The sequence below is a fragment of the Pseudophryne corroboree genome, chromosome 12 (assembly GCF_028390025.1).
Source record: "Pseudophryne corroboree isolate aPseCor3 chromosome 12, aPseCor3.hap2, whole genome shotgun sequence".
Taxonomy (NCBI): Eukaryota; Metazoa; Chordata; class Amphibia; order Anura; family Myobatrachidae; genus Pseudophryne; species Pseudophryne corroboree.
The window spans coordinates 71616234-71904591 of NC_086455.1; the positions used below are offsets into that span (position 1 = coordinate 71616234).

The following is a 288358-nucleotide window of genomic DNA, read 5'->3' on the forward strand; positions in this document are numbered from 1 at the left end:
AAGGGCAATGGTGCTGGGGCTGATTCCCACATTGCGTGGTAGTGACGTTGCAGACGCATTTTAGGATAACATAGCAGCTGAGGGTTCAGGTTCTGGAGGATCCTTACCCCCAAGTGGGACTGTAGCAATGGGGGTTCAAAATGACCCACCTTGGGCTACCTTCTCCACGCTATTGAATACGCTGCTAACTAGACTAACGCCCCCTATGGGACCTCCTGTGCTGGTACAACCGCTTATGATCCCCGCGGTTAACCCGCCATGGGCAGATCAACTGTCGGCTCAGTAACAGCAATTGAACCAATCACTGACTACTCAAAAGTTCTAACCCTCACCCGCCTAAGACCAAGGGGTCCTCTAAGCGGGCCATTACTTCCTCACAATCCACAAACATCCCAGACTCCTCGTCTGATGAGGATGGCGTTTATACTGACCCCACAGATTCTGATCCCGACACCTCTGATGGGGAATCTGTTTCACAGGTGGATGTTCCTGACTTGTTGGTGGCTATCAGGACCATTCTTCAAATTACTGATGACCCAGAGTCTGATGCTGCCCCTAAGAAACCGGACAGGTTTACACGTCAGAAAGTGGTTAAACAAGTTTTACCTCATTCTGACCATTTAGTTGACATACGTCAGGAGTCCTGGGAAAATCCAGGAAAGAAATTCATGACTCACAAGAAGATGCTGGCTCGCTACCCACTCGCAGCGGAGCTAAGTAAAAATTGGGAAACAGCCCCGCCACTGGATTCGCAGGTGGTGCGGCTGGTGGTATCCTCAGCTCTGCCAGTAACTACCGTCCCGTCTCTGAAAGAACCGACGGATAAGCGTGTGGAGGGTTGTTGAAAGGCAATTTACACCCTATCTGGTGCTGCGCATAGGCCCACCATTGCAGCGACATGGGCTGCAGAGGCTGTTGAAGCGTGGGCTCAGGAGCTGGAGGCGGCGTTGCCTTCCAACGCTTCTGGTCATGCTAGACAATGTCTATCTTATATTGTCACAGCTTCTCATTACATTAAGGAGGCGACTTCTGATGCCGGTATTCTGGCGGCCAAGGCTTCTACTACGTCCGTTTTGGCTCGCCGGATTCCCTGGTTACGGTCCTGGTCTGTGGATCTGGACTCTAAGAAAACCCTGGAGGTACTCCCTTTTAAGGGAGACATTCTTTTCGGAGAAGACCTCAACAAGATAGTGGCTGACTTAGCTTCTGCTAAAACAGCATGTCTACCTAGTACTGCTCCTTCGGTGCTGAAGGCTAAGAGTACTTCCTTTCGCTCCTTTCATCCTTCAGGGAAAGCAAAGGGTCATGCGTACCCGAAATAGGCTCGCACTTCCAAACCCAATAAGCCCAAACCCAAACGGGCTGGGGCTTCCCCCGTCAGCCTGCTTCCAAGACTGATAAGCCTGCCGCATGACGGGGCGGGCCTCCCTCTGGGGGATCCCTGGTTGGGGGGCCGATTTCTAGGGTATGCCCAGGAATGGTTGAAGACCACTTCCGATGCCTGGGTACAGGAGGTCGTCACTCGAGGTTACGCCGTATCCTTCAAAAATCATCCCCCTCATCGATTTTGCCTGACAGACGTCCCTTCGGATCAGGTGAAGGCAAAAACTCTTCATTCGGTGGTACAGTCCCTCCTGGACACAGGAGTGGTAGTACAGGTGCCTCTGGCTCAGAGAGGCAAGGGGTACTATTCACCGCTGTTCCTAGTCCCAAAACCGAATGGGTCATCCCAGCCCATTCTCAACCTCAAGTCCTTGAACAAATTTGTGAAGGTCTCCAAATTTCGTATGGAAACCCTTCGCTCTATTGTTCTGGCACTGGAACATGGGGATTATATGGTCTCCCGGACAAACAGGATGCTTACCTGCATATTATCATTGCAATGTCTCACCAGCAATACCTGAGGTTTGCAGTTGGCAACCTCCATTACCAATTTCGGGCATTACCTTTTGGGTTGACCACGGTTCCGCGAGCATTCACCGAGGTTATGGCGGTTGTGCTCCGCCGTCAAGGGGTCAGGATCCTACCGTACCTGGACGACTTGTTGATCCTGGCAAATTCCCCAGAAATTCTCCTACGCCATCTGGATCCGACTATCCAGTTTCTGCAAACCCACGGGTGGCTCATCAACTGGAAGAAATCTTTCCTGGGCCCTGCTCAGAGCATGGTTCACCTGGGGGCGTTGTTGGACACTCACAACTAGCGGTTGTTTTTGTCTCAGGAGAAAGTCCTGAAGCTTCAGGACAGGATTCGATGCTTCCAATCTCATCCGCAAGTGTCGATACATTCGGCAATGCAAGTGCTAGGTCTCATGGTGTCAGCTTTCGACATGGTGGTGTTAGGGTAATAGGCTTACACCTTAACTATCAACGCCTTAGTAGCCCTTCTGTCTTGGAGATTCATGGTTCTGGATACAGCCGGCCGGAGAGCAAGAAGTCACACTACACAGCTGTATGTATAACACTGCTCTGTCCTGTGACAGAGAGAGCTTTTATTTATACCATAAGAGAACTGGGCTTTTTCATGCCCTCCAATCACAGTGAAGTATAAAGTTAGCTAATCATATATATATTACAAGTTTCAGTGACATAGAAGGTAATATTCAGAAGACACAGTCCCAAACTATTCCTGGAGTCTGTCTTGTCAGAGAATGAGGCGATTGCTGAAGATCTCTATTTCTGTCATTCTCTGTCTCCTGGCTTCACATTCTTATCTTGTAAAGTATTTTAAGGAAACCACCTGTTGTCTCACACATACAATACAAGCAGCGATGACCTTATAATATATGTAAAGGGACATATATACAGTTTTTAGAATAAATGGAAACATCAATACCGCAAAAGCATTTTATTACTCTCACAGTGGTGTACGCTCAATTCCATTCCCGCCCTCTGCAGAAGCTGATTCTTGCCAAGTGGGATGGCCTGCCTCACCGTATCAGATCTCAAATGATCTCCTTGTCTCCGGAGGTCCGTCTGTCACTGAGCTGGTGGCTTCAGGACCAATGATTGAGCAGGGGTCGTCCCTTCTGGATCTCCAACTGGGTCCTTCTGACGACGGATGCCAGTCTGAGAGGTTGGGGCGCGGTGTTGGGGCAACACTCCCTTCAGGGTCGGTGGACCAAGGAGGAGTCTCTCCTCCCGATTAAACATTCTGGAATTGCGGGCGGTGTTCAACTCATTGAACTTAGCCAGCATTTAATACAGAACAGACCTGTTCAAGTACAGTCTGACAATGCCACCACGGTGACGTACATCACTCTTCAAGGCGGCACTCGAAGCCGCATGGGAATGAGGGAAGTATCACGGATTCTTCAGTGGGCGGAACGCCATCTGCCAGCCATATCGGCAGTATTCATTCTGGGGGTCCTAAACTGGGAAGCGGACTTTCTCAGTCGTTGGGACGTACACGCCGGAGAGTGGAGCCTCCATCCAGAAGTGTTTCAACTCCTCGTGGACAGGTGGGGCCTTCCAGATGTAGACCTAATGGCGTCTCAACACAATCACAAGGTTCCGGTCTTCAGAGCAAGGACAGGGGATCCTCAAGCAGCGTTCGTGGATGCACTGGCAATTCCATGGAACTTTCAGCTGCCATACGTGCTCCCTCCGGTGTCACTCCTGCCCAGAGTAATAAGGCAGTTCAAGCAAGAAGGAGGAATCCTACTTCTGCTCGCTCCAGCGTGGCCCAGACGGCACTGGTTCTCATCCTTCAGGGTCTCTCAATAGAGCGTCCCCTTCTACTTCCACAATGCCCAGATCTCCTCGTTCAGGGCCCTTGTGTGTGTGTGTGTGTGTGTGTGTGTGTGTGTCTATATATATATATATATATATATATATATATATATATATATACTATATATATATATATATCTATATCACAAGCCGACCCTAGCCAATGGATTAGAATGGTGATTGTACATGCTTATGTACAGGCTGGACTTCCAGCTCCTGCTACCATAAAGGCCCATTCTACTCGGTTGGTTGGACCTTCTTGGGCGGCCCGCCGTGGTGTGACCCTTTAACAATTGTGCAAGGCGGCTACGTGGTCCTCAGTGAACATGTTCATAAGGTTCTATGCCTTCGATACTTCCGCCTCCCAGGATGCTTCCTTCGGACGCCGGGTTCTTGTGCTCGCTACATAACTGCTTTAGGACATCATCCAATGTCATCCCTGTGGAGCTCAGTGTACCCCGCAGCAGAAAATGAGATTTATGGTAAGAACTTACCGTTGTTAATTCTTTCTGCGAGGTACACTGGGCTCCACAGGGCACCCACCCTGACGCACTTAGCTTATTTGGATTGGTATGGCATTAGCCGCTGACACTTTCTCCTGTCGTGAGAATGTGGTGTATGTCGCTACTAACAGTTGTCGTCTCTTTTGCCTGCTACTGCATTGGACTGGTTAACAAAAACTGAGCTCCTGTGCACGGAGGCAGGGTTATAGAGGAGGCGGTGCTATGCATTCTGGGAAGAAGATCAAAGCTATTAGCCTGTTGGTGCCTCGGATCAAGATCCTACTCTACACCCCAATGTCATTTCCTGTGGAGCCCAGTGTACCTCGCAGAAAGAGATTTAACAACGGTAAGTTCTTACCATAAATCTAATTTTTCACCCTTCTGAGCGTTATCGTTTGTAGTATAGCCCAGTGTGTACGCTACGAATGATGAATTATGCGTGCTCCCGGGGGTCGTTATTAGTTATATGTCATAATTTCTGCATTGTACCTGTGACTGTGTGTGCCTATTGCCCTGTGTGGTTTCTATTCTGTGTATCACACATATTGCTATCACTATATTCTGTACCCTGGGGGGCTAAGTGCGTCAGGGTCTCTCATATACCATATATTGTGCCACAGGATATACTGTTTTGTATTTTTCACTGTGTGTTTCAGTCACCTCACGCTGCTTAAATCCTCTGTTTGTGCTTTACATTTGCTGTCACATAATACAGGTTTTATTTTTTTTGCAGGTATTATTTTTCTCTGGCTATAGTCTACTGTTGTGCCCTAAGGCTACATTCCCAATAATGTCCGCTACACAGGGCGGGAAATCCGCAGACGCTCCTGCATCATGCAGTGCTGGCGCAACGGATTTGACTGAGGAAAAGGTTTCAGCTGAGGTCAAGTACTGGGTGCCCTGCACCTTCCAGTCAGTCTGCAGCACCTGTGGCTAATCAAGACCCACCTTGGGCTGCTTTTTCAAATATGCTGACTACGCTTGTAACACGACTTACGCCCCCTGTGGGACCTCCTGTGCCATTACAGCCACATATTGTCCCTGCAGTTAATCCGCCATGGGTGGATACTCTGTCAACCCAATTACAGCAATTAAGTCAGTCCTTGGTTAAACACAAACTTAACCCTCGCCCTACTGGGACCAAAGGGTCCTCAAAGCGGGCCATTTCTTCCTCACAATCCACTAATATTTTGGATGATTCCTCGGATGGGGATTATACTGATCCTTCTGATATGGATACAGTTGTTTCTGATGAGGAATCTACAACTCAGGTTGATGTTCCTGAACTAGTGGAGGCTATCAAGCTGATTCTCTAGATCAGGCATTCCCAACCGCGGTCCTCAAGGCACACCAACAGTGCAGGTTTTAGTGATATCCAGGCTTGAACACAGGTGACTTAATTAGTACCTTAGTTATTTTGATTTAACCATCTGTGCTGGAGCCTGGATATCACTAAAACCTGCACTGTTGGTGTGCCTTGAGGACCGTGGTTGGGAATGCCTGCTCTAGATTGATGCTGAGATTGAACCTCCTATTACGTCTAAGAAACATGATCAGTTTAAACGTCAGAAGGTTGCTAAAGTAGTTTTACCTCATTCTGTCCTCTTAATTGACATACGCCAGGAAGCCTGGTCTTCTCCAGGAAAGAAATTTTCCCAGTCTAAAAGGATGTTGGCTCATTATCCTATCCCTGCGGAGTTGAGTAACAAGTGGGAAACTCCACCGCCGGTGGACTCACGTGTCACCCGTCTAGTGGTGTCTTCTACTCTGACTGTCACTTCACTGAAGGAACCAATGGATAAGCGTGTGGAGGGATGCCTGAAGTCTACACACTTACCGGTGCTGTACATAGACCCACTATGGCAGCCTTTTGGGCTGCAAAAGCTATTGAAGCATGGTTTCAGGCAGTTGAGGATGAGCTACCTCTACATTTTTCTGACACTGCCAGACAATATCTGTCATATATTACCACAGCCTCTGGCTATATTCAGGAGGCGGCCTCTGATGCCGGTGTAATGGCGGCCAAGGTGTCTACTACGTCTATCCTGGCTCGTTGGATTTTGTAGTTAAGGTCCTGAAAAGACCTGGACTCCAAAAAGACCTTGGAGGTGCTCCCTTTTAAGGGGGACATATTATTTGGGGAGGATCTGAAGAAGATCGTGACTGACTTGGCAACAGCCAAGACTGCATGTCTCCCAAGTACCAATCCTTCTGCTCCGAAGGCTGCGTACCACTTTTCGTTCCTTTCGACCTCCAGGTAAAGCAAAGGGTCAGGCGTATCCGAGACAGGCTCGTACTTCCAAAACCACCAAGCCCAAGTCTAAGCAATCTTGGGCCACCCGTCAGCCTGCTTCCAAACAGGATAAGCATGCAGCATGACGAGGCGGGCCTCTCCCTTGGGGACCCCAGGGTGGGAGGCTGACTTCTGCAGATTGCCCAAGCCTGGTTAAGGACCACTTCGGACGCCTGGGCACGGGAAGTTGTCTCATGGGTACGTGATCTCTTTCAAGAGACTCCACCCTCAACGGTTCTGCTCGACGGTTATCCCTTCAGATCTGCTGAAAGCACAAACTCTACACTTGGTTGTACAATCTCTCCTAGATACTGGAGTCATTGTGCCGGTACCTCTGTCTCAAAGAGGCAGGGGTTACTATTCGACCCTGTTTCTAGTCCCGAAACTAAATGGGTCCTCCCGGCCTATACTCAACCTCCAATCTTTGAACAAATTTGTAAGGGTATCCAAATTCCGTATGGATCTCTGCGCTCTATTGTACTTGCTATGGAGCCCAAGGACTATATGGTATCCCTGGACGTACAGGATGCTTACCTGCACATACCTATTGCCATGTTGCATCACCAATATCTGCGGTTTGCTATTGGCAACCTACATTATCAATTCTAGGCCTTGCCTTTCGGACTGACCACGGCTCCTCGGATCTTTACCAAGGTCATGGCAGTCATGACGGCTCTTCTCCGCCATCAGGGTCATGCCGTATCTGGATGATTTGCTGATCCTGGCGAACTCCCCAGAGGGTCTCCTCAGTCATCTGGAACTCACGGTCCAATTCCTACAAGCCCACGGGTGGCTCATCAACTGGTTCCTGCTCAGAACATGGTGCACCTAGGGGCATTGCTGGACACACACAACCGATTGTTCTTGTCTCCAGATAAAGTCCTGAAACTTCAGGACAGGATCAGATACTTCCTTTCTCGCCAGAGAGTGTCAATACACTAGGCGATGCAAGTAATAGGCCTCATGGTGTCGGCATTCAACATGGTAGAGTTCGCTCAATTTCATTCCCGCCCTCTGCAACGATTAATCCTTTCCAAGTGGAACGGCCTGCCTCACCGGGATCAGGTCACAAATGATCTCCTTGACTCCGGAGTTTCGTCTGTCACTGAGCTTGGTGGCTACAGGACCAACAGTTGAGCAGGGGCCGTCCCTTCTGGATCTCCAACTGGGTCCGCCTAACAACGGATGCCAGTCTGCGGGGTTGAGGCGCGGTGTTGGAATAACACTCTCCAGGGTCGGTGGACCAAGGAGGAATCTCACCTCCCGATAAACATTCTAGAATTGCGGGCAGTGTTCAATGCGTTGACACTGGCCCTGCCCCTGGTACAGAACAGGCCTGTTCAAGTACAATCCGACAATGCCACCACGGTGGCGTGCACAATTCATCAAGGCAGCACTCAAAGTTGCATGGCAATGATGGAAGTGTCAAATTCTCCAATGTGCGGAACGCCATCTGCCAGCTATATCGGCTGCGTTCATTCCGGGAGTCCTTAACTGGGAAGCGGACTTCCTCAGTCGTCAGGGCGTACACACCGGAGAGTGTAGTCTTCATCCCGAAGTCTTTCAACTCCTAGTGGACATGTGGGGCCTACCAGATGTACACCTGATGGCGTCTCGACACAATCCCAAGGTTCCGGTCTTCGGAGGAAGGACAAATGATCCTCAAGCAGCGTTCGTGGATGCACTAGCAATTCCATGGAACTTTCGGCTGCCATATGTATTCCCTCCAGTGTCACTCCTGCCCAGGGTAATAAGGAAGTTCAAGCAAGAAGGAGGAGTACTACCTCTAGTCGCTTCAGCGTGGCCCAGTCAGCATTGGTTCTCAGACCTGAGGGGGCTCTTGGCAGAGCGTCCTCTTCTACTTCCTCAATGCCCAGACCTCCTCGTTCAGGGTCCTTGTGTCTACCCGGACCTGGCCAGACTGGCTTTGACGGCGTGGCTCTTGAAGCATCACTCCTGAGAGCAAAAGGACTCTCTGAGGCTGTCATTCAAATTATGTTGAAGGCCCGTAAACTAGCTTCTGCTCGGATTTATTACAGGGTCTGGAATTCTTACTTCACTTGGTGTGCTGCTAAGAATTATGATGCATATAATTTCAAAACTTCAAGACTTTTGTCTTTTCTCCAGCAAGGCCTAGACTTGGGCCTTTGTCTGGCCTCCCTCAAGGTTCATATATCTTCCCTTTGGTTTCAGAGGAAAATTGCATCTCTTCCTGACGTTCACACTTTCACTCAGGGTGTTCTACGGATTCAGCCTCCCTATGTCCCTCCTGTGGTTCCATGGGATCTGTCTGTTGTATTGAATGCCCTGCAAGAGTCTCCATTTGAACCTCTTGAGTCTGTGGACCTTACATGCCTTACGCTTAAGGTCATTTTTCTGTTGGCTATTGCCTCTGCTAGGAGGGTGTCTGACTTAGGCGCTTTATCCTGTCGTCCACCCTTTCTGATTTTCCACCGTGACCGGTCTGTTCTTCGAACTCGCCCTGGTTATTTGCCTAAGGGGTGGTGACATCTTTTCACCTTAACCAGGAGATTGTGGTTTCGGCCTTCACCTCTTCTGGGCTGTCCTCCTCCAAAGAAAAATCTTTGCATGTGGTACGGGTTCTCCGTTTCTATGTGGAGAGGACTGCCTCCATCAGGAGTTCTGATTCTCTTTTTGTACTTTTTGTTTTTCACAAACGTGGCTGGCCTGCGAATAAGCAGACCTTAGCCAGATGGATTAGAATGGTGATTGCACAAGCCTATGAGCAGGCTGGGCTCCCAGCTCCTGCTGCTATCAAAGCCCATTCTACTCGGTCTGTACGACCTTCTTGGGCGGTCCACCGTGGCACGTTCATTGAACAATTGTGCAAGGCGGCTACGTGGTCCTCAGTGAACACGTTCATCAGGTTCTATGCCTTTTGATACTTCCGCCTCCCAGGATTCTTCCTTCGGATGCCGGGTTCTTGTGCCCGCTACAGTGCGTCCCCTCCCATGAGGAACTGCTTTAGGACATCCCCGATGTTATTCCCTGTGGAATCCCAGTGTACCTCGCTGTAGAAAAGGGGATTTATGGTGGACTTACTATGGTTAAATCTCTTTCTGCGAGGTACACTGGATTCCACAGGGCGCACACTCTGACATACTTAGCTTATTTGTGTTTGTGTGGCATTAGCCGCTGGTACCTTCTCCTGTCGTGAGAATGTGGTTCTATGTGGCTAACCTGTACCGTCTCTATTTCACCTGCTACTGCATTGGACTGGTTAACGAAACTGAGCTCCAGTGCCTGGAGGCGGGGCTATAGAGGAGGCGGTGCAGTGCATCCTGGGAACAGTCAAAGCTTTAGCTTGTTGGTGCCTCGGATCCAACTCTACACCCCGATGTTATTCCCTGTGAAATCCAGTGTACCTCGCAGAAACGGGTTTAACCATGGTAAGTCTACCATAAATCTCCTTTTTTCCATGTGTTGACCTGCTTCACAACTCGCCCACTGTGTAGGTTAGAGACATGCTGCATGACAACTAGCTGAACCCTATATGATACTGTTATTTGTATGGGTGTTATTGGTGGGTGTTATTGGTGGTTCTATAACTTGTATGTTCTCCTTCTGAAACAGTATAGGTCTTGAAAATCGATGATAGTATCCCAGAAGAGATAAATATGAAAAATACATATAGTTTACACTATATTCTATGAAGTTAAGTAATTTAGCATCTAGTTATACACTCGCCTATTGTTGGAGGGTAATCAGCATTGCGCTATGTATCACTGTTGTCCTGCAGTGGTTGTAGGTCAGCAGGTTCTGTGCATACTATAATTCGATCACTCAAAGTATTACATTAAGAGCCAACATGATGTGTACCCGCATAATTTAACAAGATTGCACAATGTTGGCTCTTATGTAATCTTCTCTGAGTGATCAGAAAGGTGAACGCACAGAAGCCAATCCACCTGCTGACCTACAACCACCGGAGAACATTTTCGATAAATTGTGCAACACTTATTACCCCCTGAGAATATACCTAGGTGCTACATTAATCAGTGATAGACTGTGTACACTATATTTTGTCATATTGATCTCTTCTGGTGTACCATCGTAGAGTTGAGGACCCATGTCACTTCAGATGGTCACCGATACCGCCATACAAATAAATTAGAATTGGATGTTTTTTTACTTTGTAATCTCTCTCATCCCAGCGGTACATTCATATTACACATCTGCGCTAACAATTGTTTCTTTTTTCTTTTTTTTGCAGTAAATTACTGGTATGATATGGAATATGACATTAAATACCACTATTTTCAGCTGCTTGATTCTCTTTCCAAAACTGTGGGATACTCATGAATGGAATAAATGTAAAGCTGGATGGGGAAAGAAAACATTCACCTACTGTGAGACCACCATCGCATGCTGTTGTACTACAAACTGCAGAAGGTGCTGATGTAACACAACAAGTGCGGAATAATAACTGCGGACACAAATTGTGATATGCCGGAGCACCATAAAAGCCTACTACTGCGATTTGTCACTAGCAATCTCTTCTGGAACTACTTCCTCCACAGAAGATAATGGGAATCATAGCTGAATGTACTTTTTAAAACTGGTTTAATATTTATTTTCTTAATAATAAGTATTCCTGTTCAAATGGCAGTCTGGTAATCCTTTATTTATTATTTATTAACAGTTTCTTATATAGCGCAGCAAATTCTGTTGCGCTTTACAATTGGAAATAACAATGATATAACAAAACTGGGTAATAACAAACAGTCATAGAGGTAGGAAGGCCCTGCTTGCAAGCTTACAATCTATAGGGAAATAGGCATGGATACACAAGGATAGTTGTCCACCAGATTGCAAAGGTTCTTGGTGGGCTGTATGATCTGGTCATACAGCAATGATGAACCGGGGTCGAGAGGAAGGGAAAGTGAAGAATGAGAAGACGTGAGGATATGTGTAGGCTGTGCAGAGTGGATGCCATTTAATAGGAAGGTTTATGAACGTTATGTGGGCGGTTCTGGAATTTGATATGCTTGCCTGAAGAGGTGAGTTTTCAGGGAACACTTGGAGGTTTTGAGAGTAGAGGAGAGTCTTATTGTGCGTGGTACGGCATTCCACAGAGTGGGTGCAGCCCGATGAAAGTCCTGCAATCGTGAGTGGGAGCGAGTAATGAGTGTGGATGAGAGACGCAGGTCTTGTGAAGAGTGAAGAGGTCGGGTTGGGAGATATTTTGAGATAAGCGAAGTGAAGTATGTTGGTGTAGTTTGGTTAATGGCCTTGTGTGTGAGTAGAAGTATTTTATATTGAATATGGTAGAGTACAGGTAACCAATGGAGGGATTGACAGAGTGGATCTGCAGACGATGAATGTCTAGTGAGGAAGATTAGCCTCGCAGCTGCATTCATAATGAATTGTAGTGGTGAGAGTCTCGTTTTGGGAAGACCATTTAGGAGACTACATTGCAATAATTAATGCGGGAGATAATGAGAGCATGGATTAGAGTTTTAGCAGTATCTTGAATAAGGTATGGTCGTATTTTGGATATGGTTTTTAGATGCATGTAACATGATTTTGAGACAGATTGAATGTGGGGAACAAAGGACAGATCAGAGTCAAGGATGACACCTAGGCAGCTTTATTGGCAGGAACATAGATTGTTAACTCTGTACAAAGGAAGGTTCTGTAATGTTATTCATACGCTTAAATAAAAAGAAACCTGTCATCACATAAGGAGGTCTTATAAACAAGATTGTTTATTTAACAGTTTTATAGGTGATCATGTCAGCAAGTAAAGGTTTTGCTACAAATATATTACTTGGAGTGGACTTAACAGTGTGAGGGCTAAAACACACTACCCGGCTGGCGCTGGCCGGCTTTTAACCACTGGAAGGGCCGGTGCCAGACCGTCTTTGCAGCCAGTAAACCGTGTGTGTGAAGGGGAGCTTTCACACACAACGGTTTTTTCCCAAGCCGTGTCTAATGCTGCGCATGCGCACAGCATCACACACGGCTCAAAGCCGTCCTGTGTGACAGACTCTGCCGGTTTCTCCCGGATGGCAAAAAGCCGGACAAAGTTTGTCCGGCTTTTTGCAAGCCGGGAGAAACCGGCGCGTGTGTTACAGCCCCAAGGCTATGTTCAAGTGTGTGTTGGCATATCAGCAGTAGTGTTCCACTTGTATGTAAGTATAGACCTGAATGAGCAGCTTGTTTTCTAAAGAAGAAAAGTCCTGTATACTATACATCCGTTTACCTGCTCCATAGCTGTTTGCCCCTCTGCAAATCTCTACAATAGCTCCCCATTACTTCCAGAATTCATATAGGAATACTCTCCTTCAAAGCACTCATCTGTAGCTTCTCTTCATACATCTCTGCCCCTATCACTCCTGCTTGGACCTGATCTGGGTTTGACCTGTTCCTCTCTGATAACTCCCTGTCACTCCCGCATACAAGCCTTTTCTGTGCCACTCCCCATTTTTGAAATGTAATGACCCGACTCTCGCCCAACCTTCAATCCTTAAAAGCACTCTCAAAAGCCACCTGATTCTACTCCCTCAATTGGGGTCATTCTGACCCGATTGCATGCTGCAGTTAATCGCAGTGGCGCGATCGGGTCAGAACTGCCCCGAAGGCCGGCGCTCCGCTACGATCGCATCTGCCTGTCAAACAGGCAGAGGCGAATGCTGGGTGGGAGGGAGCGGCACAACGGCGTTTGGCCGCCGTTTCGTGGGCGCAGTCCGGCCAACGCAGGTGTGGCCGGACCGTGCTGGGGGGGGGCGGGCCGTATCGTCTGCGTGACGTCACACGCAGCCACTGCGGGCCGGGGAGCGACGAGAAGCTCCCGGCCAGCACGCTAATGCTGCGCTGGCCAGGAGCTACTCCTAAAGTGCAAAAGCATCGCCGCTGTGCGATGCTTTTGCACTTCTGCAGGGGGGGTGGGGGCGGCACTGACGTGGGGTGGGATAGCCCTGTGCTGGGCGTCCCCCCGCATGTCTATGGACATGATCGTAGCACTGCAAAATTTTGCAGGGCTACGATCAACTCGGAATGACCCCCAATATACTGTATCCTATTTCCACCAAGTCCCACAACCACGCCACATCACACTATCCCTTACTGATCTGGCTTTGTCCTCCATTCAAGACTGTAGTCACAAAAGCAAAGGCCCTCTCAACTTCTGTGTTATGTTGTTACTGCCTATTGTATTGTGTATATGCTATTCAGTCTATCCAGTAAGGCAATGCCTTACAATAAAATGATGATGATCTGCATGGATCATAATACAGCAATCCACTAATGGGCTGACCACTGAAAGGTTTATTTAGATCGTGTATTTAAATAGTAAGTTCATTGTTCTAATATTAAGGGCAGTACGGATGGTGTAGTGGTTAGCATTACTGCCTCACAGCACTGAGGTCATGGGTTCCATTCCTACCATGGCCCTAACTGTGCGGAGTTTGTATATTCTCCCCGCACTTGCGTGGGTGTCCTCCGGGTTCTCCGCCTTCCTCCCACAGTCCAAAAATACACTGTTAGGTTAATTGGCTCCCAACAAAAATTAACCCTAGTGTGAATGTGTGTGTGTGTACATGTGATAGGTAATCTAGATTGTAAACTCCACTGGGGCAGGGACTGATGTGAATGGGCAAATATTCTCTGTATAGCGCGGAATATGTGTGAGTTATATAAATCACTGGTAATAAATAATAAAATAAGTACAAAGAGTCCCCATTCTCTCAACATACACAATAGCGGAGTGCCAATGTAAGGCAGTTTGGGGGTAATTCAGACCTGATCGCTGGGCAGCGATTTTTGCACTGCTGCGATCAGATAGTCGCCGCCTACAGGTGTAGTGTATTTTCACTGTGCAAGTGTGAGAACGCATGTGTAGCAGAGCTGTACAAACTGATTTTGTGCAGTCTCTGCGCAGCCCAGGACTGACTTAGCCGCTGCGAGCACATCAGCCTGTTCGGGAACGGATTTGACGTCAGATACCCTCCCTTCAAATGTCAGTTGCCACCCACAAACGTCGTCTTCCTGTCAATCTCCTTGCGAACGCCCGTGCAAATGATTCCTTCGCACAAACCCATTGCTGACCGGCGATCCCCTTTGCAGCCATCCATAGTGCCTGTGCATGCGCAGTTCGGATCTGATCGCCCGCTGTGTGAAAACGAACAGCAGCGATCTGGTCTGAATTACCCCCTTTAGCAATGGTTACTGTAAGAGAATCTTCAGATGTTCTGACACCTTCCATGCTCTTTTGTGTTATCACACTGATCGATTGGCTGCTGGAAGAAGGGGTGTAGAGCTGAGGAGTACTAGGGAATAGACTAGACATTACTACATAGCCCTGCTAGTTAGAGGTTTTTCTTTAACTGTAGTAATCTGTTGATACATTCCCACATTAGGTAAATGGGCAAAATCTAGGATCGTGAATTTGCTCTCTAGTATCTGCATCTGAGCACTGGGTCTGCTATAAATAGGACTTTGCACGTGGTCAGAACTGATGCATTACAGATAACTGAGTAGGAGTTTTATTCCTACAAGTAGTTGAGTAGTGTTTCAGATATGGGCTTTAACTTTAAATTTGCAAACTTCATTCAGAAATGTCTTAGTTATTTTCTGATGAACACTCAAAGTAAGATGCCAGTGTGAGTCAAGACTACCCCATTTCTCCACCTAGCTAGCCATCCTGAATTGTACAAGTTAAGGATGGCCATCGACTGAACTCCCATTTGTGGAGCCATTGGGGATATACATTAATGGCAGGAAAGCTTCAATGTTTTATGACCACCAATGGAGGTGGGATGGGGAGGGCTAATCAGGAAAGGTGTTGGGGCAGAGCTAGCTCTGTGTCCACGGTCCCCTAACTCTGTGCCATCAATGGCAAAATCACTGACCATTGGTGGCAGTCAGTGGTCATTAACGTTCTTTCTGTATGGTCGGAAGAGTGGGTCATTCTCTGTTTTACCCTATGGTTTTAGGTTTTGAGGTTGCAAGATCCTACACAGGACATCCAGCAGGCTGACCGGAAAGGTGTCCAGTGGGCCAAACCTAAGGGGTCTATTTATTCAGCAGTGAAAACTGTGGATAAGTGAGCCAGTGGAGAAGAACCAATCAGCATTGACGTAACATTTATAATTGGCATACTCTAAAATTATATAGAGCAGCTGATAAGTTGCCATGGGCAACTTCTTCACTGGCTCACTTCTTCACTCTTTTCTAGGGATGGCCAACGGTGAGGGGTCCATCGATGGTTGCCATTGATGATAACCATTGATGGTACACAAACCATCTATGGTGATCCAACGATGGTTTTGCACCACTGAAAGGTGCTGGCGGGTCTGCGGACCAATTATCAAAAAATGGGCGGGGCTTAGCTATGTTCCATGTTCCGGGACCACATAAAAAAAATAGAAAACATTTTGGTTGTACCTTTCCATCGATGGAGGGAAACCACCTGGTGCCATAATCCATCGATGATTTTGAATCGTCGATGGCCATCCCTACTCTTTTCACTGCTTCACTAATAGACCCCTCACAGGGCCGGCGCCACCACTAGGCAGCTTTAGGCAACTGCCTATGGGCGCCAGCACTTGGAGGGCGGCGCTGAGTGAAGCAACAAAATCAATGATGTCTCAGACTGACAGACTCTGCACTGCGCTCACCGCGAGGGATGTATGGCGCCTGCTCACCCGGTGTCAGTGTTTTTTGTGTGGAGGAGATGAAGCTGCTGCAGTGCAAGCTGTGTAACGCTGCAGCTGCAACCACGGAGGATGTAGCAGGGGAGGACAAATCCTGGCCCTGCCTGCTCTGCCCTGGCTGGCTCCCGATTCACGGGTATTTAGGGGGCGGGGCCTAATGCAGCAAAGTCCCGCCCCCATAACAGACCTGTTCACCTCTAGTCCTCCTTTACAGCTGTGAGTCTCTATTTATATATGTGCTACTGCTGCAGTGTGATTACACTGTGTTTTACCCAGTGCACTAAATGTGTGCATTATATCTTATATACTGTACTGTGTATATTATATACGCAGCAGTGTGACTAAGCTGTGTTCAGTGGTGTAACTAGGGGTCCGCAGCCACTGCACTCGCTTGGCTGAGCGCAGGGCTGCGGGGCGCCCTAGCCGCCACTGATCTCTGCTGGAAAGGAGGGACACGGAGGGCACAGCGCGCGACTCCTGTGTCCCTCCGGCGTGTCTAATAAATGAAGTGCCCGTTCGTGAGCTCTGATTGGCTCACGAACCGGCACTTCATTTAACAGACATGCCAGAGACGCAAGAGCGACACAGGAGAGGCGCGCACTGTGCCCTCCGTGTCCCTCCTTCACAAAACAGCGGAGGAGCGGGGATGAGTTGTACCTGGCACTGGGGGAGCATATTTGGCACTTGGGAGGGCATATGTGGCACTGAGGGTGCATGTTTGACACTGGGGGGTATATGTGTACCTGGCACTGGGGGGGGGGGGCATATTTGGCATTGGGGGCATGTGTGTACCTGGCACTGTGGGGGAATATTGGCCCTGGGGGCATATGTGGCACTGGGAGCACAGCCCTAGCAACAAGCATTACCCCTGGCAACGAGCATGACACCCAGTGCATGAAACCCCTGGCAACGAGCATGACACCCAGTGCATGAAACCCCTGGCAACGAGCATGACACCCTGAGCATGAAAACCCCTGGCACGTGCATGGAGCCAAGAGCATGAAACCCCTGGCAACGAGCAGGTCATTTTAAAAGTAATTAGAAGCCTTACTGTAGGACTTAATGTGTAATGCGCATTGCAGTGTGTGGCATAATATATCACGGACATTGCGGTGTGTGTCATAATGTGTCACAGGCATTATGGTGTGTGGCATATTATATTACGGGCATTGTGGTATGTGGTATAATGTCTCGGGCATTGCAGTGTGGCATAATGTATAACGGGCATTGCAGTGTGTGGCATAGGGTATAACGGACATTGCAGTATGTGTCACAGACATTACGGTGTATGGTATACTATATCACGGGCATTGTGATATGTGGTATAATGTCTCAGGGTCATTGCAGTGTGTGGCATAATGTATCACGGACATTGCGGTGTGTGTCATACTGTGTCAGGCATTACGGTGTGTGGCATACTATATCACGGGCATTGTGGTATGTGGTATAATGTCTCGGGCATTGCAGTGTGTGGCATAATGTATAATGGGCATTGCGGTGTGTGGCATAGGGTATAACGGGCATTGCGGTATGTGTCACAGGCATTATGGTGTGTGGTATACTATATCACGGGCATTGTGGTATAATGTCTCAGGGTCATTGCAGTGTGTGGCATAATGTATCACGGACATTGCGGTGTGTGCCATAATGTGTCAGGCATTACGGTGTGTGTGTGTGTGTGTGTGTGTGTGTGTGTGTATATATATATATATATATATATACAGCAGCAATATACCAATGAGCGGCACTCAGAGACTGAAACAGCTTGGAATTAGTGAAACATACTAAGTTCTTTAATCCATCACATCAGCTTGTAATCCAACGTTTCGGGGCGCGGACGCCCCTTTGTCAAGGTGAGCATAACACCTTGACAAAGGGGCATCCGCGCCCCGAAACTTTGATTACAAGCTGATGTGATGGATTAAAGCACTTAGTATGTTTCACTAATTCCAAGTTGTTTCAGTCTCTGAGTGCCGCTCATTGGTATATTGCTGCTGTATGGATGAACTTTTCCAGAGGGCACCAGAGCATTTACATACAAGGGAGGAGGGTGCCGATCTGATTGCAAGATTTATTTATATATATATATATATATATATATATATATATATATATATATCTATATCTTTCTCACCCAGTGAACTGTAAGTGTACATTATACTATATGTACTGTGTGTATTATGTGGTGTATACATATCACACACTGTACTATATATGGTATATGTGTGCCATATACTGTGTATACTGTACTGTGCAATACCATCAGCCCCACGCCCACCATCGATGGCAGAGGTCCATCTGGTTCTCCGCCATCGATGGCAAAAGTATTCGACATCGAGGCTAAATCATCGATGATTCAGAATAATTGATGGTCGATGGTCATCCCTGCTGTGCTGTGCTGTACTCAGGTAGTGTACTGTATCTCCTGCTGGCTCTCCCTCTCTCGGTCTTTCCCTGACGCTCTCTCTCTTGCTCCTCTCTGTCTTTTTTCTCTATCTCCCTAACACGGGCCCTCATTCCGAGTTGATCGCTCGCTACGGATTTTCACAGCACAGCGATCATGGCAAAACAGGGCTAATCTGCGCATGCGTATGCACTGAAATGCGCACGCGCGTCGTACGGGTACAACGAGCGATGTGGTTTTGCGCAGGTTCTAGCGACGCTTTCAGTCACAGTGCCGAACGCAGAGAGATTGACAGGTAGTGGGAGTTTCTTGGTGGCAACTGACCGTTTTCTGGGAGTGTTTGGAAAAACACAGGCGTGGCCGGGTGTTTGCTGGGCGGGTATCTGACGTCATTACCGCGTCACTCGTCGCAGCAATCATCGCAAAGAATAAGTAACTACAGGGCTGGTCTAGTTCTGCACAAAATGTGTTTGCAGGCGCTCTGCTGCACAGGCGTTCGCACTCCCGCTATGCTAAAATAGTAAAAATACACTCCCCCGTGGGCGGCGACTATGCGTTTGCACGGCTGCTAAAAATAGCTAGCGAGCGATCAACTCGGAATGAGGGCCACTGTCTCTCTGCTCCCCCCCCCCACACACACACACACACACACACTGTCTCTCTCTCTCTTCCTGACACTATCTCTCCCTGACACTGTCTCTCCCTCCCTGCCTGAAACTGTCACTCTCTGACACTCTCTCCCTGACACTATCTCTCTCACTCTGTGACACTGTCTCTCCCTCCCTGCCTGAAACTGTCACTCTCTGACACTGTCTCTCTCTCTCTCCCTGACACTCGCTCTCTCCCCGACTCTCTATGTCTGGGGCCCGTCTCTGCCTCCCCCTCATGGGGGGGGGGGGGCACTGAAGATTTGCCTAGGGTGCTAAGAAACCTTGCACCGGTCCTGGGAGCCAGTGATCAGTGCTCCAGTGCGGGCTGCCTGTCATCGGGACCTGTGCGCTGCTGTGACCTCAGGTGTAGTAAAGTGATGCTGCAAAACAGCAGCTCACTTTAAAACACTGGGGGTCACGGCAGTGCACAGGATCCGATGCCCGGCAGCCCTGCAGGAGCATCAATCAATGGCTCCAGGGGGTATTTTTTATTTTTTATTTTTTTATGACGAGCTCTGTCCCTGCATGCGATTATTGTTACATCCATGCAATGTAATCAGTACTCGCATTGAGAGTTTGCTCGATTTTCTAACCTCACATCCGCATCTGAGGATGCGGATACTGATAAATCGGCCCCTATAAGTGCCAGTGACAGGCCCATGTTGGCCATTGGTCTAAAGGAGCCATAGCATCATTGTACACACGTGAATCATTATGGTTACAATGTTGCTGTACTGACTAGGAGTAATAGTACAGAAGTTATTAATACATTTAGATTACATGTCAGTATGTTTGAGTCTTATTTGCCAGCTAACTACATAATTCTGTTGTGTTAATGTCTATAGCTGGGTAGTTTCTGCTGAAAAGTACAACAAATCTTTACCTAAGAATATGGTTACTGACACACAGCCCATTTGGTTTCCATGTTATGTATATAATCACACCACTTGGGATTTTCTCTCCTGCCACTTGCCTTGCCTGGGTGAAATACAAATCTAACCCCTGTTGTAAGGACATTTAAGGCTGATATGGGCATCAAGATGGCCAATCGGTGAGATCCCGGCCTAAAATTGGCCAATCCTGGGGATTTCGGGATTGGCCACCACCTTAGTTTTTTCTATGTCGGGCAGCGTTGCACGTCCTCAGGAGGCTCAGACGCTGCCCGGTTCCCCCTCACCCCAGCTGTGCACACTGCGCAGCATGACGTGAAGTCAAAGGTCACGCTGCACAGCCAGCCTCCCGCCGGCCGGATCTCGCTGCCTCCCAGCAAGTGGCCCACCCTCCCTCCCGTCCAGATAAGGGTATGTTGGCTGGGCTGGGCTGGGCTGGGTAGGGTAAGGGGGGTGGGACACATTGAAAAGAAGCCAATCCCGGGATTGAAAACATTGCTCAGAAGTGGCACCCTAATGGGCATACAGTAGGCACCCTACAGATCTACAGTGATAAATCCACAGCTACCATAATACACCCCTGGTACCCTCTGACCAAGGCATTACTAAGCAATACGGTGACTGAAATCTGCACAATGATGTATTTGCACTTTGGGAGTAACCAATATATAACTGTACTAAAATAAATGTGAATGTATTGGTTGAGTTCATTGTTTGGTCTCACTGGTTATTGGTTCATACCCAATAACTGCGACGGTTTTAGCCACGCAACTAAACCTACGTGCCAATGACTGTTTAGAACAAAGTAGCATTATAGCATTAATAAATAGCAATATTAGACTGCAATACCTTATGCAATAAATGTTTCTTCAGAATGTTGATATATTCCGTCAGAATGCCGACATACAACATATCGACATTTAGCATGTTGACATTGACATAATGTTGACATGTTCAAAATGTCAATCTTATGCATCAATACATTATAAAGATATCAGCATTAGGTTTAGGCTGCAGTTAGGGTAAAATAGCATTGTCGACATTCTCTCTCGTCATGTTGAACACGTCGAATGTCATTGTGAATGTCAACATGTTAACTGTTGTCACTGGGAGCCTGTTGACAGGGGCCATGTGTAAATTCCAAGTTGGCTGATGGTGCGGGTTTCCAGCTGAACTTGGACGTTTTTTAAAACGGTAATCATTTACATGGCATGGTTTTGCCTTGTCCGAGTTCGGACCAGGAACCTGCAACTCTGGCCGGGTGGTCTTCAGTATGCCGAATGTCGAAATCCCGACGCACATTATACCGGCGCCGGAATCCCGACACCCGGCATACCGACAGCTATTCTCCCTCGTGGGGGTCCACGACCCCCCTGGAGGAAGAATAAAATACTGTGGCGCGCCACCGTGCCCGCAGAGTGGTGAGCACAGCGAGCCCGCAAGGGGCTCCTTAGCGCTCGCCACGCTGTCGGTATGCCGGCGGTCGGGCTCCCGGCACCGGTATGCTGGTCGCCGGGAGCCCGAGCGCCGGCATACCGTACTACACCCCTCTGGTCAACTCTGTCTTGATTACATCCGGCCCCATGTCAGCTATCTGATTCATATACTAAAGTATTGCATACAGCATTTTGTACACATGCCGATGCGTGATAGCAGGGTTGAATGAATTATGCACTTATCAAACTTCATGCCCAGAGAGGTAGAACTAAGTTGGGATGGAGCATATCGCATACAGTGGTCAAAGTTCGGGCAAATGCAGACCAGCAAATTTGCACTTGCCTGTCAGGAGGCGTATCTTTGCTTCTGCAGTTGCACACTGAAGATTGTGACTTGTACACAAGGGGGGTAATTCAGACCTGATCGCTAGCAAGCGATTTTTGCACTGCTGCGATCGGATAATCACCGCCTACAGGGGGAGTGTATTTTAGCTGTGCAAGTGTGCGAACGCATGTGTAGCAGAGCCCAGGATTTACTCAGCCGCTGCGATCAGCCTGTCTGGGACTGGAATTGATATCAGGAACCCACCCTGCAAACGCTTGGACACGCCTGCGTTTTTCCAGACACTCCTTGAAAACGGCCAGTTCCTACCCACAAACGCCCTCTTCCTGTCAATCTCCTTGCGTTCACCCGTGCAAATGGATTCTAAACACAAACCCATAGCTGAACGGCGATCCGCTTTGTACCCATGCGACGTGCCTGCGCATGTGCAGTTTTGACCTGAACGCCCGCTTTGCGAAAACGCAGCCTAGTAATCAGGACTGAATTACCCCCAAGGATCATTTGCTGCCCATGCATGAACACATCTCGATGATCAGTGGATTTGACCGATGGTTTAAAGCGGCAACAAAAATAATTGCTTAAGTACCCTGATTTAGGGTGTCTGTAGTTGTTTTAAATCCACCAGTCAAAGCCACCAATCGTTGGTGGCTCTAACAAACTGAGGGTTGGAAAATGTACCCCAATATCTATTTTATTCAATATAATCTTGTTTCCTACGCAAATCTTGATTTTATTTTTTAATTGATTTTTTACAATTGCAGCAAGATGGAAACAATTCTTTACTAAAAGTGTAAATAAATATATGGGAGATAATTTAATTTAGTTTTTAACTAATTAGCACACAAACTTGTATTCTATATTCTGGTTGTTTAACATTCCACCATTCTGATGACCATTCCCCTTTTACTATTATTATTATTATTATTATTATTATTATTATTATTATTATTATTATTATATTTGTACTTTTCTCATACAATCTGTTATTACAGTATATTAGAATATGCCAGTTGGTGTTATCTTGCCTTTACAAATCACTAACACGTTATCACTTCATCTTTAAATCTGTCAGATATAATAAATGCAGTACTGGCTGATTTTAAGTAGCACGCCGAGTGGCTGTAGTTGCAGACTTGTGTTGATGCAAGCCACTGTTTAACTAATGCGGGAATTTGTGTGTGTGCAAGTGTAAACCCATGCCGTACTCTAATTTATGTCGGCCGCTGCAACTGTCATCACAACTGGACAGGTCATCTACCCCTTCTGGCCTGATGGGCCTGTCCTGCCATCTGGATACCTGGCCAAAGCAGCTCCACCTTCCGGGACTCCACTTTGCTGGCATGCCCTGCCCCATGTCTTGCAGCATGTCCCCCGTGATGGGTGGCCATGCTCACGTTACATGAGTGGGCACCTGGGAGGTGCATTGTCGAACTGGGGTATGAAGGACCCACCGGGGGAATGCAATGGTAGGGGCCTATATTTTGGGGTGTGGCCAGTCTTCAGAGGGGGTGTGGCCAGCTGCCGCAGAGGCTTGGCTAACCATTAGAGAGTGCATGGTCTGGGCCCCTTGATAAATAGAGTAAATGCTGATAGTGCATGCATGATAATGTACCACATTTATAACAGCAATGCACTATAGAAAATACACCATAGTAATGTGCAGTATAAGGTAACATTAATAAATGTATAATTCAAGTGCACAGTCTGAAACCTGATCCCTAGAGGAGGGGGTTTGGCCCCCCAGGCAGTGGGGCCCACCGGTGGTTTCCCCTGTGGGTCAGTCCAACCCTGGGGAGGTGTGCCCGTTACAAGCCTCAGTCCGCCTCTGACTGTCTTATTAAGTATCGGTCCTTGCACCAGCCCCATGCTAAGTGCAAGAGACCCATATGCAAGACTCAGACAGGTAGATGTACTAGAGCGTTACGATGGCTCTACTTGCTAGAAGCACTCCTCACGAGATATATATTAACATCTCATATATACCTTTGATAAAGTCACGTGGAACGTGACGAAACGCGTTAGGACTCCACCTCCAATACACCTGTTGAGGTCTCTCTCCGTATCCACAAGCACTGATCCATCTGATTTCCTTCTGACGGTTCCTTTCCATCGACTGCGGTAGTGTCTTACACCGCTCCCGACCAGACATCGACACTGGCGGCTTGGTCCTTTTTTTCCTCCCGCTGCTGAGCGCCCGTGGGCATTGCAGGACTTAGACCGGGGACGCCCGGTTTAAACACCAGCCCACACAGAGAGGTAACAACAAGCATTCATGATTGAACCCGGTGAAATTGATTAATTGGAATCTTAGGGGCGGTTATAATCACATACTAACCACTAGCCCCATCACCAGCATTCAGTGACCACGGATCTTTTTTCAAAGACTGTTCTTTATACTGATAAGTAAGACTTCGTTTACAAGAGACCATTAAGGTGTTTTTATAGCTTTATGTATGTTTGTTCATAACCAGGTGTCTTTTAACCTCCTTTATGGTTAATAAATTAGTTTGCTTATAACGGCTCTCATCTTTTTATTTTTCTCTTGAGACACAGCGCAGCCGTTTGTCAACTTTCCATTCCCACTTTCACGTTCACAAATTGTGCACGGCAGCGCAGTCTCTCAAGAGTTCCTTTTATTTTATTTATAATAATTTACTCTTTGTAGGCGCTGATAGCAGTATCCTAGTTTTCCATATATTAACATCTCGGCTGCTGGAGTGAAAACAATGCCTGTCAGAGCCCACACAGTGCATCAGCCTTGTGCTGATGTGCTGTATCTCACCCCCAGCCGGCTCCACAGGGCATGAGCGAGATCTCGCTAGCATTGCAAGAACTCCCATACAGCGAGGAGCTCGGTATCTGCAGCAGCCACTACGTTGGCTGTGAATAGGGCAACGACACTTGCAGCTATTGACATTGACTGGGGGCATTTGCCGGTAATCACTACTTTCTTTCATGGGGGAGAAGCAGTATCAGCGCACATAACGTGTGCCGACACCAGTCTCTCCCATAATGCCTGGTCATATACCTACCCCAGAATCACATGGAGCATTTGATACAGGCATATGAAACTCCCATAATACAAGGTGATTACGTGTCATCATATTCTCACCACCAGTTCATGATCCGATACTTCCTTTTTCATGGAAAGACAGGTCTCACAAAGAATTAAACGGACGTTTGCAAAAATGCAGACATTTGCATCTGCACATGTGCTATATGCAAAGCATTGCCGCAGCCATATAACAGGGCACCAATGTGCCCTGTCCTTCACCCGCCCCCTGGACAGTGCTCGCACTGTCATTACTAATCACCCCAGAGAGCGGGGGGGGGGGGGGGGGTACATTGATTGTCTCACTAGCTGCGGCTCAGAGTATGTCACACACACTCCACGCAGCAGCACAGCTTCCACAGCACTAGGAGAGAAGACATAGGGGGTCATTCCGACCCGTTCACTCGCAGCGGTTCTTCGCTGCAGTGCAAGCGGGTCCGGCATGCGTGACGTGCGCATTGCACACGCGCGTCGTTGCCCGGCGGCAACGATGCTAGCAACGAAGAAAGCGGTCACAGCGGCGACCGCAAGAAGATGGACAGCAAGAGGGCGTTCCAGGGTGTCACCTTACCGTTTCCTGCCATTTTCGGGGAGTGGTAAGTAAAATGCAGGCGTGTCCAGGCGAACGGTGGGCGGAGGTGTGATGTCAAAGCCGGCCCCATCAACGCTGAGACCGTTGCACAGGGTAAGTATGTCCAGGGCTGGTCTTGTTTTACACAAAACTTTTTTAGCTAAGCAGGACTGCACAAGCGATCGCAGCCCTGCTATGCTAAAATACACTCCCCCATAGGTGGGGATTAGTTGATCGCACCAGTAGCAAAAAGTTGCTGGCTGCGATCAACTCTGAATGACCCCCATAGTGCCTATCCCCACACAGTGCGAGAGCCTTTAGCCGGAGGAGGGGACGGACTGAAGCCGAGGGCAGGTACAGCTGCTTCTGCCCCCAGGCTGTCCCACCCTGTGCAGCCGCACACCCCTCCTTACGGCTCTGCCTTGTAGTTTATGTTCACTAACTATTTCTCTGGTGTTTTTACTGCATCATCAGAGTATATATAAAAGTCCAAGCTGCATTCTCAATAATAACAGAAGGAGTAAAATCCAAAGATTTACTGTAGTCCTCCACATCCATACTGGTATACACTATGCAGTGGCAGAACTTCTGAGTGGTGGGCTCGGGTGCAAAAATATCATTTGGGCCCCCCTCTTCTACCTCAACCCAAGTCCACAATATGCCACACGGCAGTGGGTTACAGAGTAAAGCAAGAGGAGGCAGAAGTTGACATAGAGAGGCATATAGTGACAGCAGAAGGTAGGGGGAGACAGAGGGTGACAGCGAAAAGTAGGGTGAGGGTGACGGGGAGATAGGAGCAGTTCCCTTAGGCAGAGGTGCTCACCCTGCTCCCTGCACTGAGCCATTCATCTGACATTGCTTAAAATGGTCTGCAGGGGGGCCAGGGGATAACTCTTTGCTGGTCTGGGCAGCCATGGGCCCCTTAGTCCTTAAGGGTCCACGGTGCAAAGCACCTGCTGCACCAATGGTAGTTCCGCCTCTGACACTATGGTATCCGTTCTTTCGCCTTTTCTTGGGGAATATTGGAAAAAGAACCTTCCAGAATAGATCACTTTATCGCTGAGCCCACCATCGACAGGCTACAGGGCCCGATTCAGAGATGGATGAAAATGCAGAGATGTCTCTCCTGCATGTAACTGCAATCCCAGCACTGCGACCGACGTAGAAAGCTAGGATCCACCATCGCGACCATTGGTCATGATGTTCCACACAGCCAGCCAGCTGAGGAAGCCTTAGCTTGCACAGTTGGCCAATGGAAGCGGTGTCTTCAGACCCCTGGATCTCCCCTCCTAGAAAACAGGGGTGACACTCTCCCATTTCTATGAATGCAGCCCTTCCTCTGCCTCCTCCCCACCCCTTCAACGTCACTGTTATACAAATGAAAAGTTTTCATGCAAAGTACACTATGGGGCTGATTCAATTGTTTTTACTCCACAGCTACCACTGGGAGGCGCAAAATGGAGCAATTCAATTATTGCTCCTTTTAGATGCCCGGTAGCTTCGGGGATGACAGTTTTCCTTGCAGCCTTTTGAGGTGCAAAAGAAAAAGTCAACACTTTGGGCATCTGAATGGGAGTTTGGACAACCAAAGCAGGACTGTGTTGGAGTTATACATTATATAGACTATATATTCGGCAAGGTCTAAAGGGGGACCATATGTAGGCTGACTATATTATCCCTTTTACCTAGGACACTCATGAATTGCACAGGTTCTGTGGCTGCTTAAAACCAGGTAAAATACAGGCTTGTAGTCAGCCAGCCAGCCACAGAACCTGTGTAATTCATGAGTGTCCCAGGTTAAAGGGATAATATGGTCAGCCTAACATGGGGCCTATTTATAATCACTAATGGACCCTAACACTGTCTTGTAACGTTCCGCCAATACTAATTACTGGCTGAATCGGTAGTGGTAGGGATCGCAGGGACAGCTGCATTTGCTGATGCACAAAATATAAGACCCGGAGCCAGCACAATAAAACAATATGAGCTTCTCTTTTATTGTTTCACTTTGACTGCACTCTGATAGCCAAAAAAAGTACCAGGGCTATGTTCTGGCTTGTCCTGGTGTGATTACACTAATGGAACAGATTGCATCGTATTACAGCATGTTTGTCAACAAATTACTAAATACACTTCCAACCCTTGTACCTCCAAGCGGACTATGAGCTCCGGGTTCCAGTTTCTGATGCAATGAAATAAGCAGGAATGTATGCAATCAGAACCTGTGGCGGGACTTAGATCTACTTTGAACATCCTTTCACAAGAATCTTCCGCGGACAATATAAGTTGTCTGCCTAATGAACAAGAAGAAATGTAAATATTAGGCATCCTCAAGTGTCTGACGTGGTCTGTGTGATGCACATGGCAGTGTAGTCACATGCAGTAGATGTGAAAAAATAAGATTTTACTCACCGGTAAATCTATTTCTCGTAGTCCGTAGTGGATGCTGGGAACTCCGAAAGGACCATGGGGAATAGCGGCTCCACAGGAGTCTGGGCACAACTAAAAGAAAGCTTTTAGACTACCTGGTGTGCACTGGCTCCTCCCACTATGACCCTCCTCCAAGCCTCAGTTAGGATACTGTGCCCGGAAGAGCTGACACAATAAGGAAGGATTTTTGAATCGCGGGTAAGACTCATACCAGCCACACCAATCACACTGTATAACACGTGATACCATATCCAGTTAACAGTATGAAACATAACTGAGCCTCTCAACAGATGGCTCAAAACAATAACCCGTTAGTGAACAATAACTATGTACAATTATTGCAGACAATCCGCACTTGGGACGGGCGCCCAGCATCCACTACGGACTACGAGAAATAGATTTACCGGTGAGTAAAATCTTATTTTCTCTAACGTCCTAGTGGATGCTGGGAACTCCGAAAGGACCGTGGGGATTATACCAAAGCTCCCAAACGGGCGGGAGAGTGCGGATGACTCTGCAGCACCGAATGAGAGAACTCAAGGTCCTCCTCAGCCAGGGTATCAAATTTGTAGAATTTAGCAAACGTGTTTGCCCATGACCAAGTAGCAGCTCGGCAAAGTTGTAAAGCCGAGACCCCTCGGGCAGCCGCCCAAGATGAGACCACCTTCCTTTTAGAATGGGCTTTAACTGATTTAGGACGCGGCAGTCCAACCGCAGAATGCGCCAGCTGAATTGTGCTACAAATCCAGCGAGCAATAGTCTGCTTAGAAGCAGGAGCACCCAGTTTGTTGGGTGCATACAGGATAAATAGCGAGTCAGTTTTCCTGACTCCAGCCGTCCTGGAAACATATATTTTTAAGGCCCTGACTACGTCCAGCAACTTGGAATCCTCCAAGTCGCTAGTAGCCGCAGGCACTACAATAGGTTGGTTCAAGTGAAAAGCTGATACCACCTTAGGGAGAAACTGGGGACGAGTCCTCAATTCTGCCTTATCCATATGGAAAATCAGATAAGGGCTTTTAAATGACAAAGCCGCCAATTCTGATACACGCCTGGCCGAAGCCAAGGCCAATAACATGACCACTTTCCACGTGAGATATTTTAGATCCATGGTCTTTAGTGGCTTAAACCAATGTGATTTTAGGAAATTCAACACCACGTTGAGATCCCAGGGTGCCACTGGAGGCACAAAAGGGGGCTGAATATGCAGCACTCCTTTTACAAATGTCTGAACTTCAGGTAGTGAAGCTAGTTCTTTTTGGAAGAAAATCGACAGAGCCGATATCTGCACCTTAATGGAGCCTAATTTTAGGCCCATAGACACTCCTGCCTGTAGGAAGTGCAGAAATCGACCCAGCTGAAATTCCTCTGTTGGGGCCTTATTGGCCTCACACCAAGCAACATATTTCCGCCATATGCGGTGATAATGTTTTACAGTTACATCTTTCCTGGCTTTAATCAGCGTAGGAATGACATCCTCCGGAATGCCCTTTTCCTTTAGGATCCGGCGTTCAACCGCCATGCCGTCAAACGCAGCCGCGGTAAGTCTTGGAACAGACAGGGCCCCTGCTGCAGCAGGTCCTGTCTGAGCGGCAGAGGCCATGGGTCCTCTGAGATCATCTCATGAAGTTCCGGGTACCAAGCTCTTCTTGGCCAATCCGGAACCACGAGTATTGTCCTTACTCCTCGTTTTCTTATTATTCTCAGTACCTTTGGTATGAGAGGCAGAGGAGGGAACACATAAACCGACTGGTACACCCACGGTGTCACTAGAGCGTCCACCGCTATCGCCTGAGGGTCCCTTGACCTGGCGCAATATCTCTCTAGTTTTTTGTTTAGGCGGGACGCCATCATGTCCACCTGTGGCCGTTCCCAACGATTTACAATCAGTGTGAAGACTTCTGGATGAAGTCCCCACTCTCCCGGGTGGAGGTCGTGCCTGCTGAGGAAGTCTGCTTCCCAGTTGTCCACTCCCGGAATGAACAGTGCTAACACGTGATTTTCTGCCCATCGGAGAATCCTTGTGGCTTCTGCCATTGCCGTCCTGCTTCTCGTGCCGCCCTGTCGGTTTACATGGGCGACCGCCGTGATGTTGTCTGACTGGATCAGTACCGGCTGGTTTTGAAGCAGGGTTTTTGCCTGACTTAGGGCATTGTAAATGGCCCTCAGTTCCAGAATATTTATGTGCAGGGAAGTCTCCTGACTTGACCATAGTCCTTGGAAGTTTCTTCCCTGTGTGACTGCCCCCCAGCCTCGAAGGCTGGCATCCGTGGTCACCAGGACTCAGTCCTGTATGCCGAATCTGCGGCCCTCTAGAAGATGAGCACTCTGCAGCCACCACAGCAGAGACACCCTGGTTCTTGGAGACAGGGTTATCAGCCGATGCATCTGAAGATGCGATCCGGACCATTGGTCCAACAGGTCCCACTGAAAGATTCTGGCATGGAACCTGCCGAAAGGAATTGCTTCGTAAGAAGCCACCATCTTTCCCAGGACTCGCGTGCAGTGATGCACCGACACCTGTTTTGGTTTCAGGAGGTTTCTGACTAGAGATGACAGCTCCTTGGCTTTCTCCTCCGGGAGAAACACCTTTTTCTGGACTGTGTCCAGAATCATTCCCAGGAACAGTAGACGTGTCGTCGGAACCAGCTGTGACTTTGGAATATTCAGAATCCAACCGTGCTGGTGTAGCACCTCCTGAGATAGTGCTACTCCTACCAACAACTGCTCCCTGGATCTCGCCTTTATTAGGAGATCGTCCAAGTATGGGATAATTAAAACTCCCTTTTTTCGAAGGAGTATCATCATTTCCGCCATTACCTTGGTAAACACCCTCGGTGCCGTGGACAGACCAAACGGCAGCGTCTGGAATTGGTAATGGCAATTCTGTACCGCAAATCTGAGGTACTCCTGGTGAGAATGATAAATGGGGACATGCAGGTAAGCTTCCTTGATGTCTAGGGATACCATGTAATCCCCCTTGTCTAGACTTGCAATAACCGCCCTGAGCGATTCCATCTTGAACTTGAATTTTTTTATGTATGTGTTCAAGGATTTCAAATTTAAAATGGGTCTCACCGAACCGTCCGGTTTCGGTACCACAAACAGTGTGGAATAGTAACCCCGTCCTTATTGAAGTAGGGGCACCTTGACTATCACCTGCTGGGAATACAGCTTGTGAATTGCCTCTAGTACAGCCTCCCTGTTCGAGGGAGTTGTTGGCAAGGCAGATTTGAGGAAACGGCGGGGGGGAGACACCTCGAATTCCAGCTTGTACCCCTGAGACACTACTTGAAAGATCCAGGGATCCACCTGTGAGCAAGCCCACTGATCGCTAAAATTTTTGAGGCGGCCCCCCACCGTACCTGGCTCCACCTGTGGAGCCCCACCGTCATGCGGCGGACTTGGAAGAAGCGGGGGAGGACTTTTGCTCCTGGGAACCAGCTGTTTGTTGCAGCCTTTTTCCCCTACCTCTACCTCTGCCTCTGGACAGAAAGGACCCGCCTTTTCCTCGCCTGTTTTTCTGGGTCCGAAAGGACTGTACCTGATAAAACGGCGCTTTTTTAGGCTGTGAGGGAACATGGGGTAAAAATGCTGACTTCCCAGCTGTTGCTGTGGAAACGAGGTCCGAGAGACCATCCCCGAATAACTCCTCACCCTTATAAGGCAAAACTTCCATGTGCCTTTTGGAATCTGCATCCCCTGTCCACTGCCGAGTCCATAAGCCTCTCCTAGCAGAAATGGACAATGCACTTATTTTAGATGCCAGCCGGCAGATCTCCCTCTGTGCATCTCTCATGTATAAGACTGAGTCTTTTATATGCTCTATGGTTAGCAGAATAGTGTCCCTGTCTAGGGTGTCAATATTTTCTGACAGGGAATCTGACCATGCAGCGGCAGCACTGCACATCCATGCTGACGCAATAGCTGGTCTAAGTATAATGCCTGTGTGTGTGTATATATAGACTTCAGGATCGCCTCCTGCTTTCTATCCGCAGGCTCCTTCAGGGCGGCCGTATCCGGAGACGGAAGTGCCACCTTTTTAGACAAACGTGTGAGCGCTTTATCCACCCTAGGAGGTGTTTCCCAACGTGCCCTATCCTCTGGCGGGAAAGGGAACGCCATTAGTAATTTTTTTGAGATTATCAATCTTTTATCAGGGAAAGCCCACGCTTCTTCACACACTTCACTTAATTCTTCAGATGGGGGAAAAACTACGGGTAGTTTTTTCTCCCCAAACATAATACCCTTTTTAGTGGTACCTGGGTTTAGATCTGAAATGTGTAACACCTCTTTCATTGCCTCAATCATGCAACGAATGGCCTTAGTGGACATTAGATTAGACTCATCGTCGTCGACACTGGTATCAGTATCCGTGTCGACATCTGCGTCTGCCATCTGAGGTAGCGGGCGTTTTAGAGCCCCTGATGGCCTTTGAGACACCTGGACAGGCACGAGCTGAGAAGCTGGCTGTCCCGCATTTGGCATGTCGTCAATTTTTTTTTTTTTGTAAGGAGACGACACTTGCACGTAATTCCTTCCATAAAACCATCCACTCAGGTGTCTGCCCCGCAGGGGGTGACATCACTTCTATAGGCATCTGCTCCGCCTCCACATAATTTTCCTCCTCAAACATGTCGACACAGCCGTACCGACACACCGCACACACACCGGGAATGCTCTAACAGAGGACAGGACCCCACAGAAGCCCTTTGGGGAGACAGAGAGAGAGTATGCCAGCACACACCAGAGCGCTATATAATGCAGGGACTAACTGAATTATGTCCCCTATAGCTGCTATAATATTTACTGCGCCTAAATTTAGTGCCCCCCTCTCTTTTTTACCCTTTTCTGTAGTGTAGACTGCAGGGGAGAGCCAGGGAGCTTCCTTCCAGCGGAACTGTGAGGGAAAAATGGCGCCAGTGTGCTGAGAGAGATAGCTCCGCCCCTTTTTCGCGGACTATTCTCCCGCTTTTTTAAGGATTCTGGCAGGGGTAATTATCACATATATAGCCTCTGGGGCTATATATTGTGATTGTTTTGCCAGCCAAGGTGTTTTTATTGCTGCTCAGGGCGCCCCCCCCCCCCAGCGCCCTGCACCCTCAGTGACTGGAGTGTGAAGTGTGTATGAGAAGCAATGGTGCACAGCTGCAGTGCTGTGCGCTACCTTGGTGAAGACCGAAGTCTTCATGCCGCCGATTTTCCGGACTTCTTCTGGCTCTGTAAGGGGGACGGCGGCACGGCTCCGGGACCGAACACCAAGGCCAGTTCCATGCGTTAGGTCCCTCTGGAGCTAATGGTGTCCAGTAGCCTAAGAAGCCCAAGCTAGCTGCAAGCAGGTAGGTTCGCTTCTTCTCCCCTTAGTCCCTCGTTGCAGTGAGCCTGTTGCCAGCAGGTCTCACTGTAAATTAAAAAACCTAAAATATACTTTCTTTCTAAGAGCTCAGGAGAGCCCCTAGTGTGCATCCAGCTCGGCCGGGCACAAAAATCTAACTGAGGCTTGGAGGAGGGTCATAGTGGGAGGAGCCAGTGCACACCAGGTAGTCTAAAAGCTTTCTTTTAGTTGTGCCCAGACTCCTGCGGAGCCGCTATTCCCCATGGTCCTTTCGGAGTTCCCAGCATCCACTAGGACGTTAGAGAAACAATCATTACCATGAGGTGACCCTGATCTTAGCGTATGCATTGTTTTTACTTTCTATATATCCATAGATTATTTTCCATATGAGTCACATGATAAGTGAGCGGAGTCTGTAGATTCCCCATTCTTATGATGCCTGGGTCGGGGGGTTGGGAAAATCCAACATGTTGGAAATCCATGATTCGATAATTCTGACCAAAACATGTTTGGGAATTTTAACATACTGTTTTGTCCCAATTCCCCAATGGATTGCCAATCATTGATGCTGAATTAGGCCCCTAATCACCATCCCACTAACCAGTGGTTAGTAAACAGTAGAATATGCCAGTGTGGTATAATAGATCTACATTGTCTAGGTAGACAGTCAATAGGTCGATCACATATGGTTGACATGCATTAGGTGAAAAAGTACAAAAGATCGACAGTGGATAAGGTCGACAGGTTCAAAAGGTCGACACAAAAATGGTCGAAGCATGTTCGTTGACCAAAATCTTGTCTATTTCATGTTCTGTGTGACCACCATCAGTAGAAACGTAGACCCTAGCGGATGTACGGTGCTCATCATGCTTCGGGCAAGGTGGCTCGCTCTACTACTGCTTTGCTCGCCACAGGCTACTATTCCTGATCAATGTCCACATGGATAGTAAATCACACAAATGTTTGTGAAAACGTAAAAAAACATGTCTCAACCATTGTCATGTTGACCTTTTGAACATGTCGGCCTTTTGTACCTGTCGACCATAAGGTGTCAACCTAATGACTGTCTACCTGGATAGTGTAGATCCATCATCCGGATACCAAACAGCTAATAGCTCAGAAATCCATGTACTGTGCCCAATCCTGTTCATAAATACAACTACTGTATTAGGGAAGATAAATGCTAGCCATCACTCTTGCAAATTCGGTGGGCATTACTGAGAGCTAATCCGTGGCTGCTAGTCAGGCATCCAAAGGTGCAGTTGCACTGGCACTGGCAGGTAAGTTTCAACAAATGTTCTGGACAACCACATGTCTGCCCTAATGTCTGATGGTGTGATGGATGGAGGAAAGCGGAGGATTAGCACCGCAGCCAGTTTGCGTCTCTGTACGATTTCCATCAGCTGCTGCTTTAGCATAAGATGCAGTTATGTATGAACATTAGCGTCCATCTCTGAACCAGGCCCTCATTCTCATAGCAGCCCACCTTGTATGTTCTCGGGTATCCTCTCCATGTTTATAGATACTTGAAGACAGGACATCTCTCTGGACTGCAAGAGAAGAAACGTCAGTAAGATTTTACATGCAAAAATATCCAGTTTGGTCCTGAAACTTGACAGAACAACAATATACCTCATGAATGTGAAATGTTTTACTGGCTAGTTAACAGTGAAAAGCTTTCAGGCCTGCAGTCTGTCAGACATGTTTTGCTGTGCCTCACCGATGTCATTATTAGTACCTACTCAACTGACAGACGGAAAATTGCATACTTGCCTACTCTCCATGAACGGCCAGGAGGCTCCCAAAAATCAGGCAGCACTCCTGGGACTCCCAGTGAGGGCAAGTCTCTCAGCCGGAAGCAATCCCCGCACACCCACCCATTTGCCAATGGCCCCCGCAGTCGTCCAAAAGTGGGCAGTCCGACAACGTTGAATTGCCCAATAATTGACCCCCCCCCGTGCCTTAATGTCAGTCACCCCGGCATTAACGATGATGGAGTCAAAGGTTCTGCATCAGCATCTGTTCCCCCGCCACGCCCTCCCCACTGTGCCGACATGGCTACCAGAATGTCAGCAGGTATGATATTGGTTTCATTTTGTAAAGGTGACCGGTCCATGGTAATTTCTCACTTTGACTATCCTTCTCAAAATGTATTCCTCATAATTGCTGCAAATTCATAATCAATTTGCAGCATAATATAACAGTACCATTATGTGTAAGGCAGTACAACACTGTTACACATGTTTAATCTAAAATGCTCCAGTAGTAGATATATACTTACCACAACCACACCATTCGTCAGAAACTTCCCATGCTTATGTGGTCTACAATATACAAAAAATAAGATTTTAAACCTACCGGTAAATCTTTTTCTCCTAGTCTGTAGAGGATGCTGGGGACTCCGTAAGGACCATGGGGTATAGACGGGCTCCGCAGGAGACATGGGCACCTATAAAGAACTTTTAGTATGGGTGTGCACTGGCTCCTTCCTCTATGCCCCTCCTCCAGACCTCAGTTCGAGAACTGTGCCCAGAGGAGATGGACAATACGAGGAAAGGATTTTGTTAATCTAAGGGCAAGATTCATACCAGCCCACACCAATCATACCATATAACCTGGAATACACATAACCAGTTAACAGTATGAACAAATAACAGCCTCGGTCCAAGACCGATTCTAACTGTAACATAACCCTTATGTAAGCAACAACTATATACAAGTCTTGCAGAGTTTCCGCACTGGGACGGGCGCCCAGCATCCTCTACGGACTAGGAGAAATAGATTTACCGGTATGTTTAAAATCTTATTTTCTCTTACGTCCTAGAGGATGCTGGGGACTCCGTAAGGACCATGGGGTTTATACCAAAGCATCCAATCGGGCGGGAGAGTGCGGACGACTCTGCAGCACCGACTGAGCAAACGCTAGGTCCTCATCAGCCAGGGTATCAAACTTATAGAATTTAGCAAAAGTGTTTGACCCCGACCAAGTCGCCGCTCGGCAAAGTTGTAAAGCCGAGACGCCTTGGGCAGCCGCCCAAGAAGAGCCCACCTTCCTAGTGGAATGGACCTTTACTAAATGTGGTAACGGCAATCCAGCCGTAGAGTGAGCCTGCTGAATCATATTACAGATCCAGCGAGCAATAGTCTGCTTCGAAGCAGGAGCGCCAATCTTATTGGCCGCATACAGGACAAACAGAGCCTCTGTTTTCCTAATTCTAGCCGTCCTGGCTATATAAATTTTTAAGGCCCTGACTACGTCCAGGGACCAGGAATCCTCCAGGTCACCGGTAGCCACCGGCACCACAATAGGTTGATTCATATGGAACGATGAAACCACTTTAGGCAAAAATTGCGGACGTGTCCTCAATTCAGCTCGATCCACATGAAAAATCAAGTAGGGGCTCTTGTGTGATAGAGCCGCCAATTCTGACACTCGCCTTGCTGATGCTAAGGCCAACAACATGACCACCTTCCAGGTAAGAAATGTCAACTCAACCTTGTTAAGTGGTGTGATTAATCAGTGTGATTTTAGGAACTGCAACACCACGTTCAGGTCCCATGGTGCCACTGGAGGCACAAAAGGGGGCTGAATGTGCAGCACTCCCTTTACAAACGTCTGGACTTCTGGAAGAGAAGCCAATTCCTTCTGAAAGAAAATCGAGAGGGCCGAAATCTGTACCTTTACCGAGCCTAATTTCAGGCCCATATCCACTCCTGTCTGTAGGAAGTGGAGAAGACGACCCAGATGAAAATCTTCCGTAGGTGCATTCTTAGTCTCACACCAAGACACATACTTTCGCCAGATACGGTGATAATGTTTTATCGTCACCTCCTTCCTAGCCTTTATTAAAGTAGGAATGACCTCTTCCGGAATCCCCTTTTTTGCTAGGATTCGGCGTTCAACCGCCATGCCGTCAAACGTAACCGCGGTAAGTCTTGAAATACACAGGGCCCCTGCTGCAACAGGTCTTCCCTCAGAGGAAGAGGCCAGGGGTCTCCTGTGAGCATCTCTTGTAGATCCGAGTACCAGGCCCTTCGAGGCCAGTCTGGGACAACGAGTATCGTCTGTACTCTTCTTCGTCTTATGATCCTCAACACTTTCGTGATGAGAGGAAGAGGAGGAAACACGTAGACCGATTCGAACACCCACGGTGTTACCAGTGCGTCTACTGCTACTGCCTGAGGGTCCCGAGACCTGGTGCAATACCTCCGAAGTTTTTTGTTGAGGCGTGACGCCATCATGTCTATTTGAGGAGTTCCCCAAAGACGTGTTACGTCTGCAAAGACTTCTTGATGAAGTCCCCACTCTCCTGGATGGAGATCGTGTCTGCTGAGGAAGTCTGCTTCCCAGTTGTCCACTCCTGGAATGAAGACAGCCGACAGAGCGCTTACATGATTTTCCGCCCAGCGAAGGATCCTTGTGGCTTCCGCCATCGCGACTCTGCTTCTTGTCTCGCCTTGGCGGTTCACATGAGCCACTGCTGTGACATTGTCCGATTGAATCCGAACAGGAAGGTTTCGAAGAAAACTCTCCGCTTGTCGAAGGCCGTTGTAAATGGCCCTGAGTTTCAACACATTGATGTGTAGACAGGGCTCCTGGTCTGACCAAAGACCCTGAAAAGTCTTTCCCTGTGTAACCGCTCCCCATCCTTGGAGGCTCGCGTCCGTGGTAACCAGGATCCAGTCCTGAATCCCGAACCGGCGACCCTCCAGCAGGTGAGCACTTTGCAACCACCACAGGAGGGACACTCTGGTTCCTGGGGACAGAGTTATTTTCCGATGTAAGTGCAGATGGGACCCGGACCACTTGTCCAGAAGGTCCCATTGAAAAGTCCTTGCATGGAACCTTCCGAAGGGAATGGCCTCGTAGGCCGCCACCATTTCCCCCAGAACTCGAGTGCATTGGTGAACTGACACCCTTTTCGGTTTTAGCAGGTCTCTGACCATGTTCTGGATGCCTTGGGCTTTCTCTATTGGGAGGAAGACCTTCATTTGTTCCGTATCCAGTATCATACCTAGGAACGGTAGTCGAGTTGTCGGAATCAACTGTGACTTCGGTAGATTTAGAATCCAACCGTGTTGCTGGAGCACTCTCAGAGAGAGCGCCACACTGCTCATCAATTTCTCCCTTGATCTCGCTTTTATCAGGAGATCGTCCAAGTATGGGATAATTGTGACTCCATGCTTGCGCAGGACCACCATCATTTCCGCCATTATCTTGATGAAAATCCTCGGTGCCGTGGAAAGTCCAAACGGCAACGTCTGAAATTGGTAATGACAATCCTGTACAGCGAATCTCAGGTATTCCTGATGGGGGGCATATATGGGGACAAGAAGGTACGCATCCTTTATGTCCAGAGACACCATAAACTCCCCCTCCTCCATGTTGGCTATTATCGCCCTGAGAGATTCCATTTTGAATTTTAATCTTTTTATGTACAGGTTTAGGGATTTCAGATTCAAAATCGGTCTGACCATACCGTCCGGTTTCGGGACCACAAATAGGGTTGAATAGTAACCTCTTCCCTGCTGGTGCAGGGGAACCTTGATTATCACTTGCTGTATACACAGCGTTTAAATTGCAGCTAACACTACATCCCTTTCCGATGTGGAAGTTGGTAGGGCCGATTTGAAAAATCGGCTCGGGGGCACATCCTCGAATTCCAATTTGTAACCCTGGGAAACTATTTCCAACACCCAGGGATTCAGGTCCGAACTGACCCAGGCCTGACTGAAAAGTCGAAGACGTGCCCCCACCGGTGCGGACTCCCTCAGGGGAGTCCCAGCGTCATGCTGTGGTTTATGGAGCAGCCGGGGAGGACTTTTGTTCCTGGGCACCAGCCGAAGCAGGTGCTCTCTTGCCTCTGCCCTTACCTCTGGCGAGGAAAGAGGATCCCCGACCTCTTTTGGACTTGTGCGACCGAAAGGACTGCATCTGATAGGGTGTTGCTTTCTTTTGCTGTTGGGGAATATATGGTAAAAAAATTTGATTTACCTGCTGTAGCTGTGGAAACCAGGTCCGTCAGCCCATCCCCAAACAATACATCACCCTTATAGGGTAGTACTTCCATATGTTTTTTAGAATCCACATCACCCGTCCATTGGCGAGTCCATAAGGATCTTCTCGCTGAGATAGACATGGCATTGGCCCTAGAAGCTAGCAATCCAATGTCCCTTTGAGCATCCCTCATAAATAAGACTGCGTATTTTATATGGGCTAGAGTTAGGAATATAGTATCCTTATCCATAGTATCAAATTGATCTGTCAGCTCATCTGTCCAAGCTGCAATTGCGCTACACACCCATGCCGACGCAATCGTCGGTCTTAACACAGCACCCGTATGAGAATAAATACCCTTTAAGGTAGTTTCTTGTCTGCGATCTGCAGGGTCCTTAAGGGCCGCTGTGTCAGGAGACGGTAGCGCCACTTTCTTGGACAAGCGCGTCAGGGCCTTGTCCACAGTGGGGGGTGATTCCCAAATCTCCCTGTCCTGCTTAGGGAAAGGGTATGCCATAAAAATTCTTTTGGGGATCTGCGGTCTCTTATCCGGAGTCTCCCAAGCTTTTCCAAAGAACTCATTTAATTCATGAGATGTGGGAAAATTAATAATCCGTTTCTTTTCCTTAAACATGTGTACCCTTGTGTCGGGGACCGAGGGTTCATCCACAATATGCAACACATCCCTTATTGCCACAATCATACACTGAATGGTTTTAGTCACCCTAGGGTGCAATTTTACTTCGTCATAGTCGACACTGGAATCAGAATCTGTGTCGGTAGTAGTGTATTGTGTTAAGGGGCGCTTTTGAGACCCCGACGGGCCCTGTGAGTCGGTCCAATCTGAGGATTGACCGCCTGATGTCCCCCCTAAACCAGCCTCATCAAGCCTTTTATGTAAAGATGCCACACTTGCATGCAACGTATGCCACATGTCCATGCAATCTGGAGTAGGCACAACCGACGGGAACACACCACTCATTTGCTCCACCTCCTCCTTGGAGAAGCCTTCTGCCTCAGACATGTCGACACACACGTACCGACACCCCACACACAGGGATTAACCTATAAGGGGACAAAACCCCAACCAGGTCCTAATGAGAGACAGAGAAAGAGTATGCCAGCACACACCAGCGCTTAACAACACTGGGAAAAAATATATATATATATCCAGATAGCGCTTTTTTATATATATTATGTCAATTCCCACTCACTGCGTTGCCAAAGTGCCCCCCTCCTCTTTTTTCCAGCCTGTGTTCAGCAGGGGAGAGACCAGGGAGCCAGCGTTTTCTTTCTCATGCAGCTTCTGTGGATAAAATGGCGCTGGTTAGTGCTGAGGATCAAGCCCCGCCCACCCGACGGCAGGCTTCGGTCCCAGTGATTTTACAATAAAATGGCGGGGGATCAGCGATTTACTGCCTCCGCAGTTTAATCCCACTGTATTTCTGCCAAAATGTGATGTTTATTGCTGCCCAGGGCGCCCCCCCCTGCACCCTTCAGTGCTTGTGTGTGTGTGTGTGTGTGTGTGAGCAATGGCGCGCAGGTCATGAAGATCTGATGTCTTCTGCCGCCTAAGATGTCTTCTGTCTTCTCTATCCGCTTCTACCTTTGGCATCTGTGAGGAGGACGGCGGCGCGGCTCCGGGACGAACCCCAGGTAAAACCTGTGTTCCGACTCCCTCTGGAGCTAATGGTGTCCAGTAGCCTTAGAAGCAGTGCCCAACTTAACAAGCCAGCTCTGCTTCTCTCTCCTCGGTCCCACGATGCAGGGAGCCTGTTGCCAACAGGACTCCCTGAAAATAAAAATAACCTAACAAAATTCTTTTTCCACAGAAAACTCTGGAGAGCTCTCTGCAGTGCACCCATTCTCCTCTGGGCACAAGATCTAACTGAGGTCTGGAGGAGGGGCATAGAGGGAGGAGCCAGTGCACACCCATAGTCAAAGTTCTTTTTAGGTGCCCTATCTCCTGCGGAGCCCGTCTATACCCCATGGTCCTTACGGAGTCCCCAGCATCCTATAGGACGTAAGAGAAATGTAATTTACCTTGACATAACTGCAAATAGTGAAATTAAAGGTTTCGTTCCATACAGGATCACTGGTGTTTGATATGGTCTTTGTCTGTAAGACTTTATTGGTGCAGGTTGGAAGCCACAGACACGCATAACAATCGGCATTGCTCACTGTGTAGAAGAGACAATCAGGTAGATGACCAAGGAGCAACACCTTGCTTAGATGTGTCCATAATTCTTCTCATTAGCAATTTGCAAAACGAAATGGCTATTTTTAGTACATTCTACTTTTTTCCCCCCAGTATTGTTTTTTTTAATCACACCAAAACATTAACAGAAATGGAGAGAAAACATGGGGAACAAGTACAGCATTTGTGGACACATGCATAAGAACATTGGGTCAACTACACAGAAAGGGAGAAAGGACAACCCCACCCTTACCCCCTGTAAATTAACATAGGTGCATTGTCTAAAATAAAGTTAAAAACAAAACCACTCAACCCTGGTCTGTCAGGTTCTGTTTAGTTTGTGTCCCCGGAGGGGGCGCTAGTGGGTCAGTGGAGGTAGGATGGAAGAAGTGAGGAGGCCGGATTGGATTCCTGCGCATGTGCGCAATGTTGTTTATTAAACAATAGGCTTTAAACAATATGGCAGCAGGAATACTTGATAACAACAGAAACAAATGCAATTGTGAATATGCAGCGTGGAAGCTGAGAGTCTATGGCAAAGTCTGTATGGTAAGTTCAATCGATCAGGGGATCGATGTGTCGGTATGGGAACCGATAGTTGTTGGACCATGGAGCCAGCAGAGATGTTGGTGGAAATAGCAAACCTGGTAGCAATTGCAGGAGACGAGTGTTAAAGTTCTCAGTGCAGTTTGAATAACACTGGCAGCTTGCAGGCTGATGAACAGGTGTAGATGACGAGATGCACCTGGAGGAGAGTCTCTACTGCAGAGGGCTGGAGCACACTGTAGCTGGTAAAGGTGTGAAGCTAGAACTCAAGTGCAAGGGTTGCTGGTGCTTGTGGTTCCACGGTAGTACAGGAACAAACTGGAAGGCAAAGCAGGTAAACGGAGGAACTGGACAACGGAGCCAAAGACACAGGTCATAGGAGTGACACGAAGTCCAGGACAAGGACTGACTCACCCTGCTGCTCCTGATATACCCCCCGGTCTGCAGGCATTGGCTAGAAGGGAAACGAGGAGGTGCGGCCAAGCTCCGGATTGGCTGATGCGGCAGTCTGAGGAAAGCTGTCATGGCGGCGCCCATGCCGTGGCCCGGCGGGAACGCGGCGTGCATGCACGCCCGCTGACAACAGGAGCGTTCCTAGGCCCAGGATGGCATCCGGCGACAGGGAGACCAGCGACCGCGAGACGTAGGAACCCCGGACGGAGTCCGCACCGACGGACAGATGCAGCTGTGGTAAGTCGATTCCTGACATGGTCCCAGCAGACCCAGCAGAAGCATGGTGGCCTATGAGCAACAGGCAGATCCCAGACCGTCAGTAACAAATTTGTGCCGGCTAATCTTCTACTGTATTTCTGTAACACATTTCATATTTGTGGATATTTATAGAAATCAATGATAAAAAATTGTTTATTTGCTTTAAACGGAACATTAACCTCTTTGCCATTCAGGATGTTCTCACCCCTGTGCTGAGCCTATCTGGGAACTTTTTGGGCTGGTCTCACTGTGATGAGATATTGGAATCTCTTAGAACAGTGTGGTTCTTGATGCCATCAAATACATATTGGCAATGAAACTTTCCAGCTGGCCCGATGTGGAAGTCTAAGCACAAATTATGCTCACACTGGAAGGTGGATCCTCCCTTCTGCACTGGTTTCTCCATGCATTTCACTACTTTCCTTAGAGGGTCTGTTCTCCAAACACACGTATTAAAGCTAAACTTACCTAGAATGTTATCAAGGAGCACTCTGGTACACTAATGAAATTACCATTTAAAAAAACAAACAAAAAAAAACTTATTTCTGAATTACGTTATTTTATATTTGGTGTTCAAAAAATAATAAAAAAAAAATAAAAAAAAAAAAATAAAAAAAAAAAAAAAACTTACTCCAGTCTGCCCATGGGATGTGTGCGGCTTGTATAATTTTGACAGATAACAAGCAGATTACACTTTCTTCCTAGAAAAAAAAGTATATAAGGACACATAATTGTTACCAGACTTAGCATTGTAATGTTCTATTAGCACATACTTTCTACAAAATACACTTATTATTATTAACTTTTATTAGAGGCGTCCCAAGGTGTAGGTGGTGGCCCACATGGTAAAGCTAGGGTATTGGAGCATACATACAATACTGTACATAATGGAAGACCATAGCATAAGATTACACGGGTGAGGGTAGGGCAACACGCGAGTCGTGGGTGGGACAGTAAATGGTACCTGTACATATTGCCTGTAGATGTTAAGGGCCTCAAATTTGTTAAAGTCAATTTTTAATCCAGATTGACGGAGAGGTTTTAGTGATTGGGATTAATGCATGAACTGCTCACAAGGATTATTTGTAATCATGGTCCCCTATATTATCTCCAGATATATCTGAATTGTATTTCCCCAAGCCCATACATTTTACTTGTAATGTCTACAGGCCTAAAGGACTATAAGTGCTGGTGACAGGCCCATGTTGGCCATCAGTCTAAAGGAAATATAGGGGCATATCCAATCCTTACAACTTGGACTGTAATGGCAGAGGGGGTTATTCAGGCGTGATTGCAATTTCCCTGTGTTTGGCGCTAATGGCCCACGCACAGGTCCCGTACTGCTCACGTGTGCCCCGGCCAATGCGATCACATCGCATTTACCTGATTGACAGGTAGAGGCGTTCGTGGGGTGGGCGGGGTTCAGCGACAGGCCATGGGGAGGGGGTGCCACGGGGAAAATCGGGGCAGGTCAGCGGCGTTTTCGGGCGGCTTTGTTATGTCACACACAGCCACTCTAATGGAAAAAATGGTGGTGGGCCACCTACCTTCGCAGCCGGGCTGCAGAGGCAAGGTATTATCCACAGTTGCTGCGACCGCAATTCAATGGATGACACGGTCAGCATGCTGGGCGGCCTTGCCCTGCGATGGGCGGCCCCCAGCATGCGGAAAAAAAAGGATTGCAGATTCTGCTTTTTAGCAGACTCTGCAGTCCAACCTGAATAACCCCCATAGTTTGGGAAACTCTGATCTGGGTCCTCTTCAGTACATCTTTATGGGAAAACTGAAGTGCTGTTACTGAGTGCACTGCAGCACTGCAACTACAAGATGTTAGCTGATATTTCAGAGACAGACCTTGGTGGCCTACTTGTAGAATTTTACGGATATCGTTTGTTGAGCTTCATTGAGAATTTAGTTCTGTCTGGACAGGGTGAATCAGAGACCTGAGAAAATGATGGGGAAGAGAATGGGATGACAGAGTACAATGGAAAGTCACAGTCCAGGGACCCACTGAGGTAAATGGGGGATACCTAACAAAACTATGTAAATAATCATTTCATGAGGTTTGTCTCGTCTCCAGAATTCATGAGCAGTGGTAGCCATGGCCCCTTTTCAGTATTTTACCCCACTACAGCTGACAATTGGGAATCAGAGCTTATGCCATCAATTACACTTTCAGTATTCACATGGATACTGATACCCAGCTGAAATAAAGTCTGCTGATGCAGCCCCCCCCCCCCCCCATTATCTCAAAACAAACCTCAGCTGACTATGAGTGTGCCTTGCTACAGCACAGAGTGCAAACTGCCTTTAGACAATGGAGCCCTGGGGCGCAGGTAACTGCACCAGCAAAAATAATTGCTGGGCCCCTAAGCTTCGTTCTAATGAATAATGTGGCCCAGCATGGTACACACCCCAACGCCTCCCACTGCTAGGGAGTAGGGACAGACCATGTAGAGGAAATGGGAATTTGTATGAGAGCGGGAAGGGGGGTGTTGGTGGCGGATGGGGCGGAGCAGTGGTGGACGGGTTGCAGAGGAATGGGAGTGGGGGCAGACTACGGTCACCTACGTCCTTTTAGTAGTGAAAAAAATAAAATAAAAAAAACACAGAATTTGACACATCATCAATTTCAGAACTATAAACCTGATAATAAACCTTTTAAGTAAGTTGCAATAACATTGAAATGAGTTCTGCAGTGTTATTAAACTTTTAAGCAGGGCAGAGGAGCAGCTGTGTGAGCAATGATGAGGGAACCTGCTGCAGGTGAGGCAACTCAGGTTTGAGGAGAGATGGACTCTGTCTTCAAAACTTTACTTCCTGTTGCTAAAAACCCTCAAATGATGGCCTGAGTAGTTATATATGGGTCCTGGAAATACTGTAGCCGGTAAGCAGTGAGTTGCAAAAGAGTATTGCCGACATTACAGTCAGGAAAAGTGGCTTCACTTTTATTATTTCCTCTTTTAAAATGTTTTTGAAAGTTATTATCTGGATTAATTAGGGCTGTAGTGACAGGTTTTGTTCCTCCACCTCCTCAGCACTGACTGAGATGGAAAATGCAGCGTTTCTAGGAATTATTGGGCCTCTCCATTGTCCCATAGATTTGCATGTTTTGCTGTCAGCACAAAACAAATTGAGTAAGGAGGAAAGTGATGAAATGTATATATAAAAACTATGCAAATGAGTCCAGGAAACAATATAGTATTGCCAGGATTCTGCAGAGATGTTTGCAATCTGACATTCCCATTTGTGTGTGTTGCTTGTGCCTAATAGTGTGCTATATAATAGGAGTTGGGGCTGATGTGTATTAATGGATTTTTCACACACAAAAAAATGGGAAAAAAAAAACACTTCACATATTAATGCTGAAACATAGGAGATAACATTATTGCTGGAACCACACAACACAGTGGTTCTTGCAGTATTATTTGAATGCTGCAAAGTGCTACCATAAGTGCTTCTTTGGCACTGTAGAAATGGGGTCTATTTACTAAGCCTGCACCTGTAATTTTTCAAACATGGCCAGTAACGTGACAGTTAGGAGCTGATTGGCTGGTCCACTTATCTCCGTGCAAGGCTTAGTAAATAGACCCCATTGTCTAGAGTTCACATTATGAAGTGTCTGCCCTGGGGTGCAGTGCTCTATGGGAGTAATTCAGAGTTGATTGCAGCAGCAAATTTGTTAGCAGTTGGGCAAAACCATGTGCACTGCAGGGGGGCAGATATAATGGGTGTGGTTCATCAAAACGACAGTGTCTAGGTCGACAATGTTTAGGTCGACATGGATGGAAGGTCGACAGGGTTTCTAGGTCGACAGGTCTAAAGGTCGACATGAGGATTTATTTATTTTGTGTTTTCTTCGTAGAGTAACCGGGATCCCAAATTAGTGCACCGCGTTTGCTCGCCATGCTTCGGGCATGGTGCCTTCGCTCCGCTACCGCTTCGCTCGGCACACTTTACCGTTCCAATCGTAGTCCACGTGGATCGTTAAGTATGAAAAAATTCAAAAAAAGAAAAAAAGTGAAAAACTCATGTCGACCTTTAGACCTGTCGACCTAGCACATGTCGACCTAGAAACCCTGTCAACCTTCCATCCATGTCGACCTAGTGAATGTCAACCTATAGTGGTCGACCTAAACATTGTCGACCTAGACACTGTCGATCTTCAGACCGGATCCCGGCATAACGTGCAGAGAGAGAGTTAGATTTGGGTGGGGTGTGTTCAAACTGAAATCTAAATTGCAGTGTAAAATAAAGCAGCCAGTATTTACCCTGCACAGAAACAAAATAACCCAAACAAATCTAATTATTTCTGCAAATGTTATATCTGCCCCACCTCCAGTGCACATGGTTTTGCCCAACTGCTAACAAATTTGCTGCTGCGATCAACTCTGAATTACCCCCTATGTGCAGTATCCAGGTGCCACAAATCTGTTATGGGCTCAGAGATCACTATGTATTTGAAATTATTATTGTGGAATCTGTCTCCTCATGATGATCATTAGAAAATATGGGGGGTGTTCAATTAGGGCCGTTTTTTCACTATTTTTTAGCAGGGACATCTTTTTACCTAGGCAAAAAATTTGGCAGGAGCGAAAAACATGTAGATCGGCGAATCCACATGTTTTCGCAATTGCACCAGCGAAAATGAGGGTGATTTTTTGAGGCATTTTTACCCAATGCCTTTTCACTAAAATGGCCCACAATTGAATTCGCAGGGGGGTGAATTAGATAGCACTGAAATTGTCAGTGCTAATTGAATACCTGCCTATGGTGGTCATTCCGAGTTGTTCGCTCGCTAGCTGCTTTTAGCAGCTTTGCAAACGCTAGGCCGCCGCCCTCTGGGAGTGTATCTTAGCTTAGCAGAATAGCGAACGAAAGATTAGCAGAACTGCTACTAAATAATTCCTTGCAGTTTCTGAGTAGCCAGTGCACTATCTCACACTAGCTCAACCTGTAGTAACCAGAGGCACTTAGCATATTCTTGGCCAGGGCTATGAGCTTACCCACCGCATCAAGGTAGCCTCTCATTGGGTAAGTCCCTAACACTAACTATAGGGGTTCAGGTCCGGGGGGCAGGACACCCCAGAGCCACCCAGCCAGACAACCCAAGGGCATCGCAGGAGTGATAAAAATATAAGGTTAAAGAGGTAGGAGCAGCTGTTGCTGCATGTGTGAATAATGTGAGGAGTAAAAGAAAATTATGTGAAGGTGTTACATATATATAAAACAAACTATAAGGGCCATGGAGTGATGAAATAGTGTTAAATTGCGATGCCCCAGGGACACCCAGCCACGGCAGGCACAGGGAGCCCCGCACCCCAGAGAATCCCCCCAATATGGACTGCCATATTAAACAGAATGTAGGAGTCTTACCTCAGTGTGCTCATTCCAAATGTAAAGGCTAGAGTGTTGGGCTATTTAAAATCAGAGGGGTGGGTGGGGCAGGGTGCTAAATTAGGGTGAAGGTGTCTCCTACCTTCAAAAATGTATGAATACATCAGTTACAGAGGGAAAAGGGCCCTAATTTGCACACCTTAATTAGGTAGTGAGGTGCTACTCTGCTTGAGACTTAGTGCACCTGCTACCTTTTCCCTCTGTACACTTTACTAAGTCTCAAGCAGAGTAGCACCTCACTACCTAATTAAGGTGTGCAAATTAGGGCCCTTTTCCTTCTGTAACTGATGTATTCATACATTTTTGAAGGTAGGCGACACCTTCACCCTAATTTAGCACCCTGCCCCACCCACCCCTCTGATTTTAAATAGTCCAACACTTTACATTTGGAATGAGCACACTGAGGTAAGACTCCTACATTTTGTTTAATATGGCAGTCCATAATGGGGGGAATTCTCTGGGGTGTGGGGCTCCCTGTGCCTGCCGTGGCTGGGTGTCCCTGGGGCATCGCAATTTAACACTATTTCATCACTCCATGGCCCTTATAGTTTGTTTTATATATATGTAACACCTTCACATAATTTTCTTTTACTCCTCACATTATTCACACATGCAGCAACAGCTGCTCCTACCTCTTTAACCTTATATTTTTATCACTCCTGCGATGCCCTGGGGTTGTCTGGCTGGGTGGCTCTGGGGTGTCCTGCCCCCCGGACCTGAACCCCTATAGTTAGTGTTAAGGACTTACCCAATGAGAGGCTACCTTGATGCGGTGGGTAAGCTCATAGCCCTGGCCAGGAATATGCTAAGTGCCTCTGGTTACTACAGGTTGAGCTAGTGTGAGATAGTGCACCTGCTACCTTTTCCCTCTGTACACTTTACTAAGTCTCAAGCAGAGTAGCACCTCACTACCTAATTAAGGTGTGCAAATTAGGGCACTTTTCCCTAGTTTCTGAGTAGCTCCAGACCTACTCCTAGATTGCGATCACCTCAGTCCGTTTAGTTCCTGGTTCGATGTCACAAACACGCCCTGCGTTTGGCCAGCCACTCCCACGTTTTACCTGGCACGCCTGCGTTTTTTAGCGCAGTCCCTGAAAACGGACAGTTTCCGGCCAGAAACACCCACTACCTGTCAATCACACTACGATCACTCGAGCGTGGAAAAAACGTCGCTCGAGCTTGTGTAAATCTACTAAGTTTTGTGTTAAATAACTAAGCGCATGCGCGCTGCATAGCATGCGCATTTTCTACCTAATCGCTCCGTTGCGAAAAACGGCGAGTGAACAACTCGGACTGACCACCAATGTCTCTAATAATAATAATTAGATTTTTAATATAAAGATTGATCTGTTTTAGAAAGTTCTAGGAGCTAACATTAGTAAGTTCGTGAGGTCCATTATGATAGTTAACCTAGGTCATTTTCACTCGTCAGTGTGCCATAATCTGACACAAGGTTGGAGCTGCATGAGTGTCTGCTATCTTCAGTAGAACATAAAAACTACAATAATATAGAAGGTGCGCATATAAAAGTATAACAATTTATTAAAATACAATATAAAAAAATCTAGAAACCGCACTGTGGAAATCAATGATATTATAGTTCATTCAAAGTCCATAATTATAGATTGGTTACAAGTGAATTTAAATCCATCTCATGAATTGACATGGATTCAGACCACCAATGTGAGGTTGATTCCGCAGGTGATGGTAATGTTATGTGGTCACAACGGCAAAGTTATTGGTACTTTCAATGAGCCACCATTATGCTACGACCACTCCCCCCGCCGCAAACGTGATGCTCACCACCTAGATCAGGGGTGGGGAACCTTTTTTCTACCAAGGGCCATTTGGATATTTATAAAATCCTTCGAGGGCCATACAAAAATCATCAACTTAAAAATTAGCCTGCCCCCAGTCAGTAGTTATGCCCCCAGTCACTTGTTATGCCCGATTAGATTTGCCCCCAGTCAGTTGTTATGCCCGATTAGATATGCCCACTGTCAGTTGTTATGCCCCATTAAATATGCCCTCTGTAGTTATGCCCCAATTAGATATGCCCCCTGTAGTTATGCCCCATTACATATGCCCCCTAGTAGTGCCGCTTACACACGCACACGCACATTAAAAGAAATAAAAAAAAACACTATGCTCACCAGCCCTGCTCCTGCTTCCGAACCGCTGCCCTCCCTCTCCTCGAAACTATGGGAGATGTCATGACGTCTCTCCCATAGCGCCGCACAGCCACACATGTACACTGCCTGAGCCAGAAGCTGGAGCTCAGCGGGCGCTCTGCATCTCCTCTTGTTTAGGTGAGATGTCATGACATCTCTCCCATAGCGCAGCACAGCCACACATGTACACTGCCTGAGCCAGAAGCTGGAGCTCAGCGGGCGCTCTGCATCTCCTCTTGTTTAGGTGAGATGTCATGACATCTCTCCCATAGCGCAGCACAGCCACACATGTACACTGCCTGAGCCAGAAGCTGGAGCTCAGCGGGCGCTCTGCATCTCCTCTTGTTTAGGTGAGATGTCATGACGTCTCCCATAGCGCCGCACAGCCACACATGTACACTGCCTGAGCCAGAAGCTGGAGCTCAGCGGGCGCTCTGCATCTCCTCTTGTTTAGGTGAGATGTCATGACGTCTCTCCCATAGCACCGCACAGCCACACATGTACACTGCCTGAGCCAGAAGCTGGAGCTCAGCGGGCGCTCTGCATCTCCTCTTGTTTAGGTGAGATGTCATGACGTCTCTCCCATAGCGCCGCACAGCCACACATGTACACTGCCTGAGCCAGAAGCTGGAGCTCAGCGGGCGCTCTGCATCTCCTCTTGTTTAGGTGAGATGTCATGACGTCTCTCCCATAGCGCCGCACAGCCACACATGTACACTGCCTGAGCCAGAAGCTGGAGCTCAGCGGGCGCTCTGCATCTCCTCTTGTTTAGGTGAGATGTCATGACGTCTCTCCCATAGCTCCGCACAGCCACACATGTACACTGCCTGAGCCAGAAGCTGGAGCTCAGCGGGTGCTCTGCATCTCCTCTTGTTTAGGTGAGATGTCATGACGTCTCTCCCATAGCGCCGCACAGCCACACATGTACACTGCCTGAGCCAGAAGCTGGAGCTCAGCGGGCGCTCTGCATCTCCTCTTGTTTAGGTGAGATGTCATGACGTCTCTCCCATAGCGCCGCACAGCCACACATGTACACTGCCTGAGCCAGAAGCTGGAGCTCAGCGGGCGCTCTGCATCTCCTCTTGTTTAGGTGAGATGTCATGACGTCTCTCCCATAGCGCCGCACAGCCACACATGTACACTGCCTGAGCCAGAAGCTGGAGCTCAGCGGGCGCTCTGCATCTCCTCTTGTTTAGGTGAGATGTCATGACGTCTCTCCCATAGCGCCGCACAGCCACACATGTACACTGCCTGAGCCAGAAGCTGGAGCTCAGCGGGCGCTCTGCATCTCCTCTTGTTTAGGTGAGATGTCATGACGTCTCTCCCATAGCGCTGCACAGCCACACATGTACACTGCCTGAGCCAGAAGCTGGAGCTCAGCGGGCGCTCTGCATCTCCTCTTGTTTAGGTGAGATGTCATGACGTCTCTCCCATAGCGCCACACATGTACACTGCCTGAGCCAGAAGCTGGAGCTCAGCGGGCGCTCTGCATCTCCTCTTGTTTAGGTGAGATGTCATGACGTCTCTCCCATAGCGCTGCACAGCCACACATGTACACTGCCTGAGCCAGAAGCTGGAGCTCAGCGGGCGCTCTGCATCTCCTCTTGTTTAGGTGAGATGTCATGACGTCTCTCCCATAGCGCCACACATGTACACTGCCTGAGCCAGAAGCTGGAGCTCAGCGGGCGCTCTGCATCTCCTCTTGTTTAGGTGAGATGTCATGACGTCTCTCCCATAGCACCGCACAGCCACACATGTACACTGCCTGAGCCAGAAGCTGGAGCTCAGCGGGCGCTCTGCATCTCCTCTTGTTTAGGTGAGATGTCATGACGTCTCTCCCATAGCACCGCACAGCCACACATGTACACTGCCTGAGCCAGAAGCTGGAGCTCAGCGGGCGCTCTGCATCTCCTCTTGTTTAGGTGAGATGTCATGACGTCTCTCCCATAGCGCCGCACAGCCACACATGTACACTGCCTGAGCCAGAAGCTGGAGCTCAGCGGGCGCTCTGCATCTCCTCTTGTTTAGGTGAGATGTCATGACGTCTCTCCCATAGCGCCGCACAGCCACACATGTACACTGCCTGAGCCAGAAGCTGGAGCTCAGCGGGCGCTCTGCATCTCCTCTTGTTTAGGTGAGATGTCATGACGTCTCTCCCATAGCGCCACACATGTACACTGCCTGAGCCAGAAGCTGGAGCTCAGCGGGCGCTCTGCATCTCCTCTTGTTTAGGTGAGATGTCATGACGTCTCTCCCATAGCACCGCACAGCCACACATGTACACTGCCTGAGCCAGAAGCTGGAGCTCAGCGGGCGCTCTGCATCTCCTCTTGTTTAGGTGAGATGTCATGACGTCTCTCCCATAGCGCCGCACAGCCACACATGTACACTGCCTGAGCCAGAAGCTGGAGCTCAGCGGGCGCTCTGCATCTCCTCTTGTTTAGGTGAGATGTCATGACGTCTCTCCCATAGCACCGCACAGCCACACATGTACACTGCCTGAGCCAGAAGCTGGAGCTCAGCGGGCGCTCTGCATCTCCTCTTTTTTAGGTGAGATGTCATGACGTCTCTCCCATAGTGCCGCACATGTACACTGCCTGAGCTGGAGCTCAGCGGGCGCTCTGCATCTCCTCTTGTTTAGGTGAGATGTCATGACGTCTCTCCCATAGCGCCGCACAGCCACACATGTACACTGCCTGAGCCAGAAGCTGGAGCTCAGCGGGCGCTCTGCATCTCCTCTTGTTTAGGTGAGATGTCATGACGTCTCTCTCATAGCGCCGCACAGCCACACATGTACACTGCCTGAGCCAGAAGCTGGAGCTCAGCGGGCGCTCTGCATCTCCTCTTGTTTAGGTGAGATGTCATGACGTCTCTCCCATAGCGCCGCACAGCCACACATGTACACTGCCTGAGCCAGAAGCTGGAGCTCAGCGGGCGCTCTGCATCTCCTCTTGTTTAGGTGAGATGTCATGACGTCTCTCCCATAGCGCCGCACAGCCACACATGTACACTGCCTGAGCCAGAAGCTGGAGCTCAGCGGGTGCTCTGCATCTCCTCTTGTTTAGGTGAGATGTCATGACGTCTCTCCCATAGCGCCACACATGTACACTGCCTGAGCCAGAAGCTGGAGCTCAGCGGGCGCTCTGCATCTCCTCTTGTTTAGGTGAGATGTCATGACGTCTCTCCCATAGTACCGCACAGCCACACATGTACACTGCCTGAGCCAGAAGCTGGAGCTCAGCGGGCGCTCTGCATCTCCTCTTTTTTAGGTGAGATGTCATGACGTCTCTCCCATAGTGCCGCACATGTACACTGCCTGAGCTGGAGCTCAGCGGGCGCTCTGCATCTCCTCTTGTTTAGGTGAGATGTCATGACGTCTCTCCCATAGCGCCGCACAGCCACACATGTACACTGCCTGAGCCAGAAGCTGGAGCTCAGCGGGCGCTCTGCATCTCCTCTTGTTTAGGTGAGATGTCATGACGTCTCTCCCATAGCGCAGCACAGCCACACATGTACACTGCCTGAGCCAGAAGCTGGAGCTCAGCGGGCGCTCTGCATCTCCTCTTGTTTAGGTGAGATGTCATGACGTCTCTCCCATAGCGCAGCACAGCCACACATGTACACTGCCTGAGCCAGAAGCTGGAGCTCAGCGGGCGCTCTGCATCTCCTCTTGTTTAGGTGAGATGTCATGACGTCTCTCCCATAGCGCCGCACAGCCACACATGTACACTGCCTGAGCCAGAAGCTGGAGCTCAGCGGGCGCTCTGCATCTCCTCTTGTTTAGGTGAGATGTCATGACGTCTCTCCCATAGCGCCGCACAGCCACACATGTACACTGCCTGAGCCAGAAGCTGGAGCTCAGCGGGCGCTCTGCATCTCCTCTTGTTTAGGTGAGATGTCATGACGTCTCTCCCATAGCGCCGCACAGCCACACATGTACACTGCCTGAGCCAGAAGCTGGAGCTCAGCGGGCGCTCTGCATCTCCTCTTGTTTAGGTGAGATGTCATGACGTCTCTCCCATAGCGCCGCACAGCCACACATGTACACTGCCTGAGCCAGAAGCTGGAGCTCAGCGGGCGCTCTGCATCTCCTCTTGTTTAGGTGAGATGTCATGACGTCTCTCCCATAGCGCCACACATGTACACTGCCTGAGCCAGAAGCTGGAGCTCAGCGGGCGCTCTGCATCTCCTCTTGTTTAGGTGAGATGTCATGACGTCTCTCCCATAGCACCGCACAGCCACACATGTACACTGCCTGAGCCAGAAGCTGGAGCTCAGCGGGCGCTCTGCATCTCCTCTTGTTTAGGTGAGATGTCATGACGTCTCTCCCATAGCGCTGCACAGCCACACATGTACACTGCCTGAGCCAGAAGCTGGAGCTCAGCGGGCGCTCTGCATCTCCTCTTGTTTAGGTGAGATGTCATGACGTCTCTCCCATAGCACCGCACAGCCACACATGTACACTGCCTGAGCCAGAAGCTGGAGCTCAGCGGGCGCTCTGCATCTCCTCTTGTTTAGGTGAGATGTCATGACGTCTCTCCCATAGCGCCGCACAGCCACACATGTACACTGCCTGAGCCAGAAGCTGGAGCTCAGCGGGCGCTCTGCATCTCCTCTTTTTTAGGTGAGATGTCATGACGTCTCTCCCATAGCGCCGCACAGCCACACATGTACACTGCCTGAGCCAGAAGCTGGAGCTCAGCGGGCGCTCTGCATCTCCTCTTGTTTAGGTGAGATGTCATGACGTCTCTCCCATAGCACCGCACAGCCACACATGTACACTGCCTGAGCCAGAAGCTGGAGCTCAGTGGGCGCTCTGCATCTCCTCTTTTTTAGGTGAGATGTCATGACGTCTCTCCCATAGCGCCGCACAGCCGCACATGTACACTGCCTGAGCCAGAAGCTGGAGCTCAGCGGGCGCTCTGCATCTCCTCTTGTTTAGGTGAGATGTCATGACGTCTCTCCCATAGTGCCGCACATGTACACTGCCTGAGCTGGAGCTCAGCGGGCGCTCTGCATCTCCTCTTGTTTAGGTGAGATGTCATGACGTCTCTCCCATAGCGCCGCACAGCCACACATGTACACTGCCTGAGCCAGAAGCTGGAGCTCAGCGGGCGCTCTGCATCTCCTCTTGTTTAGGTGAGATGTCATGACGTCTCTCCCATAGCGCAGCACAGCCACACATGTACACTGCCTGAGCCAGAAGCTGGAGCTCAGCGGGCGCTCTGCATCTCCTCTTGTTTAGGTGAGATGTCATGACGTCTCTCCCATAGCGCCGCACAGCCACACATGTACACTGCCTGAGCCAGAAGCTGGAGCTCAGCGGGCGCTCTGCATCTCCTCTTGTTTAGGTGAGATGTCATGACGTCTCTCCCATAGCGCCGCACAGCCACACATGTACACTGCCTGAGCCAGAAGCTGGAGCTCAGCGGGTGCTCTGCATCTCCTCTTGTTTAGGTGAGATGTCATGACGTCTCTCCCATAGCGCCACACATGTACACTGCCTGAGCCAGAAGCTGGAGCTCAGCGGGCGCTCTGCATCTCCTCTTGTTTAGGTGAGATGTCATGACGTCTCTCCCATAGCACCGCACAGCCACACATGTACACTGCCTGAGCCAGAAGCTGGAGCTCAGCGGGCGCTCTGCATCTCCTCTTGTTTAGGTGAGATGTCATGACGTCTCTCCCATAGCGCCGCACAGCCACACATGTACACTGCCTGAGCCAGAAGCTGGAGCTCAGCGGGCGCTCTGCATCTCCTCTTTTTTAGGTGAGATGTCATGACGTCTCTCCCATAGTGCCGCACATGTACACTGCCTGAGCTGGAGCTCAGCGGGCGCTCTGCATCTCCTCTTGTTTAGGTGAGATGTCATGACGTCTCTCCCATAGCGCCGCACAGCCACACATGTACACTGCCTGAGCCAGAAGCTGGAGCTCAGCGGGCGCTCTGCATCTCCTCTTGTTTAGGTGAGATGTCATGACGTCTCTCCCATAGTACCGCACAGCCACACATGTACACTGCCTGAGCCAGAAGCTGGAGCTCAGCGGGCGCTCTGCATCTCCTCTTTTTTAGGTGAGATGTCATGACGTCTCTCCCATAGTGCCGCACATGTACACTGCCTGAGCTGGAGCTCAGCGGGCGCTCTGCATCTCCTCTTGTTTAGGTGAGATGTCATGACGTCTCTCCCATAGCGCCGCACAGCCACACATGTACACTGCCTGAGCCAGAAGCTGGAGCTCAGCGGGCGCTCTGCATCTCCTCTTGTTTAGGTGAGATGTCATGACGTCTCTCCCATAGCGCAGCACAGCCACACATGTACACTGCCTGAGCCAGAAGCTGGAGCTCAGCGGGCGCTCTGCATCTCCTCTTGTTTAGGTGAGATGTCATGACGTCTCTCCCATAGCGCCGCACAGCCACACATGTACACTGCCTGAGCCAGAAGCTGGAGCTCAGCGGGCGCTCTGCATCTCCTCTTGTTTAGGTGAGATGTCATGACGTCTCTCCCATAGCGCCGCACAGCCACACATGTACACTGCCTGAGCCAGAAGCTGGAGCTCAGCGGGCGCTCTGCATCTCCTCTTGTTTAGGTGAGATGTCATGACGTCTCTCCCATAGCGCCGCACAGCCACACATGTACACTGCCTGAGCCAGAAGCTGGAGCTCAGCGGGCGCTCTGCATCTCCTCTTGTTTAGGTGAGATGTCATGACGTCTCTCCCATAGCACCGCACAGCCACACATGTACACTGCCTGAGCCAGAAGCTGGAGCTCAGCGGGCGCTCTGCATCTCCTCTTGTTTAGGTGAGATGTCATGACGTCTCTCCCATAGCGCCGCACAGCCACACATGTACACTGCCTGAGCCAGAAGCTGGAGCTCAGCGGGCGCTCTGCATCTCCTCTTGTTTAGGTGAGATGTCATGACGTCTCTCCCATAGCGCCGCACAGCCACACATGTACACTGCCTGAGCCAGAAGCTGGAGCTCAGCGGGCGCTCTGCATCTCCTCTTGTTTAGGTGAGATGTCATGACGTCTCTCCCATAGCGCCACACATGTACACTGCCTGAGCCAGAAGCTGGAGCTCAGCGGGCGCTCTGCATCTCCTCTTGTTTAGGTGAGATGTCATGACGTCTCTCCCATAGCACCGCACAGCCACACATGTACACTGCCTGAGCCAGAAGCTGGAGCTCAGCGGGCGCTCTGCATCTCCTCTTGTTTAGGTGAGATGTCATGACGTCTCTCCCATAGCGCCGCACAGCCACACATGTACACTGCCTGAGCCAGAAGCTGGAGCTCAGCGGGCGCTCTGCATCTCCTCTTGTTTAGGTGAGATGTCATGACGTCTCTCCCATAGCACCGCACAGCCACACATGTACACTGCCTGAGCCAGAAGCTGGAGCTCAGCGGGCGCTCTGCATCTCCTCTTTTTTAGGTGAGATGTCATGACGTCTCTCCCATAGTGCCGCACATGTACACTGCCTGAGCTGGAGCTCAGCGGGCGCTCTGCATCTCCTCTTGTTTAGGTGAGATGTCATGACGTCTCTCCCATAGCGCCGCACAGCCACACATGTACACTGCCTGAGCCAGAAGCTGGAGCTCAGCGGGCGCTCTGCATCTCCTCTTGTTTAGGTGAGATGTCATGACGTCTCTCTCATAGCGCCGCACAGCCACACATGTACACTGCCTGAGCCAGAAGCTGGAGCTCAGCGGGCGCTCTGCATCTCCTCTTGTTTAGGTGAGATGTCATGACGTCTCTCCCATAGCGCCGCACAGCCACACATGTACACTGCCTGAGCCAGAAGCTGGAGCTCAGCGGGCGCTCTGCATCTCCTCTTGTTTAGGTGAGATGTCATGACGTCTCTCCCATAGCGCCGCACAGCCACACATGTACACTGCCTGAGCCAGAAGCTGGAGCTCAGCGGGTGCTCTGCATCTCCTCTTGTTTAGGTGAGATGTCATGACGTCTCTCCCATAGCGCCACACATGTACACTGCCTGAGCCAGAAGCTGGAGCTCAGCGGGCGCTCTGCATCTCCTCTTGTTTAGGTGAGATGTCATGACGTCTCTCCCATAGTACCGCACAGCCACACATGTACACTGCCTGAGCCAGAAGCTGGAGCTCAGCGGGCGCTCTGCATCTCCTCTTTTTTAGGTGAGATGTCATGACGTCTCTCCCATAGTGCCGCACATGTACACTGCCTGAGCTGGAGCTCAGCGGGCGCTCTGCATCTCCTCTTGTTTAGGTGAGATGTCATGACGTCTCTCCCATAGCGCCGCACAGCCACACATGTACACTGCCTGAGCCAGAAGCTGGAGCTCAGCGGGCGCTCTGCATCTCCTCTTGTTTAGGTGAGATGTCATGACGTCTCTCCCATAGCGCAGCACAGCCACACATGTACACTGCCTGAGCCAGAAGCTGGAGCTCAGCGGGCGCTCTGCATCTCCTCTTGTTTAGGTGAGATGTCATGACGTCTCTCCCATAGCGCAGCACAGCCACACATGTACACTGCCTGAGCCAGAAGCTGGAGCTCAGCGGGCGCTCTGCATCTCCTCTTGTTTAGGTGAGATGTCATGACGTCTCTCCCATAGCGCCGCACAGCCACACATGTACACTGCCTGAGCCAGAAGCTGGAGCTCAGCGGGCGCTCTGCATCTCCTCTTGTTTAGGTGAGATGTCATGACGTCTCTCCCATAGCGCCGCACAGCCACACATGTACACTGCCTGAGCCAGAAGCTGGAGCTCAGCGGGCGCTCTGCATCTCCTCTTGTTTAGGTGAGATGTCATGACGTCTCTCCCATAGCGCCGCACAGCCACACATGTACACTGCCTGAGCCAGAAGCTGGAGCTCAGCGGGCGCTCTGCATCTCCTCTTGTTTAGGTGAGATGTCATGACGTCTCTCCCATAGCGCCGCACAGCCACACATGTACACTGCCTGAGCCAGAAGCTGGAGCTCAGCGGGCGCTCTGCATCTCCTCTTGTTTAGGTGAGATGTCATGACGTCTCTCCCATAGCGCCACACATGTACACTGCCTGAGCCAGAAGCTGGAGCTCAGCGGGCGCTCTGCATCTCCTCTTGTTTAGGTGAGATGTCATGACGTCTCTCCCATAGCACCGCACAGCCACACATGTACACTGCCTGAGCCAGAAGCTGGAGCTCAGCGGGCGCTCTGCATCTCCTCTTGTTTAGGTGAGATGTCATGACGTCTCTCCCATAGCGCTGCACAGCCACACATGTACACTGCCTGAGCCAGAAGCTGGAGCTCAGCGGGCGCTCTGCATCTCCTCTTGTTTAGGTGAGATGTCATGACGTCTCTCCCATAGCACCGCACAGCCACACATGTACACTGCCTGAGCCAGAAGCTGGAGCTCAGCGGGCGCTCTGCATCTCCTCTTGTTTAGGTGAGATGTCATGACGTCTCTCCCATAGCGCCGCACAGCCACACATGTACACTGCCTGAGCCAGAAGCTGGAGCTCAGCGGGCGCTCTGCATCTCCTCTTTTTTAGGTGAGATGTCATGACGTCTCTCCCATAGCGCCGCACAGCCACACATGTACACTGCCTGAGCCAGAAGCTGGAGCTCAGCGGGCGCTCTGCATCTCCTCTTGTTTAGGTGAGATGTCATGACGTCTCTCCCATAGCACCGCACAGCCACACATGTACACTGCCTGAGCCAGAAGCTGGAGCTCAGTGGGCGCTCTGCATCTCCTCTTTTTTAGGTGAGATGTCATGACGTCTCTCCCATAGCGCCGCACAGCCGCACATGTACACTGCCTGAGCCAGAAGCTGGAGCTCAGCGGGCGCTCTGCATCTCCTCTTGTTTAGGTGAGATGTCATGACGTCTCTCCCATAGTGCCGCACATGTACACTGCCTGAGCTGGAGCTCAGCGGGCGCTCTGCATCTCCTCTTGTTTAGGTGAGATGTCATGACGTCTCTCCCATAGCGCCGCACAGCCACACATGTACACTGCCTGAGCCAGAAGCTGGAGCTCAGCGGGCGCTCTGCATCTCCTCTTGTTTAGGTGAGATGTCATGACGTCTCTCCCATAGCGCAGCACAGCCACACATGTACACTGCCTGAGCCAGAAGCTGGAGCTCAGCGGGCGCTCTGCATCTCCTCTTGTTTAGGTGAGATGTCATGACGTCTCTCCCATAGCGCCGCACAGCCACACATGTACACTGCCTGAGCCAGAAGCTGGAGCTCAGCGGGCGCTCTGCATCTCCTCTTGTTTAGGTGAGATGTCATGACGTCTCTCCCATAGCGCCGCACAGCCACACATGTACACTGCCTGAGCCAGAAGCTGGAGCTCAGCGGGTGCTCTGCATCTCCTCTTGTTTAGGTGAGATGTCATGACGTCTCTCCCATAGCGCCACACATGTACACTGCCTGAGCCAGAAGCTGGAGCTCAGCGGGCGCTCTGCATCTCCTCTTGTTTAGGTGAGATGTCATGACGTCTCTCCCATAGCACCGCACAGCCACACATGTACACTGCCTGAGCCAGAAGCTGGAGCTCAGCGGGCGCTCTGCATCTCCTCTTGTTTAGGTGAGATGTCATGACGTCTCTCCCATAGCGCCGCACAGCCACACATGTACACTGCCTGAGCCAGAAGCTGGAGCTCAGCGGGCGCTCTGCATCTCCTCTTTTTTAGGTGAGATGTCATGACGTCTCTCCCATAGTGCCGCACATGTACACTGCCTGAGCTGGAGCTCAGCGGGCGCTCTGCATCTCCTCTTGTTTAGGTGAGATGTCATGACGTCTCTCCCATAGCGCCGCACAGCCACACATGTACACTGCCTGAGCCAGAAGCTGGAGCTCAGCGGGCGCTCTGCATCTCCTCTTGTTTAGGTGAGATGTCATGACGTCTCTCCCATAGTACCGCACAGCCACACATGTACACTGCCTGAGCCAGAAGCTGGAGCTCAGCGGGCGCTCTGCATCTCCTCTTTTTTAGGTGAGATGTCATGACGTCTCTCCCATAGTGCCGCACATGTACACTGCCTGAGCTGGAGCTCAGCGGGCGCTCTGCATCTCCTCTTGTTTAGGTGAGATGTCATGACGTCTCTCCCATAGCGCCGCACAGCCACACATGTACACTGCCTGAGCCAGAAGCTGGAGCTCAGCGGGCGCTCTGCATCTCCTCTTGTTTAGGTGAGATGTCATGACGTCTCTCCCATAGCGCAGCACAGCCACACATGTACACTGCCTGAGCCAGAAGCTGGAGCTCAGCGGGCGCTCTGCATCTCCTCTTGTTTAGGTGAGATGTCATGACGTCTCTCCCATAGCGCCGCACAGCCACACATGTACACTGCCTGAGCCAGAAGCTGGAGCTCAGCGGGCGCTCTGCATCTCCTCTTGTTTAGGTGAGATGTCATGACGTCTCTCCCATAGCGCCGCACAGCCACACATGTACACTGCCTGAGCCAGAAGCTGGAGCTCAGCGGGCGCTCTGCATCTCCTCTTGTTTAGGTGAGATGTCATGACGTCTCTCCCATAGCGCCGCACAGCCACACATGTACACTGCCTGAGCCAGAAGCTGGAGCTCAGCGGGCGCTCTGCATCTCCTCTTGTTTAGGTGAGATGTCATGACGTCTCTCCCATAGCGCCGCACAGCCACACATGTACACTGCCTGAGCCAGAAGCTGGAGCTCAGCGGGCGCTCTGCATCTCCTCTTGTTTAGGTGAGATGTCATGACGTCTCTCCCATAGTGCCGCACAGCCACACATGTACACTGCCTGAGCCAGAAGCTGGAGCTCAGCGGGCGCTCTGCATCTCCTCTTGTTTAGGTGAGATGTCATGACGTCTCTCCCATAGCACCGCACAGCCACACATGTACACTGCCTGAGCCAGAAGCTGGAGCTCAGCGGGCGCTCTGCATCTCCTCTTGTTTAGGTGAGATGTCATGACGTCTCTCCCATAGCACCGCACAGCCACACATGTACACTGCCTGAGCCAGAAGCTGGAGCTCAGCGGGCGCTCTGCATCTCCTCTTGTTTAGGTGAGATGTCATGACGTCTCTCCCATAGCACCGCACAGCCACACATGTACACTGCCTGAGCCAGAAGCTGGAGCTCAGCGGGCGCTCTGCATCTCCTCTTTTTTAGGTGAGATGTCATGACGTCTCTCCCATAGTGCCGCACATGTACACTGCCTGAGCTGGAGCTCAGCGGGCGCTCTGCATCTCCTCTTGTTTAGGTGAGATGTCATGACGTCTCTCCCATAGCGCCGCACAGCCACACATGTACACTGCCTGAGCCAGAAGCTGGAGCTCAGCGGGCGCTCTGCATCTCCTCTTGTTTAGGTGAGATGTCATGACGTCTCTCCCATAGCGCAGCACAGCCACACATGTACACTGCCTGAGCCAGAAGCTGGAGCTCAGCGGGCGCTCTGCATCTCCTCTTGTTTAGGTGAGATGTCATGACGTCTCTCCCATAGCGCCGCACAGCCACACATGTACACTGCCTGAGCCAGAAGCTGGAGCTCAGCGGGCGCTCTGCATCTCCTCTTGTTTAGGTGAGATGTCATGACGTCTCTCCCATAGTACCGCACAGCCACACATGTACACTGCCTGAGCCAGAAGCTGGAGCTCAGCGGGCGCTCTGCATCTCCTCTTGTTTAGGTGAGATGTCATGACGTCTCTCCCATAGCGCCGCACAGCCACACATGTACACTGCCTGAGCCAGAAGCTGGAGCTCAGCGGGTGCTCTGCATCTCCTCTTGTTTAGGTGAGATGTCATGACGTCTCTCCCATAGCGCCACACATGTACACTGCCTGAGCCAGAAGCTGGAGCTCAGCGGGCGCTCTGCATCTCCTCTTGTTTAGGTGAGATGTCATGACGTCTCTCCCATAGTACCGCACAGCCACACATGTACACTGCCTGAGCCAGAAGCTGGAGCTCAGCGGGCGCTCTGCATCTCCTCTTTTTTAGGTGAGATGTCATGACGTCTCTCCCATAGTGCCGCACATGTACACTGCCTGAGCTGGAGCTCAGCGGGCGCTCTGCATCTCCTCTTGTTTAGGTGAGATGTCATGACGTCTCTCCCATAGCGCCGCACAGCCACACATGTACACTGCCTGAGCCAGAAGCTGGAGCTCAGCGGGCGCTCTGCATCTCCTCTTGTTTAGGTGAGATGTCATGACGTCTCTCCCATAGCGCAGCACAGCCACACATGTACACTGCCTGAGCCAGAAGCTGGAGCTCAGCGGGCGCTCTGCATCTCCTCTTGTTTAGGTGAGATGTCATGACGTCTCTCCCATAGCGCCGCACAGCCACACATGTACACTGCCTGAGCCAGAAGCTGGAGCTCAGCGGGCGCTCTGCATCTCCTCTTGTTTAGGTGAGATGTCATGACGTCTCTCCCATAGTACCGCACAGCCACACATGTACACTGCCTGAGCCAGAAGCTGGAGCTCAGCGGGCGCTCTGCATCTCCTCTTGTTTAGGTGAGATGTCATGACGTCTCTCCCATAGCGCCGCACAGCCACACATGTACACTGCCTGAGCCAGAAGCTGGAGCTCAGCGGGTGCTCTGCATCTCCTCTTGTTTAGGTGAGATGTCATGACGTCTCTCCCATAGCGCCACACATGTACACTGCCTGAGCCAGAAGCTGGAGCTCAGCGGGCGCTCTGCATCTCCTCTTGTTTAGGTGAGATGTCATGACGTCTCTCCCATAGCACCGCACAGCCACACATGTACACTGCCTGAGCCAGAAGCTGGAGCTCAGCGGGCGCTCTGCATCTCCTCTTGTTTAGGTGAGATGTCATGACGTCTCTCCCATAGCGCCGCACAGCCACACATGTACACTGCCTGAGCCAGAAGCTGGAGCTCAGCGGGCGCTCTGCATCTCCTCTTTTTTAGGTGAGATGTCATGACGTCTCTCCCATAGTGCCGCACATGTACACTGCCTGAGCTGGAGCTCAGCGGGCGCTCTGCATCTCCTCTTGTTTAGGTGAGATGTCATGACGTCTCTCCCATAGCGCCGCACAGCCACACATGTACACTGCCTGAGCCAGAAGCTGGAGCTCAGCGGGCGCTCTGCATCTCCTCTTGTTTAGGTGAGATGTCATGACGTCTCTCCCATAGTACCGCACAGCCACACATGTACACTGCCTGAGCCAGAAGCTGGAGCTCAGCGGGCGCTCTGCATCTCCTCTTTTTTAGGTGAGATGTCATGACGTCTCTCCCATAGTGCCGCACATGTACACTGCCTGAGCTGGAGCTCAGCGGGCGCTCTGCATCTCCTCTTGTTTAGGTGAGATGTCATGACGTCTCTCCCATAGCGCCGCACAGCCACACATGTACACTGCCTGAGCCAGAAGCTGGAGCTCAGCGGGCGCTCTGCATCTCCTCTTGTTTAGGTGAGATGTCATGACGTCTCTCCCATAGCGCAGCACAGCCACACATGTACACTGCCTGAGCCAGAAGCTGGAGCTCAGCGGGCGCTCTGCATCTCCTCTTGTTTAGGTGAGATGTCATGACGTCTCTCCCATAGCGCCGCACAGCCACACATGTACACTGCCTGAGCCAGAAGCTGGAGCTCAGCGGGCGCTCTGCATCTCCTCTTGTTTAGGTGAGATGTCATGACGTCTCTCCCATAGCGCCGCACAGCCACACATGTACACTGCCTGAGCCAGAAGCTGGAGCTCAGCGGGCGCTCTGCATCTCCTCTTGTTTAGGTGAGATGTCATGACGTCTCTCCCATAGCGCCGCACAGCCACACATGTACACTGCCTGAGCCAGAAGCTGGAGCTCAGCGGGCGCTCTGCATCTCCTCTTGTTTAGGTGAGATGTCATGACGTCTCTCCCATAGCACCGCACAGCCACACATGTACACTGCCTGAGCCAGAAGCTGGAGCTCAGCGGGCGCTCTGCATCTCCTCTTGTTTAGGTGAGATGTCATGACGTCTCTCCCATAGCGCCGCACAGCCACACATGTACACTGCCTGAGCCAGAAGCTGGAGCTCAGCGGGCGCTCTGCATCTCCTCTTGTTTAGGTGAGATGTCATGACGTCTCTCCCATAGCGCCGCACAGCCACACATGTACACTGCCTGAGCCAGAAGCTGGAGCTCAGCGGGTGCTCTGCATCTCCTCTTGTTTAGGTGAGATGTCATGACGTCTCTCCCATAGCGCCACACATGTACACTGCCTGAGCCAGAAGCTGGAGCTCAGCGGGCGCTCTGCATCTCCTCTTGTTTAGGTGAGATGTCATGACGTCTCTCCCATAGCACCGCACAGCCACACATGTACACTGCCTGAGCCAGAAGCTGGAGCTCAGCGGGCGCTCTGCATCTCCTCTTGTTTAGGTGAGATGTCATGACGTCTCTCCCATAGCACCGCACAGCCACACATGTACACTGCCTGAGCCAGAAGCTGGAGCTCAGCGGGCGCTCTGCATCTCCTCTTGTTTAGGTGAGATGTCATGACGTCTCTCCCATAGCGCCGCACAGCCACACATGTACACTGCCTGAGCCAGAAGCTGGAGCTCAGCGGGCGCTCTGCATCTCCTCTTGTTTAGGTGAGATGTCATGACGTCTCTCCCATAGCACCGCACAGCCACACATGTACACTGCCTGAGCCAGAAGCTGGAGCTCAGCTGGCGCTCTGCATCTCCTCTTGTTTAGGTGAGATGTCATGACGTCTCTCCCATAGTGCCGCACATGTACACTGCCTGAGCTGGAGCTCAGCGGGCGCTCTGCATCTCCTCTTGTTTAGGTGAGATGTCATGACGTCTCTCCCATAGCGCCGCACAGCCACACATGTACACTGCCTGAGCCAGAAGCTGGAGCTCAGCGGGCGCTCTGCATCTCCTCTTGTTTAGGTGAGATGTCATGACGTCTCTCTCATAGCGCCGCACAGCCACACATGTACACTGCCTGAGCCAGAAGCTGGAGCTCAGCGGGCGCTCTGCATCTCCTCTTGTTTAGGTGAGATGTCATGACGTCTCTCCCATAGCGCCGCACAGCCACACATGTACACTGCCTGAGCCAGAAGCTGGAGCTCAGCGGGCGCTCTGCATCTCCTCTTGTTTAGGTGAGATGTCATGACGTCTCTCCCATAGCGCCGCACAGCCACACATGTACACTGCCTGAGCCAGAAGCTGGAGCTCAGCGGGTGCTCTGCATCTCCTCTTGTTTAGGTGAGATGTCATGACGTCTCTCCCATAGCGCCACACATGTACACTGCCTGAGCCAGAAGCTGGAGCTCAGCGGGCGCTCTGCATCTCCTCTTGTTTAGGTGAGATGTCATGACGTCTCTCCCATAGTACCGCACAGCCACACATGTACACTGCCTGAGCCAGAAGCTGGAGCTCAGCGGGCGCTCTGCATCTCCTCTTTTTTAGGTGAGATGTCATGACGTCTCTCCCATAGTGCCGCACATGTACACTGCCTGAGCTGGAGCTCAGCGGGCGCTCTGCATCTCCTCTTGTTTAGGTGAGATGTCATGACGTCTCTCCCATAGCGCCGCACAGCCACACATGTACACTGCCTGAGCCAGAAGCTGGAGCTCAGCGGGCGCTCTGCATCTCCTCTTGTTTAGGTGAGATGTCATGACGTCTCTCCCATAGCGCAGCACAGCCACACATGTACACTGCCTGAGCCAGAAGCTGGAGCTCAGCGGGCGCTCTGCATCTCCTCTTGTTTAGGTGAGATGTCATGACGTCTCTCCCATAGCGCAGCACAGCCACACATGTACACTGCCTGAGCCAGAAGCTGGAGCTCAGCGGGCGCTCTGCATCTCCTCTTGTTTAGGTGAGATGTCATGACGTCTCTCCCATAGCGCCGCACAGCCACACATGTACACTGCCTGAGCCAGAAGCTGGAGCTCAGCGGGCGCTCTGCATCTCCTCTTGTTTAGGTGAGATGTCATGACGTCTCTCCCATAGCGCCGCACAGCCACACATGTACACTGCCTGAGCCAGAAGCTGGAGCTCAGCGGGCGCTCTGCATCTCCTCTTGTTTAGGTGAGATGTCATGACGTCTCTCCCATAGCGCCGCACAGCCACACATGTACACTGCCTGAGCCAGAAGCTGGAGCTCAGCGGGCGCTCTGCATCTCCTCTTGTTTAGGTGAGATGTCATGACGTCTCTCCCATAGCACCGCACAGCCACACATGTACACTGCCTGAGCCAGAAGCTGGAGCTCAGCGGGCGCTCTGCATCTCCTCTTGTTTAGGTGAGATGTCATGACGTCTCTCCCATAGCGCCGCACAGCCACACATGTACACTGCCTGAGCCAGAAGCTGGAGCTCAGCGGGCGCTCTGCATCTCCTCTTGTTTAGGTGAGATGTCATGACGTCTCTCCCATAGCGCCGCACAGCCGCACATGTACACTGCCTGAGCCAGAAGCTGGAGCTCAGCGGGCGCTCTGCATCTCCTCTTGTTTAGGTGAGATGTCATGACGTCTCTCCCATAGCGCCGCACAGCCACACATGTACACTGCCTGAGCCAGAAGCTGGAGCTCAGCGGGCGCTCTGCATCTCCTCTTGTTTAGGTGAGATGTCATGACGTCTCTCCCATAGCGCCGCACAGCCACACATGTACACTGCCTGAGCCAGAAGCTGGAGCTCAGCGGGCGCTCTGCATCTCCTCTTTTTTAGGTGAGATGTCATGACGTCTCTCCCATAGCGCCGCACAGCCACACATGTACACTGCCTGAGCCAGAAGCTGGAGCTCAGCGGGCGCTCTGCATCTCCTCTTGTTTAGGTGAGATGTCATGACGTCTCTCCCATAGCGCCGCACAGCCACACATGTACACTGCCTGAGCCAGAAGCTGGAGCTCAGCGGGCGCTCTGCATCTCCTCTTGTTTAGGTGAGATGTCATGACGTCTCTCCCATAGCGCCACACATGTACACTGCCTGAGCCAGAAGCTGGAGCTCAGCGGGCGCTCTGCATCTCCTCTTGTTTAGGTGAGATGTCATGACGTCTCTCCCATAGCGCCGCACAGCCACACATGTACACTGCCTGAGCCAGAAGCTGGAGCTCAGCGGGCGCTCTGCATCTCCTCTTGTTTAGGTGAGATGTCATGACGTCTCTCCCATAGCACCGCACAGCCGCACATGTACACTGCCTGAGCCAGAAGCTGGAGCTCAGCGGGCGCTCTGCATCTCCTCTTGTTTAGGTGAGATGTCATGACGTCTCTCCCATAGCGCCACACATGTACACTGCCTGAGCCAGAAGCTGGAGCTCAGCGGGCGCTCTGCATCTCCTCTTGTTTAGGTGAGATGTCATGACGTCTCTCCCATAGCACCGCACAGCCACACATGTACACTGCCTGAGCCAGAAGCTGGAGCTCAGCGGGCGCTCTGCATCTCCTCTTGTTTAGGTGAGATGTCATGACGTCTCTCCCATAGCGCCGCACAGCCACACATGTACACTGCCTGAGCCAGAAGCTGGAGCTCAGCGGGCGCTCTGCATCTCCTCTTGTTTAGGTGAGATGTCATGACGTCTCTCCCATAGCACCGCACAGCCACACATGTACACTGCCTGAGCCAGAAGCTGGAGCTCAGCGGGCGCTCTGCATCTCCTCTTGTTTAGGTGAGATGTCATGACGTCTCTCCCATAGCGCCGCACAGCCACACATGTACACTGCCTGAGCCAGAAGCTGGAGCTCAGCGGGCGCTCTGCATCTCCTCTTTTTTAGGTGAGATGTCATGACGTCTCTCCCATAGCGCCGCACAGCCACACATGTACACTGCCTGAGCCAGAAGCTGGAGCTCAGCGGGCGCTCTGCATCTCCTCTTGTTTAGGTGAGATGTCATGACGTCTCTCCCATAGCACCGCACAGCCACACATGTACACTGCCTGAGCCAGAAGCTGGAGCTCAGCGGGCGCTCTGCATCTCCTCTTTTTTAGGTGAGATGTCATGACGTCTCTCCCATAGTGCCGCACATGTACACTGCCTGAGCTGGAGCTCAGCGGGCGCTCTGCATCTCCTCTTGTTTAGGTGAGATGTCATGACGTCTCTCCCATAGCGCCGCACAGCCACACATGTACACTGCCTGAGCCAGAAGCTGGAGCTCAGCGGGCGCTCTGCATCTCCTCTTGTTTAGGTGAGATGTCATGACGTCTCTCCCATAGCGCAGCACAGCCACACATGTACACTGCCTGAGCCAGAAGCTGGAGCTCAGCGGGCGCTCTGCATCTCCTCTTGTTTAGGTGAGATGTCATGACGTCTCTCCCATAGCGCCGCACAGCCACACATGTACACTGCCTGAGCCAGAAGCTGGAGCTCAGCGGGTGCTCTGCATCTCCTCTTGTTTAGGTGAGATGTCATGACGTCTCTCCCATAGCGCCACACATGTACACTGCCTGAGCCAGAAGCTGGAGCTCAGCGGGCGCTCTGCATCTCCTCTTGTTTAGGTGAGATGTCATGACGTCTCTCCCATAGCACCGCACAGCCACACATGTACACTGCCTGAGCCAGAAGCTGGAGCTCAGCGGGCGCTCTGCATCTCCTCTTGTTTAGGTGAGATGTCATGACGTCTCTCCCATAGCGCCGCACAGCCACACATGTACACTGCCTGAGCCAGAAGCTGGAGCTCAGCGGGCGCTCTGCATCTCCTCTTTTTTAGGTGAGATGTCATGACGTCTCTCCCATAGTGCCGCACATGTACACTGCCTGAGCTGGAGCTCAGCGGGCGCTCTGCATCTCCTCTTGTTTAGGTGAGATGTCATGACGTCTCTCCCATAGCGCCGCACAGCCACACATGTACACTGCCTGAGCCAGAAGCTGGAGCTCAGCGGGCGCTCTGCATCTCCTCTTGTTTAGGTGAGATGTCATGACGTCTCTCCCATAGTACCGCACAGCCACACATGTACACTGCCTGAGCCAGAAGCTGGAGCTCAGCGGGCGCTCTGCATCTCCTCTTTTTTAGGTGAGATGTCATGACGTCTCTCCCATAGTGCCGCACATGTACACTGCCTGAGCTGGAGCTCAGCGGGCGCTCTGCATCTCCTCTTGTTTAGGTGAGATGTCATGACGTCTCTCCCATAGCGCCGCACAGCCACACATGTACACTGCCTGAGCCAGAAGCTGGAGCTCAGCGGGCGCTCTGCATCTCCTCTTGTTTAGGTGAGATGTCATGACGTCTCTCCCATAGCGCAGCACAGCCACACATGTACACTGCCTGAGCCAGAAGCTGGAGCTCAGCGGGCGCTCTGCATCTCCTCTTGTTTAGGTGAGATGTCATGACGTCTCTCCCATAGCGCCGCACAGCCACACATGTACACTGCCTGAGCCAGAAGCTGGAGCTCAGCGGGCGCTCTGCATCTCCTCTTGTTTAGGTGAGATGTCATGACGTCTCTCCCATAGCGCCGCACAGCCACACATGTACACTGCCTGAGCCAGAAGCTGGAGCTCAGCGGGCGCTCTGCATCTCCTCTTGTTTAGGTGAGATGTCATGACGTCTCTCCCATAGTGCCGCACAGCCACACATGTACACTGCCTGAGCCAGAAGCTGGAGCTCAGCGGGCGCTCTGCATCTCCTCTTGTTTAGGTGAGATGTCATGACGTCTCTCCCATAGCACCGCACAGCCACACATGTACACTGCCTGAGCCAGAAGCTGGAGCTCAGCGGGCGCTCTGCATCTCCTCTTGTTTAGGTGAGATGTCATGACGTCTCTCCCATAGCACCGCACAGCCACACATGTACACTGCCTGAGCCAGAAGCTGGAGCTCAGCGGGCGCTCTGCATCTCCTCTTTTTTAGGTGAGATGTCATGACGTCTCTCCCATAGTGCCGCACATGTACACTGCCTGAGCTGGAGCTCAGCGGGCGCTCTGCATCTCCTCTTGTTTAGGTGAGATGTCATGACGTCTCTCCCATAGCGCCGCACAGCCACACATGTACACTGCCTGAGCCAGAAGCTGGAGCTCAGCGGGCGCTCTGCATCTCCTCTTGTTTAGGTGAGATGTCATGACGTCTCTCCCATAGCGCAGCACAGCCACACATGTACACTGCCTGAGCCAGAAGCTGGAGCTCAGCGGGCGCTCTGCATCTCCTCTTGTTTAGGTGAGATGTCATGACGTCTCTCCCATAGCGCCGCACAGCCACACATGTACACTGCCTGAGCCAGAAGCTGGAGCTCAGCGGGCGCTCTGCATCTCCTCTTGTTTAGGTGAGATGTCATGACGTCTCTCCCATAGTACCGCACAGCCACACATGTACACTGCCTGAGCCAGAAGCTGGAGCTCAGCGGGCGCTCTGCATCTCCTCTTGTTTAGGTGAGATGTCATGACGTCTCTCCCATAGCGCCGCACAGCCACACATGTACACTGCCTGAGCCAGAAGCTGGAGCTCAGCGGGTGCTCTGCATCTCCTCTTGTTTAGGTGAGATGTCATGACGTCTCTCCCATAGCGCCACACATGTACACTGCCTGAGCCAGAAGCTGGAGCTCAGCGGGCGCTCTGCATCTCCTCTTGTTTAGGTGAGATGTCATGACGTCTCTCCCATAGCGCCGCACAGCCACACATGTACACTGCCTGAGCCAGAAGCTGGAGCTCAGCGGGCGCTCTGCATCTCCTCTTTTTTAGGTGAGATGTCATGACGTCTCTCCCATAGTGCCGCACATGTACACTGCCTGAGCTGGAGCTCAGCGGGCGCTCTGCATCTCCTCTTGTTTAGGTGAGATGTCATGACGTCTCTCCCATAGCGCCGCACAGCCACACATGTACACTGCCTGAGCCAGAAGCTGGAGCTCAGCGGGCGCTCTGCATCTCCTCTTGTTTAGGTGAGATGTCATGACGTCTCTCCCATAGTACCGCACAGCCACACATGTACACTGCCTGAGCCAGAAGCTGGAGCTCAGCGGGCGCTCTGCATCTCCTCTTTTTTAGGTGAGATGTCATGACGTCTCTCCCATAGTGCCGCACATGTACACTGCCTGAGCTGGAGCTCAGCGGGCGCTCTGCATCTCCTCTTGTTTAGGTGAGATGTCATGACGTCTCTCCCATAGCGCCGCACAGCCACACATGTACACTGCCTGAGCCAGAAGCTGGAGCTCAGCGGGCGCTCTGCATCTCCTCTTGTTTAGGTGAGATGTCATGACGTCTCTCCCATAGCGCAGCACAGCCACACATGTACACTGCCTGAGCCAGAAGCTGGAGCTCAGCGGGCGCTCTGCATCTCCTCTTGTTTAGGTGAGATGTCATGACGTCTCTCCCATAGCGCCGCACAGCCACACATGTACACTGCCTGAGCCAGAAGCTGGAGCTCAGCGGGCGCTCTGCATCTCCTCTTGTTTAGGTGAGATGTCATGACGTCTCTCCCATAGCGCCGCACAGCCACACATGTACACTGCCTGAGCCAGAAGCTGGAGCTCAGCGGGCGCTCTGCATCTCCTCTTGTTTAGGTGAGATGTCATGACGTCTCTCCCATAGCGCCGCACAGCCACACATGTACACTGCCTGAGCCAGAAGCTGGAGCTCAGCGGGCGCTCTGCATCTCCTCTTGTTTAGGTGAGATGTCATGACGTCTCTCCCATAGCACCGCACAGCCACACATGTACACTGCCTGAGCCAGAAGCTGGAGCTCAGCGGGCGCTCTGCATCTCCTCTTGTTTAGGTGAGATGTCATGACGTCTCTCCCATAGCGCCGCACAGCCACACATGTACACTGCCTGAGCCAGAAGCTGGAGCTCAGCGGGCGCTCTGCATCTCCTCTTGTTTAGGTGAGATGTCATGACGTCTCTCCCATAGCGCCGCACAGCCACACATGTACACTGCCTGAGCCAGAAGCTGGAGCTCAGCGGGTGCTCTGCATCTCCTCTTGTTTAGGTGAGATGTCATGACGTCTCTCCCATAGCGCCACACATGTACACTGCCTGAGCCAGAAGCTGGAGCTCAGCGGGTGCTCTGCATCTCCTCTTTTTTAGGTGAGATGTCATGACGTCTCTCCCATTGTGCCGCACATGTACACTGCCTGAGCTGGAGCTCAGCGGGCGCTCTGCATCTCCTCTTGTTTAGGTGAGATGTCATGACGTCTCTCCCATAGCGCCGCACAGCCACACATGTACACTGCCTGAGCCAGAAGCTGGAGCTCAGCGGGCGCTCTGCATCTCCTCTTGTTTAGGTGAGATGTCATGACGTCTCTCCCATAGCACCGCACAGCCACACATGTACACTGCCTGAGCCAGAAGCTGGAGCTCAGCGGGCGCTCTGCATCTCCTCTTTTTTAGGTGAGATGTCATGACGTCTCTCCCATAGTGCCGCACATGTACACTGCCTGAGCTGGAGCTCAGCGGGCGCTCTGCATCTCCTCTTGTTTAGGTGAGATGTCATGACGTCTCTCCCATAGCGCCGCACAGCCACACATGTACACTGCCTGAGCCAGAAGCTGGAGCTCAGCGGGCGCTCTGCATCTCCTCTTGTTTAGGTGAGATGTCATGACGTCTCTCCCATAGCGCAGCACAGCCACACATGTACACTGCCTGAGCCAGAAGCTGGAGCTCAGCGGGCGCTCTGCATCTCCTCTTGTTTAGGTGAGATGTCATGACGTCTCTCCCATAGCGCCGCACAGCCACACATGTACACTGCCTGAGCCAGAAGCTGGAGCTCAGCGGGCGCTCTGCATCTCCTCTTGTTTAGGTGAGATGTCATGACGTCTCTCCCATAGCACCGCACAGCCACACATGTACACTGCCTGAGCCAGAAGCTGGAGCTCAGCGGGCGCTCTGCATCTCCTCTTGTTTAGGTGAGATGTCATGACGTCTCTCCCATAGCGCCGCACAGCCACACATGTACACTGCCTGAGCCAGAAGCTGGAGCTCAGCGGGTGCTCTGCATCTCCTCTTGTTTAGGTGAGATGTCATGACGTCTCTCCCATAGCGCCGCACAGCCACACATGTACACTGCCTGAGCCAGAAGCTGGAGCTCAGCGGGTGCTCTGCATCTCCTCTTGTTTAGGTGAGATGTCATGACGTCTCTCCCATAGCGCCGCACAGCCACACATGTACACTGCCTGAGCCAGAAGCTGGAGCTCAGCGGGCGCTCTGCATCTCCTCTTGTTTAGGTGAGATGTCATGACGTCTCTCCCATAGCGCCGCACAGCCACACATGTACACTGCCTGAGCCAGAAGCTGGAGCTCAGCGGGTGCTCTGCATCTCCTCTTGTTTAGGTGAGATGTCATGACGTCTCTCCCATAGCGCCGCACAGCCACACATGTACACTGCCTGAGCCAGAAGCTGGAGCTCAGCGGGCGCTCTGCATCTCCTCTTTTTTAGGTGAGATGTCATGACGTCTCTCCCATAGCGCCGCACAGCCACACATGTACACTGCCTGAGCCAGAAGCTGGAGCTCAGCGGGCGCTCTGCATCTCCTCTTGTTTAGGTGAGATGTCATGACGTCTCTCCCATAGTGCCGCACATGTACACTGCCTGAGCTGGAGCTCAGCGGGCGCTCTGCATCTCCTCTTGTTTAGGTGAGATGTCATGACGTCTCTCCCATAGCGCCGCACAGCCACACATGTACACTGCCTGAACCCGAAGCTGGAGCTCAGCGGGCGCTCTGCATCTCCTCTTGTTTAGGTGAGATGTCATGACGTCTCTCCCATAGCGCCGCACAGCCACACATGTACACTGCCTGAGCCAGAAGCTGGAGCTCAGCGGGCGCTCTGCATCTCCTCTTGTTTAGGTGAGATGTCATGACGTCTCTCCCATAGCGCAGCACAGCCACACATGTACACTGCCTGAGCCAGAAGCTGGAGCTCAGCGGGCGCTCTGCATCTCCTCTTGTTTAGGTGAGATGTCATGACGTCTCTCCCATAGCGCAGCACAGCCACACATGTACACTGCCTGAGCCAGAAGCTGGAGCTCAGCGGGCGCTCTGCATCTCCTCTTGTTTAGGTGAGATGTCATGACGTCTCTCCCATAGCGCCGCACAGCCACACATGTACACTGCCTGAGCCAGAAGCTGGAGCTCAGCGGGCGCTCTGCATCTCCTCTTGTTTAGGTGAGATGTCATGACGTCTCTCCCATAGCGCCGCACAGCCACACATGTACACTGCCTGAGCCAGAAGCTGGAGCTCAGCGGGCGCTCTGCATCTCCTCTTGTTTAGGTGAGATGTCATGACGTCTCTCTCATAGCGCCGCACAGCCACACATGTACACTGCCTGAGCCAGAAGCTGGAGCTCAGCGGGCGCTCTGCATCTCCTCTTGTTTAGGTGAGATGTCATGACGTCTCTCCCATAGCGCCGCACAGCCACACATGTACACTGCCTGAGCCAGAAGCTGGAGCTCAGCGGGTGCTCTGCATCTCCTCTTGTTTAGGTGAGATGTCATGACGTCTCTCCCATAGCGCCGCACAGCCACACATGTACACTGCCTGAGCCAGAAGCTGGAGCTCAGCGGGTGCTCTGCATCTCCTCTTGTTTAGGTGAGATGTCATGACGTCTCTCCCATAGTACCGCACAGCCACACATGTACACTGCCTGAGCCAGAAGCTGGAGCTCAGCGGGCGCTCTGCATCTCCTCTTGTTTAGGTGAGATGTCATGACGTCTCTCCCATAGCGCCGCACAGCCACACATGTACACTGCCTGAGCCAGAAGCTGGAGCTCAGCGGGTGCTCTGCATCTCCTCTTGTTTAGGTGAGATGTCATGACATCTCTCCCATAGCTCCGCACAGCCACACATGTACACTGCCTGAGCCAGAAGCTGGAGCTCAGCGGGCGCTCTGCATCTCCTCTTGTTTAGGTGAGATGTCATGACGTCTCTCCCATAGCGCCGCACAGCCACACATGTACACTGCCTGAGCCAGAAGCTGGAGCTCAGCGGGCGCTCTGCATCTCCTCTTGTTTAGGTGAGATGTCATGACGTCTCTCCCATAGCGCCGCACAGCCACACATGTACACTGCCTAAGCCAGAAGCTGGAGCTCAGCGGGCGCTCTGCATCTCCTCTTGTTTAGGTGAGATGTCATGACGTCTCTCCCATAGTACCGCACAGCCACACATGTACACTGCCTGAGCCAGAAGCTGGAGCTCAGCGGGTGCTCTGCATCTCCTCTTGTTTAGGTGAGATGTCATGACATCTCTCCCATAGCGCCGCACAGCCACACATGTACACTGCCTGAGCCAGAACCTGGAGCTCAGCGGGCGCTCTGCATCTCCTCTTGTTTAGGTGAGATGTCATGACATCTCTCCCATAGCTCCGCACAGCCACACATGTACACTGCCTGAGCCAGAAGCTGGAGCTCAGCGGGTGCTCTGCATCTCCTCTTGTTTAGGTGAGATGTCATGACATCTCTCCCATAGCGCCGCACAGCCACACATGTACACTGCCTGAGCCAGAAGCTGGAGCTCAGCGGGCGCTCTGCATCTCCTCTTGTTTAGGTGAGATGTCATGACGTCTCTCCCATAGCGCCGCACAGCCACACATGTACACTGCCTGAGCCAGAAGCTGGAGCTCAGCGGGCGCTCTGCATCTCCTCTTGTTTAGGTGAGATGTCATGACGTCTCTTCCATAGCGCCGCACAGCCACACATGTACTCTGCCTAAGCCAGAAGCTGGAGCTCAGGAGTGAGCTTCTGCCTCCGGCTGCAGCTGAGGAGCCGGGCACCCGCTGGTGGTAAAATCTCAGCGGGCGCTCTGCATCTCCTCTTGTTTAGGTGAGCCTGGCCGGGCCGGATCAAGTGGCTTTGAGGGCCTTATACGGCCCTCGGGCCTGAGGTTCCCCACCCCTGACCTAGATGCTTTCTCTTGTTGCACTTTTTGTGTAAAGAGCTGTTCGGCCTGGAGCTTTTGCACTGCTCTGTATGAAGAAAATTTCTGTTGAGAGCTGGTGGGAGCCACAGTGTGTTCCTGTGAGTGAAGAGACCCGCTGTGAATAGCCATACTCGATCACAGAAAGGAGATCGCGGTACCGGACTGCTTGCCGCTGCGGGTAGCCTCTGGTCAGTCAGACCTCCAGTAGTGGCAATTTCACAGATGGCTGCACAGTATAGCGGTCTTTAACCACTTAACTGGCATGGTCAGATTTCATGAAACTGCGCCGTCCCACCCTATGCCCCCGTTTTTGACGAGGAGATCCGTTCTGCAGATGTGCATAATATAATGTTTAAATATTTTTTAAAATACTTTTTCAACTTGATTTAATAAAATAAATTAAAAAAAACAATGTTTTAACGCTTTTGAAGGGAAAAATCGTCAGTTAAGTGGTTTTTAAAAGCCTTATTTTTTGACGCGTTTCTCCGTCATGGGCAAGCGACTGTTTTTTCAGGGGTACACATATATGTGCTTTATTTTATAATTGGAGCGCCTGATATATGGTTTTGTATGTGTATACATACACAGGGGCGGATTGGGAAAAAAAGCGGCCCTGGAAAAATTTGTACTAGTGGCCCCACATGGGCAGCACCAGAGGTGTAAGGTCTAGCCATGGGCACCCCCCCCCAAGACTTTCCAGATAGTGGGCATGTCCAGCATCAAGGAGGAAGTCAAAAAGAAATAAAATTAAATATGAGCACATTATATGATACACCTTCAGAATTTAGGAAACTATATCATTCTTTAGAAATATATATTTCTTGCTTATTACATTAAACGTATCCCAATCACTATTCACTCAATCTTATATGTCAGCCAAGCAGGCAGACAGAGGATACACTAGATCATCTGCAATCACAGGCTAAGTGCCAAAGTAATTTTCATATATGCAAATTATTTTGCATCTTATTCATTATGTCTATAAAAAGGACTACATGTCCTCAAACAAAACAGGCCCCACGGGTGCGTCGGCCCACCAGGAATCTTCCCTGTAGACCCTATGGCCAATCCGCCTCTGTACATACATACATACATACATACATACATACACAGATTGTATTTGTATCTTCAGTAAAAGACTGGGGAGCAATATGGATGTCAGCTTGGGAGATATTGCAGTCAGGTGCTGATACAGTGTCTCTCACAGGTGACAGTTGTTTTGAGGATGATTAAATCTGTAGAAAGAAGTATTAAAGTATTTCATCTGTACATCAGCTGGGTAAGGACTACCAACGCCTGTCCTGCCAAACCACTCCACTCACAATCTATGCATGATCTGTAGTTTGAGCGGTCACACAAGGTGTGTATGGAAGAGTGATCTGTACGTCATTATGTCAGACATACAGGAACTATTATATGCAATAAACACATTTGATACATTCTATTAAGGTTTTATGAGGCATGAGAAACAAATTAGTAAATCATAGCTTTCCCGACAATGGGGCAACTAACCAGTCTTACAAGAAAAACTAATGTACTGTACAAATATCTGGCCCTGTAACTTTCAATAAGTAAATTAAACGGCTCCACCCAAGACACAAAGAACATAAAAAGAAGTGTAATATATTCAATTGTGTTTTTGTGATCCCAGAGTGGGAGTGTAAATACTTGGCACAAGCCCAAATGCAGGCTGCTGCACTATCCTTCCTGTCACCTTAGTGTCTGTGGATCTCAACATAATGTGTTGAGAAAATATTGTATACTATATTAGTGTTGGAGCATGGTGATTTTATGCCCTGTGCGGCCCCTCCCCCCAAATACGTGACATCATGCAGAGGGGAAGAGGCAGCCGGCACCAGAAAGTAGTGTTGCCAGAGCGTCCTCAGGATCGCTCCAGGCGGCTCCGTGGCAAACCTTTTTAAGTTTTTAAATTTCATGATTTCTTGTGTTAATTATGTATGCAATCAGGAGCGGCTCTTGCCGCTGGCAAGCAGGATTTTTGCCCAGGATGACACATCCTTAAGGGCACTGCTGCCACCGCCGTGCCAGATAGAAAGAATAATAGAGGCGCTCATGACATCCTAACACCACAATTAACCAGGTTCAGTTACAACCAAAGAGTCAAATAAATTTATAAAATATGTTTAATATTCACAAATATCCAATAAAAAATCTTTCACCAATTAAAAAACCAATATATAAATGGTATTAATTGAATTTTACTGATTTACCATGTATAAGTGAAAAAAATAAAATAAAAAGACATGTAGATTCTTCTTAGTTGTTACAATGATTCCTATATCAATGTGGCTTACTGAAATGGCTACTATGAAGTTCAAGTGTTACAATATGTTGCAGTCTTTAAGAAACGCTGTAGCCACAGATGCTGGATATACTTCATATGTAAACCACCGTTTGCTGCACGCAGAGATAGCCAACTTTAGTGTAAATGACCAGCATGTATGAATCAGCTGTATGTGTAAGTAATTACCTCTCCATATGGGCTGGTGAACCCGAGCGTCCCCGGGTGAGTCCGAAATATGCCCAAATGGATATAGAGCCGGAGGATGGATGGCGTATATGGAGATGAAGACCACGCTGATTTTGGCTGGATTATCCTGCAAATGCTTCACTGAAGGAAAGCCGTGAGATTGTATGAAAAAAGCAGGTATGCGGTAATTGGGTTGAGACCGCCACATGTGTCCAGCTGAAGTGAAAGTCTCTTCCTGGACCGCCTGGACGTGCACCGTCCGCCGGTGGTCAACGGGGGGGAGAATAATATGCGCTGATCACAATAGCCGCACTGGACTCACGGCTTAATAGCGGGTTGAAAGCTGGCTACTTGCTGTTAATGCCTATAGATGTTTAGGCGATACCGGTTGTATCCCGAAGTGTGCAGGTATTCAGATACAGGTATTCAGTAATATGGGAGGAGTCCTGACGCGTTTAGTCACGTGACCCGTGACTTTTGAAAAAGGGTGCACAGCTACAGTGGGCACGACTACAGGGGGCATAACTGGCCATGCCCCTATTTTTTTTACATGCACACCCTAATTTCCCTGTCGGTGGGGGAGTCCAGAGGAAACTTTCTCCCTGGGCGCCACAAGGTCTAGAACCGGCCCTGACCCCTCAGTACAGTATCTGGTGGGCTTGGGTGGTGGTGGTGGGCAGGTATTCTGGATGGTATAGTGACCCCTACAAATGTATTGCCCTCTGCCCCCACCAACCTTAATGCATAACAATCTGGTGAGTGAGAGCAGAGGCACTGCAGCTGGCACTGACACATTAGGACTTTGAACCCCTCCAGCAGCAGCAGTGTAGCTCCGGGTTACCAATGATCAGGGCACCGGCTGCCTCTAAGCTGTGTGTGTACCGCTGCTGCCGCTCCATGTCCTCAGTCTCCCTGCAGCTCTCCCCGGACCGCTGCCTCTTTGATGCCCCCCTGAGGCTCCGGGCGTCCGGTCTGAGCCCCGGGCAGGACGTCACCCTGCACACAGCTCTGGCCGATGACGGAGGGGAGATGTTCACTTCCCTCGCCCGCTACAGGGTTGGCGGCAGCGGGGAACTGGACCTTACCCGCAGCCAGGCTCTGGAGGGCGGGAGCTTCACCGGCATAGAGCCCGAGGGGCCCCTGTGGTCGTTGGAACCCCGCACTGCCTACAGGAGATTGCTGAAGAGAGAGGTGAAGACTCCGTTCCAACTGCGCTTCTCCCTGCACCGGGGCCACGGGGAGCCCGGGCCTCTCCTAGCGTCAGCCACCCAGGAGAGGAGCTTCATGGGTGAAGGGGTTACCCGGGTCCCTGTGCGATAGGGCAGAGTGCGGGGCAACCTGTTCCTCCCTCCCGGTGAGTATGAGTCGAGATGGGCAACAGCAGCGCCGCACATGACCGAAACTTGAAAGTGGAAACGCACCCGCCATGTGACTGTCCGTGTGATCCCTGCTGCTCACTATAGTGTATGCTGTATCACAAGACTACTAACCAATGTGATGCCCGCAGGCCTAGGCACGATTTTGGCTGGTGCCCCCTAGCAGCGCCGCTAGTCCTGCAGGACATGCCTGGCATGAGTCAGCTGGCAGCTTTGCTAACGTTGGAGCGCCTTTTGTGTATGAAAATGCGTCTTATTTGCATTACTATGTGGCTAGGATGCAAGAGCAGCTTCTGCTGATTAAAATGATATGCAGCATGCCTATAATATGTTGTGTGCGACTGCAGCTGTATCTGCATACGAAATGCTACATTACAGTGATTTCCAGGAATATACTGCAATGTAGCATTTCGGATGCAGATACAACCTCAGTTACACACAGACTATAGGCATGCCGCATATCATTTTATCAGCAGAAGCTGCTGGTGCATACCAAATGCCCTAGGCATTTGCCTAGTTTGCCTATGCCTAGGGCCGGCTCTGAGTATTCAGCTACTTAGCATTTGCTTTGCACTGTAACCAACAGATTCCACATAATTATTATTTCTCATACGTCCTAGAGGATGCTGGGGACTCCAAAAGGACCATGGGGTATAGACGGATCCGCAGGAGCTTGGGCACACTATAAAGACTTAAACTGGGTGTGAACTGGCTCCTCCCTCTATGCCCCTCCTCCAGACCTCAGTTAAACTTTGTGCCCAGGAGTGATGGGTCACACACTAGGGGAGCTCTCCTGAGTTTCTCTGAAAGATTTTATTTTAGGTTTGTTATTTTCAGGCAGACCTGCTGGCTACAGGCTCCCTGCAGCGTGGGAGGGAGGGGAGAGAAGCAGGACCTACTTCTTCTTAGTTTAAGGGCTCTGCTTCTCGGCTACTGGACACCATTAGCTCCAGAGGGTTCGATCACTTGGTGCGCCTAGCTGCTTGTTCCCGGAGCCGCGCCGTCAATCCCCTCACAGAAGCCTGAAGAAAGAAGCCGGGTGAGTATTGGAAGAAAAGACTTCAGTGACGGCAGAAGACTTCAGTAACGGAGGTAACAGCAGCGGTAGTGCTGCGCTCCATGCTCCCACACACAAACGTCTCTGGCAGGGTGCAGGGCGCTGGGGGGCAGCGCCCTGGGGGCATGTTGCTGAGGGTCTAAAACGCTGGCCGGGGGACATATTTAGGTGCCCGGGCACCGGGTATGTTCACCCCGCCAGTGTGCCGCAGGGGGGAGCAACAGCGGTAGCGCTGCGCTCCCTGCTCCCACACACACCATCGGCCTGCAGGGTGCAGTGCGCTGGGGGGGAGCGCCCTGGGCAGTATATGTGTGTGTGTATATATATAACCTGAGGCGGAGTGGTAATTAAAACCTAACATGGCCATGTTTATATAAATTGTGACTTTATTCACTAACTCTACTGCTCCAAAAAGCTATGCATTATTAAATTACTGCTAACTGGATCAGCGTCACTTTAAAGTGAGGAGGGGGAGAGGAGAGAAAAAAAGCTACTGGATAATACACGGACTGTGTGTGATAAATGCAATCCCTTTCACCTGTAATATATCTCACTTAAGTGTCTTAATATCCAGCTCAAGATCACAACTATTTCAAGATATGATTCAGCAGAGAACCGAGTGGAAATAAGTAACCTAACCACGGATTCAGCTGCTGTAAGCTTTGTAGCAATCAAATGCAACAATAGGATTCATTTAAACTATTGTATCTTTTCTTTGCACTAAAAGGGCTAGCTAAATTGATATAAGGAGCAGAGCATTGAATGTTTTATTATATGTAATATGAAGTATTAATGTGGTTTTAGTAATTCTATATGTAAATTTGTTGTCAAAGCAAGGGAAAGATTTTTTTTATTAGTTTTGGTACTACAATAATACCAGTGGAAATTTATCATTGAGATAAAAATTTTATTAATAAATTTATTATAATAAGAAATCTGCAAGCGCTGTCTGTAGTTCTTTTGTTTTTAGTTTTTTATATCTGAAGAGGGTTGGGAAGTCCCTCCGTGTATAGTGAGCTGCATGCAGATTTAAGACATATACATGTGGTTAATTGAACAAATTTAACTATATTGGCGCCAGGGGAGCTATTTCAGTGTAGTTGTTTTTTTTTGTATTACATAAATTAACTGTTTCCCGGTTTGTACCCACTATTGGTTAGTCGACTTATGTCGGCAGGTGTGAGGGCTTTGTCACAAGCTGCTGTGGGGATAACTGTCGGCTTTGCCAGCGCATGGCGGTACTTGATTCGGAAAATTAAGTATTAGCAAATTGGTGTTTGTGTGCTTAAAACAGTAAACACGATAGGGGAGATACAGTTGTTTGTGGATGCCCTGTCGGCATCAACAGTATTTCCTGGGTAAAAAATTATCAGGCTGTTATTGCCTTGTACGTGTGTGTGTGTGTGTGTGTGTATATATGTGTATATATATATATATATATATATATATATATATATATATATATATATTTATAGGTATATGTGGGGGGAGTGTTATCAAAATTGTATTTGTATGCTTCCCTCCGACCCCTCGGGGTTCCATGATTATTATTATTTTTTGCCCGCTTACAATTCCTTTATGTCGACCATAACGTTCCTGGTAGATCCACATCGGGGGCACGTCAGTACATGGTCATACACATTCACAACACATTACTGTCACTAGGGACCTGACAGGTCTGGACAATCCACTTGCGTATAGGTTATATCTATATGTGTATATATGTAGATATAGGTTTATATATGCATGGTTAGGATATATGTGTTTTATTGTGTATTACATGATGTATATCCATGAATGCTGAAATAATGGTATTCTTATGATGTGCTGGTCGCTCTGTTGATTAAGCTCTAGATTGGTCGTGACAAGTTGGTTTCGATCCTCTCAAGGAGTCCGAATATTATTCTCTCCACAACGCGGAGAGAAAATTATGACAGTCAACTCCTGGTCGACGCAGAGCCCGGTCGCAAAGGATCATACACAGGCAGCTAAGTGAAATTTTATTTCTATGCTTTGACCTTATTTGCACTGTATGCACTTGAGGGAGTGTTGTGTTCGGGTAGGCATCCGATAGAATTACCCTACCCAGAGTGGGTAGGCTTGCCTATGTTGATTCTACCTTATAACATTACAGCAGGCTGCCACGTGACAGCAGGAGGTGTGGCCGGAAAAATGCAGAGGATGTCTCCGGGAGATGCTGGTGGGAGGTATACAGCTGTTTGGTGTGGCCTCTGTTCAGTCAATCTCGGCGGATATCACTGGTAAGTCTAACTTCGTGAGTTAGCCTCCTTCACAACGGTTGGTGACGCATTCTTTTGTGGGATGCAGTCGTTTATACCGTTCTTTTTTCCTTTTCTGTGCAGACAGTGGAAGGTGAAGAGGTAAGAGTTCTGCAGCCTTGTTAGGTTTGCAGTAGTGGATGTCGTTTTCTGTTTCCTCCACATCCACCACTTGTCGCTGAGTCTATCGGGCTGGTCCCCACTCCGGTGGGCACTTGTCTACTATTTTTGAGTTGGTCCAGGAATAGACTAGGACCCAGGGCCGGCTCGAGGCATGTTCGACTCGAGCGGCCGCGCAGGGCGCCACCCTTAAAGGGCGCCGCGCGCTGGCGCCGCCATGTCGGAGCCTGGAGCCGGCCCTGATCTCCCCTGCTGTCCTCCCGCTGTGTGCGCCGTCGCTGTGTGCGCTATGCGGCGCCGGCGTCTGATGTCAGACACCGGTGCCGCACAGCACGCACAGACAGCGGCAGACAGCACAGACAGCGGCCGCAGCGGCGCGCACAGCAGCACTCCCCCTCTCTCGGCACAGCAGGTACTGGGGGCATATGTGGCACTGTGGGGGGCATTTATCTGGCACTGTGGGGGGCATTCATTTATCTGGCACTGTGGGGGGGGCATTTATCTGTGCACTGTGAGGGGGCATTAATGTATCTGGCACTGTGGGGTCATGTATCTATCTGGGACTGTGGGGGCATATCTGGCACTGGGGGGGGGGCATTAATGTATCTGGCACTGTGGGGGGCATTTATCTGGCACTGTGTGGGGCATTTATCTGGCACTGTGGGGGGCATTCATTTATCTGGCACTGTGGGGGGGCATTAATGTATCTGGCACTGTGGGGGGGGCATTTATCTGGCACTGTGGGGGGGGGCATTTATCTGGCACTGTGGGGGCATTTATCTGTGCACTGTGAGGGGGCATTAATGTATCTGGCACTGTGGGGGCATTTCTGGCACTGTGGGGTCATGTATCTATCTGGGTATGTGGGGGCATATCTGGCACTGGGGGGAGGGCATTGATGTATCTGGCACTGTGGCGGCATTTATCTGGCACTGTGAGGGGGCATTAATGTATCTGGCACTGTGGGGGCATTTATCTGGCACTGTGAGGGGGCATTAATGTATCTGGCACTGTGGGGTCATTTATCTATCTGGGACTGTGGGGGCATATCTGGCACTGTGGGGGGCATTTATATATCTGGCACTGTGGGGGGTATTTATGTATCTGGCACTGTGGGGGGCATTTATGTATCTGGCACTGTGGGGGGCATTTATGTATCTGGTACTGTGGGGGGCATTTATGTATCTGGTACTGTGGGGGGCATTTATGTATCTGGCACTGTGGGGGGCATTTATGTATCTGGCACTGTGGGGGGCAATTATGTTTCTCGCACTGCTGGGGGGGCATGTCATGTGCATTTGGCACTGCTGGGGGGGCATGTCTTGCATTTGGCACTGCTGGGGGGCATGTCATGTGCATTTGGCACTGCTGGGGGGCATGTCATGTGCATCTGGCACGGCTGGGGGGCATGTCGTGTCTAGCTGGCACGGCTGGGGGGCATATCATGTAGTGTTCCCATGTCTCAGTGCAATACCTGGCGCAAAGTGTCTTAACGTGCTCTACCTGTCGCAGTGTGTATAGGAGGTTCTACCTGGTGCAATGTGTATTAGCTGCACTACTGTGTGGTGTAATGCGAATTGACACTATTATGTGGCCGCGCCCCTTCCCCACGAAGCAACGCCCCTAAATTTTTGATGCGCGCCTTCGGCGCGCAAGGTCCATGTTTTTGAACGGAGCAACAAGCATTACAGTATGTACATAATTTTGCCCTTCTAACTTAAATATGTGCCCTCCCAAATGCAAAATGTGCCCTCCCCGTGATCAGCACCCCTGCCCTAAAAAAATCCTAGAGTGAACACTATCATGTGTAGCTGGCACTGCTGGGGGGCATATCATGTCTATCTGGCACTGCAGCAGGGCATGTCCTGTCTATCTGGCACTGCTGGGGGGTATATCATGTCTATCTGGCACTGCTGGGGGGCATGTCGTGCAGCTGGCACTGCTGGGGGCATGTCATGTGTAGCTGGCACTGCTGCGGGGCATGTCATGTCTATCTGGCACTGCACTACTGTAGACATTATGTGTATCTGGCACTATACTGGAGACATTGTGTGTAAGGAACACTACTGTAGCTGTTATGTGTAATGCTGTTAATTGTGTGCGTAGAGGGGGTGTGAAAATATATTTATTTATTTATAGTGTGATAATATGAAGTTGAGGCCCCGCCCACTTTTTCAGAGGCCACGCCCACTTTTCCAGGAGCGCGCGCTAGAGTATGGGAGGGGGCGCTTTTACATTTTCTCGCACAGGGTGCTAGTATGCCTGGAGCCGGCCCTGCTAGGACCTGTGGATTATTTATAGAATCCAAAGGGGAACATTCTGAGTTACGGTTGTTTCCCCTTACTGTTTTTCTAATAGTTCTTGCCGTTCCACTCTGGAAGGGAAGATAGTACGCAACGCCATACAGAGGTGCGTCAGGATCAGGACATTGTCCGGTTGTCCCTGTATAAAGGTGCAAATCAATGTTTCTCTCTGATTGTTCTTCGACACAGGGATTGGCTGTTATTTCCAACGACACAGATGTCGGAGGTGGGTTTCAGAGTAGATAATGACCGGTTAAGGTTCGGTGTTTTTCCATGTGAAAAGAGGTCTGAAGATCCAGAGTTGGATCGGCTTTACTGTGACACTTCATCAAGGTGTTCCGTTACTTAACCGGTTGGGTGCGACCCGAGAGGCCTTTTTTGGTGAGCGGCTCTAATGCCAGAGTGGTTTTCAAGAGACCAGTTGGAAATGTGGTCCGGGTCTCACCTGCACATGCACCTGAATATAATCCTAACGGCCAGGACATCGCTCCTGTGGTGTCTGCTCGGTTCTCTCCTTCTAGAGGGATGAAGGTTCGGGTTCCGGGTGTAGATCCTGGTGTCCGTGCATACAGATCTCCGAGACGGAGGAGCAGTACTTGCAAGGGACGTGTTTCCAGGGGATAAGGTCAAGTTGGAAAGCTTGTCTGCTATAAACTTTCTTGAATTAAGAGTTAGTTTCGACAAACGTATTCTTCGTGTTCTGCCCGTGTTAGTTCTGCTAGACGACTTGTCAGCAGTGGCGTAAGCAAACCGCTATGGCGGAACAAGGAGCAAAGCGGCAATAGCAGAAGATGCACAGTTTTGCCGTTGGGTGGAGAGTCTGGTAAACGCTATATTAGCAGTCTTTGTTCCGGAGGTGAACGACGGAGAAATAGATTTCCTCTGCTGACGCGATCTCCATCCGGGAGAAATTCAGTCATCACATAGAGGTTTTCACAGACGTGACAAGTCTTTGAGGAATGTCGCAATTGGATATGTTGGCGTCTCGCCTCAATGAGAGGCCTCAGGGATATTGTTCCAGGTCATGGGTCGCTCAAGCTATAGCAGTGGACAACCTCGTGACACTGTGGGGGTTTTTAGTCGGTCTATGTGGCCTCTCCGCTTTCACTTTTTCTGAAGGTGATAAACATGGGATGAACAAAGGTTCAGGCGATCCTCTTGGATCCGGTCTAGCCAAGGAGGGTTTGCTATCCAGTTTTTCATGATTTACTCCTAGAAGATTCCTGCCCTCTTCCTCTACGTGAGGATCTGTTACAACAAGATCAGGGCGTGTTTCAAGACTTACCGCGGCTGCGTCTGACGTCATGGCGGTTGAATGCCATATCCTAAGCGAAAGGGTGTTCCCAGTGAAGTAATTTCCTCAATTCTTCAGGCTAAGAAAGAAGTAACGGCTAAGCTTTACCACTGTAGTTGGCGTAACTGTGTTTTGGTTTGTATCCAGGAAGGCTCCTATGGAAGACTTTCAGCTAGGTCGTTCTTATCCATACTTTACAAACCGGTGTGGATGCAAGCCTAAAGTTGGGCTCCATTTCAGTGCAGTGTGGCCTAATAATTTCTTTACTAAAATTTCTCTCTTGGAAAGTGGTCATGCTCTTGGCTTTGACATCCGCAAGGCGGGTGTCAGAAGTGGTGGTTTTGTCTCACAAGAGCCTTGTTTGATCTTTCATGTGGATAGAGAGGAATTGAGAACTCTGTTAGTAGTTCTGCCAAGAGTGGTTTCTGGGTTTCGCAGAAATTGGCCTATTTTGATGCCGGTGGTTACTTAGGCATTAGCTGATTCAAATTCTCTCGATGTAGCCAGGGATTTGAATATTTAGGTCACCAATTTGGCTCAGTTTGGAGAAACAGAGGCTCTGTTTGTCTAGTATGTTCCCAGCATGGTTACACTTTCTTCTTAGAAAAAAAAGTATATAAGGACACATAATTGTTACCAGACTTAGCATTGTAATGTTCTATTAGCACACACTTTCTACAAAATATACTTATTATTATTAACTTTTATTAGAGGCGTCCCAAGGTGTAGGTGGTGGCCCACAGGGTAAAGCTAGGGTATTGGGGCATACATACAATACTGTACATAATGGAAGACCATAGTATAAGATTACACGGGTGAGGGTAGGGCAACACGCGAGTCGTGGGTGGGACAGTAAATGGTACCTGTACATATTGCCTGTAGATGTTAAGGGCCTCAAATTTGTTAGTCAATTTTTAATCCAGATTGACTGAGAGGTTTTAGTGATTGGGATTAATGCATGAACTGCTCACAAAGATTATTTGTAATCATGGTCCCCTATATTATCTCCAGATATATCTGAATTGTATCCCCCCAAGCCCATACATTTTACTTGTAATGTAAGTCTACAGGCCTAAAGGACTATAAGTGCTGGTGACAGGCCCATGTTGGCCATCAGTCTAAAGGAAATATAGGGGCATATCCAATCCTTACAACTCGGACTGTTATGGCGTGATTGCAATTTCCCTGTGTTTGGCGCTAATGGCCCACACGCAGGTCCCGTACTGCTTGTGTGTGCCCCGGCCAATGCGATCACATCGCATTTACCTGATTGACAGGTAGAGGCGTTCGTGGGGTGGGCAGGGTTCAGCGACAGGACATGGGGAGTGGGTGCCACGGGGAAAATCGGGGCAGGTCAGCTGCGTTTTTAGGTGGCTGTGTTATGTCACACACAGCCACTCTAATGGAAAATATGGTGGTGGGCCACCTGCCTTCGCAGCCGGGCTACAGAGGCAAGGTATTATCCACAGCTGCTGCGACCGCAATTCAATGGATGGCATGGTCAGCATGCTGGGCGGCCTTGCCCTGCGATGGGCGGCCCCCAGCATGCGGAAAAAAAAGGATTGCAGATTGTGCTTTTTAGCAGACTCTGCAATCCAACCTGAATAACCCCCATAGTTTGGGAAACTCTGATCTGGGTCCTCTTCAGTACATCTTTATGGGAAAACTGAAGTGCTGTTACCGAGTGCACTGCAACTACAAGATGTTAGCTGATATTTCAGAGACAGACCTTGGTGGCCTACTTGTAGAATTTTACGGATATCGTCTGCTGAGCTTTTTGAGAATTTAGTTCTGTCTGGTCAGGGTGAATCATAGGCCTGAGAAAATTATGGGGAAGAGAATGGGATGACAGAGTACAATGGAAAGTCACAGTCCAGGAACCCACTGAGGTAAATGGGGGATACCTAACAAACAAATATGTAAATAATAATTTCATGAGATTCGTCTCCAGAATTCATGAGCAGTGGTAGCCATGGCCCCTTTTCAGTATTTTACCCCACTACAGCTGACAATTGGGAATCAGAGCTTATGCCATCAATTACACTTTCAGTATTCACATGGATACTGATACCCAGCTGAAATAAAGTCTGCTGATGCAGCCCCCCCCATTATCTCAAAACAAACCTCAGCTGACTATGAGTGTGCCTTGCTAGAGCACAGAGTGCAAACTGCCTTTAGACAATGGAGCCCTGGGGCGCAGGTAACTGCACCAGCAAAAATAATTGCTGGGCCCCTAAGCTTCGTTCTAATGAATAATGTGGCCCAGCATGGTACACACCCCAACGCCTCCCACTGCTAGGGAGTAGGGACAGACCATGTAGAGGAAATGGGAATTTGTATGAGAGCGGGAAGGGGGGTGTTGGTGGCGGATGGGGCGGAGCAGTGGTGGACGGGTTGCAGAGGAATGGGAGTGGGGGGCAGACTACGGTCACGTACGTCATTTTAGTAGTGAAAAAAATAAAAACACATAGAATTTGACACATCAATTTCAGAACTATAAACCTGGTAATAAACCTTTTTAGTAAGTTGCAATAACATTGAAATGAGTTCTGCAGTGTTATTAAACTTTTAAGCAGGGCAGAGGAGCAGCTGTGTGAGCAATGATGAGGGAACCTGCTGCAGGTGAGGCAACTCAGGTTTGAGGAGAGATGGACTCTGTCTTCAAAACTTTACTTCCTGTTGCTAAAAACCCTCAAATGATGGCCTGAGTAGTTATATATGGGTCCTGGAAATACTGTAGCCGGTAAGCTGTGAGTTGCAAAAGTGTGAAGAGTATTGCAGACATTACAGTCAGGAAAAGTGGCTTCACTTTTATTATTTCCTCTTTTAAAATGTTTTTGAAAGTTATTATCTGGATTAATTAGGGCTGTAGTGACAGGTTTTGCTCCTCCACCTCCTCAGCACTGACTGAGATGGAAAATGCAGCGTTTCTAGGAATTATTGGGCCTCTCCATTGTCCCATAGATTTGCATGTTTTGCTGTCAGCACAAAACAAATTGAGTAAGGAGGAAAGTGATGAAATGTATATATAAAAACTATGCAAATGAGTCCAGGAAACAATATAGTATTGCCAGGATTCTGCAGAGATGTTTGCAATCTGACATTCCCATTTGTGTGTGTTGCTTGTGCCTAATAGTGTGCTATATAATAGGAGTTGGGGCTGATGTGTATTAATGGATTTTTTCACACACAAAAAATGGGAAAAAAAACACTTCACATATTAATGCTGACACATAGGAGATAAAATTATTGCTGGAACCACACAACACAGTGGTTCTTGCAGTATTATTTGAATGCTGCAAAGTGCTACCATAAGTGCCTCTTTGGCACTGTAGAAATGGGGTCTATTTACTAAGCCTGCACCTGTAATTTTTCAAACATGGCCAGTAACGTGACAGTTAGGAGCTGATTGGCTGGTCCACTTATCTCCATACAAGGCTTAGTAAATAGACCCCATTGTCTAGAGTTCACATTATGAAGTGTCTGCCCTGGGGTGCAGTGCTCTATGGGAGTAATTCAGAGTTGATCGCAGCAGCAAATTTGTTAGCAGTTGGGCAAAACCATGTGCACTGCAGGGGGGCAGATATAACATGTGCAGAGAGAGTTAGATTTGGGTGGGGTGTGTTCAAACAAATCTAAATTGCAGTATAAAAATAAAGCAGCCAGTATTTACCCTGCACAGAAACAAAATAACCCAAACAAATCTAATTCTTTCTGCAAATGTTATATCTGCCCCACCTCCAGTGCACATGGTTTTGCCCAACTGCTAACAAATTTGCTGCTGCGATCAACTCTTAATTACCCCCTATGTGCAGTATCCAGGTGCCACAAATCTGTTATGGGCTCAGAGATCACTATTTATGTATTTGAAATTATTATTGTGGAATCTGTTTTCTCATGATGATCATTAGAAAATATGGGGGGTACTCAATTAGGGCCGTTTTTTTCGCTATTTTTTTTAGCAGGGACATCTTTCTGCCTAGACAAAAAATTTGGTGATTTTTGCCATTATTGAGGCATTTTTACCCAATGCTTTTTCACTAAAATGGCCCACAATTGAATTTGCGGGGGGTGAATTCGATAGCACTGAAATTGTCAGTGCTAATTGAATACCTGCCTATGGTGGTCATTCCGAGTTGTTCGCTCGCTAGCTGCTTTTAGCAGCATTGCAAAAGCTAGGCCGCCGCCCTCTGGGAGTGTATCTTAGCTTAGCAGAATAGCGAACGAAAGATTAGCAGAACTGCTACTAAATAATTCCTTGCAGTTTCTGAGTAGCTCCAGACCTACTCCTAGATTGCGATCACCTCAGTCCGTTTAATTCCTGGTTTGACGTCACAAACACGCCCTGCGTTCGGCCAGCCACTCCCGCGTTTTTACCTGGCACGCCTGCGTTTTTTAGCGCACTGCCTGAAAACGGACAGTTTCCGCCCAGAAACACCCACTTCCTGTCAATCACACTACAATCACTCGAGCGTGGAAAAAACGTCGCTCGAGCTTGTGTAAATCTACTAAGTTTTGTGTTAAATAACTAAGCGCATGCGCGCTGCGTACCATGCGCATTTTCTACCTAATCGCTCCGTTGCAAAAAACGGCAACGAGTGAACAACTCGGACTGACCACAAATGTCTCTAATAATAATTAGATTTTTAATATAAAGATTGATCTGTTTTAGAAAGTTCTAGGAGCTAACATTAGTAAGTTCCTGAGGTCCATTATGATAGTTAACCTAGGTCATTTTCACTAGTCAGTGTGCCATAATCTGACACAAGGTTGGAGCTGCATGAGTGTCTGCTATCTACAGTAGAACATAAAAAGTTAAAAACTACAATAATATAGAAGGAGCGCATATAAAAGTATAACAATTTATTAAAATACAATATAAAAAAATCTAGAAATCGCACTGTGCAAATCAATGATATTATAGTTCATTCAAAGTCCATAATTATAGATGGATTTAAATTCAATTGTAACCAATCTCATGAATTGACATATGGATTCAGACCACCAATGTGAGGTTGATTCCGCAGGTGATGGTAATGTTATGTGGTCACAACGGCAAAGTTATTGGTACTTTCAATGAGCCAGCATTATGCTACGACCACTCCCCCCGCCGCAAACGTGATGCTCACCACCTAGATGCTTTCTCTTGTTGCACTTTTTGTGTAAAGAGCTGTTCGGCCTGGAACTTTTGCACTGCTCTGTAAGAAGAAAATTACTGCTGAGAGCTACAGTGTGTTCCCGGGGAGGGAGGACGCGGCTGTGAGTGAAGAGCCCCACTGTGAATTGCCGTACTCGATCACAGAAAGGAGATCGCGGTACCGGACTGCTTGCCGCTGCGGGTAGCCTCTGGTCAGTCAGACCTCCAGTAGTGGCAATTTCACAGATGGCTGCACAGTATAGCAGTCTTTAAAAGCCTTATTTTTTGACGCGTTTCTCAGTCGTGGGCAAGCAACTGTTTTTTCAGGGGTACACATATATGTGCTTTATTTTATAATTGGAGCGCCTGATATATGGTTTTGTATGTGTATACATACACAGGGGCAGATTGGGAACAAAAAGCGGCCCTGGAAAAAATAAGATTTTAAACCTACCGGTAAATCTTTTTCTCCTAGTCCGTAGAGGATGCTGGGGACTCCATAAGGACCATGGGGTATAGACGGGCTCCGCAGGAGACATGGGCACTCTAAAGAACTTTTAGTATGGGTATGCACTGGCTCCTCCCTCTATGCCCCTCCTCCAGACCTCAGTTAGAGAAACTGTGCCCAGAGGAGATAGACAATATAAGGAAAGGATTTTGTTAATCTAAGGGCAAGATTCATACCAGCCCACACCATTCACACCGTATAACCTAGAATATACGCAACCAGTTAACAGTATGAACAAAAATAAGAATTTACTTACCGATAATTCTATTTCTCGTAGTCCGTAGTGGATGCTGGGGACTCCGTAAGGACCATGGGGAATAGCGGCTCCGCAGGAGACTGGGCACAAAAGTAAAGCTTTAGAACTACCTGGTGTGCACTGGCTCCTCCCTTTATGACCCTCCTCCAAGCCTCAGTTAGGATACTGTGCCCGGACGAGCGTACACAATAAGGAAGGATTTTGAATCCTGGGTAAGACTCATACCAGCCACACCAATCACACCGTATAACTCGTGATCTAAACCCAGTTAACAGCATGATAACAGAGGAGCCTCTAGAAAAGATGGCTCACTACAGCAATAACCCGATTTTTTTTGGTAACAATAACTATGTACCAGTATTGCAGACAATCCGCACTTGGGATGGGCGCCCAGCATCCACTACGGACTACGAGAAATAGAATTATCGGTAAGTAAATTCTTATTTTCTCTAACGTCCTAAGTGGATGCTGGGGACTCCGTAAGGACCATGGGGATTATACCAAAGCTCCCAAACGGGCGGGAGAGTGCGGATGACTCTGCAGCACCAAATGAGAGAACTCCAGGTCCTCCTCAGCCAGGTTATCAATTTTGTAGAATTTTACAAACGTATTTGCTCCTGACCAAGTAGCTGCTCGGCAAAGTTGTAAAGCCGAGACCCCTCGGGCAGCCGCCCAAGATGAGCCCATCTTCCTTGTGGAGTGGGCATTTACAGATTTTTGTCTGTGGCAGGCCTGCCACAGAATGTGCAAGCTGAATTGTACTACAAATCCAACGAGCAATAAATAGTCTGCTTAGAAGCAGGAGCACCCAGCCTGTTGGGTGCATACAGGATAAACAGCGAGTCAGATTTTCTGACTCCAGCCGTCCTGGAAACATATATTTTCAGGGCCCTGACAACGTCTAGCACTTGGAGTCCTCCAAGTCCCTAGTAGCCGCAGGCACCACAATAGATTGGTTCAGGTGAAACGCTGAAACCACCTTAGGGAGAAACTGAGGACGAGTCCTCAATTCCGCCCTGTCCGAATGGAAAATCAGATAAGGGCTTTTACAGGATAAAGCCGCCAATTCTGACACGCGCCTGGCCCAGGCCAGGGCCAACAGCATGACCACTTTCCATGTGAGATATTTTAACTCCACAGATTTAAGTGGTTCAACTCAATGTGACTTTTGGAACCCAAAAATTACATTGAGATCCCAAGGTGCCACTGGAGGCACAAAAGGAGGCTGTATATGCAGTACCCCTTTTACAAACGTCTGAACTTCAGGGACTGAAGCTAGTTCTTTTTGGAAGAAAATTGACAGGGCCGAAATTTGAACCTTAATGGACCCCAATTTCAGGCCCATAGACACTCCTGTTTGCAGGAAATGTAGGAATCGACCCAGTTGAATTTCCTCCGTCGGGCCTTACTGGCCTCGCACCACGCAACATATTTTCGCCAAATGCGGTGATAATGTTTTGCGGTTACATCCTTCCTGGCTTTGATAAGGATAGGGATGACTTCATCCGGAATGCCTTTTTTCCTTCAGGATCCGGCGTTCAACCGCATGCCGTCAAACGCCGCCGCGGTAAGTCTTGGAACAGACAGGGTCCTTGCTGGAGCAGGTCCCTTCTTAGAGGTAGAGGCCACGGATCCTCCGTGAGCATCTCTTGAAGTTCCGGTTACCAAGTCCTTCTTGGCCAATCCGGAGACACGAATATAGTGCTTACTCCTCTCCATCTTATCAATCTCAGTACCTTGGGTATGAGAGGCAGAGGAGGGAACACATACACTGACTGGTACACCCACGGTGTTACCAGAGCGTCTACAGCTATTGCCTGAGGGTCCCTTGACCTGGCGCAATACCTGTCGAGTTTTTCCCAACGGTTTATAATCATGTGGAAGACTTCTGGGTGAAGTCCCCACTCTCCCGGGTGGAGGTCGTGTCTGCTGAGGAAGTCTGCTTCCCAGTTGTCCACTCCCGGAATTGCTGACAGTGCTATCACATGATTTTCCGCCCAGCGAAGAATCCTTGCAGCTTCTGCTATTGCCCTCCTGCTTCTTGTGCCACCCTGTCTGTTTACGTGGGTGACTGCCGTGATGTTGTCCGACTGGATCAACACCGGCTGACCTTGAAGTAGAGGTCTTGCTAAGCTTAGAGCATTGTAATGGCCCTTAGCTTCAGGATATTTATGTGAAGTGATGTCTCCAGGCTTGACCATAAGCCCTGGAAATTCCTTCCCTGTGTGACTGCTCCCCAGCCTCGCAGGCTGGCATCCGTGGTCACCAGGACCCAGTCCTGAATGCCGAATCTGCGGCCCTCTAGAAGATGAGCACTCTGCAACCACCACAGGAGGGACACCCTTGTCCTTGGTGACAGGGTTATCCGCTGATGCATCTGAAGATGCGACCCGGACCATTTGTCCAGCAGGTCCCACTGAAAAGTTCTTGCGTGGACTCTGCCGAATGGGATTGCTTCGTAGGAAGCCACCATTTTACCCAGAACCCTTGTGCATTGATGCACTGAGACTTGGCTCGGTTTTAGGAGGTTCCTGACTAGCTCGGATAACTCCCTGGCTTTCTCCTCCGGGAGAAACACCTTTTTCTGGACTGTGTCCAGGATCATCCCTAGGAACAGAAGACGAGTCGTCGGAACCAGCTGCGATTTTGGAATATTGAGAATCCAATCGTGCTGCCGCAACACTACCTGAGATAGTGCTACACCGACCTCCAACTGTTCCCTGGATCTTACCCTTATCAGGGAATCGTCCAAGTAAGGGATAACTAAAATTCCCTTCTTTCGAAGGAATATCATCATTTCGGCCATTACCTTGGTAAAGACCCGGGGTGCCGTTGACCATCCATACGGCAGCGTCTGAACTGATAGTGACAGTTCTGTACCATAAACCTGAGGTACCCTTGGTGAGAAGGGTAAATTTGGACATGAATGTAAGCATCCTTGATGTCCCGAGACATCATGTAGTCCCCTTATTCCAGGTTTCTTAATCACTGCTCTGAGTGACCCAATCTTGAATTTGAACCTCTGTATGTAAGTGTTCAAAAATTTTAGATTTAGAATCGGTCTCACCGAGCCGTCCGGCTTCGGTACCACAACAGTGTGGAATAATACCCCGTTCCCTGTTGCAGGAGGGGTACCTTGATTATCACCTGCTGGGAATACAGCTTGTGAATGGCTTCCAAAACGGTCTCCCTGTCAGAAGGAGACATCGGTAAAGCCGACTTTAGGAAACGGCGAGGGGGAGACGTCTCGAATTCCAATTTGTACCCCTGAGATATCACCTGAAGGATCCAGGGGTCTACTTGCGAGTGAGCCCACTGCGCGCTGAAATTCATTGAGACGGGCCCCCCACCGTGCCTGATTCTGCTTGTAAAGCCTCAGCGTCATACTGAGGGCTTGGCAGAGGCGGGAGAGGGTTTCTGTTCCTGGGAACTGGCTGATTTCTGCAGCCTTTTTCCTCTCCCTCTGTCACGGGGCAGAAATGAGGAACCTTTTGCCCGCTTGTCCACGAAAAGACTGCGCCTGATAATACGGCGTCTTCTCATGTTGAGAGGCGACCTGGGGTACAAACGTGGATTTCCCAGCTGTTGCCGTGGCTACCAGGTCTGAAAGACCGACCCCAAATAACTCCTCCCCTTAATAAGGCAATACTTCCAAATGCCGTTTGGAATCCGCATCACCTGACCACTGTCGTGTCCATAACCCTCTACTGGTAGAAATGGACAACGCACTTATACTTGATGCCAGTCGGCAAATATTCCGCTGTGCATCACGCATATATAGAAATGCATCTTTTAAATGCTCTATAGGCAAAAATATACTGTCCCTATCTAGGGTATCAATATTTTCAGTCAGGGAATCCGACCACGCCAATCCAGCACTGCACATCCAGGCTGAGGCGATTGCTGGTCGCAGTATAACACCAGTATGTGTGTAAATACATTTTAGGATACCCTCCTGCTTTCTATCAGCAGGATACTTAAGGGCGGCCATCTCAGGAGAGGGTAGAGCCCTTACAAACGTGTGAGCGCTTTATCCACCCTAGGGGGTGTTTCCCAACGCACCCTAACCTCTGGCGGGAAATGATATAATGCCAATAACATTTTAGAAATTATCAGTTGTTATCGGGGGAAACCCACGCATCATCACACACCTCATTTAATTTCTCAGAATTAGGAAAACTACAGGTAGTTTTTCCTCACCGAACATAATACCCCTTTTTGGTGGTACTCGTATTATCAGAAATGTGTAAAACATTTTTCATTGCCTCAATCATGTAACGTGTGGCCCTACTGGAAGTCACATTTGTCTCTTCACCGTCGACACTGGAGTCAGTATCCGTGTCGGCGTCTATATCTGCCATCTGAGGTAACGGGCGCTTTAGAGCCCCTGACGGCCTATGAGACGTCTGGACAGGCACAAGCTGAGTAGCCGGCTGTCTCATGTCAACCACTGTCTTTTATACAGAGCTGACACTGTCACGTAATTCCTTCCAACAGTTCATCCACTCAGGTGTCGACCCCCTAGGGGGTGACATCACTATTACAGGCAATCTGCTCCGTCTCCACATCATTTTTCTCCTCATACATGTCGACACAAACGTACTGACACACAGCACACACACAGGGAATGCTCTGATAGAGGACAGGACCCCACTAGCCCTTTGGGGAGACAGAGGGAGAGTTTGCCAGCACACACCAGAGCGCTATATATATACAGGGATAACCTTATATAAGTGTTTTTCCCCTTATAGCTGCTGTATTGTTAATACTGCGCCTAATTAGTGCCCCCCTCTCTTTTTTAACCCTTTCTGTAGTGTAGTGACTGCAGGGGAGAGCCAGGGGAGCTTCCCTCCAACTGAGCTGTGAGGGAAAATGGCGCCAGTGTGCTGAGGAGATAGGCTCCGCCCCTTTTTCGCGGACTTTTCTCCTGCTTTTTTATGGATTCTGGCAGGGGTTAAAATTCATCCATATAGCCCTGGGGGCTATATGTGATGTATTTTCGCCAGCCAAGGTGTTTTTATTGCTGCTCAGGGCGCCCCCCCCTAGCGCCCTGCACCCTCAGTGACCGAAGTGTGAAGTGTGCTGAGGAGCAATGGCGCACAGCTGCAGTGCTGTGCGCTACCTTGGTGAAGACAGGACGTCTTCTGCCGCCGATTTTCCGGACCTCTTCTGTCTTCTGGCTCTGTAAGGGGGCCGGCGGCGCGGCTCTGGGACTCATCCATGGCTGGGCCTGTGATCGTCCCTCTGGAGCTAATGTCCAGTAGCCTAAGAAGCCCAATCCACTCTGCACGCAGGTGAGTTCGCTTCTTCTCCCCTTAGTCCCTCGATGCAGTGAGCCTGTTGCCAGCAGGTCTCACTGAAAATAAAAAACCTAAAACTAAACTTTTTACTAAGCAGCTCAGGAGAGCCACCTAGTGTGCACCCTTCTCGTTCGGGCACAAAAATCTAACTGAGGCTTGGAGGAGGGTCATAGGGGGAGGAGCCAGTGCACACCAGGTAGTTCTAAAGCTTTACTTTTGTGCCCAGTCTCCTGCGGAGCCGCTATTCCCCATGGTCCTTACGGAGTCCCCAGCATCCACTTAGGACGTTAGAGAAAAACAGTATCAGTCAAAGACCGATTCCAACTGTAACATAAACCTTATGTAAGCAACAACTATATACAAGTCTTGCAGATTCAGTCCGCACTGGGACGGGCACACAGCATCCTCTACGGACTAGGAGAAAAAGATTTACCGGTAGGTTTAAAATCTTATTTTATCTTACATCCTAGAGGATGCTGGGGACTCCGTAAGGACCATGCGGTTTATACCAAAGCTCCAAACCGGGCGGGAGAGTGCGGATGACTCTGCAGCACCGATTGAGCAAACGCGAGGTCCTCGTCAGCCAGGGTATCAAACTTGTAGAATTTTGCAAAAGTGTTTGAACCCGACCAAGTAGCCGCTCGGCAAAGCTGTAATCCCGAGATGCCTCTGGCAGCCGCCCAAGAAGAACCCACTTTCATAGTGGAATGGGCCTTTACCGAATTTGGTAACGGCAATCCCGCCGTAGAATGAGCCTGCTGAATCGTGTTACAGATCCAGCGAGCAATAGTCTGCTTAGAAGCAGGAGCGCCAACCTTGTTGGCTGCATACAGGACAAACAGAGCCTCTGTTTTCCTAACCCTAGCCGTTCTGGCTACATAAATTTTTAAGGCCCTGACTACATCCAGGGACTTGGAGTCCTCCAAGTCGCCCGTAGCCACAGGCACCACAATAGGTTGGTTCATATGAAATGAAGAAACCACCTTAGGCAAAAATTGAGGCCGCGTCCTCAACTCTGCTCTATCCTCATGGAAAATGAGATAGGGGCTCTTGTGAGACAAGGCCGCCAACTCTGACACCCGCCTTGCAGATGCCAAGGCCAATAACATGACCACCTTCCAAGTGAGAAATTTCAATTCAACCGTTTGAGGAGGTTCAAACCAGTGAGATTTCAGGAAACTTAATACCACATTAAGGTCCCATGGTGCCACTGGGGGCACAAAAGGAGGCTGCATGTGCAGCACTCCCTTCACAAACGTCTGGACTTCTGGGAGAGAAGCCAATTCCTTCTGAAAGAATATAGATAGGGCCGAAATCTGTACTTTAATGGAGCCAAACTTCAAGCCCATATCCACTCCTGTCTGTAGAAAGTGGAGAAAACGGCCCAGATGGAAATCTTCCGTAGGAGCATTCTTGGCTTCACACAAAGATACATACTTTCTCCAGATAAGGTGATAATGTTTCGCCGTCACCTCCTTCCTAGCCTTTATCAGAGTAGGGATGACTTCTTCCGGAATACCTTTATCAGCTAGGATTCGTGTTCAACCGCCATGCCGTCAAACGTAACCGCGGTAAGTCTTGGAACACACAGGGCCCCTGCTGCAACAGGTCCTCCCTGAGAGGGAGAGGCCACAGATCTTCTGGGAGCATTTCCTGAAGATCTGAATACCAGGCCCTTCGAGGTTAATCTGGAACAATGAGTATTGTCTGCACACTTTTTCTTCTTATGATTCTCAAAATTTTTGAGATGAAGAGGAGGGAACACATAGACCGACTGAAACACCCACGGTGTCACCAGGGCGTCTACTGCTACTGCCTGAGGGTCCCTTGACCTGGGACAATACCTCCGAAGCTTCTTGTTGAGGCGTGACGCCATCATGTCTATTTGAGGAAGTACCCAATGACTTGTTATCTCTGCAAAAACTTCTTGATGAAGTCCCCACTCCCCTGGATGGAGATCGTGTCTGCTGAGGAAGTCTGCTTCCCAGTTGTCCACTCCCGGGATGATGACCGCTGACAGAACGCTTACGTGATTTTCCGCCCAGCGCAGAATCCTGGTGGCTTCCGCCATTGCCGTTCTGTTCCTTGTCCCGCCTTGGCGGTTTACATGAGCTATGGCTGTGACGTCTGATTGAATCAGCACCGGTAGGTCGCGAAGAAGATTCTCCGCTTGTCGTAGGCCGTTGTATATGGCCCTCAATTCCAGTACGTTAATGTGTAGACAAGCCTCCTGGCTTGACCATAGTCCCCGAAAATTTCTTCCTTGTGGGACTGCTCCCCATCCTCGGAGGCTCGCGTCCGTGGTCACCAGAATCCAGTCTTGAATGCCGAACCTGCGACCCTCTAGAAAGTGAGCACTTTGCAGCCACCACAGAAGAGACACCCAGGCCCTGGGGGACAGGCTTATCTTTTGATGTATTTGCAGATGGGACCCGGACCACTTGTCCAGAAGGTCCCACTGAAAAGTCCTCGCATGGAACCTGCCGAAGGGGATGGCCTCATAAGCTGCCACCATTTTCCCCAGAACCCGAGTGCATTGATGAACCGACACTCTTTTTGGTTTTAGCAGGTCTCTGACCATGTTCTGGAGGTCCTGGGCTTTTTCCATTGGGAGAAAAACCCTCTTCTGTTCCGTGTCCAGAATCATTCCTAGGAATGATAGTCGAGTCGTTGGAATCAATTGTGACTTTGGCAGATTGAGAATCCAACCGTGCTGTTGTAGCACTCTCAGGGAGAGCGACACGCTCTTCAGCAATTGCTCTCTCGATCTCGCCTTTATCAGGAGATTTTCCAAGTATGGGATAATTGTGACTCCCTGCCTGCGCAGGAGCACCATCATCTCCGCCATCACCTTGGTGAAAATCCTGGGAGCCGTGGAAAGCCCAAACGGCAACGTCTGAAACTGGTAATGGCAGTCCTGTACCACGAATCTCAGATACTTCTGATGAGGATATATGGGGACATGAAGGTATGCATCCTTTACGTCCAGTGACACCATAAAATCCCCCCCTTCCAGACTGGATATCACTGCCCGGAGTGATTCCATCTTGAATTTGAACTTTTTCAAGTACAGGTTTAGGGATTTTAGATTTAAAATGGGTCTGACCGAACCACCTGGCTTCGGGACCACGAACAGGGTTGAATTCTTAACGGCCTCGCTCAATTTGGTAGACCCCTGGCGACACCAACACCCTGTCGGGCGGGAATACACATTGTATTCACATCCACACGCCACTTCCACTAGGATAGACTACTGGCTGCTCTCTGATACGCTGCTCCCTAGGGTGGACGACTCTAAAGTGGAAAATATAGCCATTTCTGATCACGCACCCACGTGGTTCACACTGAGGCTACAGGCTCCCACGTTAACCTCCTTTAACTGGAGATTCCCTTCTTACTTGTACACATCCCCAGAATTTAAGTCTTACCTGGAGACAAACTTCATACACTACACTAAGGACAGTGCACAACATGTAGACCATATAAATCTATTCTGGTCTGCCTCTAAGCCGGTGATGAGGGGCTACGTCATTGCATATGTCGCGAATAAACGTAAGAAACTTAATCAACGATATCGTGACTTGGGCCTGGCGCTTACTAACTCCTATGCTGCGTTACTGTCCTCCCCGACAGACGATAACCGTAGAATTTATAGTGAGACGAAACACCTTTACGATACTCTTTGCACAAAAAGAGCCCAATACGCCTTGGATTTTCAGAAGCACAGGTACTTTAAATGGGGTAATAAAACAGGAAAACTCCTAGCAAATGTGGTTCGTAGTCAACGTCCCACCCCCCATATCTTGTCCCTTCACACCGGCCCCCATCTGTCCTCCGACCCGGCAACCATTGCTGACTCCTTTTTAGATTATTATAAGGAATTATGCACTGCCCCACTGGATGATCCCATTGGAGGCATGACCTTTCTTCATTCGGCTGACTCCCCTATATTGACTGAAGATGACCGGAGTTCCCTTATGGAACCAATCACTGACTTGGAACTCTTGACGGTAATAAAGCAATTAACTAACGGTAAATCCCCGGGCCCAGATGGCTTAAGTGCAGAATATTATAAATTGTTATTACCTCATGTCACGCCCCACCTCCTGTCACTATTTAACTCTATTATATCTGGGAATGTTGCCCATACTACTTTTAATCAGGCACGTGTGATAGTACTGCCGAAACCGGGGAAAGACCCTACCCTAGTTCAATCGTATCGCCCAATCTCCCTCTTGAACCAAGACTTTAAACTCTTAACTGCTCTTATGGCGAATAGACTACAACTAATACTGCCCAAGATATTGCACCCATCTCAAACCGGTTTCGTAAAGGGGAGGTCATCAGTACATAACATCAGACAATTGATAGAAGCGTTGACCACATCGGCGCAGTCACCAGGGGGGACATCTCTGTTGGTGAGCTGCGATGTTGATAAAGCATTTGACCGTGTATCATGGTCACACCTACTGAGGGTACTTCATTGGCAAAGATTTGGAGCCGATTTTGTCAGACTCTTCCGCACTATATATGCTTCCCCGACTGCATTCCTCACAGTGAATGGAATGAACACCGACACTTTCACATTACATAGAGGCACGAGACAGGGGTGCCCACTCTCCCCGCTTCTCTTTGACCTTGCTCTAGATCCGCTCATCAGACACTTATCTCAATACCACCTGGAGTGGGGTCAAAGTCGGTACCCATGACCTTAAGGTCACAGCTTATGCTGACGATTTATTACTATACTTCTCTAACCCTCAGGTGGCATTCCCTAGCTTATTGTCCCTGTTGTCGACCTTTGAATCGATATCTGGATTCAAAATTAATTTAAAAAAACCCGAGGCTTTAGCCCTGCACCTTCGTGCGACTCACAACTGGAATAACCAGTTTCCCTTTCGTTGGGCTAATCAAACGATCACGTACTTAGGGCTTCAAATACCCATTAACCCGGCAGATCTATATAGATGCAATTTTCCACGAGTTATTACGCGCACCTTAGCTGACTTCCAGGCTTGGAAACACCTGCCCCTCTCTTACTTGGGAAGATGCCAATTGCTTAAAATGATCACCTTCCCGAGACTACTATACCCTATACAAATGTTACCTTTACTACTAACTGATGCAGATTTGAAGATCCTTAACAGGGCCTTTACTGAATTTATCTGGGCAAATAAAAAACCCAGAATCTCACTATTCAAGCTGTCCCAATCGCAAGCATTGGGCGGCGTTAATTTGCCTTGCCTTAGAAGTTACACGCTAGCCGCAAATTACCATTATGCTGTTGATTGGATACATGAAACGGAGGTCTTTGCCAATACCGGCTTGGAGCAGGCTTTCTGTCCAGAGATCCCACTAATTAGTTTACTACATACACGTCCGTCCTCTTTTCCCTCTCAGGTAACAAATAACATCCTACTAACGTCTACTTGCATGGCATGGAGACGAGCACGCCCTAGGATGGGCATTTCTAGCTACAACACGACTTTCCTTCCCTTATCTCACAATCCAAATTTTCGTGGGACAACTGTGCGAACTACGTTGACAGCCCTGTCAGCCCAGGGTATTAGAATGTCAGATCAACTGATCTGTCGGGATACCTATCAGGTACGCACATACCCAAGCCTCTGTGAGGAATTTCCACGCCTTACTATACCACTGTTTGTATACTTTCAAATCCGCAGCTGTATCAATAAGTCACTGACCGCCATGACAGCGGAGGATAAGTCTAATAGTATTGACACCACTTTACAAGCAGCGCCTAGGGCGCACCACTCTACAGCATTCCTTTACACATTCCTTAGGAAAACCATAGACTGGGAGAACGCCCAATCGGGAATGACTAAGTGGTCGTTAGACTTCCCAACAATTTCTACCTCTGCCATGCTTGCTGCATTTAACAGAATCATCAAAATTCTCATATCCGCGTCCTATGCTGAGATGAATTACCAAATACTACACCGCTCTTATATTACACCGAAATTACGGTTACAAATGGGCACGGCCTCTGATTCTAAGTGTTTTAAATGTGGTGCGCCTGGGGCAGATATCTATCATTGCTTGTGGAACTGTCCTGAAGTTAGTAAGTTTTGGGGTTTGATACAAGCCTATATTAAAGATAACCTACATATTGATTTAGTGGCTTCTCCAGAATGGGCTATCTGGGACATGCACAGCACATCCACTACCCTTAAACTGTCGCATGGCCAACGCATGCTGTTAACTAAAATAGCAGCTGCGGGCAAAAAGACCATCCTATCTCAATGGATAGCTACTGATTCGTTGTCCCTAGCTTTATTTCTACTATGATTATCTTATTGGTTTCACATGGAGTGGCTTGAAATGTTGATCGACAAAGAAAGTAAAATTAAAAAGTTCTTTGACATTTGGCTTCCTTATGTAAGAACACTGACGGAGGTCATTAGGAACCCTCTTTGACAAGCTATATCACACACTACCTGGTACACCCTGGAAATACTTGCCACGGGTCAGCCTCCTTTTTTGGAATTCTGCGATCTGTCTGGGAATCTACATTGTCTATGCCTATTATTATGTATTTCTGTATCATACCAGGTTATTCCTTTATTGTTTTGTCTTCATGCCGTATATTGCTATATATGTTTTATGCAATTGTCCAATAAAGTATACTAAAAAAAAAAGGACCACGTCCTCAAACAAAACAGGCCCCACGGGTGCGTTGGCCCACCGGGAATCTTCCCTGTAGACCCTATGGCCAATCCGCCTCTGTACGTACGTACATACATACATACATTGTATTTGTATCTTCAGTAAAAGACTGGGGAGCAATATGGATGTCGGCTTGGGAGACATTGCAATCAGGTGCTGATACAGTGTCTCTCACAGGTGACAGTTGTTTTGAGGATGATTAAATCTGTAGAAAGAAGTATTACAGTATTTCATCTGTACATCAGCTTGGTAAGGGCTACCAACGCCTGTCCTGCCAAACCACTCCCCTCACAATCTATGCATGATCTGTAGTTTGAGCGGTCACACAAGGTGTGTATGGAAGAGTGATCTGTACGTCATTATGTCAGACATACAGGAACTATTATATGCATTAAACACATTTCATACATTCTATTAAGGTTTTATGAGGCATGAGAAACAAATTAGTAAATCATAGCTTTCCCGACAATGGGGCATCTAACCAGTCTTACAAGAAAAACTAATGGTACTGTACAAATATCTGGCCCTGTAACTTTCAATAAGTAAATTAAACTGCTCCACCCAAGACACAAAGAACATAAAAAGAAGTGTTTTTTGTGATCCCAGAGTGGGAGTGTAAATACTTGGCACAAGCCCAAATGCAGGCTGCTGCACTATCCTTCCTGTCACCTTAGTGTCTGTGGATCTCAACATAATGTGTTGAGAAAATATGGTATACTGTATCAGTGTTGGAGCATGGTGATTTTGCGCCCTGTGCGGCCCCTCCCCCCAAATACGTGACATCATGCAGAGGGGAAGAGGCAGCCGGCACCAGAAAGTAGTGTTGCCAGAGCGTCCTCAGGATCGCTCCAGGCGGCTCCGTGGCAAACCTTTTTAAAGTTTTTAAATTTCATGATTTCTTGTGTTAACTATGTATGCGGTCAGGAGCGGCTCTTGCCGCGGGCAAGCAGGATTTTTGCCCAGGATGACACATCCTTAAGGGCACTGCCGCCACCGCCGTGCCGCCTGACCCTCCCACATGCTGCTGTGTGGTGTGCCTGACGTCATTACGCACCGCGCGGCATTGTGGGAGCGGCCATAGACGCTGGAGGTCCTAATTGACCTTTAGTGTCTGTGCGGTGCTATGGGAGAGACATCATGACATCTCTCCCATAGATCCTTGGAGCGGGCGGCCAGAGACAGCAGCAGCGGTCGGGAAGCAGGAGCGGGGCTGGTATTTTTTTTTTTTGTAAGCCGCGCTACTAGGGGCACAGCTCTACAGGGGGTGCAACTCTACTGGGGACACAGCTACATGATGCACAACTACAGGGGCACAGCTCTACTGGGTGCACAGCTACAGTGGGCACGACTACAGGGGGCATAACTGGCCACGCCCCTATTTTTTACATGCACACCTTAATTTCCCTGTTAGGGGGGAGGGGGGGGGGGCAGAGGAAACTTCCGCCCTGGGCGCCACAATGTCTAGAACCGACCCTGACCCCTCAGTACAGTATCTGGTGGGCTTGGGTGGTGGTCAGGTATTCTGGATGCAGAGGCGGAACTACCGCCAGTGCAACCAGTGCGTTGCACTGGGACCCGCCTCTGTCCAGGGGCCCATAGCATGTAATTAGTCAAACTGACTCATTACATGCCGCTGTGCGCTGCGTGCAACCGCTGCCCGCAGCACACAGCCGCCCGGACAGGAGAGGAGAGGAGCAGCGGTACGGGGGAGAAGCAGGAGGAGGGAGGTGGAGGAGGGAGCCGCAGCAGCGCTTTACTACTAGTTGAGGCGCTGCTGCTGCTGCTGGCCCTCTGCTTCACTATAGGCTGTCTTCCGAGAACAGCATATAGTGAAGCAGAGGGCCAGCAGCAGCAGCGCCTCAACCAATAACACAGCGCTGCTGCGGCTCCCTCCTCCACCTCCATCCTCCTCCTTCTCTCCTGCCGGGAATCGTGAGTGACCAGAAGCTGCACAGAGGAGCCTGAGCCAGCGGAGAGGGTAAGTATAATTCTTTCTTTCTTTTCTTTCTTATCTTTCTACAAAAAGGGGGACTGTCTGCCACAATGTGTAAAAAGGGGGAATCTGCCTGCCCCAATGTGTAAAAAGGGGGAATCTGCTTGCCGCAATGTGTAAAAAGGAGGAATCTGCCTGCCGCAATGTGTAAAAAGGGGGAATCTGCCTGCCGCAATGTGTAAAAAATAAGATTTTACTCACCGGTAAATCTATTTCTCGTAGTCCGTAGTGGATGCTGGGTACTCCGTAAGGACCATGGGGAATAGACGGGCTCCGCAGGAGACTGGGCACTTCTTTAAAGAAAAGATTAGGTACTACATCTGGTGTGCACTGGCTCCTCCCTCTATGCCCCTCCTCCAGACCTCAGTTAGGGAAACTGTGCCCGGAAGAGCTGACATTACAAGGAAAGGATTTGGAATCCAGAATAAGACTCATACCAGCCACACCAATCACACCGTACAACTCGTGATAACTATACGCAGTTAACAGTATGAACAACAACTGAGCCTCATTAAACAGATGGCTCAGAACAAAAAACCCTATAGTTAAGCAATAACTATATACAAGTATTGCAGAATTCCGCACTTGGGACGGGCTCCCAGCATCCACTACGGACTACGAGAAATAGATTTACCGGTGAGTAAAATCTTATTTTCTCTGACGTCCTAGTGGATGCTGGGTACTCCATAAGGACCATGGGGATTATACCAAAGCTCCCAAACGGGCGGGAGAGTGCGGATGACTCTGCAGCACCGAATGAGCAAACTCAAGGTCCTCCACAGCCAGGGTATCAAACTTGTAGAATTTTGCAAACGTGTTTGATCCCGACCAGGTAGCAGCTCGGCAAAGTTGTAAAGCCGAGACCCCTCGGGCAGCCGCCCAAGAAGTGCCCACCTTCCTCGTGGAATGGGCTTTAACCGATTTAGGATGCGGCAGTCCAGCCGCAGAATGTGCAAGTTGAATCGTGCTACAGATCCAGCGAGCAATAGTCTGCTTAGAAGCAGGAGCACCCAGCTTGTTGGCACCCAATGCAGGATAAACAGCGAGTGAGTTTTTCTGACTCTAGCCGTCCTGGAAACATAGATTTTCAGGGCCCGGACTACATCCAGCAACTTGGAAGCCTCCAAGTCCCGAGTAGCCGCAGGCACCACAATAGGTTGGTTCAAATGAAACGCTGATACCACCTTAGGGAGAAATTGGGGACGAGTCCTCAATTCTGCCCTGTCCATATGGAAGATCAGATAGGGGCTTTTACATGACAAAGCCGCCAATTCTGACACACGCCTAGCCGAAGCCAAGGCCAAAAGCATGACCACTTTCCACGTGAGATATTTTAACTCCACGGTCTGAAGTGGCTCAAACCAATGTGATTTTAGGAAATCCAACACAACGTTGAGATCCCAAGGTGCCACTGGAGGCACAAAAGGGGGCTGAATATGCAGCACTCCCTTAACAAACGTCTGAACCTCAGGCAGTGAAGCCAGTTCTTTTTGAAAGAAAATAGACAGGGCCGAAATCTGGACTTTAATGGATCCCAATTTTAGGCCCATAGTCACTCCTGACTGTAGGAAGTGCAGAAATCGACCCAGCTGAAATTCTTCTGTTGGGGCCTTCATAGCCTCACACCAAGCAACATATTTTCGCCATATGCGGTGATAATGTTTTGCTGTCACATCCTTCCTAGCTTTTATCAGCGTAGGAATGACTTCAACCGGAATGCCCTTTTCCATCAGGATCCGGCGTTAAACCGCCATGCCGTCAAACGCAGCCGCGGTAAGTCTTGGAACAGACAGGGCCCTTGCTGTAGCAGGTCCTGTCGGAGCGGCAGAGGCCAAGGGTCCTCTGAGATAATTTCTTGTAGTTCCGGGTACCAAGTCCTTCTTGGCCAATCCGGAACGATGAGTATAGTTCTTACTCCTCTTTCTTATTATCCTCAGTACCTTTGGTATGAGAGGAAGAGGAGGGAACACATAAACCGACTGGTACACCCACGGTGTCACTAGAGCGTCCACAGCTATCGCCTGAGGGTCCCTTGACCTGGCGCAATATCTTTTTAGCTTTTTGTTGAGGCGGGACGCCATCATGTCCACCTGTGGCCTTTCCCAACGATTTACAATCAGCTGGAAGACTTCTGGATGAAGTCCCCACTCTCCCGGGTGGAGGTCGTGCCTGCTGAGGAAGTCTGCTTCCCAGTTGTCCACTCCCGGAATGAACACTGCTGACAGTGCTATCACGTGATTTTCCACCCATCGGAGAATCCTTGTGGCTTCTGCCATCGCCATCCTGCTTCTTGTGCCGCCCTGTCGGTTTACATGGGCGACCGCCGTGATGTTGTCTGACTGAATCAGCACCGGCTGGTTTTGAAGCAGGGGTTTTGCCTGACTTAGGGCATTGTAAATGGCCCTTAGTTCCAGAATATTTATGTGTAGGGAAGCCTCCTGACTCGACCATTGTCCTTGGAAGTTTCTTCCCTGAGTGACTGCCCCCCAACCTCGGAGGCTTGCATCCGTGGTCACCAGGACCCAGTCCTGTATGCCGAATCTGCGGCCCTCGAGAAGATGAGCACTCTGCAGCCACCACAGCAGAGACACCCTGGCCCTCGGGGACAGGGTGATCAGCCGATGCATCTGAAGATGCGATCCGGACCACTTGTCTAACAGATCCCACTGAAAGATCCTTGCATGGAACCTGCCGAAGGGAATTGCTTCGTAAGAAGCTACCATCTTTCCCAGGACTCGCGTGCAGTGATGCACCGACACCTGTTTTGGTTTCAGGAGGTCTCTGACCAGAGATGACAACTCCTTGGCCTTCTCCTCCGGGAGAAACACCTTCTTCTGTTCTGTGTCCAGAATCATACCCAGGAACAGCAGACGCGTCGTAGGAACCAGCTGCGACTTTGGGATATTCAGAATCCAGCCGTGCTGTTGTAGCACTTCCTGAGATAGTGCTACTCCGACCAACAACTGCTCCATGGACCTCGCCTTTATAAGGAGATCGTCCAAGTACGGGATAATTATAACTCCCTTCTTTCGAAGGAGTATCATCATTTCGGCCATTACTTTGGTAAATACCCTCGGTGCCGTGGACAGACCAAACGGCAACGTCTGGAATTAGTAATGGCAGTCCTGTACCACAAAACGGAGGTACACCTGGTGAGGTGGGTAAATGGGGACATGTAGGTAAGCATCCTTGATGTCCAGTGATACCATGTAATCCCCCTCTTCCAGGCTTGCAATAACCGCCCTGAGCGATTCCATTTTGAACTTGAACTTCCTTATATAAGTGTTCAAGGATTTCAAATTTAAATGGGTCTCACCGAACCGTCTGGTTTCGGTACCACAAACATTGTGGAATAGTAACCCCGTCCCTGTTGAAGGAGGGGAACTTTGATTATCACCTGCTGGAGGTACAGCTTGTGAATTGCCGCCAGTACTACCTCCCTGTCCTGGGGAGTAGCTGGCAAGGCTGATTTGAGGTAACGGCGAGAGGGAGACGTCTCGAACTCCAGCTTGTATCCCTGAGATACCACTTGTAGAACCCAGAGATACACCTGTGAGCGAACCCACTGGTCGCTGAAGTTCCGGAGACGGGCCCCCACCGCACCTGGCTCCACATGTGGAGCCCCAGCGTCATGCGGTAGACTTAGTGGAAGCAGGGGAGGATTTTTGTTCCTGGGAACTGGCTGTATGGTGCAGCTTTTTCCCTCTACCCCTGCCTCTGGGCAGAAAGGACGCGCCTCTAACCCGCTTGCCTTTCGGAGGCCGAAAGGACTGTACTTGATAATACGGTGCTTTCTTAGGCTGTGAGGGAACCTGAGGTAAAAAATAAGAATTTACTTACCGATAATTCTATTTCTCATAGTCCGTAGTGGATGCTGGGACTCCGTCAGGACCATGGGGAATAGCGGGCTCCGCAGGAGACAGGGCACATCTAAATAAAGCTTTTAGGATCACATGGTGCGTACTGGCTCCTCCCCCTATGACCCTCCTCCAAGCCTCAGTTAGGTACTGTGCCCGGACGAGCGTACACAATAAGGAAGGATCTTGAATCCCGGGTAAGACTCATACCAGCCACACCAATCACACCGTACAACTTGTGATCTGAACCCAGTTAACAGTATGATAACAAAAAACGAAGTAGCCTCTGAAAAGATGGCTCACAACAATAGTAATAACCCGATCTTTGTAACAATAACTATGTACAAGTATTGCAGACAATCCGCACTTGGGATGGGCGCCCAGCATCCACTACGGACTATGAGAAATAGAATTATCGGTAAGTAAATTCTTATTTTCTCTAACGTCCTAGTGGATGCTGGGACTCCGTCAGGACCATGGGGATTATACCAAAGCTCCCAAACGGGCGGGAGAGTGCGGATGACTCTGCAGCACCGAATGAGAGAACTCCAGGTCCTCCTTAGCCAGAGTATCAAATTTGTAAAATTTTACAAACGTGTTCTCCCCTGACCACGTAGCTGCTCGGCAAAGTTGTAATGCCGAGACCCCTCGGGCAGCCGCCCAAGATGAGCCCACTTTCCTTGTGGAGTGGGCCTTTACAGATTTAGGCTGTGGCAGGCCTGCCACAGAATGTGCAAGTTGGATTGTGCTACAGATCCAACGTGCAATCGTCTGTTTAGACGCAGGAGCACCCATCTTGTTGGGTGCATACAATATAAACAACGAGTCAGATTTTCTGACTCCAGCTGTCCTTGAAATATATATTTTTAATGCTCTGACAACGTCCAGTAACTTGGAGTCCTCCAAGTCGCTAGTAGCCGCAGGCACCACAATAGGCTGGTTCAAGTGAAAAGCCGAAACCACCTTAGGGAGAAAATGAGGACGTGTCCGCAGTTCTGCCCTGTCCGAATGGAAAATCAGATATGGGCTTTTGTATGATAAAGCCGCCAACTCTGAAACTCTCCTGGCTGAAGCCAGGGCCAATAGCATGGTTACCTTCCATGTAAGGTATTTTAAATCTACCGATTTTAGAGGCTCAAACCAATGAGATTTGAGAAAATTCAAAACTACGTTCAAATCCCACGGTGCCACTGGAGGCACTATTGGGGGTTGTATATGTAGTACACCTTTGACAAAAGTTTGTACTTCAGGCACTGATGCCAATTCCTTCTGGAAGAAGATTGATAAGGCCGAAATTTGAACTTTAATGGACCCCAATTTTAGGCCCATAGACAATCCTGCTTGCAGGAAATGTAAGAATCGACCCAATTGAAATTCTTCCGTTGGAGCCTTCTTGGCCTCACACCACGCAACATATTTTCGCCAAATGCGGTGATAATGTTGTACAGTCACTTCCTTTCTAGCCTTAATCAAGGTAGGAATAACTTCCTCTGGAATGCCCTTTTCTTTTAGAATCCGGCGTTCAACCGCCATGCCGTCAAACGCAGACGCGGTAAGTCTTGGAACATACAAGGTCCCTGCTGAAGCAGATCCCTTCTTAGAGGTAGAGGCCATGGATCCTCCGTGAGCATCTCTTGAAGTTCCGGATACCAAGTTCTTCTTGGCCAGTCCGGAGCCACCAGTATTGTTCTTACTCCTCTTTTCCGTATAATTCTCAGTACCTTTGGTATGAGAGGCAGAGGAGGGAACACATACACTGACTGGTACACCCACGGTGTTACCAGAGCGTCCACAGCTATTGCCTGAGGGTCTCTTGACCTGGCGCAATATCTGTCCAATTTTTTGTTGAGGCGAGACGCCATCATGTCCACCTTTGGTCTTTCCCAACGGTTCACAATCATGTGGAAGACTTCTGGATGAAGTCCCCACTCTCCCGGGTGAAGGTCGTGTCTGCTGAGGAAGTCTGCTTCCCAGTTGTCCACTCCCGGGATGAACACTGCTGACAGTGCTATGACATGATTCTCCGCCCAGCGCAGAATCCTTGCAGCTTCTGTCATTGCTCTTCTGCTTCTCGTGCCGCCTTGTCGGTTTACGTGGGCGACTGCCGTGATGTTGTCCGACTGGATCAACACCGGCTGACCCTGAAGCAGCGATTTTGCCAGGCTTAGAGCATTGTAGATCGCTCTTAGCTCCAGTATATTTATGTGAAGGGACGTCTCCAGGTTTGACCACACGCCCTGGAAGTTTCTTCCCTGTGTGACTGCTCCCCAGCCTCGTAGGCTGGCATCCGTAGTCACCAGGACCCAGTCCTGTATGCCGAATCTGCGGCCCTCTAACAGATGGGCACTCTGCAACCACCACAGGAGAGACAACCTTGTTCTTGGTGACAGTGTTATCCGCTGATGCATGTGCAGATGCGATCCGGACCATTTGTCCAGCAGATCCCACTGAAATGTCCGTGCATGGAATCTGCCGAATGGAATCGCTTCGTAAGAAGCCACCATCTTTCCCAGGACTCTTGTGCATTGATGTACTGACACAGTTCCTGGTTTTAGGAGGTTCCTGACAAGTTCGGATAACTCCCTTGCTTTCTCCTCCGGGAGAAACACCTTTTTCTGAACCGTGTCCAGAATCATTCCCAGGAACAGCAGACCAGTTGTCGGGGTCAATTGAGATTTTGGAAGATTCAGAATCCACCCGTGTTGCTGAAGCACTACCTGGGTTAGTGCTACACCGACTTCCAGCTGTTCTCTGGACTTTTGCCCTTATCAGGAGATCGTCCAAGTAAGGGATAATTAATACGCCTTTTCTTCGTAGAAGAACCATCATTTCGGTCATTACCTTGGTAAAGACCCGAGGGGCCGTGGACAAACCAAACGGCAGCGTTTGAAACTGATAATGACAGTCTTGTATCACGAACCTGAGATACCCTTGGTGTGAGGGGTAAATTGGGACATGCAGATAAGCATCCTTTATGTCCAGGGACACCATGAAGTCCCCTTCTTCCAGATTCGCTATCACTGCTCTGAGTGACTCCATCTTGAACTTGAATTTCTGTATGTACAGGTTCAAGGATTTCAGGTTTAGAATAGGTCTTACCGAACCGTCCGGCTTCGGTACCACAAATAGTGTGGAATAATACCCCTTTCCCTGTTGTAGGAGGGGTACCTTGACTATCACCTGCTGAGAATACAGCTTGTGAATGGCTTCCAAAACCGACGTCCTTTCTGAGGGAGACGTTGGTAAAGCAGACTTTAGGAACCGGCGAGGGGGAGACCTTTCGAACTCCAACATGTAACCCTGAGATATTATCTGCAGGATCCACGGGTCCACTTGTGAGCGAGCCCACTGATTGCTGAAAATCTTGAGTCGACCCCCCACCGCTCCTGAGTCCGCTTGTAAAGCCCCAGCGTCATGCTGATGGCTTTGTAGAACCCGGGGCGGGCTTCTGGTCCTGGGCAGGGGCTGCTTGCTGCCCTCTCTTACCCTTTCCTCTGCCTCGCGGCAGATAAGACTGTCCTTTTGGTCGCTTGTTTTTATAGGAGCGAAAGGACTGTGGCTGAAAAGACGGTGTCTTTTTCTGTTGGGAGGGGGTCTGAGGTAAAAAAGTGGATTTGCCGGCAGTTGCCGTGGCCACCAGGTCCGAAAGACCGACCCCAAATAATTCCTCTCCTTTATATGGCAATACTTCCATATGCCTTTTGGAATCCGCATCACCTGACCACTGTCGCGTCCATAAACTTCTTCTGGCAGATATGGACATCGCGCTTACTCTTGATGCTAGAGTACAAATATCCCTCTGAGCATCTCGCATATAAAGAAAAGCATCCTTTAATTGCTCTAGAGTCAATAAAATACTGTCCCTATCCAGGGTATCAATATTTTCAGTCAGAGAATCCAACCACACTACCCCAGCACTGCACATCCAGGCTGAGGCTACTGCCGGTCGCAGTATAACACCAGTATGTGTGTATATACTCTTCAGTGTAGTTTCCAGCCTCCTATCTGCTGGATCCTTGAGGGCGGCCGTATCGGGAGACGGCAACGCCACTTGCTTTGATAAACGTGTGAGCGCCTTATCCACCCTAGGGGGTGTTTCCCAGCGCGCCCTAACCTCTGGTGGGAAAGGGTATAATGCCAATAACTTCTTGGAAATTAGCAGTTTTCTATCTGGGTTAACCCACGCTTCGTCACACACGTCATTCAATTCCTCTGATTCTGGAAAAGCTACAGGTAGTTTTTTCACCCCCCACATAATACCCCTTTTTGAGGTACCAGCAGTATCAGAGATCTGCAAAGCCTCCTTCATTGCCGTGATCATATAACGTGTGGCCCTATTGGAAAATACGTTTGTTTCTTCACCGTCGACACTAGATTCATCTGTGTCGGTACCCGTGTCGACTGACTGAGGTAAGGGACGTTTTACAGCCCCTGACGGTGTCTGAGACGCCTGAGCCGGTACTAACTGGTTTTCCGGCCGTCTCATTTCGTCAACTGACTTTTGTAATGTGCTAACATTATCACGTAATTCCATAACTAAAGCCATCCATTCCGGTGTCGACTCCCTAGGGGGTGACATCACCATTACCGGCAATTGCTCTGCCTCCACACCAACATCGTCCTCATACATGTCGACACACACGTACCGACACACAGCAGCCACACAGGGAATGCTCTAATCGAAGACAGGACCCTCTTAGCCCTTTGGGGAGACAGAGGGAGAGTTTGCCAGCACACACCAAAAGCGCTATAAATGTATATAAACAACCCTAGAAGGTGTTGTTTTTGATATAAGCGCTTTTAATATATCAATATCGCCAAATTATGCCCCCCTTCTCTTTGTTACCCTGTTTCTGTAGTGCAGTGCAGGGGAGAGTCCTGGGAGCCTTCCTCACCAGCGGAGCTGAGCAGGAAAATGGCGCTGAGTGCTGAGGAGAATAAGCTCCGCCCCTTTTTCGGCGGGCTTTTCTCCCGGGTTTTAAGAAAACTGGCCTGGGTTAAATACATACATATAGCCTTAATGGCTATATGTGATGTATTTATTTTGCCACTAAAGGTATTTAATATTGCTGCCCAGGGCACCCCCAGCAGCGCCCTGCACCCTCCGTGACTGAATCAGTGAGACGTGTAGCAACAATGGCGCACAGCTGCAGTGCTGTGCGCTACCTTCATGAAGACTGAGGAGTCTTCTGCCGCCTGCTTTCCGGACCTCCGTCTTCAGCGTCTGTAAGGGGGATCGGCGGCGCGGCTCCGGGACGAACCCCAGGAGGACCTGTGTTCCGACTCCCTCTGGAGCTAAGTGTCCAGTAGCCTAAGACTCCAATCCATCCTGCACGCAGGTGAGTTGGAAATCTCTCCCCTAAGTCCCTCGATGCAGTGATCCTGTTGCCAGCAGGATTCACTGAGATTTAAACCTAAAAAAACTTTTTCTAAGCAGCTCTTTAGGAGAGCCACCTAGATTGCACCCTTCTCGGACGGGCACAAAAACCTAACTGAGGCTTGGAGGAGGGTCATAGGGGGAGGAGCCAGTACGCACCATGTGATCCTAAAAGCTTTATTTAGATGTGCCCTGTCTCCTGCGGAGCCCGCTATTCCCCATGGTCCTGACGGAGTCCCAGCATCCACTAGGACGTTAGAGAAAAGTCGACTTCCCAGCTGTTGCTGTGGATATGAGGTCCGAAAGACCGTCCCCAAACAATTCCTCACCCTTATAAGGCAAAATTTCCATGTGCCTTTTAGAATCAGCATCACCTGTCCACTGCCGAGTCCATAATACTCTCCGGGCAGAAATGGACATTGCATTAATTCTAGATGCCAGCCGGCAAATGTCCCTCTGTGCATCTCTCATATATAAGACTACGTCTTTAATATGCTCTATGGTTAGCAATATAGTGTCCCTGTCAAGGGAATCAATGTTATCAGACAGGGAATCAGACCACGCTGCTGCAGCACTACACATCCATGCTGAAGCAATAGCAGGTCTCAGTATAGTACCTGAGTGTGTATACACAGACTTCAGGATAGCCTCCTGCTTACTATCTGCAGGCTCCTTTAAGGCGGCCGTATCCTGAGAAGGCAGTGCCACCTTTTTTGATAAGCGTGTGAGTGCCTTGTCCACCTTAGGGGATGTCTCCCAGCGTAACCTATCCGTTGGCGGGAAAGGGTACGCCATTAGTAACGGCTTAGAAATTACTAGTTTCTTATCTGGGGAACCCCACGCTTCTTCACACAATTCATTTAACTCATCAGATGGGGGAAAAGTCACTGGCTGCTTTTTCTCCCCAAACATAATACCCTTTTTTGTGGTAACCGGGTTAATGTCAGAAATGTGCAACACATTTTTCATTGCCGTAATCATGCATCGGATGGCCCTAGTGGATTGTACATTTGTCTCATCCTCGTCGACACTGGAGTCAGACTCCGTGTCGACATCTGTGTGTGCCATCTGAGGTAGCGGGCGTTTTTGAGCCCCTGATGGCCTCTGAGATGCCTGGGCAGGCGCGGGCTGAGATGCCGGCTGTCCCAAAGCTGCGTCATCGAACCTTTTATGCAAGGAGTTGACACTGTCGGTTAATACCTTCCACATATCCATCCACTCAGGTGTCGGCCCCGCAGGGGGCGACATCACACTTATCGGCACCTGCTCCGCCTCCACGTAAGCATCCTCATCAAACATGTCGACACAGCCGTACCGACACACCGCACACACACACAGGGAATGCTCTGACTGAGGACAGGACCCCACAAAGTCCTTTGGGGAGACAGAGAGAGAGTATGCCAGCACACACCAGAGCGCTATATAACAGAGGGATATACACTATACACAAAGTGAATTTTCCCCCTATAGCTGCTTATATCACAATTTGCGCCTAAATTTATGTGCCCCCCCTCTCTTTTTTACCCTTTCTGTAGTGTATACTGCAGGGGAGAGCCTGGGGAGCGTCCTTCCAGCGGAGCTGTTAAGAGAAAATGGCGCTGGCTGTGCTGAGGAAGATAGCCCCGCCCCTTCAGCGGCGGGCTTCTCCCGCTTTTTATAATGTTAATGGCGGGGGTTTTTGCACATATACAGTGTTATACACTGCATTATGTGCTTTTTTGTGCCAAAAGGTATACTAATTGCAGCCCAGGGCGCCCCCCCCCCCCCGCCCCCCCAGCGCCCTGCACCCACCAGTGACTGGAGCGTGTGGTGTGCTGTGGGAGCAATGGCTGCAGCTGCAGTGCTGTGCACTACCTTATTGAAGACCGGAGTCTTCAGCCGCCGATTTTCTCCGGTTTCTTCCGTCTTCTGGCTCTGCAAGGGGGACGGCGGAGCGGCTCTGGGAACGGACGATCGAGGTCGGGCCCTGTGTTCGATCCCTCTGGAGCTAATGGTGTCCAGTAGCCTTAGAAGCACAAGCTAGCTGCAAGCAGGTAGGTTTGCTTCTCTCCCCTAAGTCCCACGTAGCAGTGAGTCTGTTGCCAGCAGATCTCACTGAAAATAAAAAACCTAACAAATACTTTTCTTTATAGTGAACTCAGGAGAGCCCACTAAGTGCATCCAGCTCAGGCCGGGCACAGATTCTAACTGAGGTCTGGAGGAGGGGCATAGAGGGAGGAGCCAGTGCACACCAGATGTAGTACCTAATCTTTTCTTTAAAGAAGTGCCCAGTCTCCTGCGGAGCCCGTCTATTCCATGGTCCTTATGGAGTACCCAGCATCCACTAGGACGTCAGAGAAATAAGATTTTACTCACCGGTAAATCTATTTCTCGTAGTCCGTAGTGGATGCTGGGGACTCCGTAAGGACCATGGGGAATAGCAGGCTCCGCAGGAGACTGGGCACTTCTTTAAAGAAAAGATTAGGTACTACATCTGGTGTGCACTGGCTCCTCCCTCTATACCCCTCCAACAGACCTCAGTTAAGGAAACTGTGCCCGGAAGAGCAGACATTATAAGGAAAGGATTTTGGAATCTCGGGTAAGACTCATACCAGCCACACCAATCACACCGTATAACTTGTGATACACTTATCCAGTCAACAGTATGAACAACAACAGGGCATCAACAATGGATGCCAACATAACATAACCCATTATTAAGCAATAACTATGTACACGTATTGCAGAAAGTCCGCACTTGGGACGGGCGCCCAGCATCCACTACGGACTACGAGAAATAGATTTACCGGTGAGTAAAATCTTATTTTCTCTGACGTCCTAGTGGATGCTGGGGACTCCGTAAGGACCATGGGGATTATACCAAAGCTCCCAAACGGGCGGGAGAGTGCGGATGACTCTGCAGCACCGAATGGTCAAACTCAAGGTCCTCCTTAGCCAGGGCATCAAACTTGTAGAATTTTGCAAATGTGTTTGAACCCGACCAAGTAGCAGCTCGGCAAAGCTGTAATGCCGAGACCCCTCGGGCAGCCGCCCAAGAAGAGCCCACCTTCCTTGTGGAATGGGCTTTCACTGATTTTGGATGCGGCAATCCAGCCGCAGAATGAGCCTGCTGAATCGTGTTACAGATCCAGCGGGCAACGGTTTGCTTTGAAGCAGGAGCACCCAACTTGTTGGGGGCATATAGGATAAACAGCGAGTCAGTTTTCCAGACTCCAGCCGTTCGGGCTACATAAATCTTCAAAGCCCTGACTACATCTAGTAACCTGGAATCCTCCAAGTCACGAGTAGCCGCAGGCACTACAATAGGTTGGTTCAAATGAAAAGAGGACACCACCTTTGGCAGAAATTGGGGACGAGTCCGCAATTCTGCCCTGTCCATATGAAAAACCAGATAGGGGCTTTTACATGACAAAGCCGCCAATTCTGACACATGCCTTGCCGAAGCTAATGCCAATAGCATGACCACCTTCCACGTGAGATACTTTAGCTCCACGGTCTTAAGTGGTTCAAACCAGTGGGATTTCAGGAAACCCAACACCACGTTGAGATCCCAAGGTGCCACTGGTGGCACAAAAGGGGGCTGAATATGCAGCACTCCCTTAACAAACGTCTGAACTTCAGGAAGAGACGCCAGTTCCTTTTGAAAGAAAATGGATAGGGCCGAAATCTGGACCTTTATGGATCCCAACTTCAAGCCCATAGTCACTCCAGACTGTAGAAAGTGCAGAAATCTGCCCAGTTGGAATTCCTCTGTAGGGGCCTTCCTGGCCTCACACCAAGCAACATATTTTCGCCATATGCGGTGATAATGCTTTGCTGTCACGTCCTTCCTAGCATTTATCAGCGTAGGAATAACTTCCTCCGGAATGCCTTTTTCCGCTAGGATCCGGCGTTCAACTGCCATGCCGTCAAACGCAGCCGCGGTAAGTCTTGGAACAGGCAGGGCCCCTGTTGCAACAGGTCCTGTCTGAGAGGCAGAGGCCATGGGTCCTCTGTGAGCATTTCTTGCAATTCCGGGTACCAAGGTCTTCTTGGCCAATCCGGAACAATGAGTATTGTTCTCACACCTCTTCTTCTTACGATTCTCAGTACCTTGGGTATGAGAGGAAGAGGAGGGAACACATAGACCGACTGGAACACCCACGGTGTTACCAGGGCGTCCACAGCTATCGCCTGAGGGTCTCTTGACCTGGCGCAATACCGTTGCAGCTTTTTGTTGAGGCGGGACGCCATCATGTCTACCTGTGGGAGTTCCCATCGATTTGTAATCTGAATGAAGACTTTGTGATGAAGTCCCCACTCTCCCGGGTGTAGGTCGTGCCTGCTGAGGAAGTCTGCTTCCCAGTTGTCCACCCCCGGAATGAACACTGCTGACAGTGCTTGTACGTGATTCTCCGCCCACCGAAGAATCCTGGTGGCCTCCGCCATCGCGACTCTGCTTCTTGTGCCGCCCTGGCGGTTTACATGAGCCACCGCGGTGATGATGTCTGACTGAATCAGCACCGGTTGGTTGCGAAGCAAGGGCTCCGCTTGACTCAGGGCGTTAAATATCCTGGAACTAAGGGCCATATTCATGTGCAGACAAGTCTCCTGACTTGACCACAACCCTTGGAAGTTTCTTCCCTGAGTGACTGCCCCCCACCCTCGGAGGCTCGCATCTTTAGAGAGTCTGGATCTAATTCTCTCCTTTTCCTTCCTTCCCCTTTTTTCTCCCCCTCCTTTTCCTCTTTCTCCCGAAAAATAAGTGTTTAGATATGGTTATTAATGGAAGGTATATCCATTATGAGGTATTAGTTATGTTTAGACTGAACTCGCATCCTATACCTAGGAAAATCGATCAAACCACACGCTAATTAAATAATAGGACTATCCTGGTGCATGATTGTTACTTATTTCTGAATTTTATTACTTTAACTCCGGTATGCCATTACCAATCTATCTTGAATTACAAAGTACTGCAATTTACGATATGCTGTCCATTCTCTATAAGGTTACTAAATTAGTCCGTAGTATACATTACCTATGGTCCCTTTACTGCTCTAAATAATCTAACCAGCATATATAATTGGAAATCACGCCCATAACAAGATTGCTACTTAAACAGCTCTGACAGAGAGATCTGTCAGATACCGATGTGAACAAGCCTGTTGTGAAACGTACGTCATCGGCATACTAGACGTACACAGTTTCCGGGGGTGTGGAATCCTCAACTCGACCCGGCGTCTGGTCACGTGAAGCGGCTCTTGGCACTCAGCGTGCACACATGAATGGTGACATACACCCGCTCTCTCGATACCTCAGAGCGGCTCTCTCATCCACATCAGGTCTCCTGCTGCCTCTGCACTGTGGCGACACAACAGAGGAGGGGAATCCAGTTTGGGGACAGCAGAAGCAACTCGCACTTCTTCCTTCTGCCCCGACATCAGGTGTGACCCAAACTCTCATCGTCCACATTCACTGCAATACTGCACATGGGACGACAGCAGAAAGGGGAACTGACCTATTGGTGCTGGGACACATTTACCTTCCCTCATTGGCACCTCTATATGTTTTACAGCCATCTATCTCTTTATTAAATCATGCATTACCTTGATACATGTTCTCCTAATCTCTGAATGAATCAATGATATTTTAGCCCAGTATTTCAAGAATTTATTCAGGTGATGATTTCTTGCAATTATTGTATTTATCAGCCTGACTAACGTATAAATATATGCTAATGAGATGATGATTATGACATGTATCTGGGATGTATGTCCAGGTTTAATCTCACATCACCATAACATATGTGGTATGGACTATTGATTTTGGCTATGTCTTTGAATACATTGTACTCTTTTTACCTGGCCTAAACAGAGATATATAACACACAGGCTGTGACACTGGGAGAGAAGGAGTTATTATCATTGGGAGAATCTCTCACCTGTATACCCTTTTTACATTTTATTTTTGATACATTGATTAACGTAAGAAATTAACAGAGATGAATGTAGGCTCATCTAGAGATTCCAATACCTTCAGGTGTGTTGACAATTGTCACCTATTGTGATTTGATCATTGCCCACCACCCTTGCCCTCTTAGAGGACGCTATTTCATGTTCATTAAATCAAAAGGGAGGTGCACTAGCTGAGTGAGTTATTACCGCTAATCGGGTACATGTTGTCAATATGAGATCCAATTATTTGTTTGGAGAGATCTCTTAGAGTCTTCACTACCCGACTAAATTATTCCAATTATATTTTCACTTTTGTTCTACAAAAATTTATTGTTTCGGTAGAAAGCTTGGCAATGATCCAAAGAAATTTTCATTAGAAACTTCATATATATCATAGTGAACTTTAGCCAAGGGTACTATTTTTATTTGTATACAGTGAACTCTTTGAATTACTGAAGGTCAATATTGACCGATTTATGTTGTTTATGTCTTATTTTGACCACACTATTTTAAAATATATTCAATAAATGTTATATTTTAATTTCATAATCATTACAAATTTGACTAACAATTACAAAAGAGTGCGCCACAAAGTAAGCCTTCTTTGGCGGATGACCGTCTTATGGTCATTCTCCTCTTCCCCCTCTTTTAGATCGCATCCGTGGTCACCAGGACTCAGTCCTGTATGCCGAATCTGCGGCCCTCGAGAAGGTGAGCACTCTGTAGCCACCACAGAAGAGACACCCTAGCCCTGGGGGACAGGGTGATCAGCCGATGCATCTGAAGATGCGATCCGAACCATTTGTCCAACAGATCCCATTGAAAGATCCTCGCATGGAACCTGCCGAAGGGAATGGCTTCGTACGATGCCACCATCTTTCCCAGGACTCGCGTGCAGTGATGCACCGACACCTGTTTCGGTTTTAAGAGGTCTCTGACTAGAGTCACAAGCTCTTGAGCCTTCTCCGTCGGAAGAAACACCTTCTTCTGGTCTGTGTCCAGAATTATGCCCAGAAAGGGCAGACGCGTCGTAAGAATCAGCTGCGACTTTGGGATATTCAGAATCCAGCCATGCTGTTGCAACACTTCCTGTGAGTGCGCTACGCTGATCTGCAACTGCTCCCTCGACCTCGCCTTTATGAGGAGATCGTCCAAGTATGGGATAACTGTGACTCCTTGCTTTCTCAGGATCACCATAATTTCTGCCATTACCTTGGTAAATATTCTCGGTGCCGTGGAGAGCCCAAACTGCAACGTCTGGAATTGGTAATGACAGTCCTGTACCACAAATCTGAGGTACTCCTGATGAGGCGGATAAATGGGGACATGGAAGTAAGCATCCTTGATGTCCAGAGACACCATAAAATCCCCCTCTTCCAGGCTTACAATGACCGCTCTGAGCGATTCCATTTTGAACTTGAATCTTTTCAGATAAATGTTCAGGGACTTTAAATTTAATATAGGTCTGACCGAACCGTCCGGTTTCGGTACCACAAACATTGTGGAATAGTATCCCTTCCCCTGTTGAAGAAGGGGAACCTTTACCACCACCTGCTGGAGAAATAGCTTGTGAATTGCCGCTACCACTACTTCCCTTTCTATGGGGGAAGCTGGCAGGGACGATTTTAGGTAACGTTGAGGGGGCATCACCTCGAATTCCAGCTTGAATCCCTGAGACACAATCTGTATAGCCCAGGGATCCACCTGTGAGTGAACCCACTGGTGGCTGAAATGTCGGAGACACGCCCCCACCGCTCCTGGCTCCACCCGTGGAGCCCCAGCGTCATGCGGTGGATTTAGTGGAAGCCGGGGAGGACTTCTGTTCCTGGGAACTAGCTGTAAGGTGCAGCTTTTTTCCTCTGCCCCTGCCTCTAGCAAGAAAGGAAGCACCTCTGACCTTCTTGCTTCTTTGTGCGCGAAAGGACTGCATTTGGTAATACGGTGCTTTCTTCGGTGATGAGGGAATATATGGCAAAAAGTTTGACTTCCCAGCAGTAGCTGTGGAAACCAGGTCCGAGAGACCGTCCCCAAACAATTCCTCACCCTTGTAAGGTAACACCTCCATGTGTTTTTTGGAGTCGGCATCACCTGTCCACTGCCGAGTCCACAGGACCCTCCTGGCAGAAATTGACATTGCATTAATTCTAGAGCCCAGTAGGCAAATGTCCCTCTGGGCATCCCTCATATATAGGACAGTGTCTTTTATATGCCCCAGGGTCAGCATAATGGTATCCCTGTCTAAGGTATCCATTTCCTCAGACAGATTATCTGTCCACGCTGCTACAGCACTACACATCCACGCCGACGCAATTGCCGGCCTCAGTAGAGTCCCTGAATGTGTATAAACAGATTTCAGGATACTTTCCTGCTTTCTATCTGCAGGATCCTTTAGGGTGGCCGTATCCTGCGACGGCAGGGCCACCTTCTTAGATAAGCGTGTCAGAGCTTTATCTACCCTAGGGGAGGATTCCCAGCGCACACTGTCCTCTGGCGGGAAAGGGTACGCCATAAGTAACCTTTTGGAAATCAGGACTTTCTTATCTGGGGAATCCCACGCTCTTTCACATAACTCATTTAACTCATGTGAAGGAGGAAATGTCACCTCTTGCTTTTTCTCCCCATACATATAAACCCTCTTGTCAGGGACAGGGTTTACCTCTGATATGTGTAAAACATCCTTCATCGCTATAATCATGTAACGTATAGCTTTTGTCATTTTTGGTTGCAATTTTGCATCATCGTCGTCGACACTGGAGTCAGATTCCGTGTCGACATCTGTGTCAACCATTTTGGATAGTGGGCGCTTTTGAGACCCTGAGGGCCTCTGCGCTGTAGGATCAGGCATGGGTTGAGACCCTGACTGGCCCGAGGTATCCGCTTTATCCAACCTTATGTAAGGAGTTTACATTATCATTTAACACCTTCCACATATCCATCCAATCAGGTGTCGGCACCGTCGGCGGCAACACGTCAGTCAACTGCACTTGCTCTGCCTCCACATAGCCCTCTTCGTCAAACATGTCGACACACGCGTACCGACACACACACACACAGGGGAAGCTCTAAATGAGGACAGGACCCCCACAAGGCCTTTTGGAGAGACAGAGAGAGAGTATGCCAGCACACACCCCAGCGCTATATAACCCAGGGATTACACAGTAACTTAGTGTTTACCCAGTAGCTGCTGTATTATGATTAATGCGCCTAAATTTATGTGCCCCCCCTCTATTTTTTACCCTTCTACCGTGATTCTGCAGGGGAGAGCCTGGGGAGCTTCCTCTCAGCGGAGCTGTGGAAGGAAAATGGCGCTGGTGAGTGCTGAGGAAGAAGGCCCCGCCCCCCTCAGCGGCGGGCTTCTGTCCCGCGATTTCTTGTAAAATAAATGGCGGGGGCTCATACATATAACAGTGTGCCACTGTCTATATACAGCATTCGCCAGGAGGTAACAATTGCTGCCCAGGGTACCCCCCCCTGCGCCCTACAGTTACCAGAGTGTGTGGGTTAGTGTGGGCGCAATGGCGCACAGCTGCAGTGCTGTGCGCTACCTCATGTGAAGACAGGAGTCTTCTGACGCCGATTTCGATGTCTTCTCCGCTTCTGCCTTCTGGCTCTGCGAGGGGGATGGCGGCGCGGCTCCGGGAACGGACGACAAGGTCAGGTCCTGTGTTCGATCCCTCTGGAGCTAATGGTGTCCAGTAGCCTAAGAAGCGCAACCTAGCCGCAGTTAGTAGGTTTGCTTCTCTCCCCTCAGTCCCTCGTAGCAGAGTCTGTTGCCAGCAGAAGCTCTCTGAAAATAAAAAACCTAACTAAAATACTTTCTAATTAGCAAGCTCAGGAGAGCTCACTAAAAGCACCCAGCTCTGTCCGGGCACAGATTCTAACTAAGGTCTGGAGGAGGGGCATAGAGGGAGGAGCCAGTGCACACCAGATAGTACTAAATCTTTCTTTAGAGTGCCCAGTCTCCTGCGGAGCCTGCTATTCCCCATGGTCCTTACGGAGTCCCCAGCATCCACTAGGACGTCAGAGAAACGGGGGAATCTGCCTGCCGCAATGTGTAAAAAGGGGGAATCTGCCTGCCGCAATGTGTAAAAATAAGATTTTACTCACCGATAAATCTATTTCTCGTAGTCCGTAGTGGATGCTGGGGACTCCGTCAGGACCATGGGGAATAGCAGCTCCGCAGGAGACAGGGCACAAAAAGTAACAGCTTTTGGACCTAGGTGGTGTGCACTGGCTCCTCCCCCTATGACCCTCCTCCAAGCCTCAGTTAGGATACTGTGCCCGGACGAGCGTACACAATAAGGAAGGATTTTGAATCCCGGGTAAGACTCATACCAGCCACACCAATCACACCGTACAACTTGTGATCTGAACCCAGTTAACAGTATGATAACAGAGGAGCCTCTGAAAAGATGGCTCACTACAACAAAAACCCGATTTTGTTAACAATAACTATGTACAAGTATTGCAGACAATCCGCACTTGGGATGGGCGCCCAGCATCCACTAAGGACTACGAGAAATAGATTTATCGGTGAGTAAAATCTTATTTTCTCTAACGTCCTAAGTGGATGCTGGGGACTCCGTCAGGACCATGGGGATTATACCAAAGCTCCCAAACGGGCGGGAGAGTGCGGATGACTCTGCAGCACCGAATGAGAGAACCCCAGGTCCTCCTCAGCCAGGGTATCAAATTTGTAGAATTTAGCAAACGTGTTTGCCCCTGACCAAGTAGCTGCTCGGCAAAGTTGTAAAGCCGAGACCCCTCGGGCAGCCGCCCAAGATGAGCCCACTTTCCTTGTGGAATGGGCTTTTACAGATTTTGGCTGTGGCAGGCCTGCCACAGAATGTGCAAGCTGAATTGTACTACAAATCCAACGCGCAATAGTCTGCTTAGAAGCAGGAGCACCCAGCTTGTTGGGTGCATACAGGATAAACAGCGAGTCAGATTTCCTGACTCCAGCCGTCCTGGAAACATATATTTTCAGGGCCCTGACTACGTCCAGCAACTTGGAGTCCTCCAAGTCCCTAGTAGCCGCAGGCACCACAATAGGTTGGTTTAGGTGAAACGCTAAAACCACCTTAGGAAGAAATTGAGGACGAGTCCTCAATTCCGCCCTATCCGAATGAAATATCAGGTAAGGGCTTTTATAGGATAAAGCCGCCAATTCAGATACTCGCCTGGCAGAAGCCAGGGCCAACAACATTACCACTTTCCATGTGAGATATTTTAATTCCACCGTGGCAAGTGGCTCAAACCAATGTGATTTTAGGAATCCCAAAACTACATTGAGATCCCAAGGTGCCACTGGGGGCACAAAGGGAGGCTGTATATGCAGTACCCCTTTTACAAAAGTCTGAACTTCAGGAAATGAAGCCAATTCTCTCTGAAAGAAAATCGACAAGGCCGAAATATGAACCTTAATGGACCCTAACTTTAGGCCCATGGACAGTCCTGTTTGCAGGAAATGTAGGAAACGACCTAGTTGAAATTCCTCTGTCGGGGCCTTCTTGGTCTCGCACCACGCAACATATTTTCGCCAAATACGGTGATAATGCTGTGCGGTTACATCCTTCCTAGCTTTAATCAGGGTAGGAATAACTTCATCTGGAATGCCTTTTTCCTTCAGAATCCGGCGTTCAACCGCCATGCCGTCAAACGCAGCCGCGGTAAGTCTTGGAACAGACAGGGTCCCTGCTGAAGCAGGTCCCTTCTTAGCGGCAGAGGCCACGGGTCCTCTGTGAGCATCTCTTGAAGTTCCGGGTACCAAGTCCTTCTTGGCCAATCCGGAGCCACTAGTATAGTTCTTACTCCTCTCCGTCTTATAATTCTCAGTACCTTGGGTAAGAGAGGCAGAGGAGGGAACACATACACCGACTGGAACACCCAAGGTGTTACCAGAACGTCCACAGCTATTGCCTGCGGGTCTCTTGACCTGGCGCAATACCTGTCTAGTTTTTTGTTGAGGCGTGACGCCATCATGTCCACCTTTGGTTTTTCCCAACGGTTCACAATCATGAGGAAGACTTCCGGATGAAGTCCCCAATCCCCCGGGTGTAGGTCGTGTCTGCTGAGGAAGTCTGCTTCCCAGTTGTCCACTCCCGGAATGAACACTGCTGACAGTGCTATCACATGATTTTCCGCCCATTGCAGAATCCTTGCAGCTTCTGTCATTGCCCTCCTGCTTCTTGTGCCGCCCTGCCTGTTTATGTGGGCGACTGCTGTGATGTTGTCCGACTGGATCAACACCGGCTGACCCTGAAGCAGAGGCTTTGCTAGGCTTAGAGCATTGTAAATTGCCCTTAGTTCCAGTATATTTATGTGAAGTGAAGTCTCCAGGCTTGACCACACTCCCTGGAAGTTTCTTCCTTGTGTGACTGCTCCCCAGCCTCTCAGGCTGGCATCCGTGGTCACCAGGATCCAGTCCTGAATGCCGAATCTGCGGCCCTCTAGGAGATGAGCACTTTGCAGCCACCACAGAAGAGATACCCTTGTCCTTGGAGACAGGGTTATTTTCTGATGCATCTGAAGATGCGATCCGGACCATTTGTCCAGCAGATCCCACTGAAAAATTCTTGCGTGGAATCTGCCGAATGGAATCGCTTCGTAAGAAGCCACCATTTTTCCCAGGACCCTTGTGCATTGATGCACTGACACCTTTCCTGGTTTTAGGAGGTTTCTGACTAGCTCGGATAACTCCCTGGCTTTCTCCTCCGGGAGAAACACCTTTTTCTGGACTGTGTCCAGAATCATCCCTAGGAACAGCAGACGTGTCGTCGGAATCAGCTGCGATTTTGGAATATTTAAAATCCACCCGTGCTGTTGTAGTACTTCTTGAGATAGTGCTACTCCGACTTCTAACTGTTCTCTGGACCTTGCCCTTATTAGGAGATCGTCCAAGTAAGGGATAATTAATACGCCTTTTCTTCGAAGAAGAATCATCATTTCGGCCATTACCTTGGTAAAGACCCGGGTTGCCGTGGACAATCCAAACGGCAGCGTCTGAAACTGATAATGACAGTTCTGTATCACGAACCTGAGATACCCTTGGTGAGAAGGGCAAATCGGGACATGGAGATAGGCATCCTTGATGTCCAGAGACACCATATAGTCCCCTTCTTCCAGGTTCGCTATCACTGCTCTGAGTGATTCCATCTTGAATTTGAACCTTTTGATATAAGTGTTCAAAGATTTTAGATTTAAAATCGGTCTCACCGAACCGTCTGGTTTCGGTACCACAAACAGTGTGGAGTAATATCCCTTCCCTTGTTGTAGGAGGGGTACTTTTATTATCACCTGTTGGGAGTACAGCTTGTGAATGGCTCCCAATACCGCCTCCCTGTCGGAGGGAGCTATTGGTAAAGCAGACTTCAGGAACCGGCGAGGGGGAGACGTCTCGAATTCCAATTTGTACCCCTGAGATACTACTTGCAGGATCCAGGGGTTCACTTGCGAGTGAGCCCACTGCGCGCTGAAATTTCTGAGACGACCTCCCACCGTACCTGAGTCTGCTTGTAAGGACCCAGCGTCATGCTGAGGACTTGGCAGAAGCGGAAGAGGGCTTCTGTTCTTGGGAAGAAGCTGTCTGCTGCAGTCTTTTTCCCCTTCCTCTACCCCGGGGCAGATATGACTGTCCTTTTGTCCGCATGCCTTTATGGGAACGAAAGGACTGATGCTGAAAAGACGGTGTCTTTTTCTGTTGAGAGGTGACTTGAGGTAAAAATGTGGATTTCCCAGCCGTTGCCGTGGTTACCAGGTCTGATAGACCGACCCCAAATAACTCCTCCCCTTTATACGGCAATACCTCCATGTGCCGTTTTGAATCCGCATCACCTGACCACTGTCGCGTCCATAACCCTCTTCTGGCAGAAATGGACAGCGCACTTACTCTTGATGCCAGAGTGCAAATATCTCTCTGTGCATCTCGCATATATAAAAATGCATCTTTTAATTGCTCAATAGTCAATAAAATACTGTCCCTATCCAGGGTATCAATATTCTCAGTCAGGGAGTCCGACCACGCCACCCCAGCACTGCACATCCAGGCTGAGGCGATTGCTGGTCGCAGTATAACACCAGTATGTGTGTATATACTTCTAAGGATATTTTCCAGCCTCCTATCTGCTGGCTCCTTAAGGGCGGCCGTTTCTGGAGACGGTAACGCCACTTGTTTTGATAAGCGTGTGAGCGCCTTATCTACCCTAGGGGGTGTTTCCCAACGAGCCCTAACCTCTGGTGGGAAGGGATATAGTGCCAATAATTTTTTTAGAAATTAGCAGTTTTTTGTCGGGGGTAACCCACGCTTCATCACACACTTCATTCAATTCCTCTGATTCAGGAAAAACTACGGGTAGTTTTTTCACACCCCACATAATACCCCTTTTCGTGGTACTTGCAGTATCAGAGATGTGCAAAACCTCCTTCATTGCCGTGATCATGTAACGTGTGGCCCTACTGGAAAATACGTTTGTTTCTTCACCGTCGACACTGGAGTCAGTGTCTGTGTCTGGGTCCGTGTCGACCCACTGAGGTAACGGGCGTTTTATAGCCCCTGACGGTGTTTGAGACGCCTGGACAGGCACTAACTGAGCTGCCGGCTGTCTCATGTCGTCAACAGTTTTTTGTAACGTGCCGACACTGTCACGTAATTCCTTAATTACGGCCATCCATTCAGGTGTCGACTCCCTAGGGGGTGACATCACCATTATAGGCAATTGCTCCGCCTCCACATCATTTTCCTCCTCATACATGTCGACACACACGTACCAACACCCAGCACACACACAGGGAATGCTCTGATAGAGGACAGGACCCCACTTAGCCCCTTGGGGAGACAGAGGGAGAGTTTGCCAGCACACACCAGAGCGCTATATATGTATAGGGACAACCTTACAATAAGTGTCTATCCCTTATAGCTGCTTATATCTGTTATTTTGCCAAATAAGTGCCCCCCTCTCTTTTTTACCCTGTTTCTGTAGTGCAGGATGCAGGGGAGATTCTGGGAGCCTTCCTACCAGCGGAGCTGTGTGGGAAAAATGGCGCTGTGTGCTGAGGAGATAGGCCCCGCCCCCTTCTCGGCGGGCTCTTCTCCCGCTTTTTTCTGGAAAACTGGCAGGGGTTAAATACATCCATATAGCCCAGGAGCTATATGTGATGTATTTTTTGCCAAATAAGGTAAATTCATTGCTTCCCAGGGCGCCCCCCCCCCCCCCCAGCGCCCTGCACCCTCAGTGACCGAAGTGTGAAGTGTGCTGAGAGCAATGGCGCACAGCTGCAGTGCTGTGTGCTACCTTATGAAGACAGGAAAGTCTTCTGCCGCCGATTTATGGACCTCTTCTTGCTTCAGCATCTGTAACGGGGCCGGCGGCGCGGCTCCGGGACCCATCCATGGCTGGGCCTGTGATCGTCCCTCTGGAGCTAATGTCCAGTAGCCAAGAAGCCTAATCCACTCTGCACGCAGGTGAGTTCGCTTCTTCTCCCCTTAGTCCCACGCTGCAGTGAGCCTGTTGCCAGCAGGACTCACTGAAAATAAAAAAAACCTAAGTATACTTTTACTTCTAAGCAGCTCAGGAGAGCCACCTAGATTGCACCCTTCTCGGCCGGGCACAAAGATCTAACTGAGGCTTGGAGGAGGGTCATAGGGGGAGGAGCCAGTGCACACCACCTAGGTCCAAAAGCTTTTACTTTTTGTGCCCTGTCTCCTGCGGAGCCGCTATTCCCCATGGTCCTGACGGAGTCCCCAGCATCCACTTAGGACGTTAGAGAAAAGGGGGATGCTGTCTGCCGTAATGTGTAACAAGGGCACGCTGTCTGCCGTTGTGTAAAAATGGCACGCTGTCTGCCGTTGTGTAAAATTGGCACGCTGTCTGCCGCTATGTGTAAAAAGGGCACGCTGTCTGCCGTTATGTGTAAAAAGGGGGACGCTGTCTGCCGTTATGTGTAAAAAGGGGGACGCTGTCTGCCGTAATGTGTAAAAAGGGGACGCTGTCTGCCATAATGTGTAAAAAGGGGAATCTGTCCGCCGTAAGGTGTAAAAGAGTCTCTACCTGGTGTAGTGGTGCTACTGTGCGGCGTAATTTGAATAATGGAGACTACTGTGCACCGTTTTATGAATTGGTATTATTTTGTGGCCACACCCCTTCCCCATGAAGCCACGCCACTATGTATTTTTGCGCGCGCCTACGGCGCGCACTGCCCGTTTTGCATGCAGGGGTGGGGCTCCGATGCCGTTTCTTGCACACAGTGCTAAAATGTCATGTTACGGCACTGTTGCTAGGTATCCATTTCTCTGGCCCTGAGCAGGTCCCCCTCACCAGATCCTCTCCAGGGGTGAGGGGGTGGACTCGGATGGGATGGGGGGCCCAAAGCATTTTGTCGCACCTGGGCCCACCGCTCGCTAGTTCCGCCACTGTCTGGATGGTATAGTGACCCCTACAAATTTATTGCCCTCTGCCTCTACCAACCTTAATGCATAACAATCGGGTGAGTGAGAGCAGAGGCACTGCAGCTGGCACTGACACATTAGGACTTTGAACCCCTCCAGCAGCAGCAGTGTAGATCCGGGTTACCAATGATCAGGGCACCGGCTGCCTCTAAGCTGTGTGTGTACCGCTGCTGCCGCTCCATGTCCTCAGTCTCCCTGCAGCTCTCCCCGGACCGCTGCCTCTTTGATGCCCCCCTGAGGCTCCGGGCGTCCGGTCTGAGCCCCGGGCAGGACGTCACCGTGCACACAGCTCTGGCCGATGACGGAGGGGAGATGTTCACTTCCCTCGCCCGCTACAGGGTTGGCAGCAGCGGGGAACTGGACCTTACCCGCAGCCAGGCTCTGGAGGGCGGGAGCTTCACCGGCATAGAGCCCGAGGGGCCCCTGTGGTCGTTGGAACCCCGCACTGCCTACAGGAGATTGCTGAAGAGAGAGATGAAAACTCCGTTCCAGCTGCGCTTCTCCCTGCACCGGGGCCACGGGGAGCCCGGGCCTCTCCTAGCGTCAGCCACCCAGGAGAGGAGCTTCATGGGTGAAGGGGTTACCCGGGTCCATGTGCGACAGGGCAGAGTGCGGGGCAACCTGTTCCTCCCTCCCGGTGAGTATGAGTCGAGATGGGCAACAGCAGCTCCGCACATGACAGAAACTTGAAAGTGGAAACGCACCCGCCATGTGACGGGTATCGGTGAAAGCCGGACCGGACCAAATTCCGGAACGCCGGACGAGACCTGCTCCCTGCAGCGACCCCTGCCGCTGAGGAGCTTTGTAAGCGCGTGTCCGTGCGGGGGGCGTGTACCTAACAGGCAGTCAGCGGGGAGAAGGGGAGCGAGAGCTTGGAGCCGGCTCCCCTCACGAAGCTGCGGCTGTTGCTTCCGTGAGATCCGTGAGACTGTCAGCCCTGCACACACAGCGGACGGGCGGACAGGTCCGTGCGCTACTGTGTGCGGGGAGACATAACAGCCTCCTGCCCCGCTGCTGCTGCTGCTGCTGCTGCTGTGCCCGGACAGAGGGAGGGGGGAGCAGCACAGGGAGATGCTGGTGCTGTACTGCATACATATATACAGGGGAGGCATGTATACAATAAGGCATTATATATAATAAATAATTAATTGCCAATTGAAGGTGTGGGAGGGGGCCACACAGGCACATATATATTTTTTACTTCAATTATAGCTGCACAGGGGTCACCTAGATGAGGCTTCTGCTGCCCGCCCTCCCTGTGCAGCTATGTCTGATCACTGGCCCTTACTCAGAGATGGACACAGCCTCTGCGTTCGCATGCAGCAGCCGCGTCCATAGGGTTTGCGCACGCCTGGTGGCCATAATGCGCGTGGGCGACTCTTCATCATGCGATTGCATCCCAGAAGGATGCGATTACTAGGTGATTGAAGGGCGTAGGACTGCAACACAGCATTGGGGGAGAGGACATCGGGAAACGCAGGTGTGTCATGGACGTTTTGGGGGCAAGTCTATGATGTCGCCTACATTTCCTGCATATGGAAACATGGCGGCGGTGCCCCTGTCTACGCAGCCAGGCTGCGCAAGCAGAGGTCAACCTCTAATCGATGTGTTCACAATTAAATTGCGAACGCATCGCAGTTTGGCACCACACATGCTGGGCGGCCACCGTCATGTGAGTCTATGGTCGCAGATTTTACTGCGAGTGAAAAATTTCTACAAACAGCTCTGAATAGCCCCCACAGCAAATAGAGGTGTAATAAGGGTGGGGCGATCGGTGTATGTTCCGGGGGAGTCAGTCGGCGAGCTTGCTTATATGGTCGGAGCTGGGCGCCGGCCACATAGTCCCCTCTGCATGTCCCACATTCCAGCCAGTGGCGGATTGCCGTTGCCCTGGCAGAAATATGCACTGAGATAGCAGCGTTGGTTCTTGGCAGGGACGGATCTAGACTTTTCCTTTAGGGGGGGCGGTGTACTGTTTGGTTGTGACTCCTCCCATCTCCAGTCATGACTCCTCCCCTCTCCAATCATGACTCCTCCCATCTCCAATAATGACTCCTCCCCTTTCCATTCCCGACTCCTTCCCTCTCCCATCCTGACTGCGCTGGCAGGGGTCAACCTTAATTGCAGACACATCATGAGACGGTGTTACGCATGCTTAACGACCTTGCCCTGTGATGGGCGGCCCCCAGCATGTGAGGAGATGAATGCAGATCTTGCTGCGTATGCAGCGATCTGCGTCCATCTCTGAATAACCCACTGTGTGTATAAGGTGTATATAAAACATAAATGCAATCTGTGTTTAGACTTGGGTCCCATCCAGTGGCAGATTTTCTCTATGGGCTCCAGGACTGGAGCCCCCCCAGTAAAATCCACCGCCTTAGCTAAGTGTCAGTGAGCCAAAAGTAGTAATGCTACCATTACACCATCTGTGCTGCTGCTGTTTGGAGATCACAACACAAAAGAGATCAACCTAGCTGGGTATAAGCGGATAGAGACACCCGCCTATTACAGACATGTACACAGCAAGACAATGGGTTTGGATTGTAATTGCTACTAAAGTGTGCACGGGAAACAATGTTTTATTCTAGCATTGCTAGCAGCAGCAATATGGTCTGGTGACCCTATAAACAATGGGTCAAAATCTATTTTTTATTTTAGTGCCTAAAAAAATTCATTAATAGTCATGTATTTCTATGTTAATGCCACTAATTATGAGAACTAAATGTGGTGGAAAATAAAGGTCACACTCACTGGCATTTTAAATAATTTTTTAATATATCTGACGTGCTTGTACGAGTAGTATAGGTTTTCCAGTAAAGTAAGAAATGAACAGTAGTGAAATACAGTAAGTAATGTCCTGAAATCAGATACCCCAATTGAATGCAGGCAACATAAAAACTGCCCATGGGTCTTGTAAGAGGAGAATCTGTTTTTTAGCAGACCCACTGGCATTTCACATAAATGGGTCTATGGGGAAAAAACAAATCTCTTCTCTCTCTACCCACACACCTGTATACCCCTGCTATATACCCACACACCTGTATACCCCTGCTATATACCCGCACACCTGTATATCCCTGCTATGTTCCCGCACACCTGTATACCGCTGCTATATACCTGCACATCTGAATACCCCTGCTATATACCCACACACCTGTATACCCCTGCTATATACCCACACACCTGTATACCCCTGCTATATACCCACACACCTGTATACCCCTGCTATATACCCACACACCTATATACCCCTTCTATGTTCCTGCACACCTGTATACCCCTGCTATATACCCACACTACTGTATACCCCTGCTATATTCCCGCACATTACAGTATATACCCACACACCTGTATACCCCTGCTATGTACCCACACACCTGTATACCACTGCTATGTTCCTGCATACCTTTACACCTCTGCAATATACCCACACCTTTATACCTCTGAAGCATACCTGCACTTACTTACACTAAGTTGCAGATTGCTGGTAGGTCTCTGGCTGGCAGGCAGTAGGTTGATCCTTGTCCTCTGGCCACAGCAGCAGGCTGGCCGTTGTCCCTCTGGCAGCAGCATCAGGCTGGTCTCACACTGCAGCCAAGGTAAGTTGAATCAAAGTAGAAATGGAACGCACAGCTCCTTCCTGCTTCCACTTCCTGTGTACACTGTACACAGACATGTTCAGCCCACCCAACACTATAGTGTTTTTCATTTGTCGACTAGCCTGTCAAGTAACTTTAGCCACGCCTCCAACAAGCAGCCAGTTCCCGGACGGATCTCCTTTGATCATCTGTGTGGAGACACTGGGGTGAGAATCCCACTCCACAGTCAACAAACTTATCTTTATTGCCTGCCCTATGAGCCAAAGGAGTGATTGGGAAGGAGGAGAGACGCTGCGTGTGAGAGCTCTGCAGCCTCTGCTCAGCAGGGAGTACACAAGCTGGGAGGAGGGAGCGGGATTGCTGAGACACTGTCTATATCTCATCTCATCACACTGAAAGCTGCAGTGTGTTAGGGGGGGCGACCTCCCCCATCGCCCCCCTTTCTATCCGTGCCTGGTTCTTGGCTTCCGGCAGCGTTGCACATCTGCTGTAATGAAGACGCAATGCTGCCAGACAAAAGAGCCAGGAGAAGGCAGAAGGCTTCAATATTTTGAGAGATCAAGGCAAGTGGTCCGTGGCAGGGGAACAGGGGTTGGCATTGTAACCAAAGAACACAGACAGGAGAGGAGGGGATGATTAAAAAACCCAGAAAAATGGGAGCACTTTCCGGTTGCCGGAATAGGGCAAGGACCACCGTAGATGGCCGTTCCGGTTGACAAAATGGGCCGCAGACCACCTTAGATAGCCGTTCCGGGTGCTTGAAGTAGGTGCATAAAACGCAGACCACATTACACAGCCATTCCGGGTGCCGGACCAGGCAGCAGATCACAGTAGATGGCATTCCGTGTGCCGGAACGTGGCGCAGTCCACCTTACATTGCTGTTCCCAGTGCCTGAATGGTGTGCAGAACACCCAGTCAACCTTAGATACCTGTTCCAGGTGCCGGAATGGGGTACAGAACACTCAGACAACCTTAGATAGCTATTCCGGGAGATGGAATGGAAAGCAGGCCACCTTAGATAGTCGTTACAGCTGCCATAATAGTACACAGACCAGCTTAGATACCTGTTCCTGGTAACAGAACGGGGTGCAGAACACTCAAACAACCTTAGAGAGCCATTCAGTGTGCCGAAATGGTGTGCAGAACACCCAAATAACTTTAGATTGCTGTTCCGGGTGCCGAAACGGGGTGCAGAACACTTAGACAACCTTAAATAGCTAATCCGGGAGATGGAATGGAATGCAGACCACTTTAGAAAGTCGTTTCGAGTGCCGGAACAGGATGCAGGCAATCTTCGATGCCTGTTCCCGGTGCCGGAATGGTTTGCAGAACAACCAAATAACCTTAGATAGTTGTCTCAGGAGCTGGAACACGATGCAGACCACCATAGATAGCTGTTTCATGTGCCAGAATGGTGTGCAGGACACCCAGACATCCTTAGATAGCTGTTCAGGGTGCCAGAATAGGGCGCAGACCACCTTAGATACCTGTTCCGGGTGCCGGAACAGGACTCAAACCATCATAGACAACCGTTCCGGGTGCCGGAACAGGATGCAGACCACCTTAGATTGCTTTTTCAGGTGCCGGAATTGTGTGTAGGACACCCAGACAACCTTAGATAGCTGTTCAGGTTGCCGGAATAGGGCGCAGACCACCTTAGTTACCTGTTCCGGGTGCCGGAACAGGGCGCAGACCAGCTTATACAACCGTTCCGGGTGCCGGAACAGGATGCAGACCACATTAGATTGCCGTTTCATGTGCCGAAATGGTGTGCAGGACACCCAGACATCCTTAGATAGCTGTTCAGGGTGCCAGAATAGGGCGCAGACCACCTTAGTTACCTGTTCCGGTTGCCGGAACAGGGCTCAAACCATCATAGACAACCGTTCCAGGTGCCGGAACAGGATGCAGACCACCTTAGATTACTGTTTCAGGTGCCGGAATGGTGTGCAGGACACCCAGACAACCTTAGATAGCTGTTCAGGGTGCTAGAATAGGGGGCAGACCACCATAGATACCTGTTCCGGGGGCCGGAACAGCGCTCAAACCATCATAGACAATCGTTCGGGTGCCGGAACAGGATGCAGACCACATTAGATTGCCGTTTCATGTGCCGAAATGGTGTGCAGGACACCCAGACAACCTTAGATAGCTGTTCGGGGTGCCGGAATAGGGTGCAGACCACCTTAGATACCTGTTCCGGTTGCCGGAAAAGGGCTCAAACCATCATAGAAAACCATTCCGGGTGCCGGAACAGGATGCAGACCATATTAGATTTGCCGTTTCATGTGCCGGAATGGTGTGCAGGACACCCAGACACCCTTAGATAGCTGTTCAGGTTGCCAGAATAGGGCGCAGACCACCTTAGTTACCTGTTCCGGTTGCCGGAAAAAGGCGCAGACCAGCTTATACAACTGTGTCGGGTGCCGGAACAGGATGCAGACCACATTAGATTGCCGTTTCATGTGCCGAAATGGTGTGCAGGACACCCAGACAACCTTAGATAGCTGTTCGGGGTGCCGGAATAGGGTGCAGACCACCTTAGATACCTGTTCCGGTTGCCGGAAAAGGGCTCAAACCATCATAGAAAACCGTTCTGGGTGCCGGAACAGGATGCAGACCATATTAGATTGGTCGGCAATCTAATGTGGTCTGCATCCTGTTCCGGCACCCGGAATGGTTGTCTACGATGGTTTGAGCCCTGTTCCGGCACAGGTATCTACGGTGGTCTGCACCCTATTCCGGCACCCTGAACAGCTATCTAAGGTTGCAGACCACCCAGACAACCTTAGATAGCTGTTCAGGGTGCCGGAATAGGGTGCAGACCACCGTAGATACCTGTGCCGGAACAGGGCTCAAACCATCATAGACAACCATTCCGGGTGTCGGAACAGGATGCAGACCACATTAGATTGCCGTTTCATGTGCCGAAATGGTGTGCAGGACACCCAGACATCCTTAGATAGCTGTTCAGGGTACCGGAATAGGGCGCAGACCACCTTAGATACCTGTTCCAGGTGCCGACACAAGGCTCAAACCATCATAGAACAGGATGCAGACCACCTTACATTACTGTTTCAGGTGCCGGAATGGTGTGCAGGACACCCAGACAACCTTAGATAGCTGTTTAGATTGCCGGAATAGGGCGCAGACCACCTTAGTTACCTGTTCCGGTTGCCGGAACAGGGCGCAGAACAGCTTATACAACTGTTCTGGGTGCCGGAAAAGGATGCATTCCACCTTAGATAGCTGTTTCATGTGCCGGAATGGTGTGCAGGACACCCAGACAACCTTATATAGCTGTTCAGGGTGCCAGAATAGGGGGCAGACCACCATATATACCTGTTCCGGGTGCCGGAACAGGGCGCAGAGCAGCTTATACAACTGTTCCGGGTGCCGGAACAGGATGCAGACCACATGAGATTGCTGTTTCAGGTGCCGGAATGGTGTGCAGGACACCCAGACAACCTTAGATAGCTGTTCAGGGTGCCAGAATAGGGCGCAGACCACCTTAAAAACCTGTTCCGGGTGCCGGAACAGGGCTCAAACCATCATAGAAAACCGTTCCGGGTGCTGGAACAGGATGCAGACCACATTAGATTGCCGTTTCATGTGCCGAAATGGTGTGCACGACCCCCACACAACCTTAGATAGCTGTTCAGGGTGCCAGAATAGGGCGCAGACCACCTTAAAAACCTGTTCCGGGTGCCGGAACAGGGCGCAGAGCAGCTTATACAACTGTTCCGGGTGCCGGAACAGGATGCAGACCACATGAGATTGCTGTTTCAGGTGCCGGAATGGTGTGCAGGACACCCAGACAACCTTAGATAGCTGTTCAGGTTGCCAGAATAGGGCGCAGACCACCTTAGTTACCTGTTCCGGTCGCCGGAAAAGGGCTCAAACCATCATAGAAAACCGTTCCGGGTGCTGGAACAGGATGCAGACCACATTAGATTGCCGTTTCATGTGCCGAAATGGTGTGCACGACCCCCACACAACCTTAGATAGCTGTTCAGGGTGCCAGAATAGGGCGCAGACCACCTTAAAAACCTGTTCCGGGTGCCGGAACAGGGCTCAAACCATCATAGACAATCGTTCCAGGTGCCGGAACAGGATGCAGACCACCTTAGATTGCTGTTTCAGGTGCCGGAATGGTGTGCAGGACACCCAGACAACTTTAGATAGCTGTTCAGGTTGCCAGAAGAGGGCGCAGACCACCTTAGTTACCTGTTCCGGTTGCCGGAACAGGGCGCAGACCAGCTTATACAACTGTGGCGGGTGCCGGAACAGGATGCAGACCACATTAGATTGCCGTTTCATGTGCCGAAATGGTGTGCAGGACACCCAGACAACCTTAGATAGCTGTTCGGGGTGCCGGAATAGGGTGCAGACCACCTTAGATACCTGTTCCGGTTGCCGGAAAAGGGCTCAAACCATCATAGGCAATCGTTCCGGGTGCCGGAACAGGATGCAGACCACATTAGATTTGCGGTTTCATGTGCCGAAATGGTGTGCAGGACACCCAGACAACCTTAGATAGCTGTTCAGGGTGCCAGAATAGGGGGCAGACCACCATAGATACCTGTTCCGGGTGCCGGAACAGGGCGCAGACCAGCTTATACAACCATTCCGGGTGCCGAAACAGGATGCAGACCACATTAGATAGCCGTTTCATGTGACGAAATGGTGTGCAGGACACCCAGACAACCTTAGATAGCTATTCAGGGTGCCAGAATAGGGGGCAGACCACCATAGATACCTGTTCCGGGTGCTGGAACAGGGCTCAAACCATCATAGACAAGCATTCCGGGTGCCGGAAAAGGGTGCAGACCACATTAGATAGCGGTTTCATGTGACGAAATGGTGTGCAGGACACCCAGACAACCTTAGATAGCTGTTCAGGGTGCCAGAATAGGGGGCAGACCACCATAGATACCTGTTCCGGGTGCTGGAACAGGGCGCAGACCAGCTTATACAACCGTTCCGGGTGCCGGAACAGGATGCAGACCACATTAGATTGCCGTTTCATGTGCCGAAATGGTGTGCAGGACACCCAGACAACCTTAGATAGCTGTCCAGGGTGCCAGAATAGGGGGAAGACCTCCATAGATACCTGTTCCGGGTGCCGAAACAGGGCTCAAACCATCATAGACAACCGTTCCGGGTGCCGGAACAGGATGCAGACCACATTAGATTGCTGTTTCATGTGCCGGAATGGTGTGTAGGACACCCAGGCAACCTTTGAGAGCCTTTCAGGGTTCTGGAATAGGGCGCAGACCACCTTAGACACCTGTTCCGGGTGCCAGAACAGGGCTCATAGATGGAATAGGATGCAAACCACCTTAGATACCCATTTCCGGTTCCTGGAACGAGGCGCAGTCCACCTTAGATAGCAGTTCTGGTTGCCGGAATGGGCTGCAGACCACCTTACATAGTCGTTCTGGGTGCTGGAAGGAGGTGCATAACACCAGGACCGCCTTACACAGCCAGAACGGGTGCTGGAACGGGCTGCAGGCCACCTTTGATAGCCACTCTGGGTGCCTGAACAGGCAGCAGACCACCATAGATTGTCGTCCCGAAAGGGGGTGAAGAACACAGTCAGAAGGGGTGTTGGAATGGGCAGGAGATTACTGTAGATAGCCAATCCAGGTGCTGGAATGGGCCGCATACTAACATAGATAGGCATTCCTGGTGACGGAGCAGGGACAGACCAGCATAGGCAGCCATTCCGGGTGCCGGAACGGGGTGCAGACCACATTAGATAGCTGTGTCGGTTACCGGAACGGGGTGCTGAACACCTAGACCACATTACGCAGCAATTCCGGGTGCCGGAAACCGGCAGCAGATCACTCTAGATATCCATTCCGGGTGCCATAACAGGGTGCAGTCCACCTTAGATAGCCGTACTGGGTACCACAACAGGGTGCAGAACACCCATACCACATTACGCAGCCATTCCAGGTGCCGTAATGGGCAGCAGATCAACGTAGATAGCCATTCCGTGTGCCGGAATGCGGCGCAGGCCCCCTTAGATGGTCATTCCGGGTGCAGGAAAGAGGTGTTGAAAACCCAGACCACATTACACAGCCATTGTGGGTGATGGGCCAGGTAGCAGATCACCGTAGATAGCATTCCGGGTGCCGGAATGGGGCACAGTCCACCTTAGATAGCCGTTCCGAGTGCTGAAACGGGGCGCAGTCCTCCTTAGATAGCCGTACCGGGTACCAGAATGGGGTGCAGAACACCCAGACCACATTGAACAGCCATTCCGGGTGCGGGATCAGGCAGCGGATCACCGTAGAGAGCCGTTCTGGGTGCCGGACAAGGCAGCAGATCACCGTAGATAGCCATTCCGGGTGCCGGAGCAGGCAGCAGATCACCATAGATAGCCATTCCGGGTGCCGGAACGGGGCGCAGTCCACCTTAGATAGTCGTTCCGGGTGCCGGAACAGGGCTCAAACCATCATAGACAACCGTTCCGGGTGCCAGAACGGGGTGTAGAATATCCAGACCACATTACACAGCCATTCCGGGTGCCAGAACGGGAAGCAGATCACTGTAGATAGCCATTCCGTGTGTCAGAATAGGGCGCAGGCCACCTTAGATAGCCGTTCCAGGTGCCGGAATGGTCCACAGGCCACCTTACATAGCCGTACCGGGTGCTGGAAGGAGGTGCAAAACACCGAGACCACATTACACAGCCATTCCGGGTGCCGCACCAGGCAGCAGATCACCATAGATAGCCATTCCGGGTACCGGAATAGGGCGCAGGCCACCTTAGATAGCTGTTCTGGGTGCCGTAATAGGATGTAGACCACCTTAGATACCCATTCTGGGTTCCAAAACGGGCAGCAGACCACCTTAGATACCCATTCTGGGTACCATGCTGGTCTGCAGAACACAGAGACATTTTTAGATAGCCGTGCTGGGTTTCAGAATTGAATACAGACCACCTTAGATAATCATTCTGTGTATCGGAATGGGGTGCAGAAACACTCATACATCCTTAGATAGTCAGCACCCACACAGCCGCGTTCCCGCCGCCGCCAGGCAACCGGGTATTGGCATGCTGCAGTGACTGCATCATTCTGTACAACCTACGCTCTGCCCCTCCCGAATCCCAATGTCCGCAGTAGGAGAAGAACACAGCGCAGGTGACAGGCTCGTAGCCAGGTGGAAGCAGCTGCTCTGGAGGCTGAAGTAAGTATAACACACACACACACACACACACACACACACACACAAACCAGGGCTGTCTTAAAAGCAGTGTAGGCCCCTGGGCACAGCAGTGCACTGGGGCTTCTATCCATCCTGCAGCAGTAGGGGTGGGGGATTGCTATCAGCGGGTGCTTTGATGTCCCATGGGCGGTAGGGGGTGTTCTATCGGCCCGATTCAGGTCGGATCGCAATATGCGATCCAACAGAAAAAATTACTAAAAAGATTTGGGCGCATGCGCAGGGTACGTCCTGTGCATGCGCTCGCATTTTCTGTGGGTGCCCGCAGAAAATGAGACCGCCTCTGCCTGTCAATCAGGCAGAGGTGTTTGCGGGGCAGGGGGCGGCAGCGCTCCTTTTCCAAAGCAGAGATGGAGCATTGTGGGGGCATGGCTTAGAAACGGGAGCGTGCCAGTGTGAACCGGTGGGGCGTGATCGGGGCGGCTGCGTTACAACAGCCTGCCCTAACCAATATGATGCCCTAGGCAAGATTTTGGCTGGTGCCCCCTAGCACCACCGCTAGTTCCGCCTCTGACCCTGCAACCCTTTCCCAGCACCATCACCCCTTACCCATAGCAATCCTCATTTTGGTGCTCCTACCCACTATATTTTAAATAGGAACACTTTGCACATTCGGCGCACAGCCCAAAAAGGGGTGTGTTCTTTCTGGGAAGGGGCATGACCACCCAATAGTACCCCCAATTCAAATTACGCAACACAGTACTGCAACTTCATTCACATTTTATCATGCGATAGAGGGCCTAATTCAGATCTGTTCGCTCGCTGGCTATTTTTGGCAGCGCTGCTAACAGATAGATGCTGTGTATTTTAGCTTTGCAAGTGTGCGAACGCGTGTGCAGACGCCCTGTACCAAAACAGCTTGTGCAGTTTCTGAGTAGCTCTGACCTTACTCAGCTGCTGCGATCACTTCAGCCTATTCGACACCCACCCTGCAAACGCTTTGACACGCCTGCGTTTTTCCAAACACTCCCAGAAAACAGTCAGTTGACACCCAGAAACGCCTCCTTCCTGTCAGTCTCCTTGCGAATGCCCGTGCAAATGGAATCGACACTAGAACCTGTGCAAAACATCGATGCTGTTTGTACCCGTACAGCGCACCTGTGCATTGCTGTGCATACGCATGCGCAGTATTTACCTGTTCGCAGCGTAGCGAAAATCGCTAGCCAGCGAACAGATCTGAATTAGGCCCATTGTATCTAATTCACGATACATCACACAGTAGTACCACTTACATTACTCCTCACAGTAGTGCCCCTTATTCACATTACACCACACCATATTGCTCTTTATTCACATTAGACCACACAGTAGTGCCACTTTATATACGTTACTCCTTACAGTAGTGCCCCTTATCCACATTACACCACACTGAATTGCTCCTTATTCTCATTACACCACACCGTATTGCTCTTTATTCACATTAGACCACACAGTAGTGCCCTTTCTACACGTTATGCCACACAATAGAGCACCTTATACACATATTGCCACACATTAGTAATGCCTTTATACACATTATATCACACAGTAATACCCCTTACACATAATGTGCCTAACATGTTATGCCAACCTTTATTAATGCCCTTATACACATAATGTCCCTTACACATTTGCCTCACATTATTAATGCCCTTATACACATAAGTACACACATTGGGGGTTATTCAATTGTTTGAAAAGTCATTTGGGTGTCTGTTTTTTCCTCTCTAATAGACAGGAAAAAATAGACAACCAACCCACTTTTCAAACATTTGAATTCCCCCATAATGTCCCTTACACATATGCCACACATTATTAGTACCCTTATACACATAATGACACACATAATATCCCTTACACATATGCCACACATTAATGCCTTTATACACATATAATTAAACACATAACATTCCTTACACTTATACCGCACATTTTTAATGCATTTATACACACGACACACACATAATGTCCCTTACACATATGCTGAACACTACTGCACAACCGACCCACCTGCACACAGCACTCACAAGGTTGCTAACACTGTGACCTCTGCCTCTGCTTGGATACAGGTGTGTCCTATATCTTGCCTCAGTACGCGATGCAGCAGGAGATGCCTGGTGTGAGTCAGCTGGCAACTCAAGGCCAGCTCTGCTAACGTCGGGCGCCTTGTTTTAATGAAAATGCATATTATTTGCATTGCTATGTGGCTAGGATGCACAAGCAGTTTCTGCTGATTAAAATTATATGCTGCATGCCTATAGTCTGTGTGCGACTGCGGCTGTATCTGCATATGAAATGCTATGTTGCACTGATTTCCAGGAATACACTGTAATGTAGCATATTGTATGCAGATACAGCCGCAGTCACACACAGAATATAGGCATGCCGCGTATCTTTTTAATCAGCAGAAGCTGCTTGTGCCCCTAGGCATACCAAATGCCCTATGCATTTGTCTAGTTTGCCTATACCTAGGGCCGCCTCTGTGCCTTACGTCACACGCAGCCGCCACGATCAAAGGGATGGAGGCTGGACCGCTGCAGGTGCAGCCAGGCTGCACCGGCAGGAGTCTTCCTTAATTTTAGCGATCAAGCAGAAATTGTGGTGCGATCGCAATTTTTGCTTGATAAAGGGGTGGGGGGGGGGGGGGGGGGGGGGTGGAACCTGAACCAGGCACTATCTTCTGCTCAGCATGCAGGACCTGGAGCAATGATTTCTGCTAATTACTCTTCTGCTGCACAGAAGGGGTGGAGGGGAGAACACTAAACTGTAGAAAGGGACATTGTGCTGAATGAAGGGGCCCTGGTACATGACTTCCAGGGTGGTAGGGGGTGTTTAATATGTAGCGGAGGGGTGGATAGTGGAGTGGGCATAATATTCATCATTTTCTGGTGGGAGGGCAGCTTGCTTAACTGCAGATATCTCAAGTCCCTAGAAATAGATTTCTTAGCTTTGAATGGGATAAAAAAAACTAGAGGTTCTCCCCCTTCAGGAGGTGCTGGGGACCTGGGCATCAGAGTTCAGGAGCCAGAGCAATCCACCAATGAATATATACAAATATATTATAATATATATTAGGCGTGTGGAGCTGGAGTCAGCTGTTGGAAGGCTGATATCTCTGGGTCTGGGCATAGTAGAGACAAGCTGCCAGTGTCCACCACATGGGGGGAAAGCCACAGCTTTTGGGGTACACCGTCAGAAAAACTCAAAGTCAGACAGAACCCCAGATGCTTGGATGGGGACCACAGCTTTGAAGTCGGATCTCTCTGTTTCCCCAGGGCCGATTCTAAAAACCTGGTACCCCTGGAAAGAGGGGACCATCAGCTATCAGACTAGGGCCCTTATACACCTGGTGCAATGTGTAAAAGGAAAGGGGACTCTTATCTGGTGCAATGTGTAAAAGGGGGCTCTAACTGGTGCAATGTGTAAAAGGAATGGGGGCTCTTCCTGGCGCAGTTTGTAAAAGGGAGCTCTACTTGGTGCAGTGTGTAAGAAGGGCTCTACCTGGCAATGTATAAGGGGACTGTACCTGGCATAATGTGTAAAAGGGGCTCTACCTGGTGTAGAGTATATGAAGGCTCTCCCTGGTACAATGTGTATAAGTGGGACGACTGTGTGGCGTAATTTGAATAATGGAGACTACTGTGCGGCATAATATGAATTTGTATTATTTTGAGACCATGCCACTTCCCCCTGAAGCCATGCCCCTATATTTTTCCAGCGCACCTTTGTGGGGGACACCAATTTTATTTCTGGCACCAAAATGTCTAGTTATGACTCTGGGATCCAGTATGATATGCCAGCGTTCAGAATACCCATGCTGGCATCCCGATTTCTCTTACGTCCTAGAGGATGCTGGGGTCCAATTTAGTTCCATGGGGTATAGATGGGTCCACTAAAAGCCACTGGCACTTTAAGAGTTTAATAGTGTGGGCTGGCCCCTCCCTCTATGCCCCACCTACCAGACTCAGTTTAGAAACTGTGCCTAGAGGAGCCGGTCACAGCTAGGGGAGCTCCTAGGAGATTTCTTAGTTCGTGGGACTTAGTTTCTGCTTCGTGGGACTTAAGGGGGGAGTAGGAACCAACCTAATAGAGAGTTAATGGGTCTCTATCTCCGCTGACAGGACACTTAGCTCCTGAAGGTGATGATCGCAAGCCCACGAGGCGACTGCTCACTCCCGCAGCACGGCCGCCACCCCCTAACAAAGCCAGAAGATAGAAAAGTGGTGAGTATGGTGCCGGCATCACGGTTAGCGGGCGGGTATGGTGGCACAAGGGTTGGAACGCAGCTCTGAGGGGCTGTGCTCCGGTATGGCTCAGCAACATCTCTGCATGTAGATGCTGGAGGGGAGTCCCCAGTCGGCAGGTTAACCCTACACTGGTCATAGCATTTACAGGGGCTAATCCCGCTGTTAACATATAAAATCCTGAAGCCAGTTTAAATAATAAGTGCGGGAAGCCACGTGCCAGGTCAGGGCGCGGGCTTCCTCTCAGAGCGGATCCAGCATTCAACAGCGCCATTTTCTCCCTGCAGATTACACAAAGCGCTGACAGGGAGCGCTGCCCTCCACATAACTCCAATGCCTCACGGTACCAGGGTGTTATAGACAGGGGGGGGGGGGGTAGTGTGATAACAGTACTAATTGCTCTATTAAGGGTAGTTAGTTAGCGCTGGGCTTTTATCATAATAACTGCCTACAGGGGCACGGTGTGGCTGGCTCCTTATACTCTGTGACTCTCTGAAGGTACTCTGGGGAGAAACTGTATCTGACATTTTCCTGTGTGTGTAAGTGTATATATTTCATGTTACCATGTCTAAGGGCTCTGTGTCCTGTGCTGCAGAGTGTTTATCTTCTCCAGAGGAGTCTATTCCATGTATTCAGGACTGCAATATGCTTTCTCAACCGTCTGAATCCGAACCCGCATGGGTGGATTCTTTAAGGGGAATGATATCCCAGATCTCAACGAGGATGTCACATACTGAGAAAGAGACTCAGTTTTTGAGGAAGACTGTGGAGGGGTTGCAATATCCAGCCCCCACTACTTCATCAAAAACCCCACCTACATATCCGCAAAAACGTCCACTTGCCCATATAATGCAAGCTGACACTGATACCGTAATACAGGAGACAGTAATGGGGATATGCAGGGGGGGATGCATCCCTTGCTAAAGGGGTGCATTAATGATTGAAGCCATTAGGGATGTGTTACACATTACTGAGAAGGTACCTGAGCAGGAAAAGGCGACTTATTTTACTGTAAATAAGGCATCCACGCTTACCTTCCCTGCTTCTAAGGAGTTAAACTCCTTGTTTGAAAAATCATGGTAAAACCCAGAGAAAAAATTCCAAATTCCTAAAAGAATTCTCATTGCCTTTCCTTTCCCTGAAGAGGACAGGAAGAAGTGGGAAAATCCACCTATAGTAGACGCTTCTGTATTTAGATTGTTTAAAAAGGTGGTTTTACCTGTCCCCGGTTCAACCGCCTTAATGGAGCCGGCTGACCGTAAGATTGAGACTATGCTCAAATCACTATACACTGCTACAGGCGTGGCTTTAAGGCACACTATTGCTTGTGCGTGGATTTCTAAAGCTATAGTTGTCAGGTTTCTGATTTTGTCTGTCCCTGGAGGGGGCACTAGTGGGTCAGTGTTGGTATGATGTACAAAACGTGGAGGTTGAATAAAAGTCCTGCGCATATGCGCTGATGTTTATTAAGCACAGAGGTCACAGAGTAATGATATAGCAGTAGATGGTATGTAGCATCGGTAGTAACAGAAATAAAATAATAAACGGTAACTGAATCCAAGGTATTAATGAGAGACTCTCTGGCAACACAGATATATATTGAAATTAACTTGATGGCTGAATGCAGAGAGTTTAAAGCAAAACAAAGTCACTGGTAACACAACGTGAAATAACTTGGTAACTGGATGCAAATGGTTTTGTAAACAGAACTCCGGTATTACTTGAACGCACACGGGGTCAATCTGAGTTGATCGTAGCTGTGCTAAGTTTAGTACAGCTACGATCGTTAACTCAGACATGCGGGGGGGACGCCCAGCACAGGGCTAGTCCGCCCCGCATGTCAGTGCCGGCCCCCCCGCACAAATACAAAAGCATCGCACAGAGGCGATGCCTTTGTATTTGAGGAGTAACTCCCGGCCAGCGCAGCTCCCGCGGCTGGCCGGGAGTTACTCATCACTCCCGCTGGCCGCAGCGGCCCACCCCCCCCCCCCAACGGTCCGGCCACGCCTGCGTTGGATGGACCGCTTCCCCTAAACGGCGGCTAAATACTGCCGTTCAGCCCCCTCCCACCTATCGACCGCCTCTGTCTCAGAGGCGATCGCTAGGCAACGATGACTGCCATGCGCTGGCGCACTGCAGCGCTGGCGCATGCGCAGTTCCAACCCGATTGCTGCGCTGCGACAAACTGCAGCGAGAAATCGGGTCGGAATGACCCCCACAGTCTCTGTATAACTCAGTTCTTATAACCACACAAGGGCCAGGCAGGAGACAGTCTAAATACAGCAAGCCTGCATAAGTTGGTATTAACGAGGTGCACAGGTAAAGCAAAGAAACAACACCTGAGGAAAGTCTCTTACTGCTGATGAGCTGTGACAGGCTGTGGCTGGAGTCTGAAGCAAATGGGAGAAATGCTGAGTGATGAATGAAACGAAGAGAAGAATAACAGGAACCACTGAAGACAGGAACACGGGAACCAGGAGGACTTGACACACCAATGTGACTCGTTGTCCGAGGCGATGTGACTGAGCCACAGACTGGAACTTATACCCCTTGCTCTGTGGTGATTGGATGCTGACCTCTGAGGGAAAGCACAGCGCTGGTTGGATGCCTGGGTCAGCTGAGTGCAGATGTCATGGCGGCTCCCATACAGACCGGACGTCAGCACACAGCAAGGCATGCACGAACTAAACTCAGGGGTACTTAGTGACATAGAAGATGACGCTCGCGGTCAGCGCATCCATGCAGCCGCAACTGGGGCCATGACCTCCGGAGGCCTGCACACCAGCGCGCTGGTAAGTAAGACGCTGCTGAACGCCGATTCCTGACAATAGTAAAGTGGTCAGGCACATTACTAGAGGAATTAGATTCTATGGATAGGAGTGACATTGACTTGTTTTTACGTCACATACTGGATTCGGCAGGTTTCATGTTAGAAGCCATGAAGGACATTGGCCTGTTTAATGCAAGGGCTACTTCCATGGCGGTCACGGCACGCAGAGGACTCTGGCTACGCCAATGGACTGCGAATGCGGAATCCAAGAAGAGCGTGGAGAATCTACCCTTCACAGGTCAGGCCCTGTTTGGGGAAGCACTGGATGTGTGGATATCCACGGCAACTGTGGGTAAGTCAACCTTTCTTCCCTCCACAGCTGCACCGGCTTGGAAAGCCTATCCTATGCCTGCACTGCATTCCTTTTGGACCACAAAATTTAAAAAATACAAGGGTCCCCCCACCTTCTTTAGAGGAGGTAGGGGAAAATCCAGAAAACCTGCACCAGCAGGTTCCCAGGAACAGAAACCATTACGGTAGACCTCACAGCCTGGGGATCGGTCAGGTGGGAGCTAGACTAAAAGATTTCAGTCATGTCTGGGCGGCATCGTGCCTAGACTCCTGGGTAAAAGATATTGTTACCCAGGGGTAGAGAATGGAATTTCAAGTACTCCCACCTCACAGATTCTTCAAATCAGGCTTACCAGCTTCGCTGACAGAAAGTACAATTCTGCAGGAAGCCATTAAAAAATTGGTACAAACAAATGTCATTGCTACAGTTCCACCTCACCTAAAATCAGGGGTTATTACTCAAACCTGCTTGTGGTACCGAAGCCGGACGGTTTGGTAAGGCCAATATTGAACCTAAAGTCCTTGAACCCATACTTACAAGTGTTCAAGTTCAAGATGGAGTCTCTGAGAGTGGTGGTCTCAGGTCTGGAGGAGGCGGAATTCCTGGTATCCCTGGATATCAAGGATGCGAACCTTCACATTCCGATCTAGCCGCCTCACCAGGACTATCTAAGGTTTGCGATACAGGACTGTCACTACCAGTTCCAGGCCCTGCCATTCGTCCTCTCCACAGCACCGAGGGTGTTCACAAAGGTCATTGCAGAGATGATGCTCCTCCTCCTCCGCAAGCAGGGAGTAAACATTATTCCATACCTGGACGATCTACTGATAAAGGCATCTTCCAGGGAAAGGCTGTTGCAGAGTATTGTTCTCTCAATTCAACTACTCCTGGATCATGGGTGGATCCTAAATCTTCCAAAGTCACATTTAGAACCAACAAGGAGACTACCCTTCCTGGGGATGATCCTCGACACGGAGGTGCAGAGGGTGTTTCTACCAGTAGAGAAAGCGTTGGTGATCCAATCAATGGTCTGGAATGTCTTGAAGCCAGCCTGGGTGTCGGTTAATCAGTGCATTCACCTTCTGGGAAAGATGGTAGCCTCCTACGAGGCTCTACAGTATGGAAGATTCAATGCACGGTCCTTCCAGCTGGATCTCCTGGACAAGAGGTTGGGATCGCATCTTCACATGCACCAGCGGATACGCCTATCGCCGAAAGCCAGAATTTCACTCCTCTGGTGGCTCCAAGCTTCTCACCTGCTTGATGGCCGCAGATTCGGGATTCAAAACTGGATCCTTCTAACCACGGATGCAAGTCTCAGAGGTTGGGGTGCAGTCACTCAGGTGGAAAACTTCCAAGGAAGGTGGTCCAGTCAGGAATCTCTCCTTCCAATAAATGTTCTGGAACTGAGGGCCATTTACAATGGCGTTCTACAAGTGGCATATCTTCTGCAAGCTCAAGCTATTCAGGTTCAGTCGGACAATGTCCAGTGGTGTCCTACATAAACAGGCAGGGCGGAACGAAGAGCAGAGCTACAATGTTAGAGATAACAAAAATCCTCATCTGGGCAGAAAGACACGCGGTGGCGTTATCGGTGATCTTCATTCCAGGAGTGGACAACTGGGAGGCAGACTTCCTCAGCATACACGATCTCCATCCAGGAGAATGGGACCTCCACCCGGAAGTGTTCGCAGAGGTAACAAGCCAATGGGGCGTACCTCAAGTATACATGATGGCCTCTCGCCTCAACAAGAAGCTTTGGAGGTACTGTTCCAGGTCACGAAACCCACAAGCAGTGGCGGTGGATGCTCTGGTAACTCTGTGGGTGTTCCAGTCGGTGTATGTGTTCCCTCCACTTCCACTCATCCCAAGGTTTCTCAAACTAATAAAAAGAACAAGAGTTCAGATGATCCTCATTGCTCCGGACTGGCTAAGAAGGGCTTGGTAATTGGATCTTCTGGAATTATTACTTGAAGATCCGAGGCGTCTTCCTCTTCACGAGGGCCTTCTTCAACAGGGGCCATTCGCTTATCAAGACTTACCACGACTATGTTTGACGGCATGGAGGGGTATTCTGAACAAGGTTATTCCTACCCTGATACAGGCTAGGAATGGAGTAACGTCTAAACATTACCATCGACTTTGGAAAAAGTACGTGTTTTGTTGTGAATCCAAGAAGTTTCTTACGGTGGAGTTTCAACTTAGATGGTTTCTCCTCTTCCTGCAAGCAGGTGTGGATATGGGCCTGCGTTTGGGATCCATAAAAGTCCAGATTTCGGCCTTATCCATTTTCTTCCAGAAACATCTGGCTTCCCTCCCTGAGGTTCAGACATTCTTGAAAGGGGTTCTGCACATCCAGCCTCCCTTTGTGCCTCATACGGCACCCTGGGATCTTAACGTGGTGTTGCAGTTCCTGCAATCGGATTGGTTCAAACCTTTAAAGGAGGTTGAGGTCAAGTTTCTCACATGGAAGGTTGTCACACTGTTGGCCTTAGTTTCAGCTAGGCGTGTGTCGGAATTGGGGGCTTTGTCTTGTAAAAGACCCTACTTAATCTTCCATGAATATAGAGCTGAACTCAGGACACGTCAGCAGTTCCTTCCAAAAGTTGTGTCGGCTTTTCATATCAACCGACCTATTGTGGTGCCAGTTGCTACTGGCTCCTCAATTCCATCAAAGTCCTTGGATGTTGTAAGGGCTCTGAAGATCTATGTGAAGAGGACTGCTCATCACAGAAAGTCGGACTCTCTGTTTGTCCTGTATGATCCCAAGAAAATTGGGTGTCCTGCTTCTAAGCAGACGATCTCTCGCTGGATCAGGTTCACTATCCAGCATGCGTATTCTTCGGCAGGATTGCAGTATCCAAAATCCTTTCAGGCACACTCTACTCGTAAGGTGGGTTCTCCCTGGGCGGCTGCCCGGGGTGTCTCGGCTTTACAACTTTGCCAAGTGGCTACTTGGTCAGGGTCGAACACGTTTGCTAAGTTCTACAAGTTCGATACTTTGGCCTCTGAGGACCTACAGTTTAGTCAATCTGTTCTGCAGGAGCCTCCGCACTCTCCCTCCCGTTCTGTGAGCTTTGGTACATCCCCATGGTACTAATGTGGACCCCAGCATCCTCTAGGACGTAAGAGAAAATAGGATTTTAATCACCTACTGGTAAATCCTTTTCTCGTAGTCCATAGAGGATGCTGGGCGCCCGCCCAGCGCTTCGTTATCCTGCAGTAGCTATTTGTTTCAGTACTATTTTGTTCTTGGTTAAGTACTGTGTTGTTACTTGGTTAAGTAATGTTGTTCAGCTGTTGCTGAGTTTTCAAGCTCCAATATAGACAGTGGGCGCTAGTATACTGACTGTGAGACACCTATAAAAACACTTTAATAGTGATTGCAGCTTCACAATTTGGGGTGCTGAACCTCAAATAAAAATGGATATACAAACAAAAAAACAATAGGAAGTGCTGTCACCAAAAGTATAAAATTTAATTAAAGTTGTTTTTACATTATTCATAATAACTCACACAATATTATAAAACCAACTCTCCTGGGAGTTTTAAACCATTCTACTGACTCAATGCTAAAGATACAATGTTACTTTAGATTTTATACAGTAACTTTTTAGTGTCCACGCTAGGAGGCTCTCTTTGATACACTGTATCAATATTGAATTGATCTTTAGTAAGATCCTCAGATGTTCTTTAGTAATCAGATAAGTCTCCAAAATATGCAGGCTCCACGCGTGGGCTAATTAAATGAATGAGCTCACTAATGCCCTTGAGTTTTCTAACAATTGTCGGATGCACATTTTTAGATGATTTGTGATCAATTATGCCACAGTGTTCTGTTCAGTTATACAATGAATTAAAGCATGCTACTCTGTCACAGCTCGCCTGACTGTGTGGTCTGGAATTTAGGAGACTTTGCTAGGGTGATATTGATACAGTGTATCAAAAAGAGCCTCCTAGCGTGGACACTAAAAAGTTACTGTATAAAATCTAAAGTAACATTGTATCTGTAGCATTGAGTCAGCAGAATGGTTTAAAACTCCCAGGAGAGTTAGTTTTATAATATTGTGTGTGTGTTATTGTGAATAATGTAAAAACAACTTTTATTAAATTTGATACTTTTGGTGACAGCGCTTCCTATTGGTTTTTTGAGTATTTCAAGTTGGTTAGCTTGGTTTGCCTTAGATAGTGGTGAGATTCACACCAGCTCACACATACGTGTATTTCCTTCTCTCGAAGTTGTCTGTCTCCTCAGGCACAGTTTCTATACTGAGTCTGGTAGGAGGGGCATAGAGGGAGGGGCCAGCCCACACTATTAAACTCTTAAAGTGCCAGTGGCTCCCAAAGGACCCGTCTATACCCCATGGTACTAAATGGAACCCCAGCATCCTCCAGGACAGGCCTGGCCAACCTGTGGCTCTCCAGCTGTTGTAAAACTACAAGTCCCATCATGCCTTGCCAAAGTTTTGCTATTAGGGAATGCTAAAACTGTGGCAGGGCATGCTGGGATGTTTAGTTTCACAACATCTGGAGAGCCACAGGTTGGCCAGGCCTGCTCTAGGACGTAAGAGAAATAGACTTAATAACCGTATACAATGTCAAAGTGCAGCAAAGAAGGCAAGTAAGGTGCTAGCGTGCATAAAACGGGGAACTGAGACAAGGAATGAGAGTGTAATCATGCCGCTGTACAAATCATTGGTATGTCCGCACCTGGAATATTGTGTTCAATTTTGGGCACCACATTATAAAAAAGATATCTGTGAACTCGAAAGGGTTTAAAGGCGAGCTACTAAATTGATTAAAAGGCTAGAGGGACTGGATTACGAGGAAAGGCTCACTAGAATATGTATACACTGGAAAAGAGGCATCTAAGAGGAGACAGTATTAATATCTTCAAATATGTAAAGGGACATTACAAAGAGTTATCAGAGGAATTGCTTATTAAAAAAACTTTGTATAGGACACGAGGGCACTCTCTGAGGCTAGAGGAGAGAAAATTCCGTGCGCAGCGGAGGAAAGGGTTCTTCACTGTTAGGGCAATAAGGATTTGGAATTCCCTGCCATGGAAGGTGGTAATGGCGGAATCTGTAAATGCAGTTAAAAATGGATTGGATAAATTTCTGACTGAAAAAGATATCCACGGTTATAGCATTTAAAATATTGACATTGATAATCTGGGAGGAACATGATTTATAGTTGTTAACTAGACATAAAACATTACTTCAGCAGGGACATTATAATGAACTCGGCTTAATACAGAATACAGGTTGAAGCCGATGGGCATCTTTTCAACCTCATTAACTATGTTACTATGTTACAGTCCCCTTATACATTGCCAGGTAGAGCCCTTCTTACACACTGCACCAAGTAGAGCTCCCTTTCACACACTGCGCCAGGAAGAGTCCCCATTCCTGTTACACATTGCACCAGGTAGAGCCCCCTTTTACACATTGCACCAGATAGAGCCCCCTTTCCTTTTGCACATTGCACCAGGTGTATAAGGGCGCTAGGCTGATAGCTGAACGTCCCCTCTTTCCAGGGGTACCAGATTTTTAAAATTGGCCCTGGGGAAACGGAGATATCTGACTTCAAAGCAGTGGTCCCCATCCAAGCTTATTAATTGATTCTCCTAGCTAGATATCTCGGGTTCTGTCTGACTTTGAGTTTTTCTGACGGTGTACCCCAAAAGCTGGGATTCTCCTCTTTTGGTTGACACTGGCAGCTTGTCTCTACTATGCCCAGATCTAGAGATATCAGCCTTCCAGCAGCAGGCTCCAGCTCCGCATGCCTAATATATATTATAATATATTTGCATATTTTCGGTGGTGGCTTGCTCTGGCTCCTGAACTCTGATCCCCAGGTCCCCAGCACCTCCTGAAGGGGGGGGGGGGGGGGGGGGGGGGAAATATCTACTTTTTTAATCTCATTCAAAGCTAAGAAATCTATTACCAGGAACTTGAGATATCTGCAGTTAAGCAAGCTGCCCTCCCACCAGAAAATGATGAATATTATGCCCACTCCGTCCTGAATCGGGCCCATAAAACACCCCCTACCACCCACGGGACACCAAAGCTGCCGCTGATAGCACCCCTTATGTTAGAGGATGGGTAGGGGCCCCAGTGCATTGCTGTGCCCAGGGGCCTACACTGCTGTTAAGACAGTCCTGGTTTGTGTGTGTGTGTGTGTGTGTGTGTGTGTGTGTGTGTGTGTCTGTGTGTGTTATACTTACTTCAGCCTCCACAGCAGCTGCTTCCACCTGGCTGCCGGTTTGTCAACCGCGCTATGTTCTTCTCCTACTGCGGACATTGGGACTTGGGAGGGGCGGAGCATAGGTGGTACAGGATGCTGCAGTCACTGCAGCGTGCCAATGCATGGCTGCCTGTCACTGTGTGAGCAGTAGCCGGTATAGTACAGCACTGGCGTGGAAGCGATGGAAGCACAGCTGTGGGGGTGCTGGCTATCTAAGGATGTATGGGTGTTTTTGCACCCCGTTCCAACACCCAGAATGATTATCTAAGGTGGTCTGCGTCCAATTCTGGCACTCAGCACGGCTATCTAAAGATGTCTCTGTGTTCTGCACACTAGCACGGTACCCAGAATGGGTATCCAAGGTGGTCTGCTGCCCGTTTCGGAACCCAGAATGGGTATCTAAGGTGTTCTGCGCCCCATTCCGGTACCCTGAACAGCTATCTAAGGTTGTCTGGGTGTTCTGCACACCATTTCGGCACATGAAACAGCAATCTAATGTGGACTGCATCCTGTTCCGGCACCCGGAACGGTTGTCTATGATGGTTTGAGCCCTGTTCCGGCACCCGGAACAGGTATCTATGGTGGTCTGCCCCCTATTGTGGCACCCTGAACAGCTATCTAAGGTTGTCTGGGTGTCCTGCACACCATTCCGGCACATGAAACAGCTGTCTAATGTGGTCTGCATCCTGTTCCGGCACCCGGAATGGCTATCTAAGGTGGACTGCGCCCCGTTCCGGCACCCGGAATGCTATCCTTGCTGATCTGCTGCCTGGTCCAGCACCCGAAATGGCTGTGTGATGTGGTCTGGATGTCCTGCACCCTGTTCTGGTACATGAAATTGCTATCTAATGTGGTCTGCGTCCCGTTCCGGCACCCGGAACGGCTATCTAAGGTGGGCTGCTCCCCATTCCGTCACCAGGAATGCTATCTTTGGTGATCTGCTGCCTTGTCCAGCACCCAGAATGGCTGTGTGATGTGGTCTGTATGTCCTGCACCCTGTTCCGGTACACAAAATAGCTATCTATTGTGGTCTGCATCCCGTTCCGGCACCCGGAATGGCTATCTAAGGTGGACTGCGCCCCGTTCCGGCACCCGGAATGCTATCCTTGGTGATCTGCTGCCTGGTCCGGCACCCGGAATGGCTGTGTAATGTGGTCTGGATGTCCTGCACCCCGTTCCGGTACACAAAATAGCTATCTAATGTGGTCTGCGTCCCGTTCCGGCACCCGGAACGGCTATGTAAGGTGGACTGCTCCCCATTCCGTCACCAGGAATGCTATCTTTGGTGATCTGCTGCCTTGTCCAGCACCCAGAATGGCTGTGTGATGTGGTCTGTAGGTCCTGCACCCTGTTCCGGTACACAAAATAGCTATCTAATGTGGTCTGCATCCCGTTCCGGCACCCGGAATGGCTATCTAAGGTGGACTGCGCCCCCGTTCCGGCACCCGGAATGCTATCCTTGGTGATCTGCTGCCTGGTCCGGCACCCGGAATGGCTGTGTAATGTGGTCTGGATGTCCTGCACCCCGTTCCGGTACATGAAATAGCTATCTAATGTGGTCTGCGTCCCATTCCGGCGCCCGGAACGGCTATCTAAGGTGGGCTGCGCCCCGTTCCGGCACCCAGAATGCAATCCTTGGTGATCTGCTGCCTGGTCCGGCACCCGGAATGGCTGTGTAATGTGGTCTGGATGTCCTGCACCCCGTTCCGGTACACAAAATAGCTATCTAATGTGGTCTGCGTCCCGTTCCGGCACCCGGAACGGCTATGTAAGGTGGACTGCGCCCCATTCCGTCACCAGGAATGCTATCTTTGGTGATCTGCTGCCTTGTTTAGCACCCAGAATTGCTGTGTGATGTGGTCTGTATGTCCTGCACCCTGTTCCGGTACACAAAATAGCTATCTAATGTGGTCTGCATCCCGTTCCGGCACCCAGAATGGCTATCTAAGGAGGACTGCGCCCCGTTCCAGCACCCGGAATGCTGTCCTTGGTGATCTGCTACCTGGTCCGGCACCCGGAATGGCTGTGTAATGTGGTCTGGATGTCCTGCACCCCGTTCCGGTACACAAAATAGCTATCTAATGTGGTCTGCGTCCCGTTCCGGCACCCGGAACGGCTATGTAAGGTGGACTGCTCCCCATTCCGTCACCAGGAATGCTATCTTTGGTGATCTGCTGCCTTGTCCAGCACCCAGAATGGCTGTGTGATGTGGTCTGTATGTCCTGCACCCTGTTCCGGTACACAAAATAGCTATCTAATGTGGTCTGCATCCCGTTCCGGCACCCGGAATGGCTATCTAAGGTGGACTGCGCCCCCGTTCCGGCACCCGGAATGCTATCCTTGGTGATCTGCTGCCTGGTCCGGCACCCGGAATGGCTGTGTAATGTGGTCTGGATGTCCTGCACCCCGTTCCGGTACATGAAATAGCTATCTAATGTGGTCTGCGTCCCATTCCGGCGCCCGGAACGGCTATCTAAGGTGGGCTGCGCCCCGTTCCGGCACCCAGAATGCAATCCTTGGTGATCTGCTGCCTGGTCTGGCACCCGGAATGGCTGTGTAATGTGGTCTGGATGTCCTGCACCCCGTTCCGGTACACAAAATAGCTATCTAATGTGGTCTGCGTCCCGTTCCGGCACCCGGAACGGCTATGTAAGGTGGACTGCGCCCCATTCCGTCACCAGGAATGCTATCTTTGGTGATCTGCTGCCTTGTTTAGCACCCAGAATTGCTGTGTGATGTGGTCTGTATCTCCTGCACCCTGTTCCGGTACACAAAATAGCTATCTAATGTGGTCTGCATCCCGTTCCGGCACCCAGAATGGCTATCTAAGGTGGACTGCGCCCCGTTCCAGCACCCGGAATGCTATCCTTGGTGATCTGCTACCTGGTCCGGCACCCGGAATGGCTGTGTAATGTGGTCTGGATGTCCTGCACCCCGTTCCGGTACACAAAATAGCTATCTAATGTGGTCTGCGTCCCGTTCCGGCACCCGGAACGGCTATGTAAGGCGGACTGCTCCCCATTCCGTCACCAGGAATGCTATCTTTGGTGATCTGCTGCCTGGTCCGCCACCGGGAATGGCTGTGTAATGTGGTCTGGATGTCCTGCACCCCGTTCCGGTACATGAAATAGCTATCTAATGTGGTCTGCGTCCCATTCCGGCGCCCGGAACGGCTATCTAAAGTGGGCTGCGCCCCGTTCCGGCACCCAGAATGCAATCCTTGGTGATCTGCTGCCTGGTCCGGCACCCGGAATGGCTGTGTAATGTGGTCTGGATGTCCTGCACCCCGTTCCGGTACACACAATAGCTATCTAATGTGGTCTGCGTCCCGTTCCGGCACCCGTAACGGCTATGTAAGGTGGACTGCTCCCCATTCCGTCACCCGGAATGCTATCCTTGGTGATCTGCTGCCTGGTCCGGCACCCGGAATGGCTGTGTAATGTGGTCTGGATGTCCTGCACCCCGTTCCGGTACACAAAATAGCTATCTAATGTGGTCTGCGTCCCGTTCCGGCACCCGGAACGGCTATGTAAGGTGGACTGCTCCCCATTCCGTCACCAGGAATGCTATCTTTGGTGATCTGCTGCCTTGTCCAGCACCCAGAATGGCTGTGTGATGTGGTCTGTATGTCCTGCACCCTGTTCCGGTACACAAAATAGCTATCTAATGTGGTCTGCATCCCGTTCCGGCACCCGGAATGGCTATCTAAGGTGGACTGCGCCCCCGTTCCGGCACCCGGAATGCTATCCTTGGTGATCTGCTGCCTGGTCCGGCACCCGGAATGGCTGTGTAATGTGGTCTGGATGTCCTGCACCCCGTTCCGGTACATGAAATAGCTATCTAATGTGGTCTGCGTCCCATTCCGGCGCCCGGAACGGCTATCTAAGGTGGGCTGCGCCCCGTTCCGGCACCCAGAATGCAATCCTTGGTGATCTGCTGCCTGGTCCGGCACCCGGAATGGCTGTGTAATGTGGTCTGGATGTCCTGCACCCCGTTCCGGTACACAAAATAGCCATCTAATGTGGTCTGCGTCCCGTTCCGGCACCCGGAACGGCTATGTAAGGTGGACTGCGCCCCATTCCGTCACCAGGAATGCTATCTTTGGTGATCTGCTGCCTTGTTTAGCACCCAGAATTGCTGTGTGATGTGGTCTGTATGTCCTGCACCCTGTTCCGGTACACAAAATAGCTATCTAATGTGGTCTGCATCCCGTTCCGGCACCCAGAATGGCTATCTAAGGTGGACTGCGCCCCGTTCCAGCACCCGGAATGCTATCCTTGGTGATCTGCTACCTGGTCCGGCACCCGGAATGGCTGTGTAATGTGGTCTGGATGTCCTGCACCCCGTTCCGGTACACAAAATAGCTATCTAATGTGGTCTGCGTCCCGTTCCGGCACCCGGAACGGCTATGTAAGGTGGACTGCTCCCCATTCCGTCACCAGGAATGCTATCTTTGGTGATCTGCTGCCTTGTCCAGCACCCAGAAATGCTGTGTGATGTGGTCTGTATGTCCTGCACCCTGTTCCGGTACACAAAATAGCTATCTAATGTGGTCTGCATCCCGTTCCGGCACCCGGAATGGCTATCTAAGGTGGACTGCGCCCCCGTTCCGGCACCCGGAATGCTATCCTTGGTGATCTGCTGCCTGGTCCGGCACCCGGAATGGCTGTGTAATGTGGTCTGGATGTCCTGCACCCCGTTCCGGTACATGAAATAGCTATCTAATGTGGTCTGCGTCCCATTCCGGCGCCCGGAACGGCTATCTAAGGTGGGCTGCGCCCCGTTCCGGCACCCAGAATGCAATCCTTGGTGATCTGCTGCCTGGTCCGGCACCCGGAATGGCTGTGTAATGTGGTCTGGATGTCCTGCACCCCGTTCCGGTACACAAAATAGCTATCTAATGTGGTCTGCGTCCCGTTCCGGCACCCGGAACGGCTATGTAAGGTGGACTGCGCCCCATTCCGTCACCAGGAATGCTATCTTTGGTGATCTGCTGCCTTGTTTAGCACCCAGAATTGCTGTGTGATGTGGTCTGTATCTCCTGCACCCTGTTCCGGTACACAAAATAGCTATCTAATGTGGTCTGCATCCCGTTCCGGCACCCAGAATGGCTATCTAAGGTGGACTGCGCCCCGTTCCAGCACCCGGAATGCTATCCTTGGTGATCTGCTACCTGGTCCGGCACCCGGAATGGCTGTGTAATGTGGTCTGGATGTCCTGCACCCCGTTCCGGTACACAAAATAGCTATCTAATGTGGTCTGCGTCCCGTTCCGGCACCCGGAACGGCTATGTAAGGCGGACTGCTCCCCATTCCGTCACCAGGAATGCTATCTTTGGTGATCTGCTGCCTGGTCCGCCACCGGGAATGGCTGTGTAATGTGGTCTGGATGTCCTGCACCCCGTTCCGGTACATGAAATAGCTATCTAATGTGGTCTGCGTCCCATTCCGGCGCCCGGAACGGCTATCTAAAGTGGGCTGCGCCCCGTTCCGGCACCCAGAATGCAATCCTTGGTGATCTGCTGCCTGGTCCGGCACCCGGAATGGCTGTGTAATGTGGTCTGGATGTCCTGCACCCCGTTCCGGTACACACAATAGCTATCTAATGTGGTCTGCGTCCCGTTCCGGCACCCGTAACGGCTATGTAAGGTGGACTGCTCCCCATTCCGTCACCAGGAATGCTATCTTTGGTGATCTGCTGCCTTGTCCAGCACCCAGAATGGCTGTGTGATGTGGTCTGTATGTCCTGCACCCTGTTCCGGTACACAAAATAGCTATCTAATGTGGTCTGCATCCCGTTCCGGCACCCGGAATGGCTATCTAAGGTGGACTGCGCCCCGTTCCGGCACCCGGAATGCTATCCTTGGTGATCTGCTGCCTGGTCCGGCACCCGGAATGGCTGTGTAATGTGGTCTGTATGTCCTGCACCCCGTTCCGGTACATGAAATAGCTATCTAATGTGGTCTGCGTCCCATTCCGGCGCCTGGAACGGCTATCTAAGGTGGGCTGCGCCCCGTTCCGGCACCCAGAATGCAATCCTTGGTGATCTGCTGCCTGGTCCGGCACCCGGAATGGCTGTGTAATGTGGTCTGGATGTCCTGCACCCCGTTTCGGTACACAAAATAGCTATCTAATGTGGTCTGTGTCCCGTTCCGGCACCCGGAACGGCTATGTAAGGTGGACTGCTCCCCATTCCGTCACCAGGAATGCTATCTTTGGTGATCTGCTGCCTTGTCCAGCACCCAGAATGGCTGTGTGATGTGGTCTGTATGTCCTGCACCCTGTTCCGGTACACAAAATAGCTATCTAATGTGGTCTGCATCCCATTCCGGCACCCGGAATGGCTATCTAAGGTGGACTGCGCCCCATTCCGGCACCCGGAATGCTATCCTTGGTGATCTGCTGCCTGGTCCAGCACCCGGAATGGCTGTGTAATGTGGTCTGGATGTCCTGCACCCCGTTCAGGTACACAAAATAGCTATCTAATGTGGTCTGCGTCCCGTTCCGGCAACCGGAACGGCTATGTAAGGTGGACTGCGCCCCATTCCGTCACCAGGAATGCTATCTTTGGTGATCTGCTGCCTTGTACAGCACCCAGAATTGCTGTGTGATGTGGTCTGTATGTCCTTCACCCTGTTCCGGTACACAAAATAGCTATCTAATGTGGTCTGCATCTGCCGGAATGGCTATCTAAGGTGGACAGCGCCCCGTTCCGGCACCCGGAATGGCTATCTAATGTGGTCTGCGTCCCGTTCCGGCACCCGTAACGGCTATGTAAGGTGGACTGCGCCCCATTCCGTCACCAGGAATGCTATCTTTGGTGATCTGCTGCCTTGTACAGCACCCAGAATTGCTGTGTGATGTGGTCTGTATGTCCTGCACCCTGTTCCGGTACACAAAATAGCTATCTAATGTGGTCTGCATCCCGTTCCGGCACCCGGAATGGCTATCTAAGGTGGACTGCGCCCCGTTCCGGCACCCGGAATGGCTATCTAATGTGGTCTGCATCCCATTCCGGCACCCGGAACGGAAAACTATGGTGGCCTGCGTCCTATTCCGGTACCCAGAATGGCTATCTACGGTGATCTGCGCCCTGTTCCGGCACCCGGAATGGCTATCTAATGTGGTCTGCGCCCCGTTCCGGCACCCGGAACGGCCATGCGCTCTGTTCCAGCACCCGGAATGCTATCTACGGTAATCTGCTGCCTGGTCTGACACCCACAATTGCTGTGTAATGTGGTCTGAGTTTTCTGCACCTCCTTCCTGCACCCGGAACAGCTATCTAAGGAGACTTGCGGTCCATTCCAGCACCCGGATCGGATATCTATGGTGGTCTGTGCCCCGTTCTGTCACCCGGAATGGCCATCTAAGGTGATCTGCGCCCTATTCCGGCAACTGGAAAGTCCCACTCCTCTCCTATCTGTAGTTTTTGGTTACAGTGCAAACCCCTGTACCCCTGCCATGGACCCCTCGCTTCTATCTCTCAAAATCTTGCAGCCTTCTGCCTTCTCCCGGCTCTTTTGTCAGGCAGCATTGCATCTTCATTATAGCAGACGCACGACGCTGCCGGGAGCCAAGAACCGGCGCTACTATATCAGTGCCTATTTCTGCCGGGACAATGGCAATACACCACTGGCTAGTATGTGGGGCATGCGAGGGGACAAAGACAGAATTTTTTCTCCTGCAGCAAAATCTGCAACTATAGACTTACATGCTGGTGGCCGCCCAGCATAGGGCAAGGCCACCCAGAATGAGTGGCGCCAATTTAATTGTGAACGCATCGATTAGAGGCCGACCCTGCTTGTGCAGCCTAGGCTGGCTGCGTAGACAGGGGCACCGCCGCCATGTTTCCATAAGCAGGAAATGCAGGGGACATCATATACCTGTCCCCAAAACGTCCATGACACGCCTGCGTTTCCCGATGTCCTCTCCCCCAATGCCACATCGCCGCCCGTCAATCACCTAGCGATCGCATGCTTCTGGGTGAAGGATCGCACATGCGCATTATAGCCGCTGTGTGTGCGCAGACCCTATGAACGCAGCTGCTGCATGCAAACGCAGTGGCTGCGCCCATCTCTGAGTAAAGCCCAGTGATCAGTCATAGCTGCACGGGGTGGCCTGACAGCAGAAGCCTCATTCTGTTGACCCCCATACTATAATGTAAAAACAAAAAACCTTCTAAGCGACATGGGGGGGGTGACATGTGCCTGTGTGCCCCCATCCCCCCCCCTTTCAACGGGCAAGGGGTAATTAATTTTTTAATATGTAGAACACTTTTCCCTCCCAGTATGCAGCAAGTGGCTATATATGACTTGTATGTAGAACAGCACATCTGTGTAACCATCTCCCTGTGCTGCTCCCCCCTCCCTCTCTCCCTCTGTCCGGGCACAGCAGCAGCAGCAGCGGGGCAGGAGGCTGTTATGTCTCCCCGCACACAGCAGCGCACGGACCTGTCCGCCCGTCCGCTGTGTGTGCAGGGCTGACAGTCTCACGGGAGCAGCAGCCGCAGCTTCGTGAGGGGAGCCGGCTCCAAGCTCTCGCTCCCCTTCTCCCCGCTGACTGCCTGTTAGGTACACGCCCCCCGCACGGACACGCGCTTACAAAGCTCCTCAGCGGAAGGGGTCGCTGCAGGGAGCAGGTCTCGTCCGGCGTTCCGGAACTTGGTCCGGTCCGGCTTTCACCGAATCCCCCATGTGACTGTCAGTGTGATCCCTGCTGCTCACTATAGTGTATGCTGTATCGCAAGACTACTATAGTGACCTGTGCGCTGGCTGATAATGACTGTGATGCGGGGATGTCATAGGGACATATACACAGTTATGCGCAGGGCTTACCATGCAGGTATCACGCCTGGAGCTACAGTATTCACAGAGGGTTGAGTCTATTTCGGAGTGGGAGAAGGGACCTTCTGACGTATCTAGGGGAGGAGACACGTCACCAGGGGGAGGAGCTACGGGCGAACAGGGTACCCGAAAAGTTCGCTCGCCACGCTTCGGGCTCGGTGGCTCGCTCCGCTCCGCTTCGCTCGCCACCTGATTACTAAAGGTAATAGTTGGTGGCGTGGATAGTAGAGGAACTATCCCGCTGGCCTAGCTCCTCCCCCTTGTGTCGTAACTCCTCCCTCTTACGGAAAAGGTCCCTTAGCCCACTTGATTCTAGCATCTACCATTCACAGAGCCGGCCCTAACCAATGTGATGCCCTAGGCACGATTTTGGCTGGTGTTCCCTAGCACTGCCGCTATTTCAGAAGTAGATGCCTGGCATGAGTCAAGTGGCAGCTCTGCTAGCATTGGAGCGCCTTTTGTGTATGAAAATGCGTCTTATTTGCATTACTATGTGGCTAGGATGCAAAAGCAGCTTCTGCTGATTAAAATGATATGCAGCATGCCTATATGTTGTGTGCGACTGCGGCTGTATCTGCATGCGAAATGCTACATTACAGTGATTTCCTGGAATATACTGCAATGTAGCATTTCGGATGCAGATACAGCCTCAGTTACACACAGAATATAGGCATGCCGCATATCATTTTAATCAGCAGAAGCTGCTGGTGCCCCTAAGCATACCAAATGCCCTAGGCATTTGCCTATGCCTAGGGCCGGCTCTGAGTATTCAGCTACTTAGCATTTGCTTTGCACTGTAACCCACAGATTCCACATAATTATTATTATTTATTATTATTACCAGTTATTTATATAGCGCGCACATATTCCGCAGTGCTTTACAGAGAATATTTGCCCATTCACATCAGTCCCTGCCCCAGTGGAGCTTACAATCTATATTTCTCTTACGTCCTAGAGGATGCTGGGGTCCATATTAGTACCATGGGGTATAGACGGGTCCACCAGGAGTCATTGACACTTTAAGAGTTTAATAGTGTGGGTTGGCTCCTCCCTCTATGCCCCTCCTACCAGACTCAGTTTAGAAAATGTGTCCGGAGGAGCCGGTCACAGCTAGGGGAGCTCTACAGAGTTCTCTTTGAAAAGAAAGAATTTTTTTTTTTCTGAGTTTGTTATTTTAAAGGGAGGCTGCTGGCGACAGCCTCCCTGCAGCGAGGGTCTGGATGGGGGGGCGGGGCAGCATCCGCCCTGCGGGGTCTTGAGCCACTGCTCCCGCTGACTGGACATTGAGCTCCAGAGGGGTCCGATCGCGCCCCGTCGCAGGGGAACGCTTGCCCCGGCAGCTAGCCGCCACCCCCTCAGGGAGCTGAAGTGTGGCGAGTGAGTCACTGTCCCCCCTTGCAAGCAGGAGGGACAGTGTGAAGAGGGCGGCTAGAGGGTAGGAGCGCGGTCTTAACCGCGCTCCTGGAAGGCTCAGCGGTAATACGGTGCGGCACTGGGAGGGGCGCCCTGGGCCAGCTCCGGACCCTACACTGTCCACTACAAGCCTGTCGGGGTCTGCGGATCCAAGCCAGCACAAATCCTCCGGCCAGTGTAATCTTTCAAAGAGCGGGAAGACAGCGCCATTGAGGGGGCGGAGCTTCTCCTCAGAGCGGACCAGCAGCGTTCAGCGACATTTTTCCTGCCTGCACTCACTACCAAGTGGATCCAGGTCCCTCCAGAGCAATCTCCAGCTATCTGTACGGTACCAGGGAGTTGTAGAAGGGGGGAGGGGGGAGGCTGTATAAAGGCTGTGTCACCTATTAAGGGACACAGTCAGCGCTGTTTAGGGAGTCCCTATACCTCTAATAGCGCAGTGAGTGGGTTGGCTCCAATCTCTCTCTCTCTCTCTGCCATTCTTGGGGGGGGGGGGAAACTCTGTCTACATGACAATAACCTGTGTGTTTGTGGGGTGTTTGAGGGTGTGTGACAACATGTCTAGGGACACTGCTTCATATTCTGCACAGGATTTATCTTCCCAGGAAGACTCTATACCATGTAATCAGGATTGTACTGTTTTAGCACAGATCCCAGCTAGAGAGCCAGAATGGTTAGTCTCTCTGAGGACACTATTTCTCAGATTTCTGATAGTGTTGCTAGGACTAAGCATGCCACTCAGGTCCTGCAGTCCTCTATGGTTGTTTGGTCTGATACTGCCTCCTCGGGGTCCCCTGCGGTACAGTCTCACAAACGTGCACTTGCAATTATGCAGGATGACACGGACACCGACTCTGATGCTGCAGACGGTGACGGGTTGTGTTGAGGGGGACAGCATCACTTGCCAAGGCGGTGCAGTTGATGATTGAGGCTGTTAGGGATGTTTTACACATTTCAGACACAGCTCCAGAACAGGTGGAGGAGGCCTTCTTTACAGATAATAAGAAGCCCCCCCCCTCACCTTCCCGGCATCCAAAGAATTAAATGCTATCTTTGAAAAGGCATGGGAAACTCCGGAAAAAAAAAATCCAGATTCCCAAGAGAGTCTTGGTGGCTTTTCCCTTCCCGGAGGAAGATAGGAAGAGATAGGAGTCCCCACCGATAGTCGACGCCTCTGTCTCCAGGCTGTCCAAACAGGTGGTATTACCGGTCCCGGAATCTACCGCGTTAAAGGACCCGGCAGATCACAAGGTGGATGCTACACTGAAATCCATTTACACGGCTTCAGGGGCTATATTGCGGCCTACTATAGCCTGTGCTTGGATTGCTAAAGCTATTGCCAGGTGGTCAATCACTCTGCAGGAGGAATCGACTATGCTGGACAAAGGTGACGTTGATTTATTTTTACGTAATATTCAGGATTCTGCAGGGTTCCTGGTGGATTCCATGAAAGACCTGGGTTCCATGGCTGCGGGGATCTCCTCCATGTCCATCTCGGCTCGCAGGGGTCTCTGGCTGCGCAACTGGTCTGCGGACACGGAATCCAGGAAGTGTGTGGAGGGCCTACCATACAAAGGTCTGGCTCTCTTTGGGGAGGCGCTGGATGCGTGGATTGCCACAGCTACCGCGGGTAAGTCTCCCTTTCTCCCCTCAGCTGCACAGGCTACGAAGAAGCCTTTTTCATCTACCACGTCACAGTCCTTTCGGCCCGCGAGGCCTAGAAAAAATAAGCCTTCAAACATCTTCTTCAGAGGTGGTCGTGCCAAAGGAAAGAAGCCTGCTCCCGCAGGTTCCCAGACCCAGAAGCCCGCTTCTGATACCCCTAAGTCCTCCGCATGACGGTGGACAGCTAGGCCTGGAGGTGGGTCAGGTGGGGGCAAGACTCCGGCAGTTCAGCCACGTCTGGGTGTCGTCTGGTCTGGACCTCTGGTTCCTGGATATAGTGTCCAGAGGGTACAGACTGGAGTTTCAAGATCCCCCCGCCTCACCGTTTCTTCAAGTCAGGCTTGCCAGCCCTGCCGGCAGACAGGACAATTCTTCTGGAGGCCATCAGAAAATTGGTGGTGTCAGAGGTCATTGTTCCGGTCCCACTTCAGCAGTGGAACAAGGGTTATTATTCAAACCTTTTTGTGGTACCAAAACCGGATGGTTCGGTACGGCCTATTCTAAACTTAAAGTCTTTGAATCCTTATCTCAGGGAGTTCAAATTCAAGATGGAATCTCTGAGAGCTGTCATCTCAGGACTGACGGAGTGGGAGTTCCTGGTGTCTCTGGACATCAAGGATGCTTACCTCCACATTCCCATTTGGGCTCCGCATCAAGCATATCTCAGGTTTGCGCTGATGGACGATCACTATCAGTTCCAGGCGCTGCCGTTTGGCCTCTCCACAGCACCAAGGATCTTCACCAAGGTGATGGCGGAGATGATGGTTCTCTTTCGCAAACGGGGTGAACATAATCCCATATCTGGACGATCTCCTGATCAAGGCGTCGTCTAGGGAGAGGTTGTTGCGGTCCATTGCGCTCACGACACAGCTGCTCAGGAAGCACGGTTGGATCTTCGACCTTCCAAAGTCTCATCTGGAGCCTACAAGGCAGCTGTCTTTCCTGGGAATGATCCTCAACACGGAAGTGCAGAGGGTATTTCTACCGGTGGAGAAAGTGTTGGTGATTCAAACAATGGTCCGAGATGTCCTAAATCCTACCCGGGTATCGGTTCATCAATGCATACGCCTTCTGTGGAAGATGGTTGCCGCCTACGAGGCTCTGCGGTACAGCAGGTTTCATGCTCGACCTTTTCAGCTGGACCTCTTGGACCAGTGGTCGGGCTCTCACCTACACATGCATAAGAGGATACGCCTGTCTCCGAAAGCCAGGATTTCACTCCTCTGCAACTTCTGCACCTTCTGGAAGGGCGAAGGTTCGGAATTCAAGACTGGATCCTTTTGACCACAGATGCAAGACTAAGAGGTCGGGGAGCATGCGCTCAGGGGGAAACTTTTCAGGGACGATGGTTGGATCAAGAATCACTCCTCCCAATAAACATCCTGGAACTCAGGGCCATGTACAATGCCCTTCTGCAAGCAGCACACCTTCTACAGGATCGGGCTGTTCAGGTGCAGTTGTACAACGTGACCACAGTGGCCTACATAAACCGACAAGGCGGAACGAAGAGCAGGGCTGCCATGTCAGAGGTGTCAAAAATCCTCATCTGGGCAGAAAGGCGCGCGGTGGCGATGTCGGCAATCTTCATTCCGGGCATAGACTACTGGGAAGCAGACTTCCTCTCCATCCAGGGGAGTGGGGCCTCCATCCGGTGGTGCTCGAGGAGGTAACCGGTTGGTGGGGAATTCCTCACATAGACATGATGGCCTCCCGCCTCAACAAGAAGCTACGGAGGTACTGATCCAGGTCAAGAGACCCACAGGCAGTGGACGCACTGCACCGTGGGTGTTCAAGTCAGTGTATGTGTTCCTTCCACTTCCTCTGATACCAAAGGTTCTTCAGCTCGTGAGAAGAACAAAGGTTCTGGCAATCCTCATTGCTCCGGACTGGCCAAGGAGGGCTTGGTACGCGGATCTGCTGGAAGATCCACGGCCTTTACCTCTTCGGGAGGATCTGCTCCTGCAGGGGCCGTTCGCTTATCAAGACTTAGCGCGGCTACGTTTGACGGCATGGCGGTTGAACGCCAGATCTTAGCTCGGAAAGGTATCCCGAGTGAGGTCATTCCTACCCTGATACAGGCCAGGAAGGGGGTAACATCTAAACATTACCATTGCATTTGGAAGAAATATGTTTCTTGGTGTGAGGCCAAGAAGTTTCCGGCGGTGGAGTTTCAACTTGGACGTTTTCTCCTTTTTCTGCAAGCAGGGGTGGATATGGGACTGAGATTGGGCTCCATCAAGGTCCAGATCTCTGCTTTGTCCATCTTCTTCCAAAAACAATTGGCTGTTCTTCCTGAGGTTCAGACCTTTTTGAAAGGGGTTCTGCACATCCAGCCTCCCTTTGTGGCGCCTACGGCACCATGCGATCTTGATGTGGTGTTGCAGTTCCTGCAATCTGCTTGGTTTGAGCCTCTACAGGAGGCCGATCTCAAGTTTCTCACGTGGAAGGCGGTCACCTTGTTGGCCTTGGCTTCTGCCCGACGCGTGTCGGAATTGGGGGCTTTATCTTGTAAAAGCCCCTATCTGATCTTCCATGAGGACAGGGCGGAACTTAGGACTCGTCCACAGTTCCTACCTAAGGTTGTGCCGGCTTTCCATATCAACCAACCTATTGTGGTGCCAGTGGCTACTGACTCCTTAATTACTTCAAAGGCCTTGGATGTGGTGAGGACTTTGAAGATTTACGTGAAGAGGACGACTCGTCATAGGAAAAGTGACTCTCTGTTTGTCCTCTATGATCCCAAGAAAATTGGATGTCCTGCTTCTAAGCAGTCGATTTCGTGCTGGATCAGGTTCAGTATCCAGCATGCCTATTCCACGGCAGGGTTGCCATGTCCGAAATCTGTAAAGGCCCACTCTACTCGTAAAGTGGGCTCTTCCTGGGCGGCTGCCCGGGGTGTCTCGGCGGTACAACTCTGCCGAGCAGCTACTTGGCCTGGGTTGAACACGTTTGCCAAGTTTTACAAGTTTGATACTCTGGCCTTGGATGACCTCAAGTGTGGTCAAGCAGTGTTGCAGGAGCCTCCGCGCTCTCCCTCCCGTACTGGGAGCTTTGGTACATCCCCATGGTACTAATATGGACCCCAGCATCCTCTAGGATCGAAGAGAAAATCGGATTTTGGTTACATACCGGTAAATCTTTTTCTCGTAGTCCGTAGAGGATGCTTGGTGCCCGCCCAGCGCTGCATTTTCCTGCTCTGATTTTATAGTTCAGTTCTACCTGGTTCCTAGGTAAGTTCTGCGTTATTTACGGTTATCAGCTGTTGCTGAGTTTTTCCGGCATGTTGGCTGGATTTGCATGTTGTGTGAGCTGGTATGTATCTCGCCACTATCTGTGTAATTCCTTCTCTCGAAGTTTGTCGTCTCCTCGGGCACAGTTTCTAGACTGAGTCTGGTAGGAGGGGCATAGAGGGAGGAGCCAGCGCACCCTATTAAACTCTTAAAGTGCCAATGGCTCCTGGTGGACCCGTCTATACCCCATGGTACTAATATGGACCCCAGCATCCTCTACGGACTACGAGAAAAGGATTTACCGGTAGGTAACCAAAATCCTATTTTCCTACCACATGTACACACAGACACATTCACACTAGGGTCAATTTTTGTTGGAAGCCAGTTAACCTACCAGTATATTTTTGGATTGTGGGAGGAAACCAGAGAACCCGGAGGAAACCCACGCAAGTACGGGGAGTATATACAATATGTATATACATAATATACATAATGTACTAAAGCCTAATATATAGTAAAAACCCTGTTGCATTCCGGAGCCTGGACCCAATGGGTAACAAACGACACCTTTGGGCGGCGTTACCCAATAGCCTGTGGGCTTCTTCTCGTGATTTCCCCTGAGAGGGATCCAATCGGATTCCTTTCAACACCCCCCGCAGCTGCCGCTGCCCTCTGCACAGAGGAACCCCCGAGTCTTAAACCAACATCACAAAAGGCAGCTTTTATCAGGAGTGCTGTCTTTTGCAATACTAATCTCAAATGTAAGTACGGGTGTACTATGATATACCGGCGCTCGGGATCCTGGCGACCAGCATACCGGTGTCGGGATCCTGGCCGCCAGAATGCCGGCAGCGGGGCGAGCGCAAAAGAGCTCCTTGCAGGCTCGCTGCGCTCGCCTCGCTATTTATTCTCCATCCAGGGGTGTCCTGACACCCCAAGAGGGAGAATAGTTGTCAGTATCCCGGCGGTCAGGATCTCGGCGCCAGTATGCAGAGCGTCGGGATATCGAGTGCCTCCCGTAAGTACATATGCGATTAGAACATCTGTGGTAAATGGCGGGTTGTACCGCATGGTGGATGCAATGCTTTGGGTGGGAAGTACTAATTATTGCTTTTTATTTTTGCAATATTTGCGCATTATCATCTGTTCCGTGTTCTTAATTACTGTCTTAATCATCGCCAGTATAAACACTTACCGATCGTAAGCTCAATGTGTTGAGCCTGATGTCCCAACTGGGCGGGTATGTACATGTACACTCCTAGTTGTGATGTTAGTCACAGGCGGGCTCTACAGCAAGTGTACGGGCCGCCCGTACATGCAGCACAATGCGCCAATGTATCTGTAGATCTATCAGCCAATGGCTGTGCTGCAGGGCCGACGCGATATGTCTGTGAATGATGTTGTTCACAGACATATCAGGGGTACACACCCACGATATATCAGCCATTTAATTGAACAGCCGATATATCAGCCAGTGTGTACCCAGCTTTAGAACCGTCATGTCGCACTTCCATTGCGGTGACAGACAGCTCCACGGTGTGCATTTTCTCCCCTCTGTTAATTCACTGTTGCAATCTTCTCACTGAGCACTCAGGTTATTACAACGTAACAAATGTCTGCAACTTTTTAAAAACCTTTAATTGATTTACCCACACAGTACTGATACATTAGTATCCTAATCCAGGATGCGTTTGTGTGACCGCCGGTCACAATACCGACACCAGGATCCCAGCATCTGAATATCCCGCCAGTCGGCATGCCGACCAAAAGGGACTATTGCCACTTGTGGGTGTCCACGACACACATAGAGTGGGAATAGAACCTGTGGCGGGCGCAGCAAGTCACCGAGCCACACACACCCCCGTGCCGGCCATCTAAATGCCGGGATCCCGGCGTCGGGATGGTGACCCTGCAGCCTCCCGACAGCCAGTCATGCAAACCCAACCCTCCTAATCCACCAGCTTTCAGCTTTTCTTTTATACTAGCAGTGGACGTGGGGAAATTAGTCAATGTTACAAAAAATAGCCGAGATATACAGTACTGTGCAAAAGTGTGAGGTAGGGGCAGAATCATTCAATAGGTGAGGTTCATTCAATTTGCATTTGTTAATTAAAAATAAACTATTAACCCTTCTATATTTGTAAACATTCATATTTTGCAGTATTTTTTTCCACACCTGCCTTAATTTTTTGCACATATTGTATGTATGTGTGTGTGTATGTATGTGTGTATATATATATATATATATATATATGAAAACAGTGAAGAACAGCGCCTAGGTATATCTATTAGAACAACCTGGGTAGGAAAGAGATTTTTTTCCCTTTTCCTTTTACACAACACACCTCATCTATAAATGAGTGGCAGCTCTTGTACAGTGTGTGGATAAAAGTGAACAAATGAAGTAGATAAAAGCGCCTAATAGTGTCGGTGAATATAAACCTGTGCAGTCAGGTGCAGTTATTAAAATAAATAACAACTTAGCTTCAATATTTCCAGACTGATGACATTTAGAAGCCGAACATGTAAAGAGAAAATAAAATCGACATAGTGTGTACTGTTTTAAAACACAATAATTTTTACAGTGGTTCTAAGAATTAGGAATGTGGCTTATTCCAAAATATTAGATAGAACTGAGGATACTAAATATATATATATGTACGTACGTACGTACGTACGTACGTACGTACGTACGTGTGCTACCTGCATTTATGGACAGATGAACTGCCTATTTGTTTTTATTGTCTTGTACGTTTGCTACCTCTAAGTGTGGCAGGACTGTGCCTATTAAATTGTTGTTTTTATTATCACATTTGCTTAAACATTGATTGGAATGAGCCACATTCCTAGCTTTTAAGCTGTTGTAAAAACACCGTCTTTTATAGCTTTCATCTTCTATCTATATATATATATATATATATTTTATTTTATTTTTATTTTTTTAGCATCATCAGTTCTATCTGATATTTTGGAATCAGCCACATTCCTAATTCTTAGAACCACTGTAAAAATTATTGTGTTTTAAAACAGTACACTCTATGTCGATTTTATTTTCTCTTTACATGTTCGGCTTCTAAATGTCATCAGTCTGGAAATATTGAAGCTAAGTTGTTATTTATATGTATATATGTGTGTGTGTGTGTGTGTGTGTGTGTGTGTGTGTGTGTGTGTGTGTGTGTGTGTGTGTATATATATATATATATATATATATATATATAAATGTATATGTGTGTGTATATATATATATATATATATATATATTTATTTTATATATCAGTGACGTGCGGTGGGGTGAGGCATTGGGAAGTGTGTATAATGTATATAGATAGATAGAGATATGCCGTCTCATACCTACAGAAGGGTGGAAACGTATTTGTTCATCAGCCAGCCAAATGCTGCATACGGAATGCTACAGGTCAGTACTGATGGGAGAGATGTGTGCTGAGCGATCTTAACACAGACCGCTCAGCACACATCTCTCCCCGCACTCAGCACAGTGCGATGTGTGCTGAGCGAGGGGGATGGACGGGGGGGGGGGGGATGGACGGGGGCACTCATTTCACCCAGCAGGTGAAATGAGCGATGTGCTAGATTGTGCCTGCATGCAGGCCAATCTAGCAACAGCGACGCGTGGGCCGTGCATCGCTATCCCTGGGGGGATTGCTTAGAATGTAACCACTGATCTCTCCTTGTGTGCCCCCCTTAAGAGTAAGCTTGTCTATGTATTCTAACTCAATTTGACTTAATACAGAGGTTCCTAATTGGTCCTCATGGCACTTTAGCAGTCCAGGTTTGAAGTTTATCCATGCTTGCATAGGTGACAGTCAGTTTAATTGAACCATCTGAACTCAGTATTGCTCTGGAGCCTTGTTCAATTCCCTGTTAGATTTTTGTAATTTAGCAACTTATATGTTACTAAATGCTACATAATGATATTAAGTGTCCACACTTCTACATATCAGGCACTGTTACAGTCAGCAGGTAACCAGGTCCTCTGTTGGTTATGGGGCAGCTCCTGGTTTATAGCCCCAGGTAGGCTGCCTTTCTATTTATTGCCTTTATTAATGACATTAGGAAATGCATAACACCTTCCAAAGCGGAAAGGATGGCTCAGTGCACTGCTAGTCTCGTGTTCATGAAAGGACTGGTTCGTTTTGTGGTTCTAATCCCTGGATTGCCGCCTGTTAGTGTTCTGAATGATGCACTAGTCTGATAGATAATACCAAGAAGACGGCTCTTGTGTGCTGCAGTCAGAGTAACTTAGTGGGCTAATTTGACATTATCTCGCAAGACTTCACACTGCTGTGAGTGAAGCTCCTCGGCGGCCACAGCAGTAAAGGAACAGCTCAGCTGCCGAGGAGGACGGAGAGGAGACAGGTAAATGCTGTACTCCTACTCCAATGTTTTTTTTGCAGTTGTGAGGACAGTGTGTGGGGGCCCCACCAGGGCCGGTGCTAGGGTGTTTGGCGCCCTCCTGCAAACTATAAAATTGCGCCCTCCCTCCGTTAACTTAGAAAGGGACAGCGTCCATCACAAAAGAGGAGTGTGGTCTCACTAGGAAGGAGTGTGGACACACAATAGCACCTCACAATAGTTGCTCCAATTCATATTACGCCACACTGCAGCACAATCTTATTCACATTATACTGCACGTAGTCCCCATTATTCATATGACACGACATAGGGGGGTATTCAAGTAGGTCGGGTTTTTTTCGCCTAGGTGAAAAAACAGGACTTGTTGCCATTTTTAAGGCGAATGTGGATTCACCCTATTCAATAGCAGGGACGTTTTTTTGCCTAGGCGAAAAATTCAGCAGGAGCAAAAAAAATGTGGATTCCCGAATCCACATGTTTTCTCACCTGCGCCGGTGAAAAAGCTGGCCGTTTTTGACGATTTTGAGGCATTTTTCGCCAATGCCTTTTAACACAAAAAAGGTGAAAAGGCATTGGCGAAAATGCCTTAAAAATGGTTGAAAACGGCCCGAAACTGAATAGGCAGGGGGCAAATTCAACAGCTCTGAGATTACGCTGATGGGGAGTTAGAGGGAAGGTGAAGGCAGGGGCGCTGACAGGGGAGTTAGAGGGAGAGTGAGAGCATGGGCGCAGACGGGGTGTTAAAGGGTGGTTGAAGGCGGGGGGAGTTACAGGGAGGGTGAGGGCAGGGACGCTGAGGGGGGAGTTACAGGGAGGGCGAGGGCATCCTGAGGGGGGAGGTACAGGGACAGTAAGGGTAGGGGCACTGAGGGGGGAGTTACAGGGAGGGTGAGGGTAGGGATGCTGAGGGGGGAGTTACAGAGAGGGTGAGGGCTGGGACGCTGAGGGGGGAGTTAGAGGGAGAGTGAGGGCACCTTGGGGGGATGCTACAGGGACGGTAAGGGTAGGGGCACTGAGGGGGGAGTTACAGGGAGGGTGAGGGCTGGGACGCTGGGGGGGGGGGGGAGTTAGAGGGAGGGTGGTGACAAAGCTGCGGAAAGCTGTGACAAAGTGCGCATGCGCAGACTGCCAGGGGGAGCGCAGCACAGACCGAGCACAACGGCGATAGAACTCTAGTGGCCGCGGCGGTGATGGGGAAGGGGAAGAGAAAGCAGATGGGGAGCTAAGGAGCAGCGGGGCAGTGACTACTCCGATCGCAGTGAAAACGGCAATTAACGCAGCGGCGGTTAGTACATCCCGCCCACAGAGAGGTGAGGACAAGAGAGAGAGGTGAGGACGAGAGAGAAAGAGAGGGAGGATGAGAGAGGGAGGTGAGGACGTCAGCCACTCACCCTGGCAGATCTCCTTTCCCTGTTGATAGTGAGCTCTTTCAGGCTGCAGCTGGCCCTGCTGCTAGGGGCCGGATTCCGGGACTGCCTGGGTGACGTGTCTCATCAGGGCCAGGGACTCAGGCAGGCTGCTGCAGACGAGTTGGCGGACAGCCATGTGTTGTGCCAAACGCCGTCGCCCAACGCCGTGGTGCTGCTCCTCCTCCTTGTCTCCCCTGCGGCTGTCCCTGCACTTATTGCAGTAGGCGCTGGCCATGGCTGGGTGCGCGGAGCGGAGGACACAAAGACTCCCAGGAGCAGCATGCACCAGACAAGGAGGAGATCAGGCCAAAGCTGCCGATCACTGAGAACTGCGCCACACTGTTTACATGCACTGGCCATTCGCGATGGATTGCTTTTGCCTAGGAAGAGGTGGGGGGGGGGGGGAGAAGAGGGAAGCGGAGTAGAGGGGACAGACACCGGGACACGGGAGAGGCATGCAGCAGCAGACAGCCATTCCGCTACAAGATGTTGTGACCAGGAGGCGCACGCAGGCAGCAGATACCGCGGGTGAGACTCTGCGCAGCTGTGGTGGGAGACGGCGCCATACGCAGATGCGTAGGTTGCGATATTGGCCGTCCAGCCCTGATCGCTCCTCTCCGCTGCCCCCTTGCCTGCCCCCCGTTCCGACGCCCCTGGCCGTTAGTAAAGAGGCAAGGAGGGGGGGAGCTGGTCTTCATGCTGCCGGCGCCGCTGCTGCCTGTCAGAGTGACAGGCGCTGACAGCCGGCAGCAACAGCATCAGTAAGGTCGCAGAGCGGGGAGAGCGCCTCTCCGACCCGGCGCCTCCCTTCTTTGCAGGACCTTGCTGAGCGGGTAGCGCCGGGCCTGGGCCCCACAAATTTGTTGTCTTGGGGCCCCCACAGACCTTAATCTGGCCCTGCTGGGGTGACATGTCTCAGTGTCATCCACCTGCGTGGAGCAATATCCGAGGCATTAGGAAGGATGCCAGGCTGTGGATTCAAATTAGAGTCATTACCAGGGATGAGAAGATGTGGATTCTATCCCACTGACCTAGCTTATGCTGTAATTTACGGGGGAATTATCTCAGCATCAACAACCAAATTTATACAACATCAGAGACACGAAGTAAAAATCCAGGTCAGCTGATGGCGGCTAGCATCTGAACGAGAAATTTATGTTCAAAATCACACCATGCATACTGTAACACATTTGTCCACACACTGTGTGCTAGTCCACTGTGCCTGGGTAGCCATCAAGCAGGTATGAAGACTTCTGTTTATCAGTTAGGTACAAAAAAACTTATGATAAGGGCCCTCATTCCGAGTCGTTCGCTCGGTATTTTTCATCGCATCGCAGTGAAATTCCGCTTAGTGCGCATGCGCAATATTCGCACTGCGACTGCGCCAAGTATCTTTGCTATGAAGATAGTATTTTTACTCACGGCTTTTTCATCGCTCCGGCGATCGTAATGTGATTGACAGGAAATGGGTGTTACTGGGCGGAAACAGGCCGTTTTATGGGAGTGTGGCTGAAAACGCTACCGTTTCCGGAAAAAACGCAGGAGTGGTCGGAGAAACGGGGGAGTGGTTGGGCGAACGCTGGGTGTGTTTGTGACGTCAAACCAGGAACGACAAGCACTGAACTGATCGCACAGGCAGAGTAAGTCTGGAGCTACTCTAAAACTGCTAAGTAGTTTGTGAGCGCAATATTGCGAATACATCGGTCGCAATTTTAAGATGCTAAGACACTCCCAGTAGGCGGCGGCTTAGCGTGTGTAACTCTGCTAAATTCGCCTTGCGACCGATCAACTCGGAATGAGGGCCAATATGCTTTATTGTGGTGATAAACATGTATGACATATTTAGGTTATTCTGCTGGGCAGGGCTCAGAAATGCTAATAAAGTATATACTGTATTCTATTGCTGACATCACACCAAAGGATTTATATTATAATCTATCTGTGAAAATATAATTTGATATTTATCATGAGTTGCTGAAATCCTGTATGTGTGGAATATGATAATCAGTAAAGGAGATCTGGGCTTAGCATGGTACAGGCTTGGACTGGCCCACAGGGGTACCGGGGAAACCACCAGTGGGCCCCACTGCCTGGGGGGCCCTCTTCCTGCTTTAAGGATCAGGTTCCAGACTGTGCACTTGAATTATACATTATACATATGTTACCTTATACTGGACTATGGTGTATTTTCTACAGTGCATTGCTGTTATTAATCTGTTACTAATCTGGTACATTACCATGCATGCAGTAGCTGAATTTACTGAATATATTTAGGAAGGGGCCCAAACGTTGCACTCTCTAATGGTTAGTCAAACCAATGAGGTAGCAGGCCACACCCCCTCTGCGGACTGGCCACACCCCTAAACACAGGCCCCAGGTGGGCCCTACATGCCCCAGTCCGACACTGGTATGGTATAATATACAGTAAGCTTCAGAAGTGTAATGTGATGGGTTTGGTCTCCTCTGCAGGGCTCGGGCCATTTCCTGCCATTATGGACCTTTATGGAACAGGTGGAGGTCTCATGGAACACAGAGCCAGCCTGTTGGCCAGCCGTGGCTACCTAACTATGGCACTGGCATATTTTGATTATGATGACCTCCCAAACAACCTTGGAGGGCTGCACTTGAATTACTTCAGAGAAGCATTGGAATTCCTAAAGCGTCACCCAAAGGTATTTTTGTACTTATAGTTCATACATTTGATCAGATCTTCACTATGGGGTTAATTCAGTAAGGATTGCAAATTCGGCTAATTAGCAGAATTTGCAATCCTTTGGATCAAATGCTGGGGGCCGCCCATCACAGGGCAAGGCCGCCCAGCATGCTGAATGTTCTAAACAACATTATTATGTAAGTGTGGTGTAGTAGACCAGATAAAACATAGGAAGCAGAAAGAAAAGGGACATGGTGTTTAATTTCAAACTGGAGAGGATTATATGGTTATAAATCATGAATTACATTATACAGTATTTCTCTAACAGCTTCAGGGGTCTATTTACTAAGCCTTGGATGGAGATAAAGTACCAACCAATCGGCTCCTAACTGCCATGTCACAGGCTGTGTTTGAAAAATGACAGTTAGTAGCCGATTGGTTGGTACTTTATCTCCATCTACTTTATCTTCATCCAAGGCTTAGTACATAGACCCCTCAATTGTGTAAGATACCTAAGGCAAATTATGAAAAGATTTGCATGGATAAAGAAAATACAAATTTGGAGAGGGTGACTGACGCTGTCTGTAACGTTGTTTTAGGTGAACAAACGAGGAGGAATTGGGATAATCGGCCTTTCTAAAGGTGCTGAACTGGCCGTCACCATGGCGGCCTTCCTTCCTGGGATCAAGGCAGTTGTCAGTGTCTCTGGCTGCAATGCCAATACTTTTGCCCCTTTACCATGTGACGATTTTGTGCTGCCATGCCTGCGGTTCAACACTGAGAAGATCAAGTTCACCGAAGCTGGGGAAATGGATTTTTCTGAGTCCATGGATGATCCCATGGACCCAGCATGCCAAGAGTGCCTCATTCCAGCCGAGAGATCCTCTGCTGCCTTCCTGCTGTTTTCTGGACTGGATGACAAGAACTGGCCCAGTGCATCTTATAGCAAACAGCTGGTTGCTCGTCTCATTGAGCACAAGAAGGACGTGGAGGCTTATTACTATCCAGGAGCTGGCCACCTCTTGGAACCTCCTTATTTTCCTCTGTGCAATGCTTCCAACCACAAGCTATTGGGTATGCCAGTGCTGTGGGGAGGCCAGCTGAAAGCGCATGCCAAAGCACAGGAGGACGTGTGGAAAAAGATCCAAGCTTTTTTCTCCAAGCACCTTAAGCAAGATCATTTGCAGAGCCACCTGTAGGTCCTACCTGGGTTTTATGGAAAGAGTATACCTTGCTTAAATAGCCATGTTCCCATCTAAGCCTCACCAGTAACTGCCATTGATTCCATCATTATGTAGAACAGAAATTAAAAGCCAATGTTGTAACTGTAAAAACCAGTGGTACAAATTTCTAATAATAAAGGAGATATACTTTCAAATGGTAGTGGTACTTCATGCCAGAACAATCACCGGGTTGTTTGTATGGTGGCCCCTGACTGCTCACATGTGAGCCTAGGTATTCAGAAGTCTTCTGCACTAGCATTGTAGTCTGCTACTTTATGGCCAAATGATATTTCAGGGTGTGTTATTTCCTACAATAAAAAATAGCAATTTACACTCTATGCGGCCTTTCCCTTGGATGGACAGAAATAGATTAATTTACCTTTAAAAATCTTCCTATTTAGGTACTGATTCCAGTGGCAAACGCAAGATTTCTAAAGGGGGGTTTCCAAATGCTTGAATTTAGGGGGTCATTCCGACCCGATCGCTCGCTGCAGTTTATTGCAGCAATCGGGCCGGATCTGCGCATGCTGGACAGCCGAAGGCCGTTGTACCGTAGCGATCGCCTCTGCCTGATTGACAGGCAGAGGCGGTCGCTGGGTGGGAGGAGGCTGGACGGCGACGTTAAGCCGCCGTTTAGGGGGGAGAGATCCGGCCAATGCAGGCGTGGCCGGACCATTGGGGGGGGGGGCGAGCTGCGGCGGCTGCGTGACGTCACACGCAGCCGCTGCGACCCGGGCAGCGAAGAGGTTCTCCCGGACAGCCGCATGTCTGAGTGCCTGATCGTATCTGTGCTAAATTTATATTACTTTATTATAGATCTGAGTAGATCTCAAAAACGTGCAGCTGTAGTAAAATTGTATTTTAGACTATTACCATTGTGGTCCAAGGTGATGGCTGGGGAGGGGGGTTTCCAGGCAACCAGAAATTCCCCCTGCGTTTGCTTATGGATTCAAGGAAAAATTGTGTTGTGTTGAAATCTACAGGTTGTGGCGTGCTTTAATAGTGCTAACGTTTGTGTTGGCATATCAATAAGGCAGAGGCGATCGCTAGGCAACGACGGCCTTCGGTTGTCTGGCATGCGCCGGCGCACTGCGGCGTCGGCGCATGCGCAGTACTGACCCAATCGCACTGCTGCGATAAAATGCAGCATGTGATCAGGTCAGATTGACCCCCAATTATAACATAGTGGAAGCTAGATGTGATCACACAAAGTCTCCCCAATATCAATTTGTACTGTGGGTTGGATTCATTGATGCAGCTGTTGTGCGTATGCGGTCCATCTTTGTATGCAGCTGCTGTGCTAAAATATGCTAATAATGCGCAGGAGGCGTCTTGTTTAAATGGATGACTCCTGCTGGGTTTTGTGGTCAGTTGCTGGGTCTGAAGGCACAAGATCGAATCTCTCTGGGTGAAGTGAACATCGGTCATCTGAGTTACCCTCACGTTACTCAGGATGGCCAATGTTTACATACAGCCGAGGCCAGTGAAGCTGCGTCCGAGGACACAGCCACTGGCATTGGCACGCCCACTGTCCTCTGCACATATTCTGGAATGCTGGACGTTGCCACCCCTTCCACGCCCCCAATTGTCAGCACCCTGTCAGTCAGTCACCGGGCACTGCAAGTGATCCCGCATCTCTGAATCCGGCCCTGTGTGTCTATTTCATGTTTTCTCAAGCTTCCATGGATTTATTTATTTATTTTTCAAATAAATGTTTATATTGGAGCATGACAAGTACAGAATCAAAGTAGTACTTGCAATATGAATACAATATAACACACATCAAGTACAATTACTCAATGTATGACCAGATTACATGAGCACTATGTTCCAAATGGTGTCAACAAGGACATAAGGCTGGCAAAATGGTGTGAACTCAGATCCACTTCCTCCTTTCCTTACTTACACATTTGAGAGAGAGAGAGAGAGAGAGAGAAAAAAATGTCACCAAGGCATAGGTTAGCCATGATCTAATCATTGGTGAAGGTATTCGGGGGGTCTTGAGAATAGACACGTGTTTCATACCATAGCGTGTTCCTAAAACACTTCCATGTTTGATACATGAACGAGTCTGTGAGGGTCTTTATGTAACTTTCCCAGGTCTCAAAAAATCTCTTCGTGAATCTCTCTTGGGCCAGTATTTACTAAAAATCCGAGTTTGGCCGATTTGTGTTTTTTTTTCTAAGTCCCAACATGGGAATTCACTAAGCACAAATCTCGGCAGTGTTTGGGACATTCGTAATGGTTTGAACGGCAAAGTACACAAATACGAATGAATAGACCATCGGTCAAACGTGGCTGTTATTTCCTACAACACGGGTATTCACTATTCATTCGTATTTGGGTGTTAGTCTCTGAGTGCTCAAGTGCGGGTGTATTTTTTTGCGAATCGTTAAAAAAAGCAGCAAAAAAATAGACCTGCTTTTTCCAGTCGAGTTTGGATAACCATGCACGGATCAGTGAGATCTGTGCATGGTTATCTATGGGAAAGGGTCTGTTTAATGTAAAAACTGGGGGGAAAATTTGCGTGGGGTCACCCCTCCTAAGCATAACCAGCCTCGGGCTCTTTGAGCCGGTCCTGGTTGCAAAAATATGGGGGGGAAATTGACAGGGGTTTCCCCATATTTTAACAACCAGCACCGGGCTCTGCGCCTGGTCCTGGTGCCAAAAATACGGGGGACAAAAAGCGTAGGGGTCCCCCGTATTTTTGGAACCAGCATCGGGCTCCACTAGTCAGAGAGATAATGCCACAGCCGGGGGACACTTTTATATAGGTCCCTGCGGCCCTGGCATTAAATCACTAACTAGTCACCCCTGGCCGGGGTACCCTGGAGGAGTGGGAACCCCTTAAATCAAGGGGTCCCCCCTCCAGCCACCCAAGGGCCAGGGGTGAAGCCCGAGGCTGTCCCCCCCAATCCAAGGGCTGCGGATGGAGGGCTGATAGCCTTGTGAAAAAAATAGAATATTGTTTTATGTAGCAGTACTACAAGTACCAGCATGCCTCCCCCGCAAGCTGGTACTTGGAAAACCACAAGTACCAGCATGCGGTGGAAAAACGGGCCCGCTGGTACCTGTAGTACTACTACAAAAAAAATACCCAAATAAAAACAGAACTCACACACCTTGAAAGTACAACTTTATTACATACATGCACACCTACATTCACACATACTTACCTATGTTCACACGAGGGTCGGTCCACTTCTCCAAGTAGAATCCATGGGTTACCTGAAATTAAAATTATACTCACAAAAATCCAGTGTAGATCTGTCCTCTTCTGAGCTTGTAATCCAGGTACTTGGCAAAAAAAAAAAACGAAAAACCCGAACCACGCACTGAAAGGGGTCCCATGTTTACACATGGGACCCCTTTCCCCGACTGCCGGGACCCCCCGTGACTCCTGTCACAGAGAGTCCCTTCAGCCAATCAGGGAGCGCCACGTCGTGGCACTCTCCTGATTGGCTGTGTGCTTCTGAGCTGTCAGTCAGTCTGCGCACGGCAGAGATACAATGTTGCGCCTATGCGCTCCATTGTATCCAATGGTGGGAACTTTGCGGTCAGCGGTTGACCGAAAGTAACCTCACCGCTGACCGCAAAGTTCCCACCATTGGATACAATGGAGCGCATAGGCGCAACATTGTATCTCTGCCGTGTGCAGCCTCACTGACACTACAGGAGCACACAGCCAATCAGGAGAGTGCCACGACGTGGCGCTCACTGATTGGCTGAAGGGACCCTCTTTGACAGGAGTCAGGGGGGGTCCTGGCAGTCGGGGAAAGGGGTCCCATGTGTAAACATGGGACCCCTTTCAGTGCGTGGTCGGGTTTCCGGTTTGTTTTTTTGCCAAGTACATGGATTACAAGCTCAGAAGAGGACCGATCTACACTGGATTTTTGTGAGTATAATTTTAATTTCAGGTAACCCATGGATTCTACTTGGAGAAGTGGACCGACCCTCGTGTGAACATAGGTAAGTATGTGTGAATGTAGGTGTGCATGTATGTAATAAAGTTGTACTTTCAAGGTGTGTGAGTTCTGTTTTCATTTGGGTATTTTTTTTGTAGTAGTACTACAGGTACCAGCAAGCCCGTTTTCCACCGCATGCTGGTACTTGCAAGTACCAGCTTGCGGGGGAGGCTTGCTGGGACTTGTAGTACTGCTACATAAAACAATATTCTATTTTTTTCACAAGGCTATCAGCCCCCCATCTGCAGCCCTTGGATGGGGGGGACAGCCTCGGGCTTCACCCCTGGCCCTTGGGTGGCTGGAGGGTGGGGACCTATTGATTTAAGGGGTTCCCACTCCTCCAGGGTACCCTGGCCAGGGGTGATTAGTTAGTGATTTAATGCCAGGGCCACAGGGACCTATATAAAAGTGTCCCCCGGCTGTGGCATTATCTCTCTGACTAGTGGAGCCCGGTGCTGGTTTCAAAAATACGAGGGACCCCTACGCTTTTGTCCCCCGTATTTTTGGCACCAGGACCAGGCGCAGAGCCCGGTGCTGGTTGTTAAAATATGGGGGAACCCCTGTCAATTTTTCCCCCATATTTTTGCAGCCAGGACCGTCTGAAAGAGCCCGAGGCTGGTTGTGCTTAGGAGGGGGGACCCCATGCAATTTTTTTCTTGATTTTTAACACTTTCATTTTTAAAAAAAAAGGTGCACAATGAAGCCCTGCACGGATCTCACAAATCCGTCCGGGATTCCTTGTGTTTTGTCAGGCAGTGTTTTACTCATCACTCCCGTAAAACACTGCATGACATTACGAATCACATCGACATCGGAAAAAACGAATGTGGAAAACTCGACAGCTTAGTAACTGACCGTATCAGGATTCAAAAAGTTGCAGTAAAATGCACCCGATACCATTCGAGTTCAAACTCCCTTAAAAACGGCTAAAACACGAATATTAGTAAATTTTGGCCCTGGATTCATTTCTTAAGAGATAAAAGTGAGCACAGTCTCCATTTAAACTGTAAATATATGTTACAAAAGCCTCAGGAAGCCTTATAAAGAAAGCGTATTGTGTAATGATCTCCTACAGTAATTCCAGGTTGGGTATGTGTGACCGGCGGTCAGAATACTGAAGCCGGGATTCTGGCATCAAGATGGAAGTCGGGAAGGGGGGGGGGAGCAAGCGCAACAAGACCCTTGCGGGCTTGGTGGTGAGCTGCGCTCGCCACAGGTTCTATTTCCACTCTATGGGTGTCGTGGACACCCACGAGTGGGAACAGTCCCTGCTAGTCGGCTTGCCGACCGTCGTGATTCTAAGGAGGCGGGATGTAGGGGGAGGTATTGTGACCGTTGGTCTCCTGAATGCTGGTCAGATAACTACATCCCATAATTCCTATAATCTAGGTCTATATATAACTGATAGGATCAGGGGCGCTTTAAGAGAGGAAGAGGCCTGTGTGCTGCCTCCTCCTCTCTGCCAGCAGCGCTGGAGAGTCTGAGCACTAGAGGGCTCAGACTCTACTGCACGTGCGCAGATCACCGGGAAAATGGCACTGCACCATTTTCACAGTGATTCCACAGCACTGCCGATGTCGGCGCAGGACTCCGGAGGGGTAAGTATTCAAAAAATGGGTGCAGCCTGTGCTGTGGGGGCCCCCACTGGAATCACAGGCCCGTCTGCACTGCACACACTGCATCCATTAAAGATACACAAGTGGGTAGGATAATGGTCTTCGGAAAAGACTGGGCCCTGTCTGTGTGTTGTGTCTGTGGCTTGGAAATTATATTGTAAGGGTCACTGGGGGCAGAGTTTGATGTGCCTGAATAAAAGTTTCAGATGACTGGCCCTATAGAGATATAGGGGGTCATACCGAGTTGATCGCTCGCTGACGATTCTCGCAGCGCAGTGATCAGGTAAAAAAAAATGGCAAAACTGTGCGATTATTTTTGCGAACACATTGTGCTTCAACGCAATCATATTTTGACTGACAGGATGCCAGCATTTAGGGCAGGAAACAAGGCATTTTGTGGGTGTGTTTGTAAAAATGCAGGCGTGGCAAGGAGTTTTTGAGTGGGTCTCTGACGTCAGCGATCACCACTTCCAGCCTCTTGCGTTTGCAGAATTGTGGATAACCTTGCCTGGCGCAGATGGAAAAACGCTTTGATGTTCCGTATTTGTGACGTAATCGCAATTTCTGCAATGAGCGTTTTTTCTTTAATTCTGGGCAGCAACTATTTGATCGCCGCAATTACTTTTTAGCAAGTTTAGCTATCCATGCTGAATAGGGTCCTAAGAAAGCACACTAATAGGCAAAACCATGTGCACTGCAGGTGGAGCAAATGTAACATGTGCAGAGAGAGTTAGATTTGGGTGGGGTGTGTTCAAACTGAAATCTAAATTGCAGTGTAAATATAAAGCAGCCAGTATTTACCCTGCACAGAAACAAAATAACCCACCCAAATCGAAATCTCTCTGCACATGTTACATCTGCCCCACCTGCAGTGCACATGGTTTTGCCCATTAGTGTGCTTTTTTGGTTTGCTAACAAACCTATATATTATAACCCCCTTAATGTGAATAAAATGTACTAAGGTGAATTTAATTGTTTATTTGTGACCTAATGAGACATAGTTGTAAAATCATAGGCTGGATGTTGTGAAGTCAGAGGTGTGGGATCCCAGACTTTTTTTTAAAGCGGCATGTAGAAGACAAAACCATGCCTTGTAAATGATTGCCGCTTTAATGATTGTCGCTTGTGTTGCCAAGTTCCGCCGGATTTGTCTATCAAATGTGCAACTAAACCGATTCCATCACCTTTTCTGATTTTATATTTGTCATTAAAAATATAACTTTAGCTAGCATAGATGGTAAGTGCTGGAGACTGGACACTTCCCATTCATTTGTCTAGAGTTATGCTGCTTTAGCGTACTAATGAATGTTGGTTTGTGTATGAGTTGTGCAATACGCTGGGGTATATTTACATACAATGTAATAATAGTATGTTGTATAGTCATAGCTATAATTCCATTGCATCTGAATTGTGCACACGTCACCTACATTGCTACTTTGGCCATCTCAAGAAAGTAGGCAAGTCTGATCAAAGGGTGTGTACCACTGCATTGGATTTGGACTAAATACTAAATTGTATTAAATCTTACGTGTGTCAGCTTAGCTTCCACTTCCTCTGCCAACTCCATATCTTTGGAATGTCACATGTATCCTGACCGAATAGTTAATGGAGGCGGTTTTGTATAAGTACTTGCTGTGTAATAGAAGTGACAGTGCATCACCAGCAGAAAACTGCCTGGCATTCTCCTGAGAGTGATCAGACTGGTTCCTGCCTATTTTCCTGGGCACTGTGCCTCATTCTGCCATTGTAAAATGAAATCACCTCTCTGTCTATACTTGCAGCAGTGTGAAATGTTTCTCATCATTACAGGTTCATCACGTGATGCCAAATTAACAATGTGTTGATCTAGCACTTTAAATAAAAGTTTGGTAAAAATATACAATGTTTTTCTTTTGGGTGAGTATAAACAATTTGCTCTTCATTCAGTCAAACTAGTTATATATATATATATATATATATATATATATATATATATATATATATATATACACACATACATACATACATACATACATACATACATACATACATAAGGGGAACACTAAAATAACACATCCTAGATCTGAATTAATGAAATATTCTTATTAAATACTTTGTTCTTTACATAGTTGAATGTGCGGACAACAAAATCACACAAAAATTATCAATGGAAATCAAATTTATTAACCCATGGAGGTCTGGATTTGGAGTCACACTCAAAATTAAAGTGGAAAAACACACTACAGGCTGATCCAACTTTGATGTAATGTCCTTAAAACAAGTCAAAATGAGGCTCAGTAGTGTGTGTGGCCTCCACGTGCCTGTATGACCTCCCTACAATGCCTGAGCATGCTCCTGATGAGGTGGCGGATGGTCTCCTGACATGGAGGGCTGTGCGGCCCCCCAAAGAAATGCCACCCCACACCATTACTGACCCACTGCCAAACCGGTCATGCTGGAGGATGTTGCAGGCAGCAGAACGTTCTCCTTGGCGTCTCCAGACTCAGTCACGTCTGTCACATGTGCTCAGTGAGAACCTGCTTTCATCTGTGAAGAGCACAGGGCGCCAGTGGCGAATTTGCCAATCTTGGTGTTCTCTGGCAAATGCCAAACGTCCTGCACGGTGTTGGGCTGTAAGCACAACCCCCACCTGTGGACGTCGGGCCCTCATACCACCCTCATGGAGTCTGTTTCTGATCGTTTGAGTAGACACATGCACATCTGTGGCTTGCTGGAGGTCCTTTTGCAGGGCTCTGGCAGTGCTCCTCCTGTTCCTCCTTGCACAAAGGCGGAGGTAGCGGTCCTGCTGCTGGGTTGATGCCCTCCTACGGCCTCCTCCACGTCTCATGATGTACTGGCTTGTCTGCTGGTAGCGCCTCCATGCTCTGGACACTACGCTGACAGACACAGCAAACCTTCTTGCCACAGCTCGCATTGATGTGCCATCCTGGATGAGCTACACTACCTGAGCCACTTGTGTGGGTTGTAGACTCCGTCTCATGCTACCACTAGAGTGAAAGCACCGCCGGCTTTCAAAAGTGACCAAAACATCAGCCAGAAAAGCATAGGAGCTGAGAAGTGGTCTGTGGTCACCACCTGCAGAACAACTCCTTTATTGGGGGTGTCTTGCTAATTGCCTATAATTTCCACCTGTTGTCTATTCCATTTGCACAACAGCATGTGAAATTGATTGTCAATCAGTGTTGCTTCCTAAGTGGACAGTTTGATTTCACAGAAGTGTGATTGACTTGGAGTTACATTGTGTGTAAGTGTTCCCTTTATTTTTTTGAGCAGTGTGTGTGTGTGTGTGTGTGTGTGTGTGTGTGTGTGTGTGTGTGTGTGTGTGTATATTATATAACAAATTATTTCTTAATTGGAATCTAACTTCAACATTTTTCTTCCATTATTTGTGTTGCATGCGGGAAAGGAAATGTGAAAGTGCTGTATGTTATGTTGCACGTCCTGTATTGTGGTCAATTCAGTTACAGTAGGTGTGAGTTTGCAAAAGACATTTTGTTTCATGAATCTGCTTATATGTCACACTTGCACCCGAGAAGTGCAAGATCCAACTAGTGATGTGCACCGGCAATTTTTCGGGTTTTGTGTTTTGGTTTTGGGTTCGGTTCCGCGGCCGTGTTTTGGGTTCGAACTCGTTTTGGCAAAACCTCACCGAAATTTTTTGGGCGGATTCGGGTGTGTTTTGGATTCGGGTGTTTTTTTCAAAAAACCCTAAAAAACAGCTTAAATCATAGAATTTGGGGGTCATTTTGATCCCATAGTATTATTAACCTCAATAACCATAATTTCCACACATTTTCAGTCTATTCTGAACACCTCACACCTCACAATATTATTTTTAGTCCTGAAATTTGCACCGAGGTCGCTGGATGACTAAGCTAAGCGACCCAAGTGGCCGACACAAACACCTGGCCCATCTAGGAGTGGCACTGCAGTGTCACGCAGGATGGCCCTTCAAAAAAATACTCCCCAAACAGCACATGACGCAAAGAAAAAAAGAGGCGCAATGAGGTAGCTGTGTGACTAAGCTAAGCGACCCTAGTGGCCGACACAAACACCTGGCCCATCTAGGAGTGGCACTGCAGTGTCACGCAGGATGGCCCTTCAAAAAAATACTCCCCAAACAGCACATGACGCAAAGAAAAAAAGGCGCAATGAGGTAGCTGTGTGACTAAGCTAAGCGACCCTAGTGGCCGACACAAACACCTGGCCCATCTAGGAGTGGCACTGCAGTGTCACGCAGGATGGCCCTTCAAAAAAATACTCCCCAAACAGCACATGACGCAAAGAAAAAAAGAGGCGCAATGAGGTAGCTGTGTGACTAAGCTAAGCGACCCTAGTGGCCGACACCAACACCTGGCCCATCTAGGAGTGGCACTGCAGTGTCACGCAGGATGGCACTTCAAAAAAATACTCCCCAAACAGCACATGACGCAAAGAAAAATGAAAGAAAAAAGAGGTGCAAGATGGAATTGTCCTTGGGCCCTCCCACCCACCCTTATGTTGTATAAACAGGACATGCACACTTTAACGAACCCATCATTTCAGCGACAGGGTCTGCCACACGACTGTGACTGAAATGGCTGGTTGGTTTGGGCCCCCACCAAAAAAGAAGCAATCAATCTCTCCTTGCACAAACTGGCTCTACGGAGGCAAGATGTCCACCTCATCATCATCGTCCGATTCATCACCCCTTTCACTGTGTACATCCCCCTCCTCACAGATTATTAATTCGTCCCCACTGGAATCCACCATCTCAGGTCCCCGTGTACTTTCTGGAGGCAATTGCTGCTGGTGAATGTCTCCAAGGAGGAATTGATTACAATTCATTTTAATGAACATCATCTTCTCCACATTTTCTGGAAGTAACCTCGTACGCCGATTGCTGAGAAGGTGAGCGGCGGCACTAAACACTCTTTCGGAGTACACACTGGAGGGAGGGCAACTTAGGTAGAATAAAGCCAGTTTCTGCAAGGGCCTCCAAATTGCCTCTTTTTCCTGCCAGTATACGTACGGACTGTCTGACGTGCCTACTTGGATGCGGTCACTCATATAATCCTCCACCATTCTTTCAATGGTGACAGAATCATATGCAGTGACAGTAGACGACATGTCAGTAATCGTTGGCAGGTCCTTCAGTCCGGACCAGATGTCAGCACTCGCTCCAGACTGCCCTGCATCACCGCCAGCGGGTGGGCTCGGAATTCTTAGCCTTTTCCTCGCACCCCCAGTTGCGGGAGAATGTGAAGGAGGAGATGGTGACGGGTCACGTTCCGCTTGACTTGACAATTTTCTCACCAGCAGGTCTTTGAACCTCTGCAGACTTGTGTCTGCCGGAAAAAGAGATACAATGTAGGTTTTAAATCTAGGATCGAGCACGGTGGCCAAAATGTAGTGCTCTGATTTCAACAGATTGACCACCCGTGAATCCTGGTTAAGCGAATGAAGGGCTCCATCCTTAAGTCCCACATGCCTAGTGGAATCGCTCTGTTTTAGCTCCTCCTTCAATGCCTCCAGCTTCTTCTGCAAAAGCCTGATGAGGGGAATGACCTGACTCAGGCTGGCAGTGTCTGAACTGACTTCACGTGTGGCAAGTTCAAAAGGTTGCAGAACCTTGCACAACGTTGAAATCATTCTCCACTGCGCTTGAGACAGGTGCATTCCACCTCCTTTGCCTATATCGTGGGCAGATGTATAGGCTTGAATGGCCTTTTGCTGCTCCTCCATCCTCTGAAGCATATAGAGGGTTGAATTCCACCTCGTTACCACCTCTTGCTTCAGATGATGGCAGGGCAGGTTCAGGTGTTTTTGGTGGTGCTCCAGTCTTCTGTACGCGGGGCCTGTATGCCGAAAGTGGCCCGCAATTCTTCTGGCCACCGACAGCATCTCTTGCACGCCCCTGTCGTTTTTTAATTAATTCTGCACCACCAAATTCAAGGTATGTGCAAAACATAGGACGTGCTGGAATTTGCCCAGATGTAATGCACGCACAATATTGCTGGCGTTGTCCGATGCCACAAATCCCCAGGAGAGTCCAATTGGGGTAAGCCATTCTGCGATGATCTTCCTCAGTTGCCGTAAGAGGTTTTCAGCTGTGTGCGTATTCTGGAAAGTGGTGATACAAAGCGTAGCCTGCCTAGGAACGAGTTGGCGTTTGCGAGATGCTGCTACTGGTGCCGCCGCTGCTGTTCTTGCTGCGGGAGGCAATACATCTACCCAGTGGGCTGTCACAGTCATGTAGTCCTGAGTCTGCCCTGCTCCACTTGTCCACATGTCCGTGGTTAAGTGGACATTGGTTACAACTGCATTTTTTAGGACACTGGTGACTCTTTTTCTGACATCTGTGTACATTCTCGGTATCGCCTGCCTAGAAAAATGGAACCTAGATGGTATTTGGTACCGGGGACACAGTACCTCAATCAAGTCTATAGTTGGCTCTGAAGTAACGATGGATACCGGAACCTTGTTTCTCACCGCCCAGGCTGCCAAGGCCTCAGTTATCCGCTTTGTAGCAGGATGACTGCTGTGATATTTCATCTTCCTCGCAAAGGACTGTTGGACAGTCAATTGCTTACTGGAAGTAGTACAAGTGGTCTTCCGACTTCCCCTCTGGGATGACCATCGACTCCCAGCAGCAACAACAGCAGTGCAAGCAGCAGTAGGCGTTACACTCAAGGATGCATCAGAGGAATCCCAGGCAGGAGAGGACTCGTCAGACTTGCCAGTGACATGGCCTGCAGGACTATTGGCTTTCCTGGGTAAGGAGGAAATTGACACTGAGGGAGTTGGTGGTGTGGTTTGCGTGAGCTTGGTTACAAGAGGAAGGGATTTACTGGTCAGTGGACTGCTTCCGCTGTCGCCCAAAGTTTTTGAACTTGTCACTGACTTATGATGAATGCGCTGCAGGTGACGTATAAGGGAGGATGTTCCGAGGTGGTTAACGTCCTTACCCCTACTTATTACAGCTTGACAAAGGCAACACACGGCTTGACACCTGTTGCCCGCATTTGTGTTGAAATAATTCCACACCGAAGAGCTGATTTTTTTTGTATTTTGACCAGGCATGTCAATGGCCATATTCCTCCCACGGACAACAGGTGTCTCCCCGGGTGCCTGACTTAAACAAACCACCTCACCATCAGAATCCTCCTTGTCAATTTCCTCCCCAGCGCCAGCAACACCCATATCCTCATCCTGGTGTACTTCAACACTGACATCTTCAATTTGACTATCAGGAACTGGACTGCGGGTGCTCCTTCCAGCACTTGCAGGGGGCGTGCAAATGGTGGAAGGCGCAAGCTCTTCCCGTCCAGTGTTGGGAAGGTCAGGCATCGCAACCGACACAATTGGACTCTCCTTGGGGATTTGTGATTTCGAAGAACGCACAGTTCTTTGCTGTGCTTTTGCCAGCTTAAGTCTTTTAATTTTTCTAGCGAGAGGCTGAGTGCTTCCATCCTCATGTGAAGCTGAACCGCTAGCCATGAACATAGGCCAGGGCCTCAGCCGTTCCTTGCCACTCCGTTTCGTAAATGGCATATTGGCAAGTTTACGCTTCTCCTGAGACGCTTTTAATTTTGATTTTTGGGTCATTTTTTTACTGATCTTTTGTATTTTGGATTTTACATGCTCTGTACTATGACATTGGGCATCGGCCTTGGCAGACGACGTTGATGGCATTTCATCGTCTCGGCCATGACTAGTGGCAGCAGCTTCAGCACGAGGTGGAAGTGGATCTTGATCTTTCCCTATTTTTTTAACCTCCACATTTTTGTTCTCCATATTTTAATGCGCACAACTAAAAGACACCAGAGGTATACAATGTAGATGGATGGATATACTACTAGTATACTTTATGTATGACGACGAGTGACGACACAGAGGTAGGTACAGCAGTGGCCTACCGTACTGCTATATACAATATAATGGACCTGGTGGACACTGTCAGCAGACTGCGTTTATAGTATAAAGAAAAAAAGACACCACAGGTATACAATGTAGATGGATGGATATACTACTAGTATACTTTATGTATGACGACGAGTGACGACACAGAGGTAGGTACAGCAGTGGCCTACCGTACTGCTATATACAGTATTATGGACCTGGTGGACACTGTCAGCAGACTGCGTTTATACTATAGTATAAAGAAAAAAAGACACCACAGGTATACTTTATGTATGACGACGAGTGACGACACAGAGGTAGGTACAGCAGTGGCCTACCGTACTGCTATATACAGTATTATGGACCTGGTGGACACTGTCAGCAGACTGCGTTTATAGTATAAAGAAAAAAAGACACCACAGGTATACAATGTAGATGGATGGATATACTACTAGTATACTTTATGTATGACGACGAGTGACGACACAGAGGTAGGTACAGCAGTGGCCTACCGTACTGCTATATACAGTATAATGGACCTGGTGGACACTGTCAGCAGACTGCATTTATAGTATAAAGAAAAAAAGACACCACAGGAGAGTTTTTCAGGCAGACAAACGTATACTGGTGGTCACTGTCAGCAAATCTCTGCACTGTACTCCTGCTATAGCTGCTCCCCAGTCTCCCCCACAATTAAGCAGTGTGAGCACTCAGCACAGTCAGATATATCATGCAGCACACTAAGGCTGAGCACAGATATGGTATGGAGCGTTTTTTTCAGGCAGAGAACGGAAAAAAAAAAACTAGCAAAACTCTGCACTGTACTCCTCCTGTCCTAACAGCTGCTCCCCAATCCTCCCCACAATAAGCTAAGCAGTAGCAATCAATCAGATCAACTAACTCTAAGGCTCTATAACTAAACGGAGAGGACGCCAGCCACGTCCTCTCCCTATCAATCTCAATGCACGTGTGAAAATGGCGGCGACGCGCGGCTGCTTATATAGAATCCGAATCTCGTGAGAATCCGACAGCGGGATGATGACGTTCGGGCGCGCTCGGGTTAGCCGAGCAAGGCGGGAGGATCCGAGTCTGCTCGGACCCGTGTAAAAAGAGTGAAGTTCGGGGGGGTTCGGTTTCCGAGAAACCGAACCCGCTCATCACTATTTTATACACAGTAGGCTGCCATAAGTGGTTCCTGGTGCCCCTTCTCTCACCCATACTTTCATCCTACCTCCATTCTATCCTGCACCCTTTTCCCCTCCCTGTGTCCCATCTTTCTCCCCTCTGAACACAGGTGTGATAAGAAAGTAAAGGACTTCTTCCTGTAGAATGTTAGAGGAGTGGTAGGAATTTGTAGTCCACACAAGGGAATGATCTTACTGTACCTTAAAAGACATGGGCAACAATCAGAGGTGTACAGCAGTGGTGGCCAACGCGTGGCTCTTGAGCCACATGCGGCTCTTTCTGTATTCAAATGTGGCTCCCAACACTAAAAGTCACGTGACCACAAGAGTTCTGTAAACTGCTGCACTCCAGCCAGACATGCAGCAGCACTACGTAGACTGAGAACTGAGGGAGCCAAATACACATGGGGGAGCTGGCTGGAGTGACACAGGCGGGTGCTGGCTGGAGTGACACAGGCGGGTGCTGGCTGGAGTGACACAGGCGGGTGCTGGCTGGAGTGACACAGGCGGGTGCTGGCTGGAGTGACACAGGAGGGTGCTGGCTGGAGTGACACAGGAGGGTGCTGGCTGGAGTGACACATGGGGGAGCTGGCTGGAGTGACACAGGCGGGTGCTGGCTGGAGTGACACAGGCGGGTGCTGGCTGGAGTGATGGCAGGAGTGACACAGGAGGGTGGTGGCTGGAGTGACACAGGAGGGTGCTGGCTGGAGTGACACAGGCGGGTGCTGGCTGGAGTGACACAGGAGGGTGGTGGCTGGAGTGACACAGGAGGGTGCTGGCTGGAGTGACACAGGAGGGTGCTGGCTGGAGTGACACAGGAGGGTGCTAGCTGGAGTGACACAGGAGGGTGCTGGCTGGAGTGACACAGGAGGGTGCTAGCTGGAGGGTGATGGCAGGAGTGACACAGGAGGGTGATGGCAGGAGTGACACAGGAGGGTGCTGGCTGGAGTGACACAGGAGGGTGCTGGCTGGAGTGACACAGGAGGGTGCTAGCTGGAGTGACACAGGAGGGTGCTGGCTGGAGTGACACAGGAGGGTGCTGGCTGGAGTGACACAGGAGGGTGCTAGCTGGAGTGACACAGGAGGGTGCTGGCTGGAGTGACACAGGAGGGTGCTAGCTGGAGTGACACAGGAGGGAACGGAAGTGCATTATGTGAATCTGGCTTTTCAATATATTTTATGCAGATCTGGCCTTTTCAATTATTTAATGTAGAAGTGGCTTTTTCATTGTATTTTATGTTGGATATGGCTTTTTCAATGTATTTTTTATCAGGGGCGTGGCCTAGCAGGCACAAGGTCACACCCCATTTTTGCAAGTGTGCCTTCGGCTCGAAGTCGGCTCTTTGATGTACCTAACAAGATATCTTGGCTCTTTGTCTCTGACTGGTTGGCCACCCCTGGTGTACAGGGTTGGATTGGCCCACGGGTACAGGGGAAACCCCTGTTGGGCCCCACTGTCTGGGGGCCCACCTCTTCCTCTAGGGATCAAGTTCCAGACAGTGCACTTGAATTATACATGTTACATTATACTGCACAGGACTATGGTATATTTTCTACAGGCATTGCTGTTAATAATCTGGTACATTATCAGGCATGCACTAGCAGTGTTTAATAAATAAAGATATATATATATATATATATATATATATATATATAGTACTCCAAGAAGAAAACGGCACTGGACGCAATGTATAAGAAAATAAGGTGTATTGCAAAAAACGACAGCTGTTTCAGGGCAGCAGCCCTTTCCTCAAGTAGACAGCAACACCACCAACAAATGGACAAGACACACATACAACACTTACCCCACCTAAATACCCGCTGCAGTGCTCCCCACCGCCGTCTCTCCCCGCGTCCTGGCTTCCGGAAGTGAAGCCGCCGGGTCACTTCCGGTCAGCGCGTCACTGGTTACCATGGCGAGCCGATGTTTGCGGCTCACCTCGTCCCTGCTGCGCTTCACAGGGTGCCGGCTCAGCTTCCTCCATGGCCAGGAAGCTTGTGATCGGAGGGGGGAGGCAGGTAATCTAATGCACATACAGTTGAACATAATAAACAACAAAAAACAAATAATGTACATAGAAAACAAGCAATTGTATACAAACAGATCATTAATACAGGAACATTAAAGTCCCTGCTGTGTAACCCAGGAGAATACCCAAGAATGGAAACCAGACTCCTAATAAAAGGGTTCAATAGTGATAGGCAATAAGCCTTAAACCATTGAAACTATATAAATAAATATAGAAGCTGCATGGGTTCTCCCTCCCCAATACTTTTATGGAAACGCATATTCAATAATGGGCACGTAATGCCTAACCAAGTGTGTTCCAATTGATCTTGTCGTTCAGGCCCCGAGGCCAAAACGTATCTAATTTTAAAATCCAACGAGTCTCCTTCTCCAGTAGGATCCTAGCTCTGTCCCCTCCCCTCATGGATAATGGAACATGTTCAATACCAAAGTATTTTAAGGAACTAAGAGGGTGGCCTGCATTTTTAAAATGCCGGGCCACCGGCTGGTCAACAGGTTTACCCTCCAGAGTCAATTTAATGGCAGAACGGTGTGCCGCCATGCGTTCGCTAAATTTACGTGTGGTTTGCCCAAAGTAGAATAAACCACATGGGCAAACAATAGCATACACCACAAATGAGGTGCTGCAGGTAATTACCTGTCTGATAGAGAATTTAACACTCCTATGTGGATGCTGAAAATCTTTACAAGGCACCATATAACTACACGTTGTGCACTTAGGGCAACGGTAGCAACCCGGAGCTTTTTTTTGAATATTAATAACCGGTGAGCTACCCATCCCAGTGATGTCTGTTTTTACAATTCTATCACGCAAATTAGCGCCACGCCTGAATGCAGCAATGGGTTTAATATTTTTAAATGATGGTAATTCTGGATCCGATGCCACTATAGGCCACAGGGCTTTTGAAGCCCTGCGGATGATTGGACTAGCCGTTGAGAAGTCAGTGGCCCAAGGGAGGATATTACTGGGATCTTTTTTTATTGGATGTAACAACTGCTCCCTAGAATTGCAAGTATATATATATATATATATATATATATCTCAAGGGGACCAGACCATTCCCTATCTAATGGTTAGGCAAACCATTGTGGCTGCTGGCCACACCCCCTCTGGAGACTGGCCACACCCCTAAACATGGGCCCCTACCAATACATTCACCTGGCGGGCCCTTCATATTCCAGTCCGACACTGGAGGCGTATCTATAGTAGGTGCAGGGTGTGTAATGTAAGGCTGCTCCCACCACTAACCCTGCAGCCATAAACTATATATACTATAGACTATAAGGTGTGTCGACCAATTGGCGTCGACCTAAGGTGTGTCGACCATTTTGTTGTCGACCTGGAGTCCCAGACCCGTTTTAAGAAAGGAGGCCCTTGTGCAGTCTCCATGTAGGACCCCTTCTCATGTGGTTGCATGCACTAATGGACTCTGGCACTGTAACAGTGTATACTGAGCATGTGCATATCTCTGGGAAAATGGCAGTATCATTTTTACAGTGTCGGCAGAGATTATAGTCTATAGTATATATAGTGGGTCTGGGACTCCAGGTCGACAACAAAATGGTCGACGCCAATTGGTCGACACACCTTAGGTCGACATGGACAAAAAGGTCGACAGGAACAAGGTCGACATGGACAAAAGGTCGACATGAGTTTTTTATGTTTTTTTGGTGTCGTTTTCCTCGTAGAGTGACCGGGAACCCCAATTAGTGCACCGCGTCCCCTCGCATGGTGCCTTCGCTCCGCTTCGCTCGGCACAGATTACCGTTCCAATCGTAGTCCACATGGATCGTTAAGTATGAAAAAGTTCCAAAAAAGAAAAAAATTGTGAAAAACTCATGTCGACCTTTTTCCATGTCGACCTTGTCCATGTCGACCTTTTGGCCATGTCGACCTAAGGCGTGTCGACCAATTGTCGTCGACCTAAGGTGTGTCGACCTTTTTGTTGTCGACCTGGAGTCCGGATACCCTTAAAACGCCCCTGCCAACAATGGTGGCTGTACAAATAGGATGACCAGGAAGCCTCTGAGTACTAAAGTTTATATACACCATCTTCTTACATATAGCATACATATGGGGCAGGGATTAGTTTGCCTTTAACTTATGGTATAGATACCAATGAGCAACCATGTAACATCCAGGGAAGGGGAAATGGGAAAGGAATCCGAGCACTGGTACAGTTGCTTAGTATATGAAAGAAATTGAGAGTAGGTTAGATAATTAGTCCCCAAGGGAAATGGTAATATGATAATGATACCTAGGCTGTGTTCCCCTTATGCTGGGCAAACACTGGCTGATATATCGGCTGTTCTAGTGAACGGCCAATACATCGATGGCCCGACGGCCAGTGTGTATCAACGATATGTCTGTGAACACCGTCGTTCACGGACATATCACGTCGGCCCTGCAGCACACACGATGACCAATATATCTACAGATATATTGGGGCATCCTTGTGTGTGTGTGTGTACGGACGGTCAGCTGACCACCCATACACTTCCTGCAAGAGCTGGTGCTGATTGACAGCACAACTGGGCGGGTGCATGTACATGCCCACCCAGTTCGTGACATCAGTCCCAAAGGATTGGGCAGTGTGTATATGCACAGACTGTCTATAGATATGCAAGTGTGTACCCAACATAAGTGTAATAAAGAGTATAATAAACAGCAGAGAAAAGGAAAAGTACTCTCTTGCCAGGGGCACCAAACCTACTAGTAAATAATAATACTCAACTTTTAATAAATCATGAAAAATATCAAAATATTTTCTCAGTAGGACATACTAATACAAAAACATACAATCTTCTTGCACTCTGGTGATGACCTCAAAACAATAAGCTGAACCATGAATATGTACTCTTGGTTTAAAGTGCCTAGACCAAATATATATTATGCTGGGTTTAAAGGGGCATACACACAGAGAGATGTATGCTTTATTTCTGAAGCATGGACCTCTCCATGTGTATGCCCCGTAGCAAAAGCGATGCATGGCCCCGCGCGTCACTATCGCTGACTCTAGATTGGCCTGTTAGATCGCTCACTTCACCGCTGTGTGAAGTGAGTGTCGTCGTCCCCCTCCTTGCTAAGCACACATCGTACTGTGTGCTGAGCGTTCAGTGACAGATCGCTCAGCACACTTCTCTGTACACATCGGTACGTGTGTACGCCCCTTAAGGCCACATAAATATTACATAAAGTTGCTTGTGTAAAAATGCACATCAGCTCCAATAATTTGAGCTAATGAATATCAGATAGCCATAGTTAATCACAAGTGGATACGAAAGAGGAGGCAAACACATGCGTAGATATGCAAAGGACGTTATACTACTTCCCACTTCGTGTCCCAAGGCAATAAATGAAGAAAACCAGTAAATAATGCTCGCTAAATGGTAGAATCCAGATTAGTGCATATACATGAGGACCAAAACTTCAACAAATGTCGCCCTTTTGTGAAAAATAAAAGGACATACAGGAAACTTGAAAATAATATGAACCCTATAATAGAGTAATATGTTATGATAATCTGGTGTAAATTACACATAGAATTTACCATATAATATGGCTGTAATTCCAAGAGAACCAAGCAAAAACATAAATATAAATATATATGCATATAGGGAGGTGTGTGTTAGAAAAATGAATATAGTGATCAGGTACGCAGATGTAAGAGAATTCCCCTTTTAGAGACCCTGCAGGCTGTCGCTGCATATCGTGCAGAAGTGAATGACAGATGAACAGGACTAATCTGTCTGTTTCAGGGATATATAATATAGTAACAATAAATAGGCATCTGCTTTTGTAATATCTTTCCAATAATGTGTCTGATTCTGCCATGTTGCAGACCAACATCAGTGATAGAAATACACAGTGAGATGCCTGAATTGGAGATTAAAGCTTAGTGTGGGTTAATCATACCACTGGGATGCTATTGCCCAAAGTGTGTATAGCACATTATACTGAGGGTGAGCAGTCCCAGATGGTGGATTTGTCCACAGAATAAGTAGAGGAGATACATGGTTCACCCCCTATTGCCATAGCCAGGGCATCATGTACCACGGAATCCCCACCCCCCAGCCAGAGCACACTGAGATCACTAGCTCTCCCTCTTGTGCAGCAGCAGAACCAGGCAGCCAGAATTTGAGGACAGTATGCAGTACAGGCAGAGACACAGGAGGAGTATCAGGTTTCATGAGCCAAAGCTACCCTACCAGAGGAGAGATAGGAGGGGGAAGAGAGCTGCAAGTGACCCAGGGATCCCATCTTTTCCACCTCTCCGTTCTACTGCCTGGGTCCTATACAACCTGTTATCTACTGAGAGCATTCAAGTCTACAGAGAGAAACACAGATATTTAGAGAATCCCCCTGAGCCCTTCCCAGTGTGTGAGTATTACAGAGTCTGCTGCTATTGCATTGTGCAAGATAAATTATAGATTTAAATTTTCTATGTGTAATTTTAGGTTTAAGTTGTCTTTGTTCCACTACAAGAAAACTTTATAAAATAGTTGTCTCTCAATTAGGTGGAGCTAGAAACAGTACTCAGGCATTACTCAGGGGGAATTAGAAACAATTGCACTTAATGACCAATATGATATAATAGGCATTACAGAGACATGATTCACACGACTGGGCGGCAAACATGGAGGGGCTCACCATCTTCAGGAGAGATAGGACTAATAAAAAGGGAGGGGGTGGAATTGAGGCGTGGCCAAGAGGTTGAATGAGCAGGCTGCATTTCCTGTGAGCTCCCAGGGATCTGGGAGATTCATTGAATTAATTTAACCTCCACACGTAATTGTTTAACTATAACCACCTTGAATACAACACCTAGGCAGCAGAGCAGGCAGTGAGTGAGAGCTGCGGAATCGGGGAGCCGGTTTCCTGGCTCCCGCGGATTGCGGCCTACTCACTGCATGGAAGCCGGGGCCTAAATTTTTAAATTTCCCCCCATCCGGGTGGACGGCCGCCCCGGGACGTCGGAGGAGCTTTGCCGGACCCTGTCCTTTGCTGGGACTTCTGCAGCCTTCCGTTTGGACCTCGTCGGCCAGCGGGGAGGGCCCGGGACCCAATAAGAAGCGGAGACGCAGGCTCCGGAGTGCAAGCGGCGGCCATCTTAGGAGACGGGAGGCGAGAGGAAAAGGCGGCGGTGACCCGGAGAATAAGCCCGGAGGCCCGCGGCGGTAAGCGACCGGCAGCCCTGACCTCTCGGGGGTGGCAGTTACTCTCCCCCCTCGTGCACATTAGCCGGAGACCCATGAGGCGTCGGGGTGAAGGACTCCCGGCCCGGCAGGGCCTCTCCCCCCTCCTTACAATCTGACAAAAAAAAAAAAAAACAATAACAGCTAGGCGGACGCCCCTCCACTTGTTTGAGGTCCGGAGGCAGCTGAACCTTAATTAAGGGTGCTGGCCCCCAGAGCAAACTATAAAGGCCCTTCCCTATACTGGCTTAGGTGCGGCAGCCATTTTAGGCCTCGGGACTCACGGAACACCGCGCAGGACGGGAGGCCCTGAGACGCCGAATTAGGTTAACCCACTGGCCAGATCCCCCCCAGTGCAGCCCGCATACACCACAAGCGGCCCTAAGAGAGACGCCGGAGGGGTTACAATACCCCCAATATAGCAGCCTCAACCGGAGGCCTGGGTCTGGAACCGAAATATAAAGCTTGTCTCACAGTGCTTGCCTGATCGGTCCATCGACGCGCATCTGCTGACTGGTCGGTCTGCCAGTAACCGTGTTCCTGGGGTTAACTTCGTAATACACCACAGTTGTGCACTCCTGAGAAGAAGCTGATCTTTACGACTGATATCCTCCGGACAGGGGTGTAAATCGCCATTCGATCTAGTGCAACTGCCCTGCATGTGCGGCACTGAGATGTGATCTCCTCGTCTACAATGACCTCCTAATACCTCCCCGCAACCATATTAGCTAGTACATACCTACACCGGGTCGCTGCACTGCCGGTCTGAAGACACCTATACCACCCTAATATCGCATTCGTCAAATCTCCGTGAAAACAGAAGCCATGGCTCCCAGGAAGCATAAAGCCCCCAAAACGATCAACCAAGTCGCCTTTTTCAAACCCTCTCCTTTCCGTAACAAACCTCCAGAAGCTGGATCCCCTGGGGTTGGCCCCTCTCCTCAGCCCAAGCGGCCCTCTCTTCTGCCACCTGAGCCCCCTTCCAGTGACGCATCCTCTTCAATGCGCCTCGATGATGGGGAAGCCTTAACAATCGGCAGTATGAAGCTTTTGTTACATCAATTTAAGGACGACGTGACATCTGAGTTCAGAACCATGCTGAAATCCTGCCAGAGCTCCATTGACGATCTGGGCGAGAGGACAAACCAGTTGGAAACCAAGATGGGCGAAGTAGTCGGTTCACACAACTCGTTGATAGACTCCCATGATACCCTGGAGGGTGAAGTGAATTTCCTGCGCGATAAAGTAGCGGATTTGGAAGATCGCTCGCGCAGGAACAATCTGAAACTCAGAGGGGTTCCCGACTCTATTTCTAACAGTAGTCTTCACGACTATACTATGGAGATCTTCAGAAAACTGTTGCCTACCGCTAGCTCCTCAGACCTTTTGTTGGACCGGATTCATCGAATCCCTAAGGCTCGAGGCGCCCCAGAAGGATCGTCTAAAGATGTGCTGATGAGGGTTCACTTCTATCATATAAAAGAATCTTTGCTTAAGGCGTCTAGACCATCCTCTGACACGGCGGAGGCCCTGGGAAAGCTTCAGCTATATGGGGACTTATCGCAGTACACTCTCAATAAAAGACGCTCCTTCTACCCGGTTACTACTGTTCTTCGGAAGGCTGGTATCCTATATAGATGGGGCTTTCCCACACGTCTGTTGATCTCCAGAGACGGTTCTACCATAGCCATCGCGTCTGCGGATGAGGGTCTGAAGCTCCTACGCAAATGGAATCTGGGGGGAGACCCCGAGCCCAGTTCTCCTGACCATAGACTCCAGCAGGACTGGTCGACGGTTGAGAAGTAATGGCATTCTGTTCACACTCACCTACCATAGGTGCCTTTAACTGGTCTGCAGTCCCGGGCCCCAGAAGTTAATAGCAGAGTCTGTTACAAATGAGACTTAAGTCGCCCGACTCCACAGAGATTGCTAAATTCTACCTGTTAATCATTGCATTATAGTAGGCACTAATGTTTGAAAAGTATAGAGTTACGTAGTTGTCTTTCTCTGACTAAACCTTAGTTTTCTAATCTAATTGTAAGAGGTTTTTCATAATTGACCAGTACTGTGTGTCTCTGCGGCCCTAGAGCTTCTGGAATTATAGGCCGTGTGGGTATATATTCTCCGAGATACACAATCCTCGTCTGTTAGGTTGCGGGGAGGTTGGCCACCAACCTCTCTATCCCATTGGGTGAGGCGCTGGATGTTTTGGCGCCTTACTATGGCCTCATATCTTTATGAGGTCTGTTTCCTTTCTCTTCTTTATAATTCTCTTTTGTCTACCCCTGTCTGTTCCCCCTATGTGTCTTGTCTTCCTCAGGGTCGTGTTCCTAGAAGATGGAGTCAGCGCTTGATAGTTCCGGTACTGCTCAGTCATGGTCAGGTTAGTCTCACTTAATGTTAAGGGACTGAACTCCCCACAGAAACGGAAACTAGCGCTGTCCTCCTTCCATAAAATGAAGGCAAATGTTGTTGCGGTTCAAGAAACCCACTTTAAAAAAGTTGATTCCCCTAAATTTTACGATAATCGTTTTCCGACTTGCTATATGGCTAATGGCCCTACAAAAAAGGCTGGAGTAGCGATTATTTTTTTCCTTGAACTGCACTTTCACTTTAGAGTCCCAAATAGCAGACCCTGAGGGTCGTTACCTCATATTAATAGGAACATTAGAAAATACTATGGTCACTCTAGTCTCATGCTATGCTCCCAACACTGGTCAGCTCTCTTTCTGTAGGAAACTATGTGCTCTGATACAAAAACATACTAAGGGGCCGGTTTTGATCTTGGGGGATTTTAACCTAGTTGTCGACCCCCAAATGGATAGATCTAATACTACTGGTAGTACTCGGTTAGGTGGTCGTAAAGCCCGTGATGGGAGGACTAGCCTCCGCCAGTTACTGGGGGAATTCGACCTATACGATGCATGGAGAACTAAACACCCCACAGAGAGAGACTATTCTTTCTACTCACATGCACATTGCACATACTCTAGGATAGACCTTGCCCTGACAAACAAAGAGACCCTGCAGGCAATCCGGGAAATTAAAATACTGCCAATGACCTGGTCCGATCATTCCCCGATAATGGTAATATGGGAGCTGGAGACAGGTGGGATCCCCCCAGGACCTTGGAGACTGGGGCGGTTCCTACTCAATAATCCAGATGCCCTTAGCACTATTAGACAATCTATACAAACATATCTTGACACAAACAAATCAGAAGATACCTCGACCTTTAACAACTGGTGCTCTTTTAAAGCGGTTATTCGTGGCACGGCTATTCAGACTGCTGCCAGACTTAAACGCGCTCAACAGGCAGAACGCCTGGCTGCTGATAAAGAGGCCGCCAGATTGGAATCACTGCATAAAGCGAACCCGCTCAATAAGTCTACCCATAAGCTTCTATTAGCCGCCCGGGAAAGAGTAAACGTTTTTTCACTTAAGGACGTACAGCGCAATATTGCCAGATTAAACCAGAAGTTTTATGTACTAGGTAATAAAGCGGGACGACTTTTGGCTCGGAAGCTACAGTGCAAACGAGCTAGAGCCAGGATTCACTATGTTTGTTCCGCGTCCGGCTCTAGAGTATCTGACCCCTATGATATAGCAAACACCTTTGCAGAGTATTACTCCCATCTATACGATCTTAGGTCCGACCCTTCCACCCCCCAACCCAGAGAGGTCGATATTCAGACTTTCCTTAAGGAAATTTCTCTTCCAACGCTGGATTCCGCGGCTAGCATGTCCCTTAGCGCCCCTTGGACATCAGAAGAATTAGATACCGTTGTTTCCGGTCTCCCGAAGGACAAGGCCCCTGGCCCTGATGGCTTCCCCTCCAATTTCTATAAAGCATATAAGAATTAATTGGCTCCCCTACTGCTGTCTGTTTTCAATGAGGCATCGGACGTGGGAAAGCTTCCCAAAGAAATGCTTGAGGCGCAGATAGTTGCCATTCCAAAACCTGGCAAGCCCACCACAGCAGTACAAAACTACCGTCCCATAGCCTTGTTGAACACAGACGTTAAGCTTTTTGCAAAGTTAGTTGCCAACCGTCTTTCCCCTCTGCTCCCTTCCCTCATAGCGGCTGACCAGGTGGGCTTTGTCCCGGGCAGGCAGGCCCCGGACAACACCCGGAGGGTGTTTAACATTCTCGAACACTGCGATGCCCATAAAACACCCCTCCTTATACTCTCTTTAGATGCCGAAAAGGCGTTTGATAGACTCCATTGGGGATATCTGAGAGCTGTTTTAGTTAAATATGGGTTCGCTGGGAGGTTCTTGGATTCCGTTTTCGCTCTCTATTCTGCCCCCTCTGCAAAGGTGTTTGTTAACGGATGTTTGTCAGGGGCCTTTAATATCACCAATGGAACCAGACAGGGATGTCCCCTGTCACCCCTTATATTTGCTCTGGCTATTGAGCCACTAGCTGAGACAATTAGAACTGAACCATTGATTACAGGCCCAGAAATAGGGGACTTGACTCATAAGATCAGTTTATTTGCCGACGACATTTTGCTTTGCTTAACTTGCCCAGAGGCCTCATTAGCTGCGCTCCATGCCGTCCTCGACCGATATTCTAAAATATCATATTACAAATTGAACACAACCAAGACTGAAGCCCTATCGCTGCACATACCACCACGTACAGTGACCCGACTTAAAGATCTATACCGGTATGCCTGGCAGGCCAGATCCATCAAGTACTTAGGAATTCACCTCTCCCTAGACAGAGACCTATATGAATGTAATTATGTACCCCTCCTTAGCGCCTTTGAAAAATTAATAAAAGAATGGTCCCTTCATGAAATATCTTGGCTAGGAAGAATCTCTGCTACCAAGATGATACTACTCCCTAAACTTTTGTATCTGTTCCGGGCTATACCCCGTAGCTTCCCCAGACCTCTTCTGGTGAAAGCTAACACGATTATTTCTCAGTTTATATGGAAGGGGTCGAGGCCCCGCATAGCCAGACAGGTCCTGATGTTGCCTAAATCGGTCGGGGGGGTGGCATACCCTAATCTGGAAGCATACCACTCCGCATGCCTTCTCAGCCAGGCCCGAGATTGGTTTGACTCGCTCAGCCCCAAGCCATGGGTCCTAATAGAAAGGTCATTCCTGGGTTCTATCGACTTGAGAGACATGTTTCTGCTACCTGCCCAAAAAGTCCTTAAGCGGCCAGGCCCGGGGGAATCGGTTAGATGTACCCTGAAGCTCTGGCATACGCTCGCCGAGTCTGATCCCAAACTCGTGCTGCCCGCGTCAAAAATTAAGACTATTGCTAGCCTCATACCCAACCTGGGATTGGATAATTGGATCGATGCTGGTGTTGTGCAGTTGGGGGACCTATACTCAGAGGGAGGGTTGGTGCCCTTTTCTAAGTTAATAAGTAACTCGGGGATCCCGAAGCACGACTTCTTTAAATACTTACAGATCCGGCATTGGTTGCAGTCTTGTGGGAGAGTGGGGGTGACACCCGTCCCCCTGCCTCCCTCCCTCTATCTCGGACTGTCTTCCCCGGACCATGGGGGTGGGATATCAAAATGGTACAAGTATATAACTCTCCTCTCTAAAAGGGGCAAGTTTCCTTCACAGCTGAAGTGGGAGAGAGATCTCTCCATTGTCCTGCAGGAGGAGGAGTGGGACTCCATCTCCTCGAGGTGCTTTGGGATCTCGAGATGTCTTCAACACTCTGAGATGTACTTCAAACTGTGCCAAAGGGCGTACTTCACTCCACAGAGACTCCACATCATCTGGCCTTCGATTTCCCAGTTATGCTGGAGGAATTGTGGCCATGTGGGTAACATCCTTCACGTTTTCTGGGAATGCCCTGTTCTGAGGTCGCTGTGGACCGAAGTGTTCTCTCTTCTCCGGGAAGTGTTGGGGGTTGAGGTCCCTATGACTCCGATGTTCGCCCTATTCCATTATACCTCACCTGAACTTTTGCGCTGTGACAGATATATTGCTGGTCATATTCTCATATCAACTAAGGCTGCAATCGGACAGCTTTGGAAAACACCAACTGTACCCACCCTCCATGCCATTGTTAACAGCACACATAAACACTATTTATTTGAAACGTCTGGAGGCTACGATACTACCTCACCAACTTCAGTGCTGACTTCTTGGCTGAAGTGGAAAATTTATAGGGAACGGACAGGGCTGTCTTTGGTTGCAACCAATCCTCTAGAAATGCCGCAGTTACACTCTCCACAATCTGAAGCTGCCTGAGTATCACCGTTATATTTAGTATGTATCACTCCTTATGAAGTCCGGAAATCGATCAGATTTGCTGGGAACTTTCCCATCAGAGGAACCTAACCCGTGTCTTTGTTATCCCCTATGTGTCCCATTGTGTTGTCTCTCTTCCTGCTTTACCTTTCTTTTCTCTCTAACTGTTAGTTGTTAATCTTATATCTGTCTTAAGGCGGATTTGGCAGTACGGGTTTAGGACATTGTAAACAATGTTGCACTGTTAATGTATCATTTTATTTCTGCTTGATATCCTGTTCAGTCAACTCACGTTCGCGTTGGACTGTGCGTGTATTGTCACATCCGGCTGTATATGTTACTGTCTAAAAAAATAAATAAAAACTATTGATTAAAAAAAAAAAAGGGAGGGGGTGTTTGTCTATATGTTAAACCTTTCTTAAAACCATATTTAAAGGAAGTCATTTAGGAGGGGACTGGAGATAACGTGGAGTCATTGTAGGTTGAGATTTCGAGTGGGGGTAAAGATACAAAAAAACTTCTAATAGGGACATGCTATAAACCGCCAGATATTAGTGTGTCCGACGAATTACTACTCTGGCAGCAAATCAAAAAAGCTGCAGGTATGGGGGACGTCATTAGTATTGGGGACTTTAATTACCCAGACATAAACTGGAACACCGAAACAGTAAATACAACTAGAGGTAATAGGTTCTTAAACATGCTTAAAGATCACTGCTTGTCTCAGGTAAATCGGGGAACCAACTAGGCATAGGGCTATACTGGACCTAGTACTAACTAATAATGAGGAAATAATATCAAATACTAAAGTAGGGGAGACCCTAAGAAATAGTGATCACAATATGATCACATTCGATATCAGCTTTCAAAAACAACAATATAAGGGTCTAACTAAATCTAAGAAAGCCAATTTCACATCGCTGAAACAAGCAATGAGGGACATCAATTGGGAAATTGTATTGCAAGGTAAGAATAATGCTGAAATGTGGGATGTTTTTACAACTACGCTCAATAAATAAATTCATTTGTATATTCCCAAAGTCAACAAAAACAGGAGTAGGAAAGTCAAACAGATGTGGCTTAATAAGAGGGTCGAGGAACAAATGCTAAAAAAAAAAGGTGCACCTTCAAAGCATTTAAGTCTGACGGAATCATTCCAGTTCTACAAGGAATGTAACAAAAAATGTAAAAAAGAAATCAGAGCAGCAAAAATAGAAAACGAAAAACAAATCGCAAAGGAGAGTATAACAAACCCCAAAAAGTTATTTAGGTACATAAACGGAAAAAAGGTTAAAAAGGGAGAATATTGGGCCTTTAAAGGGCGAGTTGGATGTCTTGATTAATGATGATAGGGATAAAGCAGATTTATTTAATAATTTCTTTTCATCAGTATTCACAAATGAGGACAGGTTGACGAGACTAGAGCATAACATAAGCTACGAAAACGACCAGATGCTAGGTACTTGGTTAAAACGAGGATGTAGTCCAGGAGAGACTAAGTAAAATTAAGTTAAATAAATCTCCTGGGCCGGATGGACTACACCCCAGGGTTCTTATGGAACTTAATGTAGAGATATCGAGACCCCTATATTTGATTTTAAGGGAGTCAATTAGATCAGGAACGATACCAAAGGACTGGCGTATAGCTATAGCAGAGGTAGTCCCAATATTTAGAAAGGGTATTAAAACTCACCCAGGTAACTATAGACCGGTAAGTTTGACATCTATAGTGGGAAAATTACTAGAAGGTATATTAAGGGACAGCATACTTGAGTACTTGGATACCTCTAAGGTTATTACTAGAAATCAGCATGGTTTTGTGAAGGACAGATCCTGTCAAACTAACTTAATAAGCTTCTATGAGAAAGTGAACGATAATATTGATCAGGGTCATGCAGTGGATGTGATCTTTTTGGACTCCGCTAAGGCCTTTGACAAAGTTCCACATAAGAGACTAATTCTCAAATTAAGGGAGTTTGGGGTAGGGGACACTATTTGTACTTGGGTGAGTAATTGGCTGTTCAATAGGGAACAGCAAGGGAGGATTAATGGGATCTACTCTGATTGGGCTTCAGTGCTTAGTGGAATAACACAGGGTTCAGTACTCGGATCACTGTTGTTTAATATATTCATTAATGACCTAGGAGAGGGACTGGAAAGCACAGTATCAATTTTCGCAGATGATACTAAGCTATGTAGAGTAATTAAATCAGACAAGGATGTTGAGTCTCTACAGAATGACTTATCTAGACTTGAGGTCTGGGCGTATAAATGGAGAATGAGGTTCAATACAGACAAATGTAAAGTTATGCACTTTGGGACTAAGAACAATCAGGCAGCCTATAAACTAAATGGGGATAACAGTAGTTGAAAAAGATTTGGGAGTGCTCATAGACAATAAACTTGGTAGCTGTTCGCAATGTCAAAATGCAGCAACAAAAGCAAATAAGGTGTTATCATGCATAAAACAGGGTATGGAGACAAGGGATGAGAGTGTAATCCTGCCACTGTATAAATCATTGGTGCGGCCACACCTGGCATATTGTGCACAGTTCTGAGCACCTCACTATAAAAAAAAAGATATCTTGGATCTCGAAAAGGTTCAGAGGCAAGCAACCAAACTGGTTAAGGGGTTAGAGGGACTGGATTATGAGGGAAGATTTAAGAGGTTAGATTTGTTTACACTGGAAAAGAGGCGACTGAGAGGGGACATTATTATTATTTTTAAATACATTAAGGGACAGTACAAGGATTTATCAAACGATTTGTTTATCAAAGAAACACTACATAGGACACCCCCTGAGGTTAGAAGAAGAAAAAAAATCCATACTCCATGGAGAAAAGGGTTCTTCACAGTAAGAACAGTAAAGATTTGGAATTCTTTACCAGAGAAAGTAGTAATGGTGGACTCAATACATAAGTTTAAAAATGGATTAGATAAATTCCTAGCGGAAAAAAAATATCCAAGGATACAACATTTAATTAAGATAAAAAATGGACATCTGTCTTTTTTCAACCTCAACAACTATGTAATAAATCTAATATACACCTTCGGTTTAAATTTAATATACACAGACCTTTCAGCATGACCCATTCCAGGAGGGACAAAATGCTCTCTACCTGGACTTCCCTCTTAATTTATGATTGCAAATCTGTTGAAATACATTTCTTATCAAATAGTTCAACACAGGGAACTCCAATCATATATTAAGAGAGAAATCCCGGCAGAGCGCATTTTGTCCCTCCTAGAATGGGTCATGTTGGGAGGTATGCACAATTTAATATACACCACACACACTTCCCCTGGGCCCCCCTCTCTTAAGTGCCTTAAGCCCCCAAAAGGCTTATTCCGGCTGTGTCTGTTCCCCAATGTTATTGCAGGCTGTAAATCGGGTGACCCGCAGTTATCCAGATGGGACCGACCGATATATCGCGGGTCCGTCGGCCGGTGTGTACGGCCGATACGTCTGTGAACTCAGTCGTTCACAGACATATTGCGTCAGCCCCGCAGCACAGCCAACGGCCAATATATCTACCGATACATTGCGGTGGCCGGCGTTGATTGACAGCTGAACTGGGCGGGCGTGTGTACACGCCCGCCCAGTTCATGACGTCAGTCCCCGACGGATTGGGCAGTGTGTATGCTCAACACACTGCCCGATCCGTCCATAGATATAGCTGTAGATCAATTGATCTGCAGATATATCTACTAGTGTGTACCCACCTTAAAACTCAATCTTTGTAAATCACAATGGGGAACAGCACTATATACCATGCAAGAGAATGAAACTCCTACTGCGTCCGATACAGAGCCACACAGATTGCTGATGTTCACATAGTGAGCGAGTATTTGCCACTGTGTATGTGTGAACATTTGTGAAAACCCCTAAACTGCATTGTGTTACGCGGTGCGTATACATAAACATGCTGTTGTAATCGACTGAGACGATAGAAAAGTGGTGGGCGTTTCTGGGCGGTGACTTGGAGCTGACTAGTAGTTCATGCAGAGCCAGTCCATTCAGTGGGCGTATTATAAGAGTGTCGTGGCTGCGTCAATGCAAATGGCTGCACTCCTAGACACACAGCCGCAGCATACTGTTGGTCAGACAGACTGTGCCAATCGGTATTACAGCATGCACGCCATACTTGTCGACATTCTGGCTGCTCTCTGCAGGAGAGAGCAGCCAGGTCGGCTCAGCAAGGGGGCAGGGGAGGGCTGTGACGTGGGGAGGAGGTGGACCGGAGGCGGGCCGGGGGTGGAGAAGGGGCGGGGCAGAGGCGGAGTTTCGGCGGCACATCCTTTAAGCCACGCCCCCGCTCTGTAATGCCGCGATCCCCGGCATTACACTGCAGGGGGTGTGGCTATGATGACGCGATTCAGGAAGAATCGCGTCAACTGCCCGGACCGCCCACTTTACACACTAAGTGGGCGGACGGGCAGGGGGACCCCTGATTCCGGGAGACTTGCCTGCTCTTCCGGGGGGCCGGGAGGGTCACCCGATTTTCAGGAGCCGCCGGCCATTCCGGGAGAGTAGGCAAGTATGATGCACGCATGTTAACAATGGGAGTCTCGGTGTTTGCTCATTCGGCCACGCCGATGTACACAAGGGAAGCAGTTTGTAGGACATTTGCATAAACTAGCAAATGGAAAACAGTCAATTGATGCTGCTGCATACGCTTTTGCATGTGACACAAAATCAGGCCCACTGTGTGCTGAACACCAGCATAGGGCCTGCTAAAATAACCTTAAAATAAATGTGTCTGTATAGTGTTTGGTAATTGTATTAAATACACAAGGCTGAACATGGGAGGGCAAATACAATATTCTGGCTATGGTTTTAGAGCTAGTGTTGAAATGCAAATTGGTAGTAGATGCTTTCATTGAACACACGGAAATAAGAGCTTATAGTACATGAGGTTGCCTCATTACAGCCTCATCAGGTGTAAGCGTATATGCAGCTGGATTGCGTAGGACTTACATGAGTGTTGGCCACACAGATCTGCAGTCACTGCCTGATTTTGCATGTAGCACACAATTACTGAGCATATTTTATTCTTACTTTTTTTTAATTATTATTAACTAAACAATGTATTAACATTGATGCATTGTGGTACATCAGATCATCAGTATATGATCTACATGACAATTTAAAGTCTGCATATATAAATTCTTCTATCAGACTACAGAACGTGGTATAATAAATTATCAGCCTGGTAATAACAGCTCTTTACAATAGTGAGTCAGTGTAGGCATCTTTAAGACATAATAAAATATAGTAGGAGAAGTAGGGAGCATGTGCCTCTGACAAAAATGGCAGGTCAAAACTGTATCGGGGGATCGTCTAATGCTGGGAACACACTAGAGCAACCCGCCGACTGAGCGATCGATTTGGTGACACACTTACCAATAGGCCACTCTATATGTCTGGCCAGACATCAGAATTTGATTGGCAGTTGTGATGTCACGGTTGGCAAAAAAAAAGCAATGCATAGAATATAGGTCTGGTTGCTATTTATAAGGAGTGTTGTTGTAGATTCAAGTAGTGCTGAAGTTCTCTGTCAAAAATAGTGTTATAAAGGCATAGGCGTTTCTATCATGGGTGCAATGTGTGCGGTGCCCCTGGGTCCAGGGTGTGGGGGGGCCACACCGCACCCACGTTGTTTTATACCTACCGTTCTGGAGTCCCGTAACAGACACTGCAGCCACAGCAAGAAAAATAAAAAATCACTTCCGAGATGGCCACCGCGCATGCACAGTAGGAAATTTGTCTCCGGACCATGGCAGGCGCCATGTTTCCGGAGACCTGCGCATGCACAGTAGACTCTGGCACAATGCCGGAACCTACGGCGCCGACGCGCCGTGGAGAGGAAGGGGCCCTTCCGGAGTCTGCACACAGGTTCCCTCCTCTCTTAAGATGCTTATGTATAAAGGGTCCACCTATAGTACAGTATGTTTTCTTTACAGGAATTTATTTCCCTGTAAAGGAAGTGTATTCATTATTTGGGGGGGGAATGCGATAATTTCTACAATCTCTAACAACAACCAATAAAACCTTTTGAGGAAGATGTATCAAAAATAGAGAGGTAAAGTGGAGAGAGAAAGTACCAACCAATTAGCGGCTGTCATTTTTAGAACACAGCCTGTAAAATTACATAAGCTGATTGGCTGGCACTTAATCTTTCTCCAAGAGTTAGTACATCTCCCCTTTTGTACTGTGTGTTATTTATTTCAGTAAGGAAATCCTTACAGTCTAAATTGATCCCATTGCTAAAGTTAGTACCTACCTTTAGCCCTCCTTCCCTCTCGCTTCTGCCTATAATATAAGGACACTCAGTATCCAAAGTAAAATGGACACTTCTTCTACTGTAGTATTAATGTTACTCTGTTACTATTACATGTAATCTCTGTTTAGCTATTGGTGTCCACTGAGAAATAAAATGTAATGAAGAAATGCTAGTAAAAACTGGGACCCTTGTACACGTATGTTTTGTGATTTTACTTTATGCAATCCAATAAGATTCTGAAGTCCATAATTGGAAACTATTAGTGCTTTGAGTATGCAATACACAGGGGTTTCTATCCTGCAAGGGACCTTTTGGAAATCTTGTACCCCTTTCACATCGCAAACCCGGGTCAGATCCGGGATTTGAACATGGCTCCAACCCGAGTAAGAGACGTTCACATCGCAATACTGACCTGGGTTATTTCTGGGTTGTTGCCACGTTGGTGCCTTTTTGCTCAACCCGCGTCACCCATGTTAAAACCAGTGTGATGTCATTTTAAAAGGATTTGATTGGTTCCCAGCTGTTGGCCATTCAACTTCTGTGCCCATGTTCAACAGCTTATGTGTTACACTATTTCTCTAATGTCCTAGAGGATGCTGGGGACTCCGTAAGGACCATGGGGAGAGACGGGCTCCGCAGGAGACATGGGCACTTTAAGAAATAATTTAGTTCCTGGTGTGCACTGGCTCCTCCCTCTCTGCCCCTCCTCCAGACCTCAGTTTGATTCTGTGCCCAGAGGAGCTGGGTGCTTTTCAGTGAGCTCTCCTGAGTATTTGCTGATAGAAAGTTTTTTGTTAGGTTTTTTATTTTCAGGGAGCTCTGCTGGCAACAGACTCCCTGCATCGTGGGACTGAGGGGAGAGAAGCAGCCCTACTCTCTGAAGCTAGGTCCTGCTTCTTAGGCTACTGGACACCATTAGCTCCAGAGGGATCGGTACGCAGGATCTCACCCTCGCCGTCCGTCCCAGAGCCGCGCCGCCGTCCCCCTCGCAGAGCCGGAAGACTGAAGCCGGGTGAGTATGAGAAGCAAGAAGACTTCACAGGCGGCAGAAGACTTCGTGACCTTCACTGGAGGTAACGCACAGCACTGCAGCTGTGCGCCATTGCTCCACACTCCTACACATACTCCGGTCACTGTTAGGGTGCAGGGCGCAGGAAGGGGCGCACTGGGCAGCATTTGGGACCTCATTCTGGCAAATTAACACATATATACAGCTGGGCACTGTATATATGTAGGAGCCCCCGCCAAAGAAATAAAATTTAAGCGGGACAGAAGCCCGCCGCCGAGGGGGCGGGGCTTCTCCCTCAGCACTCACCAGCGCCATTTTTTCTCCACAGCACGCTGAGAGGAAGCTCCCCAGGCTTTCCCCTCCTGATACACGGTAGAAGAGGGTTGAAAAGAGAGGGGGGGGGGGGCACATAATTAGGCGCAAAAAAGTATATAAACAGCAGCTACTGGGTTAACATTAAGTTACTGTGTTATTCCTGGGTTATATAGCGCTGGGGTGTGTGCTGGCATACTCTCTGTCTCTCCAAAGGGCCTCGTGGGGGAACTGTCTTCAAAAAGGACATTCCCTGTGTGTGGGTGTGTCGGTACGCGAGTGTCGACATGTCTGATGTGGAAGGCTATGTGGGAGAGGAGCGGGAGCAAATGAATGTGGTGTCTCCGCCGACGGCGCCGACACCTGATTGGATGGATATGTGGAAGGTTTTAAATGATAATGTAAATTCCTTGCATAAAAGATTAGACAAGGCTGATGCATTGGGACAGTCAGGGTCTCAACCCGTGCCTGATCCTATGTCGCAGGGACCGTAGGGGTCTCATAAGCGCCCACTATCCCAAATTGTTGACACAGATACCGACATGGATTCTGACTCAATTGTCTATTACGATGATGCAAATTTACAGCCAAAGTTGGCTAAATCACTCCGACATATGATTATAGCAATTAAGGAGGTTTTGCACATCTCAGAGTAAACCCCTGTCCCTGACACAAGGGTTTATATGTATAAGGGAAAGAAACCTGAGGTAACTTTTCCCCCTCACACGAACTGAATGAGTTATGTGAAAAAGCTTGGGAATCTCCAGATAAAAAACTGCAGATTTCCAAATGGATTCTTATGGCGTATCCTTTCCCGCCAACGGACAGGTTACGATGGGAATCCTCCCCTAGGGTGGACAAAGCTTTAACACGTGATAAAGCTAAATATTTATCGTATATAAAACACTTTAAGAGGTCTAAGAACACTATACGCTATCTACGTAAGAAGTACCGTAAGGGTACGCAAGTTGTGTAGCGATCGCTCAACCGTAGTCGAGACGCTCAAGCGTCACGTTCGCTTACGGCCCAGTGATCACAGGCAGGCACGCTATTGGCTGCCGGCTAACGTGATGATTCGCTATAGCGTAGCGTACGCTCGGGACCACGAGGAGATCACCAGCGGTGCAGACGCTTACAACGTTAAAACCTTTATATCTATACCTTTAACAATGAGATACACAGTATACCTTAGTGTAGAGACAGAGTGTAAGTACAACCTGGTGTAACCTGATTAACTACAAAGCTGCTTGAGCGTCACCGACGCTCAGAGAATACTTAACCCTATAAAGAATACACAGATACCTGGGCTTAGGGTCCAAAACCTATTATATGTATTATAACTATTATACTTGCAAAAGGAATCACAGTACAAATGATACACTACAATATAACATAAACCAACTAACCAGATAACTACACAGGAAATATAATACAATACAATTTAAAGGAAAATACGAGAGAGATAGAGAGAGAGAGAGATAGAGAGAGAGAGATGGCTCACAGTAAGACAATATGATTACGGAGAAAACTTACGCACAAGGGGAACGATCGCATGCGCCTCGATATCCAGCTCCCGATTATCAGCACTGAGAACCGTTGAAGAGAGTGAACTGGATACGGTCGGCCTGCCTATTTATGCCCCACACACAATACAATTCAATGGTCCCTACAATCTCATTGTTCATTGGACACAGGAATTCGGCTTCGCATTATAACAAAAGGTCATAGGTTGATTCATACAGGTGGGCTGTGACTATTTCCAACTGCTCAGGTGGGAGGGAAACTGGGTTTCCCGCCGCATGGGTAATAAAGTGCAAATAAAGTAAATGTTCATAAACTTCTTATGTCCATAACTATTCGCACGAGCGATTGATCTGCTTCAAACCAACACCGGAATATTTCTAATTAAATATTCTTCCGATGGATACTAAACACCACTGTATTACTCCTGTCTGACCCTTCGTATCAAACAAAGAGGGATTCCTCTGTTCATAAACATTCTATATTAACCAAACTTTCAGAATCTATCAAAGGGACCATGATCTACAAAATACATTATTAGTGAAAATATGTAATGATTGAGTCGCACGCTACGATCGCATAAACTCTACCGTAAATACGCATACCATGCGCCTGCGGGTGCCCGCGACTGTGAGTATGCGCACGTACGGGAGAGCGTACGCATGCGCAGCACGGACCTGTGTAAGGTGCAAATATGGTAGTGTGCATAGAGATATTTTTCTGACTTTGACAGTCCACCCTTTGGCAGTCAATAATAACTGCCACCTTCTAAAACATTTCAAAAGGAGAAAAATATATGTCAGGGGTTAATTCATTTCCATGGTTGGGTAAGGGAGGAGAGAGGAGTAGGTGGGAAGAGGGTATGACCTAGTGAGATAGCAGAAGCATGTGTGTATGAGTCCATGTTTGGGGGGTCATGTATCATCGTGCCGTACGTGTTGTAAATCAAGCTTCGAGGTATTGCGAAGTATACATTTGAATTCCTTCTTATCCCGTGGTACGGGTCTGTGGATGGGCTGTCAAACTTTACCGAGCTCTTTTCGGATTTTTGAACAAAATGGGGAGCACATTTTAGTTGATGATACATGAATGGGGGAATATGTGATTGCTGATATCTGTGCCTGTGTTCCCTATACTATGTGTGTCATTACCTGAGGGTTGTAGAAATGAAGAAAAGACATAATTACGGTAAATGCGGTGGTATTCTATGTCAGGTTAATGTACATCTGTCGGTTGAAGTTTTGTTCGGTATCAGTTGAAAGTCGTCTTCTTTGCGCTGTGTTGCCCATTAGGTGTGAGCAAAAAGCTTTGTCAATGCCATTAGATTTACAAAAAATGTTGGGCTAGCGTAAGTTTAAGAATTCTAGGGAAACTGGGGATCCATGGCAAAGTTCATCAAATGTCCGTATCTCAAGTGGTCAAAACTTCTTCTTTGGTCTATCCGTTGTCTGTATAGCGTCTCGTCAACTTCCTCGTCCAAGGGGGTCTTTTTATCTTGGAGAAAAGCAGAAAAACAGGTGAAAGAAACGGACCGTATAATCGCATTTTCATTACAACATTGTTTCTATCATTGGGTCATAAATCAAATCCAGGTTAATTACAGTTTCCTCACTCCTCAAACTCATTACCCTGGTACGATGTTTGCACTTCATTAAAGCCTGACCGCATCTAAATATCAATCCAATCGATATGACAACACCTAGGAGAAACTTCCCAACATCCATTATGACTCCTTGAGCCCAGTCTCCCAAACCGGAGAACCAATTTCGCGGGTTCAACCATGACACCCAACCAGTCAGCTCATTACCTACAGCAGCAAGAGTGAGATTGTGTTTTCGGCGAAATTCCCACTTCAATTGGAGAATATCGTCCATCTTTTGGTCTATGACCTCGACCGGATCCTCGGTGCTATTCGTGATATACGTGCAACACTTCACGCCGTACTGTGTTGCTAATGTAACACAATATCCGCCTGTCACTGCTGTGAGGTAATTGAGAACCATTCTATGCTGCACTAGTTCTGTTTTATAAGCTTGAAGTTCCCTTCCAGTATATCTAAACGTGTCATCATACATTTCAGTGATATTATCTAACAAATTTGCGAGCGCCGATATGTATTTATAATTTAGCACTCCTCTAGCGGTGCGGGTGAAATCTAACGCGATTAAAAATTGAATCCCGGTGGATTCACTTATCAGATCAGAGGCCGGATGCTCTGTCTTCTCTATCAGGTGCCTTTTAACAACGTGCTCGTAATGGGTGTGAGTATAAGGAGCTTGGGCACCACGATGTATGTCTTTCATTTTGTCATGTGTTACAGTCATTACTTCAGGCAATACTTTTCCAATATAACACAATCCTTCAGAGTTTGGGGCAAGCCACTTGTACGCCTTTCTCCCGCATATGAAATATGCATCATCGGGGAGAACATATGGGACGGAGAAGGACATAACCATATTACACACCTTCCAGGTGAACTCTCCTAACCCTAATTCTTCCATCTGCTTAATACACGTATCAGGTTGTATGATATGTGCACAGTATCCTGGTGATACTTCTCCAACTCTCGTAATCCTATTTCCTAAGGTGTACCTATACCGGAAAGATTTTCCTCTACTGGCTATGTGGCGTACAAGCTCTGTATCTGTAGGCATTCTATCTGCTCTATGCGAAAAGGTCATGGTGTGGTTACTCCATGACACTTCCCAATTTCCCGGCTTTCTGGGATTGGAGATGTTGAAACATAATAGGGACCTATCCACATGGTATTGGTGGAGCTTCAAACTAGGAGGGCTGGAGATATTAAACCTCCTGTCCACCGGTCTCCCACCATTTAACTCAAGTACCTCCTCTATCGTTAAAGGAAATGGTACTAGCCCTGATTTGCTATGACCTTGAGGTACTTGAGAGCATACCCAACAATCTGTTTTGTTTAACACATTACCCACTAAGGAGTGATAGTCACTCAATGGATGCCGGTCCATATGGATATTAAAACTGGATTGGCATTTCTTAATGCACCCATCTTCAATGACATTGTTACAGAGCCTACAGATACAGTTTTCCTCAGATAACAATCCGTCACAATTCCTTCTATGGTCAATGCTATCGGATCGTTTTCTGATACTCGCCTTTGCTTGTTGGTTAGGTTGATCTTGGAAAACTACGCCTCCATCTTTATCATCAGAACCCATTCCAGAACCTCTATCGACCTCCATGGTACTCTCGCCGGAACAGACTGCTCTGGTCAACATCATGGTCAACAGGAAAATCCGGATCACAGTCTCTTGGGGCAAGTCCATCTTATAGGAGGAAACGGAGAAAAATGAGAAGGAGGAAAAATAAATTTGAGGGAGAGGGGATGGGAAGTGGAGAAAAATAATAAAAGGGAGTGGGGAGTCGACAACAGCTCTCGGTCTTCAAGGCTCAGGTGCCGCCTCAGTCCTCCTGGAACAGACACTCCAGTGATACAACCTCTACCGTCTGTTCCTTATCACGGGACTTCTCTGGATCAGCAACCTTCTTGCAGTGGGATGAATGGACCCAAGTCTCTCTCTCAGCAACCTTCAGTGCTGTAGTGCTAGTCAATAAGACCTGGTATGGTCCTTCCCATCTGTCAATAAGGCAACCTGAGCGTAGAAAATTCTGTATCATTACATAATCCCCAGGTTCAATGTCATGACAATTACTATCAGGTAGATCAGGAATCACCAACTTCAGATTATCATTTTGATTCCTTAACTGTTTACTCATGTTAATCAAGTACTTTACAGTTACTTCATTGTTACATTTCAAATCATCCTGAGGGTTAATCATAACATGCGGTTGTCGACCAAACAAGATTTCAAAGGGAGACAGATTAAGAGGGGACCTGGTAGTGGTTCTGATACTGTACAATACAATGGGTAAAGCTTCTGGCCATGTCAATCCTGTCTCTGCCATCACTTTACTCAATTTATTTTTAATAGTGCTGTTCACTCTTTCGACCTTCGCACTCGCCTGTGGACGGTACGGAGTGTGCAGCTTGCTATCAATTCCCATCAACTTACACATTCCTTGAAAGACATCACCTGTAAAATGGGTACCCCTATCACTTTCGATTATTCTAGGGATACCATATCTACATACAAATTCCTGCACAATTTTCTTAGCAGTAAACATAGCGGTATTTGTAGCCGCAGGAAATGCTTCGACCCAATTTGAGAAAACATCTATACAAACAAGTACATATTTCAAATTCCGACAAGGGGGTAATTGTATAAAGTCAATTTGTATTACCTGGAAAGGGCCGCCGGCAGGTGGGATATGGGATGGTTCTGTAGGTATTGCCTTTCCAATATTCTTTCTCAAACAGGTAAGGCATGACATTGCTCTTTTACTCGCATGAGAGGAGAATCCTGGGGCGCACCAATATGCCCTCACCAATTTGCACATTCCCTCCTTGCCTAGATGAGTCAGCCCGTGAGCTGCTTCAGCCAGACATGGAAGATATGCTCTGGGGGCCACTGGTTTACCATGTCCATCCGTCCAGAGTCCTGAGGACTCCTGGCCACATCCCTTTGCCTTCCAGACTGCCTTTTCCTGTGTGGAACACAAATTTTGCATTTCACACAACTTCTGTGTGTTAATGGTATTAAATACCATTAATTGTGTGGTGTCTGTCTGTATGGGGGTAGCAGCTGCTAACTTAGCAGCTTCGTCTGCTCGGCTGTTACCAAGTGATACCGGGTCTTGGCTATATGTGTGTGCTTTACATTTGATAACAGCCACTCTGTCGGGTTCCTGTATCGCTGTTAGAAGCCTTTTTATGTGAGCTGCATGCGCTACCGGTGTACCAGCGGCCGTCATGAAATTTCTGAGACGCCATAGGGCTCCGAAATCATGGACTACTCCGAATGCGTATCTAGAATCGGTGTAGATATTGGCTGACTTACCCTTAGCCAATTCACATCCTCTGGTTAGGGCGACCAGTTCAGCAACCTGGGCTGAGTGAGGTGGGCCTAGCGGTTCCGCTTCTATGGTGTCTTGGTCATCTACGACTGCGTATCCAGTACACAAGTCTCCCGAGTCTGACTGTCTATGACAACTACCGTCCGTGTAGAACGTGAGTTCTGCATCTTCCAGTGGGTTGTCACTGATGTCAGGCCTTGCGGTAAAATTTTTGGTCAAATATTCCATACAATCATGTGTATCTTCCTTTATATTAAATCCTCCTTCCCCATCACTCTCACCTTCCACCCTTTGTGCCTGACCAGGCACACCTGGGAGATACGTTGCAGGATTTAATGCACTGCATCTCCTTATGGTGATGTTTACGGGGGCCATTAGTGCCAATTCCCATCTTGTAAACCTTGCTGATGAGACGTGTCTGGTTTGGGCAGAATTCAATAAGGCTGATACTGCATGTGGCGTATGGATTGTGAGGTTGTGGCCTAGCACGACATCTTCGCTTTTTGTCACTAGCAATGCTATCGCAGCAACGCTTCGCAAGCATGTGGGGAGGGATCGCGCTACCGTGTCTAGCTGAGCGCTGTAGTATGCAACTGGCCTACTGGCATCACCGTGTTTTTGGGTTAGTACACCTGCCGCGCAACCAGCACTTTCTGTTCCGTATAGTTCAAAGGGTTTCCCATAGTCTGGCATACCTAGTGCTGGTGCCTGCGTTAGGCACTGTTTGAGTCTCTCAAATGCTGTTTCGGACTCGTCTGTATGCGAAATCCTATCAGGTTTGTTTGAGGAGACCATTTCCTGCAAAGGTAACGCCAAAATGGAAAACCCTGGGATCCAATTACGGCAATACCCACACATTCCTAAAAACGTTCTGATCTGTTGCTGGGTTTGTGGCAGAGTCATGTCTCTAATTGCTTGGATTCTATCAGCGGTCAGGTGTCTCAGTCCTTGTGTTAGACAGTGTCCCAAATATTTTACCTTAGTTTGGCATAATTGTAACTTGTCTTTGGACACCTTGTGTCCTGTGTCTGAAAGATGAAACAGGAGCTGTTTCGTATCCTTCAGAGATGCTTCCAGTGAATCTGAACACAGCAGTAAATCGTCCACATACTGTATCAATACTGATCCACTGTCTGGTTGGAAAGACTGTAAACAATCATGCAAAGCCTGAGAAAATATACTTGGACTATCTATGAAACCTTGGGGTAATCGAGTCCACGTGTATTGGACTCCTCTGTATGTGAATGCAAACAAATATTGGCTGTCAGGGTGCAGTGAAAAATTTGGCAGTGGGAGGGATTTGCATTAGGATGACAGCTGGATTTGGCACTACGGGGAACTGACTCTCAACTATTTTGTTAATCCCCCTTAGATCCTGCACTAGTCTGTAACCCCTCCCCCCACTCTTTTTCACAGGGAAGATGGGACTATTAGCAGTGCTGGACATTCTTACCAGAATGCCCTGTTGTAGCAAGCGCTCTATTACTGGGTAAACTCCTAACTCCACCTCTGGCTTCAGAGGGTACTGTGGGATTTTTGGAGCTATCCTACCATCTTTTACTTGTACAACTACTGGAGCTACGTTTGCCATTAATCCAGTGTCTTGTCCGTCTTTTGTCCAAAGTGACTCTGGTATCTGAGATGTCATCTCTTCTATTTGGGATGGATTCCTATTTGTCATAATGGTATGTGACATTAATTTTGATGGGGAGTCTAACATGTCTCGCACTTCCTGAGCGTGTTTCTCAGGTATGTCCAAGAATACACCTTCAGGAGTACAATAAATGACGCACCCCATTTTACACAGTAAGTCTCTTCCCAGGAGATTGGTTGGTGCCGATGCAGCCAGCAAAAAGGAATGCTTGGTATGCAAAGGCCCTATTGTAATCTCGGCTGGTTTGCTAACAGGGTAGTGCTGGACTACTCCTGTTACTCCCATGGCTGGAATTGTCCTACCAGTGGTTCTCATGCCCACTGTCGAATTTATCACTGACTTGGCCGCCCCTGTGTCTACAAGAAAGTTTAAAGTTTTACCAGCTACATTAATTGCGATCTCGGGTTCACTTCCAAGGTTGGCAATTAATTTTACTGGCTGCAGATTACAGGTATGGCCACACCCCTATTGGGTATGGTGACCTTCCTGAATCCCGCTGGCAGCAACTACTTGTGAGGGAGTTAGCTGGGAACTACCAGAGGCATGCCAGTCTCTGTTCGGGGGATATCTTTTTGTTTCCCCTGTATGTGGCTCATAACTCCGTTTCTGTGGACCTCGATCCCAATGTCGTGTGTCGTGTCGTTGTCTAGGGGGTTGGTATGAGTTTCGTGGATTCTTTACTCTACAATCTCGTGCCATGTGTCCCTGCTTGGGACAAGAATAACAAGTAACCATACTTGACTTACCCACAGGATTTGGTGATACAAACAAAGGCTGCCTTGTGGTCAGAGCCTGTATACTTACTGACATTAATTTATCACCTTGTTGCTCCCTGTGTCTGGTGATGTTTCTATCTTGATCAATAGCAGCCTCTCTCAAAGTAGCCACAGACAGACCTCGCCAACATGGTTGTGTGATCTGTACCCTAGTCTTCAATGACTCTTTTAAACCATCCATCAGTACCGATACTGCTACTTCCCGATGGTTTGTGTCTGTTTTAATGTCCTCTATGCCTGTGTATTTTGCCATTTCTAATAATGCTCTGTGAAAATACTCTGCAGCTGTCTCTGACTCCTTCTGTTTAATGGAGAATATCTTATTCCATTTAGCTACTGCTGGGAAATACTCTTTTAGCTGCAAGTTTATTCTTTTCACATTATCTTGGTTGTACACATCTGTAAGAGGTACATCATGATCTAGTCCGCAATCAGCTAAAAATTGAGTTGCGTCGACATTTGAGGGTAAACATGCTCTCAGCAATATCTGCCAGTCTTTATTGTTGGGCTCTACAGTGTTACCTAAGTCTCTGATGTATTTTTGACTGGCAACTAAGTCTTTTCTAGGGTCAGGAAATTCAGACACTATGGTCCTTAATTCCATTCGGGAAAATGGGGTGTACATGGCAATGTTCCTAATGGGAGTGGCTCCTGATGCGTCTGTTTTCCCATTTGGCACTGCTATTACTCTAACAGGTGTAATTCTAACAACCTCATTCTGTGTAGATTCTACAGGCTGTGGTGAAATAGTTTCAGCATAATGCATGGTGCCGTACTTACCAGTTGATACGACCTCACCTATCCCTCCGCTAGGGGCCTTTACTAATCTCGTGGGTGGAGCTGTGCCTACTGTGGTCTCTGCTATGGTGGCTGCTAGAGAGAGCGCTGAAATCGTTGCCGATTCGTCCTCTTGATCACACTCCTGAGGAAAGTTCAAAACAGGGTACAACTTGCACGGGTTAATACTTGCATGGGTTAATGGGTTAACATTATCATTAACATTTACACAGTTACTAAGTGATTTTGTGTTACACCTTAGTGCGTCTTTCTCCGCAATCAACTTCTCTCCTGATATATATGGTGGCGGTGGGGCCGTGGCAATCAGTTTTCTGTTAGAGCCAGATCCCGCCGCCTGAGCCAAACCTCTCTGTATCTCACCTTCCTGTTGCCACAACTGTAAATAATCATAATGCTGGATTCGTCTCTTTGTTGATTTTATGAGACATATCCTCCTCCTTAAATTTTGTAACACTTCTGAGCTGAAGCTCCCTACTCTTGGGAATTTCTCCCCGTCATGTACAGTCATTCTCTCCCATTCATCACATAAAGTTTCTGTGTGACTTCCGTATTTCTCACACATTATATACCTGGCCGACCCAATTGGTCGGACCACTGAATCAACCCGAACCGAGGTTGATCGCCCCCTACCTGAACAAGTGGCCCCCATAGTTCGAAAGTGTTGCTTTATTTAGCCAACCCTTACGCAAAACCAAATGTCCAAAATAGGCTGACGGTGGCGGTTTACCGAGTACCCCACTCACTCGCCCACGCCGACCAATACGACCTGATCACACCGATATGGTGCTGGCGTACTCGACCTAGGGCCCCTGCGACCTGAACCTCTATTTACTGGAACCTGCGAGGGTTATCCGAAGAACACTTACTCTTTCCAGTAACTATTGGTTGCTGGATAGTTCCTGAGTGAGCAGCAAACTTCCCTTAAAATAAAAAAATTACACAAATCACGTTAGAGTGTACAAATAGCGTTTGTGACCCCTTTACTCTAATGGTATTAGGTCAGATTACTAACTACTGCACACACTTACGTGCGGTCCAGTCGTTCAGTACACAAACAACTAAGCTTATGTACGGAAAGACCAATGGAATCGAAACTTACGACTGCGAATTCCTTCAGCCAGAGCTTATATGGCCTATATGGGTGTTGCACCAACCCTTTTCGGTGTTGTGCCTGTGAACTGTATAGCGGACTTCCTTGTCGGCTGTACCTGGACCTCCTGGTCTGCTATGACCTCCTGGTCTTGTTACAGTATGACCTCCTGGTCTGCTATACTCTAATGCTCAAAATTGTATATTTAACCAGAGATGCCTCCCTAGCCACCGTGCACGTCACTTACACGCATGTACCTCACGAGTACTCGACTTTTCTTGTGGTTCAACCTTTAAAAATTGTAAAAACACTCACTCATCACATGTACACTTTTGTTTCTATTTCTATTTCTGCGCAGAAATTTTTCTTTAGATCAGGTGTGTTACCAATTAGGAGCAGGATCTGTTAATTAAATTTCGGACACCCAAAAATAGACTTGCGTTATTTCTCGCCTCGCGTTATTTATGGCTTTGCGTTATTTATCAACTTATCGTGACTTGAGCTACGTGGGCGTAACCGGACGCTCCGTTGCGTAACGTACGCTGCGTGCGTCGGCCTTTGGATTGCGTACGCAAGTCTTTGTTAGAGACACGTATACGCAAAGCAAAGATCCACCGTAACACAATTTATACTTTTATCAATGTAGATGATCCTTGATCATCTACCACACAACACACTGACTTCGCCTTATCTCCCAGGCAAAACTGTGTGTTTGTCTATCTTTTAACTATATTACCTTTACTCTTAAACTATGAAATAACGGCAAATCTCTTTTAGCACTTTTATCAACTATAAAACTGGCAGACAGGAGAGTGATATACGAAAATGAAAAAGAAAAAGAAATGCAGATATATATATGTGTGCGTGCGTGTGTACGCAAGACAGAAAAATAAACAGTTTTAAAAGGCACTAGCGTTTTGTTCTTACCTCCGGTTCCCGGATTCCTTCAGCACTCTTTACTTAAGCGAAGCAGACGCTTATCCTGTCAGCACTACGAGGGATACAACCTCCCGCCCTTTGCTGAGGGATAATGTCTGCTGATCTACCTAGTGCAGATATGTGAAGGACGGGCGAGCCGCCAATTGATAAAGCTAAATATTTATCGTATATAAAACACTTTAAGAGGTCTAAGAACACTATACGCTATCTACGTAAGAAGTACCGTAAGGGTACGCAAGTTGTGTAGCGATCGCTCAACCGTAGTCGAGACGCTCAAGCGTCACGTTCGCTTACGGCCCAGTGATCACAGGCAGGCACGCTATTGGCTGCCGGCTAACGTGATGATTCGCTATAGCGTAGCGTACGCTCGGGACCACGAGGAGATCACCAGCGGTGCAGACGCTTACAACGTTAAAACCTTTATATCTATACCTTTAACAATGAGATACACAGTATACCTTAGTGTAGAGACAGAGTGTAAGTACAACCTGGTGTAACCTGATTAACTACAAAGCTGCTTGAGCGTCACCGACGCTCAGAGAATACTTAACCCTATAAAGAATACACAGATACCTGGGCTTAGGGTCCAAAACCTATTATATGTATTATAACTATTATACTTGCAAAAGGAATCACAGTACAAATGATACACTACAATATAACATAAACCAACTAACCAGATAACTACACAGGAAATATAATACAATACAATTTAAAGGAAAATACGAGAGAGATAGAGAGAGAGAGAGATAGAGAGATAGAGAGAGAGAGATGGCTCACAGTAAGACAATATGATTACGGAGAAAACTTACGCACAAGGGGAACGATCGCATGCGCCTCGATATCCAGCTCCCGATTATCAGCACTGAGAACCGTTGAAGAGAGTGAACTGGATACGGTCGGCCTGCCTATTTATGCCCCACACACAATACAATTCAATGGTCCCTACAATCTCATTGTTCATTGGACACAGGAATTCGGCTTCGCATTATAACAAAAGGTCATAGGTTGATTCATACAGGTGGGCTGTGACTATTTCCAACTGCTCAGGTGGGAGGGAAACTGGGTTTCCCGCCGCATGGGTAATAAAGTGCAAATAAAGTAAATGTTCATAAACTTCTTATGTCCATAACTATTCGCACGAGCGATTGATCTGCTTCAAACCAATACCGGAATATTTCTAATTAAATATTCTTCCGATGGATACTAAACACCACTGTATTACTCCTGTCTGACCCTTCGTATCAAACAAAGAGGGATTCCTCTGTTCATAAACATTCTATATTAACCAAACTTTCAGAATCTATCAAAGGGACCATGATCTACAAAATACATTATTAGTGAAAATATGTAATGATTGAGTCGCACGCTACGATCGCATAAACTCTACCGTAAATACGCATACCATGCGCCTGCGGGTGCCCGCGACTGTGAGTATGCGCACGTACGGGAGAGCGTACGCATGCGCAGCACGGACCTGTGTGAGGTGCAAATATGGTAGTGTGCATAGAGATATTTTTCTGACTTTGACACACGCTTATCCAAAAAGGTAGCCCTGCCGTCCCAGGATATGGCTACCCTCAAGGATGCTGCTGATCGCAAACAGGAGGGTACCCTGAAGTCCATTTATACACATTCAGGTACCTTGCTCAGACCGGCAATCGCGTCGCCTGGGTCTGTAGTGCAGTAGCGGCATGGACTGATACCTTATCAGAGGAGTTTGATACCCTAGATAGGGATACTGTTTTATTGACCCTGGGGCATATTAAAGATGCTGTCCTTTATATGAGAGATGCTCAAAGAGACATTAGTCTGCTGGGTTCTAGAATAAACGCTATGTCGATTTCTGCCAGAAGGGTCCTATGGACTCGGCAATGGACAGGTGATGCCGACTCAAAACGGCATATGGAGGTTTTACCTTACAGGGGTGAGGAATTGTTCGGTGAAGGTCTCTCGGACCTGGTCTCCACAGCTACGGCTGGAAAGTCAAATTTTTTGCCTTATGTTCCCTCACAGCCTAAGAGAGCACCGCATTATCAAATGCAGTCCTTTAGTTCACAAAGAAACAAGAAAGTCCGAGGTGCGTCCTTTCTTGCCAGAGGGAGGGGCAGAGGAAAGAAGCTGCACAATACAGCTAGTTCCCAGGAACAGAAGTCCTCCCCGGCCTCTGCAAAATCCACCGCATGACGCTGGAGCTCCACTGGCGGAGTCGGGGCCAGTGGGGGCGCGTCTTCGGAATTTCAGCCACATGTGGGTTCACTCCCAGGTGGATCCCTGGGCAATAGAAATTGTGTCTCAAGGTTACAAGCTGGAATTCGAAGAGGTGCCTCCTCGCCGGTTTTTCAAATCGGCCCTATCGTCTTCCCCCCTAGAGAGGGAGATAGTGTTAAATGCAATACAAAAATTGTATATTCAGCAGGTGGTGGTCGAGGTTCTCCTCCTTCAACAGGGAAGGGGTTATTATTCAACCATGTTTGTGGTTCCGAAACCGGATGGTTCGGTCAGACCCATATTGAATTTAAAATCTCTGAACCTATACTTGAAGAGGTTCAAGTTCAAGATGGAATCGCTAAGAGTGGTCATCGCCAGCCTGGAAGGGGGGGATTTTATGGTGTCACTGGACATAAAGGATGCGTACCTTCATGTCCCCATTTATCCACCTCATCAGGCGTACCTAAGATTTGCGGTACAGGACTGTCATTACCAATTTCAGACGTTGCCGTTTGGTCTCTCAATGGCTCCGAGGATTTTCACCAAGGTAATGGCGGAAATGATGGTGCTCCTGCGCAAGCAGGGTGTCACAATTATCCCGTACTTGGACGATCTCCTCATAAAAGCGAGATCAAGAGAGCAGTTGCTGAACAGCGTATCTCTTTCACTGAAAGTGTTACAACAACACGGCTGGATTCTCAATATCCTAAAGTCGCAGTTGGTTCCTACGACTCGTCTGCCTTTCTTGGGCATGATTCTGGACACGACCCAGAAAAGGGTTTATCTTCCGATAGAAAAAGCCCAGGAACTTATGACTCTGGTCAGGAACCTTTTGAAATCAAGACAGGTGTCCGTGCATCATTGCACTCGAGTCCTGGGAAAGATGGTGGCCTCATACGAGGCCATTCCCTTTGGCAGGTTCCATGCGAGGACTTTCCAATGGGATCTGTTGGACAAGTGGTCCGGATCACATCTACAGATGCATCGGTTGATCACCCTGTCCCCCAGGGCCAGGGTGTCGCTCCTGTGGTGGCTGCAGAGTGCTCACCTTCTTGAGGGCCGCAGATTCGGCATTCAGGATTGGATCCTGGTGACCACGGACGCAAGCCTCCGAGGTTGGGGAGCAGTCACACAGGGAAGAAATTTCCAGGGTCTTTGGTCAAGTCAAGAGACTTGTCTGCACATCAACATCCTGGAACTAAGGGCCATATACAACGCCCTACGTCAAGCGGAGGCCTTACTTCGCGACCAACCAGCTCTGATCCAGTCAGACAACATCACCGCAGTGGCTCATGTAAACCGCCAAGGCGGCACAAGGAGCAGAGCAGCAATGGCGGAAGCTACCAGGACTCTTCGCTGGGCGGAGAATCATGTAAGCGCACTGTCAGCAGTGTTCATTCCGGGAGTGGACAACTGTGAAGCAGACTTCCTCAGCAGACACGACCTACACCCGGGAGAGTGGGGACTTCATCCAGAAGTCTTCGCACAGATTGTGAGTCGGTGGGAACTGCCACAGATAGACATGATGGCATCCCGCCTCAACAAAAAGCTACAGAGGTATTGCGCCAGGTCCAGAGACCCTCAGGCAGTAGCGGTAGACGCCCTCGTGACACCGTGGGTGTTCCGGTCCGTCTATGTATTTCCTCCTCTTCCTCTCATACCCAAGGTGTTGAGAATAGTAAGAAGAAAAGGAGTGAGAACAATACTCGTTGTTCCAGATTGGCCACGACGGACCTGGTATCCAGATCTGCAGGAAATGCTCACGGAAGATCCGTGGCCTCTTCCTCTAAGGCAGGACCTGTTGCAGCAGGGACCCTGTCTGTTCCAAGACTTACCGCGGCTGCGTTTGACGGCATGGCGGTTGAACGCCGGATCCTAGCGGAAAAAGATATTCCGGTTGAGGTTATCCCTACGCTGATAAAGGCTAGGAAGGAAGTAACAGCAAAACATTATCACCGTATATGGCGAAGATATGTTTCTTGGTGTGAGGCCAGGAATGCTCATACGGAAGAATTCCATCTGGGCCATTTCCATCACTTCCTACAAACTGGAGTGGATTTGGGCCTTAAATTAGGCTCCATTAAGGTCCAGATTTCGTCCCTATCCATTTTCTTTCAAAAAGAATTGGCTCCTCTCCCAAAAGTTCAGACTATTGTTAAGGGAGTACTGCATATTCAGCCTCCGTTTGTGCCCTTGGTGGCGCCTTGGGACCTTAATATGTGGTCTTGGACTTCCTAAAGTCACACTGGTTTGAACCACTGAAAACGGTGGAGTTGAAATATCTCACTTGGAAGGTGGTCATGTTATTAGCCCTGGCTTCGGCTAGGCGAGTGTCGGAATTAGCGGCTTTATCACATAAAAGCCCCTATCTGATTTTCCATATGGATAGAGCGGAATTGCGGACACGTCCTCAGTTCCTGCCAAAAGTGGTTTCATCCTTTCATATGAACCAACCTATTGTTGTGCCTGTGGCTACACAGGACTTAGAGGATTCCGAGTCCCTTGATGTGGTCAGGGCTTTGAAAATGTATGTAGCCAGGACGGCTAGAGTCCGAAAAACAGAAGCACTGTTTGTTCTGTATGCAGACTCTTGCTCGCTGGATCTGTATCACGATTCAGCAGGCGCATTCTACGGCAGGATTGCCGTTACCTAAATCGATCAAGGCCCATTCCACTAGGAAAGTGGTCTCTTCTTGGGCGGCTGCCCGAAGGGTCTCGGCACTACAGCTGTGTCGAGCTGCTACTTGGTCGGGTACAAACTAGAGATGAGCGGGTTCGGTTTCTCTGAATCCGAACCCGCCAGAACTTCATGTTTTTTTTCACGGGTCCGAGCGACTCGGATCTTCCCGCCTTGCTCGGTTAACCCGAGCGCGCCCCGAACGTCATCATGACGCTGTCGGATTCTCGCGAGACTCGGATTCTATATAAGGAGCCGCGCGTCGCCGCCATTTTCACACGTGCATTGAGATTGATAGGGAGAGGACGTGGCTGGCGTCCTCTCCATTAGAATAGATTAGAAGAGAGAGAGAGAGAGAGAGATTGTGCAGACAGAGTTTACCACAGTGACCAGTGCAGTTGTTGTTAAGTTAACTTTTATTTAATATATCCGTTCTCTGCTATATCCGTTCTCTGCCTGAAAAAAACGATACACAGCAGTCACACAGTGTGACTCAGTCTGTGTGCACTCAGCTCAGCCCAGTGTGCTGCACATCAATGTATAAAAGCTTATAATAATTGTGGGGGAGACTGGGGAGCACTGCAGGTTGTTATAGCAGGAGCCAGGAGTACATAATATTATATTAATTTAAAATTAAACAGTGCACACTTTTGCTGCAGGAGTGCCACTGCCAGTGTGACTAGTGGTGACCAGTGCCTGACCACCAGTATAGTAGTATATTGTTGTATACTATCTCTTTATCAACCAGTCTATATTAGCAGCAGACACAGTACAGTGCGGTAGTTCACGGCTGTGGCTACCTCTGTGTCGGCAGTCGGCACTCGGCAGGCAGTCCGTCCATCCATAATTGTATAATTATATACCACCTAACCGTGGTATTTTTTTTTCTTTCTTTATACCGTCGTCATAGTCATACTAGTTGTTACGAGTATACTACTATCTCTTTATCAACCAGTGTACAGTGCGGTAGTTCACGGCTGTGGCTACCTCTGTGTCGGCAGTCGGCAGGCAGTCCGTCCATCCATAATTGTATTATTATAATATATACCACCTAACCGTGGTTTTTTTTTCATTCTTTATACCGTCATAGTGTCATACTAGTTGTTACGAGTATACTACTATCTCTTTATCAACCAGTGTACAGTGCGGTAGTTCACGGCTGTGGCTACCTCTGTGTCGGCAGTCGGCAGGCAGTCCGTCCATCCATAATTGTATTATAATATATACCACCTAACCGTGGTTTTTTTTTCATTCTTTATACCGTCATAGTCAGTCATACTAGTTGTTACGAGTATACTACTATCTCTTTATCAACCAGTGTACAGTGCGGTAGTTCACGGCTGTGGCTACCTCTGTGTCGGCACTCGGCAGGCAGTCCGTCCATCCATAATTGTATTATAATATATACCACCTAACCGTGGTTTTTTTTTCATTCTTTATACCGTCATAGTCAGTCATACTAGTTGTTACGAGTATACTACTATCTCTTTATCAACCAGTGTACAGTGCGGTAGTTCACGGCTGTGGCTACCTCTGTGTCGGCACTCGGCAGGCAGTCCGTCCATCCATAATTGTATTATAATATATACCACCTAACCGTGGTTTTTTTTTCATTCTTTATACCGTCATAGTCAGTCATACTAGTTGTTACGAGTATACTACTATCTCTTTATCAACCAGTGTACAGTGCGGTAGTTCACGGCTGTGGCTACCTCTGTGTCGGAACTCGGCAGGCAGTCCGTCCATCCATAATTGTATTACAATATATACCACCTAACCGTGGTTTTTTTTTCATTCTTTATACCGTCATAGTCAGTCATACTAGTTGTTACGAGTATACTACTATCTCTTTATCAACCAGTGTACAGTGCGGTAGTTCACGGCTGTGGCTACCTCTGTGTCGGCACTCGGCAGGCAGTCCGTCCATCCATAATTGTATTACAATATATACCACCTAACCGTGGTTTTTTTATACCACCTAACCGTGGCAGTCCGTCCATAATTGTATACTAGTATCCAATCCATCCATCTCCATTGTTTACCTGAGGTGCCTTTTAGTTCTGCCTATAAAATATGGAGAACAAAAAAGTTGAGGTTCCAAAATTAGGGAAAGATCAAGATCCACTTCCACCTCGTGCTGAAGCTGCTGCCACTAGTCATGGCCGAGACGATGAAATGCCAGCAACGTCGTCTGCCAAGGCCGATGCCCAATGTCATAGTACAGAGCATGTCAAATCCAAAACACCAAATATCAGAAAAAAAAGGACTCCAAAACCTAAAATAAAATTGTCGGAGGAGAAGCGTAAACTTGCCAATATGCCATTTACCACACGGAGTGGCAAGGAACGGCTGAGGCCCTGGCCTATGTTCATGGCTAGTGGTTCAGGTTTTTTGGAAGGGACATCCTGCGTGACACTGCAGTGCCACTCCTAGATGGGCCCGGTGTTTGTGTCGGCCACTAGGGTCGCTAATCTTACTCACACAGTCAGCTACCTCATTGCGCCTCTTTTTTTCTTTGCGTCATGTGCTGTTTGGGGAGGGTTTTTTGGAAGGGCCATCCTGCGTGACACTGCAGTGCCACTCCTAGATGGGCCCGGTGTTTGTGTCGGCCACTAGGGTCGCTAATCTTACTCACACAGCTACCTCATTGGGCCTCTTTTTTTCTTTGCGTCATGTGCTGTTTGGGGAGGGTTTTTTGGAAGGGACATCCTGCGTGACACTGCAGTGCCACTCCTAGATGGGCCCGGTGTTTGTGTCGGCCACTAGGGTCGCTTATCTTACTCACACAGCGACCTCGGTGCAAATTTTAGGACTAAAAATAATATTGTGAGGTGTGAGGTATTCAGAATAGACTGAAAATGAGTGTAAATTATGGTTTTTGAGGTTAATAATACTTTGGGATCAAAATGACCCCCAAATTCTATGATTTAAGCTGTTTTTTAGTGTTTTTGGAAAAAAACACCCGAATCCAAAACACACCCGAATCCGACAAAAATAATTCGGTGAGGTTTTGCCAAAACGCGTTCGAACCCAAAACACGGCCGCGGAACCGAACCCAAAACCAAAACACAAAACCCGAAAAATTTCAGGCGCTCATCTCTACTACAAACACCTTTGCAAAATTCTATAAGTTTGATACCCTGGCTGAGGAGGACCTCATGTTTGCTCAATCGGTGCTGCAGAGTCATCCGCACTCTCCCGCCCGTTTGGGAGTTTTGGTATAATCCCCATGGTCCTTACGGAGTCCCCAGCATCCTCTAGGACGTTAGAGAAAATAAGATTTTACTTACCGGTAAATCTATTTCTCGTAGTACGTAGAGGATGCTGGGCGCCCGTCCCAAGTGCGGACTTCTTCTGCAATACTTGTATATAGTTATTGCTTCAATAAGGGTTACGTTATTGTTGCATCGGGCGTGAACTGATGCTATGTTATTGTCATACTGTTTACTGGATTGTTATCACAAGTTATATGGGGCGGGATGTACTAAGCGGAAAATGCGGTAAACTCCCTGTTTACCGCATTTTCCTGATGTACTAACCCCCGGCCGGCAGGACAGCGCCGCATCGGGGTACGCCAGCTTTAGCTGGCGTACGTCCATAGAAGCCTATGGGCTTCTCTCTGCGGCGCTGTGTGAGGGATCCGATCGGATCCCTCCCAGCATGCCCTGCGGCCGCCCCCGTCACCCCGCGCATGCGCAGACTGACTTCTGTGGCCGAATCCTGGAAGAGGATCTTATCGGAAGAGCTGTCCTCCGCAATGCTGATCGCATATGTTAGTACATATGCGATCAGCATCGTGGCGCAGGGAGGCGATGGGCGGCGATGTACATTAGTACATCCCGCCCACGGTGTGATTGGTATGAATCTTGCCCTTGGATTAACAAAAATCCTTTCCTCGTACTGTCCATCTCCTCTGGGCACAGTTCTCTAACTAAGGTCTGGAGGAGGGGCAGAGAGGGAGGAGCCAGTGCACACCAGGAACTAAATTCTTTCTTAAAGTGCCCATGTCTCCTGCGGAGCCCGTCTCTCCCCATGGTCCTTACGGAGTCCCCAGCATCCTCTACGGACTACGAGAAATAGATTTACCGGTAAGTAAAATCGTTTTTTTTTTTTTGTTGTTGTTGAAAAATTACATTTCAGTAGCAGGTGTGACACCTCTTTACTTTTTACAAAACAAGAACTGTAGTTACCAATAACAATACTATGTTATAATATGCTATATATTAAATGTTTTAACGTTTTTCTAAAATAGAATAACAACAGCAACAAGTAGTCAGCAAATACTCTGGTAATATAAATAATTAAAAGCCAAGGAGATTAAGGTAAATCTTGATTCACAGGAGCATTAGGGTCCACCGGCCTCTCTGTGGGGGGTGGTTGGGGATGACTATACTCATACGGTGCAGGATTGAAATGGGGAGATGAGTGACTGTATTGGGGAGGTGCCCTAAGCGTTGACTTTGGCTACCAAACAGATGTGAGAAACTCCTGATTCTCCCTCATAGCTCATGAATATGATCCATAAAATTGTTCTGCATGGTTTGTTCCGCTGCCAGGAAACGGTCCATGCAAGCATGTTCCCTGGCTTCCATGGCTGCATCCATTAGCTCTGGCTTATCCAGCAGAACAGTCGTCATGGCTTTGGCTGCCTTTTCTGTCTTGTTAGGCCTCCTCCTGCGTGGCGTTACAGTATATACTGTGGGTGCAAGAGATCAAAAATTTCTTAACAAATGTGAATTGCAGTGAGGCTATAGAAAACTGCAGTGATGATAGCAAGCGTGTCTGTGGTCTCCTCCCACCTACACACTGCATACACTGCAACATTTATCATTTTTAATATTATTTTAGTTGTAATTCATCTCCAATTACTTTTGAATATTTTATCATTTGGCCACTTACTACACGTTTTCTCTGGTATATACATCGGAATCGGGTGACAAGTGGCCAAATAATAAAACAAATGTATGTCCAGATTTTGCTGAAAATATATAATCGTTAACTTACATGGTCCTTGTAAAGGCTGCATTGGGGTTGTTGAAGTTGGGGTTGTTGCGGCCACACTAGGTCCAGGTTGTATCTCATCAGCCACCTGTGTTGTAGGCAACACACCGGCTTCTTCCATCAGCAGTGGATCTTCTGCCATGGGTGTTGGCTCATCCAGAAGCAATGCAGGTGACGGTGGCGGAGATGACCGTGCCTCTGGGGTCACTAGAGGAGGAAGAGGTTCTGCAGCACAGGCATGGCTAGTCTCAACGGCAGCCAGACTGGATGACAATGTCACAGGGTTGTTTAATGCGGCATGGCCAAATGCATGGGCACACAACTCGAAATACTGCCAATCCATGCGTGCAGCACCACTGCGGTTCATATTGTGGTCGTTAACCTTGTGAAATTGTTTGAGTGCCTTCAACTTATTGATCACCTGCTGTTGGGACCTAATAAAGCCTGATGCCGCAAGCATTTTAGTGATGTTGCGATATGTTATTGCATCCCTGACTGTACCCGTTATCTGCCAACGTATTTCTTCCTCACCCCTGATCCGCAGCAACACCCTGAGTGACTTCCTCATCACTCCAGTTTGCCATGGCTAATGAGGTCCAAAGGAGTGCAGAACTGGTCCACAGGAGTACAGAACTAGGTCCAAAGGAGTGCAGAATTGTGCAGATTGCTTTAAAACACCTGTGCTCGCAGTGCAGTACTGTAAACAAACCTCAGCTGACTGGAAACAACCAATCAGCACTATTTCTTCATAGGTGAACCGAATATCCCGGGACCGTACCATTTTAGTGCACAATAATCCGGGTCCGACACATGTTCAACCCTTCCTTTAACACGGGAAGAAATACCGGGTTGGACGTCCCGGGATATTCAGACTGGCTACCCGGGTCGACTCAGCAGCAACCCGGTAAAAAGCCAGGTTATTTTGGCGATGTGAAAGGGGTAATACAGGAATATATTAAAGAGCAATGATTTCACATTTGCTGAAATAGTGTGTAATCCTATTGTTGGTGGTGCTCACCTGGGCCGGTAATTTTATGTTTAAGCAAAAAAAAAACCCCAAGAGAAACCCTTTTTGCTGCATTTTTATAAATCTGATAAATAAAATATAAGTTTTTCATGATGATCTCTTTACATGGATGAGCAGTAGAAAAAAACAAAAACACTGAAAAGATAAAAGTCAATACAAGTGGCCGTTGACACATTTTTATGTTAAGTTGAGAAAGTTTATTATTTCAGTTAAGAGCCGATCATACTGATCTTTTTTTTTTTCCTTTTTTTTATCCATAAAAATTACTGGGGTTTTCTGATTATCAATTAAAAAAAAAATTGGAAAATTAACCTCCAGCAGACTCCCCCACAGAGAAGCCTCTTGCGATAAGCTACCCCCTTTGTTATTTGTATTAGGGAGTTGTATTGGAATGGAAATATATAATATAGTAATATTATAGTAAGTAAACAACAATTAGTAAGCAAAACATAATAATATCATAATAAACATGAAACAAACCAGAAATAACAAAAACAAAATGCAATGAACAATTCTATTTAAATATAGAAAATTTAATCATGTGTTGTTTTTTTTTTTTTTTTTAAGTCACATTTGCTTGTTCTTTATCATATTTTCCCTTAGGTTGCAGATCATAACAATCTTGCATCACTCTGGAATGAAAAGAAAGATAGAAGACAGTCATGATTGGCTTGCAGCCTCCTAGGTAACATACCTGCTCTTTAATATCTAGTGACAATGGGCCCGATTGAGACCTGATTGATGATGTGCGAAATCGCACAGTGGCCGATCATCAAATGACTGCGCATGCACTGCAATGCACAGGCGCGCCACCAAACAGCGACAGGATGGTGCAAAAATTTTGATCGCACGGGTGTTCGTAAGGTGATTGACAGGAAGAGGACGTTTGTGGGTGGTAACTGTCCATTTTCAGGGAGTGTCAGGAAAAACGCAGGCGTGCACAAGTATTTTCTGGGAGGGTGTCTGACGTCAGCTCCGGCCCCGATCAGCCCGTTTCTATGGCACTGTAGGAGTAAGTCCTGGGCAACGCACAAACTCGAAAAATCATCAGATGGTGAGCGAGTTGTGAACGGATTTGTAGCTGTTCGCAGTCTGGCGGAATTTCCGCACACCGTACACACGCATTTGCACACTACCGTAGGCCGGGTTTTCACTCTCAATAAGCGGCGGCTATCTGATCGCAGACTGCTGCAAAAACGCACAGCAGCAATCAGGTCTGAATCAGACCAATATTTGTATGATTTTTTTGTTTTGTTATCATGTTCAGATTTGCAGTTTGTCGTTAAGAGGAAATGGCAAGATGTACAGTGATAGCACGTTTCTGCAAATAATACATAGAAATAAGAATCTTACACACTATTAATTGTATATCATTTGATTTAGCCCATTAAACATTGGGTGTATGTAACACACAGTGGCGGAACAAGCAAGCGGTGGGCCCAGGTGCGACAAAATGCTTTGGGCCCCCCCCCCATCCAAGTCCACCCCGGGGGCAGTGCGCGCCGTAGGCGCGCTCAAAAATACATAGTGGCGTGGCTTCGTGGGGAAGGGGTGTGGCCACAAAATAATACCAACACAGTAGTCTCCATTATTCAAATTACGCCGCACAGTAGCACCACTACACCAGGTAGAGACCCTTTTACACCTTACAGCGAACAGATTCCTCTTTTTACACATTACAGCAGACAGCGTGCCCTTTTTACACATAACGGCAGACAGCGTGCCCTTTTTACACATAACGGCAGACCGCGTGCCCTTGTTACACATTACGGCAGACAGCGTGCCCTTTTTACACATTACGGTAGACAGCGTGCCCTTGTTACACATTACGGCAGACAGCGTGCCCTTGTTACACATTACGGCAGACAGCGTCCCCATTTTTACACATTACGGCAGGCAGATTCCTCCTTTTTACACATAGCAGCAGGCAGATTCCCCATTTTTACACATAGCGTCAGGCAGCCCCCCTTTTTTACACATTACGGCAGGCAGATTCCCCATTTTTACACATAGCGTCGGGCAGATTACCCCTTTTTACACATAACGGCAGACCGCGTGCCCTTGTTACACATTACGGCAGACAGCGTGCCCTTTTTACACATTACGGCAGACAGCGTGCCCTTGTTACACATTACGGCAGACAGCGTCCCCATTTTTACACATTACGGCAGGCAGATTCCCCTTTTTACACATAGTGGCAGGCAGTCCCCCCTTTTTACACATTGCGGCAGGTAGTCCCCCCTTTTTACACATTGCGGCAGGCAGTCCCCCCTTTTTACACAGTGCGGCAGGCAGTCCCCCCTTTTTACACATTGCGGCAGGCAGTCCCCCCTTTTTACACATTGCGGCAGGTAGTCCCCCCTTTTTACACATTGCGGCAGGCAGTCCCCCCTTTTTACACATTGCGGCAGGTAGTCCCCCCTTTTTACACATTGCGGCAGGCAGTCCCCCCTTTTTACACAGTGCGGCAGGCAGTCCCCCCTTTTTACACATTGCGGCAGGTAGTCCCCCCTTTTTACACAATGCGGCAGGCAGGCACAAGAAAGAAAGAAGGAAAGAAAAAGAAAGAAAGAAAGAAGGAAAGAAAGAAAGAAAGAAAGAAAGAAAGAAAGAAAGAAAGAAAGAAAGAAAGAAAGAAAGAAAGAAAGAAAGAAAGAAAGAAAGAAAGAATTATACTTACCCTCAGGCTCCTCGGTGCAGCTGCGTCAGACGACGATTCCCGGGCAGTAGAGAATGAGGAGGAGGGAGCCGGAGGACGGAGCCGCAGCAGCGCTTTGTTACTGGTGGAGGCGCTGCTGCTGCTGCCCCTCTGCTTCCCTATAGGCTGTTCTCGGAAGACAGCCTATAGGGAAGCAGAGGAGCAGCAGCAGCAGCGCCTCCACCAGTAACAAAGCGCTGCTGCGGCTCCGTCCTCCGGCTCCCTCCTCCTTCCCCCGTCTGTACCGCTGCTCAGCTCCTATCTCCGGGTGGCTGTGCGCTGCGGGCAGCGGTTGCCTGCAGCGCACAGCGGCATGTAATGAGTCAGTTTGACTCATTACATGCTTGGGCCCCTGGACAGAGGCGGGCCCCAGTGCAGTGCACTGCCTGCACTGCCGGTAGTTCCGCCTCTGGTAACACAATTATTCCATTGCTGCATAAAACAAGGAGATTACCATTATATATTACGGGATACGGTCGTTAGGTCGACATGTATTAGGTCGACATGGTCATTAAGTCGACATGTACTATGTCGACAGGTCAAAAGGTCGATATGAGTTTTTCACTTTTTTTTCTCTCTTTCATTTTTTGGATTTTTTCATACTTTACGATCCACGTGGACTACAATTGGGAATGGTAACCTGTGCCGAGCGCAGCGGTAGCGGAGAGAGGCACCTTGCCCGAAGCCATGCGAGGGGACACGGTGCACTAATTGGGGTTCCCTGTCACTTTACGAAGAAAACGACGCCAAAAACAGTCCAAAAACTCATGTTGACCTTTTGACCTGTCGACCTAATGACCATGTCGACCTATTGTCCCTGTTGACCTAATGAATGTCGACCTACGTTGTGTCTATCCAACGACCCATACCCATATATTACAACTCATTGAAGTTAGACTGATAGATCTTGACAGAAACAAACAGGGAACCCATTATTTGTTATGTGAAGCACAGGGTAAAGATGGGCTGGGTATGGAATCCTGGCTGTCGGCGGTGACATGACCGACACCGGCATCCCAACACTAAGAATACTAACAGGGGACGGGGTAAATTATTTTACCCGACCCCTACCATAACCCGCCTGAGGGGGTGGATAGGGCTACAACCCTGGGGGTGGTGGCTACAGATTCCCCCCAGTGCCAAAACCTAACCCCCTCCCTGTGCTCTAACCCTAACAGTGACCCCCAATACTTACCTTCGGGATGTCGGCTGTCAGTAATCCGGTGCCATATTACTATAAAACATACAGGCATGAGATTTTTTTCTATTATGATTTTATGCAAAATAATTTACTAATCTCTGGAGAATTTGCTGCAAGTATACAATTTCTACACAAAGGATCACCCTAATGCAGGGGTTCTCAGACTGTGTGCCGTGGAACCCTGGCGTGCCTCGGGACACTTGCAGGGGGGCTTGGATTGGAGGTCCAAGAGTAATTCAAATTATTTATGGTCAATGTATTAGGCAAAACCAGTGCTGGTGGCTTCTAATTATAAAACATGTGGACAAACAGAAATTCTGTCTCTCACCACAAAACTGACCGTAAGGATGACATATAAACACAATTTACTTAATTTAAAAAAAGTTTCAAAATTTCTCAATAAGAAACTTTTGGCTGAGGGGCGTCGTGAAAAAAAATTCTTATACTCAAGTCACTGCCCTAATGTTTGATCTCACTGGCATCAGCTTGCCATCACTGACTGATTGACCTATCTCATCTAATGCTCTCTATCCATGAACAACAGGTTCCTATTACTTGTTTTGCATGTATTTTAATTACACAATATTTAGTGCCATGTGGCTGGTACAAGTGTTCCTCGTGCCACTCATTATGACAGCGTAAGATGAATATGTGCTAAACTTCATGCCTGATTTAACATCACAATTGATTGCAGGATTAAGTTATCAGTCATCATACAAGTCATGTCAGCATGTTCTAGTAGGTACAGAATATATATATATATATATATATATATATACACACACACATATATATATATATATATATATATATACCGCTCTGTTGGGTCTGGCACTCCTCGTCCCTGCTGGGAATATGCTCCGGTGCCCTCCCTGAGCAAAGTGGCTCTATGTAGAATGCATGGAAGGCGGCACTCAGGAGACTTTCAAAGATGTGAAAAAACGTGCTTTAATATCGACGTTTCGGGAGACGCACTCCCTTCCTCAAGATACAGCAAGACAAGTGACAAATGGTGCAAATAACAAACTTAAATACCTTACCTTCCCCTGGCTCGGTCGTCTCCGTCGCGGCCAGCATCGTCCCGGACCACGGAGTCCGCACTTCCGGTTTCGGCAAACCCGCCCCTTCCGGATGACGACCTTCCGTTGCCGGGCGACGCAGCCGCCGGGAGGACCCACGCAAGCAAGAGCCAGCGTTGTCATGGGGATGTGGTGCTATGGCAACAACAAAAACATAAACAAATGAACATTTGTGCTAATCTGACCACTGAAAGTGGATCTGGTGTCAAATACATTAAAAACATTGTGAAACAGCCCGGATGACACACGCTGCGCTCGCAGAGTGTGATGTAAACAATCCTATGAACATAGGGACATATGGGTGTATGTATAAAACTAGAAAAGGTGCTATTACAGGTGCAGATATCAAAAATATTTTTTTTTTTTTAAAAACCTTCGGGCACATGTTGCTAATATCGTCTAGATACCACTATGTACGGCAATATAGCCAACAACTCTCTGGACCTCACTATGGAATCCGACACATATGTGGAGAGAGGGGGGAAGGGCAGCTTCAGGAGGATCGTGCCCCCAGGGGGGTGGTGGAACCCACTGTCAATGTAGGCATAGGGTAATCGCATACCCTTGTTGTTCCTGAATCTATCACTGCTCTCAAAGGAAACAACTCAAGCTTAGGTATTCATTTAAGCCACGAGGGTGGATCGTATCTAACTTGTGGATCCATCTCGCCTCCAGTTGCAGCAGTTGTTTTGCTCGATTACCTCCACGTATTGCATCAGGCACCTGGTCCACTATTTTGTAGCGGACTGAGGCTAAACTGTGGCGCATCTGTGCGAAATGACGTGCCACAGGTTGTTCGCTATTCCCTGACACTAGTGCTGCTCTAATAGCTGACCTATGTTGGGCCATGCGTTCTTTAAATAGACATTGGGTTTTGCCCACATAGTACAGGCTGCAGGGGCAGATCAGCACATAGATAACGAACATGGAGCTACATGTCAATGGTTTAAGGATTTTCATCTTTTTCCCAGTGTGGGGATGTGGGATGGAATCCCCCGTCAGCATGTAGCTGCATGTGGTGCAGCCCAAGCATTTGAAACAGCCTGCCTTTCGGGTCAAAAAATGTGTGGTGGGCCGTGCTTTTGTAAACCCTGTAACATCGTTCTTGACTACCATATCTTTGATGTTAGAGCTGCGCGTATAGCATGGCATGGCGGGGAGGAAGACCACCCAAGCCGCGTCGGACTTAATTTTCAATCTTTCCCGTTCAGCACTAACGCCAGCTGAGTCTGCTGTTTTGAGCAGAGGACTGTCATATGTACCCACTAAAACACCAGATGATTTCCAGTGGAAGATTGAAACATATAAATTTAATAGAAGCCTAAAGCTTAAAGAGCATTTTGACAAGCAGGTCGATCACAGACAAAAGGGGACATCGACGCCTCTGATAAAAGGATTAACTTCTGGCTCACAGTTCGATCCGGTGTCACAAAATGCGGCAATTAAAACATTCACACGTATGCTGGAACATTTGCAGGACGATCCCCCTCCACATGTATACAGAAACATGTCCAAAGAAGAACACAGCGCCCTCAAAGATCTGAGCGCCAGACAGGATATCATTATCAGGGGCGCGGATAAAGGGGGCGCCATTGTCATCCTGGACACTGACGACTATATAGCAGAATGTGATCGTCTGCTTTCTGATAGTCAGACATATGTGTTGCTTAATGGCGATCCGACTGCTCGGTTCAAGACAGAACTAGAGCAGATGTTATCATGTGCCAAAGAGGAAGGGCTGATTTCTCAAGACATATACACCAAACTTCAGTGCCCACATCCAGTAGTTCCTGTCTTCTACTCCATTCCCAAACTCCACAAGGATGCGCAGCATCCGCCCGGGCGCCCCATAATCTCAGCTAGAGGTTCCATATGTGAACCAATAGCTAGATATCTAGATTTCTTCTTGCAACCATGCATCCAAGCCACTCCCACCCACTTGAAAGACACAAGCACGCTGTTAAGACAGTTTGCCCAGTTAGGACCTATTCCTCCCGGCATGATACTGGCCACGCTTGATGTGGCCAGCCTGTACACATGCATTCCACATCAGGCGGGGCTAGTAGCGGTGAGACATCTTATCACCAATAATCCCAAATATACGGGCCCGGATGTGGACCTATTTGTTAACCTACTGGAATATACCCTGAGCCATAACTATTTCTTGTTTAACGGTAGGTTCTTTCTCCAGAAGACCGGTTGTGCGATGGGGTCAGCAGTGGCCCCTTCGCTAGCAAACACATACATGTGGGAGATAGAGAGGCAGATTTTCTTTGAGGATGTTGAGATCACCAGGTCTATTTTTCTGTACTCGAGATATATAGACGATCTCTTACTGTTTTGGACAGGAGATGAGGGAGCCCTAGTCAAAGTAATAGAGGTACATAACAACACATCCAGCCCGATTAAGTTTACTTTGACTACTCACAGGTCTGAGATATGTTTCTTAGACACCAAAATTTTGGTGCAAGGAGATGTGTTGCGTACTACGTTATATTCCAAGCCCACGGACCGCAACACACTCCTTAGGTACGATAGCTTCCATCCTCCAGCCTTAATTCAGGGGTTACCATATTCTCAGTACCTCAGGGTTTGTAGAATCACTAGTGCCCCGGAGGAATTAGAGGCCCAGTTAGAAACAATGACCAACCGATTCTTACAGAGAGGCTATCCGCCAAACCTTTTAAAGAAAGCACGAGCGAAGGCCCTATCCCTCAACAGACAGGAATTACTACAGGCCAAGGACCCAGCGCCCACTGCTCCTAAAATGGCCTGGGTAAATCAGTTTAATACCTCAAGTAGAAGGACCAACAGAAGAGTCAAACAGTGGTGGCCCATGATCACATCAGATCCCAATCTTTCTAGTTTAAAGAATAGTAGAATAATGCCATGCTATACGCGCAGCTCTAACATCAAAGATATGGTAGTCAAGAACGATGTTACAGGGTTTACAAAAGCACGGCCCACCACACATTTTTTGACCCGAAAGGCAGGCTGTTTCAAATGCTTGGGCTGCACCACATGCAGCTACATGCTGACGGGGGATTCCATCCCACATCCCCACACTGGGAAAAAGATGAAAATCCTTAAACCATTGACATGTAGCTCCATGTTCGTTATCTATGTGCTGATCTGCCCCTGCAGCCTGTACTATGTGGGCAAAACCCAATGTCTATTTAAAGAACGCATGGCCCAACATAGGTCAGCTATTAGAGCAGCACTAGTGTCAGGGAATAGCGAACAACCTGTGGCACGTCATTTCGCACAGATGCGCCACAGTTTAGCCTCAGTCCGCTACAAAATAGTGGACCAGGTGCCTGATGCAATACGTGGAGGTAATCGAGCAAAACAACTGCTGCAACTGGAGGCGAGATGGATCCACAAGTTAGATACGATCCACCCTCGTGGCTTAAATGAATACCTAAGCTTGAGTTGTTTCCTTTGAGAGCAGTGATAGATTCAGGAACAACAAGGGTATGCGATTACCCTATGCCTACATTGACAGTGGGTTCCACCACCCCCCTGGGGGCACGATCCTCCTGAAGCTGCCCTTCCCCCCTCTCTCCACATATGTGTCGGATTCCATAGTGAGGTCCAGAGAGTTGTTGGCTATATTGCCGTACATAGTGGTATCTAGACGATATTAGCAACATGTGCCCGAAGGTTTTTAAAAAAAATTTTTATTTTTGATATCTGCACCTGTAATAGCACCTTTTCTAGTTTTATATATACACCCATATGTCCCTATGTTCATAGGATTGTTTACATCACACTCTGCGAGCGCAGCGTGTGTCATCCGGGCTGTTTCACAATGTTTTTAATGTATTTGACACCAGATCCACTTTCAGTGGTCAGATTAGCACAAATGTTCATTTGTTTATGTTTTTGTTGTTGCCATAGCACCACATCCCCATGACAACGCTGGCTCTTGCTTGCGTGGGTCCTCCCGGCGGCTGCGTCGCCCGGCAACGGAAGGTCGTCATCCGGAAGGGGCGGGTTTGCCGAAACCGGAAGTGCGGACTCCGTGGTCCGGGACGATGCTGGCCGCGACGGAGACGACCGAGCCAGGGGAAGGTAAGGTATTTAAGTTTGTTATTTGCACCATTTGTCACTTGTCTTGCTGTATCTTGAGGAAGGGAGTGCGTCTCCCGAAACGTCGATATTAAAGCACGTTTTTTCACATCTTTGAAAGTCTCCTGAGTGCCGCCTTCCATGCATTCTATATATATATATATATATAATGTGTGTATGCTTCACTGCCATAGCCACCTTACTGAAGTGGTTCTCATTATGCACAGGTAGTTTTAGGGGTCTATTTACTAACACTTGTTACAGAATGTTTAAAAAAGAAAAAAAAAAGGCAGGATCTGGTTGGTTAATATTTTAATTGTCTCCAATGCTTAGTAAATAGACCCCTGGACTTGCTCAGCTTTGCTCATCCAACGATAGTAGTCCTCTTACTTACTAAATAGACAATGTATGTCCATCAATGGGGAATTGACTTACTTGGGGTTTAATTAATGGTGTACCCTTAAAATAAGGGGCCTGATTCAGAGATTGACATAAATCTCCAGAGGTTTAATGATCTGTGCGTGTGCTCTGTGCAGATCAGGTCCTGCAATATCAGTCACAGTGTGGCTACAGACGTCTGGTGAGTGACAGTTTGGGGGCGTAAAAGTAGATCGTTCCTGAAAATGGTGGGCGTGCCAAAGCCAGTGGCTGTGTCCTCAGATGCAGTGTTACTGGCCCCGGCTGTGTGGTTCTGGTGGACATCCTAGTGTAAATTTACTAAGATGGGAGTTCTATTTAAGATGGGATATTGACCATAGCAACCAATCAGATTCTACTTCTCATTTACCCACCACCTCTTAGAAGATAATACCTGGAATATGATTGGTTGCTATGGGCAACATCCCAGCTTAGTAAATTTACCCCCCTGAGTAACTCACATGGGTTTCTACTTAAAGCTACAACATACTTGTAAATCGTGACTGGGTATGTTTAAGCTGTCTGGACACCGGATGGGTTTCATTACGTCACTGAACATGCCATAAGGGAGTGTGGTATACTAGTGTACAGTAGTTCCACATTAATCACGTCGTTACCGCTGAAATGTCATCATTCTAATCATCCCCGTTTAGTGGTGACAATGGACATTGTCTATTCATCCACCTCAAAATCACATGGGTGTGGATCATAGGGTCGACGGTAACTAGGTCGACAGTCATTAGGTCGACCACTATTGGTCGACAGTGACTACGTGGACACCTGAAATAGGTTGACATGGTCATTAGGTCGACGTGAACAAGGTAGACATGGTAAAAGGACGACATGAGTTGTTTTTTTTATTTTTTGGTGTCATTTTCTTCGTAAAGCGACCGGGAACACCAATTAGTGCACCGGGCAAGGTTACAGGTTACTATTCCCAATCGAGGTCCACGTAAGATCTTAAAGTATTAAAAAGTTTTTAAAAATGTGTTTTTTTGTTTGTTTTTTAACTCATGTCGACCTAATAAGTGTCCACCTAAGTGCAGTCGACCTAAAGACCAGATCCCGAGTCACACATACTGTAGAGAAGTGCAGACCTAGGCTCCAGCTTCTTCTGTGAAAAGTTGCTTTCATTAAAAAGAGGGTAACGTCACTTTGAATCATATTTGAAATAGGCCGACCACAAAACAGAATCTCATGCCAGAGCATAAATCTCTACAGTCACGCGTCTCCTCTGCAAATTGGTAGAATGCTAAAGCCAGTCATTCTGTGAGGTCATTATAGTAAAGTCTGAATAAAATCACCTTTTCTTTTGCGATATAAAAAAAAATAAAAAAATTACCAGACTGAAATAAAGTATTTTTTTCTATAATAAAAAAAGAGGATTTTTTCTTCAACTCTGCAATAGTTGTCTTTTAACTGAAATTAATAAAAGAGAAAAATGTCATTAGTTAACATCGTTGTTCATCACCACATTACTCATCGCATGTATGACCTACACTATGCATCTCCTCCCAATCATAGCTAATCAGTCTTGGAAGATGAGTATATAGAATACAGGAGGAGCTCCTATGGTGTATATAATTTACAAACAGGCGTGGCGAGGAATGTTTATTTACACCTTCTCCAACCTATCCACTCAGTATGATCTAGTGGTTCATCTTTCACTGGAAGGGACATTTAGTTGTATGCTCGTTAATGCACCTGACGCCAATGTAATAAACACAGCACTCACATGTCAAGGATGCCTCCTTATAATCATTCTCCTGTCTCCTATCAGGTAAGTCAGAACCATTTACTTTACATCTAGAACAAAACAGCTATTTTTAATGCAGAAAACCTTTTTCCGGTGATCTCGTACTCAGTTACATCCCACCGCATGTTTCGTAGAAGAGTTATTCAGTTGTGTATTAGGAGTCAGGCATTCTCGCAAAAATATTCTGTGCAGTGTCAGACTAGAGAATTCAGAAATCGGGGCGCTGTACATCTCAAGGCATCAGGGTTCCAAATAATCTTTCAGCTAATTTGGTATATAAGAGGGAAGGTAATAATCCAGGTGTATTAGAACACAATTCCATATAACGAGGCTAATAACAAAGGGCTAGATTTACCAACGCTTGGAGAGATAAAGTACCAACCAATTAGCTCCTAACTGCCATGTTACAGGCTGTGTTTATAAAATGACAAAGATTGATAAATAAGATGGAAATTTGGGGAATATACTTAGCATAGTTCATGTTTATTTGTAATTGGTTTGCGTTTTTTATTTTATTCCCTCCTTGACGATTATATGCATATCTGATTTGTACAGGCATCAGTTAGTTGCAAGCAGTGCTTTAGACTTAGAGGCAGTAAGCCTGGTGCCCAGGACTATAGTGGGGCTCCAATTTATATGTGCCAGGACTGTTTAGTCTTAAGGGCCCTATACACTGCGCAATGCGCCGCCGAGCTGTCCGACGGAGGATACGGGCGCCCCGGCGGCGGGGGGGGCAGTGACGGGGGGAGTGAAGTTTCTTCACTCCTCCCATCACTCGGCTCCATAGCAGTGCAGGCAAATATGGACGAGATCGTTCATATTGGCCTGCATGCACAAGCGACGGGGCACCAGCGACGAAGGAGCGCGGGGCCGCGCATCGTTCATCGCTGGTGCCTCCACACTGAAAGATATGAACGGTATCTCGTTCATTAATGAATGAGATCGTTCATATCTTTCACTCAGGTCGCCGAGTGTGTAGGGCCTATTAGTAAAAGCTACATTGGGGCATGGGTCTTACTGCATATGGGAAGATGTTCTTAATGTTTATTGCAAAGTCTCATTTGTAATTTATGAGCAGGATTGTATACTAATATTGTTCAGGTGTTTAACGCTTGCTGTGTGTACAAATGTATAGCAGCAATATGTGCCAATGGAAAACTTATGATAAAAAAAAAAAAAAACAAGTAAATCCCTATGACATTGCATGCTAATGTGGTACATGTTGGAAGAGGTGTTTTAAGTAACTTTCTGCCCGTGCTTGATTTTCTTCTGGTAATTATTGACTCTGGGTATTTTAAAATGTAAGCAAAGTCGGGATACGGTCGTTAGGTCGACCGTCATTAGGTCGACATTGCTGTTAGGTTGACAGGCAATAGGTCGACATGGGCGTTAGGTCGACATGTAAAAAGGTCGACATGAGCTTTTCACATTTTCTTTCTTCAATTTTGGGATTTTTTCATACTTAACGATCCACGTGGACTACAATTGGAACGGTAACCTGTGCTGAGCGAAGCGAGGCACCTTGCCCCAAGCATGGCGAGCAAAGCGAGGCACCTTGCCCCAAGCATGGCGAGCAAAGCAAGCCATGCGAGGGGACACGGTGCACCAATTGTGGTTCCCCGTCACTTTACGGAGAAAACGACACCAAAAACAGTCCAAAAACTCATGTCGACCTTTTTACCTGTCGACCTGACGCCCATGTCGATACATTGCCTGTTGACCTAACTGCAATGTCGACCTTCAGTGGTCGACCTAATGACTGTCGACATAAGTTGGGTCGACCCAATGACCCATACCCGCAAGGTCATAGCTACGATAGGTGCAGGGAGTGCAGCTGCTATGGTGCCCAGTGCTGAGAGAGCCCACCTTCCCTGTCACAGTTACATGTGTTATATACAAGGGCGTAGCTACGATAGGTGCAGGGAGTGCAGCTGCTATGGTGCCCAGTGCTGAGAGAGCCCACCTTCCCTGTCACAGTTACATGTGTTATATACAAGGGCGTAGCTACGATAGGTGCAGCTGCTATGGGGCCCAGAGCTGAGAGGGTCCCACATATGTTGTATACATTTTTCACCATTGGGTGGTGCAAAGGGCCCTTACAAACTCTTGGCTTGGGTTCTACAGTATATCTTGTGCCTCTGGACCTGCTTATTGTAATGAACTTGTATATAATGAACTGGAAGTCAATATAACGTTACTTAATCTGAACTGGGGCACTGTAATGTGGCACAATATGAAGCAGAGGCACTACAGTGTGGCATAATATGAACTGGGGCACTGTAACGTGACATAACATGACCTGGGGGCAATGTAGGTCATGTGAATTGGGGGTACTGGCAGCCCTACAATGTGTCATTATGTGACTACAGTAGGTTACACTTACTATGGTTCAGAAAATGAATTTGAATTAGAGCACTATTATGGGGCATAACATTAGCAACTGCTGCAGAGAGACGTCTAGAAGCATTGGGAAATGGGCCCCTTCAAAATGTTGCTATGGGGCCCACAAAGTACTAGCTACACCCCTGAATGGAAGTTACTGGCCGGTGTAGCTTAAATACCATGGGTTCATGTACTTTCCTGCACAACAGCAATGATGCAGTGAATGCTGTAAAATGCTCCTCTGTGTGTTCTAACTATGGCCAGGATGTAATGAAGTGCGAGTCCGGCGGGCGTGTGGGATGCCGGCCGAACTCTGACTTTCTTAAAGGGGCAGTCATGTACAAGGCTAAACCATCCTTGTACATGATTGCCCCATTTAAAAAAACATCCGAGTTCGGCCAGGATCCCGCACAGACGCCGAACTCGGACTTCATTACATCCCGCCCTATGTGTTTGCATGGACTCAGATACTGGGCGGGATGTACTAAAGGAAAAATGCAGTAAAACCCCCGTTTTCAGGGGTTTTACCGCATTGTCAAATGTACTAACCCACGTCCGCCCACTTATCGATGCGGAGGGTATCGCCATCTTTTTATGACAATACCCTATAGAAGCCTGTGGGCTTCTTACCGCATCCCGACGCCGTTTCCGCCGCCCCGCTCAACTCCGTCCTGCAAGTCTCCTGGTGCGGCACCATGATGCTGGTGTGGCCCCACACCTCCTCCGCAGCAGCAGCACAGCCATTTGTCCTTCCGGCTGTAGGGGAAGGGGGGGGGGGGGGGGGGGCGGGGAGAGGAAGATTCCAGGGATTCCCTGCACACGTACCTCTCCGGTCTGAGAGGTGATAGAGACCACCGTAGACCCCCTGCACACCACGCCACCAACATTGCAGGGTGCCTCTGGCATCGCATTGCGATACTAATCGCATATGTTAGTGTGGACTGTAGACGGGCGGCGATGTATATTAATACATCCTGAGCACTATAGGATAATAATAAACTGAGCAGCAGTCCCGAAACTCAAAAAATTCTCATAAATGGCTGCAAATCCTTTCTGAAAATATAGCATTTATCAAAGGACAAGGGGTCAAATGTATTAAGCCTGGAGAAGTGATAAAGCAGTGATAAGTACAAGGTGGTAACGCACCAGCCAATCAGCTCCAGTATGTAAATGGACAGTTAGGAGCTGACTGGCTGGTGAGTTATCACCTTGCACTTATCACCGCTTTATCACTTCTCCAGGCTTAATACATCTATATTAAGGAATCAGATTCTAGCTAGCATTTTATAGAATGTGCTAGATAAAATAATAGCTGGAATCTGATTGGCTGCTATTGGTAAGACCTTGCCTAGTCCTCTTTAAAAGATTTGATCGAGTTCCCCTTTAAGGCCCCAATACACTAGTGGAATATGGCCACTTTTCATCCGATTTCCGAGCTTTCGGAATGAAGGATCGGATGAAAAGCATAGGCGTGCGCAGCACATTTTATTAGGGGGTGCACCGTCGGAGGGGTATGTTTAGCACCATCTATTGACGGTCAACGCAATATAAAATATCCACCCTTGTACCAATCCTAATAAAGCAGATACATTGTCAGATGTTGTGGTGTGTACCAAACAAACGCCCCTGATGGCACTCACTGCAATTACAGTGCTCCTCCTCAGCCTGGTCTGGCTCCCCCTCTCTTTCCCCTGCAAGCTGCAGCAGCTTACTTACAAGTCAGTCACTCACTGACACTGACAGTCGCAGACTAGTACTGCTGCTGCAGACCACCTGCCAGTATTGAATTTGTCTTCCAAAGAGGAACGCTGGCTGCATGCTGCTCCTCATCAGTGGCTGGCGTTGGCATAGCATAGAAGGAGAGAGGTGGCATGTGGTGAGTGTGACGGGTGGGCGTGCGAGCAGCATGACGTAATCACGTCACATCACGCTGTTTTTGTCTATGGTGGTGGAGCCGGGAGTTTGAAAACCGGTGGCAGTGGCACCCTTGATTAACCCAGACGTCCGGTCAGTAATGCAGTCCTGACAGGGTGCAGCGCAGAGAGGACAGTAATCAGCCTGCTTGGCGATCGATGCATCAGGCATGTGAGATCGGGGTGCCGGACATTAGAGGGTGCCTGTGCGCACCAGGCACCCCCCCTGCGCACACCTATGATGAAAAGTGTCACATCGCATGTCATTTCCCTCCGACTCCGATACGAGGCACGTTCCCATGCTCCTTAGTATCAGAGACGTGGAATGTCATGGCTGCCATGAATATTTATCGTGATCAGAGGAAAAGGTGCACATCGGAGTGTATATGTACACAATCGGATGCGATATATCAGATGTTAAAAAAAAACCACTCAAGTAGCAAATCGTAATCGCAGGATTCCTGGGAAGCTGCCCTTACGGTTTAAGTTTCTCAAATATATATTTAAGTTAAATCAAGCTAGCCTCTTACTTCAGCATGTGTCTATTATGTCTGGTGTAAAACATCTATGTATGTACTTCTGGCCCCCAAACCCCCCTTTCCCCCCCTTGGGGCCCCTGGAGTTTATAAGATAGAATGCTATTAGGTTTCCACCATTGGAATTTTGTTTACAATGGCCCTCATTCCGAGTTGTTCGCTCGGAGATTTTCATCGCATCGCAGTGAGAATTCTCTTAGTGCGCATGCGCAATGTTCGCTCTGCGACTGCGCCAAGTAACTTTACTATGAAGAAAGTAAGTTTACTCACGGCTTTTTCATCGCTCCGACGTTCGCATTGTGATTGACAGGAAATGGGTGTTACTGGGCGGATGCACGGCGTTTTAGGGGCGTGTGGCTGAAAACGCTACCGTTTCCGGAAAAAACGCAGGAGTGGCCGGGGAAACGGTGGGTGTGCCTGGGCGAACGCTGGGTGTGTTTATGACGTCAGCCAGGAACGAAAAGCACTGAACTGATCGCACAGGCAGAGTAAGTCTGAAGCTACTCAAAAACTGCTAACTCGTTTGTGATCGCAATATTGCGCATACATCGGTCGCACATTTAAGAAGCTAAGATTCACTCCCAGTAGGCGGCGGCTTAGCGTGTGTAACTCTGCTACATTCGCCTTGCGAGCGAACAACTCGGAATGAGGGCCAATATTTTTAGCTCCATGACAGGACACGTTGTGCAGTAAGTAGGGACTACACTTCCACTCTGACATAAAGATTATGGCTTCATCCCACCTGCTGGAGAAATATATATATAAGTGATATTCTAAGCTGGGCCAGAGGAGACTGGTGAAAGTGAAGACATGTTAGAGGTAATGTTTCATGTGTGTTTGAGATAAAACATAGACAGAATAATGGGCCAGATGTATTAACTCGGAGACAGCATAAGGAAGTGATAGAGATGATGAGAGAGAGAGATTATTTTTACATAAAAGTCACATTTTTATTACAGGTTATGCGTTATTGCACCACATTTATAGGTATTATATTAAGTACGAGAACTGTATATCGCTGGTGGGGTGAGGCAGTGGTCTTCTCATTTAAGAAATGACAATACTGCATCACATACTTTCATCTGCATGGTCTGTGTGTCACATGACTATCACCGTGACACAACACCATGGGGCTTTGAGCCTTCCGGTGCAACATGATTGAACTTGCTTAGCTTTATCCATACTTACCGACTTTTTTGTCTCCTCTCTGGGAGAAAGCCAGAGAGGAGATGCAGCAGGCCACTTCAGGGGGTGGAGGGCAGGGCCCGATTGTCACATAATTAGGCCCCCTTCACACAGTCACCGCTATTGCAGTGATGTTATCCCTATCCTTCCCGCTTTACTAGGAAGCAGGCGGGATGCAGGAAAGCCTTCTACCCTTCCTGGGCTGCAGAGGGCTGCCCAAAAAATCGTGAGTCTCCTGCAGTTTCCGGGAGTGCAGGCAAGTATGGCTCTATCATGAGTGTTCCGACATGTTTTCCCCTCGGACTTCATTTGTGGAAAGCCCTGCTCACCTCCTTCCTGATAGATCATTAACAACAACAACTATTGGCAGATGCAGACCCTCCAGCATGACCCCTTCCACCACGTACAAGACGGACTACCCACTTCACTTACGATTGCAGTCACCTGTGTTGGACTAATTGATGAAAAGATATTTCAACACAGGTGACTTGCAATCACAAATTACAGTATGTGGGAAGTCCAGGTGCAAGCATTTTGTACCTGGAGGAAGAGGTCATGCTGTATAATTAGACATTAATTACATAATAAGGTGAAATAGCGGCTTTACATGATTCTTAATTACTTCTTTGTATAATGGTCCGTAGCTACTTGTTAACTAGTAAAAAACAAACATTGTATAAGAAAGCATGTGACAAGGAACAAAATACACTAATAATAAGATCATCATCATGACTGATAATCTGTCATGTTTAATTTACTTACTTCTATATGCATATTAGTCATTAATTGAAGACAATAATTTATTTATGTGTATATTCATGATTGGGCTGTGTTCTGTAGTCGGCAGTTTGGTGTTTGAAGTGAAAATTTAGAAGTAGCGGTGTGGTAAATCTGAGCGTATTACAAGCAATAGGAGAAACGGCGGGAAGGCAGAGAATCAGAAACAGGCTCACTTCTACCGCTGCTGCAGGCCCTATGCAACCTTGGCTTTACATTTGGGGTCTGACTGAGTGGCATGCAGTGCCGATATTCATGCAAATGGTTGATGTTCTAACTGCGGGTGTGATTGATGCCTCAAAATGTATTGGAAATGTACTGGGCATTCCTGACTGGTGACTGGGAGGTGGCTAGTCACACACATGGAGATGTAACATCTTATGGGTGAGTTATGGGAGTGACACATAACTGGTTAAGAATCTGCACCTAGTGTGGGACTGGTGCAAAGTCCGATGGTAGCGTCTAAAGATGCACAAAGTGGGCGTCCCAGTTCTTACACATCAGTCGCATGGCTGTACACCAGGGGAAGGGCTGATACTACATTACATTAATCTGGCTATTGCTATCTGCACCTATGCAAATCATCCATATTCCAAATGTATGTTCAAATCTCCCCATGTAATCTGGCTATTGCTATCTGCACCTATGCAAATCATCCATATTCCAAATGTATGTTCAAATCTCCCCATGTAATCTGGCTATTGCTATCTGCACCTATGCAAATCATCCATATTCCAAATGTATGTTCAAATCTCCCCATGTAATCTGGCTATTGCTATCTGCACCTATGCAAATCATCCATATTCCAAATGTATGTTCAAATCTCCCCATGTAATCTGGCTATTGCTATCTGCACCTATGCAAATCATCCATATTCCAAATGTATGTTCAAATCTCCCCATGTAATCTGGCTATTGCTATCTGCACCTATGCAAATCATCCATATTCCAAATGTATGTTCAAATCTCCCCATGTAATCTGGCTATTGCTATCTGCACCTATGCAAATCATCCATATTCCAAATGTATGTTCAAATCTCCCCATGTAATCTGGCTATTGCTCTCTGCACCTATGCAAAACATCCATATTCCAAATGTATGTTAAAATCTCCCCATGTAATCTGGCTATTGCTATCTGCACCTATGCAAATCATCCATATTCCAAATGTATGTTCAAATCTCCCCATGTAATCTGGCTATTGCTATCTGCACCTATGCAAATCATCCATATTCCAAATGTATGTTCAAATCTCCCCATGTAATCTGGCTATTGCTATCTGCACCTATGCAAATCATCCATATTCCAAATGTATGTTCAAATCTCCCCATGTAATCTGGCTATTGCTATCTGCACCTATGCAAATCATCCATATTCCAAATGTATGTTAAAATCTCCCCATGTAATCTGGCTATTGCTATCTGCACCTATGCAAATCATCCATATTCCAAATGTATGTTCAAATCTCCCCATGTAATCTGGCTATTGCTATCTGCACCTATGCAAAACATCCATATTCCAAATGTATGTTCAAATCTCCCCATGTAATCTGGCTATTGCTATCTGCACCTATGCAAATCATCCATATTCCAAATGTATGTTCAAATCATTTGTTAGACAGTTTTGTGATTTTTGCTTTTGTTTGTAATGTAAAATACCTGCGTTTCAAAGCTTGGTCAGTGCCGCATATTTAATTAAGGCTCACTGGGCTGGTGTTTGTTTAGTCAATCACTGTGTAATGTAACACCTTTGATTAGTGGAACATTTGCCTCAGCTGTAGTTGGGTCAATTTCCCATAGTATATCTGTAACTTCAACCATGCACAGCTGTGCATGTCAGCTGTGCGTTCCAATACTCAAAGCGTTCCTTCTCTAAGCGTCTTGAAAATGAACAGTTAAAAAAACAGTTGAACAAACATTAAACAGCATCAAGAAAGAAATCTGGAACATTATGTGGCCTCTCCTCACCTCTGCCATGAGAACACCAGGACCAATGCCTACTACTTCTGTGTCCAAGAACATCATGACTGCCCCCGGGACTACCCCTCAAGCTCAGCAGGGAACTGAGGGACGTGCGCATCAGGACCAGACTTTGCTGGGTCAGTTCCATTGGACATTAGTGTGCACCCCACATTCTCACACCCACCCGCACTGCTCTCATGAGACCAGGACATTTATCTTTTTCACAAAATAATGTTAGTACAGTTTTTTCCTGCAAATGTGTCTTTCTCTTCTCTTTCTTCTTACACGGTACTTCCACCCCACTGTGTGCTATTCCTGTAATGTGTACCGCCATTGGTAGCACACCCTGCCAGCAGTAACCTATGCAGTGCGCCCCACATGGCTGCCTCGGATGGTTCCCCTGTGGGCGGGGTGTGCTTCATTTGGATCTTTCCATGCAGGGTATAGCATACGCCTACACACGTGTCAGTTCTCCCATACATGCATTTGGCCCCTGTATGGCTCATCTCCCACTTTGTAACCTTGTAGTGCGCCCAACATGGCTGCCTTATCTGGTGCGCTTGTGGATGGGATGAAAAATGTGTGGACCTGATGTTTTTATTGGAACCCTACTCTGAACTTAAGGACTCTGCAATCTCCCCATTTTGTGTTCTCTTCTAGGGGTGGACTATTCCACAGTGGGTAATCCTACGCAGTGCGCCTAAGATGGCTGCCGCACCTGGTGCCTTGTGATGGTGGAATACACAACCCCTGGAGGTTATTACTCAAAATGCCTACACCAATCATGCATTATTCTTTCTGTGTCTTTGTCTGTGTGGTTTATCTTTTGATGTAATGCTTAAATCTTCTGTATTATGTGCATTGTGTGAGTTCTAGTTGGCGCCGCGGATGGCTGCCTCGGTGCTGCTCTGCCAAGCAGCCTTAGTTTTTAGTCTTAAATATATAATATGTCTACTGTACAGTTGCATATGTGCAGTATGAACTCCTATGTGTAATGTTTGTAATGTATGCTACGTTTTTTCCTCCATGTTGCTGCTTGGCGATGCATTGTACCACAAAGAATTCCTAGTGTACGTGAGTACACCTGGCCAATAAAGCTGATTCTGTATTCTGTATTCTGTAACATAAAAAGTCACAGACGCGACTATGGCAAAAGATGCTAAAGCGGTAGCAGTAGCATTCTGAATATACCCCTTGGTTTTAGAGGTCGCCATTTCATCATTGTTGGCCACCCTTAAAAATATAAATGACTGACAATTTAAAGGAGAAATACTGACTGACCGTGTTTTCTAATGATACATCAGGAAGTGACAGTAGTAACACGCATAGGTCGAGTTCTAGATTGAAACAGTGTATTATCTTATACACCTTTCATACATGGGGGCAAATACCCGCGTCTCATCTCCGGGATTTAGGGCCTAATTCAGCTTGAGTTGTAATTTGCGAGAAATCCCAAAACTACAACTCCATTCCCTAGCATGCGGTGGGCCGCCCAGCACAGGCCAAAGCCGCCCCTCATGCCGGGTCCTCCCCGCCCCCCCCCCCCTCCTCCCGCTACACTTGCATCTTAAGGGTAAACCCTATCTTCGCAGCCTCCAAAACGCTGCATCCCCGCCAGCTCTTAAAGTGCCATCGCAGTTTAAGTCCTCACACATGCGCAGAAGTGCGGAAATTGCCGAATAGCAACCTTTGCTGAATCAGGCCCTTAGTCCCAAATCACATGCTCTCACACATTCAGATATCCCGGTTTGCTGCGTGTGCAGGTGCAATAGCCAGGGATTTAGATGCAGGTCTGAAAGCGGCATTGTACACACTTTAACCCATTGGTAGGACAGATGTTATGTGTAATGTAGCAGTAGTAAACATTAGTAACACATTACTCTGGTGTGTATGGGCGCGAATATGACCATTTTTTCTTTTTCTCTGTGATTGGACATATGCTGCAATGTATAGCACTGCATTAATCACAGACCCTTATGCTGAACATGTGAGTGCTATCTTGCTATGTAAAATAAGGGAACTCTAATGTCAGAATGATGAGTTGTTTCTGGTTAGTGTTATGCATTCATTAAGGCATTTACCATATCAGAAAGAAAGTAACCAAGGTTAATGCTCGGGCGCAGGTTGGGCTGTTGTTCTAATGCTGCTGCTAAACAACAGGATGAGTCAATCCTGATACAGAAAACCATACAAACAATAAAGAAAAAATAGCAGCGCTAAATTCAATTAATATTACAAAGAGATGGATTAGATGAAAACAGGTGCGAAACGCGTCAGTTGCCATCCTGATCACCGGCTGTTTGTTACAGAACCAGTGCCCGGACCATACTGGACGTCCAGATTCAACATTTGGTGGATATAAATATGCCTATTAAGGACAGTTTCCGCAAGTCAAACTCCGCATACTGGTGAGGACTGAGATTATGTTACCAACTCCTGATTGAAGAATCTTCTAATTGGAACTTTCTACCTCCAGCGGCATAAGAAGCGGTAATATTTTCTTTGGGACTGTGCAACCAGCTCCTAAGCCTATATAAATCTGCCTAAACTGGTGTCCAGTTATTCAAAAGGAACGGACATTTCTGGTATCATTAAGTTTTCCGGTGATCTTATTGATCTTAATTGGTACTTTATCAGAATCATTAATAAATGTTTTTATCTATTTTCATTTACCATATCAGGCAGCTGAGATGTTTAATGCTTTTCCCCCTAGTCGGGCCTATTTATCATTAAATATTTATAGCTATTTTCGATGGGTACCCTCAAATATTAAGTATCCCCAGATGTACTATGAAGGGATTAGAAATATCTGGTGTGGTCCCACCATTTTCGTCGGCAAATTCAGCCCTGATACATTTCTAAGGTGTTGCCGGATTTACCAAGCTCTAGAATGCAATCCTTGGCCCCTATAGTAACCTATAGGCTACTAATTAGCAAGTTTTTCACTCTCTGACGGCCCCCGGTGATGCACGCACCAGCCAACAGTTGCGCTTGTGCATGGGCTGCCAGGGACCCGAACCAGGGAGTAGCGTGACGGCATTACACTATCTTACTGCTTCCAGCTCCTCGCCAGGATGGGTTCTTATCGGACCAATCTCCTGGCAAGAGGATTTTATGAAATTCGTGTGAAAATATTAATCACATCCACATCCTCCACTGAGCGCTTCCATCTGCCAGTATTTCAAAATACAGCATGGTGGCAACGGCAAAAAAAATGTGTCGGGGTTTCATGTACAATGAGTGTTTGTAATCAATATTGTCCGTGGCTTTTCCTGTGTGGATTCAGCACTTTCTATTTCCCATATACATATACAGGGGTGCCCGAGACCTGACATCCTCATTCACTTGATATTTTATTATGTAAAAGAGTTTTCATTATTTTTTTGCTTACACTACATCCAGGATTCTCCATTACTTTGTCTCTATGGGTCATTCCACATTAAATCACCCCCCCCCCCCCCCCCCCCAAAAAAAAAAAAAAAATTAAAATGTCCACCACCCATCTCAGATTTTTATGAATTTTTTTTTCCAGTTACGTGAAGATGTCAAAACAACTATTTTGAATCTCCAATGTCTAACAATTTGTTTATTAAATATTGATTTTTCAATTTATTAAATTATTTACTAATCGTGGCTTCTTTATCCAGTTTATTTGAAGTATGACGGATGTTTATTAAGGAATCCCCATAAAATTTGGACCCCAAAGGTAACTCTTCCTCCCGAAACCAAAAATCGAAACCAAACTACTTTATCTGCTTTACGTTTCGAGTAACGGTAAAAACGCACGTTTTTCGAATAGACTAAAAACGCTAGGTTCAATCAACATTAGATAACCCAATTTTTTTATGTACTTAAAAAAAGGGTATACATTATTACCACACAAAAAATCAGCATGGTAGGGTAGAAAAAAAAAAATCATGAAGTTGAAGTTCAATTACTGTTGCACCGCATACAGGGACGGTTCTAGACCTTGTGGCGCCCAGGGTGAAAGTTTCCACTGGACCCCCACCTGACAGGGAAATTAGGGTGTGCACATAAAAAAAATAGAGGCGTGGCCAGTTATGCCCCCTGTAGCTGTGCACCCAGTAGAGCTGTGCCGCTGTAGTTGTGCATCATGTAGCTGTGCCCCCAGTAGAGTTGCGCCCCCTGTACAGCTGTGCCCATAGTAGCGCGGCTTACAAAAAATAAAAATACTCACCAGCCCCGCTCCTGCTTCCCGACCGCTGCTGCTGTCTCTGGCCGCCCGCTCCAAGGATCTATGGGAGAGATGTCATGATGTCTCTGCCATAGCACCACACAGACACTAGAGGTCAATTAGGACCTCCAGCGTCTATGGCCGCTCCCACAATGCCGCGCGGTGCGCAATGACATCAGGCACACCACACGGCAGCATGTGGGAGGGTCAGGCGGCACAGCGGTGGCGGTAGTGCCCTTAAGGATGTGTCATCCTGGGCAAAAATCCTGCTTGCCCACGGCAAGAGCCGCTCCTGACTGCATACATAATTAACACAAGAAATCATGACATTTAAAAACTTAAACAGGTTTGCCACAGAGCCGCCTGGAGCGATCCTGAGGACGCTCTGGCAACACAGTACTTTCTGGTGCCGGCTGCCTCTTCCCCTCTGCATGATGTCACGTATTCGGGGGGAGGGGCCGCACAGGGCGCAAAATCACCATGCTCCAACACTGATACAGTATGCAATATTTTCTCAACACATTATGTTGAGATCCACAGACACTAAGGTGACAGGAAGGATAGTGCAGCAGCCTGCATTTGGGCTTGTGCCAAGTATTTACACTCCCACTCTGGGATCACAAAAAACACTTCTTTTTATGTTCTTTGTGTCTTGGGTGGAGCAGTTTAATTTACTTATTGAAAGTTACAGGGCCAGATATTTGTACAGTACATTCGTTTTTCTTGTAAGACTGGTTAGTTGCCCCATTGTCGGGAAAGCTATGATTTACTAATTTGTTTCTCATGCCTCATAAAACCTTAATAGAATGTACCAAATGTGTTTAATGCATATAATAGTTCCTGTATGTCTGACATAATGACGTACAGATCATTATTCCATACACACCTTGTGTGACCGCTCAAACTACAGATCATGCATAGATTGTGAGGGGAGTGGTTTGGCAGGACAGGCGTTGGTAGTCCTTACCCAGCTGATGTACAGATGAAATACTGTAATACTTATTTCTACAGATTTAATCATCCTCAAAACAACTGTCACCTGTGAGAGACACTGTATCAGCACCTGACTGCAATGTCTCCCAAGCTGACATCCATACTGCTCCCCAGTCTTTTACTGAAGATACAAATACAATCTGTGTGTGTATGTATGTATGTATGTATGTATACACATACAAAACCATATATCAGGTGCTCCAATTATAAAATAAAGCACATATATGTGTACCCCTGAAGAAACAGTCGCTTGCCCATGATGGAGAAACGCGTCAAAAAATAAGGCTTTTAAAGACCGCTATACTGTGCAGCCATCTGTGAAATTGCCACTACTGGAGGTCTGACTGACCAGAGGCTACCCGCAGCGGCAAGCAGTCCGGTACCGCGATCTCCTTTCTGTGATCGAGTACGACTATTCACAGCGGGTCTCTTCACTCACAGCCGCGTCCTCCCTCCCCGGGATCGAGACATCACACTGCGGCTCCCACCAGCTCTCAACAGAAATTTTCTTCATACAGAAAAGCTCCAGGCCGAACAGCTCTTTACACAAAAAGTGCAACAAGAGAAGCATCTAGGTGGTGAGCATCACGTTTGCGGCGGGGGGAGTAGTCGTAGCATAATGCTGGCTCATTGAAAGTACCAATAACTTTGCCGTTGTGACCACATAACATTACCATCACCTGTGGCATCAACCTCACATTGGTGGTCTGAATCCATATGTCAATTCATGAGATTGGTTACAATTGAATTTAAATCCATCTATAATTATGGACTTTGAATGAACTATAATATCATTGATTTGCACAGTGCGGTTTCTAGATTTTATTATATTGTATTTTAATAAATTGTTATACTTTTATATGCGCTCCTTCTATATTATTGTAGTTTTTATGTTCTACTGAAGATAGCAGACACTCATGCAGCTCCAACCTTGTGTAAGATTATGGCACACTGACGAGTGAAAATGACCTAGGTTAACTATCATAATGGACCTCAGGAACTTACTAATATTAGCTCGTAGAACTTTCTAAAACAGATCAAACTTTATATTAAAAATCTAATTATTATTAGAGACATAGGCAGGCATTCAATTAGCGCTGACAATTTCAGTGCTATCGAATTCACCCACCTGCGAATTCAATTGTGGGTAATTTTAGTGAAAAGTCATTGGGTAAAAATGCCTAAAAAATGGCAAAAATCACCCCCGTTTTTCGCGGGGGCAATTGCGAAAACATGTGGATTCGCCGATCTACATGTTTTTCGCTCCTGACGATTTTTTTGCCTAGGCAAAAAGACGTCCCTGCTAAAAAAATAGCGAAAAAACGGGCCTAATTGAATACCCCCCATATTTTCTAATGATCATCATGAGAAAACAGATTCCACAATAATAATTTCAAATACATAGTGATCTCTGAGCCCATAACAGGTTTGTGGCACCTGGATACTGCAATAGACCCCATTTCTACAGTGCCAAAGAGGCACTTATGGTAGCACTTTGCAGCATTCAAACAATACTGCAAGAACCACTGTGTTGTGTGGTTTAGTTCCAGTATGAATGGTCGACCATGTTATGGTCGACAGTCATTAGGTCGACCACTATTGGTCGACATTGACATGGTCGACATGGGCACATGGTCGACACATGAAAGGTCGACATATGAAAAGGTCGACATGAGTTTTTTAACTTTTTTTTGTGTCGTTTTTTGCGTAAAGTGACTGGGAACCCCAATTAGTGCACCGCGTCCCCTTGCATGGCTCGCTTCGCTCGCCATGCTTCGGGCATGGTGCCTTCGCTCCGCTACCGCTTCGCTCGGCACACTTTACCGTTCCAATCGTAGTCCATGTGGATCGTAAAGTATGGAAAAGTTCCCCAAAAGAAAAAAAAGTTAAAAAACTCATGTCGACCTTTTCATATGTCGACCATTTTCACGTGTCGACCATTTTCACGTGTCGACCATGTGTCCATGTCAATGTCGACCAATAGTGGTCGACCTAATGACTGTCGACCATAACATGGTCGACCATGTGAACGGATACCGTGTGGTTCCCAGGGGCGCTTTAACAGAGGAGGAGGCCCGGGTGCAGCCTCCTCCGTTCGGGCCCCCTCCTCTCTGCCGGCAGCGCTGAAAGTCTGAGCACTAGAGCGCTCAAACTCTACTGCACATGTGCAGATCTCCGGGAAAATGGCGCAGCGGCCATTTTCCCTGAGATTTCTCTACTGTGCATGCACAGAACTCTGTGAAAATGGCCGCTGGGCCATTTTCACAGAGTTTTAATACCGCCGCGGGACTCCGGAGGGGTGAGTATTTAGAAAATGGGTGCAGCGTGTGCTGTGGGGGCCCCCTCTGGACTCCAGGGCCCGTGTGCACCGCACACACTGCACCCATTATAGAAACGCCAGTGGTGGTTCCAGCAATATTGTGCAATCATTTTATCTCCTATGTGTCAGCATTAATATGTGTGAAAAAATCCATTAATACATATCAGCCCCAACTCCTATTATATAGCACACTATTAGGCACAAGCCATCATCTGCAACACAAATGGGAATGTCAGATTGCAAACATCTCTACAGAATCCTGTCAGTACTCATAGGCAAACGCAGGGGGGGGGGGGTTCTGGTTGCCTGGAACCCCCCTCCTCTTGGCAAGTGGCTCAAATTATAACTATAGCAATGGTATATAATATGAAGGTAGCTGCCAGGAAGAAGAGATAGGTGCCTTTCCATGAGGTGGGAGAATGTGCACTTCTGTCTACTACTGGTTCTATTATGCTTGTTTGTTTGTTTATTTATTTATTTATTTAGTGTGGCGTTTAACCTTTTCCTGACCACTTATTTTATTTATATTGTTTAAATATGTTTGATACTGCCTATACTATAGACCAGGGCTGGCCAAACCGGTCCTCGAGATCTACCAACAGTTCATGTTTTCCAGGCCTCCTGGAGATCTGTAGAATTGTCAGCTAGGAATGAATGCAGCACATCTTAATTAGTAATGACTACACCTGTGCTCTAGCTAGGTGGGCTGGAAAATGTGAACCGTTGGTAGATCTCGAGGACTGGTTTGGCCAGCCCTGCTATAGACAATCTATAGCATTAAATATTAATACTGTATTCCATACAGCATACCTCCCAACTTTTCTTTCTTGGAAGGAGGGACACATGCGCGGCAAAGCTGCGCGCGCTCCCGAAAAGGGGTGTGCCCTAATAAAAGGGGGTGTGGCTTCGCGGAGGACCCGCGATCGCGAGCCACGCCCCGTTTTCACCGCTGGCATGCCCCCTCTCCCTCTGACTCCAGTGAATAGACGCTGTGCGCATGCGCACAGCGTTTATTCACCGCTGCTCTGCTAAGCAGGGCAGCGAGAGACAGAGCATCCCAACTTTCCCCCCACACCGCGGGACAGTGCGGCCCGCGGGTGGGACAGCTGGACAGTCCCCTAAAAACGGGACTGTCCCGCAAAAATCGGGACAGTTGGGAGGTGTGCATACAGTATCAAATGTATAAAAAGTACCAATGCTCAGGGTCATTACTAGGTTCTTCTGCCACTCCCCCAGACTCCTGCACTTGCTCCTCAGAGTGGGAGATTATGGATTGCATTTGGAAACCCCCCTCTAGAAATCCTACATTTACCACTGATACTATATTGTTTCCTGGACTCATTTGCATAGTTTTTATATATACATTTCATCACTTTCCTCCTTACTCAATTTGTTTTGTGCTGACAGCAAAACATGCAAATCTATGGGACAATGGAGAGGCCCAATAATTCCTAGAAACGCTGCATTTTCCATCTCAGTCAGTGCTGAGGAGGTGGAGGAGCAAAACCTGTCACTACAGCCCTAATTAATCCAGATAATAACTTTCAAAAACATTTTAAAAGAGGAAATAATAAAAGTGAAGCCACTTTTCCTGACTGTAATGTCTGCAATACTCTTCACACTTTTGCAACTCACAGCTTACCGGCTACAGTATTTCCAGGACCCATATATAACTACTCAGGCCATCATTTGAGGGTTTTTAGCAACAGGAAGTAAAGTTTTGAAGACAGAGTCCATCTCTCCTCAAACCTGAGTTTCCTCACCTGCAGCAGGTTCCCTCATCATTGCTCACACAGCTGCTCCTCTGCCCTGCTTAAAAGTTTAATAACACTGCAGAACGCATTTCAATGTTATTGCAACTTACTAAAAAGGTTTATTATCAGGTTTATAGTTCTGAAATTGATGATGTGTCAAATTCTATGTGTTTTTATTTTTTTCACTACTAAAAGGACGTAGGTGACCGTAGTCTGCCCCCCACTCCTATTCCTCTGCAACCCGTCCACCACTACTCCGCCCCATCCGCCACCAACACCCCCCTTCCCGCTCTCATACAAATTCCCATTTCCTCTACATGGTCTGTCCCTACTCCCTAGCAGTGGGAGGCGTTGGGGTGTGTACCATGCTGGGCCACATTATTCATTAGAACGAAGCTTAGGGGCCCATCATTTTTTGCTGGTGCAGTTACCTGCGCCCCAGGGCTCCATTGTCTAAAGGCAGTTTGCACTCTGTGCTGTAGCAAGGCACACTCATAGTCAGCTGAGGTTTGTTTTGAGATAATGGGGGGGGGGGGGGGGGCTGCATCAGCAGACTTTATTTCAGCTGGGTATCAGTATCCATGTGAATACTGAAAGTGTAATTGATGGCATAAGCTCTGATTCCCAATTGTCAGCTGTAGTGGGGTAAAATACTGAAAAGGGGCCATGGCTACCACTGCTCATGAATTCTGGAGACGAGACAAATCTCATAAAAATGATTATTTACATATTTGTTTGTTAGGTATCCCCCATTTACCTCAGTGGGTCCCTGGACTGTGACTTTCCATTGTACTCTGTCATCCCATTCTCTTCCCCATAATTTTCTCAGGTCTCTGATTCACCCTGACCAGACAGAACTAAATTCTCAATGAAGCTCAACAAACGATATCCGTAAAATTCTACAAGTAGGCCACCAAGGTCTGTCTCTGAAATATCAGCTAACATCTTGTAGTTGCAGTGCTGCAGTGCACTCCGTAACAGCACTTCAGTTTTCCCATAAACATGTACTGAAGAGGACCCAGATCAGAGTTTCTCAAACTATGGGGGTTATTCAGGTTGGATTGCAGAGTCTGCTAAAAAGCAGAATCTGCAATCCTTTTTTTTTCGCATGCTGGGGGCCGCCCATCGCAGGGCAAGGCCGCCCAGCATGCTGACCGTGCCATCCATTTAATTGCGGTCGCAGCAACTGTGGATAATACCTAGCCCCTGCAGCCCGGCTGCGAAGGAAGGTGGCCCACCACCATTTTTTCCATTAGAGTGGCTGTGTGTGACATAACACAGCCACCTAAAAACGCCACTGACCTGCCCCGATTTTCCCCGTGGCCTGTCGCTGAACCCCGCCCACCCCACGAACGCCTCTACCTGTCAATCAGGTAAATGCGATGTGATCGCATTGGCCGGGGCGCACACGAGCAGTACAGGACCTGCGCGTGGGCCATTAGCACCAAACACAGGGAAATTGCAATCACGCCTGAATAACCCCCTCTGCCATTACAGTCCAAGTTGTAAGGAGTGGATATGCCCCTATATTTCCTTTAGACTGATGGCCAACATGGGCCTGTCACCAGCACTTATAGTCCTTTAGGCCTGTAGACTTACATTACAAGTAAAATGTATGGGCTTGGGGGGATACAATTCAGATATATCTGGAGATAATATAGGGGACCATGATTACAAATAATCCTTGTGAGCAGTTCATGCATTAATCCCAATCACTAAAACCTCTCCGTCAATCTGGATTAAAAATTGACTTTAACAAATTTGAGGCCCTTAACATCTACAGGCAATATGTACAGGTACCATTTACTGTCCCACCCACGACTCGCGTGTTGCCCTACCCTCACCCGTGTTATCTTATGCTATGGTCTTCCATTATGTACAGTATTGTATGTATGCTCCAATACCCTAGCTTTACCCTCTGGGCCACCACCTACACCTTGGGACGCCTCTAATAAAAGTTAATAATAATAAGTATATTTTGTAGAAAGTATGTGCTAATAGAACATCACAATGCTAAGTCTGGTAACAATTATGTGTCCTTATATACTTTTTTTCTAGGAAGAAAGTGTAATCTGCTTGTTATCTGTCAAAATTATACAAGCCGCACACATCCCATGGGCAGACTGGAGTAAGTTTTTTATTATTATATTTTTTTTTGAACACCAAATATAAAATAATGTTATTCAGAAAGAATAGTTTTTTTTTGTTTTTTTTTTAATGGTAATTTCATTAGTGTACCAGAGTGCTCCTTGATAACATTCTAGGTAAGTTTAGCTTTAATAAGTGTGTTTGGAGAACAGACCCTCTAAGGAAAGTAGTGAAATGCATGGAGAAACCAGTGCAGAAGGGAGGATCCACCTTCCAGGGTGGGCATAATTTGTGCTTAGACTTCCACATCAGGCCAGCTGGAAAGTTTCATTGCCAATGGCCCTCATTCCGAGTTGTTCGCTCGCAAGCTGCTTTTAGCTTAGGCTTTAGGCTTACGCTGCCTACTGGGAGTGAATCTTAGCTTAGCAAAATTGCGAACGAAAGATTCTCAAAATGCGAATAGAAATTTCTAAGCAGTTTCTGAGTAGCTCGACACTTACTCTGCCACTGCGATCAGTTCAGTCAGTTTCCTTCCTGGTTTGACCTCACAAACACTCCCAGCGTTCGCCCAGACACTCCCCCGTTTCTCCAGCCGCTCCCACATTTTTCCCAGAAACTGCAGCGTTTTTTCACACACTCCCATAAAACGGCCAGTTTCCGCCCAGAAACACCCACTTCCTGTCAATCACACAACGATCACCAGAACGAAGAAAAAACCTCGTAATGCCGTGAGTAAAATACCAAACTTCTTAGCAAATTTACTTGGCGCAGTCGCAGTGCGAACATTGCGCATGCGCAATTAGCGGAAAATCGCTGCGATGCGAAGAAAATTACCGAGCGAACAACTCAGAATGAGGGCCAATATGTATTTGGTGGCATCAAGAACCACACTGTTCTAAGAGATTCCAATATCTCATCACAGTTAATGTTCCGTTTCAAGCAAATAAACAATTTTTATCATTGATTTCTATAAATATCCACAAATATGAAATGTGTTACAGAAATACAGTAGAAGATTAGCTGGCACAAATGTGTTAATGACGGTCTGGGATCTGCCTGTTGCTCATAGGCCACCATGCTTCTGCTGGGTCTGCTGGGACCAGGGTTGAGTGGTTTTGTTTTTAACTTTATTTTAGACAATGCACCTATGTTAATTTACAGGGGGTAAGGGTGGGGTTGTCCTTTCTCCCTTTCTGTGTAGTTGACCCAATGTTCTTATGCATGTGTCCACAAATGCTGTACTTGTGCCCCGTGTTTTCTCTCCATTCCTGTTAATGTTTTGGTGTGATAAAAAAAACAATACTGGGGGGGAAAAAAGTACAATGTACTAAAAATAGCCATTTCGTTTTGCAAATTGCTAATGAGAAGAATTATGGACACATCTAAGCAAGGGTTGCTCCTTGGTCCTCTACCTGATGATTGTCTCTTCTACACAGTGAGCAATGCCGATTGTTATGTGTGTCTGTGGCTTCCAACCTGCACCAATAAAGTCTTACAGACAAAGACCATATCAAACACCAGTGATCCTGTATGGAACGAAACCTTTCATTTCACTATTTGCAGTTATGTCAAGGTAAATTACATTTTTCTTCCCTACACACATCTCCATCACAAGGCATTATCAGACATGGTATCTATATTGTATTTCAGAATGTTATACATCTGACACTTCATGATGAGGATGTTGTATCTGGAAATGATTTGCTTTACGTAGTGGCATTCGATGTGGGTAAAATCCAAATTGGGGAGACTAAACAGAAGACGTTTACTCTGAAGCCTGATGTAAGTAAATTATTTCAATATCTTAAATTAGGCCATTTATGCCACAGCTGGTGGGAAGTGGTGCGACATACAAGACAATAGATAGAGATAGGAGTGGTGAGGGTACTGACTACCCTGGGCCCAGGTCAGCCATGTAGAAGATGGAATGTCCCCCTTCTGGGCACATGCCACTGTGAAGCATAGTATTTTATATAAAAGTTTTTAACCATGTTTGGCCACACCTCCTCTAGCACCGTAAATGTCTCAGCAGCTCTGCTGACAGGTTAGTGCCCTGTATAAAACTAAAGGGTCTATGTACTAAGCTTGGGAGAGAGATAAATTGAATGGAGATAAGGTACCAGCCAACCAGCTCCTACCTAACTCATTTGTCAAACACAGCCTGTAACATGGCAGTTAGGAGATGACTGGCTGCTATTCCGTCCACTTTATCTTTCTCCAAGGCTAAGACACCTGAAGCCCTTTGTTTACACTATAGGCCATTGCGCAAATATATAAACCAGAAAAAAAGGTGCAGGGATTTTTGAGTATTTTTGGTCCATGTGAGAAATATATAGTTATCATGAAAACATGTCTACAGTCCTGCCTAGTATCCCATTCAGACCACTCCCATAATTAATTACCACCAGAGTTAAGGCTTAACTAATTCATAAACAAATGGGAAATTTACTAAAATTGTTCTAACTTTACATATTTTATTTGCATTTGTTTATATGTGCACATGAACACGTTTCCAGTATAAAATGCACTTATTTAATGCAAAAAGAGGTGTAAACATTATTTACTGCAAAACAGACTCTATAGACTGCAGCTAAATAGGAAACACCTTTAAATATTTGTAGACTTACCCTTCATTATATTATCCTACCCTGTAAAACTAAATGTATATGTGTGCAGGATTGGGCACAGTACTGCGGCTATACCGGAATCTGCATGGGAACTCAATTTATGCTATCATGGCTCAGCCTTTCCCGCAGCACAGTGCTGAGAATAATGAGATGCAGAGGGGGTGGGGCTATAAAGCCGCCATTCTCAGCGAATATCACTATTAGTGGGTGGAATGTAGGTGGGTGACCTGCGTCTGTGGAACTCCCTAAAAACTTTCAGAGACATTACAGGCAGTGGCGTAACTTGCGTGTGGTGGGTCCAAGTGCAAAATTGAGATGGTGACAAGGAAAGAAAGAGGGTGGCAGGGAGAGAAAGTGGGTGATGAGAATAGGCAGTGGGTGACATGGAGAGACAGAGGGTGGCAGGAAGAGGTAGAGGGTGATGGGAATAGGCAGTGAGTGACAAGTAGAGGCAGTACTGTAGGTGACAGAATGGCAGATGGGGTGACAGGGAGAGACAGAGGGTGACAGGAAGAGGTAGAGGGTGATGGGAATAGGCAGTGAGTGACATGGAGAGACAGAGAGTGGCAGGAAGAGGTTGAGGGTGATGGGAATAGGCAGTGAGTGACAAGTAGAGGCAGTACTGTAGGTGACAGAGTGGCAGATGGGGTGACAGGGAGAGACAGAGGGTGACAGGAAGAGGTAGATGGGAATAGGCAGTGAGTGACATGGAGAGACAGAGGGTGGCAGGAAGAGGTAGAGGGTGATGGGAATAGGCAGTGAGTGACATGGAGAGACAGAGGGTGGCAGGAAGAGGTTGAGGGTGATGGGAATAGGCAGTGAGTGACAAGTAGAGGCAGTACTGTAGGTGACAGAGTGGCAGATGGTGACAGGGAGAGACAGAGGGTGGCAGGGAGAGAAAGTGGGTGATGAGAATAGGCAGTGGGTGACATGGAGAGACAGAGGGTGGCAGGAAGAGGTAGAGGGTGATGGGAATAGGCAGTGAGTGACAAGTAGAGGCAGTACTGTAGGTGACAGAGTGGCAGATGGGGTGACAGGGAGAGACAGAGGGTGACAGGTAGAGAAGAGGGTGATGGGAATAGGCAGTGGGTGATAGGTAGAGACATTGGGTGACAAGGAGAGGCAGAGGGTGACATGGAGGTATTTGGTGAAAGGGAGAGGCAGTGGGTGACTGGAGAGGCAGTGGGTGGCAGGAAGAGGTAGAGGGTGATGGGAATAGGCAGTGGGTGACATGGAGAGACAGAGGGTGGCAGGAAGAGGTAGAGGGTGATGGGAATAGGCAGTGAGTGACAAGTAGAGGCAGTACTGTAGGTGACAGAGTGGCAGATGGGGTGACAGGGAGAGACAGAGGGTGACAGGTAGAGAAGAGGGTGATGGGAATAGGCAGTGGGTGATAGGTAGAGACATTGGGTGACAAGGAGAGGCAGAGGGTGACATGGAGGTATTTGGTGAAAGGGAGAGGCAGTGGGTGACTGGAGAGGCAGTGGGTGGCAGGAAGAGGTAGAGGGTGATGAGAATAGGCAGTGGGTGACATGGAGAGACAGAGGGTGGCAGGAAGAGGTAGAGGGTGATGGGAATAGGCAGTGAGTGACAAGTAGAGGCAGTACTGTAGGTGACAGAGTGGCAGATGGGGTGACAGGAAGAGGTAGAGGGTGATGGGAATAGGCAGTGAGTGACATGGAGAGACAGAGAGTGGCAGGAAGAGGTTGAGGGTGATGGGAATAGGCAGTGAGTGACAAGTAGAGGCAGTACTGTAGGTGACAGAGTGGCAGATGGGGTGACAGGGAGAGACAGAGGGTGACAGGAAGAGGTAGAGGGTGATGGGAATAGGCAGTGAGTGACATGGAGAGACAGAGGGTGGCAGGAAGAGGTAGAGGGTGATGGGAATAGGCAGTGAGTGACATGGAGAGACAGAGGGTGGCAGGAAGAGGTTGAGGGTGATGGGAATAGGCAGTGAGTGACAAGTAGAGGCAGTACTGTAGGTGACAGAGTGGCAGATGGTGACAGGGAGAGACAGAGGGTGGCAGGGAGAGAAAGTGGGTGATGAGAATAGGCAGTGGGTGACATGGAGAGACAGAGGGTGGCAGGAAGAGGTAGAGGGTGATGGGAATAGGCAGTGAGTGACAAGTAGAGGCAGTACTGTAGGTGACAGAGTGGCAGATGGGGTGACAGGGAGAGACAGAGGGTGACAGGTAGAGAAGAGGGTGATGGGAATAGGCAGTGGGTGATAGGTAGAGACATTGGGTGACAAGGAGAGGCAGAGGGTGACATGGAGGTATTTGGTGAAAGGGAGAGGCAGTGGGTGACTGGAGAGGCAGTGGGTGGCAGGAAGAGGTAGAGGGTGATGGGAATAGGCAGTGGGTGACATGGAGAGACAGAGGGTGGCAGGAAGAGGTAGAGGGTGATGGGAATAGGCAGTGAGTGACAAGTAGAGGCAGTACTGTAGGTGACAGAGTGGCAGATGGGGTGACAGGGAGAGACAGAGGGTGACAGGTAGAGAAGTGGGTGATGGGAATAGGCAGTGGGTGATAGGTAGAGACATTGGGTGACAAGGAGAGGCAGAGGGTGACATGGAGGTATTTGGTGAAAGGGAGAGGCAGTGGGTGACTGGAGAGGCAGTGGGTGATGGAAATATGCAGTGGGCGACATTGAGAGGCAGTGGGAGACAGGGAGATAGTAGATGACAGCTGTGAGGTAGCTGCAGGCAGAGACATTAGTTAACTTACTGTTGGGTCTGGGGGCTGAGCACACAGCAGAGCAACATAGCTAGCTCAATCTGGGAGAAAGGCAAAGGAACTGGAGGCAGGGACAGAGCGGCTCCTCCTATCTGCCCTGCTGAGACCATAACATCATCACCTCCCCCTGCAGCACCCAGCCAGTCAGGAGGCAGAGAGGAGGAGCCAGCGAGAGATGAGGGGAGGCCTCGCTGCCTCATTTCATGGCTTTCTTGTCCGGCTGGACCACGTCCCCTCTGTCATGGCCCATTGAGCGGCTGTTGGCTCATCTTATAGCTGCCACCGCGGGCCCCTTAATAGCAGCGGGACCAGATGCCGCCAATAGTTTTACCTTTGTTTACTCCCCCCTCCCCCCCCCACCATGGCAGCCCTAAATGTATTATAAGGAATAACAAACTATGGGATTGATGTATCAAGCAGTGAAAAAAGTGGACAAGAGGAGCAACCAATCAGCTTTGAGGTAGCATTTGTCAGGTACTTTCTATAAAATGATAGATAGGAGCTGATAGTATACTTTGGGTAACGTCTCCACTAATCACTTTTCCATTCTTTTCATTGCTTGATACATCAACCCCTAGATTCTATTCATTATATTAGAGTTCCGTGACCTGTTTAAAAACACTGATTGTGCTTTTATTTGGTTACAGAAGTTGTTGTGACGCATACTATATTTTACATTAATGAGTGCATTATCCCAAATATAATTTTTTACTGGGGTTTGGGCGTGCAGTTATGTTTATGTTACACTCAGTGCACAAAGTAGCTCAGGTAATGGGAGACTAATGAGAATAAGCAATTGAACATATGATTTGATCTTTTCTCCAGGGACCAGAGACTCTGGAAGTGGAGTTCACAGTTCAGGAATTGTGAGTGGATAATTTGCTTACTTACTAGTAGCTGAGATAATTACATGCAATAAATACAGATCTATAATAGTAATCTAAGTTTTTGTATATTGTAGACCACATAAGCATGAGAAGTTTCTGACGAATGGTGTGGTTGTGGTAAGTATATATCTACTACTGGAGCATTTTAGATTAAACATGTGTAACAGTGTTGTACTGTCTTACACATAATGGTACTGTTATATTATGCTGCAAATTGATTATGAATTTGCAGCAATTATGAGGAATACATTTTGAGAAGGATTGTCAAAGTGAGAAATTACCATGGACCTGTCACCTTTACAAAATGAAGGCAGACATTTAGCATGTTAAACCAATATCATACCTGCTGACATTCTGGTAGCCATGTCAGCACAGTGGGGAGGGCGTGGCGGGGAACAGATGCTGAATAGGGGGCTTAATGCCGGGATCACTGGCATTAAGGCGCGGGGGGGGGGTCAATGATTGGGCAATTCAACGTTGTCGGACTGCCCACTTTTGGACGACTGCGGGGGCCATTGGCAAATGGGTGGGTGGGCAGGGATTGCTTCCGGCTGAGAGACTTGCCCTCACTGGGAGTCCCAGGAGTGCTGCCGGATTTTTGGGAGCCTCCTGGCCGTTCCGGGAGAGTAGGCAAGTATGCAATTTTCCGTCTGTCAGTTGAGTAGGTACTAATAATGACATCGGTAAGGCACAGCAAAACGTGGCTGACAGACTGCAGGCCTGAAAGCTTTTCACTGTTGACTAGCCAGTAAAACATTTCACATTCATGAGGTATATTGTTGTCAAGTTTCAGGACCAAACTGGATATTTTTGCATGTAAAATCTTACTGACGTTTATTCTCTTGCAGTCCAGAGAGATGTCCTGTCTTCAAGTATCTATAAACAAGGAGAGGATACCCGAGAACATACAAGGTGGGCTGCTATGAGAATGATGGCCTGGTTCAGAGATGGACGCTAATGTTCATACACAACACAACTGCATCTTATGCTAAAGCAGCAGCTGATGGAAATCGTACAGAGACGCAAACTGGCTGCGGTGCTAATCCTCCACTTTCCTCCATCCATCACACCATCAGACATTAGGGCAGCCATGTGGTTGTCCAGAACATTTGTTGAAACTTACCTGCCAGTGCCAGTGCAACTGCACCTTTGGATGACTAGCAGCCACCGATTAGCTCTCAGTAATGCCCACCGAAATTGCAAGAGTGATGGCTAGCATTTATCTTCCCTAATACAGTAGTTGTATTTATGAACAGGATTGGACACAGTACATGGATTTCTGAGCAATTAGCTGTTTGGTATCCGGATGATGGATCTACACTATCCAGGTAGACAGTCATTAGGTTGACACCTTATGGTCGACAGGTACAAAAGGCCGTCATGTTCAAAAGGTCAACATGACAATGGTTGAGACATGTTTTTTTGGGATTTTTACGTTTTCACAAACATTTGTGTGATTTACTATCCATGTGGACAACGATCAGGAATAGTAGCCTGTGGCGAGCAAAGCAGTAGTAGAGCGAGCCACCTTGCCCGAAGCATGATGAGCACCATACACCCGCTAGGGCCTACGTTTCTACTGATGGTGGTCACACAGAACATGAAATAGACAAGATTTTGGCCAATGAACATGCATCAACCATTTTTGTGTTGACCTTTTGGACCTGTCGACCTTATCCACTGTCGATCTTTTGTACTTTTTCACCTAATGCATGTCAACCATATGTGATCGACCTATTGACTGTCTACCTAGACAATGTAGATCTATTATACCACACTGGCACATTCTACTGATTACTAACCACTGGTTAGTGGGATGGTGATTAGGGGCCTAATTCAGCATCAGTGATTGGCAATCCATTGGGGAATTGGGACAAAACAGTATGTTAAAATTCCCAAACATGTTTTGGTCAGAATTATCGAATCATGGATTTCCAACATGTTGGATTTTCCCAATCCCCCGACCCAGGCATCATAAGAATGGGGAATCTACAGACTCCGCTCACTTATCATCAGACTCGTATGGAAAATAATCTATGGATATATAGAAAGTAAAGACACTGCATACGCTAAGATCAGGGTCACCTCATAGTAATGATTGTTTTTCACATCTACTGCATGTGACTACACTGCCATGTGCATCACACAGACCACGTCAGACACTTGAGGATGCCTAATACTTACATTTCTTCTTGTTCATTAGGCAGACAACTTATATTGTCCGCGGAAGATTCTTGTGAAAGGATGTTCAAAGTAGATCTGAGTCCCGCCACAGGTTCTGATTGCATACATTCCTGCTTATTTCATTGCATCAGAAACTGGAACCCGGAGCTCATAGTCCACTTGGAGGTACAAGGGTTGGAAGTGTATTTAGTAATTTGTTGACAAACATGCTGTAATACGATGCAATCTGTTCCATTAGTGTAATCACACCAGGACAAGCCAGAACATAGCCCTGGTACTTTTTTTTGGCTATCAGAGAGCAGTCAAAGTGAAACAATAAAAGAGAAGCTCATATTGTTTTGTTGTGCTGGCCCAGGGTCTTATATTTTGTGCATCAGCAAATGAAGCTGTCCCTGCGATCCCTACCACTACCGATTCAGCCAGTAATTAGTATTGGCGGAACGTTACAAGACAGTGTTAGGGCCCGGCCCATTAGTGATTATAAATAGGCCCCATGTTAGGCTGACCATATTTTCTCTGACGTCCTAGTGGATGCTGGGACTCCGTCAGGACCATGGGGAATAGCGGCTCCGCAGGAGACAGGGCACAAAATTTAAAAGTTTGACCACTAGGTGGTGTGTACTGGCTCCTCCCCCTATGACCCTCCTCCAAGCCTCAGTTAGGTTTTTGTGCCCGTCCGAGCAGGGTGCAATCTAGGTGGCTCTCCTAAAGAGCTGCTTAGAAAAAGTTTGTTAGGATTTTTATTTTCAGTGAGTCCTGCTGGCAACAGGCTCACTGCAACGAGGGACTTAGGGGAGAAGAAGTGAACTCACCTGCGTGCAGGATGGATTTGCTTCTTAGGCTACTGGACACTAGCTCCAGAGGGACGATCACAGGTACAGCCTGGATGGGTCACCGGAGCCGCGCCGCCGACCCCCTTGCAGATGCCGAATAGAGAAGAGGTCCAGAAACCGGCGGCAGAAGACGTCTCAGTCTTCATGAGGTAGCGCACAGCACTGCAGCTGTGCGCCATTGCTCTCCGCACACTTCACACCAGCGGTCACTGAGGGTGCAGGGCGCTGGGGGGGGCGCCCTGGGCAGCAATGTAATATACCTATTCTGGCTAAAATATATCACATATAGCCCCTGGGGCTATATGGATGTATTTAACCCCTGCCAGGTTCCAAAAAAACCGGGAGAAGAAGCCCGCCGAAAAGGGGGCGGGGCCTATTCTCCTCAGCACACAGCGCCATTTTCCTGCCCAGCTCCGCTGCGAGGAAGGCTCCCAGGACTCTCCCCTGCACTGCACTACAGAAACAGGGTAAAAACAGAGAGGGGGGGCACTTATTGGCGATATTTATAATATTTGAGCTGCTATAAAGGGAACACACTTATTAAGTTGTCCCTATATATATTTATAGCGCTTGGGTGTGTGCTGGCAAACTCTCCCTCTGTCTCCCCAAAGGGCTAGTGGGGTCCTGTCTTCTATCAGAGCATTCCCTGTGTGTCTACGTGTGTGTCGACATGTATGAGGACGATGTTGGCGTGGAGGCGGAGCAATTGCCTGTAATGGTGATGTCACCCCCTAGGGAGTCGACACCAGAATGGATGGCTTTGTTTATGGAATTACGGGATAGTGTCAGCACGCTACAAAAGTCGGTTGACGACATGAGACAGCCGGCAAACCAGTTAGTACCTGTCCAGGCGTCTCAGACACCGTCAGGGGCTGTAAAACGCCCTTTACCTCAGTCGGTCGACACAGACCCAGACACTGACACTGAATCCAGTGTCGACGGTGAAGAAACAAACGTATTTTCCAGTAGGGCCACACGTTATATGATCACGGCAATGAAGGAGGCTTTGCATATCTCTGATACTGCAAGTACCACAAAAAGGGGTATTATGTGGGGTGTGAAAAAACTACCGATAGTTTTTCCTGAATCAGAGGAACTGAATGAAGTGTGTGATGAAGCGTGGGTTACCCCAGATAGAAAACTGCTAATTTCAAAGAAGTTATTGGCATTATACCCTTTCCCGCCAGAGGTTAGGGCGCGCTGGGAAACACCTCCTAGGGTGGATAAGGCGCTCACACGCTTATCAAAGCAAGTGGCGTTACCGTCTCCTGATACGGCCGCCCTCAAGGATCCAGCTGATAGGAGGCTGGAGAATACATTAAAAAGTATATACACACATACGGGTGTTATACTGAGACCAGCAATCGCCTCAGCCTGGATGTGCAGTGCTGGCGTGGCTTGGTCGGAGTCACTGTCTGAAAATATTGATACCCTGGATAGGGACAGTATTTTACTGACTATAGAGCAGTTAAAGGATGCATTTCTTTATATGCGAGATGCACAGAGAGATATTTGCACTCTGGCATCAAGAATAAGTGCGATGTCCATATCTGCCAGAAGAAGTTTATTGACGCGCCAGTGGTCAGGTGATGCGGATTCCAAACGACATATGGAAGTATTGCCGTATAAGGGGGAGGAATTATTTGGGGTCGGTCTATCGGATCTGGTGGCCACGGCAACGGCCGGAAAATCCACCTTTTTACCTCAGGTCACCTCCCAGCAGAAAAAGCCGCAGGCTTTTCAGCCGCAGTCCTTTCGTTCCTATAAGAACAAGGGTACCTCAGGTTCGTGGTCCAAAACTGTCATTATCAGTTTCAGACGCTGCCGTTTGGATTGTCCACGGCACCCCGGGTCTTTACCAAGGTAATGGCCGAAATGATGATCCTTCTTCGAAGAGAAGGCGTCTTAATTATCCCTTACTTGGACGATCTCCTGATAAGGGCAAGATCCAGAGAACAGCTGGAGGTCGGAGTAGCACTAACCCAAGTAGTGCTCCAACAACACGGGTGGATTCTGAATTTTCCAAAATCCCAACTGATCCCGACGACACGTCTGTTGTTCCTAGGGATGATTCTGGACACTGTTCAGAAAAAGGTATTTCTTCCGGAGGAGAAAGCCAGGGAGTTATCCGATCTAGTCAGGAACCTCCTAAAACCAGGAAAAGTATCTGTGCATCAATGCACAAGAGTCCTGGGAAAAATGGTATCTTCTTACGAAGCGATTCCATTCGGCAGATTCCATGCACGAACTTTTCAGTGGGATCTGCTGGACAAATGGTCCGGATCGCATCTGCAGATGCATCAGAGGATAAAATTGTCCACAAGGACAAGAGTGTCTCTGCTATGGTGGTTGCAGAGTGCTCATCTGTTAGAGGGCCGCAGATTCGGCATACAGAACTGGGTCCTAGTGACCACGGATGCCAGCCTGAGAGGCTGGGGAGCGGTCACACAGGGAAGAAACTTCCAGGGCGTGTGGTCAAGCCTGGAGACGTCTCTTCACATAAATATACTGGAGCTAAGAGCAATCTACAATGCTCTAAGCCTGGCAAAACCTCTGCTTCAGGGTCAGCCGGTGTTGATTCAGTCGGACAACTTCACGGCAGTCGCCCACGTAAACAGACAGGGCGGCACAAGAAGCAGGAGGGCAATGGCAGAAGCTGCAAGGATTCTCCGCTGGGCAGAAAATCATGTGTTAGCACTGTCAGCTGTGTTCATCCCGGGAGTGGACAACTGGAAAGCAGACTTCCTCAGCAGACACGATCTGCACCCGGGAGAGTGGGGACTTCATCCAGAAGTCTTCCACATGATTGTGGTCCATTGGGAAAGACCAATGGTGGACATGATGGCGTCCCGCCTCAACAAAAAACTGGACAGGTATTGCGCCAGGTCAAGAGACCCTCAGGCAATAGCTGTAGACGCTCTGGTAACACCATGGGTGTACCAGTCAGTGTATGTGTTTCCTCCTCTGCCTCTCATACCAAAAGTACTGAGAATTATACGGCAAAGGGGAGTAAGAACGATACTCGTGGCTCCGGATTGGCCAAGAAGAACTTGGTACCCGGAACTTCAGGAGATGCTCACGGAAGATCCGTGGCCTCTACCTCTAAGACGGGACCTGCTTCAGCAGGGACCATGTCTATTCCAAGACTTACCGCGGCTGCGTTTGACGGCATGGCGGTTGAACGCCGAATCCTAAGGGAAAAAGGCATTCCGGAAGAGGTCATCCCTACCCTGGTAAAAGCCAGGAAGGAGGTGACTGCACAACATTATCACCGCATTTGGAGAAAATATGTTGCGTGGTGTGAGGCCAGGAAGGCCCCGACGGAGGAATTTCAACTGGGTCGATTCCTACATTTCCTGCAAACAGGATTGTCTATGGGCCTCAAATTAGGGTCCATTAAGGTTCAAATTTCGGCCCTGTCGATTTTCTTCCAGAAAGAATTGGCTTCAGTTCCTGAAGTCCAGACTTTTGTAAAAGGAGTACTACATATACAGCCCCCGGTTGTGCCCCCAGTGGCACCGTGGGATCTTAATGTAGTTTTGGATTTTCTCAAATCCCATTGGTTTGAGCCACTCAAATCGGTGGATTTGAAATATCTTACATGGAAAGTAACCATGCTACTGGCCCTGGCTTCAGCCAGGAGAGTGTCAGAATTGGCGGCTTTATCGTATAAAAGCCCATATCTGATTTTCCATTCGGACAGGGCAGAACTGCGGACGCGTCCTCACTTTCTGCCTAAGGTGGTTTCAGCGTTTCACCTGAACCAGCCTATTGTGGTGCCTGCGGCTACTAGCGATTTGGAGGATTCCAAGTTGCTGGACGTTGTCAGAGCATTGAAAATATATATTTCAAGGACGGCTGGAGTCAGAAAATCTGACTCGCTGTTTATACTGTATGCACCCAACAAGCTGGGTGCTCCTGCTTCTAAGCAGACGATTGCTCGTTGGATTTGTAGCACAATTCAACTTGCACATTCTGTGGCAGGCCTGCCACAGCCTAAATCTGTCAAGGCCCATTCCACAAGGAAGGTGGGCTCATCTTGGGCGGCTGCCCGAGGGGTCTCGGCATTACAACTCTGCCGAGCAGCTACGTGGTCAGGGGAGAACACGTTTGTAAAATTCTACAAATTTGATACCCTGGCTAAGGAGGACCTGGAGTTCTCTCATTCGGTGCTGCAGAGTCATCCGCACTCTCCCGCCCATTTGGGAGCTTTGGTATAATCCCCATGGTCCTGACGGAGTCCCAGCATCCACTAGGACGTCAGAGAAAATAAGATTTTACTTACCAATAAATCTATTTCTCGTAGTCCGTAGTGGATGCTGGGCGCCCATCCCAAGTGCGGATTGTCTGCAATACTTGTACATAGTTATTGTTACAAAAAAATCAGGTTGTTATTGTTGTGAGCCGTCTGTTCAGAGGCTCCTACGTTTGTCATACTGTTAACTGGGTTCAGATCACAAGTTGTACGGTGTGATTGGTGTGGCTGGTATGAGTCTTACCCGGGATTCAAAATCCTTCCTTATTGTGTACGCTCGTCCGGGCACAGTATCCTAACTGAGGCTTGGAGGAGGGTCATAGGGGGAGGAGCCAGTACACACCACCTAGTGGTCAAACTTTTAAATTTTGTGCCCCGTCTCCTGCGGAGCCGCTATTCCCCATGGTCCTGACGGAGTCCCAGTATCCACTACGGACTACGAGAAATAGATTTATCGGTAAGAAAAATCTTATTATCCCTTTAACCCGGGACACTCATGAATTACACAGGTTCTGTGGCTGGCTGACTACAAGCCTGTATTTCACCTGGTTTTAAGCAGCCACAGAACCTGTGCAATTCATGAGTGTCCCAGGTAAAAGGGATAATATAGTCAGCCTACATATGGTCCCCCTTTAGACCTTGCCGAATATATAGTCTATGTAATGTATAACTCCAACACAGTCCTGCTTTGGGTGTCCAAACTCCCATTCAGATGCCCAAAGTGCTGACTTTTTCTTTTGCACCTCAGAAGGCTGCGAGGAAAACTGTCATCCCCGAAGCTACCGGGCATCTAAAAGGAGCAATAATTGAATTGCTCCATTTTGCGCCTCCTAGTGGTAGCCGTGGGGTAAAAACAATTGAATCAGCCCCATAGTGTACTTTGCATGAAAACTTTTCATTTGTATAACAGTGACGTTGAAGGGATGAGGAGGAGGCAGAGGAAAGGCTGCATTCCTAGAAATGGGAGAGTGTCACCCCTGTTTTCTAGGAGGGGAGATCCAGGGGTCTGAAGACACCGCTTCCATTGGCCAACTGTGCAAGCTGAGGCTTCCTCAGCGGGCTGGCTGTGTGGAACATCATGACCAATGGTCGCAATGGTGGATCCTAGCTTTCTACGTCGGTCGCAGTGCTGGGATTGCAGTTACATGCAGTAGAGACATCTCTGCATTTTCAGTCATCTCTGAATCGGGCCCTGTAGCCTGTCGATGGTGGGCTCAGCGATAAAGTGATCTATTCTGGAAGGTTCTTTTTCCAATATTCCTCAAGAAAATGCGAAAGAACAGATACCATAGTGTCAGAGGTGGAACTATCATTGGTGCAGCATGTGCTTTGCACCGTGGACCCTTAAGGACTAAGGGGCCCATGGCTGCCCAGACCAGCAAAGAGTTATCCCCTGGCCCCCCTGCAGACCATTTTAAGCAATGTCAGATGAATGGCCCAGTGCAGGGAGCAGAGTGGGCACCTCTGCCTGAGGGAACTGCTCCTATCTCCCCCTGTCACCCTCTGCCTCACCCTACTTTTCGCTGTCACCCTCTGTCTCCCCCTACCTTCTGCTGTCACCATATGCCTCTCTATGTCAACCTCTGCCTCCCCTTGCTTTACTTTGTAACCCACTACCGTGTGGCATATTGTGGACTTGGGTTGAGGTAGAAGAGGGGGGCCCAAATGATATTTTTGCACCCGAGCCCACCACTCAGAAGTTCTGCCACTGCATAGTGTATACCAGTATGGATGTGGAAGACTACAGTAAATCTTTGGATTTTACTCCTTCTGTTATTATTGAGAATGCAGCTTGGACTTTTATATATACTCCGATGATGCAGTAAAAACACCAGAGAAATAGAATTTAGTGTGGGGCTTCTTTTAGGGTATTAAAAAACTACCAGACTTATTAAATAAATAAGTGCATATTTCATTGGCAATGTATAAAAACAGAAATTCACAATTGATATGACAATATAACTGTGCAAGTGTTTGGCGCACATAGAAAACATTTTCTTTGTAATAATAATTACTTTAGTCATCATTATGTTTTATATAGTCAACTAGTTATATTCATCTTTTCCAGAGATGCAGAATATTCTATAATGATTGCTGAATTACCATACAATGGCAATAAAATAGCAAGAATAAGAAATAAATGATTGGAATGCCCACTGATTGTGTTACTTTCACGCTGGTTATAGCTGCTCAAACAGTGATTAATGATGTTGTAACATTTGTTATTAAACATTCCTAACTTCTTCAGGGTGCAGAGGACCAGAGTTTCCAAATAGTTCCCCTGAAAGCGCTTTCCGCTGGACAGGAACAGAAGATCCATCTTTCCCCTGTACAAGTGAGTGTTCCATTCTCATTGTCACACATATCCAATCACCAGTCTATAATGATACAAGAATGTGCACATACTGCGGGGAATGTAATAGGGTGTAGGAATCAGAAAGTGAGAGATTTGGGGAGAATTAAAGTGGCATTGCTTTACATGG

General features: G+C 48.5%; 3 protein-coding genes across 6 annotated transcripts in view; 2 read left to right on the forward strand and 1 right to left on the reverse strand.

The window, feature by feature from the left end:
* JMJD7 (jumonji domain containing 7) overlaps nucleotides 1-11151 on the forward strand; it is a 114441-nt gene extending 103290 nt beyond the window's left edge. Inside the window, exon 8 of the mRNA XM_063947633.1 lies at nucleotides 10762-11151. Coding sequence (XP_063803703.1) covers nucleotides 10762-10850 — 89 coding nt within the window. The 3' untranslated portion in view covers nucleotides 10851-11151. The remainder of the gene's footprint in view (nucleotides 1-10761) is intronic.
* A 16369-nt stretch (nucleotides 11152-27520) lies between these two features.
* On the reverse strand, nucleotides 27521-179082 carry LOC134980700 (uncharacterized). Of its 4 annotated transcripts, none has more exons than XR_010190460.1 (6): nucleotides 136912-137488; nucleotides 43399-43468; nucleotides 41357-41493; nucleotides 35597-35639; nucleotides 34802-34865; nucleotides 27521-27844 (listed from the first exon to the last, which is right to left on the reverse strand). XR_010190460.1 is itself a non-coding variant. In XM_063947629.1 (6 exons), the coding sequence occupies exons 3-6, from the start codon at nucleotides 41485-41487 to the stop codon at nucleotides 27663-27665; spliced, it is 420 nt and encodes a 139-aa protein (XP_063803699.1). In that variant the 5' UTR covers nucleotides 41488-41493; nucleotides 43399-43468; nucleotides 178789-179082; the 3' UTR covers nucleotides 27521-27662. The 4 variants fall into 4 exon arrangements, 3 of the variants coding, with proteins under 3 accessions (XP_063803699.1, XP_063803700.1, XP_063803701.1); XM_063947629.1 differs by lacking the exon at nucleotides 136912-137488 and adding an exon at nucleotides 178789-179082; XM_063947630.1 differs by lacking the exons at nucleotides 41357-41493; nucleotides 136912-137488 and adding an exon at nucleotides 178789-179082.
* On the forward strand, nucleotides 133533-182837 carry LOC134980699 (acyl-coenzyme A thioesterase 1-like). Its single transcript, XM_063947628.1, has 3 exons — nucleotides 133533-134080; nucleotides 181276-181478; nucleotides 182059-182837. Exons 1-3 carry the CDS (start codon nucleotides 133570-133572, stop codon nucleotides 182656-182658), a joined length of 1314 nt encoding a protein of 437 aa, XP_063803698.1. The 5' UTR covers nucleotides 133533-133569; the 3' UTR covers nucleotides 182659-182837.
* The last annotated feature ends 105521 nt before the right edge of the window (nucleotides 182838-288358 follow it).

What these genes read in the sequence shown, in the direction of transcription:
- LOC134980699 (XM_063947628.1), top strand. Translation starts at nt 133,570, where the DNA reads ATGATCAGGGCACCGGCTGCCTCTAAGCTGTGTGTGTACCGCTGCTGC. An exon ending in CAACCTGTTCCTCCCTCCCG is followed by an intron (nt 134,081 to 181,275) that starts GTGAGTATGAGT and finishes TCTCCTCTGCAG; the next exon opens with GGCTCGGGCCATTTCCTGCC. An exon ending in TCCTAAAGCGTCACCCAAAG is followed by an intron (nt 181,479 to 182,058) that starts GTATTTTTGTAC and finishes ACGTTGTTTTAG; the next exon opens with GTGAACAAACGAGGAGGAAT.
- LOC134980700 (XM_063947629.1), bottom strand. Translation starts at nt 41,487, where the DNA reads ATGCCGATTGTTATGCGTGTCTGTGGCTTCCAACCTGCACCAATAAAG. An exon ending in CTATTTGCAGTTATGTCAAG is followed by an intron (nt 35,640 to 41,356) that starts GTAAATTACATT and finishes TGTATATTGTAG; the next exon opens with ACCACATAAGCATGGGAAGT. An exon ending in TGACGAATGGTGTGGTTGTG is followed by an intron (nt 34,866 to 35,596) that starts GTAAGTATATAT and finishes CTTCTCTTGCAG; the next exon opens with TCCAGAGAGATGTCCTGTCT.